This window comes from Oncorhynchus keta, chromosome 33 (assembly GCF_023373465.1).
Source record: "Oncorhynchus keta strain PuntledgeMale-10-30-2019 chromosome 33, Oket_V2, whole genome shotgun sequence".
Lineage (NCBI taxonomy): Eukaryota > Metazoa > Chordata > Actinopteri > Salmoniformes > Salmonidae > Oncorhynchus > Oncorhynchus keta.
Window position 1 is genome coordinate 12,778,871 of NC_068453.1, and position 288,358 is coordinate 13,067,228.

At 45.0% G+C, this 288,358-nt stretch overlaps 2 protein-coding genes and 1 long non-coding RNA gene across 25 annotated transcripts; 1 reads left to right on the plus strand and 2 right to left on the minus strand.

Moving 5' to 3' along the window:
* Positions 1-2,343: 2,343 nt before the first annotated feature.
* On the minus strand, positions 2,344-224,836 carry LOC118366242 (pleckstrin homology domain-containing family A member 5-like). 20 transcript variants are annotated; one of them, XM_052491920.1, is made up of 31 exons: positions 224,644-224,836; positions 224,456-224,532; positions 223,574-223,631; positions 69,645-69,728; positions 60,038-60,169; positions 56,605-56,746; positions 55,291-55,395; positions 51,548-51,620; positions 49,806-49,906; positions 46,874-46,989; positions 44,479-45,576; positions 22,012-22,187; positions 21,358-21,695; positions 21,069-21,152; positions 20,009-20,128; positions 19,327-19,380; positions 17,891-17,971; positions 14,055-14,120; positions 13,720-13,800; positions 11,627-11,776; positions 10,286-10,387; positions 10,028-10,180; positions 9,578-9,766; positions 8,766-8,910; positions 8,382-8,506; positions 7,780-7,980; positions 7,045-7,605; positions 5,899-6,050; positions 5,527-5,696; positions 4,214-4,348; positions 2,344-3,617 (listed from the first exon to the last, which is right to left on the minus strand). In XM_052491920.1, the coding sequence occupies exons 1-30, from the start codon at positions 224,733-224,735 to the stop codon at positions 4,254-4,256; spliced, it is 5,121 nt and encodes a 1,706-aa protein (XP_052347880.1). In that variant the 5' UTR covers positions 224,736-224,836; the 3' UTR covers positions 2,344-3,617; positions 4,214-4,253. The 20 variants fall into 20 exon arrangements, with proteins under 20 accessions (XP_052347880.1, XP_052347878.1, XP_052347884.1 ...); XM_052491918.1 differs by having other exon boundaries at positions 8,382-8,515; XM_052491924.1 differs by lacking the exon at positions 60,038-60,169 and having other exon boundaries at positions 8,382-8,515.
* Positions 27,164-32,243, minus strand: LOC118366243 (toll-like receptor 13). Its single transcript, XM_035748761.2, has one exon. It carries the CDS (start codon positions 31,796-31,798, stop codon positions 28,973-28,975), a length of 2,826 nt encoding a protein of 941 aa, XP_035604654.1. The 5' UTR covers positions 31,799-32,243; the 3' UTR covers positions 27,164-28,972.
* Positions 146,959-148,489, plus strand: LOC127914602 (uncharacterized). 4 transcript variants are annotated; one of them, XR_008088998.1, is made up of 4 exons: positions 146,959-147,046; positions 147,338-147,632; positions 147,691-147,865; positions 148,275-148,489. It is a non-coding gene; the product is annotated as an uncharacterized LOC127914602 (long non-coding RNA). The 4 variants fall into 4 exon arrangements; XR_008088999.1 differs by lacking the exon at positions 146,959-147,046 and having other exon boundaries at positions 147,119-147,632; positions 147,691-147,748; positions 148,159-148,489; XR_008088997.1 differs by lacking the exon at positions 146,959-147,046 and having other exon boundaries at positions 147,119-147,632; positions 147,749-147,865.
* Positions 224,837-288,358: the final 63,522 nt, after the last annotated feature.

The window sequence follows — 288,358 nt, forward strand, 5'->3', positions numbered from 1 at the left end:
AATGCTTTGATCTAAAATTGATCTAAAATTGTTCCTAGAAATAGTACTGTTAGGAGATCTGGAGAGACTGGTCAGTCAATTACTAATATACTAATACTCTTAGTAAAAATATTGATCTTCCACACGTAATTTGTAGATTCTATTAGATTAGATTGAAATTGTACGTTAAACATCATAGCATAGTTGAAAGATATATGTTGAGTAGAACTTTGTAGAGGGTGGCCAGCAGAGATAGATGGGATGGGCTGAGGGAAGCTGAAGGCTGGGACGTGGAATTGGAGACAAGTGGGAGTGGAGTTGCTGTGCGGGAGATAGAATGATGGTCAGACAGTCAAAAATGAAGTCAAAATAAAACAATAAAAAGTACGTTTGAATGACACTGAGGGGCAGTGTTTTTACAGCTAATGCCGGTGTTGTACCGAAAATCTCCCCCCTGCCAGAATCCCCCATTCTAATTTCCTTATTTTTGTGGCTAGTCAAATACTTTCTGTGGCACACATCAGAGTCAAATACTTTCTATAGAACAAACTTCACGTCAGGATAGGAAACCGAAATTATTAATTCATGTATGTGTGTTACATTAAACATAGAGGGAGTGAAACGTTGGCAAGCAATAGACATTTCAGAACAACTACGGCTGAATTATTATCCTTACACTTTCAAAAATACTAGTCGAATAAGACATGGGAGAGATGACGAACTTTGGCAAAGAGATGTATTTATAGACTAATACAAATCAGTAGCGGATTTATGTACGAGCGACATGGGCAACCGCCCACTGCTGCGGGACCCGGGGGCGGGGCGCTGACGGGGGGCGCCATACAAGCAAGAACCGCCACATACACTTGAAACAAATAGCCAAACCGAAAACTGCATACAAAATGCTTTCTGCCACTAAGAACAGTGAAATGTAGGCTAAACTGAGAACGGAGTTCAGAGCAGAAATCTCAACTAGCAAGCAAGTCCCAGCAACGAAGAACGGGGGGGATTCTGGCAGGGGAGAGAGTTTCGGTACAACACGGGTTTGCCTGAGGCTGATGCCGTGCTGGTGTTTGTACACATGCATATACACACACTCTCATTCACATAAACGCATAAAAAAACACACACACACACACATGTAATAGTGCCAGACATGCACACAAACATATATTGCTGTTATATGATTTTAGTTGTCCTTGATGTCCTTTGGAGGAGGGGGGTCTCGAACGGTTGCGGGACAGCTACTAGGGAACTGTGAGGGGGATCTTGGTTTGGCCAGGTGGGAGATCTGTCAACGTGCCCTTGAGCAGGGTGTCGACCCTGGATGCTTCTGTGTGTCGCTCTGAATAGAAGTCTGTTGGATGACTGGTGTGGTGTAGTTGTTGAGCTGCAAGTATATTGTATGTTTCGGGTATTCAATAAACATTTTTTTTAAGTGTTCCAGAAAACAGAACATTGACATCATTTAAAGTGAAATGTAGGGCCAATCACCCATTAACACATTTCAGTCATAAATCTAGACAATTCTTACCACCATACCTGTGCTCCACTGTATTAGCGGGCCTAGCATATGTGTAATTATGTTTTTGTATAAAGCCGAGATTTTCATGCAAATTCATCAAAGCGGATATATTTTATTTTCTTCATCTCCAGGCCTTATTCAGTTGTAAAAGTAAGGTAGGAGATCATGACCACATGTAAAGGAATCTTCCAAGTACAGGTACAAGAGGAGTAGCTAATGGGTATCCTAATAAAATACTAAATATGTAAGGTGGTAGGGATTAGGAACTATAGGGTAGGATGCATGGAAAGGGTAGGAACTAGTGGAAGGAGTGGAATGGAACCAGGCCCACGTAGCCACAGAGTGCTCAAGGCCAGGACCACAAAAGATTCAAAGCCTCATTAACATAGCTACTCATGTGTGTCCAGCATGAAAGGGGGGGAGGGGGAAGGGAAGAAGGTGGTAGGATGGGGAAAGAGGGTGAGAATGGAGGGGACTGACATTACTGTGTCGATGACCTGAGTGATTGGCTGTGTCTTGTGTGACAGTGGCACTGTCCAGAGCAGAGATCATTCATGTACCAAGTGGATATGAGCTATTGGCCTGTAGGCTACACTTCCAGCTGGAGGCCAGAGTCCCAGTCCCTCAACGGACACAGAAAGGAGCTTCCTGATCTTTAAAGTTTGTCAATGTCTCGTCTTCAGCACCATCAGAGCTTCTATCATATCAGTGATCAGGAAATCATATTTGTAACATGATAAAACCAAAACAGCAGGAAGCATTGGGAACGGCATTCCTTCCATCTCCCAATGTTTAAAACAAATGTAAATACGTTCATAACATAAACCCCCACCGCAGCATTTAAGAACATCAACATTTATTCCACATGATATAAAACAGATGAGATATGAACATTTTTCATATTAACTCTAATAATAATAACCTCAGACTTATAATTTCTGCTCTGCTCTTTCTATGGTGTACATCATTTACACAATGAAACTTTACATTTATGTACATTATATTTTAATGTCCTGGAGGAACAAAACGCCTGCTTATTGCTTATACATGTGCTATTCTCTTCTCTCTGTCCAGGACTCCACACAATCAGACAGAATCTAACACACAACCCTAATCTCATAAAACTATTTTATCTCTCTTCTATATTTTACTTTAAATATATCTCAGCCGTAGAAAAAAAAACAGAGAAGCAGATCAATTCTAACCCAGGACATTTACGTGTGGTTGTCAGCGGCGACCAGATTCCGATCCTCCCGACATAAATAAACACAACTTTTATAAAATATTTAAACTCTGTCCAACAGCAGCAATAGGGTGGCACCTTATTGAAGTAGAAACCCATTGAATAGTTCATTCTATATGTTTTATATATGTATATATTAACAACTTCTTTGAACAATGAGGGAATGTGCAGTGTAAAATATGTGGAAAATGAAAAGTTTAGGGCATCGGGTTAAAAACTTAAATGGGAGTAAAACCAGTAAAAAAGACAAGAGCATATGGCGCCCCCGTGTGGTTAAAGTAAAGCACTGCCTTAGTGTGTGTAGATTTGGTGCTTCGCCCTCTCAATAGTGTGTGATTGTGGGAAGACCCTCAAATGCATACTCCTCCCATCCTCAGGTCCTTGTCTCCTTCTCAGAACCCATTAGATGAGAAAGGAGTATGCAATTGAGATCTTCCCAGTGTGAGACTCCTCTAGTGCTCTTATTTACAACTGTACAGTCCTCTCCTTTTCACAGCAGTGCTCAGCGAATAGACACTCAAGACATCCTCACAAAACATGTCCAAAATAACAGACCATCATAATACCTGTAATAATAATAATCATCATCAATTATCACTCTGGTAATACTATCTCGTCCTCTGATGTCTCTGTGTGAATGAAAAAGTTTTGCATCACAGTTATTGTGTAGGCAGGCAGTAAGTAATACGAGCAGGCCTGTGGATCTACTCTTTCTGTCTGTCTGGCTACAGTTGTTTCTATACATACAGAGAGCTACTGGGCATGCTCTGTGCAGGCTGGCTGGTGCCATCATGGCTCTGTAGGATGCCATCTTGGGTCTCCAGGCTGGCATCGCTTATGAGTCACTGCTCACCAAGGACAATGTCTGGGCTGCAGGGATAAGTGCAAAGAGAGGGAAGAGGTGAAGAGACCGATGAGCACACACAAAAATAGCAGAGGTCACAAGCCACAATGTTCAACAACCAAAAAATGTTTAGAAAATGTTTATGCTGACATGACAAGACAGTGCTTTTTGCTTTGGCGACAAATCATGTCTGTGTTTGAATGGCTGGTGTGATGTTGCCTGCTGGTAAGATCTGTGTCGATTGGAGGGTAGATCTCTGAGGGCTGAGCACTGGACCCTGAAGTTGAGGTTAGGGGGTTGATGGGTAGAGTTATTAACTTTACCTACAGTACATATTACCTCAATTACCCCAACGAACAGGAGCCCCCGCACACCGACTCTGTACCTGCACCCCCTGTATAAATCCTCGCTATTGTTATTTTACTGCTGCTATTTAATTATCTGTTACTTTTATTTGTTATTCTTATTTTTTGTTGTTGTCTTTTGCATTTAAAAAAAAAAACTGCATTGTTGGTTAGGGCTTGTAAGTAAGCATTTCACTATAAGGCCTGTTGTATTCGGCGCATAACATTTGATTTGATAAAGGTCAAAGGTTGTAGGTAAGGACAGAGAAGTCTCTTACTGAGTGTAGTTCAGTTCACAGAACCACCTCCTCGACACGTCTACACACACATGAAGTGGGATCCGTCAGTGAGTTGAGGAGGAGATGGAGGAGAGGGAGAGGAGGAGGACTGGGGTGGAAAGGGCAGGCTTTTCACTGCAAACAACACACACACAGTAGCAGTCAAAAGTTTGGACACACCTACTCACTCAAGGGTTTTTCTTCATTTTTACCATTTTCTACATTGTGGAATAATAGAGAAGACATTAAAACTATGAAATAACACATATGGAATCCATCAAGTGCTATGATGAAACTGGCTCTCATGAGGACAGGAAAGGAAGACTCAGAGTTACCTCTAATGCAGAGAATAAGTTCATTAGAGTTAACTGCACCTCAGATTGCAGCCCAAATAAATGAATGTCAGAGTTCAAGTAACAGACACATCTCAACATCAACTGTTCAGTGGAAACTGCGTGAATCAGGCCTTCATGGTCGAATTGCTGCAATGAAACCACTACTAAAGAACATCAATAACAAGAATAACTTGCATGGACCAAGAAACACAGGCAATAGACATTGGACTGGTGGAAATCTGTTCTTTGGTCTGAGTCCAAATTTCAAATTTTTGGTTCCAACCGTCATGTCTTTATGAGACACAGAGTAGGTGAATGGATGATCTCCGCATGTGTGGTTCCCACCGTGAAGCATGGAGGAGGTGTGATGGTGCTTTGCTGGTGACACTGTCTGTGATTTATTTAGAATTCAAGGCACTTAAGCAGAATGTCTACCACAGCATTCTGCAGTGATATGCCATCCCATCTGGTTTGGGCTTAGTGGGACTATCATTTGTTTTTCAACAGGACAGTGACCCAAAACACACCTCCAGGCTGAGTAAGGGCTATTTGACCAAGAAGGAGAGTGATGGAGTGCTGCATCAGATAACCTGGCCTCCACAATCACCCGACCTCAACCCAATTGAGATGGTTTGGGATGAGATGAACCGCAGAGTGAATGAAAAGCAGCCAACAAAGAAAAGCAGCATACGTGGGAACCCCTTCAAGACTGTTGGAAAATCATTCCTTGTGAAGCTGGTTGAGAGAATGCCAAGATTCTGCAAAGATGTGTTATTTAATAGATTTGATGTCTTCACTATTATTCTACAATGTAGAAAAATAGTACAAATAAAGAAAAACCCTTGAATGAGTAGGTGTCCAAATTTGGACTGGTACTGTACGTAAATGCTTTGACATTTATCAGTTATATATCAATCAATCAATCCATCAATCATTCCATCAATCAATCATCATCAACAAAGCACTTTGTTCTCTTACCTGCCATCAGGTTGTTGTTGAGTTTAGCGCCCTCTACTTGTAGTTCATAGGATATGTTAATGTTGTTCCCCTGGGTCTCATGCTCCGGAGCCTCCCCTTGCATCACCTCACTCTGCATCATGTCCTCCTCAAGTTCAGGAGTCAGTGCTTCTGACACAGCAGCTGGCAAACTGGCACAGTCACACCTTCACATACAGGCCTTATTCCAATACTTACAAATGCATCCTTCTTTACTGCCTTTAATGAGGTAGTCACTGATCTAAATACAGTTGGATGAAGGAAGGGATGATTTTAAATTATTCAAACAGGGTCAAAGTTGCTATCGATCCAGAGAGGCTAAGATATGTCCTGGTGAGGCCCAGCTAGTCTCACCTGTTGTGGGGAATGAGGGTGTTGGGAGTGTGGGTGTTTCTCCTCTCTGTCTCCCTCTCCCCCTGCTGTTGATGTTGTCCAGGGATCAGGTACTGTACATACAGGGGCTTCACACCCTGATCCGATATCACCATCACCTGGGTCTCTGACACCTGCAACACACGGACAGTGAGATAGACTGTAGTCTGGGCTGTGTTCAGGAGGTACCAAACAGGAAAATATGTTTTGAAACGGAGCTCTTATTTTTGCCCTACTGAACACGATCTTGGTGGTCTAATGTCAATCCCTAGCGGCTACCTCTTCGATGTTTGGGGATCTGAAGAAACCGGGTAGGTGTAAGGCACCACTCCAGTCCTTGAGTAACTCCAGCAGTAGATTTGGTTTATTCTAACCCCTGACAAGCCCACCTGATTCAAACGGTCAACTCATCATTAAGCCACCCAGCCACTCAGCGATGTTTGCCCGGGGCTACAAGAACAAATCCATACTGTTGAGGATCCACAAGGACTGGAGTTGAGACACATTGGTATAAGACACATGGTGATAACCAATGGACTTAAGCAACTTTCGCCATATATAAAAAAAAACTGGGCTACTAAATTAGAGGACATTAATTAAGCCAACTGCATCATCATCATCATCATCAGATCATGAGATTCCGTGGAGCTCAGGCCAGCTCTGGGAGGTGTCTCTCTCTCTAGCCTAGTGTGAGTCACCACGGCTGGGCTGAGGCCCAGAGATAAACCCCTAAATCCAGCCTGGATCCTCCTCACGCCCACAAAGACTCCCAGATCAGATTAAAGGACATTAACACGGAGACCAGGCTGCCAATACAACACAACCATTTATGCCCTAAAACCCTGAAACACTCTTAGTGCAACATTATTGGATTAGATATAAATTTGTACTTGTACAAGTCTTTCCTCTCTCTCTGAATACTCTCTTTGAAAACGTTCATTTTTCAGTGAAGGAACACAGTGCTCTGTGCATCCTCGGTAAGGATCTTTCTTATTTATACAGAGTTACAGTACACCATGCTGACTCAGTCACCACTCCTACTAGTCATAAACATACGTATCAAATGATATTGTCTGCCATACATATTCTGCTCTCTGGTGGTCTGTGTGAGTGGGGACACTCTCCTACCTCTGTGTCCATGCTGGAGCTCTCCGTCTGGGGCTGTGGCTCCTCCTCACTCAGCCTGGGGACAGGGATGACATCCACCTCCTCAGCTCTGTAGCTGATCTCCTCCACCACAGTGATTTCCATCTCCAGCTCCACCAATGCAGCCATGTCGATATCCAGCGCCTCTTCTGGAGACACTGCAGTCCTCCCTCTGACTAGTTCTTCAGCTGCAGCTCTAACCCTCTCCAATTCTTCTGCAGCTGCTGCTACTGCGGCCCGGTCTCTCTCCAGCTCCAATTCTGCAGCCCTGTCCAACTCCTCTTCTACAGCCAAAGCAGTCCTGGCCATCTCCTGCTCCACCACTGCAGCCACCTCAGTCATGTCTCGCTCCAGCTTTTCTATTGCAGCTCGACCCCTCTCCATTTCTTCTTCAGCAGCTGCTGCAGCTCTGTCTCTCTGCAGCTCCAGTTCTGCACCTCGGTCCCTCTCCAGATGCTCTGTAACTCGGCCTCTGACCTCCTCCAGGTCTTGCAGTGCTGCCTCCAGCTCCTGGGTGTCTGTGGAGAACACCTCCAGCCTGACCTGCAGGAGACACACATGCCACATTAATAACTCAGTTTTACAGTGTGTAAACAATCACATTCAATGCTGTGAAACAAGGTTTATCAACACACACACACACACACACACGCACAGACACATGCGTAGTCCTATCAAGTCCTATCAAACACACACACCAAACCGAGGAGAGGTTACCTGTGTAACGAAGGGGTTCTCCTTGGAGAAGGATGGAGAGCGTGAGGGGGAGATACTACTGCTACTTCTCTTCTTCTCCTTGAGCGAGGCCTGCTGGTGTCTCCTGATCCTCTCCAGCTGCTCCTCTACACTCATCCTGGCTCTGCCGCTCTCCCTCTCCCCCGGTCCGCACGTCTGCTCCACGGCACTGTGAGGACGCTCCTACAGGGGGAGCAGCGGAGCAGGGATCAGTCACGTAGCTTCTGTAGCTCAGTTGGTAGAGCATGGCGCTTGTAACGCCAGGGTAGTGGGTTCGATCCCCGGGACCACCCATACGTAGAATGTATGCACACATGACTGTAAGTCGCTTTGGATAAAAGCGTCTGCTAAATGGCATATATTATTATTATTTCGTTTTATCTGCCCGTCTATTGGTGACATATTGTGTCCTTCTCCAGCTCTTGTAGTGGTAAAAATGTCAGGGAATGAATAGCAACAGTAGCACTTCCGAATCCAAAATCAGTGCTGTCCTGTCTATCAAACAACAGTTTGTAATATGTTAGCGAGGGTCAGTGTATAGTTCTGTTCCCCTGCTATTCCCTAAAGTGCTGAGTCAGACTTACAGTCCTGGGGTCAGGCTTCTTGCCCTTCCTCAGGGTGACGTAGGAGGCGATGGTGCAGGACTCTGGGGGGCTCATGGGGGATTTGGTCCTGGGGGGCACGATACCCACTGGGTAGACTGGTACTCCTAATGGGACTTGGAGGGGTGGGGGACTAAGTCAGTGACAAAGCCATTAGAGGTGTTTAATTTTTATATTCAGTTAATAGAGTACTTATAAACCCTTTATAAGTAATACTTATAATGCTCTTTATAAGTTGACCTATGGAATTTATAATTACTTCTTGAATTCACTGAATTACAATAGTTTTGACCCTAGCACGTATCCAGCCTGAAACTGAGGTGGCAGCGTGACCAAACTGGACAGTGATGACAGACAGTGACTGACCTTTAGTGGCCGCAGGCTCCTTGTCAGTGGTCAGCCCCGCCTGTAGTCTGTCCTTGTCGTTGTCCTCTCCGTTGTTATCGTCCACCTCCTCGGCCACAGTGGTCAGCTCTGGTTCACTCTTATACAGACGGTAGTCTGGGCCTTGCTGTAGAGGGACAGAGAGTCAGCACACTGAGAGGTACACGCATAGGAAACACGGACACCCGCATGTCACAAAGTGGTCACGATGGATTTGACCGATGGATGGTCGAGGGACATTTAAAACGGAGCCGAAAAGAGCAGAAAACGGTTAACTGACACTCCAAACACTAAGAGTAGTCACACCGCAGCACAGCACTCAGACACACTCGGAATGACAACTGGGGTGGAGTCACACACGCTTCCATGGAAAGAAGAATAAGCCAAACTGAAGAGCAAACAGATGATAAACCAAATGAATGAATGTCAAACTCAACACTCCAGGGTAAGAAGCAGGGAAAAACCTGTCTACAAATGGTAAAACAAATGATTCAGAGCAAACGAAAAGAGAGTCACAACGGTGACCCAAGTTGGCGATGAGAGATTAACCATGTGTGGTGAGGGTAAAGGTAGAGGGTCAGGGGTCAATTTGTACTGGTCTTGTACAGAGTAGGATAAAACTGCCCCTCGACACTGACCTAAGATCAGTTTTGTATTACCTCACCCTAAAGGTTAAGATTAGAATTTGGTGAAGTTAAACAGATCCTAGATCTGTGCTTAAGGGCAAGTAGCGATGATGAAGCACAAGGACAGGGGTTGAAGGGTCAGGCGTGACGAATCAGCGTGTCTCTTACACTGCTGTGTGTTCCGTTCCTCTGGCCGTGCTTGCTTGTGTGTGGTGGCGGACGGGCGCCCGAGGGGGAGGGAAGGGGGGGTACAGCGGGAGGGCGCTCTGTTGAGCCGTAGGACTGGGGGAGGGGCGGGCGGGGGGGCTGACGGTCACCCTCCGTGAGAGAACAGAGTGACCGGAACAAGGTCACCGGCTGCCGCATGAGGAGAGGAGAGGATAGATAGAAAGTTGTTGTTGTTGAGACACTCTTGTGACAACAGTAAGCCACACCACACAAGAGTATTAGACAGATCAGCACAGTCTCTGTGGCATTGACTGGAGCCATCTGGCTCACATCCGTTTCACATGTTGGCTACGGACAGCTTTAAATCAGTTCACAAAGACTCCATGCACAGATTATATACAGTACTTATCTGGTGTTTTTCTTTATCCATAGAGTAGAAGTGAGACTCACCTCGTTCTTCTGTAGGTTTGAGATGGGTTTGGAACCAAGGAAACCAGTGTCAGTGGTCCTCTGGGGTTTGTTCTTGGCCAGAGCCTCCATCACATCTTGGATCCTCCACAGCTCCTTCTGGATGTGGACATGCTGCTGGCTGGGAGGTTCCGTCTGCTCACACAGTGACAGAAAATGATTAAAAACCACTCTACATCTTGCAAAGGCATGTTTGCATGTGTGTGAGTGGTTGAGAGAGAGAGAGAGAGAGAGTCTTACCTGTGGGCTGCCCAGGGCCTCTAGCTGTTCCAACAGGTTTGTTTTGGCCAGAGAGACGCCAGATTCCATTTTATCATACTCCCTCCACGACCGCTCCAACTCCTGAGAGACGAGAGGGTGTCACTACTAGACAGCATGTGTGTGTGTGTGTGTGTGTGTGTGTGTGTGTGTGTGTGTGTGTGTGTGTGTGTGTGTGTGTGTGTGTGTGTGTGTGTGTGTGTGTGTGTGTGTTGTTTATGCACTGACACTCACAGCATTGACCCTGGAGAGATCTTGACAGGTGCTGATCAGTGTGTGTTGACATCTGCATGTACAGTGTGTGTGTGTGTGTGTGTGTGTGTGTGTGTGTGTGTGTGTGTGTGTGTGTGTGTGTGTGTGTGTGTGTGTGTGTGTGTGTATACATATTGTGGCGAAATCCTGCACAGAGCCTTCACCGTGCGCTGCCACTTTAAGAGTGCATCAGCAGTAAGGAAGGAGAAAATAAAGACAGCTCGTTCAGCTCTTTGGGGAGGAAGCTCTTGGTTGGCGCGACAGTTTGATTGTGTGTGCTATGCTGCAGAAGTGTGGTTTATTTTCAGCGTGTGTAGTTTATAAAGTATTTAACTTAATCATCGGTGTGACAGTTCTAGGTCGGCGCCGGTTATGGATCGCATGGAATTAGTAGCAACATTGTTACGAGGCATTGACATACAAACCATCAGACGGTCAGACAGTACACCGGCACGCCTGAAGACCACAGCTAAGATCTCTCTTGTTCTCTTTCTCTCTTTAGAGCTGGACTATTATTGCCCTGCCAGACGTATTTGGGTGGACATTTTAGTTAAAAGTGAGGTTGCTTGTAAATTGTGTATTGTTATGTGAACTGTATTGAGGTGTACTAATGACATGTGGCCGAGAAGATTGTGGACATTTTTAAGGCCTTTGTTGTGTCTAAGAACACCCCCCACATTCATACCCTCTGCCCTCCTCCACTGGACGATAATACAGATTACTGCAAATCCTCTGTTGATGACTGGGTTCTTTCTTGTATGAAGTCGCTGTTCAATTGCTCTGCCATTATTATTATTATTATTATTATTATTATAATATGAGCTATTCTGGGTGGGGTTACCCCTGTTATGTGACGTGGGTTTATATGGTGTGTCTTCTCTCTTCTCTCCACTGGCTATCTGGTAAACAGGTTACACTCTAGGCAGTCTCTTCTGCTGATGTGTGTGGGTCTGGTAGTGGTACTCTCTCTATTCTACTATTTTCCTTTCGGCATGGTTAATACCTGCCTGGCGCCCGAAGAAAATCTCTCTTTACCCCTCTCTAATAAATACCGCTACAATATGAACTCACAGTGTTGACCCGTGCCAGTTCTCTACAGGTACTGAGCAGTCCATTCTGCAGTACGTCTCTCTGCTGTATAAGGCTCTGTACGGCTGCTGGGTTGTCAGAGCTCTGCTCAATCTCCTGACTGGCAGACAGCAAAGCCGTCTCCAGGGTGTTCTGCAGAGAGATAGGAAGAGGAAGAAGACGACAACGACACAGATCAGCACAACATCTACGACCAACGTTTGTCTGACGACTACACACAGAAACACAAACAGAACCACAGGCAAAGAACCAACCAAACATTATCATAGCATCGCCAACATCAAAAGTGTGTACCGCCACTCCGAGGACCCTAGGGGGCAGGCTAGAGCTGCTGTCCGCAAGGGAGAGAGAGTCAGTTCCCAGCTGTGAGTCTGCTAGCTCGTCTATACACTGTGGTACAAGCCTGGCAAAAGAGGGTTGGTAGCCTTGGAGAGACCATGAGAAAGTATTCATACCCCTTGACGTATTCCACATTTTATTTTGTTACAGCCTGAATTCAAAATGGATAAAAAAAAAATGAAAAGTCACCCGTTTACACACAGTATCTGATTTACATAAGTATTCACACCCTTGAGTCAATACTTTTTTAGAAGCAACTTTTTCAGCGATTACAGCTGTGAGTCTTTCTGGGTCTCTAAGTTTCTCTTCAAAATTCTTCAAGCTCTGTCAAATTGTTTGTCGATCATTGCTAGACAACCATTTTCAGGTCTTGCCATAGATTTTCAAGCAGATTCAAGTCAAAAGTGTAAATCGGTCACTCAGGGAACCATCACAGTCTTCTTGGTACGCAACTCCAGTGTAGATTTGGTCTTGTGCTTTAGGTTATTGTCCTGCTGAAAGGTGAAATGAACTCAAAGTGTCTGGTGGAAAGCAGATTGAACCACATTTTCCTCTAGGATTTTACCTTTGCTTAGCTCCATTCAGTTTCTTAATTATCCTGGAAAAACTTCCCAGTCCTTAATGATTACAAGCACAAGCATACCCATAACATGATGCAGCCACCACTATGCTTGGAAATATGGAGAGTGGTACTCAATAATGTGTTATATTGGATAACACTTTGTATTCAGGACAAAAAGTGAATTGCCACATTTTTTGCAGTACTACTTGTAGTAAACAGGATGCATGTTTTGGAATATTTTATTATGTACAGGCTTCTGTCTTTTCAGTCTGTCATTTAGGTTAGTATTGTGGACTAACTGCAATGTTGTTGATCCATCCTCAGTTTTCTCCTATCACAGTCATTAAAATCTGTAACTGTTTTAAACTTACCATTGGCATCATGGTGAAATCACTGAGCGGTTTCCTTCCTTTCCAACAACTGAGTTAGGAAGGACGCCTGTATCTTTGTAGTGACTGGGTGTATTGATACACCACCTAAAGCGTAATTAATAACTTTGCCATGCTCAAAGGGATATTCAATGTCTGCTTTTTTATTTTTACCCATCTACCAATAGGTGCCCTTTTTTGCGAGGCATTGGAAAACCTCCCTGGTCTTTGTGGTTGAATCTGTGTTTGGAATTCACTACTCAACTGAGGGACCTTACAGTTAATTGTATGTGTGGTACAGAGATGAGATAGTCATAAAAAAAAATCATTTTAAACACTATTTTTTTGCACACTATTATTGAGATGAGGTAGTCATTGTCATATTATTGTGCACAGAGTGAGTCCTTGCATCTTATTATGTGACTTATTAAGCAGATGTTTACTCCTGAACTTATTTAGGCCATAACAAATGGGCTGAATACTTATTGAGTCAAGACATTTCAGCATTTCATTTTTGATTAATTTGTAAAAATATCTAAAAACGTAATCCTGCTTTAAAATTACGGGGTATTGTGTGTAGACCAGTGACCAAAAAATCTCAAATTAATCAATAGTAAATTCAGGCTGTAACAAAATGTGGAAAATGTCAAGGGATGTGAATACTTTCTTAAGGCCCTGCATCTCCGTCAGTCTCGGCACAATCTCTCTCCTTCTCTCCCTCTGTATTATATAGGTCTACTCCAGCCTCAGACAGCCCAGTGTGTGTGTTTGTGAAGCAAGTTGTCAGTTGAAAGTACAGTAGTTACCTTCTCTCTGTGTAGTTGCTGTAGTTTCTCCTCCTGTGTTCTCACCACTTGGTCCTGCTCACACAGTCTGCTCAGCTTAGTCTGAAACACGCACGCACGCACGCACACGCGCACACGCACACACACACACACACACACACACACACACACACACACACACACACACACACACACACACACACACACACACCAGTGTGGTATTCTAATAATTGAATCTTTCAATCTATGTCTAGGAAGCCAACTGCTGTGTGTCTAGACTAGAGGATAGGTGCAAAGGGAAATTAATACTTTGCCCTCTACCTCGACAAGACAATAATAAAAGGACTTGGTCTTACGTCTATGTCGATGTCCTCTGGTCTCTGGTGGCTGTAGGAGTTGTCTTTGTAGTCCTCAGGGCTGATCTGAAACACCAGACAGCCTTAGAGACACACATGCTGTGTTTACACAGGCAGCCCAATTGTGATCTTCTTTTCACTAAATGGTCTTCTGACCAATCAGATCTGCTCTGAAAAATATCTGATTTGAAAAAGATCTGATGTTATTGGTCAAAAGATCAATTAGTGGAAAAAAGATCACAATCGGGCTGCCCGTGGGAAGACAGCCACAGACAGGGGACGGCAAAACAACCTGTAATACAGACCCATGACATGGGATGTTTCTCAATAGTCTATTTGTCTCGTTGTTAAAACTTCTTTGGGATAGGGGGCAGCATTTTCACTTTTGGATAAATAGCGTGCCCAGAGTGAACTGCCTCCTACTCAGTCCTAGATGCTAATATATGCATATTATTATTAGTATTGGATAGAACACTCTGAAGGTTCTAAAACTGTTTGAATGATGTCTGTGAGTATAACAGAACTCATATGACAGGCAAAAAATCCAAACAGGAAGTGGGAAATCTGAGGTTTGTAGTTTCTGAACTCAACCCTATCGAATACACATTTGGATATGGGTTATTTTGCACTTCCCAAAGCTTCCACTAGATGTCAAACGTCTTTAGAACTTTGTTTCAGGCTGCTCCTGTGAAGGGAGGCCGGATGGGAGCTGTTTGACTAAGGGGTCTGCCTGCAGCCTCGTTCTCAGTCACGCACAGTTCACATGAGAGGTATCTCTCATTCCATTGCTTTTCTACAGACAATGGAATTCTCCGGTTGGAACATTATTGAACATTTATGATAAAAACATCCTAAAGATTGATTCTATACTTAGTTTGACAAGTTTCTTCAAACTGTAATATAACTTTTTGAACATTTCGTCCGACTGGACCTGAACGTGATTTTGGATTTGTTTACCAAACGCCCTAATAAAAGAAGCCATTGGACATAAATAATGGACATTATCGAACAAAACAAGCATTTATTGTGGAACTGTGATTCCTGAGAGTGCATTCTGATGAAGACCATCAAAGGTAAATTAATATTTATAATGCTATTTCTGACTAATGTTGACTGCGCAACATGGCAGATATTTCTTTTGGCTGGTTTGGGCTCTGAGCTCCATTCTCAGATGACGCTTTTCCCGTAAAGTTTTTTTGAAAATCTGACACAGCGGTTGCATTAAGGAGAAGTGTATCTAAAGTTCCATGCATAACACTTGAATTTTCATCAACATTTATAATGAGTATTTCTGTGAATTCATGTGGCTCTCTGCAATATCACTTCATGTTTTGAAACTACTGAACATAACACGCCAATGTAAAATAAGATTTTTGGATATAAATATGAACTTTACCGAACAAAACATACATGTATTGTATAACATAAAGTCCTATGAGTGTCATCTGATGAAGATCATCAAAGGTTAGTGATTAATTTTATCGCTATTTGTGATTTTTGTGACTCCTCTCTTTGGCTGGAAAAATGGCTGGGATTTTCTGTGAGTTGGTGGTGACCTAACATAATCATTTGTGGAGCTTTCGCTGTAAAGCATTTTTGAAATCAGACACAGTGGCTGGATTAACGAGAATTGTATCTTTAAAATGATGCCTAATACTTCTATGTTTGAGAAATTTGATTTATGAGATTTCTGTTGATTTGTATTTGGCGCCCTGCAATTTCATTGGCTGTTGGCGAGCCAGTCCTAGACAGGTTAAAGAACCGGACAGGTAAAAGCACATTTCTAGTAGGTATCCACCATACTGATTACAGCCGTCCCGTGTCTTCCGATCAGTGCAGATGAAGGAGATGACACGAGGAGAGGAGGCCACAAGAGTATTAAGATGCACCCATGGTCTGGTTATTCATTTGTGATGTGGTTTTCATGGTAAATATCTGTGTCCTTACAAGAGTTGTCCACAGGGTCAACAAAGCCCAGAGAGAGAAGAGAGAGGGAGGGAGGGTGAAATGGAGCTCTCCATGCAATTTCATTGACCTTCTCTTCTCATGACTTAACAACATTTTGGATACAACTTCTCAGCCCAAATGTCCATTTCACAATAAGAAGTGTCAGCCCCCTCTGCTGGGAAATCAGACTGTGTTTTCCACTTCAGTAGCATCACTGATAACAGTTCTACTGATGGAGGCTCCAGGGGTGTGAAGAAGCTATGGAGGACAGGAAGCTGGCATCAGGAGGTCACCAGAGACTAGAGGAAGATGTTCTAACACACACACACACGCCCTTACACACACACACCCTTATACACACACACACCCTTATACACACACACACCCTTATACACACACACCCTTAAGAGAGGCTAGAGGGCTGCTGTAGTGGTTGGCTAGGCTGGGTGTATAGTCCTCTGTGCTGGCAGCTCTGCCCTGTGCCACACTAATTACCGTCCCCTCTGTGCACTCTTCATTACTGTCCCCCGGTACACTCTGTCATGGCTGGAGCTTGACTAATGAAAACCTCTAAAAGACCTGGGCTAAATCTGGCCCTTACGGAGGGAGGGAGGGAGGGAGGGAGGGAGGCAGGCAGGCAGGCAGGCAGGCAGGCAGGCAGGCAGGCAGGCAGGCAGGCAGGCAGGCAGGCAGGCAGGCACAGGCACAGGCAGGCACACAGGCACAGGCAGGCAGGCACACACAGGCAGGCACAGGCACAGGCAGGCACACCACGCAGGCAGGCAGGCAGGCAGGCAGGCAGCAGGCAGGCAGGCAGGCAGGCAGGCAGGCAGGCAGGCACGCACGCACGCACACACACACACACACACACACACACACACACACACACACACCACGCACACACAGCTGGGGAAAACCAGCCATCCTCACACTCCTGACTACTTCAGTTAAGGAGCAGGCAGGTGATTTTCAACCCCAGGACAGCTAAAGAGGGGGAGGTTTAAGAGAGCAGGGCTGAAGTCATACCTGTAGAAGCCTGTAATAAAATTATAATTTAGCACAGTGGAAAGGCCAGACTATGGACCCCACACAGTATACCCTCTAGGACAATTTACCCAGCTACAAATAAAATACCCCTGCACTCTTTCATTCACTGTTACACTATTGGGCCACCACCCAAAAAAGGAAGTCATTGTATTTTATTAACTTTTTATTTAACCTTTATTTAACTAGGCAAGTCAGTTAAGAACACATTCTTATTTACAATGACGGCCTACCGGGGAACAGTAGGTTAACTGCCTTGTTCAGGGGCAGAACGACAGATTTTTTTTACAGCTCGGGGATTCAATCCAGCAACCTTTCGGTTACTGGCCCAACGCTCTAACCACTAGGCTACATAAACAACAGGTTATCCATTGAGCTCGTATCAAACCCATGTAGACAAACGGAACATAATATTACAAAGCACAGAGAAGAGAGGTGCTGATTTGACTGTGATCGTACAGCGCCGTGCCAACATAAGATCCATCATCAACAGCATTGGTATTATAGGAAGATGGGGGGGGTATGGCTCTAAGGTAGCAGCCACCGTAATTCCCAGCAGCAACAATACCATCAAGTTACAATGAGGTATGATGGGCATGGCTAATTAACATCCACCATAACCCAACCTCGGACTGATGAATAAAGCACAAATGAATGGAGAGGATGTGCTGTAGTCAAAACAACACATGAAGGTACATGTCAAACAATGTTGGGATCATGACACCAGGAAGAGGGGGAACCGACTGACTGACTGCATCCAATGTGAACAAAAACAGGAGGGATCGATGATGGAGGGAGGAGAGGAGTGCAGGAGAAGAGTCATTGGTTTTCCAATAAGACCTTACTTGCTGGTACAGTTGAGGCCGTGGTGCAGAGTTCTCAATCATAGTGTGAATCGTGAAGATTAACGGCTCATTGTCCTTCGTCTAGTGGAGATCGACGTTAGGCAGGGTGGAAGGGAGCAACAACACACAACAGCATAATATAGGTGTTAGTTAGCGAACACAACGGCAGAGCCTAGAAAGGATCCATCGAAATAAAGAACTCATTGTTGTTATAAGGTACTAGTGATTGAAGGAGACGGGGGGCCTTGAGCCAACAACCCTGGGGTTATAGCTACCACCTGTACCATAAAGGCCCAGAACTCTTGGGAGAAGTCCTAGTATGTTTACAGTACATACAAGGAGGCTACAGTTGGGTCCAAAGACAATATGGCCAGTCCCTCTCAGCAGACGGAGGAGAGACAAAACGGTCCTGATTTTCTTAATATCATCCCGACCAAAAACGACCAACAAAACAGCAAAACAATTGCATGCATCAGAGCCTATGGACCAGGGGGGGGGAGAGCAGGGTCGGCGAGTTAAAGTTCATTCATAACCCGCTGTGAAATTGCCTGCCATTAGAGGTGAAAGCCTTTGAAATGGCAGATCAAATCATTTCACATTTGGTTAGAGGGGTCACAATCAGACTCCGTGAAGTCACTAAGTGAGGCCCCTCGTGTGCACATGGTAGAGTGGTTTCTCCTGCTACACATGACCTTTTCAGAAACAGGAACTCAATTATTTACCCGTTCTAAACCAAAGGGCCCGTTTCCGAAAAATAAACGGCACCTTTAGACGTCTGCCCTGATTATCTATGCCTGAGTGAGCGCTAGTCAGAACGTCAGTCGCTCGTCCTAGCCACTTTACCCGAAACCCCGGAGGTTGTTTCTATAGTCTTAATTACATTATGATAATGACATGACTAACTCATCATCAAAAGTTGAAGTTTGCTCTCGGGCTTTCTCAAGCTTGACTTACATTCATTTTTTTAATAAAGACTGTTCTCAAGGGACTGTACGAACTATACAGCACAAAAGCACACAAGTAATCTTATTAGTTTAGGGCAGCATTACCATGCCAAGAAAGGCATTTTAATTTATTTTTTAAAAGTATTTTTTTACTTTTCTTATACTGAGCTAGACAATATGTCCTCCTGTGGGAATGCAGGTTTGCGCAGCTCCTATTCTGCAGTGAACGATATATGCTTCAGGAGGGCCGGAGAGAAAAGAATGAAGAAGGAGAGAGAACGTATAGAAAAGACAAAAAGGATTTGCATTTGAGTCACTGATAACCCTGGGCAGAGAGAGAGCAGCTGGGTGTATGACCAACCCTGAGGAGTGCCTAACCCTGAGAGACACACAGAGAGAGAGAGACAGAGAGATAGAGAGAGGGAGACACAGAGAGAGAGAGAGACAGAGACAGAGACTGAGAGCAACCAAAGATATAGCAGTACTCCTCACCTGGCTGTCCAGATACACGAGGTTCCTCTGAAGGTGATGAGACAGAACCTCACTCTAACATCAGAAGGCAGTAGAGAAAGAGGGAAGAGAGAAGAGTCAGACAGGAGAGAAAGAGAGAAGGGAGAGGGAGATTGAGTAAGGCAAACAGTAGGAAATAAAAGTAGAACTGGTACAAGCTGATAGTGAAAGATGGAGATGAAAGAGGAAGTCGCTACTGTGGCTTTGGCATTAATCCGAAGCATGAACCACCACAGCCATTTACCGTTGATTACTGAGCTAAACCAAACCATGCAAAACCCATTGCAACTACTTACCAACACTTTCCTCGTAAAGGTATTGGGAAACCACAGCAGACAACAAGAAGGCAATCACATGATACTCATACCATGCTGTCCTCTGCATGTCAACAGATCAAAAGATGAAATCAAGGCCAGATGAACACAGCACACCAAAGGGTTGAAAGGAGTTCAAAACTGAACCAAAACTCAACCATACCACCACTGAACCACACAGGTAGGAGCAAACACATAATATGCATTCACTGGAATGCATGGCCTGCTCATAGAGCCTTGAGCTGCATGGAGATGGCACATCAACACCCAACCACCCACACACACACACACACACCACTCCTGGAGGTGACCAATGACATGCTGTGTATGTGCACCCTCCTGGTGCTAACCTTGGCGTTGGGCCCCTCCATGCTAAGGATCATTAGCTGAGCCACAGTGTGCTCCCGGATGCTGTTGAGCTCAGCCTGCTGCCGACGCAGCTTTATTAACAGCAGGGTCAGCTCCTCTGGCTGCACAACGCAGCATAGACACAGAGGAGATAACGAGACAGTCAATTCATCCAGTGGTCGATCAATTAACAAATACATTAACCAAAGCTCTCTTGATTTTCCATTTGGCGATGGTTTTAAATTGAGGAAAATTAGCGATAGCTTTTGTAATCCCTGCCCTAATCTATGTTTCTAACCAGGACTCTGACAAGTCTTTAGGCACAAAATGCCTTTGGAAACACTGGTTTTGGGTCTTGGCCTGTGCTGGGACTGGGCTATAGGACTTACACCTTTTAGAGAATATGTCTGAAATAAAGTCCCTCGGTCTCCTGACTCCAAACGGAGTAACTTTCCATCAAATGGAGATGAAAAGTGAGAGAATATATTCAGTAACAGTAAAAGCGATCATTTCAAATCACTTATTACAAATATTTCTCATCATCAACTGCATTCTGAAGCCGCCACTCTGTGCGCATTCCACTGGAGTTGCACAAATCAACTGTGGAGAATATCAATCTCTCTGGCTGATTCTAGTCTACTCAATTTGAGAGGACACAGCCAAAGGCAATTTTGTTGGTGCCACTGTCTCTCTCTCTTTCCGTATCATCACCAAGACAATGCCATTATTTTAATCAAATTGTGTCTGCTACAGACAGAAATAACAAATGCTTGCAATAAAAGACAGCAGAGAATGTAACGAGGCACCCACTCTGACAGAAATACAGTACACATACAGGCTATCCATTGTAGCATGACAGAACGACAGTAATACATGATAGCTTGTGTGCTTGATTTTATTCCTGTCACAAAAACAGATTTGTATTTGCGTCCCATTGAAATCATACCAATAGCATAACTATCATTCACAATGCATTGTTGTTGAGAGAAAAGAGGACAGTAGAGAGGAGAACAAGAGAGCAGAGAAGAGGTGAAGGAGGTCAGAGAGAGATACGTGACTCACCGTCTTGCCCTGGAGTGACTGTGGGGTAATGGTCTGCACTGGGATGCCTGCTGGCATGGACCGGCGGTCAGGTGGGTAGTTATACTGAGAGAGAGAGAGACATGATGCTCTGTTACATGTACTGATTTCAACTGTCCGACAACTAAAATGAATGCTCTATTAATAAATAAAATAACTACTGCTCAATGCAGAGCAATTCCAGTCATTTCTGTATGCTTGAAACCCCTGGTGATGATTTTGATGTGTAAGATTGGCTTAGATGATTGTGGTCCATTCCTTGTCCGTTTACCTTGGTGAGGTGAGTCCTGTGCCTGCAGTCTATAGTCATAGTCTGGTCCCCTCTGAAGACGGGTGAGGACACCTCGGACCTGGTTGACCCTGGTGGTTTGTCTCTGCGGTGCTGGCCCGGAGGGGAGAAGGTGTGGTAGAGGGCCAGGGATCCATGGGAGGGGGATGTGGGGATGGAGGGGGCCACCCCCTGGTGCTCAGAGATGTTCCCCATGGTCTTGGGGCTGGGCAGGGTCCCGTAGTGGCCTGGTGGTGGTGGGCCCTGCCTGGAGAAGGCCTGCCTCTGCTGCCACTCATACAGCTGCCACATGGTGTCGTCCCTCATGGAGCGCCTCTTGTCTGCATTTACAGTTTTACATTTCAGTCATTTTGCAGAGGCTCTTATCCACACAGACTTTAACTTGGTTAAAACAAATATATATCAACACAATATATCACAGTCATTACAAGTGAAACCGTACAACCTCAAGATAGCCACAATCTGCAAAATCAGTGCCAGAAAGAAAAGAAGTGCAAGTGCAAGAAAGTATAACAGCAAAGTCTTCAACTACGTCCCAAACGGCACCTTATCCCCTATAGTCCCTGGTCAAAAGTAGTGCACTACATAGAGAATGGGGCACAGCCAAGTACAACAGTAAAGTTTAAGACCCATCACCTGCGTTGGATGTGGGAGCCAGGGCACGGTCGTAGATGGAGCCGGCCACGCTGCAGATGCTCTCGGGTCGGGACAGCATGTTCCTGGGGAGGGTACGGTAGCCCTCGGGGTAGCGGGGAACGATCTGGGCACGGTGGCTGGGCATGTTGCGGGGCAAGGTCTGGTAGGAGGTGATGCTGAAGGACAGGGGGACAATGAGGGGGAAATCAGTCAATGGATCAGCTGATAAAACATGTTTTACAAATACTTTGATCAATCAATCCACTCATTTAGCATTTTATAAACTGGGTGGTTCGAGCCCTGAATGCTGATTCGCTGACAGCCGTAGTATATCAGACCGTATACCACGGGTATGACGCGATGTGTCATGCTTATGAACATCCCTTAGCCATGGTATATTGGCCATACACCACACCACTTCATGTCTTATTGCTTAAATATAGTTATAGAGAAGAACCTGGGCCTAACCCCTAAAGAGCAATAATAGATACTTAGTAGTGTAAGTGCAGCATGCTTACTGCCTCTCTCTGTTAGTCTTAACAGTACTGTAGAGTACCTACTACCTCATGTAAAAGGCACTGTACAGTACCTACTACCTCCTGTAAAAGGCACTGTACAGTACCTACTACCTCCAGTAAAAGGCACTGTACACTACCTACTACCTCCTGTAAAAGGCACTGTACACTACCTACTACCTCCTGTAAAAGGCATTGTACACTACCTACTACCTCCAGTAAAAGGCACTGTACACTACCTACTACCTCCTGTAAAAGGCACTGTACACTACCTACTACCTCCTATAAAAGGCATTGTACACTACCTACTACCTCCTATAAAAGGCACTGTACACTACCTACTACCTCCAGTAAAAGGCACTGTACAGTACCTACTACCTCCTGTAAAAGGCACTGTACAGTACCTACTACCTCCTGTAAAATGCACTGTACACGACCTACTACCTCCTGTAAAAGGCACTATACAGTACCTACTACCTCCTGTAAAAGGCACTGTACAGTACCTACTACCTCCTGTAAAATGCACTGTACACTACCTACTACCTCCTGTAAAAGGCACTGTACAGTACCTACTACCTCCTGTAAAAGGCACTGTACACTACCTACTACCTCCTATAAAAGGCATTGTACACTACCTACTACCTCCTGTAAAAGGCATTGTACACTACCTACTACCTCCTGTAAAAGGCATTGTACACTACCTACTACCTCCTGTAAAAGGCACTGTACAGTACCTACTACCTCCTGTAAAAGGCACTGTACAGTACCTACTACCTCCTGTAAAAGGCACTGTACAGTACCTACTACCTCCTGTAAAAGGCACTGTACAGTACCTACTACCTCCTGTAAAAGGCACTGTACAGTACCTACTACCTCCTGTAAAAGGCACTGTAGAGTACCTACTACCTCCTGTAAAAGGCACTGTAGAGTACCTACTACCTCCTGTAAAAGGCACTGTAGAGTACCTACTACCTCCTGTAAAAGGCACTGTACAGTACCTACTACCTCCTGTAAAAGGCATTGTACACTACCTACTACCTCCTGTAAAAGGCACTGTACACTACCTACTACCTCCTATAAAGGCATTGTACACTACCTACTACCTCCAGTAAAAGGCACTGTACACTACCTACTACCTCCTGTAAAAGGCACTGTACAGTACCTACTACCTCCTGTAAAGGCACTGTACAGTACCTACTACCTCCTGTAAAAGGCACTGCACTACCTACAAAAGGCACCTACCTACCTCCTGTAAAAGGCACTGTACACTACCTACTACCTCCTGTAAAAGGCACTGTACACTACCTACTACCTCCTATAAAAGGCATTGTACACTACCTACTACCTCCTATAAAAGGCACTGTACACTACCTACTACCTCCAGTAAAAGGCACTGTACAGTACCTACTACCTCCTGTAAAAGGCACTGTACAGTACCTACTACCTCCTGTAAAATGCACTGTACACTACCTACTACCTCCTGTAAAAGGCACTGTACAGTACCTACTACCTCCTGTAAAAGGCACTGTACAGTACCTACTACCTCCTGTAAAATGCACTGTACACTACCTACTACCTCCTGTAAAAGGCACTGTACAGTACCTACTACCTCCAGTAAAAGGCATTGTACACTACCTACTACCTCCTGTAAAAGGCACTGTACACTACCTACTACCTCCTGTAAAAGGCACTGTACACTACCTACTACCTCCTATAAAAGGCACTGTACACTACGTACTACCTCCAGTAAAAGGCACTGTACACTACCTACTACCTCCTGTAAAAGGCACTGTACACTACCTACTACCTCCTATAAAAGGCATTGTACACTACCTACTACCTCCTGTAAAAGGCACTGTACAGTACCTACTACCTCCTGTAAAAGGCACTGTACAGTACCTACTACCTCCTGTAAAAGGCACTGTACAGTACCTACTACCTCCTGTAAAATGCACTGTACACTACCTACTACCTCCTGTAAAAGGCACTGTACAGTACCTACTACCTCCTGTAAAAGGCACTGTACACTACCTACTACCTCCTATAAAAGGCATTGTACAGTACCTACTACCTCCTGTAAAAGGCACTGTACAGTACCTACTACCTCCTGTAAAGGCACTGTACAGTACCTACTACCTCCTGTAAACTGGCACTGTAAAGGCAGTACCTACTACCTCCTGTAAAGGCACTGTAGAGTACCTACTACCTCCTGTAAAAGGCACTGTAGAGTACCTACTACCTCCTGTAAAAGGCACTGTAGAGTACCTACTACCTCCTGTAAAAGGCACTGTAGAGTACCTACTACCTCCTGTAAAAGGCACTGTAGAGTACCTACTACCTCCTGTAAAAGGCACTGTAGAGTACCTACTACCTCCTGTAAAAGGCACTGTACAGTACCTACTACCTCCTGTAAAAGGCATTGTACACTACCTACTACCTCCTGTAAAAGGCACTGTACACTACCTACTACCTCCTATAAAGGCATTGTACACTACCTACTACCTCCAGTAAAAGGCACTGTACACTACCTACTACCTCCTGTAAAAGGCACTGTACAGTACCTACTACCTCCTGTAAAAGGCACTGTACAGTACCTACTACCTCCTGTAAAAGGCACTGTACACTACCTACTACCTCCTGTAAAAGGCATTGTACACTACCTACTACCTCCAGTAAAAGGCACTGTACACTACCTACTACCTCCTGTAAAAGGCACTGTACACTACCTACTACCTCCTATAAAAGGCATTGTACACTACCTACTACCTCCAGTAAAAGGCACTGTACACTACCTACTACCTCCAGTAAAAGGCACTGTACAGTACCTACTACCTCCTGTAAAAGGCACTGTACAGTACCTACTACCTCCTGTAAAATGCACTGTACACTACCTACTACCTCCTGTAAAAGGCACTGTACAGTACCTACTACCTCCTGTAAAAGGCACTGTACAGTACCTACTACCTCCTGTAAAATGCACTGTACACTACCTACTACCTCCTGTAAAAGGCACTGTACAGTACCTACTACCTCCAGTAAAAGGCATTGTACACTACCTACTACCTCCTGTAAAAGGCACTGTACACTACCTACTACCTCCTGTAAAAGGCACTGTACACTACCTACTACCTCCTATAAAAGGCACTGTACACTACGTACTACCTCCAGTAAAAGGCACTGTACACTACCTACTACCTCCTGTAAAAGGCACTGTACACTACCTACTACCTCCTATAAAAGGCATTGTACACTACCTACTACCTCCTGTAAAAGGCACTGTACAGTACCTACTACCTCCTGTAAAAGGCACTGTACAGTACCTACTACCTCCTGTAAAAGGCACTGTAGAGTACCTACTACCTCCTGTAAAAGGCACTGTAGAGTACCTACTACCTCCTGTAAAAGGCACTGTAGAGTACCTACTACCTCCTGTAAAAGGCACTGTAGAGTACCTACTACCTCCTGTAAAAGGCACTGTAGAGTACCTACTACCTCCTGTAAAAGGCACTGTACAGTACCTACTACCTCCTGTAAAAGGCATTGTACACTACCTACTACCTCCTGTAAAAGGCACTGTACACTACCTACTACCTCCTATAAAGGCATTGTACACTACCTACTACCTCCAGTACAAGGCACTGTACACTACCTACTACCTCCTGTAAAAGGCACTGTACAGTACCTACTACCTCCTGTAAAAGGCACTGTACAGTACCTACTACCTCCTGTAAAAGGCACTGTACACTACCTACTACCTCCAGTAAAAGGCACTGTACACTACCTACTACCTCCTGTAAAAGGCACTGTACACTACCTACTACCTCCTGTAAAAGGCACTGTACACTACCTACTACCTCCAGTAAAAGGCACTGTACACTACCTACTACCTCCTGTAAAAGGCACTGTACACTACCTACTACCTCCTGTAAAAGGCACTGTACAGTACCTACTACCTCCTGTAAAATGCACTGTACAGTACCTACTACCTCCTGTAAAATGCACTGTACACTACCTACCACCTCCTGTAAAAAATGTACTGTACAGTATCTACTACCTAATGTAAAAGGCACTGTACACTACCTACTGTAAAAGGCACTGGGCTCCAGCTCCCTCTCACAGGAAATGGGCTGTAGGTAATACAAACCAGTCTTAACCATTTAACCGTCTCTTCTTGAAAAAAAACATGTCACTTTAAATTCCAGGTACGAACGACTCAAATAATAACATCTAGCTGTTTTTTTCTTCTTTTTTACAACTAGATGTTATTTTGGGATTAGTGTTGGGATTAGTTACTTGAAAAAGTAATATATTTCCCTCTAGTTACCACCAGAGTGTTGGGATTTGTTACTTGAAAAAGTACATATTAATCATTACATTTAAGTAACACGTTATATTCCTATTTATGTTACTTTGCGTTACCTTCATGAAAAAAATCTGGCTCGCCGACAGACTCCATCCACTCTGGGTCGATATCATACTGTACTCACTGACAGGTATCTGGTCGACTCTATAGGAAGGCACAGTACGACGGATGTAAATTGTGTGGCGGAAAACGTAGCAGGAATCCTGAGATTCGTCTGCCGCGCCCTCCCCTCTGTAAATCTACCCACCCACCTAGGCAGCGCCGACATTAACAGCTTTCCAGTCTTATCTCCCTGGCTTTCCCTGTGACAATGTCATGTGTGTGTCTCCCCCTTCTCTCTATGGAGTCCATAGTCACCTTGATAAAGAGCGGGATCCCCTGGCCCGTCTGCAACTTTCACCCTGGACGACCACTAGGAAGACCTGGGGAGGGCTTAACTTGTGGCTAGAGAGATGCTTCTGTGACCAACTGGGTATGAACCCGAGTCTATAGCTTGTGTTTGCCCACAGAGCTCAAGCCTCAAGGAGCTAACATAAATTATTCAGGTCTTAGCCAAGGTTACTCCCGGGGAAGACTTGACCTCTAGCTTGAGGGATGATGCTTCTCTGTGGCTTATACTGATAAGGCTGTACTCTCCATCAGACACCATAATAATGGAGGCTAGACAGCCATAACAGGCCTATTCTGTGGCCTACCATAGCCAGTGCATTGCTGGTCTAGGCAAGCTGCTGAAAACTGGTCTGATAAGAGGACAGTTCTCTGTGGTCGTTGAAAATATAGATAACTCCTTCTGCTTATGCTAAGGCAGGGGAATTGTTTTTTGAAGGGCCAACGCAGTCAAAAGCGAGTTTTTCCTGTGTTTTATATATATTTACACACAATGAGGTTGGAATAATGCTGTGAATTTGTGAAAGTGATGATAATGCCCTTTTAGTGTAAGACCTGAAATTTCAGCCTGTTTTGGTGGGATGGAATTTTGCATGCCTGGCGACGTCACTAATTCTTGCTTGAGAAATTGCTATTTGCTAAAACACCATTTTTGTTTCTTTTTGACCATTTTAATTGAAAACAATCACGGTAAGGTATTTAAATGTTAACAGTTATCAATAGTCAAATAAATCAATAAAACAAGGTTCCCGCCAACTCACAAATATAGCGCAGAAATAACAATTGTCCAGAAAGGGAGTCACCTCCCCACACCCATGAGTTAAGAATTGTTAAATGACAAATATGGCAGACCAAACAAAACATTTGTTAAACAACTAACAACTAAATGTACGTACAAACCTCTGATCTATGTTGAAATTAAAATAAATTGTTCATGGTCATTCATGCATTGTCATTCAAAGCAGCATACAGCAGATGGCCACATTGGTTTTACCCTGATATACAACACAAATAGTATAAAACCAGTGATAGAGACTTTTTTAGGTCCTCTAAGCAACAAAGACACAAACAAACATGTGTGTTAGTGATAAGGTGTTGAATTTGGAGAGAAAAAATAAAACAGGCTTTTTTAATTTAAGGAATCAGAATTGTCTAAACAAGCCTCAAATACCGGTAGACGTTTTGTACGGAGGATTATTAAATCATTTAAAAAAATGTTTTCTCCCCAATTGGTAGCTACAGTCTTGTCCCAAAGCTGCAACTCCCCTATGAACTCAGGAGAGGCGAAGGTCGAGAGCCACCCGTCCTCTGAAACACGATCTTAACAAGCCACACTGCTTTTTGACCCGGAAGAAGGATACACAGTCTAGCTGGCGAGGAGTCAGCTTGCAGGCGCTCGGCACACCACAAGGAGTCGCTAGAGCGAGATGGGCCAAACCCTCCCCTAACCTGGACGACGCTGGGCCAATTGTGCGCCACCTCATGGGTCTCCCGGTCACGGCAGGCTGTGACACAGCCTGGGATCGAACCGGGTCTGTAGTGACACCTCAAGCACTGCGATGCACGCCTTAGACCGCGGCGCCACTCAGGAGGCTCTTAGTACAGAGGACTTTTAACTGCAAATACAATACCTCAACAAATCTGCTAACATTATTTGTCTCAGCATTAACACAAGATTCTACATAAACCTCTGATCTCAGGCTTCAGTTGGAGGTTTCAGTTTAGCCCACAGTCTGTCCCAGAATGCCTGGTGCTGATGGGGGTCCTGGGGCCAGTCCAGATAGGTCCTGGTCTTCACCAGGCGAGCCAGCCTGTGGTGGGCAGACAGCCTGCGAGGGGGGATCTTCTCCAGGAAGACCAGGAGGAGGATGTCCCTTTGTTCCACCTGCAGTCTGGAGGTGGCCAGCTTCATCTCCAGGGAGCACCAATTACTGTGCAGGTAGTGGCGACTGACCAGGCAGAGTGTGCGACGGCTCCGGTAGAGGCTGTCTGTGATGTTCTCCACAATGTCCTTCCCCAGCTGGAAGTCCCTGCTGTGCAGACAGAGGCGTAGGAAAGGGGGACCCCTCTTCTCCAGGTTGGGTAGTAGCTCCTCCACCACCCAGCGCTCGTCCTTCCCGCTGTAGGAGACAAACGCATCATAGTGGTAGCGCCCCCTGGTGTTTGATCGCATCGCCTCCGACAGCCAGCCAAGGATGATGTAGTAGAGGGGGAGGAGGTAAGGACCGGCCAGATTATGGACCAGCACCACCAGCATGAAGAAGATGACTCCCAGGCCAGTCGCAGCAAAGAGCACAAAGCCCACCTCTGTTGTGCAGTTGGCTTCTGTGTACTTGACAAAGTTAGGCGTGTCTAGTCCATTGTCTGACAAGCATATCAAGTCCTCTAAATTATACATAACTTCATGATTAAGCATGATCACTTCAACCGGCCTGTACCCTTTTGCCCATGCAATGAGCCAAGCATTGTCACAACTGCAAAACATCTGTAATGTATCAAGTATCAAATACTTTAGGCTAGAGAGAGGTTCAGTAAAGCTGTAGATTACATGAAAAACGTTCTCGATACGCAAATATAACGTTTTCAAGGATTTAAAGTCTTTAGTTAAACCCCCCTCCCAAGAGTCAATCCTGCAGTTTGAAAGTTTCAGAACCTCCAGTTTGGTCAGGTTGTGAAAAATGATGTCGGCAGAACGCTGTATTAAAAGATCCACCTGTTCTAGAGTCAGTTTCCTCAGGTGAATCAGCTGATTCATTGATGTTAAATCCACACTTTTAGCTGAGAGCTTTGACCTGTACACAAATGTCTCCACAGACCTGAAGTACTTTCCCATGAATTCAGATCCACAAAGGAATTCTTCAGCATCAGCATGAAGATGGGTTACAGACTGAAAGAAGGGTCTGTCACAGTCTTCAAATGACACCGTCTGGCCTTTGAGTTGGAGACTCATGTTCTGTTTAGATGTGATGTTACTGCCAATAATCAACTGCATTGGCCTCATACCTGAACTAATGTACAGATGAGTCAGGTGACTCAGAACGTCACCGAATACAAGTGTCAGATTCAGCTTTATCACGGCTTCTCTTGGTGGATAGTTCAAGTACCCCAGAAACACTTGTCTTAGACAGGTAAGTTGTGCGAAAGACATTGCTTCAATATTGTAGATCTGTGGATTTTCCCTGAGGTCTAACAATGTCAAACTATGTAAACCGATAAACGTGTTTGCATACAACTGGGTTATACTATTTTGTGTCATGTCTAAGGACTCCAGGTTTGCCAATCCGAAGAAAGCAAAGTCTTCAATGTTTGAAATGAAACTACATGACAAATCTAGAGACCGCAGGTTCTCAAGACAGCTGAACTGTTTTGCAAAAAGAGTTTGTACATTGCTCGACATGAAAGTGAGTTTTGTTAACCATGTGATTGGTTTTTCTCGGAACGAGCAGAGGTCAAAACTGTTTTCTGTCTGGCCAGATACATATAACATTTTAAGGTTTTTGAGGCTGGAAATAAAATTAAATTTCAAATGGGGAGAAGAATGGAAGGGTCCAGGTCCATCAAAACCCATATATTCCAGCCCAATGCACAATTCAACACTGGACATGGAGAGGCTGCTTGTATTGACATTGGCAAAATGTATTTCCTTGATTGAAAGCAAAAACACTACATTACAGATACTTTCAAAATCAATGCTATTCCTACCATAGGAATACAAGAGCTGGATTTGCTTAATGCCAGACAGGGGAAGGCGCAGTAGGACATCCTGGTTTAGGCCCCCAGAAAAACGTGTCAGGTTCTGGAGACAGGCCAGTGCACCTTCCTCTATATGGTTTATTTGACCGAAATCTAAAATGACGCTTGTTAGATTGCTTTCGGTAGCTTTTAAGATGGAGCAGTTTGATTGGTTTAACGATTGTATATTTGGTGCATGTACATTTAACTTTGTAAGTGAAATTATATTAACTATTCTGCATAGTATTTCTGACAAATTCTCTACACAGGGTTCATGAATATAGACACTTTGTAATTGAGGTATGTAATGGAAAACATCTGGTGCCATTGCTGATAGCCTATAACCAAATATGGTCAAATTACGTAGCTTGACTAGATCTCTGAATGTGTTAGGCCCAATATGACAATCGCAGCACCCAGTGACCAATCCATTAATGTACATATGTTGCAGATTTTGAAGGCCCTGGCTATTCCCAGCTGGAAGGATTTGAGGAAAACAGCCTCCAATGTACAGATACTCCAAATACTGAAAACGAGCGAAAAAGCCCAGAGACATGGAACTATTTCCCCCACGTTTCATAGATATGCAGAGGGTATTGATATTAGAGGGAAGTCCAAGCAGATCCTCCTCGACGGCTGTGACATCTCGACAGGCAGCAGTGTACTGTTCTGCCAAAGGACAGTAGTTCCAGGTGGGAAAGTATTCCTCGCTGTTATAAACGTGGCATTTAGGATGCATCCATCCACTAACACTCTGAATCAACAGGAACAGGGAAAACATGGCTCTCATCTCTCCCAACAACAGTCAAATCTACTGAGATGATTGTTCGGATCCGGTTGAAGTCTGTATGAATGTTGGTTTGATACAGTAACACCCGTCGGAGTGCTGCAAACAGTATGGAGCCTTTCTTCTTCTTTATTCCTTTCAGATGCCTTTCTCCTCGGTGACTAACAGCTCCAGTTGAATGGTACTTAAAAGGTTACAAAGTCATTCTCGAATGGTTAGTTTGGTTCCAAAAGTAAATAAAGTATAACATGTCCCACAGTCAACGAAGAAATTAGTGGAGGGCTGCAGTGTGTTCTCTGTCACAGTTAACGTCTGTGAACATCTCAGGAGCAGCAGAACTGTATGTGTACAGTACAGTCATAGTGTCTGTTATAAACAGCTTGTGAAAGTCTCTATTTTTACAGCTCTCTTTCTGTTCCTCAAAAAAAAAGACAGACATTCTTTCTGTTCCTCAAAAAAAGACAGACATTCTTTCTTTTTAAAAAAAGATAATTGACATGAAGGATATGTTTGAACATGATAGATTTCAGAAGATCACTAAGATATCTGTAAGAGTTACAGAGGGTCAAAGATCATACCCCCAAGAGGTTAGCATGTCTTGGGGGTATGATCTTGGACCCTCTGTAACTTTCTCACTCATCATTATTCACATTTCATTCAGGATTATCTGTAATCCTGGTCAAATCCACATGAATGTAGAAGTGTTTAGAAACATATTACATTTTTATTTACAATAAAAGTGACTCCAAAATGACACAATACATTATGGGCACAAAATAATCTGAAACAATCAAAACAAACTGCAAATGCATCCAACAAGTTTGTAGAGTCACAAGCTTGATGTAATCATTTCATGCTAGAAACATGGGACCAAATACCAAAAAAAAAAAATTGACTACTTTATTTCCAAGACTCTTCAGGGTTGTCAATAATTTCGACCCCCTACCTTTGAGAAGAAAAAAAACATTTGACTTGTTAAACAAAATCTATTTCTCTGAAAAATTGTATTAGTAAAAAATAATATAATTACACAGTTTTGTGAGCATACAATATAGCTCAATATTTTATACAGTCATTATTGCTAATCTTAATCCTTTGAACTCTCTTCTTGACAAACATATTGTTGATGAAGTAAGCATTCCTATAACTCAAATAACAACTCCCAATAGTTATTTTTACAACTTCATGTGTATTCTGGAAATTACAGAGCTCTACCAGACGGTTGAGAAGTCAAGAGGTTATTACTAGCAATGCCATAATCGAATGGTAATTTTCATAGCCTTTTTAATCATCTAAACAATATTTCTCAAATTAATTTAGGTTTGCTTGGATGGCTTTTTCTATGTAGGTTAAGCATTGTTAAATGAGGACGGATGTTATGGTAATTCCGTCAGTCCAAACATGAAAATTCAATTACATTGAAATGAATGCGTTTTCAGGTGGTTTATAGTGTACAATGTCCCTCAAAATGGTTCTTAAATTTCAAATGATCCAGGTTCTTCCACCATGTTTTCCACATATTCAGACTACATTTAGAGAAAATTAAGTGCAGTTTTCAATTACTATTATATAGATAATTGTATAGGCAACCTTAAGTCTGAATATTGATTAATTGATCCCATGGGTCATGAAATGTGGTTTAACACCAATTTATGCTGCCTAATATAATGAGTTGACAACAATTTAATTATATTTTTCACCAAGTATTTTTAATTAAAAAAAATATGAATCCATCATACATTTTACTGACATATCAACTGCTTGGTTGAGCACATTTAAGAATTCTTGCTTTATAGCCTTTTACATTTTAACTATTTATTTTCATTTTCCTACTCTTCAATGTCTAACAGGAATGGTGCAACTGAATTCCTGTCTTTTATCCCATATCTTTGGTGACTGATTGAGTTCTCTTACAGCCCTCTCAGTGGGCAAAGTGCCAAAACACTAAACTGCAGCAACCCAAAAGGATACAAATGATGTACATTTTTGCAAGAGGGAGTTGACCAATCAATAGGTATGTGCAGTTTTCCAGAAGGACAACCATCTCTGCAGCACTCCACCAAAATCAGACCTTTATGGTAGAGTGGCCAGATGGAAGCCCCTCAGTAAATTCAATTACCGCCCGCTTGGAGTTTGCCTAAAGGCACCTAAAGGACTCTCGGACCATGAGAAACAAGATTCTCTGGTCTGATGAAACCAAGATTGAACTCTTTGACCTGAATGCCAAGCGTCATGTCTGTAGGAAACTACGGTGAAGCATGATGGTGGCAGCATCACGCTGTGGGGATGTTTTTCAGCAGCAGCGACTGGGAGACTAGTCAGGATCGAGGCAAAGATGAACAGAGCAAAGTACAGAAAGATCCTTGATGAAAACCTGCTCCAGAGCGCTCAAGACCTCAGACTGGGGTGAAGGTTCACCTTCCAACAGGATGACGACCCTAGCACATGGCCAAGACCACAGAGGAGTGGCTTTGACAAGTCACTGATTGTCCTTGAGTGGCCCAGCCAGAGCCTGGACTTGAACCCAATAAAACATCTCCGGAGAGACCTGAATAGCTGTGCAGCAACGCTCCCCATCCAACCTGACATAGCTTGAGAGTATCTGCAGAGAAGAATGGGAGAAACTCCCCAAATACAGGTGTGCCAAGCTTGTAGCTTCAAAACCAAGAAGACCCAAGGCTGTAATCACTGCCAAAGGTTCTTCAACAAAGTGTTGAGTAAATGGTCTGAATACTTATGTAAATGTGATATTTCAGTTTCTTATTTTTAACACATTTGCTTTGTCATTATGGGGTATTGTGTGTATTGTGTGTAGATTGATGAGGGAAACTTTAGAATAAGGCTGTAACGTAACAAAATGTGGAAAAAGTCAAGGGGTCTGAATGCTTTCCGAATGCACTTGTAGATACATGGACTGACACGATGCAGAAATGATGCATTTAGTTTGAACCTTTCATGTTTGATTAGAGAACGAATCCATGTGATTCGATATGGTTTGCTGCACTAACATTTGCTGCATAAATATTTTCCATTCCAAATTAAAACCTGCTGTTGATGGAGCTCATGAGCTGGGCCTCTCTGAGCTGGATCTGGGCCTCTCTGAGCTGGATCTGTAGGAGCTGACGTGTGTGTGTGTGTGTGTGTGTGTGTGTGTGTGTGTGTGTGTGTGTGTGTGTGTGTGTGTGTGTGTGTGTGTGTGTGTGTGTGTGTGTGTGTGTGTGTGTGTGTGTGTGTGTGTGTGTGTGTGTGTGTGTGTGTGTGTGTGTGTGTGTGTGTGTGTGTGTGTGTGCGTGCGCGTGTGTGTGTGTGTTTAATGTCCACAATAGCATCAGTTTCTCTTCTCCTTTCTTTACGGCCATAAAGTGCACCTCGCAAAAGCTGTCCTCGTTATGAAATGATCAACTTTACCCTGTATATCTAAAAATGACAATATACACTGATTGTTTAAAAAACTATTGCCGATAGAGAACCTGAACAATGAAAATACAATCTGTTGTAAGCCCCATTCAGCAGGTACAGCCAGATGAGAGTTGTGTTTCCGGTTTACTTTCACACAATTTCAAACGGCAAAAAAATAACAATAAACTAGCAAATTACATAGGTTGTCACTCAACTAATAAAGCCTAAGATCACACAAGCCATTTTAGCATTTGCAAGCTGAAAGTGGCGCACAGATGTGCAAGGTCAGGAACAGGCTGCCTACCTCTCGTTGGTCAGCGCGTGAAGCTGGGCACCGTGCACAGTTTGACTAGGCTACTGATTTTGCCTGGGGGTTGTTCGGCTTGCAAATGACTTGTAGATCAATGACAGTCAACACAGTTACATGTGGCTCCACACTGTTGTCACCAAATATTAGGTCTTTTCGGAAGGCAGAAATAATGTAATATGAGCATCAATAAATTGTTAACCGGCGATTCTTAGCATTTCAGTAGATTTTTGGACCAAAATGTACATTTAGCAGACACTCTAATCCAAAGTGACTTTACAGGACCTATTAGGGTTAAGTGCTCTGCTCAAGGGCACATCGACTGTTTTTTCAACTAGTCAGCTCAGGGAATCGAACCAGCGATCTTTCGGTTACTGGCCCAATGCACTTAACCGCTAGGCTACCTGCTGCCACTAATTACCTGTGTGTTTATCTAATTAAAGCATTATGCTAATAAGTCCCAGCTTTAGCTTTACCTTTCCTTTATATACCTGGGAGACACAATTAATGGCTGGGTCATTAACATATCACAGACACACTCAGGTCTTTATCAGGAGAGGAGAGCCATGAACTCATTACAGTAAGAGGTGATTGACCACAAGTGTTAATATGAGTCAGTGACACAAAGACACCAACGGCCTTTATGAAGTCTCAAAATCATGTCCAGAAACTAGCCTGTATATGATAAATAAAAGCATATCCCCTTGAGGATGAGACAGAGCATCTGACAGTATTGTAAGCCTACAACAACTGCATGGTAAGAGTCCATTTGGCATTACAACAGTAAGCTAAAAGGGACAGGGGACATTAAAAGAACAGGGGGCTCAATTGAACCAGTCCATTGTTTGTGCTGTTTAGCATCAGTTCCTCTGAGTCCTTCTTCTTTTCAGAGGCTTAATTGCCGTAAACAAATACAGTTTAATGGATGGTAGAGAGGGAAAATGGAAAGTAGGGCGCTGGCCCTAATCTGTATTCTCGCTGGCTCTGAGGCGAGGCTATAACAGAGGCTGCAGGCTGAATGTCTGGGCTCCTAATATGGGCTTAGTACAGTAAATTCACAGCCAGAGAGTAGGGACACAGAGCTCAGTGGTAAAGAAGACATAACCTCAAACACAGCCAATAGCCAATGTCATACAAGCACAGGGGAATTAAGTATGCATTTATAACTTATGTTCAACAAACACTTCTGTAGAGCCCAGTGAGCTATAGCAACAGGGCTCCCGAGTGGCGCAGCGGTCTAAGGCACTGCATCTCAGTGCGAGAGGCGTCACTACAGTCCCTGGTTCGAATCTAGGCTGTATCACATCTGGCCGGGATTGGGAGTCCTATAGGGTGGTGCACAATTGGCATCATTGTAAATAAGAATTTGTTCCTTATCTGACTTGCCTAGTTAAATAAAGGATAAGTAAAAACATAGCCAATACCTTTACTGGACAGCTATCTTTAAATACATAATAATAAAGTCCTGTACTAGGTGCAATGCATATGGATTTAATTGATCTATATTTCACAGTACAACAGTTCTAATATCTCACCTTGCTGCCCACAGTTCAAATAGAAGCTTGGGACCAGAGCGTTTACTTTGCACTGCTATGTACACACTATCTCCGTCAAAGGGAATTGGAAACGTGAGAACACCAGATTGTTGGAATAACACAGAGAGGGAATCAGTATTTACACGTACCAAATGGCACCCTATTCCCTATGTCGAGCACTACTTTTGACCAGATCCCTATTGGTCCATTTGAGACGCCACCTAAACACATGTCATCTGGAAGTTTCCCTCCTATTCCCTGGGCTGTTATATAGGACTGATGATGATGCAGTAGGAGCATTGAGCGGTGCTCTACTGGTAACAGGGGTCCATAACTTATTAATCTAAAGGAATGGGAGGAGGAGAGTAAAGAGACAGGGAGAAAACACTCCCTCGCTCCTGTTCTCAAACAAGCCCAGCAAAATGAGTGCATGATCCCTGACGACATACAGTGGTGACATGAAAAGCTTTTAGCTCTCGCGGCCAAGGATGCTAGAGTACTGTGCAGAGACAGTGAAAGAGAGAGAGAGAGAGAGAGAGACAGTGAAAGAGAAAGAGAGAGAGGGGTATGGTCAAGATAAAGAGGTCTGGGAGATATAGCCACGGGAGAAGAGGAAGTGGTTGTTTTTTTACTTCTCAGTCTCTGTCCTCCCGTTGCTGTTAGAGACAACCTAACCTCTAGATGGCTGGCTGACTCACTGACAGAGTGCACTGCAGACACACAGAGGTGGTTTTTGCTTGTTAGATATTACTGCATACTCTGAACTAGATGCACAAGCATTTCGCTACACTCGCATTAACATCTGCTAATCATGTGTATGTGAACAATAAAATGTGATTTATTTTATTTCTGTTATTTTACCAGGTAAGTTGATTGAGAACACGTTCTCATTTACAGCAACGACCTGGGGAATAGTTACAGGGGAGAGGAGGGGGATGAATGAGCCAATTGTAAACTGGGGATTATTAGGTGACCGTGAAGGTTTGAGGGACAGACTGGGAATGTAGCCAGGACACCGGGGTTAACACCCCTACTCTTACAATAAGTGCCTTGAGATCTTTAATGACCTCAAAGAGTCAGGACACCCGTTTAACGTCCCATCTGAAAGACGGCATCCTACACAGGGCAGTTTCAGGGTACTGGGATATTTTTTTTAGACCAGACGGAAGAGTGCATCCTACTGGCCCTCCAACACCCCTTCCAGCAGCATCTGGTCTCCCATCCAGGGACTGACCAGGAACAACCCTGCTTAGATTCAGAAGCAAGCCAGCAGTGGTATGCAGGGTGGTATGATGCTGGCTATTTGAGGTGGTTTTTGCTTTGACAATGAGTTTGCACTGTCTGAGAGAACAGTAACAGATTTCAGAGAGTCATGGGTACGGTATTCGGCATTTTTGGACACCGATTGTGGACGTTTTGTTTTACCTTGATTTAACTAGGCAAGTAAGTTAAGAACACGGCCTAGAAACGGTGGGTTAACTGCCTTGTTCAGGGGCAGAACGACACATTTTTACCTTGTCAGCTCGGGGATTCGATCTTGCAACCTTCCGGTTACTAGTCCAACGTTCTAACCACCCGCCTTACATTGCACTCCACGAGGAGCCTGCGTGGCAGGCTGACTACCTGTTATGCGGGGGCAGCAAGAAGCCAAGGTAAGTTGCTAGCTAGCATTAAACGTATCTTGTAAAAAAACAATCAATCTTAACATAATCACTAGTTAACTACATGGTTGATGATATTACTAGTTTATGCCATCCGTTAGATAAAATACGGAACGGTTCCGTATTTCACTGAAAGAATAAACATTTTGTTTTCTAAATTATAGTTTCCGGATTCGACCATATTAATGACCAAAGGCTCGTATTTCTGTGTGTTATTATGTTATAATTAAGTCTATGATTTGATAGAGCAGTCTGTCTGAGTGATGGTAGGCAGCAGCAGGCTCGTAAGCATTCATTCAAACAGCACTTTCATGCGTTTGCCAGCAGCTCTTTGCAATGCTTCAAGTATTGGGCTGTTTATGACTTCAAGCCTATCAACTCCCGAGATTAGGCTGGTGTAACCGATGTGAAATGGCGAGCTAGTTAGCGGGGTGTGCGCTAATAGCGTTTCAATCGGTGACGTCACTCGCTCTGAGACCTTGATCCCCTTGCTCTGCAAGGGCCGCGGCTTTTGTGGAGCGATGGGTAACGCTGCTTCGAGTGTGGCTGTTGTCGATGTGTTCCTGGTTCGAGCCCAGGTAGGGGTGAGGAAAGGGACAGAAGCTATACTGTTACACTGGCAATACTAAAGTGCCTATAAGAACATCTAATAGTCAAAGGTATATGACATTTTGTTATTTCACCTTTATTTAACCAGGTAGGCAAGTTGAGAACAAGTTCTCATTCACAACTGCAAGATAAAGCAAAGCAGTTCGACACATACAACGACACAGAGTTACACATGGAGTAAAACAAACATACAGTCAATAATACAGTAGAAAAATAAGTATATATACAATGTGAGCAAATGAGGTGAGATAAGGGAGGTAAAGGCAAAAAAAGGCCATGGTGGCGAAGTAAATACAATATAGCAAGTAAAACACTGGAATGATATATTTGCAGTGGAAGAATGTGCAAAGTAGAGATATAAATAATGGGGTGCAAAGGAGAAAAATAAATAAATAAATACAGTAGGGGGAGAGGTAGTTGTTTGGGCTAAATTATAGATGGGCTATGTACAGGTGCAGTAATCTGTGAGCTGCTCTGACAGCTGGTGCTTAAAGCTAGTGAGGGAGATAAGTGTTTCCAGTTTCAGAGTTTTTTGTAGTTCGTTCCAGTCATTGGCAGCAGAGAACTGGAAGGAGAGGAAGATTTGGTTTTGGGGGTGACCAGAGAGATATACCTGCTGGAGCGCGTGCTACAGGTGGGTGCTGCTATTGTCACCAGCGAGCTGAGATAAGGGGGGTCTTTATCTAGCAGGGTCTGTAGATGACCTGGAGCCAGTGGGTTTGGCGACGAGAGCGTACATGTCGCAGTGGTGGGTAGTATATGGGGCTTTGGTGACAAAACGGATGGCACTGTGATAGACTGCATCCAATTTATTGAGTAGGGTATTGGAGGCTATTTTGTAAATGGCATCACCCAAGTCGAGGTTCGGTTGGTCGAGGTTCGGTTGGTCAGTTTTACAAGGGTATGTTTGGCAGGATGAGTGAAGGATGCTTTGTTGCGAAATAGGAAGCCAATTCTAGATTTAACTTTGGATTGGAGATGTTTGATGTGAGTCTGGAAGGAGAGTTTACAGTCTACCCAGACACCTAGGTATATGTAGTTGTCCACGTATTCTAAGTCAGAACCGTCCAGAGTGGTGATGTTGGACGGGCGGGCAGGTGCGGGCAGCGATCGGTTGAAGAGCATGCATTTAGTTTTACTTGTATTTAAGAGCAATTGGAGGCCACGGAAGGAGAGTTGTATGGCATTGAAGCTTGTCTGGAGGGTTGTTAACACAGTGTCCAAAGAAGGGCCAGAAGTATACAGAATGGTGTCGTCTGCGTAGAGGTGGATCAGAGACTCACCAGCAGCAAGAGCAAAATCATTGATGTATACAGAGAAGAGAGTCAGTCCAAGAATTGAACCCTGTGGCACCCCCATATAGACTGCCAGAGGCCCGGACAACAGGCCCTCCGATTTGACACACTGAGCTCTATCAGAGAAGTAGTTGGTGAACCAGGCGAGGAAATCATTTGATAAACCAAGGCTATCGAGTCTGCCGATGAGGATGTGGTGATTGACAGAGTCGAAAGCCTTGGCCAGGTCAATGAATACGGCTGCACAGTATTTTTTCTTATCGATGGAGGTTAAGATATCGTTTGGGACCTTGAGCGTGGCTGAGGTGCACCCATGACCAGCTCTGAAACCAGACTGCATAGGGGAGAAGGTATGGTGGGATTCGAAATGGTCAGTAATCTGTTTGTTGACTTGGCTTTCGAAGACCTTAGAAAGGCCGGATAGGATAGATATAGGTCTGTAGCAGTTTGGGTCAAGAGTGTCCCCCCCTTTGAAGAAGGGGATGACCGCAGCTGCTTTCCAATCTTTGGGAATCTCAGATGACACAAAAGAGAGGTTGAACAGGCTAGTAATAGGTGTTGCAACAATTTCAGCAGATAATTTTAGAAAGAAAGGGTCCAGATTGTCTAGCCCGGCTGATTTGTAGGGGTCCAGGTTTTGCAGGTCTTTCAGAACATCAGCTGACTGGATTTGGGAGAAGGACAAATGGGGAAGGCTTGGGAGAGTTGCTGTGGGGGGAGCAGTGCTGTTGACCGAGGTAGGGGTAGCCAGGTGTAAAGCATGGCCAGCCATAGAAAAATGCTTATTGAAATTCTCAATTATAGTGGATTTATCGGTGGTGACAGTGTTTCCTATCCTGAGTGCAGTGGGCAGCTGGGAGGAGGTGTTCTTATTCTTCATGGACTTTACAGTGTCCCAGAACTTTTTTGAGTTTGTGTTGCAGGAAGCAAATTTCTGCTTGAAAAACCTAGCCTTGGCTTTTCTAACTGCCTGTGTACATTGGTTTCTAGCTTCCCTGAAAAGTTGCATATCACGGGGGCTGTTCGATGCTAATGCAGAACGCCATAGGATGTTTTTGTGTTGGTTAAGGACAGTCAGGTCTGGATAGAACCAAGGGCTATATCTGTTCCTGGTTCTAAATTTCTTGAATGGGGCATGCTTATTTAAGATGGTGAGAAAGGCATTTAAAAAAAATAACCAGGCATCCTCTACTGACGGGATGAGAGCAATATCCTTCCAGGATACCCCGGCCAGGTCGTTTAGAAAGGCCTGCTCGCTGAAGTGTTTCAGGGAGCGTTTGACAGTGATGAGTGGAGGTCGTTTGACCGCTGACCCATTAAGGTTGCAGGCAATGAGGCAGTGATCACTGAGATCTTGGTAGAAAACAGCAGAGATGTATTTAGAGAGCAAGTTGGTTCGGATGATATCTATGAGGGTGCCCGTGTTTACGGCTTTGGGATGGTACCTGGTAGGTTCATTGATAATTTGTGTGAGATTGAGGGCATCAAGCTTAGATTGTAGGATGGCTGGGGTGTTAAGCATGTTCCAGTTTAGGTCGCCTAGCAGCTCGAGCTCTGAAGATAGATGGGGGAGGCCATCAGTTCACATATGGTGTCCAGAGCACAGCTGGGGGCAGAGGGTGGTCTGTAGCAGGCGCCAATGTAGAGAGGCTTGTTTTTAGAGAGGTGGATTTTTAAGAGTAGAAGTTCAAATTGTTTGGGTACAGACCTGGAGTAGGACAGAACTCTGCAGGCTATCTTTGTAGTAGATTGCAACACCGCCCCCTTTGGCCGTTCTATCTTGTCTGAAAATGTTGTAGTAAGAGATGGAGATTTCAGAATTTTTGGTGGTCTTCCTAAGCCAGGATTCAGGCACGGCTAGAACATCTGGGTTGGCAGAGTGTGCTAAAGCAGCGAATAAAACAAACTTGGGGAGGTGGCTTCTCATGTTAACATACATGAAACCAAGGCTATTATGGTTACAGAAGTAATCAAAAGAGTGCGCCTGGGGAATAGGAGTGGAGCCAGACACTGCAGGGCCTGGATTCACCTCTACATCACCAGAGGAACAGAGGAGGAGTAGGATAAGGGTACGGCTAAAAGCTATGAGAATTGGTCGTCTAGAACGTCCGGAACAGAGAGTAAAAGGAGGTTTCTGTGGGCGATAAAATAGCTTCAAGGTATAATGACAATGGTATGGTAGATATGTGAATACAGTGGAGGTAAACCTAAGTATTGAGTGACGATGAGAGAGCTACTGTCTCTAGAAACATCATTGTAACCAGGTGATGTCATTGCATTTGTGGGTGGTGGAACTGAAAGGTTGGATAAGGTATAATGAGCAGGGCTAGAGGCTCTACAGTGAAATAAGCCAATAAACACTAACCAGAACAGCAGTGGACAAGGGATATTGACATTAAGGAGAGGGATGCTTAGTCGAGTGATCATAAGGGTCCAGTGAGTAGTGAGGTTGGTTGGGGTAACGGCGATTCAGACAGCTAGCCAGGCCATTAGTAGCAAGCTAGCATAGGATGGAGGTCTGTTTTTAGCCACCTCGTGCGTTTCCGTCGGTTGATTAGTGGGGTTCCGTGTGGTAGAGGGGATCAATCCAATTGGAAAAATAGATATAGTTTTGTGACCCAAGAAAGAAATTGTCCGATAGACCTATTCAGATAGCAGCCGATAAGACAGCTAACGATTAGCGGGCCGCAGATGGGCGTTCAGGTAACGTCGCGGCGGAGGGGTCAGTTGGATAACTCCCTCGGGCAGATAACGTAGTCCAGTCGTGAAGGTCCGGTGGGGCTTCGCATCGGCAGTAAAACGGGTCCGGATAGGTGATTTTAGCCCAGGAGTGGCTGATGGAACTCTTCAGCTGGCTAGCTCCGGAATAATTGATGTTTGCTCCGGGATCGACGTAAGCCAATAGTCACATGGATAGCAGCTGGCTAGCTGCGAGATCTAGGTGTAAATGTCCAGAGTTTGCTGTTGAAATCCAGGGATATGGAGAGAAAAATAGGTCCGGTATGTTCTGGTCTGAGTCGCGTTGTACAAAACTGGTGATAGCTTTTCGAGCTGAAGGATAGCTGATGACCACAAACCGTGGTTAGCTGAATACGAACGTTAGCCAGTAAACTGGCTAGCTTCTAGCTTCTGGTTAGTTTCTGGCTAGCTTCTATTGTGTAGTTCAGATTTGAGGTAAATAATACTTTCTTTTTTTTTTATTAGTGAGGAGGGTTGCAGGAGAGTGTTTTGAAGTTTAGTTTTTGGAAAATAATATATATAAAAGATATGCGAAGAAAGATGTAAATATATATATATATACACGGGACACAACAAGATGAGGATAAAGGACGTTTGACCGCTATGCCATCTTGGTATGAGCACTTGGTATGAGCAAATACAAATTGTATAGAGAGAAATAGTCCTACAATTCCTATAATAACCTCAACCTAAAGCTTCTTACCTGGGAATATTGAAGACTCATGTTAAAAGGAACCACCAGCTTTCATATGTTCTCATGTTCTGAGCAAGGAACTTAAACGTTCGCTTTCTTACATGGCACATATTACACTTTTACTTTCTTCTCCAACACTTTGTTTTTGCATTATTTAAACCAAATTGAAAATGTTTCATTATTTATTTGAGGCTAAATTGATTTTATTTATGTATTATATTAAGTTAAAATAAGTGTTCATTCAGTATTGTTGTAAATGTCATGATTACAAATAAATAAATAAAATCATCCGATTAATCGGTATCGGCTTTTTTTTTTTTTTTTGGTCCTCCAATAATTGGTATCGTTATTGAAAAATCATAATCGGTCCACCTCTAGTACGTACAGACCAATAAAGAAACAGACAGAGATACAGACAGACAGAAAGACACACCGCCCCCATACCTCCTAGTATCGTCATCCTCTTGTGTCCTTTGGGTCCTAACCCAGTTCTCCAGCTGCCTCATGGAGTTGGTTCTGGTCAGACTCTTCTCTGGCTCCTGGGCCTGCTGGTTCTGGGTCTGGTTCTGAGGCGGGTCATGGGCCTTCCCTGCTCCTCTGCCCAGGGTACCTACCACCTCCCCTGGGCTTTGGTCCCCAGCCCGCTCCCCAGAGCCGTTGACCTGATGTGGGGCCATGTGCTGGGAGACCTGTATCTGGCGGGAAGCTGTAACTGCTGCTGCGATGGCTGCTGCCTGGGCTGGTTGGAGTTTGATGCTGTTGATTTTAGTCAGAGGTCTCTCAGCACTGCCATCCCTCTGGAATCCATACTTGTTCCCTTCACGGAGGGTTCCATACTTATCCACTTCCCTAAGGGTACCATACTTATCGAGCGTACCATGCTTCTCTCCATCCCGCAGGGTACCACACTTACTCCCTTCTCGTAGGGTTTTATACTTCTGCCTTTCACCAAGGGTCCCATAACGATCTGACCGATCTTTCTCAGTCATAGACGTTTGTCTTTCTACCCCTCTCTGGAGGTTGTATTTCTGTCCATCTTTCTGGAGGGTGTATCTCTCTCCTTCTTTTTGCAGTGCATATCTCTCTCCATCTTTCTGTACCAAGTACTTCTCCCCGTCTTTCTGAGGTGCGTATTTCTCCATCTGAACATCTTTAGGCACAGAATATCGTTCGCCTCCGTCTTTCTGCAAGGAATACCGCTCCCCGTCTTTTTGCAGGGCGTACCGCTCTCCGTCTTTCTGCAACAGGTACCTCTCTCCGTCTCTCTGCAGCGTGTAGCTCACCCCGTCTTTCTGAAGGGAGTATCTCTCTCCGTCTCTCTGCAGCGTGTAGCGATCCCGCTCTCTCTGGAGGGTGTGTTTCTCTGGGTCTTTGTGTTTCCTGTCCCCATCTGTGCGGTCCATGCTGCGGGTAATGGAGGGCTGGCGCGGCTCAAGGTTCCTCTCGTTGTTCTGGATCTCTGGTCGGGTCAGAACCCGGTTGTGGTTCAAGATGTTGTTCACCTCCTGGGGACAGCAGCAGTCCACCTTCAATTTATCCAGTCTGGAAGAGAGAGAGTAGGGGGAGAGAGAGTGATGGACGAGCGAAATGGAGGAAGAGAACAGGGATTGGAAACAATAAGAGAAAGAAAAAAAGACAGATGAATGATAAAAATATGAAGATAAATATATGTCAACAAGTCATTACTAGGCAGGTTCACAGAAAAACATATTTTCACATTCCAACAATGGACTCCTGCTGTGTGGGTGTCAGGCGTTGGGTTCTGCTGCTACGTCTCCCCTCCTCCAACCTGACTGACTATATGCCTGTCTGCCTCGGGGGACCAGAGAGGAGCAGAGGAAGTGAGTGGTTTTTAAAACATCACGGTCTGCCCTCAGCACTCTGAGGGCACAGTGAGACATGGCTACTTTGACTGAGCAGCCATTCACTGCTGCAATCTTTCAGTCTGTTACAGAAAGGCCATTAACAGGTCTGGTACTCCAGAGGGAAATAGCTCAAGGCTAGCCACAGTCCTTTACTGCCTACTGCGCTCAGGAACAAGTCACAGTGGCAGCCACTTGGGACTGCTAATCTAATGCTCCAGTACATAATGTATTTCTACCTGGGATTTTTCTAGTATTTCTCAGTGAGGTAAAGGTACAGTAATGGCAGTGTGTCCAATTTCTAATGCCAGACTTTAAGATGAGAGCAGTGCTGAAATACTTGCAGTGTGCAGACATACAAACAAACCTCCAGACACGGCCTGCATCACTCCACAATGATGAAGCTAGGACTGCTGGTGTGCTGTGCTTCCAGGACAGTGAAGAGTAGGTGTCACTGTCTATCGGAGTCTCTCCGGAGTATAAAGCGCTGTATGCCCATGTCGATAAGCCTTCACGAACAGCTCATGGCTAAAACACTGCAATTACCAACAGCACTTAAAGTATTTTTTGTTGTATCGAGTGTGAAGTGCAGAAGCAAGAAGAACTGACACTTCGATTTTATTGCCTCTGATATGCCACACGAACAGAAGAAATAAAGTTTGACTGGAGGCAGTGAGGATGGATACCATTGCTGTGGTGAATAGCCCTAAAACTATAGCTTCTTGTTCCCAGCTATGCATCTTCAACACAACATCTGGTAATTGTCTTCTAAATCGATGTGATTTCTCGCTTCTGCAAGAAATACTGCAGTCTCTCAGGGCTGTCCATTTGCTTACAAAACAAATGCAATCACTGTTGGTAGATTGCACGGTTCAGGTGGTAGCTTTCATTGCCATAGGTCAGGCAATCAAGGCTGGCTGGCTGGCTGCTATAGGAGTGATTTGGGTTAGTGGGCAGTTCTATCAGGGTTTACCCACCTTCTGATTGGTTCTGTGTGGACTAGGGCTGCGTCCGTCATCACTTTCATCCAGGACTCCATGTCTTTGGCCGTGTCTGTGCAGAAGTAGTATGTCCTCATGTTGGAGTGGGTCGCCTAGCAGGGAGAGAGTGAGGGCGGGAGAGGGAGAGTTTGTAAGACAGAGGAGCGTGAGGAAGGTAAGTGGGTAACCTTGGCAAGACCGCAGGGAGTGTTTACATCACCTTCTTTGGAAGAGGTGTGCACGTGTTCGTCAGACTGTCTGCGCACACACGCCTGTGTGTTTGAGCGTGAATGTATGTGTGCATCCCTACCACTCCAAGGCTGTGTAGCTAACTTTAATTACCTGCTTATGCTTAGGACCATAAATATGAGCAACAGGAAAACACTCCAAGCTGAGTGTTACTCTCGTTTCCTGCTGCAGAGGCAGAGACTGACAAGAAGTCAGCGTCCCAATTGGCACCCTATTCCCTATACAGTGGCTTGCGAAAGTAGTCACCTCCCTTGGCATTTTTCCTATTTTGTTGCCTTACAACCTGGAATTAAAATGTATTTTCTGTTTGTATCATTTGATTTACACAACATGTCTACCACTTTGAAAATGCAGAATATGTTTCATTGTGAAACAAACAAGAAATAAGACAAAAAAAAAACTTGAGCACGCATAACTATTCACATCCCCAAAGCCAATACTTTGTAGAGCCACCTTTTACAGCTGCAAGTCTCTTGGGGTATGTCTCTATAAGCTTGGCCTATCTAGCCACTGGGATTTGTTTTCCATTCTTCAAGGCAAAACTGCTCCAGCTTCTTCAAGTTGGATGGGTTCCGCTGGTGTACAGAGATCTTTAAGTCATACCACAGATTCTCAATTGGATTGAGGTCTGGGCTTTGACTAGGCCATTCCAAGACATTTAAATGTTCCCCCTTAAAACACTCAAGTGTTGCTTTAGTAGTATGCTTAGGGTCACTGTCCTGCTGGATGATGAACCTCCATCCCAGTCTCAAATCTCTGGAAGACTGAAACAGGTTTCCTCTAAAGAATTTCCTGTTTTTAGCGTCACCCATCATTCCTTCAATTATGACCAGTTTCCCAGTCCCTGCCGATGAAAAACATCTCCACAGCATGAACCTGCCACCACCATGCTTCACTGTGGGGATGGTGTTCTCGGGGTGATGCGAGGTGTTGGGTTTGCGCCAGACATAGCGTTTTCCTTGATGGCCCAAAAGCTCAATTTTAGTCTCATCTAACCAGAGTACCTTCTTCCATATGTTTGGGGAGTCTCCCACATGCTTTTTGGCGAACACCAAATGTGTTTGCTTATTTTTTCCAATAAGCAATGGCTTTTTTTCTGGCAACTCTTTCCCGTAAAGCTCAGCTCTATGGAATGTACGTCTTAAAGTGGGTCTATGGACAGATACTCCAATCTCCACTGTGGAGCTTTGCAGCTCTCATTGCCTGGTCCGTGAGTTTTGGTGGGCAGCCCTCTCTTGGCAGGTTTGTTGTGGTGCCATATTCTTTCCATTTTGTAATAATGGATTTAATGGTGCTCCGTTACAGACCTCTACATGCTTTGTAAGTAGGAAAACCTGCAAAATCGGCAGTGTATCAAATACTTGTTCTCCCCACTGTATACTGAGATCATGTGAAACTTAGATTGCACACAGGTGGACATTATTTAACTAATTATGTGACTTCTGAAGGTAATTGGTTGCACCATATCTTATTTAGGGGCTTCATAGCAAAGGAGGTGAATGCACGCACCACTTTTCCATTTTTAATTTGTAGAAATTTATTGAAACAAGTTATTTTGAAAATTTTACTTACTTTACTTCACTAATTTGGACTATTTTGTGTATGTCCAATACATGAAATCCAAATAAAACCCCATTCAAATTACAGGTTGTAATGCAACAAAATAGGAAAAATGCCAAGGGGGATGAATACTTTTGCAGGGCACTGTATAGTCCACTACTTTAGATCAGGGCTAGTGTACTACATAGGGAATAGTGTGCCATTTGGGATGTGCACTAACACACATCAGAGGAGAGTAGGGGATGTAGGGGAGTAGAGAACGGATGGGTTTGTTACTGTGTTATAGACGGTGTCAATGTGTCGGAGTGAACCGGTGTTGACTGTGATGACTTGTGTGAAACAGTATGTGAGGATAACATGCTCAGAAGGTCGATATAGCATTCTATCAGTATATACTTTCCTTCATGTTCTCTCTCTGCCCATCTTGCTCCAATCACCCTCTTGCCCATTGAGACTAGAAAATCTATTGACTTTATCATGGATCTACGCACAAAGAGCTCTCCATATACAAACACGTTTTCAGAGATTCTCTGAAAGGAAAGACCAAAAGCGCAGAGAAGTGTGTGTGTCACAGTGTTTCATAGACTAGAAAGCAGCATCGCGCGGTGAAACATCGAAAGCCATTCACTTTCAATGGAAGGAAAGAGAGAGAAGCAGAGTGGGCGAGGGACCGTTGAGCGATGCGAGCATGGGCGAGGGAGCTGAACAGGGCGGGACTAAAGCTGAACTATTCAAATCCTCCACGATATTGCGACGCGAGTGACCAGTTGATGCTCACCATAGCTTCCTACCCCTACGGGATTGTCTGACAATGGCTGTTGATACATAGCACTACAGAAACTCAGTACAAAAGCAATAACTCTGCTGTGGTATACAGCGGGAAGACGTGCTTCCGCGTCTCCTACCGCTGTCTATACAGATATCCATACATTATACAATCCAGCCCGACGGACAAGGAGTTACGGATGATAGATTTGCCTTCAGTAACAAATAACAAGTACCCCCCCCTAAACATTTTTCCCAAGTTATTTTTCGGGCTCCGCATTGCAACCACCTAGGCCGTCCACTCGCGGAAGCGCAGCGTCCTTTATATGGCTGTGTCTGTGTGTACAGTACTGACCTTGAAGGCGTATTTCCTGCTGACGTGGTCGTCGACAGACAGCATGGAGATGTGGAAGCTGGGCAGCAGGATACTTCCCAGGATGCCCTCCTCCTTCTCATCTGCAGGACAGAGGATGAGAAGAATCATCATATATGGTTTACAATGTCGATGCAGGCTGTGGAATAGTGCATTATGGTCCATCTGGCGGAGAAAAGTCAGGAGAGATCAGAGGAGGGGAACTATCACAGGACAGTGGACACTGGATGTACCGGAAACATAAAAGGTGCCTACGAAGTTCTGATGCATTATCCTCAGTTTGGGTGTGTTAACCGTCTCAGATAGGACCATTTAGTCTAGAGTTTATCAGAGCATGGCGGGATGTTCACTTTCTTTCTTTACTAAGAACCCCCAAATCCCGGGCTTACAGCGTGTTACACAGTAGGGTACCCAAACCAGATGGAGCAACAAACCCGTTTCTCCTCGGGCAGCTTTGCCAAACATCTATAATTTCGCAGTCAAATTGAATCCTAACAGTGCAACTTGGTAAACAAACACACTAACTGGGGTGTGATAGCATAGCATCAAAGAGAGACAAGTAAACAATGATGGAATCAATCCCTCTTGCTGCTCAGAGTGTTTTACGTAAAGCTGGGTTGGATATAATGCCCACACGGTGTTGTAACATACCATCTGTAGAGTGCAGCATGACTGCAGCAAAACCAACAGAGCCCAAACCCAGCTTCAGGGTTTACTTTAAACAGGCAAGTACAGCAGAATTCCCCGCAGCTCTCCATCCCTGCGTCTGCCCCGCTCTCTCTCTACTGCTGCATTATTAACTGAGAGGAGAGGGAGCGAGATCGAGAAGATGAAATGAGAACGCAGCACCTCCTCCTCCTGAAAGCAGCACCTCTACCCATATGTACATACTGTATTAGCTCAATGACCTACCTCGTACCCCTGCACATGGACGGTATCGGTACTCCTTTATAGCCCTGTAATATTTTTATTGTGTTACTATTTTCTTTTTTTTGTTAGCTAATATGTGTCTTCTTTTTTTAACTGCACTGTTGGGAATGGGCTTGTAAGTAAGCATTGCACTGTCAAGTCTACAGCACCTGTTGTATTCGGCAAATGTGAACAATAACGTTTGATTTGATTTAAAAATGGGCGTTTCACTAGATTCTACAAAGACGAAGCAAGGTGACCTTAACCTTTAAGCTATGTGATGATATGAATAGATTTGATTTGATCATTCTGTGGCGACAGAGATCCTGACCAGAGCAGAACCATCAATCAGACATGGCCATTCATATTCCCCCAACAACCTCTTTCCTTCCTGCCTTCAGATAGACACAATTCCTAGTCAAAACCTTACCCCTGAAACCTCATTGACAGGCGGCACTTAAGTTCAAATGAAGTGAGTGAAGACGATAAGAGCGCGTGAGAGAGCTAGATGTTGTTATCAGAAAGCATAGCACGTCAACACTCTTAAGAACTCTTCTCTCGTCTCTTGGTTTGCCAATAAACAGGAAATTCCCCTCTGGGCATGTCATGAAAGAGCTGGCTGATTGCACTCCGGGACCATTTAATTGAACAATTTATGGAAATTAAACTCTCTGAAACCTGGGAGAATTGTGTTACGTCTACGTCTGCAGCAAATACGTTTGCCTTTTACTGCTAGCTATGATGCACCTGGTGGATGTCCTATACTCAAACTTTGACCGTGTGTTGCGTTTTGAGTGTGTGTGTGTGTGTCTCACCTCTGTAGTAAAACAGGCACATGTCAGACAGCACAAACCACCTCTTCTTCCATAGCTTCATCCCTGTGCTGTCCTACAGGGTAACAGAAGATGGGAGAATCCAATCAGATACTGAGACAGAGCAAAACATGTTGTAGAAGCGCTTCCTTGGCCTCTGATAAGCTAGGTGAGCCTTTCGACAATAAATGGCAAATTGCTTCCATCTATTCAAGCATCCGCTATCAGATCTAGTGCATGGAGCGGTTCCTCAATACTGGTCCTGGATACCTATAGGCTGCGCTTGTTTTCCATCTAGACCTACCTTGATTTGCTGAATTAGATGCGTAAGTATAGCTAGGCTAGAACCAAATCCTGCACACCCTGCTGTCCCTCCAGCTCGGAGTGGCTAACTCTGTCACTGAGTTCAGGAAGCAACGTACACACTCCCTCTGATCCCAGACAGTTTCATTAACCACAGCTATCTCCTCCCACTGAAGCTAATTGGCCCTATTTCAATTTATATTTTTAATAACTACCAGACAAGTTTCCCATTTCTGTTTTTATAGCTGTGTGTGTGTGCGCTTTAGTTGCCTTTAGTCTCTAGATAATAAGCTCCAATCTTTTCTCTAAAACAATAACGGCTTCTCTTCTAACGTTGCCTTTCTTTTTTATTCATAGCATAAATAATCTAAAGACTGTTTTGTGTTTTTCTTGTTTTCATTTTCAGCTTCTTTTGATGCATGAGTAGGAGTACAAAGCCTTGCCATCATAAATAAAAGATGTCCCCTTTAAGAGAAGACTTTGGTTGTCAGGTTTGAGAAGGAGAAAAGGCAAGTCTTTCGAGAGGAGAATCAATGCAGCTTTGAAAGGGTAATTCAGCATGGTAGAGAGGGAAGCATATACAGGAGAAAGGTTATTGACAACAGCTCAACTCTGGTTGGAAACTGAGTGATGCTAATGTTGATCGTTGTGAGTGAGTGTGGGTCTGTTTGTGTGCTGTGTGTGCTAGGGGGTCGAGACACATTGACAAATTGACCCACAGCCCGAGCTTGGTGAGGGAGAGGAAATGCTCAAGTTGCATTGTACAGGTTGAAAGATAATGAGCAAAATAGCTGAGCCACCACAAGGTTGGTCGAGCAAGTCTGTAAAGTGACTTGATTAATTGAGACAGAGAGAAAGCTACATCTAATCAAGGATGGTTGTCACTTTGCTTGAGGGACCAGGCCACCGTATCAGTACTAACTAGAACAAAAGACTCAGACTATGTAAATGAGAATGACAAAATGATGCATCAACATTTAGACTGAATACAATTGCCAGATAACAAGAGATTCATATGTTTTGCTGCAGGCCTTATAATAAGATACAGTTGCTATGTGTCTAAAAACTCTGCCACTATACATTGCACAAGCCATCTATATTAGTCTTTGTGGTTAAGCCCTGGTTGTCGTGAGACTGTGCTTGCAGACTAGGTCTGAGTCAGACCGAAACTAGATAAAGAGAAGTAACCACTGTCTGGTTTTGACATGTTGATCTTGTGTGACAGTAGACGATGCTAATGAATTCAGGTTACCTTATAAGGTAACCTCAGCATATTGCTGCATTCATACATTGACATAGGTGATCATACCACCGTGGAGTGATCACATGTATAAAATCAGCTGGGCCCTTAGGTGGGGTGTAGAACTTAGTCTGAAACACAGGTGTTGTGTTTCCGTTGTCAACTTCTGTCTGCAATTGCATTAATAAAGGTTTGATTGATTTACTTAAAGAAGATATTGTCCGATTGCTGATTTCCCCAATAAGCCAATGATTGACAAGGAACAAGGAACCTACCCAGACATCAGTTAAGACCAAATTCTTATTTACAATGCCGGCCTACACCGGCCAAACCCGGACGACGCTGGGCCAATTGTGCGCCCCCCCCCTATGGGACTCCCAATCCTGGCCGGTTGTGATAAGCCTGGATAAACCCCTATGACATTGTCAAGTTCCCTTTGAGTGTCTGTGTGTGTGTGTGTGTGTGTGTGTGTGTGTGTGTGTGTGTGTGTGTGTGTGTGTGTGTGTGTGTGTGTGTGTGTGTGTGTGTGTGTGTGTGTGTGTGTGTGTGTGTGTGTGTGTGTGTGTGTGTGTGTGTGTGTGTGTGTGTGTGTGTGTGTGTGTGTGTATACAGTCCCTTCGGAAAGTATTCGGACCCCTTGACTTTTTCCACTTTGTTACATTACAGCCTTATTCTATAATGGATTAAATAAATAAAAATCCTCATCAATCTACACACAATAACCCACAATGACAAAGCAAAATAAAACAACCGAAATACCTTATTTACATAAGTAGAGACTCTACATTGAGCTCAGGTAGACTCTGTTTCAATTGATCATCTTGAGCTGTTTCTACAACTTGATTGTCCACCTGTGGTAAATTCAATTTATTGGAAATGATTTGGAAAGTCACACACCTGTCTATATAAGGTCCCACAGTTGACAGTGCATGTCTGAGCAAAAACCAAGCTATGAGGTTGAAGGAAATGTCCGTAGAGCTCTGAGACAGGATTGAGGCACAGATCTGGGGAAGGGTACCAAAACATGGAAGCTTGGCCAAACTGATCAATCGGGGGAGAAGGGCCTTGGTTAGGGAGGTGACCAAGAACCTGATGGTCATTCACAGAGCTCCAGAGTTCCTCTGTGGAGATGGGAGAACCTTCCAGAAGGACAAGCATCTCTGCAGCACTCCACCAATCAGGCCTTTACGGTAGAGGGGCTAGACAGAAGCCACTCCTCAGTAAAAAGGTACATGACAGCTCGCGTGGAGTTTGCCATAAGGCACCTAAAGACTCTCAGACCATGAGAAACAAGATTCTCTGGTCTGATGAAATCAAGATTGAACTCTTTGTCCTGAATGCCAAGCTTCACTTATGGAAGAAACCTGGCACTATCCCTACGGTGAAGCATGGTGGTGGCAGCATCATGCTGTGGGGATGTTTTTCCGCGGCAGGGACTGGGAGACTAGTCAGGATCGAGGCAAAGATGAACGGAGCAAAGTACAGAGAGATCCTTGATGAAAACCTGCTCCAGAGCGCTCAGGGCCTCAGACTGGGGCGAAGGTTCACCTTCCAACAGGACAATGACCCTAAGCACACAGCCAAGACACTGCAGGAGTGGCTTTGGGACAAGTCTCTGAATGTTCTATAGTGGCCCAACCAGAGCGCGGATTGAACCCAATCGAACATCTCTGGAGAGACCTGAAAATAGCTGTGCAGCAACGCTCCCCACCCAGAGCATCTGCAGAGAAGACACCCAAGTACAGGTGTGCCAAGCTTGTAGAGTCATACCCAAGATGACTCGATGCTGTAATCGCTGCCAAAGGTGCTTCGACAAAGTACTGAGCGAATGGTCTGAATACTTATGTAAATGTGATATTTTGTCTAAACTTGTTTTTGCTTTTGTCATTATGGGTTATTGTGTGTAATTTGATGAAGAAAAATAACAATTGTATCAGTTTTAGAATTGTATGTGTGTGTGCAGGTGGCTATCCCCTCAAAGCCATGCCACACAGACTCTCTCCTCAACCCACTGAGGAAGCCTGTGTAGGCTGCACACTTCCACCAACACCAACTCATCCTCATGCATACTGCAATCAGCCATTTGATCCGCTCAGGTTCTGCAATTCTCTGGACTATTTTGAGAGTCAATTGCAATAAAGAAGAAATTTAGTCAAGCTCTTCTATTCTGGGAACTACAAAGGATGTACAAACTTTCCAATACCTGTTTGTAAAGCCAGTTGCTCTTGACCGCCGGGGCATTGGGGTTCCTCTTAATAGAGTTGGACCTCTTGCCAAAGTTGTGGACCTTTTTGTAAGACCTTGAAGGCTGAAAATGTAAATAGATAAACTGTCAGTACACGGAATGTAAAATCATTTATATACAGCGCCGTGAAAAAGGTATTTGCCCCCTTTCTGATTTTCTTTATTTTTGTATATTTTTGATACTGAATGGTATCCTTGGGTTTTCAACGATGAACTGCTTGTTTCATGTCCTGCCACAACAATTTAATTGGGATTAGGTCAGGACTTTGACTAGGCCATTCCAAAACGTCTAATTTGTTTGTTTATTGCCATAGACTGTGTAGCTGGGGACAATAAAAGGCCACTCTAAAATGTGCAGTTTTGTCACACAACACAATGCCACAGATGTCTCAAGTTTTAAGGGAGTGTGCAATTGGCATTTTGACAGCTGGAATGTCCACCGGAGCTGTTGCCAGATAATTTAATGTTCATTTCTCTACCATAAACCGACTCCAACGTCGTTTTAGAGAATTTGGCAGTACATCCAACCGGCCTGAACAGCAGACCACGTGTAACCACGCCAGCCCAGGACCTCCACATCAAGCGTCTTCACCTGCGGGACGTCTGAGACCAGCCACCCGGACAGCTGATGAAATTGAAGAGTATTTCTGTCTGTCCATTTGACCGCTAGATTTTATGGGTATTATGACACCTTCACCGTGGTGCTCTATGGTAACTCATCAATAATTACAGCTCATTAATAAATACATGCCACCAAGCAATACCTTTGGTCAGTGTAAGCAGAAGTAAAACATCATTAATTCATGAAAGCATGCTTTTCATTTGATCAAAGCATGCATATTTATACACCAATCTATTAAGCATTTATGAACTGTGAAGCTGTGACAGGGCTGGGCTAATCCAGCATATATTATCTAATGTAGAGTCCCCGTTCTGATACTCTCTGTGGACTAATACGGCTCTCATAACATTGAACTAATGGAGAAAATGGGAGCGAGCACTGACCCCACAAGACACCACTCAAAAACCCAGAACTGGGACCTCTGTCTCCCCTCTCACAGGCCCCTATTAGCCAGGTCCCTCTTGTTACAGTACATTAATCCAACCCGGTCCTTGTACATGAACCAGAATTGCATGACATCCATTACAGTGGCATCCATGTGCTCTTTCGGAACCACCAACTTCTAACCCTCTCAGATCTATACTCGTGCTTAGGGCATGGGTCTAGTGGTCTGTTAGGGGTAGGGTGTCCAGGCCGACGTGGAGCACTCACCCGTGTGGCGGGGCTGCTGCCAGGGTAGGTGCTGTAGTCTGACCCTCCTGTGTAGTTAGACGCCTGGCTCATGGTGCTCATTGGGCGCTCCTTCTTCACTCGGTCGCTCTCCTCTGATGGAGCCTGCTCTGGAGCCTTTGGCCTGGGTGGGGGGGACAGAGAAATGCAGGAGGACATGAGAAATGCGACAAAACTACACAAATGAGGCTGGGACTTTTGTGGGATTAATGGGCGGGTTTAAGAGGCGACGCGGTTGCAGCTGTGTGCACGACACTGATTGCTCTGCGAATAAGCTGCCAAACCCTGCCGTTAGAGAAAGAAGAGAGAGAGAGAGAGAGAGAGAGAGAGAGAGAGAGAGAGAGAGAGAGAGAGAGAGAGAGAGAGAGATAGAGAAAGAAAGAGGAGAGAGAAAGAGGAGAGAGAGAGAGAAAGAGAGAGAGAGAGAGAGAGAGAGAGAGAGAAGGCAACAAGAAGCAGGCCCCATAAATCAAACCAATTACTCACTCCGTCTCACATCTGATATATTCCTCCAAGTCAGGCCACTTTAAAATCGCCTGACAACTTTGCCTGACAAACTAAATGGCCTCAAAGTGCATGTCCCAGTCCAGTGGAAGGCCAAAACCAAATGCAGTAAAGTTCAAGGACCCCCAGGATAAACTACCCAGCACCATAAAAGATTGTAATGCTTATAACAACAGTAACAAGAAATAAGCTAGGCTCGCCTATAACTCTTCCTATTTGCAGAGTTGATACATCTAGAGTTGTATTCAGATTAGTATTGTCTCTGAGCAGTGGCCTGTATTCTGTGATCTCTGAGCCTGTATTCTGTGATCTCTGGAGCGTGGAGAGGGGTCGAGAAAATATCTGTATCGGTCTGTCTGGGAGATAGTAAAGCTGGGTTTAAGGTCCCCACCTCACAGGAACAAACACCTTGAACATGAGGGTACACCGCAGATTTCAGCTCTGGTAACAGATAAGGTATGACAATCCACTCTCCCCTCTCCTCTCCTGCCAGCTATCATTCCCTGAAGCTTGTCAAATATTATCCTACATTTTCGCTTACCCCATTCCTCTCATCTACTGTAATCGCCACCTCTCCTCTCCAACCCGCCATATAAACAGGTCAGCCTGTATGTCCGTCGGAGTCTGTGACATGTTTGGACCATGTGCATGACGCTTGCATGCAGGGATGTTGCAGGACTGGTCAGACAGGACAGGGGGTTATAACAGGATTGTTATGACAGGTATGTGAACGTGACTCAAAACATATGTGAACGTAGGGGCAAGGTTACTTCACAGGCACACATCAGTTCAGCTTGGCGTTCAAAAACACAAAGGCCAGGCCACAAATAGGACAGCAACGGCTGTTGTTTACTTACACACAACGACACATACAGTCTTAACAACACACGGAGTGTGCAAAACATTAGGAACACCTTCCTGCACCCCCTTTTGCCCTCAGTACAGCCTCAATTCGTCGGGGCATGGACTCTACAAGGTGTCGACCGCATCCCACAGGGACGACTCCAATGCTTCGCACAGCTGTGTCAAGTCGGCTGGATGTCCGTTGGTTGGTTTGACCATTCTTGATACACACAGGAAACAGCAGCGCTGCAGTTCTTGACACCCTCAAAAGGGTGCGCCTGGCACCTACTACCATATCCCATTCAAAGGCACTTCAATCTTTTGTCTTGCCCAAGTCTAAAGTGTCTCAAGGCTTAAAAATCCTTCTTTAACCCGTCTCCTCCCCTGCTCAGTCTATGTCACGGAAAGAGCAGGTGTTCCTAATGGTTTGTACACTCAGTATAGATCAACATTAAAAACCTATTTATAGTGAATTGCTAGACCGATATTTATACGTTATTATCTTCAAAGTGGATAATTGTCTTCACAGCCCATTTGACAGGATTAATCTCCATTGCGGCTTTACATTCCTTTATACGACGCATGCCCGGGGGTATTCCCCAAATGCTTGTTAAATGATGTTTCTGTGGGCTGGTGAAACGTGCGTGACCTTCCAAGCCAACACGGATTATCACGAGTTAATTCAAGGATCTGTGAGAGAATGAGGGATATTAACAGATATTAAATGACACTCTTCTCAGCTGAACCTGGAAAGTCTCCAACTTCAACGCTCGTCTCCAGTCAAGGCTTTCCAGCATTATTATTAACGTGTGTTTGCGCATTTCAAGCATTTCCAAGTGCGTCAGAGGCAGGCCCAGTGAATAGGTCTGTGAATTGCGGGGCAATTGACTCCTGTAGGAGTGGATGACATCAGTCCTGAGGACCACATCAAAAGAACTGAAGAGTGACTCATACAAATCATGCTTAGATCACACAGTCTTTCAAAAGGCAATCACTCTCTTTGTCACTTTTCACTCACTCGTTTTCCTTTTCTATAGATCTCTTTGTTCTTCTCTCGCCTTAATGATGCTTCTCTATCTCCCCCAGGTCTTTATCTCTCCCGCCATCTGTATGGCACCACCTTCCCCTCCTTTTCCCTCCCACACCCTCTCTCTCTCTCTGTTACCTCTGCTAGCAGAAATCCCTAGGAGTAAACCGGAGTATGACCTCTCTGAGAAGCGCTGTCGACCCACACAGCCAGGCTCCCAGATCATACAGCCTCTACCTCATGATCAATGGCCCCTGTGTGTGTTAGTGTGTCAGCAGGGAGGATAAGAGAGGAAAATTAAGATAAAGGTTACAAAACATGCCTTAGAAGTGAAGCATTTCTTAAAGCTGCATTGTAGTTTGTTACTGTCCGAAAGACCTGGGTTCAAATAGTATCGGTTTTCTTTCCAATACTTCTTTCTGTCTGGAGAATCAAATGGACAGAGTTTTGCATCTCCATGACAATTCCATTGCGCCAAGCAAGCTCAATCAATGATTAAGTATTTGAATGAAAACAAATACTATTTGAACCCATGTCTGCTGTCTGTCTATGCAGGGTCTGTTTAGCTAAATAACTAGTGACTGTGTGTCAGTATGAACACTGAGGCTATCGTTATCTGAGAGGTAAATGGTAGACCCCGTTGCGAGGAACAATTCTATAAATTGACTCAGGCTCGGAGACAGAATATATTTCACCCGTTGCGATCACACACACCACCCACACCCACACACACACACACGATGAGAGCTAAGCTTAATTTTTTCTATTAAATACACTTAAAGACAAATCGGAAGGCACAAATAAATCTTGCACATCTTAGCATTAGCAATGCATAGCAGGATTTCAGGCAATCCAACACACGGCACACGCAGCATACGGGTTAGTGGTTGGACTGACTTAATGAGACAGCGGTAGAGGCAGGACTTCCAGAGAGATGAATTAGCTGGGGTTCTCCACAGAAAGACAGATGAAGAGGCTTATGCTTAATAGCAAGGAAGAGCAAAGCATCCACCCAGCCAATAGGCATGTATACTATATTACCTGTTTGATACAGGGTCTGTAACCGGGTGTGTAACCGGGTTGACTGTGACAGGATCTGTAACGGGGTGGACCGTAACAGGGTTGACTGTGACAGGATCTGTAACGGGGTGGACAAGCTTTGCAGAAGTCACGCTAGAAAACAAAAAGGGAAGGAAACAAAATTAACTAAATTAAAGAATAATATCAAACAATAGAACCTGAAAATATCAAACATCTGATAAACTAATTATATGTAATCGTGACATTTAACAAATAAACATTCACATCAAACTGAAATGAAACTATAATTGTAGTCTTCAGGGATGTTCTCAGGCTACACTCTCTCTAGTTGCTTTTCCCTGAATATCCATCGTGAAGAGAACATTACAATTGCATTAATATATGCCATTTAGCAGACACTTTTATCCAAAGCTTAGTCATGCGTACGGGTGGTCCCGGTAATCGAACCCACTATCCTGGTGTTGCAAGCTCCGTGCTCTTCCAACTGAGCTACAGAGGACCGTTGCGGTTTATATTACATAAGCCCATTACCTAGCGCTAATTGACTGTTCCCCTCTAGGCTACTGGCAGCTCTGTACTGTAATTAAGGGATGGGTTTGTTGGGAGGACAGTCCCTTCTCCTTTCCTACTTCCTACCAGCAGTCTCTCTCTCCCTGTGCCATATGAAGGCTGCCCCCTGCATAGCCCCTAGCTTTAGGGCTTCTTCCCTTTCTTGCTCACATTTGGATGCCACGCAGTGTTCAAATATATCATCATTATATGGTCATTTTGCAGAGGCTTTTATCCAAAGCCACTTACAGTTAACACATGCTGAACGTGGCTCATGAGGTTATCACATCTAGTATTCAAGAGAATTACCACATCAGAAAGCTGACTCTCACCTAGCATCAAATACAGTGATCCTTTCTTATCTGATCTTGAAACAAGACAGGGTTCATATCAACAGCTCTGATGGCAACACCACCATCTGTTTAATACCAACCCATGCTGCCATCTTCCTTTAACATGCAGCATATGTGCTGTGATATCAATATCAGTTTCCCTACAGAGTGAAACTAGCTGATTGCTGTCCAGCCCCTTCCTCCCCTCAAACCTAACTGCAGTTTAGCTGTAAATTGTGGCAAGGAGTAAACATTCTCTGTGAATTGAATCATATATTTTAGTGGGGGAAGAAGATAGGGGAGAAAGCAGAGAGGATGATTGACAGGTATGGAGCAAGAGAAGAAAGAGGAAGACGAGACCGAAGAAAGAGAGTGAGGAAGTGGAGAGTGAAAAGAGGAATGTAGAAGAATGTACAGTGCCTTCAGAAAGTATTCAAGCCCCTTGACTTATTCTATATTTACATCCTCACTTTTAAAAAAAAATTCTCACCCATCTACACACAATACTCCTTAATGCTAATTTATTGAAAATGAAATACAGAAATAGCTAATTTACACAAGTACCCCCCTAGTCAATACTTTGTAGAAGCACCTTTAGCAGTGATTACAGCTGTGCGTCTTTCTCTGTACGTTATTAAGTCTCTTTCCACTATTGGATTGTGCAACATTTGTCAATTATTCTTTTCAATATTCTTTAAGCTCTGTCAAATTGGTTTATGATCACAGCTAGACAACCACATTTTCAGGTCTTGCCATAGATATTCAAGTAGATTTAAGTCAAAACTGTAACGTGGCCACTCAGGAACATTCATTGTCTTCTTGGTAAGCAACTCCAGTGTAGATTTGGCCTTGTGTTTTAGGTCATTGTCCTGCTGTGTCTGGTGGAAAGCAGACAAAAATAGTTTTTTCTCTAGGATTTTGCCTGTGCTTAGGTCTATTACATGTATTTTTTATTCTGAAAACCCCCCCAGTCATTAACGATAACAAACATACCCATAACATGATGCAGCCATCACTATGCTTGGAAATATGGAGAGTGGTACTCAGTGATGTGTTTTGCCCCAAACACAACACTTTGTATTCAGGTAAAAAAGTGAATTGCTTTGCCACATTTTTGCAGTATTACTTTAGTGTCTTGTTGCCAACAGGAAGCATGTTTTTGAATAGTTTTATTCTGTACAGGCTTCCTTCTTTTCACTCTGTCATTTAGGTTAGTATTGTGGAGTAACTACAATGTTGTTGATCCATCCTCAGTTTTCTCCTATCACAGCCATTAAAATCTGTAACTGTTTTAAACTTACCATTGGCATCATGGTGAAATCACTGAGCGGTTTCCTTCCTTTCCAACAACTGAGTTAGGAAGGACGCCTGTATCTTTGTAGTGACTGGGTGTATTGATACACCATTCAAGTATAATGAATAACTTCACCATTTTCAAAGGGATACTTTTTAAATGTTTACCCATCTACCAATAGGAGCCCTTCTTTGTGAGGCATTGGAAAACCTCCCTGGTCTTCGTGGTTGAATCAGTGTTTGAAATTCACTACTCAACTGAGGGACCTTGCAGATAATTGTATGTGTGGTACAGAGATGAGGTAGTCATTAATAAATCATGATACACAACATTATTGCGGACAGAGTGAGTCCATGCAACTTATGTGACTTGCACATTTTTACCCCTGAACTTATTTAGTCTTCCCATAAACAAGAGGTTGAATACTTATTGACTCAAGACATTTCAGCTTTTCATTTGTAAACATCATTTCATTTTGACATTATGGGTTAGTGTGTGTAGGCCAGAGACAAGACACCTAAAATGTAATCCATTTTAAATTCAGGCTGTGACACAACAAAATGTAGAAAAGTCAAGGGGTGTGAACACTTTCGGAAGACACTGTAAATGTTGCTGTGACGGATGACGAGAGCAAGGCCTCTCCTTTAGGCCCAAGGTCATCGCAGAGGTGGCGGACATTTTGAATCCAATTCTGCGTGCTGAATAAGTTGTGAAGAAAGACATGGCCATTAAAGTTGCAATATGCAGAAATCGTTCCACCCTTTCCTGGTTGCTTAAACTCTAATGGTTCGCCTAATTTCAGTTTATGTGACAAAATAAGCTAGTAAAGTGTAGAGGATCATTGTACCATCTAAACCACTGAAATATATTTTCCATAACCAAAAAATATGATTTCTTCAGTGGTTTGAAGCTGGTTTCCAAACTGAAAGTAAAAAGATGCATAAACAAAACTTTAGAACGGGAAGCATAGAAATAGCTCACATAAAACAGATCTACCACTTCATAAACTTGCTTTCAAGTGGAATGATAGTTCTATAACTCACCTTTCTATGTGCATTTGGTCAGGTCACCCAAAAAGTGACATATTGCCACTTTAAGACTCCATTCATTCAATCAATCAAATGCATTTATGAAGCCCTTTTTACATCAGCCAATGTCACAAAGTGCTGTACAGAAACCCAGCCTAAAACACCAAACAGCAAGCAATGCAGATGTAGAAGCATGGAGCTAAACTCCCTAGAAAGGCAGGAACCTAGGAAGAAACCTAGAGAGAAACCAGCCTGTGCTGGGTGGAGATTATAACAAAACATGGCCAAGATGTTCAAACGTTCATAGATGACCAGCAGGGTCAGATAATAATAATAACAATAATAATCACAGTGGTTGTAGAGGGTACAACAGGTCAGCACCTCAGGAGTAAATGTCAGTTGGCTTTTCATAGCCGAGCATTCAGAGTCAGAGATATTAAAGAGTGGAAGACATCAAAGTTGGGGAAATAAATAGGACACTTGAAAGTATTACAATATAAATGGTGAAAGGGTATAAACTAATGAGCCAAGAAGTTAACTTTTGAATACTTTCTTTTGTCTGGATATTAGGCACAAACACAACACTAAGTGACATTTCTGCATTATAAAGTGGCGCTCAGTGGTTTGTGCCTGGGGTCTAAGGAGATTAAAGCAGAGGTTTATCACACTGTAAATAACTCATTACAGAGTCTGGCTGGACCAGGAGCACTGATCCTATTGAGAAAGAGAGAGAGCGGGAGAGGGGAAGAGAGAGATAGGGAAGAAAGTTTGAGAGAGAGAGGGAGTATGGGGTGTGGGAGGGACAAAGGGAGAGACAAAGCCTGAGGAGGAGATTGAAAGAGGGAGAGAGGCAGGGTGGGGGAATATGGTCGGAAAGGCAGAGTGGGACTGTGGGCGACAAGTGGAAAGAGATGGAGAGAGAGGTTGATAGGGAGAGAAGATGTGTGGGTTGAAGAAGTGTAAACTGGTTATCAATGAGGAGGGCTTCCTTCAGAACACCATTAATCCACATTACACCCTCTATTACGTCTGTAGGGAAGGTGGAGGTGTGTGAGGGAGAGGTGACATTTATCTGAAGTAGATGACTTTTCATCCCCTATTCGCTTCGGAAACTTTCCTTTTCAGAGATTTATAAAGATTCTTATACTAAAGTTCTATAAAAGGTGTTTTGACGTGTCAATCACCTGGGAGAACGGTGATGGTGTCGACCAGGATTCAAGGACAGCAGTTCAGTACAAAGAACGTTAAGCGAACACACTTTCAGAATGCAGTGCTGGCCATAAAGCAGAGGTTGCTCGACCGGCTGCATTAGTCTCTCATATCCACTGTTATTTTACAATAGTTTTTTACTATTTAAATTTATCTTGAGTTGAAATTTGCATAGAAATGTTGTGTGTTAGCTTTTCACACCTTTTTATTTGATTAAATAAGCACCTTGAAATGCATTTGCTGTGAGAAAAGTTCTATATAAATGACGTTTGATTGATTGATAATACAGTCTTCAGACAGACAGAGAGAGAGAGACTGAGTGACAAGGCCGGCCAAATTAACATTGCTTGGTTATCCGCTCACGGATAGGCCGACGCTCGCTGGATAATCAGGATGTGAAGTTGTGTTTTTCCACTGGGAGGTACGAACACATCACTTGCTTTCTGTTGTTTCAAGTATTCTGTTATGTTGTTCTCGCAACGTGCAAGGAGTTGAAAAGAAAGTGGGTCTTAATGATGAAAAACCAACACATTCCGGCAGTCAAGGCTTGGTCAGCCCAAGAACCCTAACGAAGGCGGAGGTGTCGAGTTGCTGTTTGAGATGAAAGAAACATTTCAAGTTGAATTTCCTTTATATGACTGATTGTAAAGAGCATCTTTTCCATTTTCCTTCTCGTGATCGGGAGGTGACCCTCGTTCACACAAACCTTTTTGTCTGTCACCAACACACCTCAATCTGTTGTTTGACTTTCTCGCCTCAGTCCCAATTAACAGTTTACACACTGAGGAGAATATTTGCATATTATCCTCCGACGCCTCAGTGCGGTGCTAATAGAAAGAGCAGACATGGGTTCAGATAGTATTTGAAATCATTTCAAATACCTTAGATGGGCTTGATTGAGCTTTCCTGTCGAAATGGAACCAATGGAATGCTCACAAAAGTAAACGCTAAAACAAAACAAAGTAAACGCTAAAGCAAATGGAATTTTAATCCAAGTCTGAGGAGGAGAGTGTGACAGAGGGGATAATTGGGACGGGGTGCAGAGCAGATTGGAGGGGGGTTATCACTCAACGGCACAGCCAGAAAGTAAGGAACAGACTACAAATCTCCAAAACACCTAATGTTCCATCCAGAAAAATAGGATTCGAACTGAGTCATGACTGCATCTGAGATGGACCATATAATAGCCTAAATTCTTTGTTTTTGAGGTAAAGTCAGAAAATGGCTGCCAAGCTTAAGCAATTTCTCCATCTCTCTCTCCGGCTCTCAGTACGTGTCTCTCAGTACGTGTCTCAGTCACTCTCTCTCGGTCTCTGTCACTCTCTCTCTGTCTCTGTCACTCTCTCTCTGTCTCTGTCACTCTCTCTCTGTCACTCTCTCTCTCTGTCTCTGTCACTCTCTCTCTCTCTGTCACTCTCTCTCTCTGTCACTCTCTCTCTCTGTCTCTGTCACTCTCTGTCTCTGTCACTCTCTGTCTCTGTCACTCTCTGTCTCTGTCACTCTCTGTCTCTGTCTGTCTCAGTCACTCTCTCTCTGTCTGTCTCAGTCACTCTCTCTCTGTCTGTCTCAGTCACTCTCTCTCTGTCTGTCTCAGTCACTCTCTCTCTGTCTGTCTCAGTCACACTCTATCTGTCTCAGTCACACTCTGCCTGTCTCAGTCACTCTCTCTGTCTGTCTCAGTCACTCTCTCTCTCTGTATCAGTCACTCTCTCTATCTCTCCCTCTGACACACTCTCTCAGTCACACACTCTCTCTGTCACTCTCTCAGTCACACACGCTCTCCCTCTCCCTCCCTCTGACACACTCTCTCTCTCTGTCACACACACTCTCTCTCTCTCTCTCCCTCTGACATTCTCTCTCTCCCTCTGACACTCTCTGATACTCTCTCTCTCCCTCTGACACTCTTTCTCTCTCTCCCTCTGACACACTCTCTCTCTCTCCCCCTCTGTCACACGCTCTGTCACACTCTCTCCCTCTGACATGCTCTCTCTCCCCCTCTGTCACACACTCTCTCTTTGTCACATTCTCGATCTCTGTCACTCTCTCAGTCACACACTCTCTCTCTCTCCCTCTAACACTCTCTCTCTCTCTCTCCCTCTGACTCTCTCTGTCACATTCTCTCTCTGTCACTCTCTCAGCCACACACTCTCTCTCTCTCCCTCTGACACACACTCTCTCTCTGTCACTCTCTCAGTCACACACTCTCACTGTCACTCTCTCAGTCACACACACACTCTCTTCCCATCTATCACACTCTCTCTCTTTCCCCCTCTGTCACTCTCAGTGACACACTCTCTCTGTCACATTCTCTCTCTGTCACTCTCTCAGTCACACACTCTCTCTGTCACTCTCTCAGTCACACACTCTCTCTCTTTGTCACTCACTCTCTCTCCCCCTCTGTCACACTCTCTCTCTTTCCCCCTCTGTCACTCTCAGTGACACACTCTCTCTGTCACATTCTCTCTCAGTCACACACTCTCTCTGTCACTCTCTCAGTCACACACTCTCTCTCTTTGTCACTCACTCTCTCTCCCCTGTCACACTCTCTCTCTGTCACACTCTCTCTCTCCCTCTGTCACACTCTCTCTCTCCCCCTCTGTCACACTCTCTCTCTCTCCCCCTCTGTCACACTCTCTCTCTCTCCCCCTCTGTCACACTCTCTCTCTCTCCCCCTCTGTCACACACTCTCTCTCTCCCCCTCTGTCACACTCTCTTTCTCTCCCCCTCTGTCACACTCTTTCTCTCTCCCTCTGACACACTCTTTCTCTCTGTCACATTCTCTCTCTATCACACACACTCTCTGTCATACACTCTCTCTGTCATACACTCTCTCTGTCATACACTCTCTCTGTCACTCTCTCAGTCACACACACTCTCTCTCCACACTCTCTCTCTCTCCCTCTGACACTCTCTCTCTCTGTCACATTCTCTCTCTGTCATTCTCTCAGTCACACACACTCTCTCTCCCCATCTGTCACACACTCTCTCTCTCTCCATCTGTCACTCTCTCCCCATCTATCACACTCTCTCTCTCTCCCTCTGAAACTCTCTCAGTGACACTCTCTCTCTCCCTCCCTCCCTCTGATGCACTCTCTCTCTGTCACTCTCTCAGCCACACACTCTCTCTCTTTGTCACTCAGTCACACACTCTCTCTCCCCATCTATCACACTCTCTCTCTTTCCCCCTCTGTCACTCTCAGTGTCACACTCTCTCTCTCCCTCTGACACTCTCTCTCTCTCTGTCACATTCTCTCTCTGTCACTCTCTCAGTCACACACTCTCTCTGTCACTCTCTCAATCACACACTCTCTCTCGTTGTCACTCACTCTCTCTCCCCCTCTGCCACACTCTCTCTCTCTCCCCCTCTGTCACACTCTCTCTCTCTCCCCCTCTGTCACACTCTCTCTCTACCCTCTGTCACACTCTCTCTCCCCCTCTGTCACACTCTCTCTCCCCCTCTGTCACACTCTCTCTCCCCCTCTGACACACTCTTTCTCTCTGTCACATTCTCTCTCTGTCACACACATTCTCTCTCTGTCACACACACTCTCTGTCATACACTCTCTCTGTCACTCTCAGTCACACTCTCTCTCTCTCTCTCTCCCTCTGTCACTCTCTGTGACACTCTCTCTCTCTCCCTCTGACACACTCTTTCTCTCTGTCACTCTCTGTAACATTCTCTCTCTGTCACTCTCTCAGTCACACACTCTCTCCCTCTGACACACTCTCTCTCTCTGTCACTCTCTGTCACATTCTCTCTCTGTCACTCTCTCAGTCACACACACTCTCTCTCTCTCTCCTTCTGACACACTCTCTCTCTCTCCCTCTGACACTCTCTCTTTCTCTCTTCCCTCTGACACACTCTCTCTCTGTCACTCTGACACACACTCTCTGTCACTCTCTCAGTCACACTCTCTCTCTCTCCTTCTGACACTCTCTCTCTCTCTCTCTCCCTCTGACACACACACTCTCTCTCTGTCACTCTAACACACTCTCTCTCTGTCACACACTCTCTCTATGTCACATTCTCGATCTCTGTCACTCTCTCAGTCACACACTCTCTCTCTCTCTCTCTCTCTCTCTCTCCCTCTGACTCTCTCTCTCTCTCTCTCTCTCTGACACTCTCTCTCTCTCTCTGTCACATTCTCTCTCTGTCACTCTCTCAGTCACACACTCTCTCCCTCTGACACACTCTCTCTCTGTCACACTCTGTCACATTCTCTCTCTGTCACTCTCTCAGCCACACACTCTCTCTCTCTCCCTCTGACACACACTCTCTCTGTCACTCTCTCAGTCACACACACTCTCTCTCCCCATTTATCACACTCTCTCTCTTTCCCCCTCTGTCACTCTCAGTGACACACTCTCTCTGTCACATTCTCTCTCTGTCACTCTCTCAGTCACACACTCTCTCTGTCACTCTCTCAGTCACACACTCTCTCTGTCACACACTCTCTCTCTTTGTCACACTCTCTCTCTCCCCCTCTGTCACACTCTCTCTCCCCCTCTGTCACACTCTCTCTCTCCCCCCTCTGTCACACACTCTCTCTCTCCCCCTCTGTCACACTCTTTCTCTCTCCCTCTGACACACTCTTTCTCTCAGTCACATTCTCTCTCAGTCACACACTCTCTCTCTCTCTCTCTCCTTCTGACACACTCTCTCTCTCTCTCTCTCTCCCCCTCTGACACTCTCTCTTTCTCTCTCCCCTCTGACACACTCTCTCTCTGTCACTCTGACACACACTCTCTCTCTGTCACTCTCTCAGTCACACTCTCTCTCTCTCTCTCCTTCTGACACACTCTCTCCCTCTCTCTCCCTCTGACACACACTCTCTCTCTGAGTGTTCATACTACTGTATGAATAGTTTATGTAAACACCACACAATCATTTAATATGCAATATACTGTGACATGATCTGACAGTAACGTGGGCCCTCAAGCATTACTGGAGGACAAAGTTGTGTGTTTTATAACTTTCATATGAATGTGATTTGTGGAAAACTTCCCTGTATTTCAACTCACACTTTGACATTCATCTTGTGGCATACAGAATGGACACACGATGCAGGGGTGAAACCAACCCGACATTATAGGTTAATGTGTGTGCATGCAAGTTCACTTGTGGGTATGTCATTCCACTGGCATGTATGTTCCAGTCATCCCACTGGTCAGGGTGGGGGAGAGAAGAGACTTACTGTTCGTTGACGACAAAGATGCAGTTGTCTTGTGAAGGAAGACCAGAGACTGGATGCTTACAGGTCACCTTCCGCTCATTGTGACTGGAGAGAGATAGAGAGAGATAGAGAGGTGGGGGAGAGGGATAGGGGGGCAGGGAGAGAAAGGGATAAGGGAGAGAAGAGAGAGAGAGAGAGAGAGAGAGAGAGAGGGCACATTAGACCACCAAAAGCATACATAAAGAAGACTTAATTAATAACAGCATTGTTAACCAGCCAATAGTAACCATATTACTCATTGTTAACCAGCCAATAGTAACCATATTACTCATTGTTAACCAGCCAATAGTAACCATATTACTCATTGTTAACCAGCCAATAGTAACCATATTACTCATTGTTAACCAGCCAATAGTAACCATATTACCCATTGTTAACCAGCCAATAGTAACCATATTACCCATTGTTAACCAGCCAATAGTAACCATATTACTCATTGTTAACCAGCCAATAGTAACCATATTACTCATTGTTAACCAGCCAATAGTAACCATATTACTCATTGTTAACCAGCCAATAGTAACCATATTACTCATTGTTAACCAGCCAATAGTAACCATATTACTCATTGTTAACCAGCCAATAGTAACCATATTACTCATTGTTAACCAGCCAATAGTAACCATATTACCCATTGTTAACCAGCCAATAGTAACCATATTACTCATTGTTAACCAGCCAATAGTAACCATATTACTCATTGTTAACCAGCCAATAGTAACCATATTACTCATTGTTAACCATTCAATAGTAACCATATTACTCATTGTTAACCAGCCAATAGTAACCATATTACTCATTGTTAACCAGCCAATAGTAACCATATTACTCATTGTTAACCAGCCAATAGTAACCATATTACTCATTGTTAACCATTCAATAGTAACCATATTACTCATTGTTAACCAGCCAATAGTAACCATATTACTCATTGTTAACCAGCCAATAGTAACCATATTACTCATTGTTAACCAGCCAATAGTAACCATATTACTCATTGTTAACCAGCCAATAGTAACCATATTACCCATTGTTAACCATATTACTCATTGTTAACCAGCCAATAGTAACCATATTACCCATTGTTAACCATATTACTCATTGTTAACCAGCCAATAGTAACCATATTACTCATTGTTAACCAGCCAATAGTAACCATATTACTCATTGTTAACCATTCAATAGTAACCATATTACTCATTGTTAACCAGCCAATAGTAACCATATTACCCATTGTTAACCATATTACTCATTGTTAACCAGCCAATAGTAACCATATTACTCATTGTTAACCAGCCAATAGTAACCATATTACTCATTGTTAACCAGCCAATAGTAACCATATTACCCATTGTTAACCATATTACCCATTGTTAACCAGCCAATAGTAACCATATTACTCATTGTTAACCAGCCAATAGTAACCATATTACTCATTGTTAACCAGCCAATAGTAACCATATTACCCATTGTTAACCAGCCAATAGTAACCATATTACCAGCCAATAGTAACATTGTTAACCAGCCAATAGTAACCATATTACTCATTGTTAACCAGCCAATAGTAACCATATTACTCATTGTTAACCAGCCAATAGTAACCATATTACTCATTGTTAACCAGCCAATAGTAACCATATTACTCATTGTTAACCAGCCAATAGTAACCATATTACTCATTGTTAACCAGCCAATAGTAACCATATTACTCATTGTTAACCAGCCAATAGTAACCATATTACTCATTGTTAACCAGCCAATAGTAACCATATTACTCATTGTTAACCAGCCAATAGTAACCATATTACCCATTGTTAACCAGCCAATAGTAACCATATTACTCATTGTTAACCAGCCAATAGTAACCATATTACTCATTGTTAACCAGCCAATAGTAACCATATTACTCATTGTTAACCAGCCAATAGTAACCATATTACTCATTGTTAACCAGCCAATAGTAACCAGTTAACCAAATAGTAACCATATTACTCATTGTTAACCAGCCAATAGTAACCATATTACTCATTGTTAACCAGCCAATAGTAACCATATTACTCATTGTTAACCAGCCAATAGTAACCATATTACTCATTGTTAACCAGCCAATAGTAACCATATTACTCATTGTTAACCAGCCAATAGTAACCATATTACTCATTGTTAACCATTCAATAGTAACCATATTACTCATTGTTAACCATTCAATAGTAACCATATTACTCATTGTTAACCAGCCAATAGTAACCATATTACTCATTGTTAACCAGCCAATAGTAACCATATTACTCATTGTTAACCAGCCAATAGTAACCATATTACTCATTGTTAACCAGCCAATAGTAACCATATTACTCATTGTTAACCAGCCAATAGTAACCATATTACTCATTGTTAACCAGCCAATAGTAACCATATTACTCATTGTTAACCAGCCAATAGTAACCATATTACTCATTGTTAACCAGCCAATAGTAACCATATTACTCATTGTTAACCAGCCAATAGTAACCATATTACTCATTGTTAACCAGCCAATAGTAACCATATTACTCATTGTTAACCAGCCAATAGTAACCATATTACCCATTGTTAACCATTGTTAACCAATAGTAACCATATTACCCATTGTTAACCAGCCAATAGTAACCATATTACTCATTGTTAACCAGCCAATAGTAACCATATTACTCATTGTTAACCATTCAATAGTAACCATATTACTCATTGTTAACCAGCCAATAGTAACCATATTACTCATTGTTAACCAGCCAATAGTAACCATATTACTCATTGTTAACCAGCCAATAGTAACCATATTACTCATTGTTAACCAGCCAATAGTAACCATATTACTCATTGTTAACCATTCAATAGTAACCATATTACTCATTGTTAACCAGCCAATAGTAACCATATTACTCATTGTTAACCAGCCAATAGTAACCATATTACTCATTGTTAACCAGCCAATAGTAACCATATTACTCATTGTTAACCAGCCAATAGTAACCATATTACCCATTGTTAACCATATTACTCATTGTTAACCAGCCAATAGTAACCATATTACTCATTGTTAACCAGCCAATAGTAACCATATTACTCATTGTTAACCATTCAATAGTAACCATATTACTCATTGTTAACCAGCCAATAGTAACCATATTACTCATTGTTAACCATTCAATAGTAACCATATTACTCATTGTTAACCAGCCAATAGTAACCATATTACTCATTGTTAACCAGCCAATAGTAACCATATTACCCATTGTTAACCATATTACTCATTGTTAACCAGCCAATAGTAACCATATTTGTTAACCATTGTTAACCATATTACTCATTGTTAACCAGCCAATAGTAACCATATTACTCATTGTTAACCAGCCAATAGTAACCATATTACCCATTGTTAACCAGCCAATAGTAACCATATTACCCATTGTTAACCAGCCAATAGTAACCATATTACCCATTGTTAACCCATATTACTCATTGTTAACCAGCCAATAGTAACCATATTACTCATTGTTAACCAGCCAATAGTAACCATATTACTCATTGTTAACCAGCCAATAGTAACCATATTACCCATTGTTAACCATATTACCCATTGTTAACCAGCCAATAGTAACCATATTACTCATTGTTAACCAGCCAATAGTAACCATATTACTCATTGTTAACCAGCCAATAGTAACCATATTACCCATTGTTAACCAGCCAATAGTAACCATATTACTCATTGTTAACCAGCCAATAGTAACCATATTACTCATTGTTAACCAGCCAATAGTAACCATATTACTCATTGTTAACCAGCCAATAGTAACCATATTACTCATTGTTAACCAGCCAATAGTAACCATATTACTCATTGTTAACCAGCCAATAGTAACCATATTACTCATTGTTAACCAGCCAATAGTAACCATATTACTCATTGTTAACCAGCCAATAGTAACCATATTACCCATTGTTAACCAGCCAATAGTAACCATATTACTCATTGTTAACCAGCCAATAGTAACCATATTACCCATTGTTAACCAGCCAATAGTAACCATATTACTCATTGTTAACCAGCCAATAGTAACCATATTACTCATTGTTAACCAGCCAATAGTAACCATATTACCCATTGTTAACCAGCCAATAGTAACCATATTACTCATTGTTAACCAGCCAATAGTAACCATATTACTCATTGTTAACCAGCCAATAGTAACCATATTACTCATTGTTAACCAGCCAATAGTAACCATATTACTCATTGTTAACCAGCCAATAGTAACCATATTACTCATTGTTAACCAGCCAATAGTAACCATATTACTCATTGTTAACCAGCCAATAGTAACCATAGTAACCATATTACTCATTGTTAACCAGCCAATAGTAACCATATTACTCATTGTTAACCAGCCAATAGTAACCATATTACTCATTGTTAACCAGCCAATAGTAACCATATTACTCATTGTTAACCAGCCAATAGTAACCATATTACTCATTGTTAACCAGCCAATAGTAACCATATTATTTGTTAACCAGCCAATAGTAACCATATTACTCATTGTTAACCAGCCAATAGTAACCATATTACTCATTGTTAACCAGCCAATAGTAACCATATTACTCATTGTTAACCAGCCAATAGTAACCATATTACTCATTGTTAACCAGCCAATAGTAACCATATTACTCATTGTTAACCAGCCAATAGTAACCATATTACTCATTGTTAACCAGCCAATAGTAACCATATTACTCATTGCCAATAGTAACCATATTACTCATTGTTAACCAGCCAATAGTAACCATATTACTCATTGTTAACCAGCCAATAGTAACCATATTACTCATTGTTAACCAGCCAATAGTAACCATATTACTCATTGTTAACCAGCCAATAGTAACCATATTACTCATTGTTAACCAGCCAATAGTAACCATATTACTCATTGTTAACCAGCCAATAGTAACCAATAGTAACCATATTACTCATTGTTAACCAGCCAATAGTAACCATATTACCCATTGTTAACCATATTACTCATTGTTAACCAGCCAATAGTAACCATATTACCCATTGTTAACCATATTACTCATTGTTAACCAGCCAATAGTAACCATATTACTCATTGTTAACCAGTTAACCAAATAGTAACCATATTACCCATTGTTAACCAGCCAATAGTAACCATATTACCCATTGTTAACCAGCCAATAGTAACCATATTACCCATTGTTAACCATATTACTCATTGTTAACCAGCCAATAGTAACCATATTACTCATTGTTAACCAGCCAATAGTAACCATATTACTCATTGTTAACCAGCCAATAGTAACCATATTACCCATTGTTAACCATATTACCCATTGTTAACCAGCCAATAGTAACCATATTACTCATTGTTAACCAGCCAATAGTAACCATATTACTCATTGTTAACCAGCCAATAGTAACCATATTACCCATTGTTAACCAGCCAATAGTAACCATATTACTCATTGTTAACCAGCCAATAGTAACCATATTACCCATTGTTAACCAGCCAATAGTAACCATATTACTCATTGTTAACCAGCCAATAGTAACCATATTACTCATTGTTAACCAGCCAATAGTAACCATATTACTCATTGTTAACCAGCCAATAGTAACCATATTACTCATTGTTAACCAGCCAATAGTAACCATATTACTCATTGTTAACCAGCCAATAGTAACCATATTACCCATTGTTAACCAGCCAATAGTAACCATATTACTCATTGTTAACCAGCCAATAGTAACCATATTACCCATTGTTAACCAGCCAATAGTAACCATATTACTCATTGTTAACCAGCCAATAGTAACCATATTACTCATTGTTAACCAGCCAATAGTAACCATATTACCCATTGTTAACCAGCCAATAGTAACCATATTACTCATTGTTAACCAGCCAATAGTAACCATATTACTCATTGTTAACCAGCCAATAGTAACCATATTACTCATTGTTAACCAGCCAATAGTAACCATATTACTCATTGTTAACCAGTAGTAACCATATTACTCATTGTTAACCAGCCAATAGTAACCATATTACTCATTGTTAACCAGCCAATAGTAACCATATTACTCATTGTTAACCAGCCAATAGTAACCATATTACTCATTGTTAACCAGCCAATAGTAACCATATTACTCATTGTTAACCAGCCAATAGTAACCATATTACTCATTGTTAACCAGCCAATAGTAACCATATTACTCATTGTTAACCAGCCAATAGTAACCATATTACTCATTGTTAACCAGCCAATAGTAACCATATTACTCATTGTTAACCAGCCAATAGTAACCATATTACTCATTGTTAACCATAATAGTAACCATATTACTCATTGTTAACCATTCAATAGTAACCATATTACTCATTGTTAACCAGCCAATAGTAACCATATTACTCATTGTTAACCAGCCAATAGTAACCATATTACTCATTGTTAACCAGCCAATAGTAACCATATTACTCATTGTTAACCATTCAATAGTAACCATATTACTCATTGTTAACCAGCCAATAGTAACCATATTACTCATTGTTAACCAGCCAATAGTAACCATATTACTCATTGTTAACCAGCCAATAGTAACCATATTACTCATTGTTAACCAGCCAATAGTAACCATATTACCCATTGTTAACCATAATAGTAACCATATTACATTGTTAACCAGCCAATAGTAACCATATTACCCATTGTTAACCAGCCAATAGTAACCATATTACTCATTGTTAACCAGCCAATAGTAACCATATTACTCATTGTTAACCAGCCAATAGTAACCATATTACCATTGTTAACCAGCCAATAGTAACCCCATTGTTAACCATATTACTCATTGTTAACCAGCCAATAGTAACCATATTACTCATTGTTAACCAGCCAATAGTAACCATATTACTCATTGTTAACCAGCCAATAGTAACCATATTACCCATTGTTAACCAGCCAATAGTAACCATATTACCCATTGTTAACCATTCAATAGTAACCATATTACTCATTGTTAACCAGCCAATAGTAACCATATTACTCATTGTTAACCAGCCAATAGTAACCATATTACCCATTGTTAACCAGCCAATAGTAACCATATTACTCATTGTTAACCAGCCAATAGTAACCATATTACTCATTGTTAACCAGCCAATAGTAACCATATTACTCATTGTTAACCAGCCAATAGTAACCATATTACTCATTGTTAACCAGCCAATAGTAACCATATTACTCATTGTTAACCAGCCAATAGTAACCATATTACTCATTGTTAACCAGCCAATAGTAACCATATTACTCATTGTTAACCAGCCAATAGTAACCATATTACTCATTGTTAACCAGCCAATAGTAACCATATTACTCATTGTTAACCAGCCAATAGTAACCATATTACTCATTGTTAACCAGCCAATAGTAACCATATTACTCATTGTTAACCAGCCAATAGTAACCATATTACCCATTGTTAACCAGCCAATAGTAACCATATTACTCATTGTTAACCAGCCAATAGTAACCATATTACTCATTGTTAACCAGCCAATAGTAACCATATTACTCATTGTTAACCATTCAATAGTAACCATATTACTCATTGTTAACCATTCAATAGTAACCATATTACTCATTGTTAACCAGCCAATAGTAACCATATTACTCATTGTTAACCAGCCAATAGTAACCATATTACTCATTGTTAACCAGCCAATAGTAACCATATTACTCATTGTTAACCATTCAATAGTAACCATATTACTCATTGTTAACCAGCCAATAGTAACCATATTACTCATTGTTAACCAGCCAATAGTAACCATATTACTCATTGTTAACCAGCCAATAGTAACCATATTACTCATTGTTAACCAGCCAATAGTAACCATATTACCCATTGTTAACCATATTACTCATTGTTAACCAGCCAATAGTAACCATATTACCCATTGTTAACCATATTACTCATTGTTAACCAGCCAATAGTAACCATATTACTCATTGTTAACCAGCCAATAGTAACCATATTACTCATTGTTAACCATTCAATAGTAACCATATTACTCATTGTTAACCAGCCAATAGTAACCATATTACTCATTGTTAACCATTCAATAGTAACCATATTACTCATTGTTAACCAGCCAATAGTAACCATATTACTCATTGTTAACCAGCCAATAGTAACCATATTACTCATTGTTAAACAGCCAATAGTAACCATATTACTCATTGTTAACCAGCCAATAGTAACCATATTACTCATTGTTAACCAGCCAATAGTAACCATATTACTCATTGTTAACCAGCCAATAGTAACCATATTACTCATTGTTAACCAGCCAATAGTAACCATATTACTCATTGTTAACCAGCCAATAGTAACCATATTACTCATTGTTAACCAGCCAATAGTAACCATATTACTCATTGTTAACCAGCCAATAGTAACCATATTACTCATTGTTAACCAGCCAATAGTAACCATATTACCCATTGTTAACCAGCCAATAGTAACCATATTACTCATTGTTAACCAGCCAATAGTAACCATATTACCCATTGTTAACCAGCCAATAGTAACCATATTACTCATTGTTAACCAGCCAATAGTAACCATATTACTCATTGTTAACCAGCCAATAGTAACCATATTACCCATTGTTAACTAGCCAATAGTAACCATATTACCCATGGTTAACCAGCCAATAGTAACCATATTACTCATTGTTAACCAGCCAATAGTAACCATATTACTCATTGTTAACCAGCCAATAGTAACCATATTACTCATTGTTAACCAGCCAATAGTAACCATATTACTCATTGTTAACCAGCCAATAGTAACCATATTACTCATTGTTAACCAGCCAATAGTAACCATATTACTCATTGTTAACCAGCCAATAGTAACCATATTACTCATTGTTAACCAGCCAATAGTAACCATATTACTCATTGTTAACCAGCCAATAGTAACCATATTACTCATTGTTAACCAGCCAATAGTAACCATATTACCCATTGTTAACCAGCCAATAGTAACCATATTACTCATTGTTAACCAGCCAATAGTAACCATATTACTCATTGTTAACCAGCCAATAGTAACCATATTACTCATTGTTAACCAGCCAATAGTAACCATATTACTCATTGTTAACCAGCCAATAGTAACCATATTACCCATTATTAACCAGCCAATAGTAACCATATTACTCATTGTTAACCAGCCAATAGTAACCATATTACTCATTGTTAACCATTCAATAGCAACCATATTACTCATTGTTAACCAGCCAATAGTAACCATATTACTCATTGTTAACCAGCCAATAGTAACCATATTACTCATTGTTAACCAGCCAATAGTAACCATATTACTCATTGTTAACCATTCAATAGTAACCATATTACTCATTGTTAACCAGCCAATAGTAACCATATTACTCATTGTTAACCAGCCAATAGTAACCATATTACTCATTGTTAACCAACCAATAGTAACCATATTACTCATTGTTAACCAGCCAATAGTAACCATATTACTCATTGTTAACCAGCCAATAGTAACCATATTACTCATTGTTAACCAGCCAATAGTAACCATATTACTATTACATTGTTAACCAGCCAATAGTAACCATATTACTCATTGTTAACCAGCCAATAGTAACCATATTACTCATTGTTAACCAGCCAATAGTAACCATATTACTCATTGTTAACCAGCCAATAGTAACCATATTACTCATTGTTAACCAGCCAATAGTAACCATATTACTCATTGTTAACCAGCCAATAGTAACCATATTACTCATTGTTAACCAGCCAATAGTAACCATATTACCCATTGTTAACCAGCCAATAGTAACCATATTACTCATTGTTAACCAGCCAATAGTAACCATATTACTCATTGTTAACCAGCCAATAGTAACCATATTACTCATTGTTAACCAGCCAATAGTAACCATATTACTCATTGTTAACCATTGTTAACCAATAGTAACCATATTACTCATTGTTAACCAGCCAATAGTAACCATATTACTCATTGTTAACCAGCCAATAGTAACCATATTACTCATTGTTAACCAGCCAATAGTAACCATATTACTCATTGTTAACCATTCAATAGTAACCATATTACTCATTGTTAACCAGCCAATAGTAACCATATTACTCATTGTTAACCAGCCAATAGTAACCATATTACTCATTGTTAACCAGCCAATAGTAACCATATTACTCATTGTTAACCAGCCAATAGTAACCATATTACTCATTGTTAACCAGCCAATAGTAACCATATTACTCATTGTTAACCAGCCAATAGTAACCATATTACCCATTGTTAACCATATTACTCATTGTTAACCAGCCAATAGTAACCATATTACTCATTGTTAACCAGCCAATAGTAACCATATTACTCATTGTTAACCAGCCAATAGTAACCATATTACTCATTGTTAACCAGCCAATAGTAACCATATTACTCATTGTTAACCAGCCAATAGTAACCATATTACTCATTGTTAACCAGCCAATAGTAACCATATTACTCATTGTTAACCAGCCAATAGTAACCATATTACTCATTGTTAACCAGCCAATAGTAACCATATTACTCATTGTTAACCAGCCAATAGTAACCATATTACTCATTGTTAACCAGCCAATAGTAACCATATTACTCATTGTTAACCAGCCAATAGTAACCATATTACTCATTGTTAACCAGCCAATAGTAACCATATTACTCATTGTTAACCAGCCAATAGTAACCATATTACTTGTTAACCATTGTTAACCAGCCAATAGTAACCATATTACTCATTGTTAACCAGCCAATAGTAACCATATTACTCATTGTTAACCAGCCAATAGTAACCATATTACTCATTGTTAACCAGCCAATAGTAACCATATTACTCATTGTTAACCAGCCAATAGTAACCATATTACTCATTGTTAACCAGCCAATAGTAACCATATTACTCATTGTTAACCAGCCAATAGTAACCATATTACTCATTGTTAACCAGCCAATAGTAACCATATTACTCATTGTTAACCAGCCAATAGTAACCATATTACTCATTGTTAACCAGCCAATAGTAACCATATTACTCATTGTTAACCAGCCAATAGTAACCATATTACTCATTGTTAACCAGCCAATAGTAACCATATTACTCATTGTTAACCAGCCAATAGTAACCATATTACTCATTGTTAACCAGCCAATAGTAACCATATTACTCATTGTTAACCAGCCAATAGTAACCATATTACTCATTGTTAACCATTCAATAGTAACCATATTACTCATTGTTAACCAGCCAATAGTAACCATATTACTCATTGTTAACCAGCCAATAGTAACCATATTACTCATTGTTAACCAGCCAATAGTAACCATATTACTCATTGTTAACCAGCCAATAGTAACCATATTACTCATTGTTAACCAGCCAATAGTATTACTCATTGTTAACCAGCCAATAGTAACTATTACATTGTTAACCAGCCAATAGTAACCATATTACTCATTGTTAACCAGCCAATAGTAACCATATTACTCATTGTTAACCAGCCAATAGTAACCATATTACTCATTGTTAACCAGCCAATAGTAACCATATTACCATATTACTCATTGTTAACCAGCCAATAGTAACCATATTACTCATTGTTAACCAGCCAATAGTAACCATATTACTCATTGTTAACCAGCCAATAGTAACCATATTACTCATTGTTAACCAGCCAATAGTAACCATATTACTCATTGTTAACCAGCCAATAGTAACCATATTACTCATTGTTAACCAGCCAATAGTAACCATATTACTCATTGTTAACCAGCCAATAGTAACCATATTACTCATTGTTAACCAGCCAATAGTAACCATATTACTCATTGTTAACCAGCCAATAGTAACCATATTACTCATTGTTAACCAGCCAATAGTAACCATATTACTCATTGTTAACCAGCCAATAGTAACCATATTACTCATTGTTAACCAGCCAATAGTAACCATTAATTGTTAACCAGCCAATAGTAACCATATTACTCATTGTTAACCAGCCAATAGTAACCATATTACTCATTGTTAACCAGCCAATAGTAACCATATTACTCATTGTTAACCAGCCAATAGTAACCATATTACTCATTGTTAACCAGCCAATAGTAACCATATTACCCATTGTTAACCAGCCAATAGTAACCATATTACTCATTGTTAACCAGCCAATAGTAACCATATTACCCATTGTTAACCAGCCAATAGTAACCATATTACTCATTGTTAACCAGCCAATAGTAACCATATTACCCATTGTTAACCAGCCAATAGTAACCATATTACTCATTGTTAACCAGCCAATAGTAACCATATTACCCATTGTTAACCAGCCAATAGTAACCATATTACCCATTGTTAACCAGCCAATAGTAACCATATTACCCATTGTTAACCAGCCAATAGTAACCATATTACTCATTGTTAACCAGCCAATAGTAACCATATTACCCATTGTTAACCAGCCAATAGTAACCATATTACTCATTGTTAACCAGCCAATAGTAACCATATTACTCATTGTTAACCAGCCAATAGTAACCATATTACTCATTGTTAACCAGCCAATAGTAACCATATTACTCATTGTTAACCAGCCAATAGTAACCATATTACTCATTGTTAACCAGCCAATAGTAACCATATTACTCATTGTTAACCAGCCAATAGTAACCATATTACTCATTGTTAACCAGCCAATAGTAACCATATTACTCATTGTTAACCAGCCAATAGTAACCATATTACTCATTGTTAACCAGCCAATAGTAACCATATTACTCATTGTTAACCAGCCAATAGTAACCATATTACTCATTGTTAACCAGCCAATAGTAACCATATTACTCATTGTTAACCAGCCAATAGTAACCATATTACTCATTGTTAACCAGCCAATAGTAACCATATTACTCATTGTTAACCAGCCAATAGTAACCATATTACTCATTGTTAACCAGCCAATAGTAACCATATTACTCATTGTTAACCAGCCAATAGTAACCATATTACTCATTGTTAACCAGCCAATAGTAACCATATTACTCATTGTTAACCAATAGTAACCAATAGTAACCATATTACTCATTGTTAACCAGCCAATAGTAACCATATTACTCATTGTTAACCAGCCAATAGTAACCATATTACCCATTGTTAACCTGCCAATAGTAACCATATTACCCATTGTTATCCATATTACCCATTGTTAACCAGCCAATAGTAACCATATTACCCATTGTTAACCAGCCAATAGTAACCATATTACCCATTGTTAACCAGCCAATAGTAACCATATTACCCATTGTTAACCAGCCAATAGTAACCATATTACCCATTGTTAACCAGCCAATAGTAACCATATTACCCATTGTTAACCAGCCAATAGTAACCATATTACCCATTGTTAACCATTCAATAGTAACCATATTACCCATTGTTAACCAGCCAATAGTAACCATATTACCCATTGTTAACCAGCCAATAGTAACCATATTACTCATTGTTAACCAGCCAATAGTAACCATATTACTCATTGTTAACCAGCCAATAGTAACCATATTACCCATTGTTAACCATTCAATAGTAACCATATTACCCATTGTTAACCAGCCAATAGTAACCACATTACACATTGTTAACCAGCCAATAGTAACCATATTACCCATTGTAACCAGCCAATAGTAACCATTTTACCCATTGTTAACCAGCCAATAGTAACCATATTACTCATTGTTAACCAGCCAATAGTAACCATATTACCCATTGTTAACCATATTACCCATTGTTAACCAGCCAATAGTAACCATATTACCCATTGTTAACCAGCCAATAGTAACCATATTACTCATTGTTAACCAGCCAATAGTAACCATTTTACCCATTGTTAACCAGCCAATAGTAACCATATTACCCATTGTTAACCAGCCAATAGTAACCATATTACTAATTGTTAACCAGCCAATAGTAACCATATTACCCATTGTTAACCATATTACCCATTGTTAACCAGCCAATAGTAACCATATTACCCATTGTTAACCAGCCAATAGTAACCATATTACTCATTGTTAACCAGCCAATAGTAACCATATTACCCATTGTTAACCATATTACCCATTGTTAACCAGCCAATAGTAACCATATTACCCATTGTTAACCATATTACTCATTGTTAACCAGCCAATAGTAACCATATTACCCATTGTTAACCATATTACTCATTGTTAAGCATTCAATAGTAACCATATTACCCATTGTTAACCAGCCAATAGTAACCATATTACCCATTGTTAACCAGCCAATAGTAACCATTTTACCCATTGTTAACCAGCCAATAGTAACCATATTACTCATTGTTAACCAGCCAATAGTAACCATATTACCCATTGTTAACCATATTACTCATTGTTAACCAGCCAATAGTAACCATATTACCCATTGTTAACCATATTACTCATTGTTAAGCATTCAATAGTAACCATATTACCCATTGTTAACCAGCCAATAGTAACCATATTACCCATTGTTAACCAGCCAATAGTAACCATATTACCCATTGTTAACCAGCCAATAGTAACCATTTTACCCATTGTTAACCAGCCAATAGTAACCATATTACTCATTGTTAACCAGCCAATAGTAACCATATTACCCATTGTTAACCAGCCAATAGTAACCATATTACCCATTGTTAACCAGCCAATAGTAACCATATTACCCATTGTTAACCAGCCAATAGTAACCATATTACTCATTGTTAACCAGCCAATAGTAACCATATTACTCATTGTTAACCAGCCAATAGTAACCATATTACCCATTGTTAACCAGCCAATAGTAACCATATTACTCATTGTTAACCAGCCAATAGTAACCATATTACCCATTGTTAACCAGCCAATAGTAACCATATTACTCATTGTTAACCAGCCAATAGTAACCATATTACCCATTGTTAACCTGCCAATAGTAACCATATTACCCATTGTTAACCATATTACCCATTGTTAACCAGCCAATAGTAACCATATTACCCATTGTTAACCAGCCAATAGTAACCATATTACCCATTGTTAACCAGACAATAGTAACCATATTACCCATTGTTAACCAGCCAATAGTAACCATATTACTCATTGTTAACCAGCCAATAGTAACCATATTACTCATTGTTAACCAGCCAATAATAACCATATTACCCATTGTTAACCAGCCAATAGTAACCATATTACTCATTGTTCACCAGCCAATAGTAACCATATTACTCATTGTTAACCAGCCAATAGTAACCATATTACCCATTGTTAACCTGCCAATTGAGGAGCAGTAGGAAGATGAGGATTAGTGTCCCTCTCCACACGACACAATGTCCTGTTGAAGAACAATGAACAGCAGACACAATGCCTACACACCTTGAGTGGGGGGTGGTGCTGAACTTCAGCATGGCAGCCCATCTGTTTTCTGACCTGGGTCAAACACCGTTCTACACAGCACCATCTAACATAGTTCTTCCACTGACACTATCCTCTCTTCTCTCGCGTGACGATCAGCTATCCAGCCCAGCCGTGGATCTTCAACACTGCTACAAATGATCTACCCCTCCCTAGAAGCCCCGAACTGCTCCAGTCATATGCCCTAGATCACAAGAGCACAGCTAACAGGCTGTTTCACAGCAAGTTGTGACCTATCTATAAATACAATTACAGCACCTCAGCCAGTCAGACAGAGAACGAGAGACCTCGGCAGCCGGCCCTCTGTAAGACACAAGCAGCTTTTCACGCAGAGTGGAAGGGAGGCAGGGGAATGCTTAGTGCTGATAAAGACAAGAGAGAACAGAGCTCTCTTTTCTGCTCCAAAGATGAAGCCATGCACACACACACACGGAGGGAAGGAGGACAGACTGTACAGACAGAGAATACACTATTCTCATGGATTTAATAGCTCTCTAGGCTCATCTGGACATGGATGGATATCTGAAAGAGAGAGTGTACTGTATATTTATCAACTGATCCTCTCTGGGAGGCAGCAGTGTGGGCTCGGACACACACTGTATGATGCCACAGACCCACACACACACACTGTATGATGCCACAGACCCACACACACACTGTATGATTCCACAGACCCACACACACACTGTATGATTCCACAGACCCACACACACACTGTATGATGCCACAGACCCACACACACTGTATGATGCCACAGACCCACACACACACTGTATGATGCCACAGACCCACACACACACTGTATGATGCCACAGACCCACACACACACTGTATGATGCCACAGACCCACACACACTGTATGATGCCACAGACCCACACACACACTGTATGATGCCACAGACCCACACACACACTGTATGATGCCACAGACCCACACACACACTGTATGATGCCACAGACCCACACACACACTGTATGATGCCACAGACCCACAAACACACTGTATGATGCCACAGACCCACACACACTGTATGATGCCACAGACCCACATACACTGTATGATGCCACAGACCCACACACACACTGTATGATGCCACAGACCCACACACACACTGTATGATGCCACATACCCACACACACACTGTATGATGCCACAGACCCACACACACACTGTATGATGCCACAGACCCACACACACACTGTATGATGCCACAGACCCACAAACACACTGTATGATGCCACAGACCCACAAACACACTGTATGATGCCACAGACCCACAAACACACTGTATGATGCCACAGACCCACACACACACTGTGATGCCACAGACCCACACACACTGTATGATGCCACAGACCCACAGACACTGTATGATGCCACAGACCCACAGACACTGTATGATGCCACAGACCCACACACACTGTATGATGCCACAGACCCACACACACTGTATGATGCCACAGACCCACACACACACTGAATGATGCCACAGACCCACACACACACACTGTATGATTCCACAGACCCACACACACACTGTATGATGCCACAGACCCACAAACACACTGTATGATGCCACAGACCCACACACACACTGTGATGCCACAGACCCACACACACTGTATGATGCCACAGACCCACACACACACTGTATGATGCCACAGACCCACACACACACTGTATGATGCCACAGACCCACACACACACTGTATGATGTCACAGACCCACACACACACTGTATGATGCCACAGATCCACACACACACTGTATGATGCCACAGACCCACACACACACTGTGATGCCACAGACCCACACACACACCGTGATGCCACAGACCCACACACACTGTATGATGCCACAGACCCACATACACTGTATGATGCCACTGACCCACAGACACTGTATGATGCCACAGACCCACACACACTGTATGATGCCACAGACCCACACACACACTGTATGATGCCACAGATCCACACACACACTGTGATGCCACAGACCCACACTGTGATGCCACAGACCCACACACACCATATATGATATCCCTGCAGGTGTACCGAGTGTCTCAGCAGGGCTGTAGTTAGCTAGGCTTGTGGCTGAAACACATGGTTTCATCTGTAACTTGCTGAAACACCACTGCCACACACACACACACACACACACATTATCCACAGACACACACACACACACACACACACACACACACACACACACACACACACACACACACACACACACACACACACACACACACACACACACACACACACACACACATTATCCACAGCTGTAGGGCCTGCTGTAGCTCTTGTACAATACAACACACTTCAGTTAAGTCAACACTGGAGCAAGAGGATCGTCTGGCCTGCAGGAGTCACAGATGGAGATGGAACACTCCTCTCTCTCTGCGGATCTTTGTCCTACTAAGGTCATGCCAGGGGGTCTGCTGGGCTAATCTACCCAGTGAAGCAGCAGTGTTCGTGGGCTTGGTCTGTGGACTGTGTCCCTGCTGGAGATGTCCCAGCCCTGCCATCCAGGACACAGTCACAGCTGAGCCAGAGAGACATGTCGCCTGTACGGTCTATTATTAACTGTGATCCATGTCATGTAGAGTCACAAAGCACAATCACTCAGAGCCACGACATGACAGGATCTGCTCTTATTCATGAGTTCTGGAGATTACCCAAGTGCATGTGTGTAAGTGAGTGTGTGACACAAGAAATCTAGATGGCAATGTGGAAAATGATAAACAAAACTCAATGAAAGGGGGAAGCATCCCATTGCTCTTTGATTCAAAATGAAATTTGTGGGAAGACAATGGTCATTAGTCAGAGATTCGAAACAACCGCATCCTCCATGGCTCTCCAGTATCAGAGCAACATCCATTTCCACTGGTTAAAAGGAAGAGAAATAATGTCTTTCTAGCCTCTGAGGCCAACTTCTATGCACTCACTGTCAGACTCGGTCATGCTAAAAGTAATAACGTATCATGAAATTACAACCTGGGGCTTGTCAATAAAGCAGCAACAGACTTCAGCCTCTGAGGCCAAACCGAAAACATACAGTGGGGCAAAAAAGTATTTAGTCAGCCACCAATTGTGCAAGTTCTCCCACTTAACAAGATGAGAGAGGCCTGTAATTTTCATCATAGGTACACTTCAACTCTGACAGACAAAATGAGAGAAAACAAATCCAGAAAATCACATTGTAGGATTTTTAATTAATTTATTTGCAAATTATGGTGGAAAATAAGTATTTTGTCACCTACAAACAACCAAGATTTCTGGCTCTCACAGACCTGTAAGAGGCTCCTCTGTCCTCCACTCGTTACCTGTATTAATGGCACCTGTTTGAACTTGTTATCAGTATAAAATACACCTGTCCACAACCTCAAACAGTCACACTGCAAACTCCACTATGGCCAAGACCAAAGCTGTCAAAGGACACCAGAAACACAATTGTAGACCTGCACCAGGCTGGGAAGTCTGAATCTGCAATAGGTAAGCAGCTTGGTTTGAAGAAATCCACTGTGGGAGCAATTATTAGGAAATGGAAGACATAAAAGACCACTGATAATCTCCCTCGATCTGGGGCTCCACGCAAGATCTCACCCCGTGGGGTCAAAATGATCACAAGAACGGTGAGCAAAATCCCAAAACCACACGACTGCGTTCACCCACGACTGCGTGGCCACGCACACCTCCAACTCAATCATCAAGTTTGCGGACGACACAACAGTGGTAGGCTTGATTACCAACAACGACGAGACGGCCTACAGGGAGGAGGTGAGGGCCCTCGGAGTGTGGTGTCAGGAAAATAACCTCACACTCAACGTCAACAAAACTAAGGAGATGATTGAGGACTTCAGGAAACAGCAGAGGGAACACCCCCTATCCACATCGATGGGACAGTAGTGGAGAGGGTAGTAAGTTTTAAGTTCCTCAGCATACACATCACAGACACAGTGAATTGGTCAACTCACACAGACAGCATCGTGAAGGCGCAGCAGCCTCAGGAGGCTGACGAAATTCGGCTTGTCACCAAAAGCACTCACAAACTTCTACAGATGCACAATCGAGAGCATCCTGGCGGGCTGTATCACTGCCTGGTACGGCAACTGCTCCGCCCACAACCGTAAGGCTCTCCAGAGGGTAGTGAGGTCTGCACAACGCATCACCGGGGCAAACTACCTGCCCTCCAGGACACCTACACCACCCGATGTTACAGGAAGGCCATAAAGATCATCAAGGACAACAACCACCCGAGCCACTGCCTGTTCACCCCGCTATCATCCAGAAGGCGAGGTCAGTACAGGTGCATCAAAGCTGGGACCGAGAGACTGAAAAACAGCTTCTATCTCAAGGCCATCAGACTGTTAAACAGCCACCACTAACATTGAGTGGCTGCTGCCAACACACTGACTCAACTCCAGCCACTTTAATAATGGGAATTGATGGGAAATGATGTAAAATATATCACTAGCCACTTTAAACAATGCTACCTAATATAATGTTTACATACCCTACATTATTCATCTCATATGTATACGTATATACTGTACTCTATATCATCTACTGCATCCTTATGTAATACATGTATCACTAGCCACTTTAACTATGCCACTTTGTTTAGATACTCATCTCATATGTATATACTGTACTCGATACCATCTACTGTATCTTGCCTATGCTGCTCTGTACCATCACTCATTCATATATCTTTATGTACATATTCTTTATCCCCTTACACTGTGTATAAGACAGTAGTTTTGGAATTGTTAGTTAGATTACTTGTTGGTTATTACTGCATTGTCGGAACTGGAAGCACAAGCATTTCGCTACACTCGCATTAACATCCCTTTTCGGTTATCTGTTGGTTTTGTCTGATTGTTTTCACCTGTGTGTTAGTTAATTAGTATCTGTATATAATGTCGGTTGTCCCGCCCTTGTTTTGTGCGGGATTGTTTGTTTTTGTCATTTTCGTTTCGGCTGTCGGTGGTTTTGTGTTTTATTTCTCCGGTTTGTCTGTTATTTCCTGTTTTGGATATTTTTCACCCTGTTTGTATTTTTGGGTTGTCCGTGTTTTTTGTTGTTCACCGGAGAATAAAACTCTATTCATTATTTGCTCTCTGCGCCTGATTCCACCCACCTTGACTAGTCGTGACAGAATCCCGCACCTCCCATGGAATCAGCAGGAGCAGCAGCGTCTCCTCTCCCATCGATGGAGGAGAGGGTCATACATCATACCAGCGTGATTCACCGGATTGGTTCTGCTATGGACCAAATGATGGAGAGAATGGATCGATGGGAGATGAGTGGCCTCCCACCTCATCTCTAGCAACCCCTTCTCCAGCACCTCCTGTTTCTGCGACCACATCTGACTCTGGGGCTCTTCGGCTGACACTCCCACGGGAGTTTGACGGATCGGCGGCTGGGTGCCGGGGTTTCCTCCTTCAACTGGAATTATACCTGGCTACCGTGCGTCCTGCTCCCTCTGGAGAGGAGAGCGTGCTCGCCCTCGTCTCCTGCTTGACTGGGCGAGCCCTCGAGTGGGTCAACGCTGTGTGGAATGGTCCGGACTCGGCTAAGGATAATTACCCAGAGTTCACCCGCCGATTCCGAGCTGTTTTTGACCATCCACCCGAGGGTCGGGCGGCGGGTGAACGGCTGTTTCACCTGCGTCAGGAGACGAGGAGCGTGCAGGATTTTGCCCTAGAGTTTAGGACGTTGGCAGCAGGAGCAGGATGGAACGACAGGACCTTGATTGATCATTTCAGATGTAGTCTCAGGGAGGACGTCCGCAGGGAGCTGGCATGTCGGGACACCACATATTCACTGGATGGACTTATCGATCTGGCTATCCGTCTCGACAACCTGCTGGCTGCTCGCGGGCGTTCGGATCAAGTCCTGTCGTTTCCAATCCCCAGCCCCCTGATCCTATCCCTATGGAATTAGGAGGTACGGCTTCGAGGGGGACCGGAGGAGGAGTGTCCTCCTGCACCAGTTGTGGTCGACGAGGGCACACGTCCGACCGGTGCTGGAGGAACTCTTCTAGGAGTCGGGAGAACAGGCAGAACACTGCTCGATCACCCCAGGTGAGTAAGCACCAAACTCATTCAGAGCTTCCTGTCGGTCATGTGTTTGTATTGATTTCTTTCCCTGGGTTTTCCCCTCTCTACAGCATAAAGCGCAAGTCGATTCAGGCGCAGCTGGGAATTTTATGGATCGTGGGCTTGCATTAAGGCTAGGGATTCCCCTGGTGTCGTTAGATCAACCTTTCCCCGTGCACTCCTTAGATAGCCGACCATTAGGGTCAGGAGTAATTAGGGAGGCTACGGTGCCACTGGACATGGTAATGCAGGGTGATCATAAGGAGCAGATTAGCCTGTTTCTTATAGATTCACCTGCGTTTCCAGTGGTGTTGGGGGTTCCTGGTTAGCTCAACACAGCCCAGTGATTTTCTGGCGACAGGGGGCTCTTAAGGGGTGGTCAGAGGAGTGTTCAGGTAGGTGTATAGGAATTGCTGTTGATGCGACTACGGTGGAGAGTCCAGACCAAGTTTCCACCGTGCGCATTCACTCTGAATATGCCGATTTGGCTATCGCCTTCAGTAAAGGGAGGGCGTCACGTTTATCCATTGTCCCAGGAAGAGACAGTTCGATGGAAACATATGTTTCCGAATCGCTGGGACAGGGGTACATTCAGCCCTCCATATCACCCGTTTCCTCAAGCTTATTTTTTGTGAAGAAGAAGGATGGAGGTCTGCGTCCGTGTATTGATTATAGAGGTCTAAATTCAATTACAGTGGGGTTTAGTTACCCACTACCTCTCATCGCTACGGCAATGGAATCATTTCACGGGCGCAATTCTTCACAAAACTGGACCTGAGGAGCGCGTATAATCTGGTACGTATCCGGGAGGAGATGAGTGGAAAACCGCATTTATAGTACTACTTCTGGTCATTATGAGTACCGCGTCATGCCATACGGTTTGAAGAATGCTCCAGCCGTTTTCCAATCCTTCGTAGATGAGATTCTCCGAGACCTACTCGGTCAGGGAGTGGTAGTGTACATTGATGACATCTTGATCTATTCTGCCACACGCGCGGAACATGTGTCTCTGGTGCGTAAGGTACTTGGGCGACTACTGGAGCATGACCTGTATTGCAAGGCGGAGAAATGTGATTTTTTTAAACAGTCTGTTTCCTTCCAGGGGTATCGTATTTCCACCTCCGGGGTGGTAATGGAGGATGATCGCGTTACAGCCGTGCGTAATTGGCCGACTCCGACCACGGTGAAAGAAGTGCAGCGGTTTTTAGGGTTTGCCAATTACTACCGGAGTTTTATCCGGGGTTTTGGTCAGGTGGCTGCTCCCATCACCTCACTGCTGAAGGGAGGACCGGTGCGCTTGCGCTGGTCAGCAGAGGCGGGCAGGGCTTTCAGTCGTCTGAAGGAGCTGTTCACCAATGCGCCCATGTTGGCGCATTCGGATCCTCTTTAGCGTTCATAGTGGAGGTGGATGCGTCTGAGGCTGGGGTTGGAGCCGTGCTGTCCCAACGCTCGGGCGTGCCATCCAAACTCCGCCCCTGTGCTTTCTTTTCGAGCAAACTCAGCCCAGCGGAGCGAAACTATGATGTGGGGGACCGGGAGTTGTTAGCTGTAGTCAAGGCTCTGAAGGTGTGGAGACATTGGCTTGAGGGGGCTAAATACCCTTTTCTCATCTGGACTGACCATCGTAATCTCGAGTACATCCGGGAAGCTAAGAGACTAAATCCACGTCAGGCTAGATGGGCCATGTTTTTACTAGGTTTCAGTTTACCCTCACATATCGGCCAGGCTCCCAAAACACCAAAGCTGACGCACTGTCTCGCGTCTATGATACAGAGGAACGGTCAGTAGAGCCAACTCCCATCATTCCACCGTCATGTCTTGTGGCACCGGTGGTATGGGAGGTAGATGCTGAGATAGAGAGGGCCTCACGGTCAGAGCCGGCTCCTCCTAACTGTCCAGTAGGGACCAAGTACGTGCCGAGGGTGGTCCGGGACAAGCTAATTAGGTGGGCTCATACTCTTCCCTCCTCGGGTCATCCTGGTATCAAGAGGACAGTGCAGAGTCTGAGAGGGAAATACTGGTGGCCCACACTGGCTAAAGACGTGAGATTGTATGTCTCCTCCTGCTCAGTGTGTGCTCAGAGCAAGGCTCCTCGGCACCTACCTAGAGGGAAATTACAACCCCTCTCCGTTCCACAACGGCCGTGGACACATTTATCGGTGGATTTTCTTACCGACCTTCCCCCGTCCCAGGGAAGTACTACGATCCTGGTCGTTGTGGATCGGTTTTCTAAGTCCTGTCGTCTTATTCCGTTGCCCGGTCTTCCTACGGCCCTGCAGACTGCTGAGGCTTTGTTTACCCATGTCTTCCGGCACTATGGGGTGCCTGAGGACATCGTCTCTGATCGGGGTCCCCAATTCACATCCAGAGTGTGGAGGGTGTTTATGGAGAGACTGGGGGTCTCGGTTAGCTTAACCTCAGGTTTTCACCCCGAGAGTAATGGGCAGGTGGAGCGCGTTAACCAGGATGTGGGCAGGTTTCTGCGGACCTACTGTCGGGACCGGCCTGGTGAGTGGGCAAGGTATGTTCCATGGGCCGAACTAGCCCAGAACTCCTTACGCCACTCCTCTACTAACTTCTCTCCTTTTGAGTGTGTGTTAGGTTACCAGCCGGTCCTGGCTCCATGGCATCATGGAAAGCCGTTCAGGACTCATTACGGTTAGCGGGAGAACGGCAGAAGAGGAGCGCTGACCAGCACCGCAGTGAGACCCCGTGTTTGCACCGGGGGACAGGGTCTGGCTCTCGACCCAAAACCTGTCCCTCCGCCTGCCCTGTCGGAAGCTGGGGCCGCAGTGTGTGGGGCCGTTCAAAGTCCTGAGGAGAATAAACGAGGTGTATTATAGGTTACAACTTCCTAGGTATTACCGTATTAACCCCTGGTTTCATGTGTCTCTCCTCAGGCCGGTGGTGGCTGGTCCCCTGCAAGAAGGTGAGGTGTCTGAGGTCCCTCCACCCCCTCTGGACATCGATGGGCCCCCGGCGTATACTGTTCGAGGCATTCTGGATTCTAGACGTCGGGTGGGGGCCTACAGTACCTCGTGGACTGGGAGGGGTACGGCCCGGAGGAGAGATGCTGGGTTCCGGTGAGGGACATTTTGGACCCTTCTCTCCTGATAAAATTCCACCGCCTCCACCCGGATCGCCCAGCACCTCGTCCTCCGGGTTGTCCTCGAGGACGGTGGCGGGCGCGCTGCGGGAGCCGCGCGTCAGGAGGGAGGTACTGTCACGGCTTCCGCCAAGGTTGGCTCTCCTGCCCGTTCGGGCTGTGCTCGGCGGTCGTCGTCACCGTCCTATTAGCCACTACCGATCCCTTTTCGGTTATCTGTTGGTTTTGTCTGATTGTTTTCACCTGTGTGGTAGTTAATTAGTATCTGTATATAATGTCGGTTGTCCCGCCCTTGTTTTGTGCGGGATTGTTTGTTTTTGTCATTTTCGTTTCGGCTGTCGGTGGTTTTGTGTTTTATTTCTCCGGTTTGTCTGTTATTTCCTGTTTTGGATATTTTTCACCCTGTTTGTATTTTTGGGTTGTCCGTGTTTTTTGTTGTTCACCGGAGAATAAAACTCTATTCATTATTTGCTCTCTGCGCCTGATTCCACCCACCTTGACTAGTCGTGACAGCTCTAGAGGAGATCTGCATGGAGGAATGGGCCAAAATACCAGCAACAGTGTGTGAAAAAGATTTACAGAAAACATTTGACCTCTGTTGGCAATGACAAAGGGTAGATAACAAAGTATTGAGATAAACTTTTGTTATTGACCAAATACTTATTTTCCACCATAATTTGCAAATAAATTCATAAAAAAATCCTACAATGTGATTTTCTGGATTTTTTTTCTAATTTTGTCTGTCATAGTTGAAGTGTACCTATGATGAAAATGACAGGCCTCTCTCATCTTTTTAAGTGGGAGAACTTGCACAATTGGTGGCTGACTAAATACTTTTTTGTCCCACTGTATATATCGAACAAAAAAATATCACCTCAGATTTCATGCACCATTTTCCCTCCCAGATACACTGATGTTGTTATGTGTGATGTGGGGCAAGCCATGCCATAACTAGCCGTAACTTGAACTACAGCTGGAGCACACCGGACACACATTGCTTTGAGGTGACAGAGGAGGCAGAGGGACATAACCTTGAATTACAGCCATTAAATAGGTCCGCATAGTAGCTTCGTGTCCTCCTCAGTGAGGCATCACGTAACTGATTATCAACAGCGGCTGTATGTTTTACTCATTTTCTGACCATTGCAAGGTGAAACAACAGAAGAGAATGAACAGAAGGGCTTTTCTGTTACGCCCCCAGAAAGAGGATGATCTATGGCAGGGGTGTCAAAGTCAAATGGACGGAGGGCCAAATAAAAAATTTAGCTACAAGCCGAGGGCCGGACTGTTCGAATGTTCATTGAAAAATTTTTAAATGACGCATATAGTCTAGTGAACCTAATTGAACCTACTGAAAACCTAACAAATATATTCCAATATGATCAGATAAATAAAGCAATATTTTCTTATGGCTCTGTCAGTAATCTTTAATTTTCAACAGACACAAAAGACAAATTTCCTTTATATAAAAATCCCCATAACATGAACATTAAATGAAAGAAACCGGTATTCAAGGCACCATCAGTAGCCTATATTTTCTATTTTAGCAAAAGTGGGCTAAATTTACTTAAAAGAAAAAAACAATAATAGCAATTTTCTATCATCCACTCAACTGAAATATTTTTAAAATATAATTGGATTGAAATACAATAAAATAAAGTGCAAAAATCTATTAATCAAAAACAACACTTTGTTTAAGGAGAAGTAACATGCAGTGAAAACAAATATTAAACTTTAACTTTTAAACTTGAACTGAGTAAAAACTCTAAATATGTGATTGCACAGTAATGTTCACTTGTTTGAGGTTGAGGGTGATACTTGGTGGTGTCCCATCTTTTCCACAAGTTCATCAATGTTCGGGGTAAGGCTCTGAGCTGAGGAAATCCTCAGAATTGAGTGGAGGTGTTCAGCAGTAAGTCGACTTCTGTGTGATGTTTTGTTCAAGTTCATCAAAGAAAACAGTTGTTCACACAGGTATGTGCTGCCAAACATAGACAACGTTTGAGCAGCCTGGATGCGCAGCTGGGGCATTGTGTCGGGGGAGGAAACGGGCGAACTCCGCAGCACCCACTGCCGCATATTTTGCCCTCAGTGCATCATTGCATTGGAGGTCAATCAACTCCATTTGGAGGTTTGGTGGTGAGCTTTCCACGTCAACAGCAAATGGGTTACCGAGCAGTTCCAACCTGCTTTTTTGTGCTTCAAAGTCAGCAAATCGGCGTCGAAAGTCAGCGGCAAGCATACCTATTTTATCAGCCAACTGTGCGCTCGGGAACGCACTGGTAGAGAGCTTCTCTTTCATGGTCTGGCAGCTGGGAAAGTGGCTCAAATTTTCTTTCCGCATCTGCGTCTCCCACAGAGTCAGTTTGGTTTTAAATGCCTTCACTGTACTGTACATATCAGAGATGACACGATCCCGACCCTGCAGCTGCAAGTTCATTGCATTCAGATGACTCGTAATGTCACACAGAAAAGCCATTTCACACAGAAACATTTCGTCTCGGAGTTGTGTTGTGTCTTTCCCTTTGCTGTCCAAGAACAGACAAATCTCCTCACGAAGCTCGAAACATCTTTGAAGCACCTTTCCCTGGCTTAGCCATCGCACCTCTGTGTGATAAAGCAAATCACCATGCTCCGTTTCTAACTCCGTCAGAAATGCCTTGAACTGGCGGTGATTCAAACCTTTGGCTCTGATAAAGTTAACTGTGCGCGTGATGATGCTCATTACATGCTCCATTTTCAAGGCTTTACCGCACAACGCTTCCTGGTGTATGATACAATGATAAGCTGTCAGCTCACCTGTCGCGTTTTCCTCTTGCATCTTTTCCCGTATCTTCGCCACCAGTCCGCTCCTGTGTCCACACATCGCAGGTGCTCCGTCGGTTGTCAAACCCACGAGTTTTTCCCAAGGCAGCTCCATCTCATTTACACATCTTGACACCTCTTCATACAAATCATGCCCCGTAGTTGTGCCATGCATAGGACGTAAAGCCAAAAACTCCTCTGTCACGCTTAGGCTGGAGTCCACTCCGCGGATGAAAATTGACAACTGGGCAATGTCAGAAATGTCGGTGCTCTCATCCACAGCCAAGGAATATGCAATGAAATCTTTTCCCTTTTTCACAAGCTGCTCTTTTAGATTGATGGACAACTGGTCTACTCTCTCGGCAATGGTGTTTCTGCTCAGACTCACATTTAAAAAGAGTTGCCTTTTTTCTGGGCAAACTTCGTCACAAACTTTAATCATGCAGTTTTTGATGAAATCCCCTCCGTAAATGGCCGGGCTGATTTAGCGATCTCTTCTGCCAAAATAAAACTGGCCTTGACAGCAGCCTGGCCTTGTGATTTGGCTTTTTTGAACAGAGCCTGTCGAGATTTGAGGCCTCGTTTTAATTCCTCTGCCTTTTGTAGCCTTTGTTCCATGTCCATATTCTTGTTTTTGTCCGCGTGTTTCGTTTCATAATGTCGTCTGTCCAGATTATACTCTTTCAGTACCGCCACACTTTCTCCACACAGAAGACACACAGGTTTTCCAGCTACCTCCGTGAACAAATACTCCGACTCCCACCTTGTTTGAAACCCCGGTTCTCAGTGTCCACCTTCCGTTTTGCCATTTTTGATGGGTATCTGAAAGTTAATTTTACTGTGATGCTGACAACTGCTGTGCCAATAAATATTGAAATGAAGCAGCCTACTGCTCGGTGCGTCACCGTTGCATTGTGGGAAATGTAGTATTGGTGCGTGTAAAAGATCTGCGGGCTGCCGGCTTGCTGCGGTCTGCGGGCCGGTTCTAATAATAAATCAAGATCATCCCAGGGGCCGTAAAAACCTTCTCGCGGGCCGGATGTGGCCCGCGGGGCCTTGACTCTGACATATGTGATCTATGGTCTTTAACATGCAAGCAACGTTGAGTCCAAGGACAGGAGCTGAATTGTAAACAGACGGGAAAATAAATCAGAGAGAGCAGTGTTTTATGCCAAAGCAGTATGCCGCCGCTTTCTTCTGAAATGACATTGTTTCTGCTCTGGTGACTGGTCTGTTGCAACGCTAGGTAGGCAGGTAATGCTCTGGTGACTGGTCTGTTGCAGCGCTAGGTAGGCAGGTAATGCTCTGGTGACTGGTCTGTTGCAACGCTAGGTAGGCAGGTAATGCTCTGGTGACTGGTCTGTTGCAGCGCTAGGTAGGCAGGTAATGCTCTGGTGACTGGTCTGTTGCAACGCTAGGTAGGCAGGTAATGCTCTGGTGACTGGTCTGTTGCAACGCTAGGTAGGCAGGTAATGCTCTGGTGACTGGTCTGTTGCAACGCTAGGTAGGCAGGTAATGCTCTGGTGACTGGTCTGTTGCAACGCTAGGTAGGCAGGTAATGCTCTGGTGACTGGTCTGTTGCAACGCTAGGTAGGCAGGTAATGATCTGGTGACTGGTCTGTTGCAACGCTAGGTAGGCAGGTAATGCTCTGGTGACTGGTCTATTGCAGCGCTAGCTAGGTAGGCAGGTAATGCTCTGGTGACTGGTCTGTTGCAGCGCTAGGTAGGCAGGTAATGCTCTGGTGACTGGTCTGTTGCAGCGCTAGGTAGGCAGGTAATGCTCTGGTGACTGGTCTGTTGCAGCGCTAGGTAGGCAGGTAATGCTCTGGTGACTGGTCTGTTGCAGCGCTAGGTAGGCAGGTAATGCTCTGGTGACTGGTCTGTTGCAGCGCTAGGTAGGCAGGTAATGCTCTGGTGACTGGTCTGTTGCAGCGCTAGGTAGGCAGGTAATGCTCTGGTGACTGGTCTGTTGCAGCGCTAGGTAGGCAGGTAATGCTCTGGTGACTGGTCTGTTGCAGCGCTAGGTAGGCAGGTAATGCTCTGGTGACTGGTCTGTTGCAGCGCTAGGTAGGCAGGTAATGCTCTGGTGACTGGTCTGTTGCAGCGCTAGGTAGGCAGGTAATGCTCTGGTGACTGGTCTGTTGCAGCGCTAGGTAGGCAGGTAATGCTCTGGTGACTGGTCTGTTGCAGCGCTAGGTAGGCAGGTAATGCTCTGGTGACTGGTCTGTTGCAGCGCTAGGTAGGCAGGTAATGCTCTGGTGACTGGTCTGTTGCAGCGCTAGGTAGGCAGGTAATGCTCTGGTGACTGGTCTGTTGCAGCGCTAGGTAGGCAGGTAATGCTCTGGTGACTGGTCTGTTGCAGCGCTAGGTAGGCAGGTAATGCTCTGGTGACTGGTCTGTTGCAGCGCTAGGTAGGCAGGTAATGCTCTGGTGACTGGTCTGTTGCAGCGCTAGGTAGGCAGGTAATGCTCTGGTGACTGGTCTGTTGCAGCGCTAGGTAGGCAGGTAATGCTCTGGTGACTGGTCTGTTGCAGCGCTAGGTAGGCAGGTAATGCTCTGGTGACTGGTCTGTTGCAGCGCTAGGTAGGCAGGTAATGCTCTGGTGACTGGTCTGTTGCAGCGCTAGGTAGGCAGGTAATGCTCTGGTGACTGGTCTGTTGCAGCGCTAGGTAGGCAGGTAATGCTCTGGTGACTGGTCTGTTGCAGCGCTAGGTAGGCAGGTAATGCTCTGGTGACTGGTCTGTTGCAGCGCTAGGTAGGCAGGTAATGCTCTGGTGACTGGTCTGTTGCAGCGCTAGGTAGGCAGGTAATGCTCTGGTGACTGGTCTATTGCAGCGCTAGGTAGGCAGGTAATGCTCTGGTGACTGGTCTGTTGCAACGCTAGGTAGGCAGGTAGGTAGGCAGGTAATGCTCTGGTGACTGGTCTGTTGCAGCGCTAGGTAGGCAGGTAATGCTCTGGTGACTGGTCTGTTGCAGCGCTAGGTAGGCAGGTAATGCTCTGGTGACTGGTCTGTTGCAACGCTAGGTAGGCAGGTAATGCTCTGGTGACTGGTCTGTTGCAGCGCTAGGTAGGCAGGTAATGCTCTGGTGACTGGTCTGTTGCAGCGCTAGGTAGGCAGGTAATGCTCTGGTGACTGGTCTGTTGCAGCGCTAGGTAGGCAGGTAATGCTCTGGTGACTGGTCTGTTGCAGCGCTAGGTAGGCAGGTAATGCTCTGGTGACTGGTCTGTTGCAACGCTAGGTAGGCAGGTAATGCTCTGGTGACTGGTCTGTTGCAGCGCTAGGTAGGCAGGTAATGCTCTGGTGACTGGTCTGTTGCAACGCTAGGTAGGCAGGTAATGCTCTGGTGACTGGTCTGTTGCAGCGCTAGGTAGGCAGGTAATGCTCTGGTGACTGGTCTGTTGCAGCGCTAGGTAGGCAGGTAATGCTCTGGTGACTGGTCTGTTGCAGCGCTAGGTAGGCAGGTAATGCTCTGGTGACTGGTCTGTTGCAGCGCTAGGTAGGCAGGTAATGCTCTGGTGACTGGTCTGTTGCAGCGCTAGGTAGGCAGGTAATGCTCTGGTGACTGTTCTGTTGCAGCACTAGGTAGGCAGGTAATGCTCTGGTGACTGGTCTGTTGCAGCGCTAGGTAGGCAGGTAATGCTCTGGTGACTGGTCTGTTGCAGCGCTAGGTAGGCAGGTAATGCTCTGGTGACTGGTCTGTTGCAGCGCTAGGTAGGCAGGTAATGCTCTGGTGACTGGTCTGTTGCAGCGCTAGGTAGGCAGGTAATGCTCTGGTGACTGGTCTGTTGCAGCGCTAGGTAGGCAGGTAATGCTCTGGTGACTGGTCTGTTGCAGCGCTAGGTAGGCAGGTAATGCTCTGGTGACTGGTCTGTTGCAGCGCTAGGTAGGCAGGTAATGCTCTGGTGACTGGTCTGTTGCAGCGCTAGGTAGGCAGGTAATGCTCTGTTGACTGGTCTGTTGCAACGCTAGGTAGGCAGGTAATGCTCTGTTGACTGGTCTGTTGCAGCGCTAGGTAGGCAGGTAATGCTCTGGTGACTGGTCTGTTGCAGCGCTAGGTAGGCAGGTAATGCTCTGGTGACTGGTCTGTTGCAGCGCTAGGTAGGCAGGTAATGCTCTGGTGACTGGTCTGTTGCAGCGCTAGGTAGGCAGGTAATGCTCTGGTGACTGGTCTGTTGCAGCGCTAGGTAGGCAGGTAATGCTCTGGTGACTGGTCTGTTGCAGCGCTAGGTAGGCAGGTAATGCTCTGGTGACTGGTCTGTTGCAGCGCTAGGTAGGCAGGTAATGCTCTGGTGACTGGTCTGTTGCAGCGCTAGGTAGGCAGGTAATGCTCTGGTGACTGGTCTGTTGCAGCGCTAGGTAGGCAGGTAATGCTCTGGTGACTGGTCTGTTGCAGCGCTAGGTAGGCAGGTAATGCTCTGGTGACTGGTCTGTTGCAGCGCTAGGTAGGCAGGTAATGCTCTGGTGACTGGTCTGTTGCAGCGCTAGGTAGGCAGGTAATGCTCTGGTGACTGGTCTGTTGCAGCGCTAGGTAGGCAGGTAATGCTCTGGTGACTGGTCTGTTGCAGCGCTAGGTAGGCAGCTCTGTGACTGGTCTGTTGCAGCGCTAGGTAGGCAGGTAATGCTCTGGTGACTGGTCTGTTGCAGCGCTAGGTAGGCAGGTAATGCTCTGGTGACTGGTCTGTTGCAGCGCTAGGTAGGCAGGTAATGCTCTGGTGACTGGTCTGTTGCAGCGCTAGGTAGGCAGGTAATGCTCTGGTGACTGGTCTGTTGCAGCGCTAGGTAGGCAGGTAATGCTCTGGTGACTGGTCTGTTGCAGCGCTAGGTAGGCAGGTAATGCTCTGGTGACTGGTCTGTTGCAACGCTAGGTAGGCAGGTAATGCTCTGGTGACTGGTCTGTTGCAGCGCTAGGTAGGCAGGTAATGCTCTGGTGACTGGTCTGTTGCAGCGCTAGGTAGGCAGGTAATGCTCTGGTGACTGGTCTGTTGCAGCGCTAGGTAGGCAGGTAATGCTCTGGTGACTGGTCTGTTGCAGCGCTAGGTAGGCAGGTAATGCTCTGGTGACTGGTCTGTTGCAGCACTAGGTAGGCAGGTAATGCTCTGGTGACTGGTCTGTTGCAGCGCTAGGTAGGCAGGTAATGCTCTGGTGACTGGTCTGTTGCAGCGCTAGGTAGGCAGGTAATGCTCTGGTGACTGGTCTGTTGCAGCGCTAGGTAGGCAGGTAATGCTCTGGTGACTGGTCTGTTGCAACGCTAGGTAGGCAGGTAATGCTCTGGTGACTGGTCTGTTGCAGCGCTAGGTAGGCAGGTAATGCTCTGGTGACTGGTCTGTTGCAGCGCTAGGTAGGCAGGTAATGCTCTGGTGACTGGTCTGTTGCAACGCTAGGTAGGCAGGTAATGCTCTGGTGACTGGTCTGTTGCAGCGCTAGGTAGGCAGGTAATGCTCTGGTGACTGGTCTGTTGCAACGCTAGGTAGGCAGGTAATGCTCTGGTGACTGGTCTGTTGCAGCGCTAGGTAGGCAGGTAATGCTCTGGTGACTGGTCTGTTGCAGCGCTAGGTAGGCAGGTAATGCTCTGGTGACTGGTCTGTTGCAACGCTAGGTAGGCAGGTAATGCTCTGGTGACTGGTCTGTTGCAACGCTAGGTAGGCAGGTAATGCTCTGGTGACTGGTCTGTTGCAACGCTAGGTAGGCAGGTAATGCTCTGGTGACTGGTCTGTTGCAGCGCTAGGTAGGCAGGTAATGCTCTGGTGACTGGTCTGTTGCAGCGCTAGGTAGGCAGGTAATGCTCTGGTGACTGGTCTGTTGCAGCGCTAGGTAGGCAGGTAATGCTCTGGTGACTGGTCTGTTGCAGCGCTAGGTAGGCAGGTAATGCTCTGGTGACTGGTCTGTTGCAGCGCTAGGTAGGCAGGTAATGCTCTGGTGACTGGTCTGTTGCAGCGCTAGGTAGGCAGGTAATGCTCTGGTGACTGGTCTGTTGCAGCGCTAGGTAGGCAGGTAATGCTCTGGTGACTGGTCTGTTGCAGCGCTAGGTAGGCAGGTAATGCTCTGGTGACTGGTCTATTGCAGCGCTAGGTAGGCAGGTAATGCTCTGGTGACTGGTCTGTTGCAACGCTAGGTAGGCAGGTAATGCTCTGGTGACTGGTCTGTTGCAGCGCTAGGTAGGCAGGTAATGCTCTGGTGACTGGTCTGTTGCAACGCTAGGTAGGCAGGTAATGCTCTGGTGACTGGTCTGTTGCAGCGCTAGGTAGGCAGGTAATGCTCTGGTGACTGGTCTGTTGCAGCGCTAGGTAGGCAGGTAATGCTCTGGTGACTGGTCTGTTGCAGCGCTAGGTAGGCAGGTAATGCTCTGTTGACTGGTCTGTTGCAACGCTAGGTAGGCAGGTAATGCTCTGGTGACTGGTCTGTTGCAGCGCTAGGTAGGCAGGTAATGCTCTGGTGACTGTTCTGTTGCAGCGCTAGGTAGGCAGGTAATGCTCTGGTGACTGGTCTGTTGCAGCGCTAGGTAGGCAGGTAATGCTCTGGTGACTGGTCTGTTGCAGCGCTAGGTAGGCAGGTAATGCTCTGGTGACTGGTCTGTTGCAGCGCTAGGTAGGCAGGTAATGCTCTGGTGACTGGTCTGTTGCAGCGCTAGGTAGGCAGGTAATGCTCTGGTGACTGGTCTGTTGCAGCGCTAGGTAGGCAGGTAATGCTCTGGTGACTGGTCTGTTGGTGACTGGTCTGTTGCAACGCTAGGTAGGCAGGTAATGCTCTGGTGACTGGTCTGTTGCAGCGCTAGGTAGGCAGGTAATGCTCTGGTGACTGGTCTGTTGCAGCGCTAGGTAGGCAGGTAATGCTCTGGTGACTGGTCTGTTGCAGCGCTAGGTAGGCAGGTAATGCTCTGGTGACTGGTCTGTTGCAGCGCTAGGTAGGCAGGTGACTGGTCTGTTGCAGCGCTAGGTAGGCAGGTAATGCTCTGGTGACTGGTCTGTTGCAACGCTAGGTAGGCAGGTAATGCTCTGGTGACTGGTCTGTTGCAGCGCTAGGTAGGCAGGTAATGCTCTGGTGACTGGTCTGTTGCAGCGCTAGGTAGGCAGGTAATGCTCTGGTGACTGGTCTGTTGCAGCGCTAGGTAGGCAGGTAATGCTCTGGTGACTGGTCTGTTGCAGCGCTAGGTAGGCAGGTAATGCTCTGGTGACTGGTCTGTTGCAACGCTAGGTAGGCAGGTAATGCTCTGGTGACTGGTCTGTTGCAGCGCTAGGTAGGCAGGTAATGCTTTGGTGACTGGTCTGTTGCAGCGCTAGGTAGGCAGGTAATGCTCTGGTGACTGGTCTGTTGCAGCGCTAGGTAGGCAGGTAATGCTCTGTTGACTGGTCTGTTGCAGCGCTAGGTAGGCAGGTAATGCTCTGGTGACTGGTCTGTTGCAGCACTAGGTAGGCAGGTAATGCTCTGGTGACTGGTCTGTTGCAACGCTAGGTAGGCAGGTAATGCTCTGGTGACTGGTCTGTTGCAACGCTAGGTAGGCAGGTAATGCTCTGGTGACTGGTCTGTTGCAGCGCTAGGTAGGCAGGTAATGCTCTTTGGTGACTGGTCTGTTGCAGCGCTAGGTAGGCAGGTAATGCTCTGGTGACTGGTCTGTTGCAGCGCTAGGTAGGCAGGTAATGCTCTGGTGACTGGTCTGTTGCAGCGCTAGGTAGGCAGGTAATGCTCTGGTGACTGGTCTGTTGCAGCGCTAGGTAGGCAGGTAATGCTCTGGTGACTGGTCTGTTGCAGCGCTAGGTAGGCAGGTAATGCTCTGGTGACTGGTCTGTTGCAACGCTAGGTAGGCAGGTAATGCTCTGGTGACTGGTCTGTTGCAGCGCTAGGTAGGCAGGTAATGCTCTGGTGACTGGTCTGTTGCAGCGCTAGGTAGGCAGGTAATGGAGGACAGCTGGCCTAGCGGTTAAGAGCGTTGGGTCAGTAACCAAAGAGGTTGCTGGTTCGAATCTCTGTGCAGACAGGGTGAAAAATCTGTCTATGTGCCCTTGAGCAAGGTACTTAACTCTAACTGCTCCACGGTCGCCTTCAATAATGGCTGATCCCTGGCCGTGACCCACTCCACTCTCTACACTGAGGGTGTCTCAGTGGGAGTTGGGATATGCAAAAATGAAGTAATTTCACATCTCGCACTCGAACAGTAGTGAAACAGGACAAATATAAGTGCCCCCCCCCCATTTGACCTTCGAGGTAGGTCGGCAATAAGGAACATACGGAGAGGATTATACCACCTGTCAACTGTCTGTCCAACAGGAATGTGAAAAACTACAGGGCATTTCATCTCAAAGATAAACTCCTAGCCCTATCAACACCGGATGCCTTCAAACTCTAAAACAGCCTGTGTTGAGTAGGACACACTGTAGAAGCACGTTTTGGAACAGAAAATCTGTGTTCTTATTGTACAGGTATTCCTTCCCTGTTTCAGAACGTTTCCTTCATAGTAAAATGCTGTATGTTGTTTGCTGTCACGCTGAAGTCAACCCAGGTCTCAGTATGGCCTCTGATTAGTCTTCTCGGTGTTAGGCTAATTGTGCTTGGTAGGAAGGACTGAGAGAAATAATGTGTTTATTGGAAAACGCTGATAAGAAAATCAACAGGTACTTCTTCCACCTCTCCATCCCTCCCTGCCGCCCGCTAACACACAGCATTACAAATCACCCTAATTTCCTGTAAACAATTTTTCAAACGCCGGCCGCCGGCAATGATGGAGGGAAATTGGGAGAGAAAACAGAGAGCGAGAGAGAGATATTCAGACCAGAGATAGAGACCGAGAGAGGGAGAGATACAGACTAAACTGAGAAAGAATACAGGAGAAGTAATCACCCAAAAACAGAAAAGGGGGAGGAGGTGGCGAGTGGAGGATGAGAGGAAGGGAGGATGAGGAGGAGAGGAAGGGAGGATGAGGGGGTGAGTGGAGAATGAGAGGAAGGGAGGATGAGGAGGAGAGGAAGCGAGGATGAGAGTGGAGGAGAGGAAGGGAGGATGAGGGGGAGAGTGGAGGAGAGGAAGGGAGGATGTGAAGAGGGCATGTTGCCAGCGGGAGTCTGCTACTCATGCTGCTCTCTGATAAGTGCCCCAGTGCATTGTGGGTAATAACAAGCCCCAGTGTGAGGACTGTGGTGGTTATTTATTTTTTATTAAATGAGGAGAGAAACTTATCACACAAGTCAGAGTTATACTTAAACGAAATCTTTATTTGCTTATTAATAAGGAGAGCTGGCTACACACACACACACACACACACACACACACACACACACACACACACACACACACACACACACACACACACACACACACACACACACACACACACACGTGAATGTTGTGAGTGCTCTGGTTGACGGTTCACCCTCAGATGATTTGTTGAGAGCCCCGACACAAAGGATACTAAGATCTTTTATAGCAAAAATACACCTCCTTTGTTTACATGACAAACAACAGATGTGTGGAATGGGTCACAAGGTTAGGGTTTGAATGAATGCAATTAATAATTCACAGCAGACAGTATCTGCTGTAAAGACTGTTCTCATTCTGTGGAAACCAGGGTGCCTGGCCCCCAAACAAGGTTCCCCTCATCATTATCCATACCTGAGCCATCTCCACCCTGGTATCTCCCGGCACACAAACACCAACTCGTGCTATGGAATGCTGTCTATCGGCATTATCACCAAAAAGGCATTGTAAATACACTGGGCCCCCCAGAGGCCAAACTCAGAAGACCACACACAGATGGGTGTTCTAAGACCCCTATTCTATAGAACAACCATTTGATGCAATAACAGTATTATAACAATCTTGTAATTTCACTCTAACAGGAGCATACACACCACTGTCATAGGGCCTACATAATCCTGACATAACAAGAGGTCAGGAGCAGGAGGAGCCCCATCAATCTTATGATGACAGCTAATCCATAAGACGTCAGAAACATTAAAACCACATGGAAAATGTCAGACCATGTTTGTTCCCCTGTATGTATGATTCGCTCTGCTCTAAATGCCAAGTGAAATGTTGCCTTGGTCAAATGGCTATAGCGCAGGCCAGGGCCGGGCCCTTCTAAATGTCTTCATCCACAGTGGATGAATGACAAGCCTTCTGATGTGCAAAGTGTGTATACGTCTCGGTCTACGGTTCTGTACAGGCCCGGCATGGTGAGAACAATGTGTCCATATTCAGACCCTTGTCTCAGTATTGTGCTGTTATAAAGGCTGAGGGTCAGTCAACAATTGCTAATCCGCTCCCTGTAGAGCCCCCTGCTATTCACACCGCTCCCTCTGGCACCACTGAGTAACCTTTCAGAAAGGCCAGAGACAGACCTTCCTCATTTCCCTTGCACTCTCTCTATCCCTCTCTCCCCATGCCTCACGCTCTCTCTATTCAACATCCTCCCTCCCTTTCTGCATCCTGCTCTCTCTCTCTCTCAGCATTCAGAGTAGCACTCTGACTCACCCATGACATGTATTGTACACCTTTCCTAGGGAGGAGAAAAGCTCTTTAAAAACGTCAGATACTGCCTCCACTGCACACAACCCAGGCTGCAGCAAACACATGCGTACACTCACACACACACACACACACACGGTAGGGTTTGGCTTTGGTTGGCAGTAATCTAAACAATAACAAAAAGAACTTCAAATTGCCATCAAGCGGATGCCATGTTAATTTTCCTTCCTTTCATCATCGTCAGCAGATCTATGAATAAACAGTCCTCCTACAGAATGCCATCCTCTCTTCTGTTCCTCGTGTTAATGTGATGCCTTCCATGGCAGTATGTACTCTACATGACCAAAAACATGTGGCCACCTGCTCGTTAAACATCTCAATCCAAAATCATGGCCATTAATATGGAGTTGGTCCCCCCCTTTGCTGCTATAAACAGCCTCCACTCTTCTGGGAAGGCTTTCCACTAGATGTTGGAACATTGCTGCGATTAGGCCTGGCTCACAGTTGGAGTTCCAATTAATCTGAATGGTGTTCAGGTCAGGGCTCTGTGCAGGCTAGTCAAGTTCTTTCACACCGATATCGACAAACCATTTCTGTATGAACCTTGATTTTTGCATGGGGGTGTTGTCATGCTGAAACAGGAAAGGGCATTCCCCAAACTGTTGCCACAAAGAGGGAAGCGCAGAGTAATCTAGAATGTCATTGTATGCAGTAGAGTTAAGATTTCCCTTCACTGGAACTAAGGGGACTAGCCGAACCATGAAAAACATCCCCAGACCATTATTCCTCATCCACCAAACTTTACAGTGGGCACTATGCATTCAGGCAGGTAGCATTCTCCTTGCATCCACCAAACCCAGATTCGTCCGTCAGACTGCCATCACTCCAGAGAACGCGTTTCCACTGCTACAGAATCCAATGGTGGTGAGTTTTTCACCACTCCAACCAACACTTGGCATTGCACACGGTGGTCTTAGGCTTGTGTGCGACTGCTCGGCCATGGAAACCCATTTCATTCAGCAGCTCCTGACAAACAGTTCTTGTGCTGACGTTGCTTCCAGAGGCAGTTTGGAACTCGGTAGTGAGTGTTGCAACTGAGGACAGACTCGATAGACTCGGGGGTCCAACAGGGGGGCATCCTATGACGCTGCAACGTTGAAAGTCACAGAGCTCTTCAGTAAGGCCATTCTACTGCCAATGTTTGTCTTTGGAGATTGCATGGCCGCTCAATTTTATATACCGGAAAAAGCCAAATCCACTAATTTGAAGGGGTGTCCACATACTTCTGTATATATGGTGTATCTGTTGAGGCAGCCCACCGTCCTGTGATGAGGTTTGGGGAGTCTCTCCAACACAGAGAAGCCTTCTGTTAGAAGAGCCAGTAACTAAAAACTCCAACAAGCACTTCAATTAAATCACAACTACACATTGAGGTAAAAACTAAATCCTAGTGCCGGTACTCGAGAATGTCACACTCTACCACTATTAACTGAAAAGCCTATCGAGGGACAAAACAGCACCTTGTATCATTTGAAATGAACATGAAGTGCACTAAAACAGTTAGGCTATTACTTACAGTAGCAGGGAGCACCTAGTGTATAACCACATGATCCAGGGTGAGCTAAACTAGGGCAGATAGCGAATATAAAGCTGATTCTCACTAGCTGCCCTCCACGTCACCGACAACTTGCTAAAGCTCATTTTCTGAGAAGGGGGACGAGAACAAATCCCCTTTGTTGCTCAGTCAAAAAGTAATTCCTGCACGTACAATTCATAATCAGGTTAAGAGTGAGAGCTTGGGCTGATAATACAGTACGCATTGTGACAAGTCCAGGGCCAATGTTTACATACAGAACACATACCAGCTGCTTTGATATAGAGTGCATTCCAAATGGCACTTATTCCCTATATAGTGCACTAGTTTTGACCACGGCTCTATGGACCCTTGTCAAAAGTAGTGCACTATGTAGGGAATAGGGTGCCATTGGAGATGTACATACTCTCCTGTAGGGGTATGGTGTTTAAACAAATGTGTGATCATTAACGTTTAGAATGTTCCTACAGAATTGAAATCACAGTGCCGTTATCACAAAACTACCACTAACAGGTCCTGATCATCATCATACTGGCAAAACATATATTTTTTAAACAAATACCTAACACAGCAATGCTGTAAGTTAACTGGACATCTTTCAAATGGTTTGCCACAGACGCGCTCCGCACGTCGTCGTTAACAGTTGGAATAGCAGAGAGTGAGAAAGGCAAGCGACAGCTGCGAAGTCCTGTATGGCAATACTCTGAGAAGTTCAATGAGGTGATTAAATGCAAACTTTTGCGAGGTGGATTTGAGCTACAGTGGCAGTACAGGTGCTGAAAGGGAGGTACCGCGAGACCCGACCTCAACACGTTGCTAGCAGCAGTGCGTTAAGGGACGAAGTGAGAAGATCACAGCACAGATTACAGAAGTGATAGCAGTTGATATGCAGCCACCGTAGAGGATGTAGAGGATGTCGGCTTCAATACCCTAATGACATATCTAGAACCAGACTACTAGATGCCACGTCGAAAAAATGTGACGGCCCTGATGGAGTAAATTGTACACCGATTGCTCTTCAAGTGCAAAACACACACTCTCAAAAAACATACGTTGCCTTAACAACAGGTGGTTGGACATATATGAACACCCTGTTGAACATCACTGAAACGAGCCCTCACATTGATGGGAAGTGGGACATGAAGTCCCATGTACTGACAACTGAGAACATTGAGGAGAGTCACAACAGAGAACCTAGAATGGCATTAACATCGTTGCTGAGTGGGTGGAGGACAACAGTAAGGTGAGCGCTGTCTGGTAGGTAGCCAGGCCTCCAGTAGATTGAACTGCATTAATACCATCGTTGCTGAGTGGGTGGAGGACAGCAGTAAGGTGAGCGCTGTCTGGTAGGTAGCCAGGCCTCCAGTAGATTGAACTGCATTAATACCATCGTTGCTGAGTGGGTGGAGGACAGCAGTAAGGTGAGCGCTGTCTGGTAGGTAGCCAGGACTCCAGTAGATTGAACTGCATTAATACCATCGTTGCTGAGTGGGTGGAGGACAACAGTAAGGTGAGCGCTGTCTGGTAGGTAGCCAGGCCTCCAGTAGATTGAACTGCATTAATACCATCGTTGCTGAGTGGGTGGAGGACAGCAGTAAGGTGAGCGCTGTCTGGTAGGTAGCCAGGACTCCAGTAGATTGAACTGCATTAATACCATCGTTGCTGAGTGGGTGGAGGACAACAGAAAGGTGAGCGCTGTCTGGTAGGTAGCCAGGCCCCCTGTAGATTGAACTGCATTAATACCATCGTTGCTGAGTGGGTGGAGGACAACAGAAAGGTGAGAGCTGTCTGGTAGGTAGCCAGGCCTCCAGTAGATTGAACTGCATTGCCCCCTAGTGGTCATGCCCATTGTAAATTCACCTCATTATGTTTTTTTTCCCCCTTCATTTTTTCCGGTTTAAACGATGAACAAAATGGCAATTTAAACGTGAAGAACATTTCTACACTCTTAACAAAAATTCTGTCCAGCACAATGGCATGCAACATTTGGTTCTGGGTTCACCGATTAGAAATGACATTTCAACAAAGTGGCATTTAAAACGACATACATGGCAATCTCCTTTAGCCTTTTCTAATCTGCAAATAACAGTCTGCTATTCCCCATCCATACGAATAGATGATAATTATGAATACACACACAACACAGACTTGTAGCTACTAGCTACTATAGCTAGGTGCTGCAACAGCATATGGACTCAGATTCACCTCAGAGAGCAGAAAATAACCCACAGTTACATATTAAAACAACGCAGTCAGGAAAACAGCACGAATAAAACCCAAACATGTCAAACTGCTGAGCTATTTCATCCTCTGCTGAGTGTGTTGCCAATAGTAACCACCATGGCAGATGGCTGATGCTATGTAGTTCTATGGCAGGGGGAATGAAATGCCAGGCTGTGGATGGTTCAGAGCAACTTTATTTGATTTCCATGTCGAGATAGAAGGACAGTTCAAAAGAAGACAGAGGAAAATGAGAGATACATCAAATTAAAAACAGATGGAAGAAATGAGGTCTGGATTGGGCCACAGAGGGGGCTTCAGTCAGGTTCACCATGGAAACAATAGAACTACAGTGCCACATGTTGCCCTCTGTCTGTCTGTCTGTCTGTCTGTCTGTCTGTCTGTCTGTCTGTCTGTCTGTCTATCCATCCATCCCATGGTCCTTTCAACCACTTTCTGTGTCTCTAATGGCACCTTGGTCCCTAATATAGTGCCCTGCTTTTGATCAGAACAGAGCTCTATATGCTTGTGGCTCATAGGGCAAACGTCGTGCACCTACAGGGAATAGGGTGCCTGCCAACGGGCTCCTCGTCCTTGTGATGGAGATGCTAGGAGTCTTACAGTGCTCAAATTTCTCTTAATTGGTCGAGTTGATCTATAGGGCATTAATCAGGTGAACACATTCATTACTGACTGACTGACTGACTGAGACAATCTTCATATTACAATCGCTTTGGTCTTCCAACAACATGTGGGAGGAAACAGCAGAATAGCCACAAACTGCGACGCGAATTGACTTTATTTAGCCTATATCCCTGGTAAAGTCCCAGCTTCATCTGCATTGGATGGCTCTTAAATGCACTGCTGCTCACAGAATGTTTGAGATATCAAGTTATGGTACTGTGTGTGTGCATTTCATCAAATGGTCACAGTCCGTCAACCAATAATACTGCTGTCACACCCCGATCTGTTTCCCCTGTCCTCGTTATGGTCTCCACCCCCCCTCCAGGTGTTGCTTGTTTTCCCCAGTGTTTTTTATCCCGGGTTTCCTGTCTCTCTGTGCCAGTGTATTTATCCCTGTGTTTCCTGTCTCTCTGTGCCAGTGTATTTATCCCTGTGTTTCCTGTCTCTCTGTGCCAGTGTATTTATCCCTGTGTTTCCTGTCTCTCTGTGCCAGTGTATTTATCCCTGTGTTTCCCGTCTCTCTGTGCCAGTGTATTTATCCCTGTGTTTCCTGTCTCTCTGTGCCAGTGTATTTATCCCTGTGTTTCCTGTCTCTCTGTGCCAGTGTATTTATCCCTGTGTTTCCTGTCTCTCTGTGCCAGTGTATTTATCCCTGTGTTTCCTGTCTCTCTGTGCCAGTTCGTCTTGCATGTCTTCTAAGTCAACCAGCAGTTTTCCCGTTCCCCTGCTTTTTGCATTCAACTTTTTCTCGTCCTCCCGGTTTTGACCCTTGCCTGTTTCTGGACTTTGTACCTGCCTGCCTGACCATTCTGCCACTCTGTACCTCCTGGACTCTGATCTGGTTTTGACCTTTTTGCCTGTCCACGACCATTCTCTTGCCTACCCCTTTGGATTAGTAAACATTGTAAGTCCCAGAGTCTGCATTTGGGTCTCGCCTTGATACCGCAGGCCTCTGACTCTTGTCCTGTGTCTGGTCCGGACTGCCTTCTCACCTGCAGTGAACCGCACCAATGTAAGAAGGGAATCGGACCGAGACCACCCTTTTTGAGTGAACCACGGTGCGTTGTTCTGCACACTCCCGAGCACACTCCCAACGGTCTAAACTTACCGACCTGAGGGTGAAAGCAAGCTCCAAAACAATTTGGTGGGAAAGTCCCCTAAAAGTCTACCTTCCTTAAAATGAAAATTATACAAGCCCACACACACAGATAACGTCTGGATTCCTTAAAGTAATGACGTATATCCCCAAATGGACACTGGCATAGTGAGACTGATAGCTGCTTAATTCCAAATGGTAGAATCAGAAACTCCCTAATTAATAGAGTGAAGAAACCCTGACAGAGGAGTCTAAGGAGTAGGGAGACTCATCAACATGGACTCAAGAGAGCTGACCAATGAGATGCATGGAGCTGGCCGAGGGACATAACATGGTCCCTGTGGCATCCCTGAACCGCAGCTCGTTAAATACAACTTTAATCGGATTCCCAACGGGACGCAGGGAACAGCCTGACACCCCTAACGACACGCTGTGCACCATGGGAAAGAGAGCGATGAGATGGGTCCAGAATGAGAAGGAATAGCAACAATTTGATGGAGAGAAATAGAGACAAGCTCCCATTCCATTATCCCCAAGGGTCTGGGCAGGTTAAATGAACTATAGATAGAGAGGAGAGGAGAGCAGAGGAGAGGCTGAGTAACAGAGGCTATGGGATGCAGTAAGCAAATAGAGCTGAATGCATGATACTAAATATAACAGTCAAATACAATAACATTTAACCCTGTATTTTAAGATTGCTTAAGCATACTATCCTATTGGCATTGTTACACAAAGCAGCAACGACAAGAGAACAATATATCAAAACAAACGGTAGAGTTCCCTATATGGAAGAATCTGAGCATCAGTCCTATGTTGAGCAGGCATCCAGTGTGTACTTCATAAAATATGCATAATGTATGACAGCGCGTGGGCTACGGTGAAATATAGGCTGTCATACCAACAAGGCATCACATTACCGCACGCATAAATAGCAATGCCAGTATTTCATTATTTCAATAGCCTATAGAATAAACAAATCATATCCAAGCATGACTACAGAACATTACTAAATTATCTCCGGGTAGTGTTTACTTACGAGTGGACGCCTGTAGTGGAGAAGCCAGTAAAACTGGTCAAATAAACGCAGTCTTTCCAGATGCGGACTGGGTGAGAGCAGCGCACTTCAGTGACCGCTCACTGACTGGCGCGCTCCTCCTCGCCCGCTCTGTGAAATGCGCGCCGCCGACCGAGCTGGAACAAAATCTGCCGTGCTGTGCGTTAATGACTTTCAAACCTAACTGAAACGCGATGTAATGCACGGATCAATTGAATCGTTCAAAGCAGATGTGGCATCACGTGTTCGTTGAAAAACACGGAATAGGCTACAGAAATGATGAGCGGTGTGCTTCAGGCTGTGTGTGTGTGACCGCTGGTGGCGTGCAAAATGTAGCAGACACACGCTGGTTAACAGGCTCATCTCAATGTAAACTATAGACCTAATCGTTTAGAGCTATCGGAACATTACATGGTAACAACATTACATCTAGTGCATGGCGTCTCCCGAGTGCAAATAATCAGGTAAGCCTACACGCGTCTGCTCCAAAGCTAGGCCTATATCATTAACGTAATGCTTGATGGTCCTCTAGAGTCCCATCTAACATGTATTCATACCAGGCTGTGATGTGATGTGGTACTAGGAACACACACACTACAGTGTGTAAATAGATAACAAGATCCTGAAGTTCAACCACAAGTCAGGACTCTTTCTAATAGAAAGCAGACAATGGATGTGGAGGGGCTAATCTGCTCCCCCCCAGCTTAGTGCTGTTATTCAGGCCTGGAGGGGAGGAGGGGAAGCTGGGGGCCCAATAGCTCCGGAGAGAGAGGACCTTTTTAGTGTGTATGTGTGTCGGGAAAAGAAACCGGACGCCAGCTTAAACCAGGGTTTCAAAAGGCTGAGAGAAAAGCTCACCACTACATATTTTCGCCACACAGAAAACTGTATTGTACTGCTGTGGCTCCTCAATAGTTTTAAAGAGCAGATATAACAACCAACCTGGCATGGTTAAAAAACCATGCCAGGTTGGTGCTACAAATAGAATTTCTACAACTAGAATATCTACAACTAGATTTCCTACAACTAGAATATCTACAACTAGATTTCCTACAACTAGAATATCTACAACTAGAATTCCTACAACTAGAATATCTACAACTAGAATATCTACAACTAGAATTTCTACAACTAGAATTCCTACAACTAGATTTTCTACAACTAGATTTCCTACAACTAGAATTCCTCCCCTATGTGGAAGCTAGGTGAATTGTAACAGCAAAAGGCTGCATTCAAAACCAATCTCCCCCATCCCATTTTCCCATAACATGGCGGAGACTCGCGCTTGAGGCTTTTGCTTCAGGTTTCGGTCCACCAGCTTCAAAAAGCATAGTTTTCCCAGCGATGATTCCCTAAACTATTCAGTGCATGTTTTGCCTCAAACTGAAATGAAGTGTTCAGTATAGAATTTTAGCAATGACAGCAATTTCTACATTGGCCACTTGACCTAGATAAGAGAGCCACAAAGTCAAAACAGCTTTCACATTTTGATAAGATGCAACTTCGGCGGGAGAAATCAATAGGCAAATATCAGTCAATCACTTAAGTAATACTGTGAAACACTATAATTCCACTATTACTAACAGATATATTATGGGCATTTTCTCAAATGACAAATGCAACATCTCAAAAGAAATCCTGTGTAGCACCTTTAATGCTGACTCATAGAATGCCGTCTCATATAACACCCCAAATCTTATAAAACTCAGGAACAACCTGACCTGAATGCCTGACGTGAACTCCGTCAGATGCAAGGGAAGGAGGGATGTGGGAGGAAGGCGTGATGGCGAGGCAGGGTGAACAATACCCATTGGCAGTGTTGAGGTCAGTAGAATGGAAAAGTCCACTCGATCCACCCTGCTTCAACTGTCCAGGAAACAACAGGGGGCGTTTGAAGTCTAAACCCATATGTGTGTCCCAAATGGCACCCTGCTTCAACTGTCCAGGAAACAACAGGGGGCGTTTGAAGTCTAAACCCATATGTGTGTCCCAAATGGCACCCTGCTTCAACTGTCCAGGAAACAACAGGGGGCGTTTGAAGTCTAAACCCATATGTGTGTCCCAAATGGCACCCTGCTTCAACTGTCCAGGAAACAACAGGGGGCGTTTGAAGTCTAAACCCATATGTGTGTCCCAAATGGCACCCTGCTTCAACTGTCCAGGAAACAACAGGGGGCGTTTGAAGTCTAAACCCATATGTGTCCCAAATGGCACCCTGCTTCAACTGTCCAGGAAACAACAGGGGGCGTTTGAAGTCTAAACCCATATGTGTGTCCCAAATGGCACCCTGCTTCAACTGTCCAGGAAACAACAGAGGGCGTTTGAAGTCTAAACCCATATGTGTGTCCCAAATGGCACCCTGCTTCAACTGTCCAGGAAACAACAGGGGGCGTTTGAAGTCTAAACCCATATGTGTGTCCCAAATGGCACCCTGCTTCAACTGTCCAGGAAACAACAGGGGGCGTTTGAAGTCTAAACCCATATATGTGTCCCAAATGGCACCCTGCTTCAACTGTCCAGGAAACAACAGGGGGCGTTTGAAGTCTAAACCCATATGTGTCCCAAATGGCACCCTATTTCCAATATAGTGCACTACTTTTGACCAGGTCAGAGAGAGAAAGGTTTTGAAAGCTGGCTAGCCTAGGAAAGCTGATATTGTCAAATGGGGCTAGGAAAGAGAGCTGCGGTGTTGGGTTCCATAGTGCGTGTGAGCTCGTATTGGATAGACAAGGAACTATCTTGTCCTAAAACTCTGAATTCAGAATTCTACATTTTTATGATTTTGATTTAAAATACTCCCAGTAACTGTATCTGTCCAAACCCAGAGGCAGCGCCCACCAGACGTATGGTACTTAATTTGAAAAACGTCTCCGCAGTATTTTATCAAGTAAAATGTCTGCTAATTAAAGAGATTGATATGTAATGCCGACAGCTGAAACTCAGCAATCTCCCTCTGTTGATAAGTGAAACAAGCTTCTAAGCAGAATATTTCGCAGCCATCTATCTGTATGTGCAGAGACCAAGTAAGCAGAGACCAACACACTTGCCAAAGTGTACACACCACACACACACACACACACACACCACGATGAGGAGTTAGGAGTGAAGGAGTGACAAGAGCGTATGGGTGTTGGAGATGGTGTGTGTGTATTATCATATCTAGGCTCTCTGGTCTCTGCTGCTGTGTGCCAGTCAGCAAGTGGTAAAGGAGAAAGTTAACAAAGACCTATTCTATCCTCCTGTCTTCTCCCCACTATAACTGTCACAAAGAGATTACGGACGTTTTCCTATAAAACCAAAATAGTTTCATATTTTGGGCCGACTACATTTCCTGTTCCATTTTCTAAGGAGCTGCGATAAAATAAAATAAACTGCAACGCTTTTGAAAAGTTCCATCAACAAAGTTGTACTTTAACTTCTTATCTCATGTGATGAGTTTGAACCTGTGAAACCCAATGCCCTTAACCTTAGTGTGTCCTGTAGGTCAGTGTTTCCCAACCCTGGTCCTCCACTACCCCCAATAGTACACAATTTTATTGTAACCCTGGACAAGAACATCTGTCCAACTAATCATCAAGCCCTGAGTCGAATGAGGTGTTTGTCAAGGGCTCCAACGAAACTGTGTGCTGTTGGGGGTACCGGAGAACCAGGGTTGGGAAACTGCTGTAGGCAACCTGAATCCATTAGTGAGACGCTAGAGCAGAGCAGATTCAGTATTTAACAATGGGGGCAGAAACAGAAACAGAGGGAGGGTAGTCAGTAACCCCTAACAGAGAGAGGGAGATATTAGTCTCAAATGGTACCCTATATAGTTCACTACTTTTGACCTGAGCCCTATGCTGGCCGTGGTCAAAATGAATGTACTATGTAGAGAATAAGGTGCCATTTGGACACATAGGGAGTTACTCTCCTGTCATAGTGATACTTACTAGGGAATTTTAACAGGCTAGTGGAGGAGTGGAGAGGGCAACAACACGAAGGTCAGTCACTGAAACACTCTGCTTGTTAGTTACCCTCTCAGATAGAGGTCTTTAATGAAGCCAATATAAACAGCATGTTCATTAGAGGATTAGCATTAGCAGCAGGGGTAAACACTGATGGCTGAGTTATGGTAGAGAGTTTCAGAAGAGAGGCTGTACGAGGTTGATAACACCCACGCCAGACTACTCTGCTCTTCACACACACGTGGCTTGTCTGTTTGGTCACAGGTTGCCGGGGCAACAGTTGAGACAGGCCACAGTGCAGCAGCGTGACATTTACTGTGTCCTTCAGCAGAGGGAGGGGGGAAGGATAGAAAAGAGAGGAGAGGCAGTAGGGATGGATGAAGTAAGAGGGGAGGGAGTGGGGGAGAAGATGGGGAAGTGATTAAGGAAAGGATGGGGAGCTCATAAGACGATTGAGGGTGGCTTGTGGGTGGGTGGGTGGATGGATGGAGGGAGGGAGGAGAGGAAGGATAGCAGGCAGCCAGGCTTGGCTGTACTGCTCCACTGGAGCCTAGCAGTTGATGAGAGAGAGAATAGATTTAGGTAGTGGGTGTGGCAATGGGTGTGGTTGCTGGATCGTAGAGACACTTAGTGTCCAACATCTTGGCGGTGTAGAGACATTGTTGAATATTTAAGCCAATTTCCTCCAATTCTATACATTTCTCCATGGAGCTGAGAAATTGTTTTAGTTTTAAAAGCAAATTTTCCTACGATTCTACATATTTTGCCATGAAGCGGAGATTATTTTGTACAGTTTTAAATCTGATTACCTGCAATTCTATGCATTTTGCCATGGCTAATGCATCTAAATTCATTGTTTTCAATTCTCTCTGACTGTCTAAGCATTTATTTCTATGATTTTTAGTTCTCAAATATTATATTATATACACATATATATATATATATACACAGGTCCATTATCTTTTCTACATACTTTCTCACTAGTTTTAGTTTACACTGAAAGCGTTTTAAAAAACGGAAATTTACACTGCTATTAAAATCCGCCCAAGGATTTCAATAGCAGGAAAATCCCTGGAAAGAGAGGGGGGTTGGAGGGAAGGAGAGAGAAAGCCATAGGTCCTCAATGGCACCCGTGTCACAGCAGCACAACACAGTTTAGCTGAACCGAGACCCAACACGTCCATAAGAGTTATTGTCAGACACCCTCTCAGCCAGGGCCTGCATGGGGCATTGCATCCCCATTCATAAAGCTGCACTGGGAGGAAAGACTAAGACACACAGTAAATGACACTATATGTTTCAGACACCCAATCAGCCAGGGCCTGCATGGGGCATTGCATCCCCATTCATAAAGCTGCACTGGGAGGAAAGACTAAGACACACAGTAAATGACACTATATGTTTCAGACACCCAATCAGCCAGGGCCTGCATGGGGCATTGCATCCCCATTCATAAAGCTGCACTGGGAGGAAAGACTAAGACACACAGTAAATGACACTATATGTTTCAGACACCCAATCAGCCAGGGCCTGCATGGGGCATTGCATCCCCATTCATAAAGCTGCACTGGGAGGAAAGACTAAGACACACAGTAAATGACACTATATGTTTCAGACACCCAATCAGCCAGGGCCTGCATGGGGCATTGCATCCCCATTCATAAAGCTGCACTGGGAGGAAAGACTAAGACACGCAGTAAATGACACCATATGTTTCAGACTTTTACCCCCAACCCAATCAGTGTGACCAGTGGCACATTAAAAAATACATTGAGTCGACTCCAGACTCGTCCATTTGTGCTGGAACACACCCAAAGGAACACTGTGGGTCGAAACAGCCATTTAATTTCAGAATATCATTACTGAAATTCTGCCAGAGCTAAGCAAACACTTCCCGAATAAAGCCAGACTTTTCTTCTCACTGTCTCCAACGGTGTGTTTTAGTGTGAATAATTCATTGAGGATTTCACTTACAATGAAAATCATTAACAGGGAGCCTCACAGGACTAAACAAAGTAACACATTAATATTTGATACAGACCTCAAAATAACAGCAGAGGGAGCATAATGTTTGCACGAGGAAGGGAGGGGAGTGGGATATGATACACTGTAAAGGGGTCTGATCATGTCAATACCATGGGTCTGCACTTCCTTCCTGTCTCTCTGTGATGTCACTTCCCGTTTCCTGTCCGAGTGTGCATCGAGGTGTAGGTAGAGAGGGACAGTTGAGTGGGCTGGCATGAGGCAGGAGGACCGCGTGCTAGCTAGAGTACAGCATGAATCATGCATGACTAGGGTTGTTCCATCCCCATTCTGTAGGCTGGGGTCACAGTTGGTCACACGTCTACCGTTCTATCAGTCACACTTGAGCCCATTGATGGGATGTACACGGTGACTGCCGAAATAAAAGGGAACACTTGAGTAAATGAGGAACAGAATGCATATTGAAAGCAGGTGCTTCCTGTTTATTAGGCAATTATCATCCCATCATGCTTAGGGCCATGTATAAAATGCCCAGTTGCCTATTATTTTTGGCTAATGTGGCTAGAAGAAGCTCTCTGTGACTTTGAAAGAGGGGTCTCAAAGGAGCATAGGGTATTTAAAGTGTTGGGGGTTGGAGGAGGGGGGTCTCAGTCACCAGATATCTACCTGTTTTCCACCACCATGAACAAAAACCACCAAATTATGGATTTTTTAAAATGGAAAATGGCGTTGCATCCCTCCAATAGAGTTCCAGATACTTCTAGAATCTATGCCAAGGTGCACTGAAGCTGTTCTGGCAGCTCGTGGTGGCCCAATGCCCAAGATCACACTATGTTGGTGTTTCCTTTATTTTGGCAGTTACCTGTATATGGATGTTGTTAGTGGTCCTTCTGTGGCTCAGTTGGTAGAGCATGGCGCTTGTAACGCCAGGGTAGTGGGTTCGATTCCCGGGACCACCCATACGTAGAATGTATGCACACATGACTAAGTCGCTTTGGATAAAAGCGTCAGCTAAATGGCATATATTATTATTATTATTATTATAGTGTGCTGAATATGGCTGGGAATAGCTAGCACTACATGTTGGTTTGCTACAGATGCACCTGTCATACTGTATAAGGCCATGAGAAGATGGGATTGTTTGAATGCAGTATTTCTGTAGTGAAACTGGGGCACGGAAAGTTGTGTGTATGTATGCACTACTAACAACTATATCCAGACACGCACACACACTGACAGACACATTTCCCTCAGATTACACAGACACACACAAAGAATTTGAAAAAAAAATCACATTTTGATAAACTCCCAAAGCTACTGGGTGAAATACCACACTAGCAATATTTGTGACCTGGTGCCACAAGGGCAACCAGTGAAGAACAAACACCAATGTAAATACAACTTATATTTCTGTTTATTTTCCATTTTGTACTTTAACTATTTGCACATTATTACAACACTGTATATAGACATGAGATTTTAATGTTTTTATTCTTTTGGAACTATTGTCAGTGTAATGTTCACTGTTCATTTTGTATTGTTTATTTCACGTTTGTTCATTATCTAGTTCACTGGCTTTGAAAATGTAAACATACGTTTCCCATGCCAATAAAGCCCTCAAATTGAAAGAGGGAGAGAGAGAAACCGCAACAGGGGCAAGAGAGGGAATGAAATATGAAAACCAGTGGGCAAATAAATAGCCTTTCTCTCTCTCTCTCTCTCTCCATCTCTCCTACGCAGTGTGTTGCATGTCTCTCTCGCTACCTGGCAGTGTGAGTCTTGCTGAATGATTCACAAACAGCAGCCAGATCACTCATGCCACTCTCTGTAGCAGAGTAGATATGTCCGGCTGTGGTAGTGTTCATAGTGTCCACAAGCAGTGCCCGGGTGTGTGTTTGTCCTGGACGTGCATGTGTGTGGATGCATGACAGGGAGAGAGGAGAGTGCCGTGTTTGGGTCAGGGTGAGAGAACCACATCCACCGTCATTACAGAGATGTTTCATGCCACTGAGGTTTGATTAGACTGCACACACAGTCTCTCTCCCTCCCAATCACCAATGCCTGGAAGAGCATGCGTGCTCCGCTGGGCTGGCTTTCCCCACAAGTGTAACCTCATCAGGCGCACACGTGTGCATGCAAGCGAGTATGTGTGTGTGTGTGTGTGTCCCCGTGTGTATAGCTTCTGTAAAACTCCAGCCTCGCAGTGTCCACCGAGTCGTCTCTCAGACGAGGCAGAAGAGAGAAAGTTGCTGCAATTTTCTGTTCAAAGTATGGCACTCTAGCAGCAAGGCATTCATCTTCAGGCGACACATCTCTGTCCACTGATGCTGTATACACTTAGCATATCTTAGGTGACATATTACTGAAGGCTAAGTAAGTGGTGAAATAAGTGGTAAAACCCAGCATTTTGGAATTACAGTCTGCAATTGGCACATCAATGTTTCCCCCCCAAAAAAATCTGCCAGGCCACATTGTATTGATCGATGGACACAAAAATAATAATAATGTACAACATGAATAAACCTCAATATATAAAGCACAATACAACAACTGAATGTGTAACATAATATGTTGTAAAAATGTAGAAAGTTGTAACAAATTGTCATGGTGATGGCTCATGGATGACTACCAAATCTGCCTCAAGTGCTTCCTGAAATGGAAGGCAATCTCATGTCAGTGAGAAAACGTTGTGACAACCATTGTTTGGAGAGAGACTTTTCGAGATAAAAGCCCCGTAGAGATGACTCGGATTCACAGCCAGTCATATAATGACCACTCACTCTAACTACGTTTCGAGTGTTTCTCTACGTTTTCCACATGACTGCTCTGCTGCTAAACTGGTGCCGTGTGTGTGTACACATGTGCCTGTCTGTCTATGGCACCTCTTAAGTGAGACGATGGAACTATACCCGTTTCCAACCATAGAACGTATCACTGAGAGTCGAAGCAGACAGGCACATCCTTACGATTGGATCTGAGAGCATTACGAGTCTAGACTCATCTCGGCGAATGTGCTATAATAACGCTGCCTGGGAGGACTCAACACCCTCACATTATAATGTCAGAGAGAAAGGGTAGGGAACAGGTTCATCGACGCAGAGAGGGGATGAAGCTTCATTAGGAGTTTAAGAAACGGGTCGTCTGACCTTAATCATAAACTGTGCGTTTGCGGTGAGTAAGCTGTTGCTCGGGGCAACCAGGCCTTTCAAGCTCAGCGGCTGTGTCTCAGAGAGTTTGGTATACTATGGTGCACTACTTTGAGGAGTAGGGATAAGTGGCCCTAGTCAAAAGTAATGCACTATATATGAGAAATAGCCACTCAAAAGTGGGTAACTATATGGGAATGTGATTTGAGATGTGTTGTTGTTTTATAGGATATGGAAGGTATTCCTAAACTGGTGTACGCTTTAAAAAAAATATATATATATTTTCCAAGGGGCTTGTAAATTTGGGCGAGTTTTTTTTATCTCCTGAGTAGCCTCGTTTCACTGCCAAAAATCTAATTAAACCATCTAGTGTTCAGCGAAATAGCAACACAATGTCAAATACAGGTGGCCTAGTCAAATAATTAACATCACATTAACCGTTACTCAGCATCCACCCGTGTGGCTCGCACTGCAGCAATTTCTGCAGCATCCACCGGGAGGCTCCGCATCCACCGTGTGGGTACACTGCAGCATCCACCGCTCTTGGGTACACTGCAGCATCCCCCGGGAGGCTCTTGGGTACACTGCAGCATCCACGGGGAGGCTCTTGGTTACACTGCAGCATCCACGGGGAGGCTCTTGGTTACACTGCAGCATCCACCGGGAGGCTCGTGGGTACACTGCAGCATCCACCGGGAGGCTCTTGGGTACACTGCAGCATCCACCGGGAGGCTCTTGGGTACACTGCAGCATCCACCGGGAGGCTCGTGGGTACACTGCAGCATCCACCGGGAGGCTCTTGGGTACACTGCAGCATCCACCGGAGGCTCTTGGGTACACTGCAGCATCCACCGGGAGGCTCTTGGGTACACTGCAGCATCCACCGGGAGGCTCTTGGGTACACTGCAGCATCCACCGGGAGGCTCGTGGGTACACTGCAGCATCCACCGGGAGGCTCGTGGGTACACTGCAGCATCCACCGGGAGGCTCTTGGGTACACTGCAGCATCCACCGGGAGGCTCTTGGGTACACTGCAGCCCACCGGGAGGGGAGCATCCACCGGGAGGCTCGTGGGTACACTGCAGCATCCACCGGGACTGCAGCATCCACCGGGAGGCTCGCATGGGTACACTGCAGCATCCACCGGGTACACTGCAGCATCCACCGGGAGGCTCGGGTGGCATCCACCGGGAGGCTACACTGCAGCATCCACCGGGAGGCATCCCCCGGGAGGCTCTTGGGTACACTGCAGCATCCACCGGGAGGCTCTTGGGTACACTGCAGCATCCACCGGGAGGCTCTTGGGTACACTGCAGCATCCAGGCTCTTGGAGGCATCCACCGGGAGGCTTGGGTACACTGCAGCATCCACAGGCTCGGCAGCATCCACCGGGAGGCTCTGGGTACACTGCAGCATCCACCGGGAGGCTCTTGGCATCCACCGGGAGGCTACACTGCAGCATCCACGGGAGGCTCTTGGGTACACTGCAGCATCCACTCGAGCAGCATCCACCGGGAGGCTCTGGGTACACTGCAGCATCCACAGGGAGGCTCTTGGGTACACTGCAGCATCCACCGGAGGCTCTTGGGTACACTGCAGCATCCACGGAGGCTCTTGGCACTGCAGCATCCACCGGGAGGCTCTTGGGTACACTGCAGCATCCACCGGGAGAGGCTCTCCACCGAGAGGCTGGGGTACACTGCAGCATCCACCGAGGGGCTCTTGGGTACACTGCAGCATCCACCGAGGGGCTCTTGGGTACACTGCAGCATCCACCGAGGGGCTCTTGGGTACACTGCAGCATCCACAGAGAGGCTTTTGCTGCCAAGAGAATGCCTGACCGCTTGAAAGATGTTTTGGACACTACAGTGAAAATGGTTAACTTTGTTAAAGCAAGGCCCCTGAACTGCTGTGTTAAAAGCTTTTACAACATACAGAAGTGCACTGGTTAACAAGGGGCAAAGTATTGAAACGTTTTTTGGAATTGAGAGACTAGCTTAAAACTTTTCTTTACTGACCATAATTTTCACTTGTCTGACCACTTGCATATGATGATGAGTTTCTCACACGACTGGCCTATCTGGGTGATGTTTTTTCTCACCTGAATGATATGAATCTAGGATTACAGGGACTCTCCTCAACTATATTCAATGTGCGGGACAACATTGAGGCTATGATTAAGAAGTTGGAGCTCTTCTCTGTCTGCATTAACAAGGACAACACACAGGTCTTTCATCATTGTATGATTTTTTGTGAGCAAATGAACTCAAGCTTACGGACCATGTCAAATGTGATATAGCGAAGCACCTGTCTGAGCTGGGTGAGCAATTACGCAGGTACTTTCCCGAAACGGATGACACAAACAACTGGATTCGTTTTCCCTTTCATGCCCTGCCTCCAGTCCACTTACCGACATCTGAACAAGAGAGCCTCATCGAAATTGCAACAAGCGGTTCTGTGAAAATGTAATTTAATCAGAAGCCACTGCCAGATTTCTGGATTGGGCTGCTCTGAGTAGCCTGCCTTGGAAAATCACACTTAAGACACTGATGCACTTTGCAACCACGTACCTATGTGAGAGTGGATTCTCAGCCCTCACTAGCACGAAAACTAAACACAGGCACAGACTGTGTATTAAATGATTTAAGACGGAGACTCTCTCCAATACAACCCAACTTTATGTTATGTGCATTATGTGCATCCTTTCAAGCACACCGTTCTCATTAATCTGTGCTGAGTTATTCACAATGTTCGACGAACAAATACGTTATATGTAAGATGGTTAAATAATGAGCAAATGGTTGATTATTATTATATTTTTATTTGTGCCCTGGTCCAATAAGAGCTCTTTGTCTCTTCCCACTCACTCATTCTTATGTTTAATAAATGTATCGTATAGTGTGTGTCTGTGTGTGTGTGTGTGTGTGTGTGTGTGTGTGTGTGTGTGTGTGTGTGTGTGTGTGTGTGTGTGTGTGTGTGTGTGTGTGTGTGTGTGTGTGTGTGTGTGTGTGTGTGTGGCAGACTTACAATGATGGCATAAAACAACAGTTGAGTGCGCGCTGACCCTGGTGCTTAGAGGGGGTACAGCTGACCCTGGTGCTGGAGGGGGTACGGCAGCTGGAGGTTGAATGTTTGAAGGGGTACGGGACTATAAAAGTAGGGATAGGCCATTCTCCTGGATGGACTGTCCTACTGCAGTACTGTGCTGTTTCAGTCTAAACTAAAGCGCGGTCTGAAATGTAACTAATTCAATCACAAGGGGTTGTAAACATCTACTATGACATGCAACAACACAAAGCTCTCTGCATTGGCGCGGTTTCCCTTCTTCTTCATGCCGTACCTCTGTACTGCACCAACTGGAATCTGCCAGCAAGCCTGGTTTTGGTTCTACAGCCAGGAAGAGTGTCATGCTGTGCTGAACTGATCCCCTCTAGAAGTCCACATGAGAAGAAATGCTGGTGAGAGGGGAGGGGCTAAGGGGAGGAGCCAAGGAGAGGGGGAATAGTGGTGCGTGTAATGAAGTTAGAGTTTATGGGATTAGATGCATGTTGTGATTCAGCTGCACGACACCAAAATCACAATTAGTCAGTGGCTGAGTGTGTGAGAGAGAGAGAGAGAGAAAAAAAATGGTGCTTCGTTACCAAATCCAATAAGATGAAGGTGACAGACAAGCTGACTGAGTCGAGATTCTACCCAGCTGATTCTAGCTACCTAACTTCTAGGTTCTCTCCTACAGACATACTAGTTCTACTGATTGACAGGCTCTGTCACAATGCACAGGGGGAAGTTCAACACTCTCAGTCAAGAGAATCAGCAGTGGTTAAAGCTCTCCTGGCTGACAAAGCTTTCAGAAGACCTTATGCCCCTCACACACACACACACACGACGGTAATTTTTTTGCATGCTCTAACTGCCTCTCTGTCAGTCAGAATCAGACACAGTGGTTAGATTACAAAACTACATCCTCACGTGTGTGTGTGTGTGTGTGTGTGTGTGTGCGTGTGTGTGTGTGTATCTAGACTGTATGCACGGCTGAAAACCACGAGAAGAACCACTCAGAGCTGTCATCCTGCAAAGCTAAATAATCCACTCTCTTTTGCCACTCTACTGCTGCCTGAATAGGTTTGAGACTGGAGGAGTACGGACATGAAAAAGGACACTTGGATCATTCCTATCTTGTCTGTTAAAGACACACCAGTTGTGTAAATGTTCCCCGTCTGTTCTGTTGAACTGTTTAAAAGCACACAGGCACCCAGGCTGAAGGCGAAGACACAGTGTAGCCTCCCTATATTTGAGGGCATACGACCTCAGCCAAGAGGTCTGGCCCTTTATGGCAAACACAAGAAAGACATTGCTGCTTGCTGGTTCAAGCCTGGCTGTTCCCCTTCAAATCGCTACAAAGGTACGGCTATTGCCTTCCCTCGTCGTCGTGAGTAATGTCGACTGGATGAGAGACAGAAGTGCATTTTCAGTGTCTGCATCTCTGCATTACGTTCACGCTCTGTTCAGGCAATTACAGCGGAATGCCAGGCTCTCCCTCCAATCCGCACAATATGTAATAGCTGTCCTGCCGTCTCAGTCAAAAAGCAATAAACCCCACTGTTGGGATTATCAATCATCACCAAGTGACAGCAGGTTCTGGTTCCTATTGTTTTATATCTGGTGAGATCAGCCCATGTAATATCCTTTCTCCTCACACCTGAATCACACACACAGATCAACTGTCACATTAATAATATCTGTATGATGTTTAGTGGGGGGGGGTGAGGTGACTAACACTTCCAAGTGCAATGGGAAAATAGCATTACCATGGCAATACACCGTCTAGCATTGTAATGGATGGATTATAATGACAATGCATAATGGATGAATGGTTATTTTCCAGGTGTTCAAAGTGCGTTATATTGTTTGGGCTACAATGTTAATCAGAACTGAGACAATGTTTTTTTTTTTTAAATGAAACCTTCCACTAGTTTCTCATTATGTAAATATTCCAGCCAATTATCAGCCACAATCAGACCTGCCTGGAGTCCATGACTACGGACCAAACACGTGTTTTGTGTGTGTGTGTGTGTGTGTGTGTGTGTGTGTGTGTGTGTGTGTGTCTCTCTCTCGTGTGTGTGTGTGCAAGTACGTGCATGCAGGTGTGTGTGTACAGTCGTGGCTAAAAGTTTTGAGAATGACACAAATATTAATTTCCACAAAGTTTGCTGCTTCAGTGTCTTTAGATATTTGCGTCAGATGTTACTATGGAATACTGAAGTATAATTACAAGCATTTCATAAGTGTCAAAGGCTTTTGACAATTACATGAATTTGATGCAAAGTGTCAATATTTGCAGTGTTGACCCTTCTTTTTCAAGACCTCTGCAATCCACCCTGGCATGCTGTCAATTAACTTCTGGGTCACATCCTGACTGATGGCAGCCCATTCTTGCATAATCAATGCTTGGAGTTTGTCAGAATTTGTGGGGTTTTGTTTGTCCACCTGCCTCTTGAGGATTGACCACAAGTTCTCAATGGGATTAAGGTCTGGTGAGTTTCCTGTCCATGGACCCAAAATATTGATGTTTTGTTCCCTGAGCCACTTAGTTATCACTTTTGCCTTATGGCAAGGTGCTCCATCATGCTGGAAAAGGCATTGTTTGTCACCAAACTGTTCGTGGATGGTTGGGAGAAGTTGCTCTCGGAGGATGTGTTGGTACCATTCTTTATTCATGGCTGTGTTCTTAGACAAAATTGTGAGTGAGCCCACTCCCTTGGCTGAGAAATAACCCCACACATGAATGGTCTCAGGATGCTTTACTGTTGGCATGACACAGGACTGATGGTAGCGCTCACCTGGTCTTCTCCGGACAAGCTTTTTTCTGGATGCCCCAAACAATCGGAAAGGGGATTCATCAGAGAAAATGACTTTACCCCAGTCCTCAGCAGTTTAATCCCTGTACCTTTTGCAGAATATCAGTCTGTCCCTGATGTTTTTCCTGGAGACAAGTGGCTTCTTTGCTGCCCTTCTTGACACCAGGCCATCCTCCAAAAGTCTTTGCATCACTGTGCGTGCAGATGGACTCACACCAGACTGCTGCCATTCCTGAGCGAGCTCTGTACTAGTGGTGCCCCGATCCTGCAGCTGAATCAACTTTAGGAGACGGTCCTGGCGCTTGCTGGACTTTCTTGATGCCCTGAAGCCTTCTTCACAACAATTGAACCGCTCTCCTTGAAGTTGTTGATGATCCGGTAAATGGTTGATTTAGGTGCAATCTTACTGGCAGCAATATCCTTGCCTGTGAAGCCTTTTTTTGTGCAAAGCAATGATGACGGCACGTGTTTCCTTGCAGGTAACCATGATTGACAGGAAGAGAAATGATTCCAAGCACCACCCTCCGTTTGAATCTTCCAGTCTGTTATTCGAACTCAATCAGCATGACAGAGTGATCTCCAGCCTTGTCCTCGTCAACACTCACACCTGTGTTAACAAGAGAATCACTGACATGTCAGCTGGTCCTTTTGTGGCAGGGCTGAAATGTAGTGGAAATTGTTTTTTGGGATTCAGTTAATTTGCATGGCAAAGAGGGACTTTGCAAATAATTGCAATTCATCTGATCACTCTTCATAACATTCTGGAGTATATGCAAATTGCCATCATACAAACTGAGGCAGCAGACTTTGTGAAAATTAATATTTGTGTCATTCTCAAAACTTTTGGCCACGACAGTAGAACTGCATACTGTGTGTCTGATGTGGAAGAAAAGATAACTGTGAGCCAGCCAACCAACTTTCCTTCTCTTAATAAAACCGATATCTTTTTTTCTTCCTGCCTAGACCCAGTGGGCATATCAGGCATTGTAGTGAACGACCCGGAACCTTTTATTCTGGCTAAAACAAATCCCAGGCAAATAACGTTTCAAAGAGGAACTGCTATGCCTCCGAATCATTATGCAGGAGTTAGCGACCATGCTGTGTTCACCTTGACAGCCCACTCGGGGTGTGTGTGTGTGTGTGTATTGGCTAGCCTAGTCATCTTCCTCCCATAACGTCACAGCTGGGCTCTCAGTGTGTGTGTGTGTGTGTGTGTGTGTGTGTGTGTGTGTGTGTGTGTGTGTGTGTGTGTGTGTGTTACATTCGTGAGCCTGTGTGTGCGTTTAGTTAGCCGTCTCCTTCCTCTGCAGCTAAGAGCAGCTCTCATATCATCAGAGACACAGGTCCCTCGCTTCTGAAATGTACTGCACAGCATAACTGTGGGCAAACATGAGAGGGGAAACTAAAGACACAGGAGAGGAGGAAACCATGAGGGGAAACTAAAGAAACAGGAGAGGAGGAAACTAAAGAAACAGGAGAGGAGGAAACCACGAGAGGGGAAACTAAAGAAACAGGAGAGGAGGAAACTAAAGAAACAGGAGAGGAGGAAACCACGAGAGGGGAAACTAAAGAAACAGGAGAGGAGGAAACTAAAGAAACAGGAGAGGAGGAAACCACGAGAGGGGAAACTAAAGAAACAGGAGAGGAGGAAACCACGAGAGGGGAAACTAAAGAAACAGGAGAGCAGGAAACTAAAGAAACAGGAGAGGAGGAAACTAAAGAAACAGGAGAGGAGGAAACCATGAGAGGGGAAACTAAAGAAACAGGAGAGCAGGAAACCACGAGAGGGGAAACTAAAGAAACAGGAGAGGAGGAAACTAAAGAAACAGGAGAGGAGGAAACCACGAGAGGGGAAACTAAAGATACAGGAGAGGAGGAAACCATGAGAGGGGAAACTAAAGATACAGGAGAGCAGGAAACCACGAGAGGGGAAACTAAAGAAACAGGAGAGGAGGAAACTAAAGAAACAGGAGAGGAGGAAACTAAAGAAACAGGAGAGGAGGAAACCACGAGAGGGGAAACTAAAGAAACAGGAGAGGAGGAAACCACGAGAGGGGAAACTAAAGAAACAGGAGAGGAGGAAACTAAAGAAACAGGAGAGGAGGAAACTAAAGAAACAGGAGAGGAGGAAACTAAAGAAACAGGAGAGGAGGAAACTAAAGAAACAGGAGAGGAGGAAACCACGAGAGGGGAAACTAAAGATACAGGAGAGGAGGAAACCACGAGAGGGGAAACTAAAGATACAGGAGAGGAGGAAACCACGAGAGGGGAAACTAAAGAAACAGGAGAGGAGGAAACCACGAGAGGGGAAACTAAAGATACAGGAGAGGAGGAAACCACGAGAGGGGAAACTAAAGAAACAGGAGAGGAGGAAACCACGAGAGGGGAAACTAAAGAAACAGGAGAGGAGGAAACCACGAGAGGGGAAACTAAAGAAACAGGAGAGGAGGAAACCATGAGAGGAGGAAACTAAAGAAACAGGAGAGGAGGAAACCATGAGAGGAGGAAACTAAAGAAACAGGAGAGGAGGAAACCATGAGAGGGGAAACTAAAGAAACAGGAGAGGAAGAAACTAAAGAAACAGGAGAGGAGGAAACCACGAGAGGGGAAACTAAAGATACAGGAGAGGAGGAAACCACGAGAGGGGAAACTAAAGATACAGGAGAGCAGGAAACCACGAGAGGGGAAACTAAAGAAACAGGAGAGGAGGAAACCACGAGAGGGGAAACTAAAGAAACAGGAGAGGAAGAAACCACGAGAGGGGAAACTAAAGAAACAGGAGAGGAGGAAACCACGAGAGGGGAAACTAAAGAAACAGGAGAGGAGGAAACCACGAGAGGGGAAACTAAAGAAACAGGAGAGGAGGAAACTAAAGAAACAGGAGAGGAGGAAACCACGAGAGGGGAAACTAAAGAAACAGGAGAGGAGGAAACCATGAGAGGAGGAAACTAAAGAAACAGGAGAGGAGGAAACCATGAGAGGAGGAAACTAAAGAAACAGGAGAGGAGGAAACCATGAGAGGAGGAAACTAAAGAAACAGGAGAGGAGGAAACCATGAGAGGGGAAACTAAAGAAACAGGAGAGGAGGAAACTAAAGATACAGGAGAGGAGGAAACCACGAGAGGGGAAACTAAAGATACAGGAGAGCAGGAAACCACGAGAGGGGAAACTAAAGATACAGGAGAGGAGGAAACTAAAGATACAGGAGAGGAGGAAACCACGAGAGGCGAAACTAAAGATACAGGAGAGGAGGAAACCATGAGAGGGGAAACTAAAGATACAGGAGAGGAGGAAACCACGAGAGTGGAAACTAAAGATACAGGAGAGCAGGAAACCACGAGAGGGGAAACTAAAGAAACAGGAGAGGAAGAAACCACGAGAGGGGAAACTAAAGAAACAGGAGAGGAGGAAACCACGAGAGGGGAAACTAAAGAAACAGGAGAGGAGGAAACCACGAGAGGGGAAACTAAAGATACAGGAGAGGAGGAAACCAAGAGAGGGGAAACTAAAGAAACAGGAGAAGAGGAAACTAAAGAAACAGGGGAGGAGGAAACTAAAGAAACAGGAGAGTAGGAAACCAGGAGAGGAGGAAACTAAAGAAACAGGAAAGTAGGAAACCACGAGAGCGGAAACTAAAGAAACAGGAGAGGAGGAAACTAAAGAAACAGGAGAGGAGGAAACCACGAGAGGGGAAACTAAAGAAACAGGAGAGGAGGAAACCACGAGAGGGGAAACTAAAGAAACAGGAGAGGAGGAAACCACGAGAGGGGAAACTAAAGAAACAGGAGAGGAGGAAACCACGAGAGGGGAAACTAAAGAAACAGGAGAGGAGGAAACTAAAGAAACAGGAGAGGAGGAAACCACGAGAGGGGAAACTAAAGAAACAGGAGAGGAGGAAACTAAAGAAACAGGAGAGGAGGAAACCATGAGAGGAGGAAACTAAAGAAACAGGAGAGGAGGAAACCATGAGAGGGGAAACTAAAGAAACAGGAGAGGAGGAAACTAAAGAAACAGGAGAGGAGGAAACCACGAGAGGGGAAACTAAAGAAACAGGAGAGGAAGAAACTAAAGAAACAGGAGAGGAGGAAACCATGAGAGGGGAAACTAAAGAAACAGGAGAGGAGGAAACTAAAGAAACAGGAGAGGAGGAAACCACGAGAGGGGAAACTAAAGATACAGGAGAGGAGGAAACCACGAGAGGGGAAACTAAAGAAACAGGAGAGGAGGAAACCACGAGAGGGGAAACTAAAGAAACAGGAGAGGAGGAAACTAAAGAAACAGGAGAGGAGGAAACCATGAGAGGAGGAAACTAAAGAAACAGGAGAGGAGGAAACCATGAGAGGGGAAACTAAAGAAACAGGAGAGGAGGAAACTAAAGAAACAGGAGAGGAGGAAACCACGAGAGGGGAAACTAAAGAAACAGGAGAGGAGGAAACTAAAGAAACAGGAGAGGAGGAAACCACGAGAGGGGAAAATAAAGAAACAGGAGAGGAGGAAACCATGAGAGGAGGAAACTAAAGAAACAGGAGAGGAGGAAACCATGAGAGGGGAAACTAAAGAAACAGGAGAGGAAGAAACTAAAGAAACAGGAGAGGAGGAAACTAAAGAAACAGGAGAGGAGGAAACCACGAGAGGGGAAACTAAAGAAACAGGAGAGGAGGAAACTAAAGATACAGGAGAGGAGGAAACCACGAGAGGGGAAACTAAAGATACAGGAGAGCAGGAAACCACGAGAGGGGAAACTAAAGATACAGGAGAGGAGGAAACTAAAGATACAGGAGAGGAGGAAACCACGAGAGGGGAAACTAAAGATACAGGAGAGGAGGAAACCATGAGAGGGGAAACTAAAGATACAGGAGAGGAGGAAACCACGAGAGTGGAAACTAAAGATACAGGAGAGCAGGAAACCACGAGAGGGGAAACTAAAGAAACAGGAGAGGAAGAAACCACGAGAGGGGAAACTAAAGAAACAGGAGAGGAGGAAACCACGAGAGGGGAAACTAAAGAAACAGGAGAGGAGGAAACCACGAGAGGGGAAACTAAAGATACAGGAGAGGAGGAAACCACGAGAGGGGAAACTAAAGAAACAGGAGAGGAGGAAACTAAAGAAACAGGAGAGGAGGAAACTAAAGAAACAGGAGAGGAGGAAACCATGAGAGGAGGAAACTAAAGAAACAGGAGAGGAGGAAACCATGAGAGGGGAAACTAAAGAAACAGGAGAGGAGGAAACTAAAGAAACAGGAGAGGAGGAAACCACGAGAGGGGAAACTAAAGAAACAGGAGAGGAGGAAACCACGAGAGGGGAAACTAAAGAAACAGGAGAGGAGGAAACCACGAGAGGGGAAACTAAAGAAACAGGAGAGGAGGAAACCACGAGAGGGGAAACTAAAGAAACAGGAGAGGAGGAAACTAAAGAAACAGGAGAGGAGGAAACCACGAGAGGGGAAACTAAAGAAACAGGAGAGGAGGAAACTAAAGAAACAGGAGAGGAGGAAACCATGAGAGGAGGAAACTAAAGAAACAGGAGAGGAGGAAACCATGAGAGGGGAAACTAAAGAAACAGGAGAGGAAGAAACTAAAGAAACAGGAGAGGAGGAAACCACGAGAGGGGAAACTAAAGAAACAGGAGAGGAAGAAACTAAAGAAACAGGAGAGGAGGAAACCATGAGAGGGGAAACTAAAGAAACAGGAGAGGAAGAAACTAAAGAAACAGGAGAGGAGGAAACCACGAGAGGGGAAACTAAAGATACAGGAGAGGAGGAAACCACGAGAGGGGAAACTAAAGATACAGGAGAGCAGGAAACCACGAGAGGGGAAACTAAAGAAACAGGAGAGGAGGAAACCACGAGAGGGGAAACTAAAGAAACAGGAGAGGAGGAAACTAAAGAAACAGGAGAGGAGGAAACCATGAGAGGAGGAAACTAAAGAAACAGGAGAGGAGGAAACCATGAGAGGGGAAACTAAAGAAACAGGAGAGGAGGAAACTAAAGAAACAGGAGAGGAGGAAACCACGAGAGGGGAAACTAAAGAAACAGGAGAGGAGGAAACTAAAGAAACAGGAGAGGAGGAAACCATGAGAGGGGAAACTAAAGAAACAGGAGAGGAGGAAACTAAAGAAACAGGAGAGGAGGAAACCATGAGAGGAGGAAACTAAAGAAACAGGAGAGGAGGAAACCATGAGAGGGGAAACTAAAGAAACAGGAGAGGAGGAAACCATGAGAGGGGAAACTAAAGAAACAGGATCTGTAATGGGTAGAGATTTGAAAGAGTAAAGGAGAGGAGGAAAACGAGCTTTGGTTGCCCTACAGCTTTGGTTGCCCTACAGCTTTGGTTGCCCCACCCGGAGGAACTGTGGTGAACACAGCTTATAACAGATCATATTCACACAGCCGGGGTCAGGCTGGGTGAAAGGGGATATTGTATTACGGTGAAGAAGTGAGGGATTTGGAAGATCATTGCTGATGGACCTTTGGGAAACAGAGTATATCTACAGGATAGCAACGTAGACCGCTAAATCTCCGTTTTCAGAACATTTCAGCAAGGCGCTAAGTCCCTGTAGGTTAGCGTGGGGAAGGAGCTACCTGGACGCACACGCCAACGTTCTACCAGAAGACACGATTTCTTCTGCAAAAAAATGCATCACTTTATAGTTTTGGCCTTTGGAGAAAGAATATTTCTTAAAACATCACACCTCAACAACACCCTTCAACTGAAGGTAGAAGCTGAGCCAAGAACAGAAGTGAGACCTTGAGAGTGTCACTCAAACACACAGAGAACAGAAGCTTTCCATCTCCCCTCGAGAGGTAAAAATAAGCGCTATTAAATGACTGCATTTCCGTAAGGCAATGCATCTGCATCTCTTTAGTGCCAGCAAAGAACTCCACCGCAGAGAAGAGAATCGACCGTAACATTTACATTTCATTCCTTCCACCTCTCCCATTGGCATCCACTTACCCAGACACAAATGTGATTTCACTCAGGTGCCACGACGACATCTTTGTTGTGGCAGCAGTGGGATTGACAGCGGTCCGGTCGGCTCCGGTCTGTCTGTTTCCCTGATAAATGTCATCATTAGGCTGCCTAGGCAACGGGTGGGGATTACAGAGGCATCTTAACCGCCATCTGAAATATCTGCCCTTATCTCACTGTAGGAAGGCAGAGGGTTTTAACGATAACGGAAGAGGACACGGACTGCCTCGTCTTACCTAGTTTTAGATAATATCACCAAATGATCCTCTAAATGAACCCTTAAAATCAGAGACTCAGTGTGGACTAACAATACGGTAGCCTGCAGGCGATTGCTTTCACCCTTAGCCTGATCACACAGTACGGGAGGGGGTGCTGTTTAATGGTGTGGGAGTATGTTCCTGGGGGAACCAAAATGGCGTACGAGACCATTATATGATGTAAGGAACTAGAGCCAGAATGGAGGGAGGTTTGGGGCTGAGTTTCACAGCACAGAGATGGTTACACAATCACACCTTAACAGCACTCAGCTCAACAGCTCCCCCTCTCGCTCCGTCTCTCCTGGGATTGTACGTATTTGTCCGTGTGTGTTTCACCCATTGCAATAACTGTCAGACACCGTGTGTATGTTACGGACAGACTGTGTGTGAATGTGTGTGTGTGTCTGTTCGTGCGCTCCCGTGTTCTCCCGGGCTCCAGAAAGCGTCTGTCAGCGAGTAGCCCGTAGGCAGCAGTCATAGGTAGACAGGCTGTAAGAGGTCTCTACAGACTCATCACAGATGCAGGCAGTATTGGGAGAGCCTGGCTGTGTTATCTGAAACCCCACTCCACACATGCGGTAATTAGGCAAAAGTGTAGAACAGCTGTCACGGGTCTAAAATTGCTGATGGGAAAAAATGACACACTCTGCCCATAATGTCCTTGGTGCACCAGTGGCCTGGCATTCCCTGACACATTATTACTAATAGGTGTATATACTTGATAACAATATCAAAATAGTTCTCCAAAAACTACACTTCTGTAACGTCTTCATCTTAATGCTTCTACATAATTACTGCATAATTACTGTGTAAGGTGTTAACGCACGTTTTCCATGCAGTGTGTTTTTCAGTGCTGTTCATTTTTTTTGGGGGGGGGACACCCCTTCAAATGAGTGGATTCTGCTATTTCAGCCACACCCCTTGCTGACAGGTGTATACAATTGAGCACACCGCCATGCAATCTCCATAGACAAACATTGGCAGTAGAATGGCCCGTACTGAAGAGCCCAGTGACTTTCAACGTGGCACCGTCATAGGATGCCACAATTTCCCCCAAAAAATTGCCCTGCTAGAGCTACCCCAGTCAACTGTGAGTGCTGTTATTGTGAAGTGTAAATGTCTAGGAGCAACAACGGCTCAGCTGCAAAGTGGTAGGCCACACAAGCTCACAGAACAGGACCACCAAGTGCTGAGGCGCGTTAATCCTCGGTTGCAATACTCACTACAGAGTTCCAAACGTCAGCACAAGAACTGTTAGTCGAGAGCTTCATGAAATGGGTTTCCATGGCCGAGCAGCCGCACACAAGCCTAAGATCACCATGCGCAATGCCAAGCGTCGGTCAGAGTGTTGTAAAGCTTGCCGCCATTGGACTCTGGAGCAGTGGAAACGGGTTCTCTTGAGTGATAAATCACGCTTCACCATCTAGAAGTACGACAAACAAATCTGGGTTTGGCTGGTACCAGGAGAACGCTACCTGCCCCAATGCATAGTGCCAACTGTAAAGTTTGGTGGATGAGGATTAATAGTCTGGGGCTGTTTATCATGTTTAGTTCCTGTCAAGGGAAATCTTAACACTAAAGCATACAATGACATTCTAGACGATTCTGTGCTTCCAACTTTGTGGCAACAGTTTGTGGCAGGCCCTTTCCTGTTTCAGCACGACAATGCCCCCCTGCACAAAGCAAGGTCCATACAGCAATGGTTTGTCGAGATCGGCGTGGAAGAACTTGACTGGCCTGCACGGAGCCCTGAACTCAAGCCCGTCGAACACCTTTGGAATGAATTTGAATGTTGACTGCGATCCAGGCCTAATCGCCCAACATCATTGTCTTACCTCACTAATACTCTTGTGTCTGAACGAGAGCAAGTCCTCACACCAAAGGGGGGACAAACTCCATATTAATGCCCATCATTTTAGAATGAGATGTTCGACAAGCAGGTGTCTAAATACTTTTGGCCACGTAGTGTACCAGCTGAACACCTTCCTAATATTGAGTCAGAACAGCATATATTCATTGGGGCATGGACTCTACAAAGTGTTGAATGCATTCCACAGGGATGCTGGCCCATGTTGACTCCAATCCTTCCCACAGTTGTGCCAAGTTGGCTGGATGTCCTTGGGGTGGTGGACCATTCTTGATACACACGGGCCACTGTTGAGCGTGTAAAACCCAGCAGCGTTGCAGTTCTTGACACACTCAATCAGGTGCGCCTGCCACCTACTACCATAACCCATTCAAAGGCACTTAAATATGTCGCCTTGCTCATTCCTCCTCTGAATGGCAGACATACACAATACATGTCTCAATTGTCTCAAGGCTCAAAAATCCTTCTTCAACCCGTCTCCTCCCCTTCAGCTACACTGATGGAAGTGGATTTAACAAGTGACATCAATAAGGGATCATAGATTTCACCTGGATTCACCTGGTCAGGTCATGGAAAGAGTTCTTAATGTTTTGTACACTGAGTGTACTGTATGTTCCTACTGTACATAATGCAAAATGGCAATAAATACTATACACTGGGATGTACTGAACCCGGCACAAAAACAGCCAGCAGACATAACATCAAGACATTCATACTCAAACAAAACTCCAGAGCTCACAGTATTTCTGGTGTGAATACTGCTGATAAGGAGGACCTGTCAGTGAGGGAGGAGAGAAAAAACAAGGGAGGCACTGATCCTGCTGCTGAATGTTCTCTCTCGGTCTCTGATAATACAATAACAGATGCTTTCATCCAAAGCGACATACGTTTGTACGTACCGGTGGCCCCAGCGGGAATTGAACCCACAACCCTTGGCATTGCAAGCACCATGTTCTACTGACTGAGCAACACAGCAGAAGCTTTATGTCTTTATTTCTGCGTGATGACTGCTCTGAAGGACTGTCACATGTAGCTTCGGGCCAGCTCTGACTGCATGTGTGGATGTGGGTTTGTAGACCCGCGAGACACTGCGGCCCCTCACAAGTTTTTTTTGTGGCCCCCATCAGTAGTTGCCGATCCCTGGGTCTCTAGGGGAACCACTGGTATTGATGTGCAGAGGGTGCATGTGGACAGCTGGAGCTACTAGGGCAATGAGGGGACAGGACCAGGCTGTACTGCTCTAGTTTTGCCATGATCTGAACCCTGACACAGGCCCTTGGCCCAGACGGCTGGAGAGTCATCTGTTCTGACCACTGGAGCCAGAACACTGATCATCAGAGCCAGAGGACACTTGGTTCTACAGATGCTAATTGGGTCACATTCTGATAGACCACAACACCGAGCACAGAAAAACCAAGGCAGGCTATTCTCCTTGTTGGCACTTATCTTATTCATTTGTGAAAACAACAACAGAGCCCACTGGAGGAAGTTTGCAGATGACCTAGGCCCCAAAGAAATAAAAGGGTTTAAGTAAGTAGTATTCAAATATCTATAGGCATATTTCAGCGAGCAGAGTCTGTCAGCCAGCTGACGTTTGTGTGTGTGTGTGTGTGTGTGTGTGGTGTGGGGTGTGGTGTGTGTGTGTGTGTGTGTGTGTGTGTGTGTGTGTGTGTTGTTGATGAAGCTCTCAGCTGTCTGTCAGTCACAAGCTGTGTTGAATGACCAGTCAAGATGTGAGCTACAGGGGACAGACAGATGGGGACCAACATCTCTATAACCCATGGCAATGATCTGAAATCAACAAACACCTGTGGGATTCATTCATATCAATCTATATCCAGCTATAAGGTACGAGTACAGTACAGACATATGTTCAGAAATATGGAGTCTAAAATCTGCTATTGGAGAACCCAGGGTGAAAGACTCAGAGAGAAAGTCGGCAAGAGACCCTCCTTCAATGGGTTGTGAGGAGGAGGTGATGTGAGAGGAGTACGCAACGGAGTTTCTCCCAGGGAGGGATGGAAGAGGGAGATGATCCAACTGCCGTGAGCAGCAGTACTTCAGGGTCTATGTTGTCATGGTTACCATTCTGCACGCACACACGTCAAACACTACACTGAGCTGCGAGTGTGTGTGTGTGTGACTGAAATCGTGTTTGAGTTGGTAGAGGGAGAGACTACATGCCAGCAATAATCCATCCCATACTCTGACACCCTGAAATGTCAGCCCCCTTCCCCTAACACTCATCCATAAAGAGAGGAAAACACTGATGTAGCCTTTACCTAAAGGACGGAGCACCAGGAGGACGAACAGGACCAGCAGACAAAAACTGCTACACAAATTACTATGAGATTGATAACACAGACAGAGAGAGAGAGACAGAGAGAGAGGGACAGAGAGAGAGACAGAGAGACAAAGAGAGATGATTGGCCATCTCTAAACAGCCATATGGGCCCATGAATAAACCAGTCAACATGCTGAAGGCAGAGTGGAACATCACTTTAGTTACACACGCCGATTCCTATACACCAGCTGCTCTCGCCACAGAATGCATCGAACCACATCTCTGACAGCATTCACAGATTGTGTATATACACAATACATGTTCAAATTCAAAGACTAGAAAAAACTATTACAAACATTATTAAACCAAGACAAACAATGTCTGGAGGGAAAAAACACTGTTATTCAAACCAAATGGCTTACCTGTTGAGGAGTAATGATTGGAGGCACAGCAGGACATGGGAAAAGAGAGAAGGGGTGAATACGTTAATGAGGGTTCTCTGCAGTCTACATATCCACATAATGAGAATACAGAATAACAATAAGAATAATAACAACAATGTCATGCCGTTGGCCTGGGGAGTAGGTTTATGACAGTCATAAATACCTCTTCTCCACTTTTTCCTCTCTCTACCCTACTGAGGTTACATTTGCAAATCCCTTGGTTAACATAGAGATTCTGGGAACATCAGTAGGTGGGGGGAAATGAACTATATTCTGGTAATCCGAACAATTTAACATATGCGGTGGTACTTAATGAATATGATGTCAGTTCGGTTGTCATCTGAGACATTCCCATCAATGATAAGATGACAAAATCTACAGTGGAAAGTCTACACATCAGAGTTATCGGATTCACATGGAATTGTTGTTCAATTTAAATGTTTGAATATGAAATTATTTGTGATGGGATGAAATGTGATTTTAGCTTCTAAAATGTGAGATGTGGATTTTCACAAGTTAGGGCTGCTCAATCAGTGGCCCGCCCTGTGAAGGGACATGGGCTATAAAACCTTTCAAACACGCCTTCTTCTCCCTTCCTATATAAGCCCTTGACGACAATAGAACTTTCTGTTCCGATGATGTGAGGACGACGGTCCGATGTCAGAATGGTTCAGATAACAACATCAGCGTGAGCTTTGGTTGCGAATGTTATGAACTTTGAACTCTTATTCACGACAGAAGTGATACCTCCTAGCTGTTGAATTAGCAACAGCAGATGCAAACGAGGGTTAGGAAGGAACAGACAGAGTATCCTGTCTATCAACCAACGACGTTACTACAACGTATCCAATTGACAACCAGAGACATTCTTCAAAGGACTCGGTTGGGCAACACGCCCTTCCATCTACCACCAGCTCAGAGTAAATATTTATTGCATTTTCCTTTTCCAAATGGGTGGTAATTTAGAATGCATAAGATACTGTATTTACGACAGCACAGCTTCTTCCATTTGTTCCTCAGTCTTCCCGCTCTTTCACTCAAACCCAGGTCCTTCTGTAGCTCAGTTGGTAGAGCATGGCGCTTGTAACGCCAGGGTAGTGGGTTCGATTCCCGGGACCACCCATACGTAGAATGTATGCACACATGACTGTAAGTCGCTTTGGATAAAAGCGTCTGCTAAATGGCATATATTATTATTATTATTATTATTATTATTTTGTGTAACCAGCTGTCATATCTGTTCTGCCCGCTAGGGATTTTTTCCTTTATGATGTAATTTGTAATCAAGTTATGATTTCATTATGTATTTGTATAATTCTGTGTGATTAGTTAGGTATTTAGTAAAATGATTAAACCCAATTTTGTATTTCTGATTCAAATTATTAGCCAGGGTGTCACGCCTTGGTCTTAGTATTTTGTGTTTTCTTTAATTATTTGTTCAGGCCAGGGTGTGACATGGGTTTATTGTGTTGTCGTATTGGGGTTTTTGTAGGCATTGGGATTGTGGTTGATTAGGGGTGTGTCTAGCATAGGCTTGGCTGCCTGAGGCGGTTCTCAATCAGAGTCAGGTGATTCGTTGTCTCTGATTGGGAACCATATTTAGGTAGCCTGGGTTTCACTGTGTATTTTGTGGGTGATTGTTCCTATCTCTGTGTAGTTGTTCACCAGACTGGCTGTATAGGTTTTCACGTTCCGTTTGTTGTTTTGTATTTGTTAAGTTATTTCATGTATTCGCTATTCGTCATTAAAGAACATGAGTAACCACCACGCTGCATTTTGGTCCGACTCTCCTTCAACAAACGAACGCCGTTACACAGGGTTCGTGCAGATAAACAAAAATTTACAACTTTCAGATGAGACTGAATTAAGACGAGGATTAATATTGGCTGCTATTGATGTAAAATAATACTATGTCTTTAAGAGTTTATTCGGAAGTTAACAGCTCTATAAATATTATTTTGTGGTGCCCCGACTCTCTAGTTAATTACATTTACATGATTAGCTCAATCAGGTGATATTAATTATGGAGAGATTATTTTATAGAATAGCATGTCATATCACTTAATCCGACATAGCCAAAGACACGACAACAATAATAATAATAATACACACTGATATTAGAAATACAGTACAGGTCAAAAGTTGACACCACCTCATTCCAGGTTTTTTCTTTATTTTCACTATTTTCTACATTGTAGAATAATGAAGACATCAAAACGATGAAATAACACATCTGGAATCATGTAGTAACTAAAAAAAAGTGTTAAACAAATCAAAATATATTTTATATTTGAGATTCTTCAATGTAGCCACCCTTTGCCTTGACAGCTTTGCATACACTCGGCATTCTCTCAACCAGGTTCATGAGGTAAGTCACCTGGAATGCATTTCAATTAACAGGTGTGCCTTGTTAAAAGTTAATTTGTGGAATTTATTTCCTTCTTGAGCCAATCAGTTGTGTTGTGACAAGGTAGGGGTGGTATACAGAAGATATCCCTATTTGGCAAAATACCAAGTCCATATTATGGCAAGAAGAGCTCAAATAAGCAAAGAGAAACAACAGTTTATCATTACTTTAAGACATGAAGGTCAGTCAATCCGGAACATTTCAAGAACTTTAAAAGTTTCTGCAAAACCCATCAAGCGCTATGATGAAACTGGCCCGATGAGTTACCTCTGCTGCAGAGAATACGTTTATTAGAGTTATCAGCCTCAGAAATTGCAGGCCAAATAAATGCTTCACAGAGTTCAAGCAAGAAAACTCAACATTAACTGCTGAGAGGAGACTGAGAGAATCAGTCCATGGTTGACTCGCTGCAGATAAACCACTACTAAAGGACACCAATAATAAGAAGAGACTTGCTTGGTCCAAGAAACACGAGCACTGGACATCCACTAGACCAGTGGAAATCTGTCCTTTGATCCGACGAGTCCAAATTTGAGATTTTTGGTTCCAACCACGTGTCTTTGTGAGACGCAGAGTAGGCAAATGGATCATCTCTGCATGTGTGGTTCCCACCGTGAAGCATGGAGGAGGTGGCTGCTTTGAAGAATCTCAAATATATTTTGATTTGTTTAACAACTTTTTTTTGGTTACTACATGATTCCATATGTGTTATTACATAGTTTTGATGTCTTCACTATTGTTCAACAATGTAGAAAATAGTAACAATAAAGAAAAACCCTGGAATGAGTAGGTGTGTCCAAACCTTTGACTGGTACTGTAGATTGTAGAGAACTGAACTACATATTAATACATAACATTGCATGATAAATGATCATGCAATGTTATACAGTATGTAAAGTGTGTGGTGTAAACTACATTTGGAAGACCACTTTGCGTGAGAATTAAAGACTTGTCTTATCAGTCAGAACTAATGCCTAGGCGTTTAGTTCAATGGGCCAACACGGTCTTTAAGCCAAGCAGAGGACCTGGGTTTGATTCCCGTTCAGTTCCAGCTTCATTGTATATTGAGGGTCCATTCGTCAGGCTCGAGGTCTCCACTTCAACAGAGGGCAAATACAACTCAAAGCTAACTCAACACTGCCCCCTAGTGGGTGTATTATACAAGCACATCTTCTGAAATACACATGATGACATCTGCTCACACACCTGCTCTATGATCACAAGCGCCACTTGTGTTTTGATTAATTGTTGTCAGAGAAATACACTTTAAGAAATCCTATCACAGCAATACTCCAATGAAGTGTTGTACTCAGCCGATCATCAGTACTGTCCTCACAGAAAAGAAACTCTCAGTACAAAAAGTTGTAAAACCTTTGTCCATTTCAAGGTAAAACGGAAATGTGGCTTTGGCTTTCAATACAGATTCAACCCCAAAAATGATATACATGACAAGCACACCAAGAACCCAGAAAACTAAGGACAAGTGTTTGTAAAAATAAAGAAAAACGTCAAATGCTTTCGCAAAAACGGTAGAAAAACAAGATAAAACGACGATAAAACGCTGAGCGAACTCCAACACTGGGCGCTGAGCGAACTCCTGGTGAGACACTGGGCGCTGAGCGAACTCCAACACTGGGCGCTGAGCGAACTCCAACACTGGGCGCTGAGCGAACTCCAGCACTGGGCGCTGAGCGAACTCCAACACTGGGCGCTGAGACCAGTCAACTTCCTACAGGGATCACTGGGCGCTGAGACGAACTCCAACACTGGGCGCTGAGCGAACTCCAGTCACTGATATGGGGACACAGTGTTCTAAAGAAAAGCCGGTGTTTGAGGGACTCTAGTCATCGAAATGTTAATGTGATGGGATGCTGCCAGGACACCCTGATGAGACCAGTCATGTCTTCATACAGGGATCTATCTGACACACCCTGGTGAGACCAGTCATGTCTTCCTACAGGGATCTATCTGACACACCCTGTCTTCCTACAGGGAGACCACCCTGTGAGACCAGTCATGTCTTCCTACAGGGATCTGACACACCCTGATGAGACCAGTCATGTCTTCCTACAGGGATCTATCTGACACACCCTGATGAGACCAGTCATGTCTTCCTACAGGGACACACCCTGATGAGACCAGTCATGTCTTCCTACAGGGATCTGACACACCCTGATGAGACCAGTCATGTCTTCCTACAGGGATCTATCTGACACACCCTGATGAGACCAGTCATGTCTTCCTACAGGGATCTATCTATCTGACACCCCTGATGAGACCAGTCATGTCTTCCTACAGGGATCTATCTGACACACCCTGATGAGACCAGTCATGTCTTCCTACAGGGATCTATCTGACACACCCTGGTGAGACCAGTCATGTCTTCCTACAGGGATCTATCTGACACACCCTGATGAGACCAGTCATGTCTTCCTACAGGGATCTATCTGACACACCCTGATGAGACCAGTCATGTCTTCCTACAGGGATGATGAGACCAGTCATGTCTTCCTACAGGGATCATCTGACCCTGGTGAGACCAGTCATGTCTTCCTACAGGGATCTATCTGACACACCCTGGTGAGACCAGTCATGTCTTCCTACAGGGATCTATCTGACACACCCTGATGAGACCAGTCATGTCTTCCTACAGGGATCTATCTATCTGACACACACCCTGGTGAGACCAGTCATGTCTTCCTACAGGGATCTATCTGACACACCCTGATGAGACCAGTCATGTCTTCCTACAGGGATCTATCTGACACACCCTGGTGAGACCAGTCATGTCTTCCTACAGGGATCTATCTGACACACCCTGATGAGACCAGTCATGTCTTCCTACAGGGATCTATCTGACACACCCTGGTGAGACCAGTCATGTCTTCCTACAGGGATCTATCTGACACACCCTGGTGAGACCAGTCATGTCTTCCTACAGGGATCTATCTGACACACCCTGGTGAGACCAGTCATGTCTTCCTGGTGAGACCAGTCATGTCTTCCTACAGGGATCTATTATTCTCCCACTGAGATCAGTCTGGGTTCACCACACACACACACACACACACACACACACACACACACACACACACACACACACACACACACACACACACACACACACACACACACACACACACACAGATCTGCATAAACAGTCACACACATTCACAGTGTATCACACAAATGCACTAAATTGTATGAACAGCCACCCTAGTGACAGTCAGGAGGGAGATTGAACAGTGACAGATGTGGTTGAGAACCAAACCATTTGTTCTGACCTTATGGCCTGACAGGTTGGTGCCCTCTAGTGGTCAGATTACCTGTGTTATAATCTGAGGTTATGGCCTGACAGGTTGGTGCCCTCTAGTGGTCAGATTACCATGTTATAATCTGAGGTTATGGCCTGACAGGTTGGTGCCCTCTAGTGGTCAGATTACCCGTGTTATAATCTGAGGTTATGGCCTGACAGGTTGGTGCCCTCTAATGGTCAGATTACCGTGTAATAATCTGAGGTTATGGCCTGACAGGTTGGTGCCCTCTAGTGGTCAGATTACCCATGTTATAATCTGAGGTTATGGCCTGACAGGTTGGTGCCCTCTAGTGGTCAGATTACCATGTTATAATCTGAGGTTATGGCCTGACAGGTTGGTGCCCTCTAGTGGTCAGATTACCATGTAATAATCTGAGGTTATGGCCTGACAGGTTGATGCCCTCTAGTGGTCAGATTACCATGTTATAATCTGAGGTTATGGCCTGACAGGTTGGTGCCCTCTAGTGGTCAGATTACCCGTGTTATAATCTGAGGTTATGGCCTGACAGGTTGGTGCCCTCTAGTGGTCAGATTACCCGTGTTATAATCTGAGGTTATGGCCTGACAGGTTGGTGCCCTCTAGTGGTCAGATTACCCGTGTTATAATCTGAGGTTATGGCCTGACAGGTTGGTGCCCTCTAGTGGTCAGATTACCCGTGTTATAATCTGAGGTTATGGCCTGACAGGTTGGTGCCCTCTAGTGGTCAGATTACCCGTGTTATAATCTGAGGTTATGGCCTGACAGGTTGGTGCCCTCTAATGGTCAGATTACCGTGTAATAATCTGAGGTTATGGCCTGACAGGTTGGTGCCCTCTAGTGGTCAGATTACCATGTTATAATCTGAGGTTATGGCCTGACAGGTTGGTGCCCTCTAGTGGTCAGATTACCATGTTATAATCTGAGGTTATGGCCTGACAGGTTGGTGCCCTCTAGTGGTCAGATTACCCGTGTTATAATCTGAGGTTATGGCCTGACAGGTTGGTGCCCTGTAGTGGTCAGATTACCCGTGTTATAATCTGAGGTTATGGCCTGACAGGTTGGTGCCCTCTAGTGGTCAGATTACCCGTGTTATAATCTGAGGTTATGGCCTGACAGGTTGGTGCCCTCTAGTGGTCAGATTACCGTGTAATAATCTGAGGTTATGGCCTGACAGGTTGGTGCCCTCTAGTGGTCAGATTACCCATGTTATAATCTGAGGTTATGGCCTGACAGGTTGGTGCCCTCTAGTGGTCAGATTACCATGTAATAATCTGAGGTTATGGCCTGACAGGTTGGTGCCCTCTAGTGGTCAGATTACCATGTAATAATCTGAGGTTATGGCCTGACAGGTTGATGCCCTCTAGTGGTCAGATTACCATGTTATAATCTGAGGTTATGGCCTGACAGGTTGGTGCCCTCTAGTGGTCAGATTACCCGTGTTATAATCTGAGGTTATGGCCTGACAGGTTGGTGCCCTCTAGTGGTCAGATTACCCGTGTTATAATCTGAGGTTATGGCCTGACAGGTTGGTGCCCTCTAGTGGTCAGATTACCCGTGTTATAATCTGAGGTTATGGCCTGACAGGTTGGTGCCCTCTAGTGGTCAGATTACCATGTTATAATCTGAGGTTATGGCCTGACAGGTTGGTGCCCTCTAGTGGTCAGATTACCCGTGTTATAATCTGAGGTTATGGCCTGACAGGTTGGTGCCCTCTAATGGTCAGATTACCGTGTAATAATCTGAGGTTATGGCCTGACAGGTTGGTGCCCTCTAGTGGTCAGATTACCCATGTTATAATCTGAGGTTATGGCCTGACAGGTTGGTGCCCTCTAGTGGTCAGATTACCATGTTATAATCTGAGGTTATGGCCTGACAGATTGGTGCCCTCTAGTGGTCAGATTACCCGTGTTATAATCTGAGGTTATGGCCTGACAGGTTGGTGCCCTCTAGTGGTCAGATTACCCGTGTTATAATCTGAGGTTATGGCCTGACAGGTTGGTTCCCTCTAGTGGTCACATGGAGCTACAAATCAGGCAACCCCCTCTCTGCTCCCCATTTCCTTTCCCTCCTCCCCATCTCTCCCATCCCCTCCCCATCTCTCTCCTCTCCACCCCCTTTTCATCCTCCCCTCCCATCGCTCTCTCCTCTACCATCCTCTCCCCACCCCTCTCCTCTACCATCCTCTCCCCACCCCAACCCTCTCCTCTACCAGCCTCTCCCCACCCCACGCCTCTCCTCTCCCATCCCTCTCCTCTCCACCTCCTTTTCCCCATTTCTCTCATCCCTTCCCCATCTCTCTCCTCTCCACCTCCCTTTCCCCCTCTCCCATCTCTCTACTCTCCTCTGCTCACACCTCATTTTCCTACCCATCGCTCTCCTCCCCTCTCAACGTCCTTTTCCTCCGCTCCCATCTCCTCCCCACCTCCTTTTCCCCATCTCTCTCCTCTCCACCCCCCTTTCCTCCTCTCCCATCTTTCTACTCTCCTCTGCTCCCTACCTCATTTTCCTCCTCCCGATCTCTCCCATCCCCTCCCAACCTCTCCCAATCTCTCCTCCCCTCTCAACCTCCTTTTCCTCCTCTCCATCTCCTCCCCACCTCTCTAATCCCCTTCCCATCTCTCTCCTCTTCTCTCACCACCTCCTTTTCCTCCTCCCCATCTCTCTCCCATCCCAATCTCTCCCATCCCCTCCCCATGTCTCCTCTCCACCTCCTTTTCCAACTCCCCTCCCCATCTCTCCAATCCCTTCCCATCTCTCTCTGCATCTCTCTTCTCTCTCCTCCCCATCTCACTCCACCTCCTTTTCCAACTCCCCATCACTCTCCTCTCCCATCCACTCCCAATCTCTCTCCTCTCCCATCCCATCCCCTCCCAATCTCTCTCCTCTCCACCTCCACATCTCTCTCCTCTCCACATCTCTCTCCTCTCCACCTCCACATCTCTCTCCTCTCCCATCCCTCCCCACCTCTCTCCTCCCCATTTCTCCACCTCCTTTTCCCCTCTCCACCTCTCCCCCCATCTCTCTAATCCCATCTCTCTGCTCTCCCACCCCCTCCTCTCCCATCTCTCTCCTCTCCTCCCCTCTCCCACCCCATTCCCATCTCTCCCCTCTCCCACCCCATCCCCATCTCTCCCTCCCCTCTCCCTCCCATCCCCATCTCTCCCATCCCCATCTATCTCCTCTCCCATCCCCATCTATCTCCTCTCCCATCCCCATCTCTCTCCTCTCCCATCCCCATCTCTCCCCATCTCTCCCTCTCCCATCCCCATCTCTCTCCTCTCCCATCCCCATCTCTCCCATCCCCATCTCTCCCTCCCCATCTCTCCCCTCTCCCATCCCCATCTCTCCCCTCTCCCATCCCCATCTCTCCCCTCTCCTCTTCCATCCCCATCTCTCTCCTCTCCTCTCCCATCCCCATCTCTCCCCTCTCCCATCCCCATCTCTCCCCTCTCCCATCCCCATCTCTCCCCTCTCCCATCTTTCCCCTCCCCTCTCCCATCTCTCCTCTCTCATCCCCATCTCTCTCCTCTCCTCTTCCATCCTCATCTCTCCCCTTCCATCCTCATCTCTCCTCTTCCATTCCCATCTCTCCCCTCTCCTCTTCCATTCCCATCTCTACCCTCTCCTCTTCCATTCCCATCTCTACCCTCTCCCATCCCCATCTATCTCCTCTCCCATCCCCATCCTCTCCCATCCCCTCCTCTCCCATCTCATCTCTCTCATCTCATCTCTCTCCTCTCCCATCTCATCTCTCCAATCCCCTCCCAATCTACTCTCCAATCCCCTCCCCATCTACTCTCTAATCCCCTCCCCATCTACTCTCTAATCCCCTCCCCATCTACTCTCCAATCCCCTCCCATCTCTCTCATCTTCAATCTCTCTCCTCTCCCATCCCCTCCCATCTCTCCAATACCCTCTCATCTCATCAATCCCCTCCCATCTCCCCCATCCCCTCCGATCTCATCTCATTTTCCTCCTCTCCCACCCCTCTCTCCTCTCCCTCTCTCCTTTGCCATCCCCTCCCCCTCTCCCATCCCTCCTTTCCCATTTCTCTACTCTCCCACCTCTCTTCTCTCCCATCTCTCTCCTCTCCCATCCCCATCTCTCACCTCTCCTCTTCCATCCCCATCTCTCTCCTCTCCTCTTCCATCCCCATCTCTCTCCTCTCCTCTCCTCTCCCATCCCCATCTCTCTCCTCTCCTCTCCTCTCCCATCTCTCTCCTCTCCTCTCCCATCCCCATCTCTCTCCTCTTCCATCCCCATCTCTCTCCTCTCCTCTTCCATCCCCATCTCTCTCCTCTCCTCTTCCATCCCCATCTCTCTCCTCTCCTCTTCCATCCCCATCTCTCTCCTCTCCTCTTCCATCCCCATCTCTCTCCTCTCCTCTTCCATCCCCATCTCTCTCCTCTCCTCTTCCATCCCCATCTCTCTCCTCTCCCATCCCCATCTCTCTCCTCTCCTCTTCCATCCCCATCTCTACCCTCTCCCATCCCCATCTCTCCCCTCTCCCATCCCCATCTCTCTCCTCTCCCATCCCCATCTCTCTCCTCTCCCATCCCTTCTCTCTCCTCTCCCATCCCATCTCATCTCTCCAATATCCTCCCATCTCATCTATCCCTCCCCATCTCATTTTCCTCCTCTCCACCCCTCTCCTCTCCCATCCCATCTCTCCAATCCCCTCCCATCTCTCCCATCCTCTCTCTTCAATCCCCTCCGATCTCATCTCATTTTCCTCCTCTCCCATCCCATCTCTCCCATCCCCATCTCTCTTCTCTCCCATCCCCATCTCTCTTATCCCCATCTCTACCCTCTCCCATCCCCATCTCTCCCCCTCATTCCCATCTTTCCCCTCTCCCACCTCATTCCCAACTTTCCCCTCCCTCTCTCATCCCCATCTCTCTCCTCTCCTCTCCCATCCCCATCTCTCCCATCCCCATCTCTACCCTCTCCCATCCCCATCTCTCCCCTCTCCCACCTCATTCCCATCTTTCCCCTCTCCCACCACATTCCCAACTTTCCCCTCCCCAACTTTCCCCTCCCCTCTCTCATCCCCATCTCTCTCCTCCCCTCCCCATCCCCATCTCTCCCCTCTCCCATCCCCATCTCTCCCCTCTCCCACCTCATTCCCATCTTTCCCCTCTCCCACCACATTCCCAACTTTCCCCCCCTCTCTCATCCCCAACTTTCCCCTCCCCTCTCTCATCCCCATCTCTCTCCTCCCCTCTCCCATCCCCTCTCCCATCCCCATCTCTCCCCTCTCCCATCCCCATCTCCCCCTCTCCCATCTCTCCCCTCTCCCATCCCTCCCCTCTTCCATCCCCATCTCTCCCCTCTCCCACCTCATTCCCAACTTTCCCCTCCCCTCTCTCATCCCCGTCTCTCTCCTCTCCCATCCCCATCTCTCTCCTCTCCTCTCCTCTCCCATCCCCATCTCTCCCCTCTCCCATATCTCCCCTCTCCCATCCCCATCTCTCCCCTCCCATCCCTCCCCTCTCCCACCTCATTCCCATCTCTCTCCTCTCCTCTCCCATCCCCATCTCTCCCCTCTCCCATATCTCCCCTCTCTCATCTCCATCTCTCTCCTCTTCCATCCCCATCTCTCTCTCTCCTCTCCTCTCCCATCCCCATCTCTCCCCTCCCCTCCCCATCTCTCCCCTCTCCCATCCCCATCTCTCCCTCTCCCATCCCTCCCCATCTCTCCCCTCTCCCATCCCCATCTCTATCCTCTCCCATCCCCATCTCTACCCTCTCCCATCCCCATCTCTATCCTCTCCCATCCCCATCTCTACCCTCTCCCATCCCCATCTCTATCCTCTCCCATCCCCATCTCTACCCTCTCCCATCCCCATCTCTATCCTCTCCCATCCCCATCTCTACCCTCTCCCATCCCCATCTCTACCCTCTCCCATCCCCATCTCTACCCTCTCCCATCCCCATCTCTACCCTCTCCCATCCCCATTTCTACCCTCTCCCATCCCCATTTCTACCCTCTCCCATCCCCATCTCTCTCCTCTCCCATCCCCATCTCTCTCCTCTCCCATCTCTCTCCTCTCCCATCTCATCTCATCTCTCTAATCCCCCCCATCTACTCTCTAATCCCCTCCCCATCTTCAATCTCTCTCCTCTCCCATCCCCTCCAATCTCATCTCTCCAATCCACTCATCTCTCCAATATCCCCTCCCCATCTCATTTTCCTCCTCTCCATCCCTCTCCTCTCCCATCCCATCTCTCTCCCATCCCCTCTCATCTCTCTAATCGCCCCCATCTCCTTTTCCTCCTCTCCCATCCCATCTCTCTCCCCCCATCTCTCCCATCCCATCTCTCTCCCATCCCCTCTCATCTCTGTAATCGCCCCCATCTCCTTCTCTCCTCTCCCATCCCCTCCTGTTCCCCACCTCCTTTTCCTTCTCTCCTCTCCCATCCCCTCCTGTTCCCCACCTCATTTTCCTTCTCTCCATCCCTCTCCTCTCCCATCCCATCTCTCTGCCATCCCCTCTCATCTCTAATCGCCCCCATCTCCTTTTCCTCCTCTCCCACCCCCCCATCTCTCCCATCCCCCTCTCTCTCTCCTCTCCCATCCCTCTCTCTCTCCTCTCCCATCCCTCTCATCTACCATCCCTCTCCTCCCCTCCCATCCCCTCCCCATCCCTCTCTCTCTCTCCTCTCCCATCCCTCTCCTCCCCCTCCCCTCTCCTCCCCCTCCCATCCCCTCCCCATCTGTCTCTCTCTCCTCTCCCATCCCTCTCCTCCCCCTCCCCTCCTCTACCATCCCTCTCCTCCCCTCCCCTCCTCTCCTCTCCTGTCCCTCTCCTCCCCTCTCCTCTACCATCCTCTCTCCTCCCCGCCCATCCCCTCCCCATCCCTCTCTCTCCTCTCCCATCCCTCTCCTCCCCCTCCCCTCCCCTCTCCCATCCCTCCTCCCCCTCCCATCCTGCTCCTCTCCACCTCATTTGTATCCTCTGCTCTCCACCTCCTTTTCCTTCTCTCCTCTCCCAACCCCTCCAGTTCCCCACCTCCTTTTCCTTCTCTCCTCTCCCATCCCCTCCTGTTCCCCACCTCCTTTTCCTTCTCTCCTCTCCCATCCCCTCCTGTTCCCACCTCCTTTTCCTTCTCTCCTCTCCCATCCCCTCCTGTTCCCCACCTCCTTTTCCTTCTCTCCTTCCCATCCCCTCCTGCTCCCCACCTCCTTTTCCTTCTCTCCTCTCCCATCCCCTCCTGTTCCCCACCTCCTTTTCCTTCTCTCCTCTCCCATCCCCTCCTGTTCCCCACCTCCTTTTCCTTCTCTCCTCTCCCATCCCCTCCTGTTCTCCACCTCCTTTTCCTTCTCTCCTCTCCCAACCCCTCCTGTTCCCCACCTCCTTTTCCTTCTCTCCTCTCCCATCCCCTCCTGTTCCCCACCTCCTTTTTCTTCTCTCCTCTCCCATCCCCTCCTGTTCCCCACCTCCTTTTCCTCCTCCCCATCTCTCCATCCCCTCCTGTTCCCCACCTCCTTTTCCTTCTCTCCTCTCCCATCCCCTCCTGTTCCCCACCTCCTTTTCCTTCTCTCCTCTCCCATCCCCTCCTGCTCCCCACCTCCTTTTCCTTCTCTCCTCTCCCATCCCCTCCTGCTCCCCCCCTCCTTTTCCTTCTCTCCTCTCCCATCCCCTCCTGTTCCCCACCTCCTTTTCCTTCTCTCCTCTCCCATCCCCTCCTGTTCCCCACCTCCTTTTCCTTCTCTCCTCTCCCATCCCCTCCTGTTCCCCACCTCCTTTTCCTTCTCTCCTCTCCCATCCCCTCCTGTTCCCCACCTCCTTTTCCTCCTCCCCATCTCTCCCATCCCATCTCTCTCCCATCCCCTCTCATCTCTCTAATCGCCCCATCTCCTTTTCCTCCCCTCCCATCCCCTCCCCATCCCTCTCTCTCTCCCCTCCCATCCCTCTCCTCCCCTCCCCTCTCCAATCCTCTCCTCCCCCTCCTCTACCATCCTGCTCCTCTCCACCTCATTTGTATCCTCTGCTCCCCACCTCCTTTTCCTTCTCTCCCATCCCTCTCCTCCCCTCCCCTCTCTCCTCTCCCATCCCTCTCCTCCCCCTCCCCTCTCCTCTACCATCCTGCTCCTCTCCACCTCATTTGTATCCTCTGCTCCCCACCTCCTTTTCCTTCTCTCCTCTCCCATCCCCTCCTGCTCCCCACCTCCTTTTCCTTCTCTCCTCTCCCATCCCCTCCTGTTCCCCACCTCCTTTTCCTTCTCTCCTCTCCCATCCCCTCCTGTTCCCCACCTCCTTTTCCTTCTCTCCTCTCCCATCCCCTCCTGTTCCCCACCTCATTTTCCTCCTCTCCTCTCCCATCCCCTCCTGTTCCCCACCTCACTTTCCTCCTCCCCATCTCTCCATCCCCTCCTGTTCCCACTTCCTTTTCCTTCTCTCCTCTCCCATCCCCTCCTGTTCCCCACCTCCTTTTCCTCCTCCCCATCTCTCCATCCCCTCCTGTTCCCCACCTCATTTTCCTTCTCTCCTCTCCCATCCCCTCCTGTTCCCCACCTCCTTTTCCTCCTCCCCATCTCTCCATCCCCTCCTGTTCCCCACCTCATTTTCCTTCTCTCCTCTCCCTTCCCCTCCTGTTCCCCACCTCCTTTTCATTCTCTCCTCTCCCATCCCCTCCTGTTCCCCACCTCATTTTCCTCCTCCCCATCTCTCTCCCATCCCCTCTCATCTCTCTAATCGCCCCATCTCCTTTTCCTCCTCTCCCACCCCCATCTCATCTCTCTAATCGCCCCATCTCCTTTTCCTCCTCTCCCACCCCCATCTCTCCCATCCCCTCCCCATCCCTCTCTCTCCTCTCCCCATCCCTCTCTCTCTCCTCTCCCATCCCTCTCTCTCTCCTCTCCCATCCCTCTCCTCCCCCTCCCTCTCCTCTACCATCCCTCTCTCTCTCCTCTCCCATCCCTCTCCTCCCCATCCCTCTCCTCTCCCATCCCTCTCCTCCCCTCCCCTCTCCTCCCCCTCCCACCCCCCCATCCCTCTCTCTCTCCTCTCCCATCCCTCTCTCTCTCCTCTCCCATCCCTCTCCTCCCCTCCCATCCCCTCCCCATCCCTCTCCTCCCCCTCCCATCCCCATCCCTCTCTCTCTCCTCTCCCATCCCTCTCCTCCCCCTCCTCCACCATCCCTCTCCTCCCCCTCCCATCCCTCTCTCTCTCCCATCCCTCTCCTCCCCCTCCCATCCCCTCCCCATCCCCCTCTCTCTCCTCTCCCATCCCTCTCCTCCCCATCCCTCTCCTCTCCCATCCCTCTCCTCCCCCTCCCCTCTCCTCTACCATCCCTCTCCTCCCCTCCCCCCCCCATCCCTCTCTCTCTCTCTCTCTCCTCTCCCATCCCTCTCCTCCCCCTCCCCTCCCCTCTACCATCCCTCTCCTCCCCCTCCCATCCCCTCCCCATCCCTCTCTCTCTCCTCTCCCATCCCTCTCCTCCCCCTCCTCCACCATCCCTCTCCTCCCCTCCCCATCCCTCTCTCTCTCCCATCCCTCTCCTCCCCCTCCCATCCCCTCCCCATCCCTCTCTCTCTCCTCTCCCATCCCTCTCCTCCCCATCCCTCTCCTCTCCCATCCCTCTCCTCCCCCTCCCCTCTCCTCTACCATCCCTCTCCTCCCCCTCCCATCCCCCCCATCCTCTCTCTCTCTCTCTCTCTCCCATCCCTCTCCTCCCCCTCCCCTCCCCTCTACCATCCCTCTCCTCCCCCTCCCATCCCCTCCCCATCCCTCTCTCTCTTCTCTCCCATCCCTCTCCTCCCCCTCCCATCCCTCTCTCTCTCCCATCCCCTCCCCCTCCCATCCCTCTCCTCCCCCTCCCATCCCCTCCCCTCCCCTCTCTACCGTTCCCACCTCATTTTCCTCCTCCCCATCTCTCCATCCCCTCCTGTTCCCCACCTCATTTTCCTCCTCCCCATCTCTCCATCCCCTCCTGTTCCACACCTCATTTTCCTCCTCCCCATCTCTCCATCCCATCCCCATGTCTCTCCTCCACTGCCCTACCTAATCAACGCTTCATACAGCAGGGCTCTCTGGAAGTGAGGTACTCCTGACTTCTCGACGAGTTCACTCCATAAGGGAATGGTTCTGTAGCGAACTACTCAACCTCTATACAGACACCACAGTAGGGTCTCTGAACATCTGACTCAACAGGAGTCTGCCCCTCTCATCTCCCCCATTCCTGCCTCTTCAAATATGAGATCAGTACATGAACAAAGCGCCTTATAATACACATCAAATGTCAACGTGTTAAGGGGGTGTGGCTTTTGAAGTCTGAGCCGTTTGAATATGAAGATGGCTGGTTTGAAGAAACGTGATTGAATGACCCATACTACACATTACAATGAGGGCCGAACTCACGTGTGTGTAATGTTGAATGCACATTACACACACACACACACACACACGCACACGCACACGCGCACACACCTGACTGGTCAGGAATCTGTTTCATTTTTCAGGTGGTACAGATACAGGTGTCTCAGTGAGCAATCAGTCATTCAGTCTGTGTAATTATAGTTAGGAATGGCTCACAGGTCATAAAGTATTGTTCACTAATAAATGACAGTTTCCACACGGTGGAAATACATCTTGGGTAAAACATTTCAATACTGGAAATAGCCCTTTCCACCAGAATGATATCATTTATTGAAGCTGAAGAAAGGGAGAGTAATGGCAGAAGTTTTCCAAACAGGCGTGCTATGACAGAGAGAGAGAGAGACAGAGGTAGAGAGAAAGAGAGAGAAAGAGAGAGAGACAGAGACAGAGAGAGAGACAGAGACAGAGGTAGAGAGACAGAGAGAGAGGGAGACAGAGACAGAGGTAGAGAGACAGAGAGAGAGAGGGAGACAGAGGTAGAGAGACAGAGAGAGAGAGAGACAGACAGAGACAGAGGTAGAGAGACAGAGAGAGAGAGGGAGACAGAGACAGAGAGAGGTAGAGAGAGAGAGAGAGAGACAGAGACAGAGAGAGGGTAGAGATAGAGAGAGACCGAGAGGGAGAGGCAGAGGTAGAGACAGAGACAGAGACAGAGAGAGACAGAGACAGAGACAGAGAGAGACAGAGACAGAGAGAGACAGAGACAGAGAGAGGTAGAGACAGAGGTAGAGAGAGAGAGAGAGAGAGAGAGAGATAGAGAGAGAGATAGAGAGGTAGAGAGAGAGAGAGAGAGATAGAGAGGTAGAGAGAGAGAGAGAGACAGAGAGAGGTAGAGACAGAGGTAGAGAGAGAGAGAGAGAGAGACAGAGACAGAGAGACAGAGAGACAAAGAGACAAAGAGACAAAGAGACAGAGAGAGACAGAGAGAGAGAGAGACACAGAGAGAGAGAGGTAGAGAGAGACAGAGAGGTAGAGAGAGAGAGGCAGAGAGGGTTTACTGTTAATTTGTATTGTTTATTTCACTTTTGTATATTATCTACCTCACTTGCTTTGGCAATGTTAACATATGTTTCCCATGCCAATAAAGCCCCTTGAATTGAATTGAGAGTGAGAGAGAGAGAGGGAGAGAGAGAGAGAGACAGAGAGAGACCGAGAGAGAGACAGAGAGAGACCGAGAGAGAGAGAAACCTGAGCCTCCTCTAGCATAGCAACTCTGATGTATCCCAACAGACCAGGAACATCATTAGGGACTCATAATTACGAAGAGAAACAGAAGAAGCACCAAACAGCTCCATTAGAACCTGCTCCTCTGGGAGGACTGTGACAGGTTGATCAAAGATCTCTGTGTGTGTGTGTGTGTGTGTGTTCATTATCTGGTGCAGTAAGGCCATGTAGCACAGAGACAAGAAAAGATGGATGGATGAGGAAGAGAAGGGATGATGGCTGAGCAATTTGTGTGTGTGTGTGTGTGTGTGTGTGTGTGTGTGTGTGTGTGTCAATTACTCTGAGGTATCAAGAGTAGGTGGTTCAACAGGCAATACATTGTCATTACATTGTTGAATGTGAAAGTGAGTATGTCGCAGGTCCCACTGTAGACAGCATCAGGCCCAATGATTCCACGTGGCTGATCTCTTATCCCATCAGTGTGTCAAAATGAATACAGAGTTTAATGAGATCCTGTAACGAGACTGTCCAACCCAATCATTACTCAACACATAATGAATGAATCGAGTGAAGCCTGGTGACTTGTGGACACACACACACACATATTCGTGGACACACACAGCACTAAGCTGCATACTGATTCCTTAGTTCAGACGTACAGGGTTGATTATTCTGCAGAGTGAGAAGACAATTTTCTGCCTCGGAGACGAAACAAGATCATTCTTCTGTTCCCGATGCTTTACCTAACCACAGTTCTCCAGAAACACGCTGAGCGCCAACAGCGTTTGTTTACCCCGGTGTTTATTATCTAAAACAGATCCACAACGTCGGTCTGATCTTCCTCGATGAAGACAGACTAACCCTGCAGCAGAGAGACAGATCCAGGGATCCACAACTAGATTCAGCCGCGGGCGGATCATATTAGCAAATCATTTGTACGCTGGAAGAAGCGCAAACAGAGATATTTGACTCAAACATAATCATTTCAAACCTGGCGTACGTCTGCATACCATCGCGTGTCTATTATGCGTGGGAATACTTGGGGACCGATTTCCAAAATTAACAATCACCTGGAGCTGATTGGCTTGTGTTTTTACAATGTTTTAATATCCAAAAATGAAGAAAAAAAAAATTAAACCAGACAACTTGGGGGGCCAAATAAAACCAGTTGGGGAATCCGGATCTAGGCTATTGGTGAATGGATGGATGGTAAAATAGGGCTTGTGCAATGCAATGAATACTTCTCAACTGATAACAGAAATGAAGTATTCCATCCATCTGTGTTTAATACAGAGCAAAGAGAAGTGTAATGCAATAAGCCCTCGGTGATGGAATTCTCCAGCTCGGGGTGTTCCTCTATAGCAACCACACACACGTAGAGTCAGGAAGTGGTAACCATAGAAGCAATCAGCTACTGTACCGCACTCTGTCAGAGGGAACATGGCGACCACAATTAGAAACCAGGGCAAATCTTAATTACCCTTCAACTCCCAGTCGTTAGGGAGAGAGGGGAGAGAGATGGAAGAGGAGAACGGAGGGGGAGAAAGAGAGACAGAACCATGCAGTGCTTAGAGGGGTAGTGAGTTCCACCAGAAACTTTTACTGATTCCTTTTTCCTGGCGTCAGAGGGAGAAATGCACACTTATACAAGGCTGCACAGACTCACTCACACTCACTCACTCACTCACTCACTCACTCACTCACTCACTCACTCACTCACTCACTCACTCACTCACTCACTCACTCACTCACTCACTCACTCTAGGAAATGAGCATCATCAGACTAAAATATCACTGGTAGATGAGGTGATGGAAAATCATGTACATACAGACGGGCCAAAACTATTTGCTAATCCGGCGACTCCTGAGTGTTAACAAACCACATTTGTGTCACCCTGATGTTAAACAATGGCTCAAAGAACTGGACAACTGCCACTTCCTTTAAGAAAAAGCCAAATCAAACCCTGCAATTCTGCCATTTGCTTTTGTTCCAGTACATAGGTACTACAGCTCATTCCCAGTGGCGAATTTCAACTCATAACGCAAAAAACTATAACATGTGAATTCATGCTTTTTTTTGTTGTTGTTCAAAACATGCCACTTCAACTGAGTGGGTCTTTCAGTTGCTTTTTGATTGACAGGCAGTGTGTGACTAAGAGAGAATGAATAATGACACTTCTCAGGTCTCTGTCAGTGAAGAGGCTCAACCTCAAAAGTGAACTAGCTCCAGACAGTAGGATCAAGGCCTTTGCCTTTGAGGAGAGAGTTCAGGGTGGATCAACGCTAAGGTTTACCCCGGCTGAGTCTGTGCCTCAAAATGGCATAAGTCCTGGTCAAAAGTAGTGTCCGAAACACGGAACAGGGTGCCATTTGGGATGCAGCTATGTGTTCTGACAAGAGGGGCTTGTCTGATGAATAATACAGTGGTTCTGAAGGGTTATTAGAATCCCTCGGAAGAACTGGGGGGAAAATCAATCAGATTCTAGAAATCGCTTTCAGCGCGGTGCTTACAGACCAGATTGAAAGAGCGAGGGCGGGATGAAGAGATGGAGGAGAATGGATGAGAGGAGAAAGAGTACTGTTCACTTTGAGAGAACAGTGCCTTGGTAAGAGTAAGGTGTCCACTGTTTGCCCAGTGGCTGGAACCTTTCTAAAGAGATGGGGGAGCGGAGTAAATCGGACAGATTTATTGACGCGACAAAAGAAACAACAGGCTTACGTTTCGGCATGAATCAACCTTCCTCTGAGTGTCGAGTAGGAAAAGAGTGGAGGTGGGTGTGGACCCAATAAAAATGCCTGTCCATAATGCAGGACGGACACTAATTTCACTAACACAGAGAATGTAGACACAATGTGGACAGAGTTCCCCTACGAATGGGACAGAGAATGTGTGTGTGTGTGTGTGTGTGTGTGTGTGTGTGTGTGTGTGTGTGTGTGTGTGTGTGTGTGTGTGTGTGTGTGTGTGTGTGTTGTGTTTGCGTGCGTGCGTGCGTGCGTGCGTGCGTGCGTGCGTGCGTGCGTGCGTGCGCGCGCGTGCGTGCGTGCGTGCGTGTGTTCTGAGAACCTTGTGCCATAACACAGCTAGCTGTCCAGTCCTGAGGAGACTGGAGGATAGTAGAGAAGCTAACATTCACATTTACTACAACCCAGAGTCAGGGAGGGAGGCTAAGGGAGCACTATGCCCTGTAACACCACCCCGAAGGTCTCCTCTCCTCTGCCCGTTAAGGCCGAGGCCAGGGTTTTAGGAGGGATTTACCCTTCCTCAGTGTGCAGAGATATAGGGCTAAAAGCCTTCTGTCGGTAGGATAGGACGAGGTGTGTGTGTGTGGAGATACTTAAAAACCGGAACAGAGGCAGTTTTCAGGTTCGTCTGAAACAATAAAACATCCCATTTCTTTCTCATCCCAGAGAGCGAGGAGAATAAAGCACAACACGTCTGAGTGTGAGTGTGTGAGTGTGTGTGAGTGTGTGTGAGTGTGTGTGAGTGTGTACGCATCTAATATTCTGCCTCAAATCCTATTTATGCTGATTTGAGGAGGCCAAGCTGATCCTAGAACTGTGACTCAGGGTACAGGTGTGAGCCGGCAACAGTTCGATACAGTTTGAGTTCAATCAATTCCCCATTTCCTCGACACTGGGCCCTGGGTTAATGCGTGAGTCGTTTGCTGGAGATGTTACATGGGAATTAGTATCCCCGTTGTCTGACTGAGTGACCGGAGGGCTGCTGCTCCCTCATGAATAAAGGATGGGAACAAATGTTCCATTCTGCAGCATGCCTCTGCCCAGCTGGGTGTCTCTCTCTGTCCACGCCCCAGTGACTGTTCCACCAGCCGGTGATAACCCCCAGGGCAGAGAGGGCAAGAGAGAAGCCCCATTATCCCGGGTCACTGTCCCGTAGCCCAAGGGTGCTCCCACATTTTCAGAACCCCCTGAGCCCGGTATCTATGTCCAGGCTATAGAATAATTTTCACTCCAGTTAGGACAGACCCTCCAGCTAAAGCTGAATTTCCCAGAACACTGGAATGTATAAAGACAACAGCCTTCAGAGAAGAGAGCTGAGAGAGAGAGCTGAGAGAGAGAGCTGAGAGAGAGAGCTGAGAAAGAAAGCTGAGAAAGAGAAAGAGAGAGAAAGAGAGAGAGAAAGAGAGAGAGAAAGAGAGAGAGAAGAGAGAAGAGAGAAAGAGAGAAAAAGAGAGAAAGAGCGAAAGAGCGAAAGAGAGAAAAAGAGAGAAAAAGAGAGAAAAAGAGAGAGAGAGAGAGAAAGAGAGAAAGAGAGAAAGAGAGAAACAGAGAGAAAGAGAGAAAGAGAGAAAGAGAGAAAGAGAGAGAGAGATAGAGAGTTACAACAGTCAACAGGCGGAAGTTTACACCAGAGGAATCTGTCTCCATCCACTGCTCCAACTAATTAGCCTGGAGACTGTTTGGACAGTCTGTCACAGTCTGTCCAGGAGGGAAGGCGGGAGAGAGGATGGAATGGAGCTCATGTTCAAACACCGACAGAGGCAGAGCGGGAGAGAGAGATGGCGTGTGCACTATGCAGCATCTGACAACACCTGTAGGACAGTTAGATCCTGTTGGAAAATGCATCCTCCCTTTCTCCCATCCTTCCTTCCCTCCTTCCTATAATCAACTAGTATATGAGGGAAAAAATGTCCAGCAGAGGGCACTGAGAGAAAATCTCAGGACAAATGATGCACACGGATTTCAGCTGTTGTTCCACTATTCCCATTATGAATTATTTATAAAGCAAAATGCGTTTCAAAAATCTCTTTTGTCATCTCGGCTTAACAGAATTCGGCTGATGAAATTAGGTTGCAATGTGTGCGTTTACTATGACACATGCTAATTAGCGACGCATATGTACAGCCCTTCATCTTTTAAAATCATCTCCAGAAGAGACATCTACTTGATACGGAAACAAATAGATGCATAGATATCACCGTAGCGTGCAGTATAGATTTGGAAGCTTAAAGCTCAGAGATATGAACAAGTTAAATATTCATTGTGCATTGATAAAATACTTTGTTAAAAAAAAAAAAAAAAGATTCTTTTTTTTTTTTAAAGGAGAATAGAATCCATTGAGCTGTGAATTAAACATCCACAGAGACACAGACAGAGAGTGTACTATAAGCTGGGCTTACATCTGGTAGGGGCTGTCAAAGTGACACTTTCCCGCTGTTAGGGTCGACATGCCGCGGAACACAGCCCGCCTATTCCTTCGCTCCAGCCTCAACTCAACCCTCTATGAGCTCAGTCTATACTTAGTCCAGCATGGATCCAGTTTCACCGAGATTCCTACTCCATGGAGACACACATCTAGACCCACATACGGTAAATAAGACATCACTTAAATAGAGTGGAGGGTGGTTGAAGTTTGCAGGAATATGATGTGAAGTCTCTGTTGCAGGACAATGAGACCGAGAGAGTGGAGAGAGAACAGTAATGAGCCAGGCTGAGACAGAGTCACGGGTACACGACAGCAGGCATACACAACAAACACACACGGATACGAACACAGAGTTAGAAAACGAGTTGACATTTTCATTACATATTAGTCATTCAGCAGACGCTTTTATCCAGAGTGACTTAGACGAGCAATTAGGGTTAAGTGCCTTGCGCAGGCAGATTTTCCACCTAGTCGGCTCGGGCATTCGAACCAGCAACCTTTCATATACTAGCCCAACGCTCTTAACCGCTAGGCTACCTGCGGCCCAGTTAAAGAAAGACAACGTGAGAGACAGAGACAGCAGCACAGTGAACACTCCTTTCACAACGATGTCAGTCTAGCCAGTCGAGCCAAAGGTGGAACATTCTAGGAATGGCTGACTGGGAATGTGACAGCAGAATGCCAACCACTCCTACCATCAGTCAGCTCCCCAGCCCCTTACAGGAGACCCCAGTTTGATCCTCTAGTACAGCCCCTCCCTCTGGAACTCTGCCACGCGCTCGTCTAGCAGGGATACAGTGGAGGGATTCCAGGAACATGGGAAACGTTCCGTATTGGGAATGTGGCAGCAGAATGCTGGGCTTTCCCCAAAAGAGAGGCTGACAGCAGCTCCAGCAGTCCTCAGAGTGGAGGAGGGCTCATCCCTCTCAGCTAGCCAATTCTGGACTAATAAATATTCCAGGAAAACACACACAGCCTGAGTCCAGGGGATGTTTTCCTCAGGCTGCATGTGTGTGTGTGACTGGAGATCTGATAGTACACAGCTGTTGTTCGATAGAGAGCAGAGCAGACACACTGACACAGTCAGTTTTGTGACACACACTCATACACACTTCCTCTCAAGCAGTCTGCCACGAGCACACCACACACACTCCCTCTCAAGCAGTCTGCCACGAGCACACCACACACACTCCCTCTCAAGCAGTCTGCCACGAGCACACCACACACACTCCCTCTCAAGCAGTCTGCCACGGGCACACCACACACACACACACTCCCTCTCAAGCAGTCTGCCACGAGCACACCACACACGCTCCCTCTCAAGCAGTCTGCCACGGGCACACCACACACACACACTCCCTCTCAAGCAGTCTGCCACGAGCACACCACACACACTCCCTCTCAAGCAGTCTGCCACGGGCACACCACACACACACACACTCCCTCTCAAGCAGTCTGCCACGAGCACACCACACACACTCCCTCTCAAGCAGTCTGCCACGGGCACACCACACACACACACACACTCCCTCTCAAGCAGTCTGCCACGAGCACACCGCACACACTCCCTCCCAAGCAGTCGGCCACGTCTCACAGTCCCTCCCAAGCAGTCTGCCACGGGCACGTCACGCACATCGAGAGAGAGAGTGAGTCTCAAGGTCTCTCATGACCAAGGCCAGAAGAACACAACACACAGGACGTGCAGAGGATTTCAACAGGGTGAGAGGACGACATGCAGGGCTCCCAACCTCTCCCTTCCAGCTGACAGAAAGGGCTGGAGCGAGGATGACACATAAACCAACCCTACAGACACACGCAGCAGAGAAACTGTGCGTTCATATAACTGTCATGGTATGCACTGAGGAGGAAGGCCCTCCCTCCCTCCCTCACACACACACAGGCACTCGTAGCGTAGGCAGCTGAATGTGGTAATGAATATTAAACACAATGCGCTGCATAATCGGTCTCATCCACATGAATGACAAAATAATCACTGTTAAGGCTGCAACAACAACAGCTGTCACTTTACACAGGCAGCGATGAGGCAGACGGATGAGACTCACAACACAAGCCAAGGACAGGAGGAGAGGTGTATGCTCAGTGCTGTCGTTCCTCAGTCTTTCTGCTCTGAGGCCCAAACCAAGGCAGCTGTGACACGACAGCGTTGGGGAGCAGGGGCCGGCATTTAGATGTAGCCTAGTATTACTGGAAGCCAAACATTTTGTCTGAGGTTCCTTGCCATGCAATGCCATTGACCAAACACGCTCACCATCTTCACTCCCACATTAAAAGGTTTGTTTGTTTGTTTGTTTACACAGCAAAAACACACACACACACACTTCCACGCTCATTATTTTAGCCTGGGTAATTAGCATTAGCTCTGGTGAGAGGTTAATAATCCCTTTAGCCTGTAAAGCAGTGTGTGTGTGTCATAATCGTGTGTGTGTGTGTGTGGTAACCGTGTGTGTGTGTTAACCATGTGAGTGTGTGTGTGGTAACAGTGTGAGTGTGGTAACCGTGTGTGTGTAGTAATTGAGTGTGTGAGGTCAAGTCTGAGCATGCTGGGTCTCTGATGGGGTTAGCTGCTGCATTGCTGATGTGATGCGATTGGCACCAGACACGCTACTGCTAATGTCCTACGGCACTGAGTCATGTACACACACACACACACACACACACACACACACACACACACACACACACACACACACACACACACACACACACACACACACACACCCTTCTGCACTACAGCACTGGGAGGTAAACACACACTGGAGTGCATACGCCTCCACAGATTACACACGATTCAGGAAAAGCGCACAAGTAACATCCTAATAGCTTAGTCTCACAATCCATTGTTGACCCAGATTAAAACTCTGCACCGCAGTCCCGCAGAGCGCTGAGCTTGTGACTGTGTTCATGTCATCCTGCCCAGAATCTTCCCAAAGATAGTAAATCAGATGTGACTGTCACACACAGAGGACCTGTGCTACCAGTCTGGCTGATACCAAACTCAAAGTCCTCCTGACTTCAGAGTCTGGAAAGGCTGTGTTGATGTTGTCGACCCGGTGTGTTGATAATGAAGGGCGCTATTGGTTCTCCTCGGTGTCTTTCTCACTGAACCCCCCCGAGTGCCGCTCCCTTCCATTACCACGGTTGGATTTTCTAATCCAATCAACCCCGCAGCAAAAAAAAAAACAATCATTGCGTCCACTCAATTTCTGAGCTAATACTGCATTAGCAAACGGCCTCCTTTCAAGGCCAGTAAGTCACAGCTCTTCCTCACTGTGTGGTCACGTGGGTCGCGTCAGCCAGGCTACTGTGCTACCAGGGGTGTTGAATCAGGCAAGAGAATGGAGACACACTGAAGGGCCTCTGATGTTGCTGCGCGGGGCCACAAAACCCATGTTAGACAGCAGAGCTTTCCTCAATGGGCCGTAATGACACAGCATGACAGGGAATGGCCTGGTGGATCACTGCCCCTCCACCTACTGAGGGACCTTCAGAGGTTTCAATTAGACAGCAGCTCATTAATGGAACTGAGCCTCAGCCTTCCTTCAGAGTTGAGTTATAAGGACACTGCTAAGACACACACACACTGATCCACGCAGAAGGCTAAATGTTCTGAAGCATTCATCAATTATTGTGGAATGAAAGAGGGTCCTTGTGGACGTAACTGAAATCAAATAATCGGTGATAAAACACACAGATGAGAAAAGTTCAGCGCAGCTTCCATCTGGCTTCAGACATGAGCGCATCTCTGGCATTCATGGACAGAGCAACAATATTCCCTGGGCTGTTACTATGGGAGAGGGCTTGGCCTCACATCCTATCCTTCACGCACACACACACACACACACAGTTCATCTCTCCAGGCCTATGGAAACACAAGAGGAATGGTTCAGTTAACAGCCAATATCCCCGGCATAGTTGATCTGCAGCCCATTACCACTATAGGTGCCACAGTCAGAATTGAAGCGGCTGCTGTATGAAATAACATTCGACACGCACCACAGTATATGAAGGAAGATCAGAAACATGGCTGGTTTTACCCTTTTTCAGCCATCTCCTATGTCATTTGTTTAATCTTAACTCTAATCCAAGCTTTGACGGAAACTTCAGAGAACAGAGATGAAGGCTGGCACTGGCTGAGTTTCATTCCCAAAATGTTGCTCCTTTCCAATCCTTCATTTTAGATACGATTGGAGCACTGGATAGGAGAAAGCCACATGATTTGACCAACCCAGGCATGAGACCCAGGCATGAGACCCAGCCCAGGTCTTTGATGAACGGCCATTAACTGGGTGTGTTAACAGGAAGCCAGTGGTTTACTCAGAGCCTCAGGGGAGCTGGGCGAAGCTGCCTCTTTAGACACTGATCTAAAGAGTGTTTAGAACGGTTCAACCTAATAGTTAAGGTCAAGATTGGGGAGAATAAGCTGATCCTAGATCTGTGCCTAAGATTGGCAGCATCGCGTGTCACACCCGTAGCGTAGCACCCAGCCACAGGAGGCGTGACCAACGGAAAAGACAAGGCCTGAAATCCTAATGAAAACATTACAGGGTCCAACATCTTTAAGGAAAAGAAAAAGAGGGCTGAAATCCTAATGAAAACATTACAGGGTCCAACATCTTTATGAAAAGAAAAAGAGGGCTGAAATCCTAATGAAAACATTACAGGGTCCAACATCTTTATGAAAAGAAAAAAAGAGGGCTGAACGAAAAAGTGTCCTCTAATGCATTATAATGTGTGGAGGCAGAGAAACACTTAGTTATATTAGGGCAGATGGATTCTGTGATGACTGAGGGAGAGAGTGACTCAGTTATTACACACAACAGACAGCAAAATCAACAGGAATGAAATGAGGTCGAGCAGCAGAGTGGTTTCTCAGTCAGGACTCAAGAGTAGGATGAAGTTGCTCCTACAACATAACACTGATCTTAGGTCAGTTATGGATTTACGCTTATCTCATAGATAAGCATAGGATTTGGGAACAATAAATTGAACCTAGATCAGTGCCTAATAGTAATTAAATGTGAGTGGTTTCCCAGGAGTAAAATCAACTTGCCTCTAACCTGGACACTGATCAAAGGCCGCCTATGGGGTTTCCCCTCCCAATGGTTACGGTTAAGAATTGAACCTCAGCATATTCAGAGAGACCTAGCCCTTTAGACAAATAGCAGTATAACAGAATCTAGGGGGAGCGGTGACCCATGAAACAAACCACAGCTCAGATAGAATCAAATACAACCCAGTAACACAACAGAATCTAAAGGCCAATCCTTCAACAGAGGTTGGGAAACAGGCTTTTCTTGTCAGGTGAGATCAATGTGTTCTCTGCATTATTGCGTTTCAGTGTTCCACCCCACACCCGCTCATTCAACACTGTTCTCGAGGCCTTCTACCCCATGGGGAGGACAAGCCTCACTAGCATGTCACTCTGTAGAGTCTCTCCCTCACACACACACACTCATGAGAGCTAAGCTACTCAGCCACAGTTGCATGCTGTGTCACGTTGCTATGGTGAAGTCATCGCACGCACACACACACACGTTTTACCAAACAGTTGATTCCAATTTTTAAATCAGATTTTCCCTAATCAGGCTTGGGAGATATACCACTTATACCATACCCTGGGGAATTTTGAAATACAGACGGTATGATTTTCAATACTGTTTAAAAAAAAAAAAAAATGTTTAAAAAATTAATAAAAAAAATTAAAAAAAATAAAGTGTGTAATAAAACAAAAAAAATGAACATCCTCTCACTGTCAACTGCGTTTATTTTCAGCAAACTTAAGGTGTAAATATTGTTCGTTCCTGGTGTAACTTGGGCAGTTGTTGTTGCCATCCTGTACCTGTCCCGCAGGTGTGATGTTCGGATGTACCGATCCTGTGCAGGTGTTATTACACTTGGTCTGCCACTGCGAGGACAATCAGCTGTCAGTCCTGTCTCCCTGTAGCGCTGACTTAGGCGTCTCACAGTACAGACATTGCAATTTATTGCCCTGGCCACATAGTCAGTCCTCATGCCTCCTTGCAACATGCCTAAGGCACATTCACACAGATGAGCAGGGACCCTGGGCATCTTTCTTTTGGTGTTTTTCAGAGTCAGTAGAAAGGCCTCTTTAGTGTCCGAAGTTTTCATAAGTGTGACCTTAATTGCCTACCGTCTGTCTGTAAGCGGTTAGTGTCTTAACGACCGTTCCACAGGTGCACGTTCATTAATTATTCATGGTGTTTAAACCCTTTACAAAGAAGATTTGTGAAGTTATTTGGATTTTTACAAATTATCTTTGAAAGACAGGGTCCTGAAAAAATAAATTCCCTTGTTTTTGAAAGAATAACATCAAATTGATCAGAAAATACAGTGCAGACATTGTTAACGTTGTAAATGACTATTGTAGCTGGAAACAGCTGATTTTTTATGGAATGTTTACATAGGCGTTCAGAGGCCCAATATCAGCAGCCATCACTCCTGTGTTCCTATGGCATGTTGTGTTAGCTAATCCAAGTTTATAATGTTAAAAAGGCTAACTGATGATTAGAAAACCCTTTTGCAATTATGTTAGCACAGCTGAAAACTGTCGTGCTGATTAAAGAAGCAATAAAACTGGCCTTCTTTAGACTATTTGAGTATTTGGAGCATCAGCCTTTGTGGGTTCGATTACAGGCTCAAAATGTCCAGAAACAAATAACTTTCTTCTGAAACTCGTCAGTCTATTCTTGTTCCCGAGAAATGAAGGCTATTCCATGCGAGAAATTGCAAAAAAACTGAAGATCTTGTACAACGCTGTGTACTACTCCCTTCACAGAACAGCGCAAACTGACTAACCAGAATAGAAAGAGTGGGAGGCCCCGGTGCACAACTGAGCTAGAGGACACATACATTAGAGTGTCTAGTTTGAGAAACAGATGCCTCACAAGTCCTCAACTGGCAGCTTCATTAAATAGTACCCGCAAAACACCAGTCTCAATGTCAACAGTGAAGAGGCAACTCCGGGATCCTGGCCTTCTAGGCAGAGTTCCTCTGTCCAGTGTCTGTGTTCTTTTGCCCATCTTAATCTTTTCTTTTTATTGGCCAGTCTGAGATATGGCTTTTTTTTTGCAACTCTGCCTGGAAGGCCAGCATCCCGGATTTGCTTCTTCACTTCACACAAGAAATCTAAGCTATAGCAAATGATATCCAGCTCAGTGCTCCAGCTATGCATTTGGTTTGCAAACTTGCTAGCTAAGTGGCTAGATATCAAGATCAAAGGTTCATCACACAGGTAGTTACAGCAGACATTCAATCCCCTCTTGGATCAAGATCCCTGTTGCCTAAATTGTTTTGTGCATCCCCAAAAAATAGCGCCCCTTGTGTGCACATTTGCGAATACCGTATATGCCGCTATGGTATAAAACAGTATGATGGTATGAAAATCTGGACACCGCCCTACCCTACCCCTAATCCAAATCCCAAAGCCCTACCCCTAAACCCAAAGCCCTAAACCTACACTCTAAACGCCAAATCTACCCCTAACCCTAATTGTAACTGTAACCTTAAACCTTACCCCTAAGCACAAAATAGCATTTTTTCCCTGTGGGGCAAGTGTCCACGAATTTCCATGTTTTACTATCCTTGTGAGAACCCCCAAGCATGGGGCGGCAGGTAGCCTAGTGGTTGGAGCGTTGGAAGAGTAACCGAAAGGTTGCAAGATCGAATTCCAAGGTACAAACAAATCTGTCGTTCTGCCCCTGAACAAGGCAGTTCATCTTGTTCCTAGGACTAGTTAAATATACACTGCTCAAAAAAATAAAGGGAACACTTAAACAACACAATGTAACTCCAAGTCAATCACACTTCTGTGAAATCAAACTGTCCACTTAGGAAGCAACACTGATTGACGATAAATGTCACATGCTGTTGTGCAAATGGAATAAACAACAGGTGGAAATTATAGGCAATTAGTAAGACACCCCCAATAAAGGAGTGGTTCTGCAGGTGGTGACCACAGACCACTTCTCAGTTCCTATGCTTCCTGGCTGATGTTTTGGTCACTTTTGAATGCTGGCGGTGCTTTCATTCTAGTGGTAGCATGAGACGGAGTCTACAACCCACACAAGTGGCTCAGGTGGTGCAGCTCATCCAGGATGGAACATCAATGCAATCTGTGGCAAGAAGGTTTGCTGTGTCTGTCAGCGTAGTGTCCAGAGCATGGAGGCGCTACCAGGAGACAGGCCAGTACATCAGGAGACGTGGAGGAGTGCTTACAGCCCAACACCGTGCAGGACGTTTGGCATTTGCCAGAGAACACCAAGATTGGCAAATTCGCCACTGGCGCCCTGTGCTCTTCACAAATGAAAGCAGGTTCACACTGAGCACATGTGACAGACGCCATGGAGAACGTTCTGATGCCTGCAACATCCCCCAGCATGACCGGTTTGGCGGTGGGTCAGTCATGGTGTGGGGTGGCATTTCTTTGGGGGGCTCCATGTGCTCACCAGAGGTAGCCTGACTGCCATTAGGTACCGAGAAGAGATCCTCAGACCCCTTGTGAGACCATATGCTGGTGCGGTTGGCCCTGGGTTCCTCCTAATGCAAGACTATGCTAGACCTCATGTGGCTGGAGTGTGTCAGCAGTTCCTGCAAGAGGAAGGCATTGATGCTATGGACTGGCCCGCCCGTTCCCCATACCTGAATCCAATTGAGCACATTTGGGACATCATGTCTCGCTCCATCCACTAACGCCACGTTGCACCACAGACTGTCCAGGAATTAGCAGATGCTTTGGTCCAGGTCTGGGAGGAGATCCCTCAGGTGTCCATCCGCCACCTCATCAGGAGCATGCCCAGGCGTTGTAGGGAGGTCATACAGGCACGTGGATGCCACACACACTACTGAGCCTCATTTTGACTTGTTTTAATGACATTACATCAAAGTTGGATCAGCCTGTAGTGTGGTTTTTCCACTTCAATTTTGAGTGTGACTCCAAATCCAGACCTTCATGGGTTGATAAATTTGATTTCCATTGATAATTTTTGTGTGATTTTGTTGTCAGCACATTCAACTATGTAAAGAAAAAAGTATTTAATAAGAATATTTCATTCATTCAGATCTAGGATGTGTTATTTTAATGTTCCCTTTATTTTTCTTGAGCAGTGTATATATATATATAGTTTAAAGCACGACACAGCTACTTCTCAGGTGGAGCAGCAACACGCTCATTACCATCGCAGGCTGGTGTCACACATTATTATCATTATTACACACACGGTCACACATTCCTAGCTCCTGCGGCCCCTGGACAAAGCCATTAGTATACAGCCAACCCAGCTGCTACAGAGGCTATGTATTTGTGTGAGTGCACACGCTTGTCCATGGGGCTGGGGGGACATTCGCCAAGGAGGACAAGCTTGGATTGACGCACCAGAAAATCACAGAGAACACCTGCAACACTGGGACCCTTGCAATTACTCCTCTTAAAAGAAAACTCCCCTCACACACACATGGGCAGGTGGTTGTAACCCGAGAGATGAGAACAGAAGAGAAGAGCGAACAAAAGGAGGAGGAAATACAAAGGAAATAGCATAATAGAGAAGAGAGCACTCTATCCCTTTGGCCTATAGTCACATGGCCATTGTATTAAAGTGATGTGAAGCAGGGCCAGTCTCATCTATCCAGGCCAGTTCATTGAGTGGACTTCTCTCCGGCTTCCTGGGTTAAGTCATTAAGACCAGCCAGTTGAATGAATGAGTGTTATCTGTGAGTGACTCACTCTTTACAACCAGGCCAGGAAGTGAGGCACGGAGAAATGACAGCAGAGGACATGTTGTGTTGATTGGAGACCCAGATTCTCAGTGTAGCTGGGCGAGTGGGCTCTGTATGCAGGCTGTAGTGTGGACTAGATTCTCTGTCTGCAAAGATGGGGAGTGTGCATTGGGTTCTATATAGATGGCAAAGGGGAGTCGACAGAAATAGTGCACTATATGGTGGATATGGGTGTGTGTGTGAAGGCTTGTGGCTCTCTGGGAGGAAGAGAAAAGTGTCTCAGGGTTTGTAATGACAGTGTTGCTCAACCTCCATGGAACTGCAAGACACTGTCACTCAGCTCTACACACACACACACACACACGGAAGAACCCACACACACTCACAACCACACACCAAGAAAGAACTTCCAGAAAACATGGCAGGGAGTAAAGCCCACACAACAACAGGAAGAGAGAAAAAGGATGAGTGCATACTAAAAACACACTTCCAACTGAACAGCAAAGTTCACAGGAGAGAGGTTCAGACAAGAAATATCTGATCTCAACAGTCTATTCTATTCAAAGGAAATAACTCATACAGTTATAGTCGGAAGTTAACATACACCTTAGTCAAATACATTTAAACTCAGTTTTTCACAATTCCTGACATTTAATCCTAGTAAAAATTCCCTGTTTAGGTCAGTTAGGATCACCACTTTATTAAAAGAATGTGAACTGTCAGAATAATAGTAGAGAATGATTTATTTTATTTATTTCGTCACATTCCCAGTGGGTCAGAAGTTTACATACACTCAATTAGTATTTGGTAGCATTGCCTTTAAATTGTTTAACCTGGGTCAAACGCTTCAGGTAGCCTTCCACAAGCTTCCCACAATAAGTTGGGTGAATTTTGGCCCATTCCTCCTGACAGAGCTGTTGTAACTGTGTCAAGTTTGGAGGCCTCCTTGCTCCCACACGCGTTTTCAGTTCAGCCAACAAATGTTCTATAGGATTGAGGTCAGGGCTTTGTGATGGCCATTCCAATACCTTGACTTTTTTGTTCTTAAGCCATTTTGCCACAACTTTGGAAGTATGCTTGGGGTCATTGTCCATTTGGAAGACCCATTTTGCGACCAAACTTTAACTTCCTGACTGATGTCTTGAGATGCTGTTTCAATATATCCACATTTTCCTTGCTCTTGATGGCATCTATTTTGTCATTATGGCCAAACAGTTTCACCAGACCAGAGGACATTTCTGCAAAAAGTACAATCAATGTCCCCATGTGCAGTTGCAAACCGTAGACTGGCTTTTTTTATGGCGGTTTTGGAGCAGTGGCTTCTTCCTTGCTGAGAGGCCTTTCAGGTTATGTCCATATAGGAATCATTTTACTGTGGATATAGATACTTTTGTACCTGTTTCCTCCAGCATCTTCCAAAGGTCCTTTGCTGTTGTTCTGGGATTGATTTGCACCATTCGCACCAAAGTACATTCATCTCTAGGAGACAGAACGCGTCTCCTTCCTGAGAAGTATGACATCTGCCTGGTCCCATGTTTATACTTGTGTACTAGTGTTTGTACAGATGAATGCGTTACCTGCAGGCATTTTGGAAATTGCTCCCAAGGATGAACCAGACTTGTGGAGGTATCCAATTTGTTTTCCTGAGGTCTTGGCTGATTTGATTTTCCCATGATGTCAAGCAAAGAGGCAGTGAGTTTGAAGGTAGGCCTTGAAATACATCCACAAGTACACCTCCAATTGACTCAAATTATGTCAATTAGCCTATCCAGAAGCTTTTAAAGCCATGACATCATTTTCTGGAATTTTCCAAGCTGTTTAAAGGCACAGTCAACTTAGTGTATGTAAACTTCTGACCCACTGGAAGTGTGATACAGTGAATTCTAAGTGAAATAATCTGTCTGTAAACAATTGTTGGAAAAATTACTTGTCATGCACAAAGTATATGTCTTAACAGACTTGCCAAAACTATAGCTTGTTAACAAGAATTTTGTGGAGTGGTTGAAAAACTAGTTTTAATGACTCCAACCTAAGTGTATGTAAACTTCCGACTTCAACTGTACATCTCTCGGAGACGACATTAAAATGCTGGCTGATATTTGATGTAATAAATAAATGTCCTGGAAGTTTTTTGGGGTGAGTCTGTGCTATTACTCATGTCACTTGTTTCTCTTTATCTTACTTAACACACAGACACAGAGACAGACACACTCTTCTGGTAGAGGAAGGGGCTGTGTGTGCAATCAAAGAGAGTTTGAGACTCAAACAGCTCTTTCCGGTCATTACCCCCCCCAGACTGTGTGCAAAGCGTCTTCAGACAGCTATGAATGTATTGTAATGTTTTTCAATTGCATAACTTCCTTAATTTTGCCTTGGCAGCAGCTAATCGGGATCCATAATAAACACAAATACAGTAAGGAAGGTGTGTGGTGAAAGGCCACAGTGACTTCTACTCAAAACAACAGGTCCTGGTCTGGTCCTACCTCCTAGACTCTAGCCCTGGTCTAACCTCTAGACATGGTCTGGAGCAAGCTGGCCCAAGAAGACACACTGGGACTGACACACAGGGACAGCGTTTGAACTAAACAGACACACACACTTCAAGGCAAGGTCTAGCTCAAAGGTGGAGGAATATAAAAATAACCCCTAAAATATCCCCCAACACCCGAATTACACACACACTGATGCAGGCGTGCACGTACACCAGCAAGTGTGAACACACCATATAAAAACGCCAAACACTCCCTGTTCCCACAGAGTATCCTTGCTACGTCATGCTACTTACTGTACATTCCTACTGTAGTACTACTCAGCAGGAGACTCTCTCGGTCTCCTGGGAAACAGATCAGAGACAACACAGAGAGGAGGGATGGGAACCCGAACACTGTTGTTGCAGGGAGAGAGTCAGGGAGAGAGTCAGGGAGAGAGAGACACACAGCGAGAGAGAAAGAGCGAGAGAGAGAGAGCGCAACGGAGAGAGAGAGAGAGAAAGGGAGGGAAAGAGAAAAAGAAAGAGGGGGCGTTTTGATATGTGAGGGTCAGTGAGCGCAGTGCTGCATCACTTTTAGTAGGGGCAGAATGTTTCTGTTCAATACACATGATCACAGCCAGCTCCACACTCCCAGCACCAACTCCAGTCCCAACAACATCCAGTGTGCTCAGGAGTTGTTAACAGAAATACTTCTCCCTCTGTCTGTCTGTCAATCTGGAGGCAGAGTAAGCAACATCAGTATCTGCAGAGGTGGACTGGGGGTTGTACTGGGGGTAACACACACACACCACTGCTAAACAGCAAATAAGGCAGCAGCACACAGCAGGCACTTAAGCCTCGTACTATTTTCAACGTAAAAGTACTGTGTAGTGTGTGCATGTGTTTTAAGTAGGGTTGCACATTTTGGGAAATATTCAGGAGGTGGAAACTTTCCGTGGGAATTTACAGAAATATATGCAAATTAATATTAATACCATTTAAATGTTGATGTTTTTTGCTTTGGATATATTTACCATATCATATGGAGACAGAAACATAAACATTTTACCTCATCATAAGTAGATATAATTGCAAATGGTTAAATCCTTCCAATAGAAATAAAAAACAAAAAACAATTTAGTTACGAATTGAACTTTAATTAAAGGAGTTGACTCTTCACATGGGATGATTTCACTGAACAACAAAAGAAAGGGAATATTGAATGATCCCCAATGATCCATCACATCTAGAAATAGTCTAGAAACTAAAGCTTTGGTTGTCTTCCTCTCTGGCTTCCATGTCTTCTCTCTGGACCTTCACAATGTCCACCTCTTGAACATCAGACTCACTGTCACTTTCCAACCTTATTGAGGATGGCTCGTTGTCAGGCTCAAAAAGCCTCAAATTTGCCTGGATGGCCAGCAATTTTTCAACCCTTGTATCGGTCAGCCTGTTGCATGCTTTGGTGTGGGAGTTCCCAAACAAGGACCAGTTGCGCTCTGAGGCGGCTGATGTTGGTGGGATTTGGAGGATGATGATGGCAACAGGGGAAAGATCCTCAGATCCACAAAGTCCCTTCCACCAGGTGGCTGATGAGATATGTTGGCATGACTGCCATATTGCATCTCCATCCCAAAGCCCTTGCTTGGAAGTGTACTTCACCAGACTGCCAAGAACCCTGCCCTCATCAAGGCCAAGGTGGCGAGACACGGTAGTGATGACACCATAGGCCTTGTTGATCTCTGCACCAGACAGGATGCGCTTGCCAGCATACTTGGTTGTCCAACATGTACGCTGCGGCGTGTATGGGCTTCAGGCAGAAGGGGTGTATGCTGGGAGAAGAACATTCAGAAATCTCTTCCAATACACATTGCCTGTGAGCATCAGAGGTCAACCCATTGCATACACAGCTCGAGCAAGACATTCGTCTTCATTTCTCTGACTACATTCCTCCATTGAGTCAAAACAAACTTCTGATTCCAGGAGGACCATGAGCTGTTGCTATCAATAAGGTGTCTGATTCATCATTTTTACCTCAAATAGAAGTTGGGGGACTTTTGTTAGAGGTTGGTTGTTGTGAGCGCTGAGGGAACTTTAAGCACTTGGCCAGATGATTCTGCATCTTTGCTGCATTCTTCACATATGATTTGGCACAGTATTTGCAAATATACACAACTTTTCCTTCTACATTAGCTGCAGTGAAATGTCTCCACACATCAGATAGTGCCAGTGGCATTTTCCTGTAAAGATTAGAAGAAAAAAATAGTAAAAAAACTAAACAAATACAATTCCATGTACAGATAAATAGTTAAGCAGTTAGATTAAACAACTCCTTTGTAAGATAAATGTTCTAAAATGAAACATGTATGAAAACAGGTGAATTAACACTCCTCAGTTAGCAGGCTCAAGCAAGCTAAATCCCACATGGTTGCAAAGACTAACTAGCATAAATAGTTAACATGTTATTTAAACACACTTTGCTGTAGGCTAGTATTTACTAGTTAACAAAAAAATCATGTATGTCATATAAAATGGACTGTTCTCTCTACTACCGCATGGCAAGCGGTACCGGAGTGCCAAGTCTAGGACAAAAAGGCTTCTCAACAGTTTTTACACCCAGGCCATAAGACTCCTGAACAGGTAACCAAATGGTTACCCGGACTATTTGCATTGTGTGCCCCCTCCCGATACCAATTATTGGAGGACCAAAAAAAGCCGATACCGATTAATCGGACGATTTATTTGATGTTATTTGTAATAATGACAATAACAACAATACTGAATGAACACTTATTTTAACTTAATATAATACATCAATAAAATAAATTTAGCCTCAAATAAATAATGAAACAAGTTCAATTTGGTTTAAATAATGCAAAAACAAAGTGTTGGAGAAGTAAAAGAGTAATATGTGCCATGTAAAAAAAGCTAAGGTTTAAGTTCCTTGCTCAGAACATGAGAACATATGAAAGCTGGTTGTTCCTTTTAACATGAGTCTTCAATATTCCCAGGTAAGAAGTTTGAGGTTGTAGTTATTATAGGAATTATAGGACTATTTCTCTCTATACCATTTGTATTTCATATACCTTTGACTATTGGATGTTAATATAGGCACTTTAGTATTGCCAGTGTAACAGTATAGCTTCCGTCCCTCTCCTCGGCCCTACCTGGGCTCGACCAGGAACACATCGACAACAGCCACCCTCGAAGTATCGTTACCCATTGCTCCACAGTCTCAAAGCGAGTGACATCACTGATTGAAGCGCTATTAGCGCGCACCCTGCTAACTAGCTAGCCATTTCACATCTGTTACACCAGCCTCATCTCGGGAGTTGATAGGCTTGAAGTCATAAACAGCTCAATGCTTGAAGCATTGCAAAGAGCTGCTGGCACGAAAGTGCTTTGAATGAATGCGTACGAGCCTGCTGCTGCCTACCATCGCCCAGTCAGACTGCTCTATCAAGTATCAAATCATAGACTTAATTATAACATAATAACACAGAAATACAAGCCTTCGGTCATTAATATGGTTGAATCCAGAAACGATCATTTCGAAAACGTTTATTCTTTCAGTGAAATATGCAACCGTTCCGTATTTTATCTAACGGATGGCATCCCGAAGTCTCAATATTTCTGTTACATTGCACAACCTTCAATGTTATGTCATAATTATGTACAATTCTGGCAAATTAGGAATAAATGGACTTCACACAGTTCGCAACGAGCCAGGCGGCCCAAACTGCTGCATATACCCTGACTGCTTGCACGGAATGCAAGAGAAGTGACACAATTTACCTAATTATAAGAAATTCATGTTAGCAGGCAATATTAACTAAATATGCAGGTTTCAAAATATATACTTGTGTATTGATTTTAATGAAAGGCATTGATATTTATGGTTAGGTTTGGTGCAACGACAGTGCTAAATCATCACCCGTTTGGCGAAGTAGGCTGTGATTCGATGAGAAATTAACAGGCACCACATCGATTATATGCAACGCAGGACACGCTAGATAAACTAGTAATATCATCAACCATGTGTATATAACTAGTGATTATGTGAAGATTGATTGTTTTTTTAGAAGTTTAATGCTAGCTAGCAACTTACCTTGGCTTCTTGCTGCCCTCGTGTAACAGGTAGTCAGCCTGCCATGCAGGCTCCTCGTGGAGTGCAATGTAAGGCAGGTGGTTAGAGCGTTGGACTAGTAACTGGAAGGTTGCAAAAACGAATCCCCGAGCTGACAAGGTAAAAATATTTTTTTCTGCCCCTGAACAAGGCAGTTAACCCACCGTTCGTTCCCAGGCCGTCATTGAAAATAAGAATGTGTTCTTAACTGACTTGCCTTGTTAAATAAAGCAGTTTTTTTTTTAAATGTATCAAAAAACATTTTATTTTATTTTTTTAAATGTATGCATTTTTACTACAAATTGTTTATTTTTTTTATATGTAAAAAAAAAATGTCACATCGGCCAAATCTGTGTCCAAAATACCCTAATCGGCCATTTCCGATTAATCGGTCGACCTCTAGTACATACTACCTCAATTGGCCCGACCAACCAGTGCTCCCGCACACTGGCTAACCGGGCTATCTGCATTGTGTCCCGCCAACCCCTCTCTGTTCATCATATATGCATAGTCACTTTATCCATACCCACATGTACATACTACCTCAATAAGCCTAACTAACCGGTGTCTGTATACAGCCTTACTACTCTTATTTTCAAATGTATTTTTACTGTTGTTTTTTAGTATAGTAGTGTGTGCTCAATAGCATCTCATTAGTGTGCAAGATCTTGAGAATCAGCTGCACATGTGATGGAAGAGTGCGCTGCACATGTGATGGAAGAGTGCGCTGCACATGTGATGGAAGAGTGCGCTGCACATGTGATGGAAGAGTGCGCTGCACATTTGATGGAAGAGTGCGCTGCACATTTGATGGAAGAGTGCGCTGCACATTTGATGGAAGAGTGCGCTGCACATTTGATGGAAGAGTGCGCTGCACATGTGATGGAAGAGTGCGCTGCACATTTGATGGAAGAGTGTGCTGCACATGTGATGGAAGAGTGCACTGCACATGTGATGGAAGAGTGCACTGCACATGTGATGGAATAGTGCGCTGCACATGTGATGGAAGAGTGCGCTGCACATGTGATGGAAGAGTGTGCTGCACATGTGATGGAAGAGTGTGCTGCACATGTGATGGAAGAGTGCGCTGCACATGTGATGGTAGAATGCACTGTGCATGCAGAGGGTTGCAATTCCATTGAATTGGGGATAGTTTAACCAAAATATGCCACAAGACCTAGAATTGCATTGTGTATCCCACAAAAAAAGGTTCACTGTTATAAGCTAACTTTTTTTGATGAATTTAAGCTAAATTCCCCAAATTTTGGAAAATTGACAGGAAAGTTTCCAACCCTTTGCAACCCGTGTTAAGACTTCTCCCCACCCCAGATAGGATTAACTCTGCAGCTGACCATCTGAACCTAGATGTTCTGCACGGCTCACTGCAAAATGAGCTTTTAAGCTTCGATGCTGCTCCACATCCCAAATCTTCCATCCAGCCCCACTGTTGGTTAACAGCGACTGGACACAGCCTCATATAAATGACCCCTTTGAACTCCTTATAGCTCAGCACATCTCATCTGTACACACCCCATTACAGACACACAATACGGACGGTCTCTGCAGTGAAATGGAACTGGTACTGTAGCTATGTGGCTTGTCTATCTAGGGAAGACGCTGATTCATTTGAGGCTAATTTGAAGTCTTAGGCAGATTAATCGAGGTGAATTAGGAACTTCAAGCTGCAGATAGTTATTGAAGGGGAACAACAACAAAAAACCTAGAAAAGCATATTGGCCCCTTGGCTGTGAGGAGCTGTGTTGAGCACCATTGGGTAATTAACTGCAGTCTATGTTCAGTGGACTGTGTGAGAAGAGAGCGCAGTTTGAGGCTCTCTGTCCGGATGGAGATGTTTCTTCTGAGTGTCACAGCCAACATCACAGCTTAATGATTTACAACAGGTTGAGCTGCAGCTGTAATGAGGAAATGCCTCTTACATCTCATTCTCTCTGCTTGACTAGTATGGCTCTCACTTTCCATTCTCTCTGTTTGACTAGTATGGCTCTCACTTTCCATTCTCTCTGTTTGACTAGTATGGCTCTCACTTTCCATTCTCTGTGCTTGACTAGTATGGCTCTCACTTTCCATTCTCTGTGCTTGACTAGTATGGCTCTCACTTTCCATTCTCTGTGCTTGACTAGTATGGCTCTCACTTTCCATTCTCTCTGTTTGACTAGTATGGCTCTCACTTTCCATTCTCTCTGTTTGACTAGTATGGCTCTCACTTTCCATTCTCTGTGCTTGACTAGTATGGCTCTCACTTTCCATTCTCTGTGCTTGACTAGTATGGCTCTCACTTTCCATTCTCTGTGCTTGACTAGTATGGCTCTCACTTTCCATTCTCTGTGCTTGACTAGTATGGCTCTCACTTTCCATTCTCTGTGCTTGACTAGTATGGCTCTCACTTTCCATTCTCTCTGTTTGACTAGTATGGCTCTCACTTTCCATTCTCTGTGCTTGACTAGTATGGCTCTCACTTTCCATTCTCTCTGCTTGACTAGTATGGCTCTCACTTTCCATTCTCTGTGCTTGACTAGTATGGCTCTCACTTTCCATTCTCTGTGCTTGACTAGTATGGCTCTCACTTTCCATTCTCTGTGCTTTAGACTAGTGCTTGATGGCTCTCATTCTTTCTAGTATGGCTCTCACATTCTCTGTGCTTGACTAGTATGGCTCTCACTTTCCATTCTCTGTGCTTGACTAGTATGGCTCTCACTTTCCATTCTCTCTGCTTGACTAGTATGGCTCTCACTTTCCATTCTCTGTGCTTGACTAGTATGGCTCTCACTTTCCATTCTCTGTGCTTGACTAGTATGGCTCTCACTTTCCATTCTCTCTGCTTGACTAGTATGGCTCTCACTTTCCATTCTCTGTGCTTGACTAGTATGGCTCTCACTTTCCATTCTCTCTGCTTGACTAGTATGGCTCTCACTTTCCATTCTCTCTGCTTGACTAGTATGGCTCTCACTTTCCATTCTCTGTGCTTGACTAGTATGGCTCTCACTTTCCATTCTCTCTGCTTGACTAGTATGGCTCTCACTTTCCATTCTCTGTGCTTGACTAGTATGGCTCTCACTTTCCATTCTCTCTGTTTGACTAGTATGGCTCTCACTTTCCATTCTCTGTGCTTGACTAGTATGGCTCTCACTTTCCATTCTCTGTGCTTGACTAGTATGGCTCTCACTTTCCATTCTCTCTGCTTGACTAGTATGGCTCTCACTTTCCATTCTCTGTGCTTGACTAGTATGGCTCTCACTTTCCATTCTCTGTGCTTGACTAGTATGGCTCTCACTTTCCATTCTCTGTGCTTGACTAGTATGGCTCTCACTTTCCATTCTCTGTGCTTGACTAGTATGGCTCTCACTTTCCATTCTCTCTGTTTGACTAGTATGGCTCTCACTTTCCATTCTCTCTGCTTGACTAGTATGGCTCTCACTTTCCATTCTCTCTGCTTGACTAGTATGGCTCTCACTTTCCATTCTCTCTGTTTGACTAGTATGGCTCTCACTTTCCATTCTCTGTGCTTGACTAGTATGGCTCTCACTTTCCATTCTCTGTGCTTGACTAGTATGGCTCTCACTTTCCATTCTCTCTGCTTGACTAGTATGGCTCTCACTTTCCATTCTCTCTGTTTGACTAGTATGGCTCTCACTTTCCATTCTCTGTGCTTGACTAGTATGGCTCTCACTTTCCATTCTCTGTGCTTGACTAGTATGGCTCTCACTTTCCATTCTCTCTGTTTGACTAGTATGGCTCTCACTTTCCATTCTCTGTGCTTGACTAGTATGGCTCTCACTTTCCATTCTCTGTGCTTGACTAGTATGGCTCTCACTTTTCATTCTCTCTGTTTGACTAGTATGGCTCTCACTTTCCATTCTCTGTGCTTGACTAGTATGGCTCTCACTTTCCATTCTCTGTGCTTGACTAGTATGGCTCTCACTTTCCATTCTCTCTGTTTGACTAGTATGGCTCTCACTTTCCATTCTCTGTGCTTGACTAGTATGGCTCTCACTTTCCATTCTCTGTGCTTGACTAGTATGGCTCTCACTTTCCATTCTCTGTGCTTGACTAGTATGGCTCTCACTTTCCATTCTCTGTGCTTGACTAGTATGGCTCTCACTTTCCATTCTCTGTGCTTGACTAGTATGGCTCTCACTTTCCATTCTCTGTGCTTGACTAGTATGGCTCTCACTTTCCATTCTCTCTGTTTGACTAGTATGGCTCTCACTTTCCATTCTCTGTGCTTGACAAGTATGGCTCTCACTTTCCATTCTCTGTGCTTGACTAGTATGGCTCTCACTTTCCATTCTCTCTGTTTGACTAGTATGGCTCTCACTTTCCATTCTCTCTGCTTGACTAGTATGGCTCTCACTTTCCATTCTCTGTGCTTGACTAGTATGGCTCTCACTTTCCATTCTCTGTGCTTGACTAGTATGGCTCTCACTTTCCATTCTCTGTGCTTGACTAGTATGGCTCTCACTTTCCATTCTCTGTGCTTGACTAGTATGGCTCTCACTTTCCATTCTCTCTGTTTGACTAGTATGGCTCTCACTTTCCATTCTCTGTGCTTGACTAGTATGGCTCTCACTTTCCATTCTCTGTGCTTGACTAGTATGGCTCTCACTTTCCATTCTCTGTGCTTGACTAGTATGGCTCTCACTTTCCATTCTCTCTGTTTGACTAGTATGGCTCTCACTTTCCATTCTCTCTGCTTGACTAGTATGGCTCTCACTTTCCATTCTCTGTGCTTGACTAGTATGGCTCTCACTTTCCATTCTCTGTGCTTGACTAGTATGGCTCTCACTTTCCATTCTCTCTGTTTGACTAGTATGGCTCTCACTTTCCATTCTCTGTGCTTGACTAGTATGGCTCTCACTTTCCATTCTCTGTGCTTGACTAGTATGGCTCTCACTTTCCATTCTCTCTGTTTGACTAGTATGGCTCTCACTTTCCATTCTCTGTGCTTGACTAGTATGGCTCTCACTTTCCATTCTCTGTGCTTGACTAGTATGGCTCTCACTTTCCATTCTCTGTGCTTGACTAGTATGGCTCTCACTTTCCATTCTCTGTGCTTGACTAGTATGGCTCTCACTTTCCATTCTCTGTGCTTGACTAGTATGGCTGTTTGACTAGTATGGCTCTCACTTTCCATTCTCTGTGCTTGACTAGTATGGCTCTCACTTTCCATTCTCTGTGACTTGACTAGTATGGCTCTCACTTTCCATTCTCTGTTTGACTAGTATGGCTCTCACTTTCCATTCTCTGTGCTTGACTAGTATGGCTCTCACTTTCCATTCTCTGTGCTTGACTAGTATGGCTCTCACTTTCCATTCTCTCTGTTTGACTAGTATGGCTCTCACTTTCCATTCTCTCTGTTTGACTAGTATGGCTCTCACTTTCCATTCTCTGTGCTTGACTAGTATGGCTCTCACTTTCCATTCTCTGTGCTTGACTAGTATGGCTCTCACTTTCCATTCTCTGTGCTTGACTAGTATGGCTCTCACTTTCCATTCTCTCTGCTTGACTAGTATGGCTCTCACTTTCCATTCTCTGTGCTTGACTAGTATGGCTCTCACTTTCCATTCTCTCTGCTTGACTAGTATGGCTCTCACTTTCCATTCTCTGTGCTTGACTAGTATGGCTCTCACTTTCCATTCTCTGTTCTTGATTAGTATGGCTCTCACTTTCCATTCTCTGTGCTTGATTAGTATGCTCTCACTTTCCATTCTCTGTGCTTGATTAGTATGGCTCTCACTTTCCATTCTCAGTGCTTGACTAGTATGGCTCTCACTTTCCATTCTCTGTTCTTGATTAGTATGGCTCTCACTTTCCATTCTCTGTGCTTGATTAGTATGGCTCTCACTTTCCATTCTCTGTGCTTGATTAGTATGGCTCTCACTTTCCATTCTCTGTGCTTGATTAGTATGGCTCTCACTTTCCATTCTCTGTGCGTGATTAGTATGGCTCTCTCTTTTCATTCTCTGTGCTTGATTATTATGGCTGTTAATGCAGCATCAGCTGCAGAGACTGATACTATCACTGAGGTGAGCTGCCAGAGACAGAATTGGAGGTCCTATTTCTCCTCTCAGGGTTAAACCTTTAAAATTCCATCCATTTTCCTGCTGCCATTGCAACTCTATTCCAGTAAGGTCCCTGATTCAGTCACCTCACCAAGACAGAGCGATAAAAAAGACAGCAGGAATTCAATAACGGTTCCTCTCCAGGCACAGAAACACATAGTTCTGTGATGACAAGAAACAGAACCATGTCAACATCTCACATCTGTGGCCTAAAAGTCAGACTGCTGAGGGGGAGTGCACTCCCAGTGAGACACTGAGCTGACACACACACACGCAAACGGACGGACCCACACACAAGCAATCGTACGGAGAAGACTAAAACATTAATAAGAGTCTCTTTGTGATGAGAGGAATGCCGGATAAAGGGAGAGAGGGAGGGAGCGAGGGCAGAGAGGCATAATGAAGGCGAGGACGTTGCTTGGGGGTGTGTGTATGTGACGGTAAATGTTTTATGGAGTAGCCCAAGTAGCTAACAGACAGCGAGGCCGTGTATCTGTGTGAAACAGAGTGTGACAAACCAAAGACCAGAATCCAGCTCAGCCTTCATGGATGCAGCTAGATAGGGCTGCACTGATCTTCAGGTCTACGCCTGCGTTCCAAATGGCATCATGTTGCCCTATGGGCCAGAGAATGATGGTGCAATTTGGAACGCAAGGAATATGTCTCAGGTGGTGCTATAGTAATCTGTCTGGAGGCAGAGATCTAGATCCTCTGATATATAATTCAACAGCCCAGCCATACACATCATACAAAACACAGTTCACACACTGCTGCAAACATACACAATCACCGCAGAGGCTATTTCATGACCGGTCGCCAACACCTCACATCTGTGAATCTTTTGTTTTCACATTGAAAACACACACATGCGTATACATACACACACACACACCATGGTCAGTGCTAGTCGGGATTTCTTGGGACGTTCCAACCTTAAACATTTCTGATATGTAAACTCAAAATGGGGTCGGGACGTCCCAACAATCCTGGAGCGCACAGACCCCCACCCAACCACCCAACAAATGTTATTTGTCACATGCTTCGTAAACAACAGGTGTAGACTAACAATGAAATGTTTACTTACACACACATCTGATGAAGACAAGTGATATCGCATGACCTCAAGTCCAACATCTCTCCCTCGCTATGTCAAGACGTTGAGACAAGTCCACAGGCACAATTCTACAGGCACTGCCTTAATCACAGCAGCGCCTGTAGAATCTACCATCAATCAATGGCTCTGCTTATCTTCTTAAACTAGATTACTGGAAGGCTTTCTGCAGAGACCCAAACCTTTTGAGTTCGACAACGATCAAGGAGAGCAGAGCAGCCAGTCTAAGGGGCTGTAATTACACACCCTTAGACCAGGGTAGGGGGGGGTGAAGACAGACTGAACAACTTAACCTGGTGTCCCAAAATGGCACCCTATTCCCTATGTAGTGCACTACTTCTGACCTGGGCCTATAGGGAATAGGGTGTATTTGGGACACACCCAGACTGAACAATATAGCTACACTGCACTAACACATGACCTAGTTAATAGTAGCTGTTAGACCACTTAAGGTTCTCTGTTAACAAGCAGAAACGGTTCAAACAGGGATTGTGTTGCTGAGCTAGGAGGAACATACCGTCTTAGTTTGGATTGGAAGGGGCGAACGTGGCCTTAACCCAAAAACACTCATGAGCAATTCCTCTTTCTCCCTCTTCCTCTTCTCGGTCGCGCTGTGTGTCTTGCACGCTCTCCCCTCCCTCTTTTCCGAACTCTCCTCTCTAGCTTTCACTCTCTAGTAAACAGGTCCAATCCCAACCTAGAGGAGGATGGTTGTGTCTCCATGTAAGGGCTATAGGGAGCAGATCGGTGGTAACAGAGATGTGGGGAGCAAGACACACAGAGAGCTGGCACTACACTGCAGACCTCAGAGCTCTGGTGGGAAACCTAACAGGACAGTGGAAACTAAGTGGGGGAGAGACGTGTGAAACCGGTTGCTTCGTTGAAGCTCAACGATCTCCAGCAAGTTCCTTGAAGCAAAAGGTGCAAACCTTTCAAATGCTTTTAATACTTCTCTCGCTGAAGTCATCTTTTTCTGCACCTCTCATTCCCAGTATCTCACCCAGTACTTAGAAACAGGAAAGGAATAGAGAGCGAGGTCATGATATTGAGAGTGGATTACTGTCCTAAATCTGTCTCGTCTTCCAGTCAGCCAGTCAGCCAGCCAGCCAGCCGTTCAGGTGTCATCTACTCCGCTGTAAAGTGAATTTGTCAGGTGTCATAACAACGTAACCATAACAGATCCTCTCTAACACACACACACCGCAGTGCCATTATCCAGGTCAGATAGCAGAGCATAGTGTGTGCAGTGGAACAGAGAGAGAGGCTCTTCTATCCTGAAGAAGTGGAATCCAACCACAGGACTAACTGGTCTTTCTGTCTGCATGTCTTTTAAGGTTGTCATTTAAAACCTTTTCATACCAGGTAGTGGGATACGTTCTCATCTACAGCAAAAACCTGGAGAAGAGTTCCAAGAGTCAAACTGGAAGCTGGGGATGATTAGGTGGCAGTGACCATGGTTGCATCAGGGGTCGGCCTGGAATTTAGTGAGGACGACACTGGGCTCACACTCCAACTTTAACCACCCATATACTCTCCCTACAATATAAGCTGCCTGGGGGAACACGTGTTAACTCCTATAGAGTGATGCATCTTCCACACTGCTAACACGCGGCTCACGTGTTGTTGCTTCAATGTACTAAGCTCCCCTGAGGGATCCAGTCTGTCAGGTGACTCTCTCTCCTCGCCACTGTACTATAGCTACGGCTAAATTTAGTTCTGCTCAATTCTCTGCTGCTAGGTGTAGTAATTAGAACCATCATTTCTCTCCTCTGAGGTGGTTTCTGTTGCATTCGGACTAATTTGGGTTCTCTCTCCCAGCTGGTGGAGACAGTGTCAGGATTCTACAGAGGTGGGGTGGAACAGATGAGGTTGATGGTGAAGTTGGAAATGTTTTGTTTTTGGATTTTTGTTTTGTTTTTTTGTGGCATATCCCAACTTCCCCCGAGACGCCCTCGGAGGGTGGGGTCACGGAAACGGATCAGCCATGATTGACGGCGAACCGTAGAGTCATTAGAGTTAACTGCCAGATGGACAGATTGTGTCAGACCTTGTTGGCTTGGGGAAATCAAACTAGCAACCTTTCGGTTACTGGCCCAACACTCTAACCACTAGGTGGTATGTACACAACGCAAGCCACACAGAAACACAGTCAGTCCAAGTGCATCACACACACACACGTCAGGGAAGGCGTACACACGCTCGGCCACGCTGCGAGGGTACCAGAAGACCTTGTTGAGCAGAAGGAATCACAGAGGTGGGTTCTAGTCCCCAAAACAACTGTATAGAGCTGTCACAGCCCACCATCACCAGAGGGTGTGGGCAGAACTGAGTAATATGACTGATGTTTTGGTTTAAGCCACACACACGTTTTTCTCCACTGCCAATAGAGATATTCTCCGAGGAGCTAAGCTCAGTGACTACAGTTAGTCCTGCGGTAGTGGGCACATCAGAAGCTGCAGAAGGGGAACAGAAGGAGATAGGAGCCACGTCACTTCAGAGCGCCACTAAGTAGCCCCAGCACTGGGTTGCTCTTACGAGTCATGTTGCATCCATACTAAAGCCTCTTTAAACTAACAGAGGCAGCTATAGAGCAGCATCTGTCTGTGAGTGGTACAATACAATAGGGCTCCTCATTATAGATGTAGGTTGCATTTAGGCAGCACCTCTTCTCAGGTGGTTTGAGGAGTTACCGCTGTCCTCTCTAGAATGGGATTAGAGGAAACCCTGGCACCAGTTTGACCCTCTTGTTCTAAAAAACTGGCAGTACAGCACAGAACTCTGCCCTCCTCTGTCCGCCTCTTTCCCTCACTTTCTCTGCCTCTCCTTTAAGCCTTCTTCACTCCTCCTCTCTTCCTCTCCTCTGTTACCTCACACTGAATGGATTTGCCCTGTCTTACATAACATCATTAGCAGTAGAGGGGCTATTCTCTTCAACGGAGGGCTGTGTTCTCCAGACGTGGTGTGTATTCCACCAAAGACGCTCAGGAGGCCCCCTCTTAAGCATGGATAAAACCAACCCAGCATCTCCCACACAGAGACACACACTCAACTGGCCGTAGTGTAGATCTTTGGCGATAGGAGGGAGGGAGAGGGAGAGAGAGGCAGAGAGGGAAAGCGAGAAAGGCCCAGCTCTGACACTAAGCTGACAGAGAGAACAAACACATCTCATTAGAGAGGCACACAGCATCTGCCAAACTCTTCCCCCTTAGCTTAGAACGTATCCTCTCGCCTTCTCTCATATCCTCTCCAGTCTTCCTCTCCTCTCAAATCAAAGCCACTAAATCCAGCTTCTCTTTTTTCATTTCATGACCTGCATTAGAAAACCAATCTAATATCCCCTCTTGCCCTCAGTGTTCCGCCAAGAAGCAGAAGTTGTCCAAACTTTTTCACAGCTTTTAGCCGAGTCATCCTCCATCCCACACTTACATCAGTCCTCCTGGTGATGAAGGCGTTTTTCTGATTCCATTCCAGCCGCAGCCATGAACGAGATCCTGTAAAGCCCTTAAGAGTTCACCCCGCCAGCCTGCCAGGCTGCTGGGCCAATTATTTATCAGTGAGTAAGAAATCTTACTCCATCTGGTCTGGTCTGGTCTGGCAGGACGTGTGAGGGAGATGTGGTAGAGGAGATGAAGGGAGTTAGTACATCTGCTTGATCCTAGGTAACACCACGCTGTTAGCTGCTGAAAATACACACAGACATGCACACACACAGACATGCACACACACAGACATGCACACACACAGACATGCACACACACACACACACACACACACACACACACACAGGCTTGCGAAATTATTCACCCCCACTGGCATTTTTCCTATTTTGTTGCCTTACAACCTGGAATTAAAATATTTTTTTTTGTTTTGTATCATTTGATTTACACAACATGCCTACCACTTTGAAGATGCAAAATCGTTTTTATTGTGAAACAAACAAGAAATAAGACAAAAAAAACTGAAAACTTGAGTGTGCATAACAATTCACCCCTCCCCCTCAAAAGTCAATACTTTGTAGAGCCACTTTTTGCAGCAATTACAGCTGCAAGTCTCTTGGGGTGTATCTATAAACTGGCCACATCTAGCCACTGGGTTTTTTGCCCATTCAAGGCAAAACTGCTCCAGCTCCTTCAAGTTGTATGGATTCCGCTGGTGTACAGCAATATTTAAGTCATACCACAGATTCTCAATTGAATTGAGGTTTAGGTTTTGACGAGGCCATTCCAAGACATGTAAATGTTTTCCCTTAACCCACTCGAGTGTTGCTTTAGCAGTATGCTTAGGGTCATTCTCCTTCTAGAAGGTGAACCTCCGTCCCAGTCTCAAATCTCTGGAAGACTGAAATAGGTTTCCCTCAATAATTTCCCTGTATTTAGCACCATCCATCATTCCTTCAATTCTGACCAGTTTACCAGTCCCGGACAATGAAAAACATCACTGCAGCATGATGCTGCTACCACCATGCTTCACTGTGGGGATGGTATTCTCGGGGTGATGAGAGGTGTTGGATGTGCACCATAGCATTTTACTTGATGGCCAAAAAGCTACATTTTAGTCCCATCTGACCAGAGTACCTTCTTCCATATTTTTAGGGAGTCTTCCACATGCCTTTGGCGAACACCAAACGTGTTTGCTTATTTTTTTCTTGAAACAATGGCTTTTTCTGGCCACTCTTCCATAAAGCCCAGCTTTGAGCAGTGTACTGCTAAAAGCAGTCCTATGGACAGATACTCCAATCTCCGCTGTGGAGCTTTGCAGCTCCTTCAGGGTTATCTTTGGTCTCTTTGTTGCCTCTCTGATTAATGCCCTCCTTGCCTTGTCCGTGAGTTTTGGTGGACAGCCCTCTCTTGGCAGGTTTGTTGTGGTGCCATTTTCTTTCCATTTTAATAATGGGTTTAATGGTGCTCCGTGGGATGTTCAAAGTTTCAGGTATTGTTTTATAACCCAACGTTGATCTGTACTTATCCACAACTTTCTCCCTGACCTGTTTGGAGAGCTCCTTGGTCTTCATGGTGCTGCTTGCTTGGTGGTGCCCCTTCCTTAGCAGTGTCGCAGACTCTGGGGACTTTCAGAACAGGTGCGGATGAATCATTTTGAAAGGCACTGTAGGTGATATGCACGTGATCCCACATCTTGTCAATCGCCCTACTGAAACACTCTACACCGTGCCCCCACCGCTCTGAGACCAATGCCACAACCAGACTGATGGTTCACAGCTGTATATTGTGATGAAGATGAAGGCCAAACAGAAACATCTGTAGTTAGATTGCTGGTCCACGGGCATCGAGCACAGAGCAGAGTAGGTGAATGAGGAGACTCCCTGGGACTGTACTGCTAATGAGACTGTTCATAGTGTGTGAAGAATACTTTTTTTAAGGGTTTGTGTGTGGGCCTTCTTCCCTTAGATCATGGGCCTGCTCTTTAATAATACAAAAGCAATCTTTAACAGAGGATAGAACCCCAAGTAAGAAGCACACACACAAGTATCACATCAAAGCCGGGCAGGTTATTCTCTAGGACTAGAGGGAAGGTGGGGCAGAGGGGTAGCCCTGATGGGAACGTCTATAATTGGTTCTGTAGAAACTCAAACCGATGTGAAACATTCAGAGGATTTGTGGTTGTATGTCAGCACACTACAGTCACAAGGTAGGACATGCGTTCAGAACAATGTGCTATTTTCAGGGTTTACCCTGACAGGTCTTTTGTCAGTGTAAATACAAAAAGTGCAAAGGACCTTGCAAGCACACACACACACACACACAATATCCGGGATCATGCTACAGATTACAAGTAAAGCAACGGCACTAACATCATTGTGTGGAAGGATTCAGTCAGAAAGAGAGCCAAGGCTCTGTACATTGACTCTCTAATCCAATATTGTCCCTGATCCACACGCTGGTAACTAAGCCTAAGTAGAAGATGCACTCACTTAACACGTGTCCCTACTCCTACACACCCACGTGTGTTTACTGTCATTCTATACATAGAGCACAGAACAGACAGTACTGTTTGTTCATGGCTTCAGAGAATGAGTCTCAAATTACACTTTATTCAACATAGAACAGGGGTGGACAAACTTTTTGGCTCAAGAGCCATTTCAAAACACAGCATTTTTTGGGAACAATAATAATAATTTCTTTCCATTTTTCTTTACACAAACGTCCTGCGCCTCGCGGGCAGGATTTGGCCACCCCTGCCATTAACCATGACACTAAGTACCACACAAGAAACGGGTTACCATTCCCTTCTAGGTGTAATTTGTAAGTCGCTCTGGATAAGAGCGTCTGCTAAATGACTTAAATGTAATTCAAGGTATATATATATATATTTTTTTTTTTATTATTATTATTATTTTTTTAAATGTTAACTAGGCAAGTCAGTAATGAACAAATTCCTATTTACAATGACAGCCTACGCCGGCCAAACCCGGACGGCGCTGGGCCAATTGTGCGCCGTCCTACGGGACTCCCAGTCACGGACGGTTGTGATACAGCCTGGATTGGAGTGCACTACATTCGGTTCATCAACCGGGTCGTGTCAGATCAGTGATTAGGCTAGCTCAAGGAAGGAAGGAAGGAAGGAAAGGAGGATCCATTCTAAATGTATATGGGACAGGCTCAGAATGATACAGGTCAATGTGTGCGTCTGAGTTGTGATCATCATGCAGAGTCCCTCCACTCTCGGTGTCTCCCATTCGGAGCGACCTAATCTGGTTTAATGAGTCTGGTAGTGGAACGCTAGTGAAATATTTAAGGCTGCTGGATTTCCATGTGACACACATAGGCTGTATTTCTACAGTATCTACAATTCTTTGATGTTGATTTCAACTGGGGCCAAGGTCATCCAGGAGTGCCTACAGGCGAAGTGAATCACCAGGGCAGGTTATTCTAGCTGTGCGTGTGCACGTGTGTACCCCATACCCGGATGACACTGACATTATCGGATTCCCACTGAATCAGAAAGTGTGGGAAGCTAAATCTATTCTGACCGAGGAGAAAGAATAAATACATACAGCCTGCTCCCTCAGAGCAGAGGAGGTACAAGCCAGAAGCCGTACATAATCAGTGGTAGTACATTTCAAATCGATTAAAATATCATGTTTGTGAGATAAATGTTCTATCCACTGGCCAAAGCCAGTTTTCCTTCCTTTTATGAGCTGGGAGCTAGAGGAATATTTCTAATGTAGTTCTCTGTCCCATTCACCTCTCCTTCTCTCCTCTTCTCCTTTCCTCTGAGCTGTTTGAGAGTGAGAGCCGTCCTCTATAACTGTCACCTTGAAGCTTCACTGGTCCATCCCAGATGTACGAGGACCTGCATACACAATCAGGTTCAATTTGTTTTTCCATTTCAACCTGATTGATAGTAATTCATTTAGCCAATGTGGTCTAATTAAATAAACCATAATCTTTTTATAGTGAAAGAGGAGGCCGATAGAGAAACAGAGAGAAGGAAAAAAAGACCGAAAGAGAGAGCGAGATCAACAACAAGGCTGTCAGCTGTAAATCCACAGCCTTATTACATAGGCATCTCCACCAGGTGCCATTGAAGCCCTGATTAGAACCATATTACTTCCTAGGGATAACACTCCTTCACTTATCCGTTGGCTTGGCCCTGAGGCAGCATAGAACAAGAATTCTCAAAGCTATATTTCAGTTCTCAAACAAAAGATCGTTCACATTCAAAGCCATAAACATATTTCCTGAAAATGTACCACAAAAGAACTATGAAATGGCAAGGGTCTGTATTTTGTACTGACTATCGATAAACAAACTCCTTTTTAATGCAGAGCCAGAAAAATGTCAAATGATTCTGGTAAGCTAGAGACCAGCTTCAGCTTCTTCACCTCAACAATCCTGTAACATGTGCACTGGGAGTCAGGAAGCAAGTTAAGGGAGTGCATAATTGAATAAACAAATGAACAAAACATGAACAATGCAGAAACAATGACGCCTGGGGAAAGAACCAACGGGAGTGACATATATAGGACAGGTAATCAAAGAGGTGATGGAGTCCAGGTGAGTCTGATGATGTGCAGGTGCACTTAACAATGGTGACAGGTGTGTGCCATAACGAGCAGCCTGGTGACCTAGAGACTGGAGAGGGAGCACACGTGACACATCCCATTCATTTCTCTCATTCAGTTCATTTTTCTGTATTCAATCCATCTGATTGCATGAGAGGATTTGGGAGGATTTTTTCACCCAAAAAATAACAGATTTAGAACATTACCATATTGAAAAATCACTCATAGCAACAGTCCAAACCAGTTGCCAACACAGATTGGAATTTTAGAATCATAAGCCTTGCAGGCAGCATATGCAGACCCCCCAGATCATTTCAAAGCTAGGCAGTGTAGTCCATTACCTATTTAATAAATCCCTCTCAGCCTCTGCTTGTGCCCTAGCGCAGGGTTCAGCCCTGGTGTCAGGCTGCTGGTGGGTAGTGAACGGGCCAAGACTGGGGCTGATACACTGAGTTGGATTAGTACATTAACTGGGAGGACTATAGCCAGAACTATAAACCTTCCATCTGAAATGTATAGGCCCTGTTCTCGGAGGCCTGTTTGGGGCACAGAATAAACAGCAAAGCCAAGCCCTCCAACTTTGAGGCATCAGCCCAGCTATTACAGAGGCTGCAGAGGAAGAGGGGAGGTGTTTAAAAGGAGCGCAAGTAGCAACATTTCATGTAGATCAACCCAATGGTTCATGAGAAAACATTGGTGCGGTACTTTGACCATATGGCAATAAAAACGGTATTTAGCTTGGACCCTGATCATTGCTGCTTGAAATTTAAATAAAGTCCCAAAGAGATTTTTTTTTACAAGGGAGCTGTATGTGACCAAGAGACATACAATGGATGATACAGGACACTGCAAGTATAAAACAAAGCATGCTGGTATATACCCACACCTCCGTTTTCTTCCTACATATCAACATTTTACAGTCACAAAGGAGACGAGGATGATGTTGAAGCTGAGAGTTTGCTTACAAACCACACACACAGTACCAGTCAAATGTTTGGACAATCCTACTCATTCAAGGGGTTTTATTTTTACAATTTTCCACATTGTAGAGTAATAGGGACGACATCAAAACTATGGAATAAACATATGGAATCAGGTGGTAACCCCCCAAAAAAAAGGGTTAAACAAATCTAAATATATTTGAGATTTTAGACCCTTTGCCTTGACAGCTTTGCTCACTCTTGGCATACATCCTTTTGGTAATGTGTTGTATCCTTTTGGTAATGTGGTGTATCCTTTTGGTAATGTGGTGTATCCTTTTGGTAATGTGGTGTATCCTTTTGGTAATGTGTTGTATCCTTTTGGTAATGTGGTGTATCCTTTTGGTAATGTGGTGTATCCTTTTGGTAATGTGTTGTATCCTTTTGGTAATGTGTTGTATCCTTTTGTTAATGTGTTGTATCCTTTTGGTAATGTGGTGTATCCTTTTGGTAATGTGTTGTATCCTTTTGGTAATGTGGTGTATCCTTTTGGTAATGTGGTGTATCCTTTTGGTAATGTGGTGTATCCTTTTGGTAATGTGTTGTATCCTTTTGTTAATGTGTTGTATCCTTTTGTTAATGTGTTGTATCCTTTTGGTAATGTGTTGTATCCTTTTGGTAATGTGGTGTATCCTTTTGGTAATGTGGTGTATCCTTTTGGTAATGTGGTGTATCCTTTTGGTAATGTGGTGTATCCTTTTGGTAATGTGGTGTATCTCCACCCCAGTATAGAACAGATGGCAGCATGAACACTCACCACTGAGGTTATGCACTGTACACGGAGCCAGGATGGAATTTTAGGGAATTATTGGAAGTAGAACAATTTGGGAGCGCGAGAGTGGAGACCCAGAGATCCACGGGGAAACTCTTAACACGGTTGTATCAGGCCAAGAGGACTTTGTTAGTATCAGCTGTTATTTGGCACTGGGCCTCCTAAACTAACCCCTCTCTGACCAGCAGGACATGATGTACTGGAATCACACACAGTCGCACAAAAACACAGAGAGACAAACACACACACGAGAGACAAGGTCAGGAAACACAAGGGATGGAATAGAAAGGCAAACACTGCGGATGGAACTGGAGGAGAATGCAGCTGCAAGCTTATGTTTTGCTTCTAGATGATACGACTGATCCACAAACAATGGCATTGAGAGTCACAGAGAGGAGAGACATGCCGTTCCCATCACCGAGATTATGTCTTTTGTTTGGCCTAACACACACCTCTGTGTTTTGTGTATGCCCAGCCTGGACAACCCCTGAGCATACGCCTGATGACTTCTTCCCTCACCTCATGACAGGAGAGAGGACCACACACACACACACACACACACACACACACACACACACACACACACTGCTGTGTGTTACAATACAAGGACAGTGGGACTCTCCTACTCCTCTCACATAGGATTCATCATATGTTGCCTGACAAAAACACTTGTGCAATGTTCATATGATCCCCTTTCAAATAGCCAAATTTTCACATCTTTCTTGTCATCTTTTGCCTTTTATATAGCCATTGTTTTACCCGGCAAGGACCAAGAAACATTCAACTTTGACCCAGTTGTTTGCGACCGTTGTCATGGTAACCCAGCGGGACAGTAGCATGTGCGAAATTCCTCTTTAAATGCAGACCTGCTTTCATTCTTCACATTTGCAACAGTAAGTTAGCTCACCATGCTTGTAAATAATGACCTTGTAATGTGTTCATTTTTCCTGTTGCGGCGAATAAAAAGGTTGGCTAGAGTTAAACGTAGTCAGATATGTTATGCTAATTATATGATCTGGATAGCCAGCCGCGATTGCAATGAACCAAAACATTGTCAAGAAGGTGGCTTTTAGTTGCCTGGCTTGTCAGATTGACCTATCCTAAATCCATTTTTAGTGAGCATATAACATTGCTATCTGAATGATGTTATTTGTGTGTTTATACTTCTTGATGACAAGGACAAGTTTGATGTCGGATAACAACAATAGAATGTTCATGATTTAAAGCGTGGCAAAGCATACGCCGTCACAAAGAAACATTTATTTTCAAAGGAATAGAATATTTTGCGTTTATGTTACTGGTCTGTGCAGCCTACAGGCTATGCCATGTAAATGAGAATCAGTTCTTATTTTGTTCATTAAAACAGACACAGCTGGATAAACTTCTCTCCTTTCAAACTCCCCACCAGTTACTTTGGCTGAAGACAGATAAACTCCAAACCGCTAGGAGGCTGAGTTAGAAACGATTGCTATTAACCCATTATGTATCAGCTAAATATAAGGGCCTTTAAATATTTCCCTGTCAAAATCAAGAAAAGAATGATGAAATGGCAGTGTGCGTTCCCCCATGTGACGAGCACAGCTGAAGGACGACACTACGTACAAAAAAATAACGCATTGTGATTGACAAGTTGATGTCGGACAACAAAACAATGTTCATGATTTAATACGTAACAAAGACGGTAAAATAAAAGGCACCGTTTATTCTGAGGGGTTGGCAGGACTTTTAAAAATGCACACATTACCACAATAATGACTAGGTCGGTTGGCGGAAATACACGCAAAGGCTTTGTTGTCATCACTACCTTTCAGGTAAAGAAAAGACAGCAAGAAGTTGGCTGCGTGGTAAAGTTGGCGGCAAATCTTGGTTAGAAAGGGGTGTTAAAGGGGGCTGAGAAGACAGACGGTAAACAGTGTGCTCTGCCTCTCCCTTCCTCTCTCTCCAGTCAGCCCCAGATTTTAAACAGCTACTCTTAAACCTGGAGAGAAAAATCTAATTTCACTCCCAAGGACAGAATCAATATATTGTATTGGCAGACATTACGGGGCATGGCATAGGATCTCCACTCTTATTCACATAAGTAATTCCACCATATGGACAGTGATTGTGTTGACGGTGATGGAGGAACACACACGTCCATTGTTGAGGCTCTCATGAAGTGATTTTATCCATCACAGCTGATGACTATGACATTACAGACTGCTGAGCAGCCAATTACACTGACATTACAGACCGCTGAGCAGCCAATTACACTATGATATTACAGACCGCTGAGCAGCCAATTACACTGACATTACAGACCGCTGAGCAGCCAATTACACTATGATATTACAGACCGCTGAGCAGCCAATTACACTATGATATTACAGACCGCTGAGCAGCCAATTACACTATGATATTACAGACCGCTGAGCAGCCAATTACACTATGATATTACAGACCGCTGAGCAGCCAATTACACTATGATATTACAGACCGCTGAGCAGCCAATTACACTATGATATTACAGACTGCTGAGCAGCCAATTACACTATGATATTACAGACCGCTGAGCAGCCAATTACACTATGATATTACAGACCGCTGAGCAGCCAATTACACTATGATATTACAGACCGCTGAGCAGCCAATTACACTATGATACCGCTGAGCAGCCAATTACACTATGACATTACAGACCGCTGAGCAGTCAATTACACTATGACATTACAGACCGCTGAGCAGCCAATTACACTATGACATTACAGACCGCTGAGCAGCCAATTACACTATGACATTGCAGACCGCTGAGCAGCCAATTACACTATGACATTACAGACCGCTGAGCAGCCGATTACACTATGACATTGCAGACCGCTGAACAGCCAATTACACTATGATATTACAGACCGCTGAGCAGCCAATTACACTGACATTACAGACCGCTGAGCAGCCAATTACACTATGATATTACAGTAAGGTAGGTAGTATGGTTTTTTCCTGACCAGAATCACTAAGAACCAACAGAAGAAATAGACATGTTTCCCGCCCAAAAATAAAGTAATTCAAAGTTGGGAGTGATTGAGGGAGAAACTCATAGTAAAGGGTGGAGGATATTGGGCTGTGAATCATCACGTACAGTAATCCAAAGCAGATGCTTCTCTTCGTAATACCTCAAATATGAGTGAGGCTTAGCTGTAGTGTGTGTGTGTGTGTGTGTGTGTGTGTGTGTGTGTGTGTGTGTGTGTGTGTGTGTGTGTGTGTGTGTGTGTGTGTGTGTGTGTGTGTGTGTGTGTGTGTGTGTGTGTGTGTGTGTGTGTGTATTTTGCCGTTGAGCTCCAGCACCCTGTTGAAACAGTGGTGTTAATTACAGTTGATCCCTGGGTCTCATAGGAAGAGGGAGGGGTGATAGAGCATCCAATTTCAGATGAGAAAATCCCAAGCCACTGCAACGCTGAACACCATGGCTTGCCTAGCATTCTGGCTCCTTCTAGGAGACATTCATTTCCACTTTCCACAGACAAATCTGATGCTTGGATAATGCAGTCACACACATAGACTAGAGGTCGACCGATTAATCGGGGCCAATCCAGTTATGACAATCGGAAATTGGTATTTTTGGACACCGATTTTGCAGATTCTTTACACCTTTATTTAATCTTTATTTAACTAGGCAAGTCAGACAAGAACACATTCTTATTTTCAATGATGGCTTAGGAACGGTGGGTTAACTGCCTCGTTCAGGGGCAAAACGACAGATTTCCACCTTGTCAGCTCGGGGGATCCAATCTTGCAGCCTTACAGTTGACTAGTCCAACGCATTAACGACCTGCCTCTTGTTGCACTCCACAAGGACATATCTTATAAAAAACGAATCAATCAATCAATCACTAGTTAACAACATATGGTTGATGATATTACTAGATATTATCTAGCGTGTCCTGCGTTGCGTATAATCTGACTAAGCATACAAGCATCTCAGTATCTGACTGAGCGGTGGGAGGCAGAAGCAGGCGCGTAAACATTCATTCAAACAGCACTTTCGTGCGTTTTGCCAGCAGCACTTCGTTGTGCGTCAAGCATTGCGCTGTTTATGATTTCAAGTATATCAACTCCCGAGATGAGGCTGGTGTAACCGAAGTGAAATGGCTGGCTAGTTAGTGCGCGCTAATAGCATTTCAAACGTCATTCGCTCGCTCTGAGACTTGGAGTGGTTGTTTCCCATGCTCTGCATGGGTAACACTGCTTCGAGGGTGGCTGTTGTTGTTGTGTTCCTGGTTCGAGCGAGGAGAGGGACAGAAGCTATACTGTTACACTGGCAATACGAAAGTGCCTATAAGAACATCCAATTGCCAAAGGTATATGAAACACAAATGATATAGAGAGAAATAGTCCAATAATTCCTATAATAACTACAACCTAAAACTTCTTACCTGGGAATATTGAAGACTCATGTTAAAAGGAACCACCAGCTTTCATATGTTCTCATGTTCTGAGCAAGGAACTTAAACATTAGCTTTCTTACATGGCAAATATTTCACTTTTACATTCTTCTCCAACACTTTGTTTTTGCATTATTTAAACCAAATTGAACATGTTTCATTATTTATTTGAGGCTAAATTGATTTTATTGATGTATTATATTAAGTTAAATAAGTGTTCATTCAGTATTGTTGTAATTGTCATTATTACAAATAAATGTAAAAAAATCGGCATCAGCTTTTTTTGGTCCTCCAATAATCGGTATCGGCGTTGATAAATCATAATCGGTCGACCTCTAACACAGACGCAATGACAGACACACCACACTCTCCGTATTAAAGCCAACTCCCACGCAGTATCAGTAGACAGTTAGAGCCAATCCAGTTTGAAGGTACACAGTTGATTATAGCGTGACCTGGACTGCAGTAAACAGTCTCCGTGTGAAGCACAACAGTCTTGTCTGCTGTGGATCTGTGTCCAGTGCTGTCTGTTTTCACAATGATTCTTTAAACTGACCTATCAGTTTGTCCGTTCCTGTGACGCAGCTCCAGACAAGCATGACAGACTGGACAAATGGATGTCATATCATGCTTTAAAAGCTTGGTTGGCGACATGAAGAAAAACTGACAGATATGAATTAGTGACCACAAAAATAGAGAGAGAGGGGAGGGGGGGGGGCTTAACAGCTGAAGTTACCATGACAGTGTTCTCACATGGATAGGAAGTAGATTAGTCTGTTTCCTGCGGCCTGTGGTGACTTCCTGTGGATCAGAGGGAGGGCCTCTTATCTAGGGAGGGGCAGTAAATCACTGGCTAACCACAGACCACAAAACCACATGTCAGCGACAACAAATCAGCTGGCCCTGAATGTGTTGGCATTCAGTGAAGGGTCGGGGAGGTACTCAGATCCAGACTTATTGCAGAGAAGAAACTCATGTCCGTGGGGCATAGCGTTTGGCCAGAGCAAGGAGTCTGGGTAGACAGGCAAGTATGTCAGACCACAACACAAAACAGAGGGGCTAACTGACCACAGGCCATGTAATATCAGCCGCAACACAGAGAGACCTGACTGCCCAATAAGGAGATCTAGGCGTACTCATACTAACAACTAGACCATCAGAGCTTTACCAAAACAGGCTCTCTCTCAAATTTGGACCTCGAAGCCAGTTCCACTGCATTTTCCACCTCATTCTTCAACTCTTATCAAGGACTGATTTAGACCTGGGACAACAGGTGGGTGCGATTCATTATCAGGTAGAAAACAAAACCAGTAGTAGTCCGGACCTCGCAGTGTAGGATTTGAATACCCCTTCAACCAACTGGCTCTTCAGCCACAGTGAATCTGCTGAGTGGGTCAACATCTGTCTCCTGGTACCAGTCTAACCCAAAGAGGCTGTCAGAGTTGATCTAATGAAAAGAACCAAAGGACATAATGTCCATGAAAACGAGAGTGAATGTAACTCCTCCATTTATATATGTTCTCCATTTGCCTGTCCCTCCCATGAGACATTATCCTTCCACTTCTGCTGTTTATCGTCTCAAAGGTTGACCATTTTCTATTTTACATTTTTGAAATGTATTTAACATTTCAAATCAGTTATGAATACATTCTTATTTACAATGAAGGCCTACCAAAAGGCCTCCTGCGGGGATGGGAGTTGGGATTAAAAATAAAAATATAGGACAAAACACATATCACAACAAGAGAGACACCACTACATAAAGAGACAACATAGCAAGGCAGCAACACAGCATGACAACAACATGGTAGCAGCACAACATGGTAGCAGCACAAAACATGGTACAAACATTATTGGGCACAGTCAACAGCACAAAGGGCAAGAAGGTAGAGACAACAATACATCACGCGAAGCAGCTACAACTGTCAGTAAGTGTGTCTGTGGTTGAGTCTTTGAAAGAAGAGGTGTTTTTGCAGCTCGTTCCAGTCTCTAGCTGCAGTGAACTGAAAAGAGGAGCGACCCAGGGATGTGTGAGCTTAGGGGACCTTAAACAAGATGTGACTGGCAGAATGGGTGTTGTATGTGGAGGATGAGGGCTGCAGTAGATATCTCAGATAGGGGGGAGTGAGTCCTAAGAGGATTTTATAAATAAGCGTCAACCAGTGGGTCTTGCGACGGGTATACAGAGATGACCAGCTTACAGAGGAGTATAGAGTGCAGTGATGTGTAATAAGGAGCATTGGTGGCAAATCTGATGGCGGAATGGTAAAGAATATCTAGCAGCTCGAGAGCACCCTTACCTGACCATCTATAAATTATGTCTCCGTAATCTAGCATGGGTAGGATGGTCATCTGAATCAGGGTTAGTTAGGACGCTGGGGTGAAAGAGGAGCGATTACGATAGAGGAAACCAAGTCTAGATTTAACCTTTGCCTGCAGCTTTGATATGTGCTGAGAAAAGGACAGTGTACCATCAAGCCATACTCCCAAGTACGAGGTGACTACCTCAAGCTCTAAACCTTCCGAGGTACTAATCACACCGGTAGGGAGGGGCCATTCTTCTTATCAAACCACATGACCTTTGTTTTGGATGTTTTCAGAACAAGGTTAAGGGCAGAGGAAGCTTGTTGGACACTAAGAACATTTTGTTGTAGAGTGTTTAACCTGTTTAGTGTAGGGGGCAGTATTTTGATGTTTGGATGAAAAACGCACCCAAATGAAACCTATTTCTCAGGCCCAGAATCTAGAATATGCATATAATACTGTCAGATTAGGATAGAAAAACACTCTAAAGTGTTTCCAAAACGGTCAATATATTGTCTGTGAATATAACAGAACTGATATTGCAGGTGAAAACCTGAGCAAAATCCAACACGGAAGTGCCTAAGAAACAAATCTCTCTGTTCCATTGCATGCCTTCCCTCCATTTAAAGGGATATCAACCAGATTCCTTTCTCTATGGCTTCCACATGATGTGAACAGTCTTTAGACATAGTTTCAGGCTTTTATTCTGAAAAATTTGCGAGAACGATCACATCGCGTCAGTGGATGGCTGGGTGCTAGCAGAGTTTTGCATGCATAGCTTGGAGCAGACATTTTCTCTCTCTCCTATTGAAAAAGCTACGGTCCGGTTGAAATATTATCGATTATTTATTGTAAAAACAACCTGAGGATTGATTATAAAAAACGTTTGACATGTTTCTACGAACTTTACGGATACTATTTGGAATTTTCGTCTGCCCCGTCATGACCACTCGAGCCTGTGAATTTCTGAACAAAACGCGCCAACCAAATAGAGGTATTTTGGATATAAAAAATAATCTTTATGGAACAAAAGGAAAATTTATTGTGGAACTGGGAGTTTCGTGAGTGGAAACATCCGAAGATCCTCAAAGGTAAGCGATTAATTGTATTGCTTTTCTGACTTTCGTGACCAATCTACTTTGCTGCTAGCTGTTTGTAATGTTTTGTCTGCTGAGAGAGATGTCCTAACATAAACGCTTGGATAGCTTTTGCTGTAAAGCTTTTTGAAAATATGACACACCAGGTGGATTAACAAAAGCTGTGTTTTGCTATATTGCACTTGTGATTTCATGAAAATTAAATATTTTTAGTAATTTAATTTGAATTTGGCGCTCTGCAATTCAGCGGATGTTGACGAAAATGATCCCGCTAACAGGATGGGTGCGCCAAGAAGTTAACATAAAATCCAGGGAGAGGCCAGCTGTATGAGACTATCATCTGCATATAAATGGATGAGAGAGCTTCCTACTGCCTGAGCTATGTTGTTGATGTATATTGAGAAGAGTGGGGCCTAGGATCGAGCCTTGGGGTACTTCCTTGGCGACAGGCAGTGGCTGAGACAGCAGATGTTCTGACTTTATACAATGCACTCTTTGAGAGAGGTAGTTAGCAAACCAGGCCAAAGACCCCTCAGAGACACCAATACTCCTTAGCCGGCTCACAAGAATGGAATGGTCTACCATACCAAAAGCTTTGGACATGTCAATAAAAATAGCAACACAACATTGATTAGAATCAAGAGCAATGGTGACATCATTTAGGACCTTGAAGGTTGTAGTGACACATCCAGAACCTGAACAGAAACCAGACTGCATACCAGAGAGAATACTATCAAGAAAGCCAGTCCGAAAAACGTGTCAATAATCAACTAACACTTTTGATAAACAGGGCAAAATAGAAATTGGCCTATAACAGTTAGAATCAGCTTGATCTCACACTTGAAATAAAGGATGCAACATGGTTGCCTTCCAAGCAATGGGAACCTACCCAGAGAGGAGAGACAGGTTAATAACGTTCAAAGATAGGCTTGGTGATGACAGGGGGAGCAGCCTTAAAGAAGAAAGGGTCAAAACCATCTGACCCAAATGTTTTTTGGGGGTGAAGTTTAAGGAGCTCCTTTAGCACCTCGGACTCAGTGACCTCCAGAGGGGAGAAACTTTGTAGCGCGGCAGGGGGAAAAAAGAGTTAGGAGCATCGGGGCTAGTCACATTAGAAGGGGTGGGAGATGAGGAAACGTTGGACGGGCAAGGAGGCATGGCTGAGTCAAATTGGAATCCTGACTTAATGAAGTGGTGATTAAAGAGCTCAACCATGTGCACCTTGTAAGTAACAACCACATCATCAACATTAAGGGACATGGGCAGCAGTGAGGGTTTATTCTCCAGATATTTAACCGTTTTTCAGAACTTCTTGGTGTTAGACCAACAGTGAGAGAACTGTTCCTTAGAGTAACGAACTCAGATAGCCTGAGTGCACTTATTTGTGACTCACCACATGGATTCGTTCTCATGTAGCAAAATTTGAAATGGCTTTTTTCTTACATTGGATAAAAGTAGAGACTCAGAGTTACAAAATGGTATAACATACACTGCATTTGAGGAACAGTGGGAAAGTAATTCTGCTTTGAAAGATGATCAACTTGTAAACTCACCTTTTGAGAAAATGGCCTTTGAATGTTTTGATATCGAGTGAAGAGCTCTTCTTTGTCTCCACCCATTGAGCATCATTCACACCCTCTTAACCTCTTGAAACTAGGGGGCACCATTTTTATTTTTGGAAAAATAACGTTCCCAAAGTAAACCGCCTATTTCTCAGGACCAGATGCTAGAATATGCATATAATTGACAGCTTAGGATATAAAACACTCTAAAGTTTCCAAAACTGTCAAAATATTGTCTGTGAGTATAACAGAACTGATATTTTAGGCGAAACCCTGAGGTAAATCCAATCAGGAAGTGCCTCTTATTTTGAAACCGTTGTCTTCCTATGCACCCCTATTGGCAATTGAAAGGGATATCAACCAGATTCCTTTTTCTACGTATTCCCTAAGGTGTCTACAGCATTTTGACATAGTTTCACGCCTTTATGTTGAAGAATGAGCGTAAACGACTACATTGCGTACATGGCCAGCTGAGGGCTCTCAGAGTGATTCTTGCGCAAAAGACAGAGATAGTCATTTTTCCTCTCGCTCCTACTGAAAAGCCAATTGTCACGGTTGATATATTATCGAATAGATATTTGAAAAACACCTTGAGGTTTGATTATAAAAAACGTTTGCCATGTTTAGTTCGATATTATGGTTAATAATTTTGATTTTTTTTTTGTCGTGACCGCTATTTCCGGTGGATTTCTCAACATAACGTGACCAACAGAGGTATTTTGGGTATAAAAATAAATCTTTATGGAACAAAAGGAACAATAAAAATAAAAATAGTGCCCCCTATTTCAAGAGGTTAACCTGTTAGTCCACTAGGGGCATTATTTCATTTTTGGATAAAAAGACGTGCCCGTTTTAAGCGCAATATTTTGTCACGAAAAGATGCTCGACTATGCTTGGAATTGATAGTTTTGGAAAGAAGACACTGACGTTTCCAGAACTGCAAAGATTTTCACTGTGAGTGCCGTTGAACAAAAGCTTCAGGCAAAACCAAGATGTTTGAGCGCCCAGGAAATGAACAGGATTTCTGAAGCTACGTTTTCCATGATCGCCTTATATGGCTGTGAATGCGACAGGAATGAACGGACACTTTCTATCGTTTCCCCAAGGTGTCTGCAGCATTGTGACGTATTTGTAGGCATATCATTGGAAGATTGACCATAAGAGACTACAATTGCCAAGTGTCCCGCACGGTGTCTGCGTTGAAATTGGTGCGCAAAAGTCAGCTACCAGTATTTTTCCATCCGAATCAGAGAAGAATGCAGGCTTCCAGGGACGGCATTTCAATGAAGAGATATATGACAAAACACCTTGAGGATTGATTCAAACAACGTTTTCCATGTTTCAGTCGATATTATGGAGTTAGTTCGGAAAAAAGTTTGACGTGTAGGTGACTGAATTTTCGGTTAGTTTCGGTAGCCAAATGCATAGTAACAAAACGGAACGTTGTGTCCTACACAAGAATCTTTCAGGAAAAACTGGACATCTGCTATGTAACTGAGAGTCTCCTCATTGAAACATCTGAAGTTCTTCAAAGGTAAATTATTTTATTTGATCCCTTTGCTGGTTTTTGTGAATATTTGCCTGAAAGAGAGTCAGTCAGATCACGGTCGAACCAGGGGCTGAACCTGTTTTTAATTCTCATTTTCTTTATGGAGGCGTGTTTGTTAACAATACCACTGAAAATATAGAAAAAGAAGCTCCAAGCATCTTCGACAGAGGGGATCAAGCTGATTCTATACCAATTTACAGAGGCCAGGTCATGATTGAAGTCTTACTCATTAAAAGAGTTTCACCAAGCGTCTATGACAAATCAGGACAGGCCGTTTCACTGAGCAGTCATTACAAACACAGGCTATAAAACAGTGATCACAAAGGTCATTACAGAAATAACACCAGACGGGATTATTTGTGAGGATAGCATCAAGGAGAGTAGCCTTTGCTGGCTGTTTGGAGTCATACCTTGTAGGATTGGTAAAGAATCTGAGAAAGATTTAGGGAGTCCCATTGCTTTAGGACTTGGTCAGGTGGTTTAATCATGTCCCAGTTTAGGTCACTTAGCAGTACAAGTTCAGACTTAGGGCATTTAGAGTACAGGCCGGTGCCGATGGTGGACGATAACACCTAGCAACAGTCAACAAAGAGCTATTTGAAAGTGTAATGCTTAAAACCAGACAACCGAGCACTGAAGGTGTTCCTTGGTAAAGATTGCCACTCCACCACCTTTGGAAGATCCGTCTTGCCGAAAAATGTTATAACCAGAAAGGTTAACATCAGTGTTCAACCATGTCTCAGTAATGACCAACACATCTGGATTTGAGCTGTGAACCCACACTTTCAATTGATACATTTGAGGTAATAAGCTTCTAGTGTTAACGTGCAGAAAACCCAGGCTTTTACGAGCAGACACCAGTGAAGCAGATATCCGAGCACAAGTTAGAATTGGGTCTAGCAACAGTAGATGAGCCAGGGAGTACATGCACATTTCCAGATATCATCAGCAGTAAAACAACCAGGGCACGGCAGAGGACAGGAAGAGCTCTGAAGTGTTGATTTATGACATTTGAATGTACATTAGATGGCAACAAAATCACATTGTACAGCAATTACATCAAGTAACATGAATACAAAGCCGGCGAGAGGTGGTTAGAATGGGAGGCCAAGAGTCTGTGTAACCAATATAGAGTCAGAGTCCCATGGGTGGGAACAACAGCCCATGGTTGGGTAAACCGTGGCATCTCTATTACCTATATTATGACGCATTACACTATTATTATAATGATAATAACAGGCCATCATATAATGGCACCATTATTATGATCTAATACCCTATTATTGGACTGATCCCTTAGCCTTATGTCTTTGTGTGAGAGTGTGAGCATGTGTGTGTTTGTCCTGAGTGGGAGAAAAGCTGCCCTACAGCCACATAGGTTCTCATGAGACGCTACACAAGGTCAGTCCTCCACCATTCCTCCAGACTCCTCCTTTGAAGCCTCTTCCTAATCTAATAGAGCCACAACTGGGAATTTAGATTCATTCTGCTTTTCAGTTACCACTTACACCAGAGAATATCTGTATTGACAAGGATTAGAGTTGGGTGATAAATTGGGCTAATGATCCGATCCCCATGTTGCTTTTGGTGCAGTGAGGTCATTATCAAATGTTTCTGAGCAGTGTTCAATCCTCCCAATGCTGCAGACTGATCGTAGAGGTAAAACAACAGTCTGCTCCTCTTTGCAGTAACACCACCAGACAAAGCAATGCAGAGCTCTTCTCGCTGTGTACCATAGAAATACATCGGATGAAACAACTAGACCTACAGTGCCTTGCGAAAGTATTCGGCCCCCTTGAACTTTGCGACCTTTTGCCACATTTCAGGCTTCAAACAAAGATATAAAACTGTATTTTTTTGTGAAGAATCAACAACAAGTGGGACACAATCATGAAGTGGAACAACATTAAAACTTTTTTAACAAATCAAAAACTGAAAAATTGGGCGTGCAAAATTATTCAGCCCCTTTACTTTCAGTGCAGCAAACTCTCTCCAGAAGTTCAGTGAGGATCTCTGAATGATCCAATGTTGACCTAAATGACTAATGATGATAAATACAATCCACCTGTGTGTAAACAAGTCTCCGTATAAATGCACCTGCACTGTGATAGTCTCAGAGGTCCGTTAAAAGCGCAGAGAGCATCATGAAGAACAAGGAACACACCAGGCAGGTCCGAGATACTGTTGTGAAGAAGTTTAAAGCCGGATTTGGATACAAAAAGATTTCCCAAGCTTTAAACATCCCAAGGAGCACTGTGCAAGCGATAATATTGAAATGGAGGGAGTATCAGACCACTGCAAATCTACCAAGACCTGGCCGTCCCTCTAAACTTTCAGCTCATACAAGGAGAAGACTGATCAGAGATGCAGCCAAGAGGCCCATGATCACTCTGGATGAACTGCAGAGATCTACAGCTGAGGTGGGAGACTCTGTCCATAGGACAACAATCAGTCGTATATTGCACAAATCTGGCCTTTATGGAAGAGTGGCAAGAAGAAAGCCATTTCTTAAATATATCCATAAAAAGTGTCGTTTAAAGTTTGCCACAAGCCACCTGGGAGACAAACCAAACATGTGGAAGAAGGTGCTCTGGTCAGATGAAACCAAAATTGAACTTTTTGGCAACAATGCAAAACGTTATGTTTGGCGTAAAAGCAACACAGCTCATCACCCTGAACACACATCCCCACTGTCAAACATGGTGGTGGCAGCATCATGGTTTGGGCCTGCTTTTCTTCAGCAGGGACAGGGAAGATGGTTAAAATTGATGGGAAGATGGATGGAGCCAAATACAGGACCATTCTGGAAGAAAACCTGATGGAGTCTGCAAAAGACCTGAGACTGGGATGGAGATTTGTCTTCCAACAAGACAATGATCCAAAACATAAAGCAAAATCAACAATGGAATGGTTCAAAAATAAACATATCCAGGTGTTAGAATGGCCAAGTCAAAGTCCAGACCTGAATCCAATCGAGAATCTGTGGAAAGAACTGAAAACTGCTGTTCACAAATGCTCTCCATCCAACCTCACTGAGCTCGAGCTGTTTTGCAAGGAGGAATGGGAAAAAATTCAGTCTCTCGATGTGAAAAACTGATAGAGACATACCCCAAGCGACCCCAAGCGACTTACAGCTGTAATCACAGCAAAAGGTGGCGCTACAAAGTATTAACTTAAGGGGGCTGAATAATTTTGCACGCCCAATTTTTCAGTTTTTGATTTGTTAAAGTTTGAAATATCCAATAAATGTCGTTCCACTTCATGATTGTGTCACACTTGTTGTTGATTCTTCACAAAAAAATACAGTTTTATATCTTTATGTTTGAAGCCTGAAATGTGGCAAAAGGTCGCAAAGTTCAAGGGGGCCGAATACTTTCGCAAGGCACTGTACATCAAAAAAACAGTCAAATAGTAAAGACTTCATCCTGAGATAAGAAGATTAAACAAAAACCCTCCAATAGCAGTGTTCACCTTCAGTTCACATCCTCATCTGTAGTCACGGGACCTTTAAAAACAGATCATGCCTCAGACTCACGCTCCTCTACTGAAACGCATGATTAAGACAGCAGCCTCGTGTGATCATGGCGGATCAGCGCTCGCAGCTCAACGAACAGGTCGGTAAGGTCTGGTTCTCCACAACAACTAAGGACTCAAACATTATCTTGTATTTGTTCAGTAGCAGATGACCTTCTGTTTGTGCAGATGAGAGATCACGGTACCCAAGTGTTTTCTTATCATCGCTCCTAAGAAATGAGTGTCTGTTGTCACAGAGAGATTAGAGAGGGAGAATGATTGAGTGGATCAAAGTGTATTAGAGGATATAATTCCCTAATTCAAAGAACGTAAAGCTATATTCTATAAAACAGTTTATTAGAATCAGGCAAAACATTTCAATTTCCAATAAGTCGCCGGAAAGAGCCGAGACTCGCATACTTTCCACATCACTGATACAAAACAAATGTTGCGATTTTAATAACACTATTAGCATTAGCATAGGACATATTCAATCAATCCTTATCCCAGTCTGCTGTTCCCACATGCTTCAAGAGGGCCAGCATTGTTCCTGTTCCCAAGAAAGCTAAGGTAACTACACTAAACGACTACCGCCCCGTAGCACTCAATTCAGACATCATGAAGTGCTTTGAGAGACTAGTCAAGGACCATATCACCTCCACCCTACCTGACACCCTAGACCCACTCCAATTTGCTTACCGCACCAATAGGTCCACAGACGAAGCAATCGCAACCACACTGCACACTGCCCTAACCCATCTGGACAAGAGGAATACCTATGTGAGAATGCTGTTCAACTACAACTCAGCATTTAACAACATAGTACCCTCCAAACTCGTCATCAACCTCGAGACCCTGGGTCTCGACCCCGGCCGGCCCCAGGTGGTAAGGTTAGGTAACAACATCTCCACCCCGCTGATCCTCAACACTGGGGCCCCACAAGGGTGCGTTCTGAGCCCTCTCCTGTACTCCCTGTTCACCCACGACTGCATGGCATGCACGCCTCCAACTCAATCATCAAGTTTGTGGACGACACTACAGTGGTAGGCTTGATTACCAACAACGACGAAACGGCCTACAAGGAGGTGGTGAAGGCCCTCGGAGTGTGGTGTCAGGAAAATAACATCACACTCAATGTCAATAAAACAAAGGAAATGATTGTGGACTTCAGGAAACAGCAGAGGGAACACCCCCCTATCCACATCGACGGGACATTAGTGGAGAGGGTAGTAAGTTTTATGTTCCTCGGCGTAGACATCACGGACAAACTGAATTGGTCCACCCACACAGACAGCGTTGTGAAGAAGGCACAGCAGCGCCTCTTCAGCCTCCTGAGGTTGTCGGCTTGTCATTCGGCTTGTCACCAAAAGCACTCACAAACTTCTACAGATGCACAATCGAGAGCATCCTGTCGGCTGTATCACCACCTGGTACGGCAACTGCTCCGCCCACAACCGCAAGGCTCTCCAGAGGGTAGTGAGGTCTGCACAACGCATCACCGGGGGCAAACTACCTGCCCTCCAGGACACCTACACCACCCGATGTCACAGGAAGGCCATAAAGATCATCAAGGACAACAACCACCCGAGCCACTGCCTGTTCACCCCGCTATCATCCAGAAGGCGAGGTCAGTACAGGTGCATCAAAGCAAGGACCGAGAGACTGAAAAACAGCTTCTATCCCAAGGCCATCAGACTGTTAAACAGCCACCACTAACATTGAGTGGCTGCTGCCAACATACTGAATCAACTCCAGCCACTTTAATAATGGAAATTGATGGGAAAAAATGTATCACTAGCCACTTTAAACAATGCCACTTAATATGTTTACATACTCTACATTACTCATCTCATATGTATATGTATATAATGTACTCTATATCATCTACTGCATCTTGTCATCTTTATGTAATACATGTATCACTTGCCACTTTAAACTATTCCACTTTATGTTTATATACCCTACATTACTCATCTCATATGTATATACTGTACTCTATACCATCTACTGCATATTGCCTATGCCGTTCTGTACCATCACTCATTCATATACCTTTATGTACATATTCTTTATCCCTTTACACTTGTGTGTATAAGGTAGTAGTTGTGGAATTGTTAGGTTAGATTACACGTTGGTTATTACTGCATTGTCAGAACAAGAAGCACAAGCATTTCGCTACACTCGCATTAACATCTACTAACCATGTGTATATGACAAATCAAATTTGATTTGATAAGAGTATTTGTTTCCACATGGTCAGACAAGTTGTCCTGATCCTAGCCTGGCTCTACAATAGGTTATCCTAAACGGGAGTCCCTGGGGCCAATCCTCCTCTGAGTACAGAATGTAAACATGTATCTGGCACTGGCTCACATCCCTCCATGTCTGGTCACTAGTAAGTAAACAAGACTTTGGCTGCATTTACACAAGCAGCCCAATTCTGATCTTTTTTTCACTAATTGGTATTTTGACCAATCAGATCGGCTCTGGAAAAAATCTGATGTGAATAGATCTGATGTGATTGGTCAAAATACCAATTAGTGGAAAGAAAAGCTGAATTGGGCTGCCTGTGTCAATACAGCCTTCGTGTCCTGACGGACAGCAGTACTCAGGACATTACATGTGCAGTGGGGACAGTGCAGAGGGGACACGTCAATGAAATTGGACATGATCACTGGAAGGTAGCGAGGTGAACAGACTAAATTATTGAGCAAAGTATGCAAACAAACCAACGCACACAGGTATTTATTTTATTTCACCTTTATTTGACCAGTTAGGCTAGTTGAGAACAAGTTCTCATTTACAACTGCGACCTGGCCAAGATAAAGCAAAGCAGTGCGACACAAACAACAGAGTTACACATGGAATAAACAAACGTACAGTCAATAACACAATAGAAAATTCTATATACAGTGTGAGCAAATAAGGTAAGATTTGGGAGGTAAGGCAATAAATAGGCCATGGGGGTGAAGTAATTACAATTTACACTGGAATGATAGATGTGCAGAAGATGAATGTGCAAGTAGAGATACTGGGGTGCAAAAGAGAAAAAAATAATTACTACAATATGGGGATGAGGTAGTGGTATGGGCTATTTACAGATGGGCTATTTACAGATGGGCTATGTACAGGTTCAATGATCTGATCTGTAAGCTGCTCTGACAGCTGATGCGTAAAGTTAGTGAGGGAGATATGAGTCTCCAGCTTCAGTGATTTTTGCAATTTGTTCCTGTCACTGGCAGCAGAGAACTGGAAGGAAAGGCAGCCAAAGGGGGAATTGGCTTTGGGGCTGACCAGTGAAATATACCTGCTGGAGCGCGTGCTATGGGTGGGTGCTGCTATGGTGACCAGTGAGCTGAGATAAGGTGGGGCTTTACCTAGCAAAGACTTATATATGACCTGAAGCCAGTGGGTTTGGTGACGAATATGAAGTGAGGACCAGCCAACGACAGCATACAGGTCACAGTGGTGGGTAGTATATGGGGCGTTGGTGACAAAACGGATGGCACTGTGATAGACTGCATCCAATTTGCTGAGTAGAGTGTTGGAGGCTATTTTGTAAATGACATCGCCGAAGTCAAGGATCGGTAGGATAGTCAGTTGAACGAGGGTATGTTTGGCAGCATGAGTGAAGGATGCTTTGTTCTGAAATACAAAGCAAATTCTAGATTTTATTTGGGATTGGAGATGCTTAATGTGAGTCTGGAAGGAGAGTTTACGGTCTAACCAAACACCTAGGTATTTGTAGTTGTCCACATAGTCAGAACCGTCCAGAATAGTGATGCTAGACAGGCAGGTAGGTGCGGGCAGCGATCGGTTGAAGAGCATGCATTTCGTTTTAGTTTAGCAGTTGGAGGCCACGGAAGGAGTGTTGTATGGTGTTGAAGCTCGTTTGGAGATTTGTTAACAGTGTCCAAAGGACCAGAAGTACATAGAATGGTGTCGTCTGAGTAGAGGTGGATCAGAGAATCACCAGCAGCAAGAGCAACATCATTGATGTACACAGAGAAAAGAGTCGGCCCGAGAATTGAACCCTGTCATAGAAACTGACAGAGGTCCACACAACAGGCCCTCCAATTTGAAATATTGGGATTCGAAATGGTGGGTGATCTGTTAACTTGGCTTTCGAAGACCTTAGAAAGGCAGGGTAGGATAGATATTTGTAACAGTTTGGGTCTAGAGTGTCTCCCCCTTTAAAGAGGGGGATGACCGCGGCAGCTTTCCAATCTTTGTGGATCTCAGACGATACGAAAGAGAAGTTGAACAGGCTAGTAATAGGGGTTGTAACAATTGCAGCGGATAATTTTAAAAAGAGAGGGTCCAGATTGTCTAGCCCGGCTGATTTGTAGGGGTCCAGGTTTTGCAGCTCTTTCAGAACATCAGCTATCTGGATTTGGGTGAAGGAGAAATGGGGGAGGCTTGGGAAAGTTGCTGTAGTGGTGCAGAGCTGTTGACCGGGGTAGGGGAAGCCAGGTGGAAAGCATGGCCAGCCGTAGAAAAATGCTTATTGAAATTCTCAATTATCGTGGATTTATCGGTGGTGACAGTGCTTCCTAGCCTCAGCACAGTGGGCAGCTGGGAGGAGGTGCTCTTATTCTCCATGGACTTTACAGTGTCCCAGAACTTTTTGGAGTTTGTGCTACAGGATGCACATTTCAGTTTGAAAAAGCTAGCCTTAGCTTTCCTAACTGCCTGTGTATATTGGTTCCTAACTTCGCTGAAAAGTTGCATAGCGCGAGCGCTATTCGATGTTAATGCAGTAGGCATGCACACACGCACACACACACCTTTAAGCATGCTATTGACAGACACAGCAGGGAAGGCCATTCTATGGAGCATTGCAGAGGAAAGAACAGAGCAGTGAGGAAAGGCTTTCACTTAAAGTTACTGCATGTGGAGACAGTGAGGGTCTCTTGCTCTCACTCTCTTCCTACTCTCTTGCGCAATCTCTCTCTCTCTCTCTCTCTCTAACCAGCTGTATGCATAAGTGCAGTGGCAGACCTGGGGAGCCCCTCACATTTTCAACAGCCTTGGTACATGCACACTTAACACACACACACACTACTGATTACCATAGTCTGATTAATCACGTCTGGGCCAATAGGAACTGCGACTAATCCTCTCTCCCTCTATTGGGCCATCCAAAACAAGGCATATCCTCATCCATTAATCTAGCAATTGCTGTAGAATGAACTAGCAGTACATTCACCATCCTGAGTTGCACCCAGATAACTGAACCCGAATCCAACACCAGTCATACGAGCGTTGAGCTGAGTGACTGGACTAAATGTTGGCCATTACCTTCTCGTCTTTAACCAAACATTCAGTCCAGGTGCCCCTTTTTTTAATTGTTTATCAATTCTCAATAAGCCTTTCAGGGGCTCTGACAGTCCTTTTTGGTCGTTCTGCTGAAGTGCTTTCTGAAACAGTTGGACAGCGTTCATTGTCAGTCAGGGTGTTCTGACTGAATTGTCCATTTCTAAAGGCATTTGACACTTCAGCAGTATCCTCCTGATGATCCTCAGTCCCTTGAGTGAATGGCTAAAGCCTTAGATCCACTCTTTTTCGACCCAGTTGTGATCCATGCGCCGTTTGGATCTCATAGGATCGCGGTGCAACTTCTCTCTGAACACACCCTTGCTGCATCCAGGTTCCTGTAGTGATGTCTCGGAGTCGTACACGATCTCCAGGTTTCAGTTCATGTAAGTGTCTTGCACTTTTGTCGTGTCGCTGTTTTTGTTTGTCTTTCCTTTGCAAGTTTGACTTTGTGAGCACCTCTGGGTGTTAACAAGTCCTCACGGATGGGTAGGTTGGTTCTGATGCAACGTCCCATCAACATTTGTGCAGGTGAAAGTCCGTTCTGCAGCGGTGCACTGCGGTAGATCAGAATTTTTAGGAAATCCTCCTTTCCACCGTGTGCCTTTTTCATCAGACCTTTGACAATTCTGTAGTAGGGTCTGTTGGATACTAGATGAGGCATTAGCGGCTCTGCTTGTTGCTTTGGCCTGTAGGTCAAACACAGTTTACATGAAGCAGTGGTCTGGCTGATTTCCTGGTTCATTCTTGGCCAGTACATTACTTCTCGTTCTCGTCGTTTGCATTTTTCCTTACCCAAGTGGCCCTCATGTATTTTTTGTAGCATTTATTTGCGTATTGTCATGGGAATGACAATCTTGTAGCCTTTGAACACTATGTCATCCACAACGGTGAGCTCTGCTCTGCACATCCAGTAATCCTGTATTCTCCTTGGACAGTTGTTTTTCTGTGCAGGCCATCCTATTAGTGTTGTTTCTTTCAACTCTGTCATTGATTGGTCAGCTGCGGTCTCTTTTTTGATCTGCTCCATTCTCTCAGAAGAAACAGGAAGTGATGCTACGATCATGTCGACGTAGGCCTGAAACTCAGTGTTTTTCTGTGTGTCGAAGCTCTCCTTCTTGTCGACTGCTCGAGAAAGAGTGTCGGCGGCGAACATGAACTTTCCCGGGGTATAGATCATCTTCACATCATACTTTTGCAGTCTGATCAACATTCTCTGGATTCTCATTGGACAATCATTCAGTGGCTTAGACATGATTGACACCAATGGTTTGTCGTCGGTTTTTACTTCGAAGTCTCGTCCGTAGACGTATTGGTGAAACCTTATTTGTGCAAACTTTGTCTCTGCGCCTATCAAGGTTCTGGACGCATAAGCGACGGGGTTGCCATGTGTCGTCATTCTGTTGCAGAAGAACTGCTCCCAGGCCAAACTGTGACGCGTCTGCAGAAATCCTTGTGCTTTTCTCTGGATCATATAACCTGAGCACTGGCTCTTCTGTGATTGTCTTCTTCAGGTTTTTGAAGCAGTTTTCCTGTTCATGGGACCATTCCCATTCATTTTCGGTGCTGACAGTTGTGCTGACTGATTGTGCTGACTGTGCTGACAGTTGAGGTATGAACTTTGCAAGGTAGGCGATCATCATGCCCATGAAGCGTCTCGTCCTTGTTCTTCGGGGACTCCATGTCGTTGATGGCTGATGTTTTCCTCGGGTCTGGTTTGACTCCGTCCTCTGAAAGTACATCTCCCACGAAGGTAAGTGTCTTCACACCAAACTCACATTTGTCTTTGTTTAGTTTTAGGTTGACTTTCCGTGTCAGGTCCAGCACTTGTCTCACTCTCGCATTGTGTTCTTCTTTTGTGGACCCCCAGACGATGATGTCATCCATCATAGTCTCCACCCCTGGAATGCGCTCAAAGATCATGTGGATTGTCTTGTGGTAGACCTCTGGCGCTGAGAGAATCCCATATGAAATCTGTACCTGCCCTCAGGTGTGTTGAATGTGCATAGCCTTGAGCTTGTATCATCTAGCTTCATTTGCCAGAATCCTGATGAGGCATCAAACTTACTGAACAACTTTGCTTCAGCAAACTGCGACATTATCTCTTCTCTGGTTGGCAACTTGAAATGCTCTCTCTTGATTGCTTTGTTGAGATCTCACGGGTCTAGACATATCCTGAGATCGCCTTTCTTTTTCACCACACTAACCAGTGAGCTTACCCAGTCTGTAGGTTCTCCCATTTTTGGATTGAACACAAGCAGGCTTTGCACTGAGCCCTGGCTTTGGAGGGGGAGGTTAGTGGTAAATCAGGTCAATGATATCTCAGATACTGACAGATCACTCACTCATAGATATGGCCAGTCGTAATAACTCAAGAGTTCAAGTTGAAGATGTATACTCCACCATAGTACCACCACAGACTAAGGTATGCAGTGCAGCAGTGCCCCTGAATAGGACTCAGTAATAACTGTTGCAGCACAGCCAAACACAATGGACACATATCAAAAGGCAGCCTAATCCCTATACGGTGTCCTAATTTGGAACAGGGCCCATAGTGCTCGTCAAAAGTAGTACACTATATAGGGAATAGGGTGCCATTTGGGATGTACCGTACAGTGTGCTTCTACATCGCTTGCTGTTTGGAGGTTTTGGCTGGGGGGTTTTGGCTGCCGATGTAAAAATGGCTTTATAAAATAAGATTGATTGACTAACAGCCTTTTCACAGCTTACTGTAAGCAGAAAATTAAACTCACTTGTGTTCACTGCAGGTGGCGTCGTTCATTAGTGGCTTATGGTGTGGAACCAGAGGCGTGTTGTGTTTAGGGAGGAAGAGGAAGAGCAATAGGACAGAGTTGCTGAAATGCAGTGTTGATGGTGTCTCCAGTGAATCAACAGCTTTGACAAGGGGCTGTCATCACCTGCGAGTGTCGCAACAATCAGCAGTAGAAATGTTAGACCATTCTTACTCTAGTCTCCCACTGATGAGACCGAGCTAGAGCAAGAGCGAGTGAGAGCGAACGAGACAGGAAGCCTTTCATCAGTGTAGCAACTCCACCCAGCCAGCGACCCACTTATAGATCTGTCCCTACTTCAACCACAGCTCACATGATCCCAGAGGTGGAAATGAGTGTGGACACAAAACGTACACACACTGCTGACAGATGTCCAGGAAAAGTTGATCGGCTGTTGTATCCCGGTGGAAACACCTGCATCTCCTCCTGACAGCTAGAAGCCTATTCCCAGCTCTTATCCAATTCAAAAAGCTCTCTCACACTAACCTCTCTCTATCCATCTATGTCCCCCTCTGCCCATATCTCTTTTTTAGATTCGCTTTCTTTTGTTTTCTCAATCTCTCGTTCTACATCTCCCGCTCCACTCACCTCTATCAGATTGCTCTATTTAGCCTGACAAAACAGAAACCTTTCTCGCCATCAGTCCTTCGCAAAATCATTCTCAAATTGAAACTCCAATCCTTAGGGTGCATCTAGATTCACAACACATCTCGTTTCATTAACACAGCCTGTGGAGAATTCCACTATGGAGAGTGCTGCAGCAAAGCTGAGACCGCTAGCTATGTCACGTCTCCTTAATGTTGCTTCGTGGCCTCGTCTGTAGGCTCCACACACACACACCCCTAAGCACCAAAACTTGATCGGAGTTAAAGAGGCAGGCCTAGAGCCTCCACCTCCAATGGGAGGGCAGTATTCACCAGTGGGTATGGAGAAGAAGGGGAGCAGGCCATGTTTCTCTGACTGTTTATTTTGCAGGATTCCCCAAGCACTCCCCCAGCTGCCAAACTAAGCCAGAGGAAAGGACTGCAGCACACACATACACAGCCTTGTCTGTCTACCAAGGCTGTCTCACTAGGTCTCTTTGCCTACCCACCCCCCAACTACACTCCAAGTGTCAGCTACAGGTCATATCCTCCACATATCCTCCAACCATTTCCCTATTCTCGTTCATTCCGCCTTCCTCCTCCTCTCACTTCAAGAAACCAGCGTGGGAAGCAGGGGAGGGAGAGTGAAATGAATCCACACTGCATGTCTTAAACATGGCTCCTTATCCAGCTTTCTCTGCCACTCCTGGGCTGCATCCCAAATGTTCCCTATAGAGTGTACTACTTTTGACCAGGGCCCATAGGGAATAGGGTGCCATTTGGATGGCATACCTGTGTGAGCTACATAAATCGTCCAGTGTGTGTGTAATATTACACATCCAAAACACCTTTATGGAAGCTATTGCAGCTTGCTGAAACATTCTCTATATTGTGGTTAGTGGTATATCAAATCACTTGGAAGCTGCATTTGCTGTGTGTAGGTTCTTCATTTGTTCTAAGTGTATACATCTGCTCTCCCAGCAGGTCCCTCCCTCCTCAGGTCCCAAATGGCACCCTTTTCCCTCTATAGTGCACTACTTTTGACCAGAGCAAATAGATAGGGGCCATTTGGGACGCAGCCATACTGTGTGCGCCAGTGCAGAAATGATCTGAAGGCTAAAGGGAGAGAGGGATAAGTGAATTAAAGATGCTGGGTGAAAACAACCTGGTCGTTGATGAATGGGATCTGTAAAGTGTGTGTGTCCGTCCTTTAGAGTCAGCCCCTCTGCGACTCCACACAGCCCAGGAATAATAAATGAGCTGTACCATTCCTCATGTCTGGCAGCCTTCCACCTGCTGCTGAGGTAATACTGTAGACGCCAGCGTGACACACAGAGGTGAGACACATCAGGGAGGTCATTAAAGGCCTCAACCACAACAGCAATATTCCAGTGGGCAATATTAGCTAGTTGAAGCCACGTCATGCCGACGTCTTATTTGTTACGTCATGGCCAGCCAGGGTGGATACTGAAAGTCATGGCCAGCCAGGGTGGATACTGAAAGTCATGGCCAGCCAGGGTGGATACTGAAAGTCATGGCCAGCCAGGGTGGATACTGAAAGTCATGGCCAGCCAGGGTGGATACTGAAAGTCATGGCCAGCCAGGGTGGATACTGAAAGTCATGGCCAGCCAGGGTGGATACTGAAAGTCATGGCCAGCCAGGGTGGATACTGAAAGTCATGGCCAGCCAGGGTGGATACTGAAAGTCATGGCCAGCCAGGGTGGATACTGAAAGTCATGGCCAGCCAGGGTGGATACTGAAAGTCATGGCCAGCCAGGGTGGATACTGAAAGTCATGGCCAGCCAGGGTGGATACTGAAAGTCATGGCCAGCCAGGGTGGATACTGAAAGTCATGGCCAGCCATGGCCAGCCAGGGTGGATACTGAAAGTCATGGCCAGCCAGGGTGGATACTGAAAGTCATGGCCAGCCAGGGTGGATACTGAAAGTCATGGCCAGCCAGGGTGGATACTGAAAGTCATGGCCAGCCAGGGTGGATACTGAAAGAAATGGGACGGTTTTTGACACAAGTCATTTTAATGACCAGAAAAAAGAAATAAAATCTCAGTGGGAGGTAGAGGACTGAATGACTATGTTTTCGCCTGATGGGAGGCGTGGGGGAGACACTTCCATAGTCCTCAGTAGGTTTAGCTCGGTCATGCGTTCAGAGTCTGAGTCAAAGGGCTTAGAGTGTATACAGGGTTACGGTACACTAGGGTAGCTGTTCAGGCTGGCCAGCCACTGTGAACTAGTGTACTTCAGGGAGTGTGCCCTAGGTAGGGCACTGACTCTAGGGAGCGTTAACTGAAACAGAGGAGGAAACGTCAAACAAGCCTCTTCGGATTGGTTCCGTCTCCAGGTACACTAGGACAAAGGGGAACAGAGAGAAGAATCCCCCTGTGAATTAACGGGTGTCACGAGGACACAGGCTGGATTGTGACACACACACACACCCTCCTGCAGCAGCCCACTGTCTGGATCCCTATGGGACCCTCTCAACACCAGAGAGAAAAGAGGGACATGAATCCTAAATCAAAGGGCATCAAGTTCCTTCCGGGATGAAGGAGGGCATAGGGGACGTGGAGGGCATAAGGTCTGCATAACGGCCCAATACATGGGCTGACCAGCAAGGAAATTGAGAAGAATTTCAGAAATCACAGGCAATGCAAATTGCAAAATAGCACACCATGCACTGCCAATGCAACGCTGTCCAAAACATAAACTGGACAAAATTCTTCTCAGTCCAAAATGCTGCTCTTTGCGTCTCAGAAAGATATCCCATCTAGAAATGTGACAGTGATTCAGCCAATTCCATTCCTTCAGCCTACGGTCCAACTTGAGTCCATGCCATCAGCAGTGTGCCACAATAATACTTGTGGAAGAGGGAGAGGAAACAGTGGCACTATAAACACACACTAATTCACAGCACAGCGGTACAGTATGTATGCCTTGAGATACAAAACACACTCCAGTTAGTGGACCCATCTAAAGCACATGCTATTAGCTCAGTTGCTACTCTCCAAATGGCCATAGCAGAGAATCGGAAGAGAGAGTGGTGAAGGAAAGACAACTGAATAGCAATGCCAGGCTTAAAACTGTACATACACGTGTTTCTTCAAACACTGACTTATCAACCCAAATGTGACTGTGCAACAAACCCTAAGCCGATTTTTAGGGGTGTAATAATGTAGTGTCTCTGTTGCAAGTACACGCCAGTCTGGCAGCGTCCTGTCTGAGGGAAGGAGGCCTCAACAAGTAAAGCCTGTTCAGCTGAGAGCTGTGAGTCACACTGGCTTGTCAAACTCCACCACAGACAGGAGGAAAAACGAGAACCTGGAACTGTGTGTGTGTGTGTTCATAAGAAGGGGATGTGGAGGAGATCTTGACTGAACACTCCAGAGTGGCAGTGGGAGAGAATCTGAAAATGTCAACTGCCGTCAAAAACAAAGCAGACTGCCAGCGACAGGAGGGGGACAAATTTAAAGTGTTTCCATAAAGCGCGGTGGCTTTGACAAATCCAACTTACTTGATGAAGCAGCGGGCTCCTTCGAACGTATATCCCTCCTCCCATCCCGTTGGTAAATCTATGCGGGAAAGAGAAGGGGCATGGGGGGTAATGAATAGGCTACGAGAGAAATACATCGCAACACACACAAGCGGCTGATACAAGCAGAGATCTGCGCGTGACCGAAAATACCGTTCCCCTTACGCAATATATACAGCCTACCGATATGCTATCCATAAATGACATAGCCTAGTAAGGATGATCGAATAGCCTCGTCGTCATTTCTATTCGTATCCGTTATTCAACATATTGTATTGATAGGCGTGAGATTGTAAAAACCAGCTTCCTGGGCATTGACAGTGTGAGGATCTATGCATTCCGCGCACGATGTCTTCTCTCTAATGCAATGGATATGGAATGGTAACAATAACATCCTTATCCGAAGTCATGTTCACAGCAATACAAAACATTTGTTGCATTCAACATTTGTAGCGAGTTACGCATCAATGTTTCATGTTATCATTTTATCAACAGCTGTTGTTACAATGGTTACAAAATAACTGCCCAGTGCCCACGCTACGGGCTTAAGCCTTACAGTTTAGTCTACAACCATGGCAAGTTGCAAACAATAATGTAAAAAAATTAACTAAAGAAACTAACTTCTTTGTTTATGAATGTGAATGCCTACGTGACCGAACTTTCAACAACTCTGTCGCAATGCCTAGGTGACATTAATTGGCGGCTCAACTTGATGGTCTGAGCGCAGAGGAGAGAAGGGCAGGCGGCTGTTGCTTGCGACAGGGAGTCTTCGCTCAACGTTTCTCGGTGGTTTATGAAACCATTTAAAACCGAGACTCTTGCCGTATGTAACGATTGGAAGAGTTCGATGCGAACCGTTTTTACCTGGGGTTGTTCTGTGCCCCGTTATGACGGCCTCTCCGGTGACGGGATGAAGCCAGGTCGTACTCTTGGCTTCTTCACTGTTGGGTAAGAAACGGGGAGAAGGTGAACACGCAAATAACACAGACATAAACAAACGCGTCGAAACAAAGCCAATTCACTTCCATGCGCCGTATCCTGAGAATATTTACTTGATGAAGAATATCCTTCCGTCCCGAGCAACCCCATAACTCCAAGAAGAAGGAAGGCAGGAGAGCCAGTCTGGGTTTAGATCCGCCGCCATGTCTAGCAGAGGACGGAGACTGGAGTGCGCGTATCCGTGCCGTGGGCGCGTACTCGGAAACCCTAAGCAACTGGGCGCGGGGAACCTCTGTGGGGCGGGAGCGTGCTTGCATGGTAGAGGTCTCCTGTTTTCACCTTGTTTTCAAAACTTTTATTGAAACAAATTATGTTTTGAACGTGCATACCAAGGAGCATAAACACTAGCGTAAAATAGCCTAGAGCAAGCCTATGATTCCAAATAATATCCAACCTCAGTTATTTATATTCTAAAGATGTGAAATTCAATTTCTCATGTCACAATTAATTAGATATGGCATTGAGTAATATATAAATTCATAAATAATGTCCTTGTAGCCTGGGGCTACTGTATTCACCAATAGAATACTCATCCTGCGAGTGTGTGTTAAACCTTACATGAATGGTCCGTCTGTACTGTTCCGTATTATCACACATGCCCTCCCAGGTCAACCTTGTACCTCACTGCATGGTTCAGCTGTCTATAAATCCTTCTCCCTCCCCCTCCTTAGCCCTCCCCTCACCCCCTCTCTATAGTTCAGACAGAGCAGAGGGTCCCGAGTAGATTGGATGCATGTGTGTGTGAATGGGTGCATGTATGCGAGTGTAGAAGTGCAAGTGTGTGTATGCATGAGTGGTTGCGTGTACATTATGCGTGTGTGTGTCATACACGAAAAGATGGTGAAAACACAATGCAGAGGTGATGCCAGGATGCCAACACCACACATAGGAGATTAAACTGTCAAAAAATAACTGCATAAATGAAAACATGAAAATGAGAATGTCCATTGTCCAAGCCAATGCCAATCAAAAGGATACCAACTAGATACTGATCTTGGGTCAGTTTGCTGTTCCACCTCCGTAATGGTTAAGGCTAGGATTTGGGGAGGGTAAGCTGATCCTGGATATGTTGTCTGAGAAGGGGAACGTCTACCCACCCCTCAGGCCCCCTGGCCTTGTGAACTCACCACTAAATTCATCCAATTAGTAATCCTTATGTCCAAGGGGGTTTAGCAGATTAGTGTAGATTTGTGTGTCAGAGGAGACTGTTATAAGACCTTCTAGGTTGGAGGCAAAACATATCTGTTGAGTAACTTGTGCAACAGCATACAGTTTAATAACTACTGTGACTTACTTATTAAAAACAAACTGTTTAGCACATCAAATGAAAACAATATTTGCTCTAAGTACAGTGATTTGCACAATAAGAAATGCGAATCATTCAATGAATACATGGACTAATAATGTAAAAGGTCAATCATGTAAATAAATACATTAACTAGCTAGTAACTTCAGCTATATGTAAATCATGTATCTCCCAGTGTGTTTAACTTTCCAGTGTAGATATGGCAGTGGGACAGGAGGATGGAATGCAATGCTGCTGGTGATTACCTTCTCCTCTCCCCTGGGTATCACAAGTGGGGAGATGTTAGACTACACCAGACGCCAGAGCCAAGCGGGGCTGGGGCTATATGGGGATCTGCTGCAGGGAGTGAGGGAGGGAGCCACAAAACAAACATGATGAAAACGTTTCAAACGCTGCTCTGGTTTCTGTCAACGGTCATTAGTACGGAAATGTAGCACAGGCGGTGGGTATGTGTGTGTAGGGGAAGGGTTTTGTTTGAGTGTGTGTGTGTGTGTGACACGTACTTATGTGCGAGGGTGCCTGTGGCCTTGGATGTGGTCACTGTTTACAATATTCTGTTTGACTGTGACTCAGACATTTTTGCTGTGGAGCTTTAGACCAGAGGCTTGGAGGCTTCGTCAAATGCCCATCAGATAACCCTGACGGCAAAAGTGTCCAAATTCTGGCTGGCCTACGACTTACTAAAACAGCATACTGAGCACTACTCGTGCTACGTACTATTTAGAATGTACTGTTTGGTAAAAGGTATGTTGTAAGCATACTGAGAAGGTGTCATCAAATGCACAATAGCGCTTGTTCCCCACCCTTTGTACGTTTTTGTAGAGCACATCCCCTATTCTGATTATCAGCCATTGTCGAACACAGGTAGGAGTGAAAAGCAGATTCTCTTCCTCAATAGTTTGCAACAAATTCTACTAGATGAAAAGCCAAAATGAGTATGACATCCTGGAATTAATTTCACATACTATAAAATTGTATATTTTTTCGGTTCCCGAAAAAGCCTACTATTTAGAATTCAAGTATGGTTATTCAGACATGGCCTCCGTTTAAAATCACTCTGAGAACAGATAGGGCCTTTCTCCAGGACCCATTCTGACTAACTATTCAGGGACTGTGTCCCAAATGACAATGGTCCCTATATAGTGTACTACTTTTGCCTAGATCCCTATGGGCCCTGGTCTAAAGAAGTGTAATATAAAGGGAATTGGGTGCGATTTAAGATGCAGCAAAGGTTTCCGTCAAACTTCCCACAGACCCTGGAGGGTCTGTCTCTCCCCTCAATCATTAAAGGGACTGTGAGGGGCTGGAAACTAGGATCATAATGATTATTAATGAGACTGCGGCTTAGCTACAACCCCTACCGCCTTTTTGAAGTCACCAGCGCAGAGCAGAGCAGCTCCTCTGATGTCATCATTAGAGGGTCCAACCCAGCCAATGGCCTCTTCTGAAACAGAGATTGCTTCCTGCTTAGGGACCAATCTGTACCCCACTGTTATTATGGGAGGGCCTCAACCCTCTTTATCAAAACAAACAACTCCATTCCTATTCCATCCACTCATCCATCATGCCCCTTATATTTTCCCTGCCACCTTCCTCTTCATTCTCCCAATTTCCCCCTTCATCTCCCCCCAATCTCCCCAACCCTCTCCCAATTCTCACCCCCTATTCTCCCACCACCCCCCAATCCTCCACATAATTTTCCTCCCCCCATACTCTCCTCTTTCACCATGTCCTCCTTCCTAACTAGTCTCTGACCTCCATGTCACGTCTGTCCCCACTCTCTGGATCAGCAACTGTAGCATATCATATTCCTCTGCGGAGCTTTCTGTCAGACCCACTCAGCCTCGGTCTATGGGCTCTGTGTCGCTATAAACTTTCAATTTAGGAGACGAGGACTATTTCAGCAAAAACAAAACACCTACACTACAGGCTAGCGCTACAGTGTTGTACATTGCAGTGGGAATTCCACAGCTAGGGTAAAAGCTTTACCTTTCAGAAGGAATAAAACAAGCTCGAAAACATATCAGGCTTCACTGGTTAAAGTGCTTTCCACATGATCACGGCTTTAGAAGATGGGTTTGTGGCTGGAGCTGGCTGGCTTGCTACTTACCCAGTTCGGGGTCCCTTGAATGATCATGCAGTGTTTGTCTCACTAAGACCAAACCTATTGATCAGAAACTGAACACAAAGACCAGTTAACCAACACCACACTGGTTCTGCTGCCTATTTGATTTCCTTAATGTGTTGTGAGGGGGGCGTCTATTGTCTGTGCGGGAGATATTCAACCACCCTAGGAAGACAAAGGAAGTTATATAGAACATGCTTCTTTATTATTATAGATGGGTGTCTATTGTGGAAATGACCCAGTGTTGGACAAGCTGGTTTGAACATAATGGAACAGATTGCTGCTTTACATTGTACTCTATGTAAGGTTGACTCCATCCGCCATGTGTACTGTACTGCAACACACACCACAACATCCCCAGTGCAGGCAGGTCTACGTGACATCTGATGCCAGGGAGAGAGTTAGACGGACGGGTCAGACGAGGGCATGCTACATTCTGGAGGCCGGAGGGCAAGGAGAATGCCAACGTCTGCTAAATACCAAGTTTGTTATCATCGAGCTTGTCTGCATTGAAATCAGGGAGAGAGCGAGAGTGAGACCGAGAGAGAGAGGGAAAAGAGTCAGACAGAGAGAGAGAGGGTGAGGGAGACAGAGAGAGAAAAGAGTCAGACAGAGAGAGAGAGGGTGAGGGAGACAGAGAGAAAAGAGTCAGACAGAGAGAGAGAGGGTGAGGGAGACAGAGAGAGAAAAGAGTCAGACAGAGAGAGAGAGGGTGAGGGAGACAGAAAGAGAAAGGAGCCAGGTTCAAGGTTGATACGTTCGAGACACAGAAATGCAGAACATGCAGAGATGCTGCTGTGGTCTGGACTAATAATAACATGGTCAACTTTCTGCTGCAGAGTCAGACAGAGAGTCAGGGGAAACACACTGTAAATGGACGAGTCAGACAGAGAGTCAGGGGAAACACACTGTAAATGGACGAGTCAGACAGAGAGTCAGGGGAAACACACTGTAAATGGAAGAGTCAGACAGAGAGTCAGGGGAAACACACTGTAAATGGAAGAGTCAGACAGAGAGTCAGGGGAAACACACTGTAAATGGGCGAGTCAGACAGAGAGTCAGGGGAAACACACTGTAAATGGAAGAGTCAGACAGAGAGTCAGGGGAAACACACTGTAAATGGGCGAGTCAGACAGAGAGTCAGGGGAAACACACTGTAAATGGACGAGTCAGACAGAGAGTCAGGGGAAACACACTGTAAATGGAAGAGTCAGACAGAGAGTCAGGGGAAACACACTGTAAATGGAAGAGTCAGACAGAGAGTCAGGGGAAACACACTGTAAATGGGCGAGTCAGACAGAGAGTCAGGGGAAACACACTGTAAATGGACGAGTCAGACAGAGAGTCAGGGGAAACACACTGTAAATGGAAGAGTCAGACAGAGAGTCAGGGGAAACACACTGTAAATGGAAGAGTCAGACAGAGAGTCAGGGGAAACACACTGTAAATGGGTGAGTCAGACAGAGAGTCAGGGGAAACACACTGTAAATGGACGAGTCAGACAGAGAGTCAGGGGAAACACACTGTAAATGGGCGAGTCAGACAGAGAGTCAGGGGAAACACACTGTAAATGGGCGAGTCAGACAGAGAGTCAGGGGAAACACACTGTAAATGGGCGAGTCAGACAGAGTCAGGGGAAACACACTGTAAATGGGCGAGTCAGACAGAGAGTCAGGGGAAACACACTGTAAATGGGCGAGTCAGACAGAGAGTCAGGGGAAACACACTGTAAATGGGCGAGTCAGACAGAGAGTCAGGGGAAACACACTGTAAATGGACGAGTCAGACAGAGAGTCAGGGGAAACACACTGTAAATGGGCGAGTCAGACAGAGAGTCAGGGGAAACACACTGTAATTGGACGAGTCAGACAGAGAGTCAGGGGAAACACACTGTAAATGGACGAGTCAGACAGAGAGTCAGGGGAAACACACTGTAAATGGACGAGTCAGACAGAGAGTCAGGGGAAACACACTGTAAATGGACGAGTCAGACAGAGAGTCAGGGGAAACACTGTAAATGGGTGAGTCAGACAGAGAGTCAGGGGAAACACTGTAAATGGGCGAGTCAGACAGAGAGTCAGGGGAAACACTGTCAATGGGCGAGTCAGACAGATAGTCAGGGGAAACACACTGTAAATGGACGAGTCAGACAGAGAGTCAGGGGAAACACTGTAAATGGGCGAGTCAGACAGAGAGTCAGGGGAAACACACTGTAAATGGACGAGTCAGACAGAGAGTCAGGGGAAACACTGTAAATGGGTGAGTCAGACAGAGAGTCAGGGGAAACACACTGTAAATGCGTGAGTCAAACAGAGAGTCAGGGGAAACACACTGTAAATGGGTGAGTCAGACAGAGAGTCAGGGGAAACACACTGTAAATGGGTGAGTCAGACAGAGAGTCAGGGAAACACACTGTAAATGGGTGAGTCAGACAGAGAGTCAGGGAAACACACTGTAAATGGACGAGTCAGACGGAGAGTCAGGGAAACACACTGTAAATGGAAGAGTCAGACAGAGAGTCAGGGGAAACACACTGTAAATGGAAGAGTCAGACAGAGAGTCAGGGAAACACACTGTAAATGGGCGAGTCAGACAGAGAGTCAGGGAAACACACTGTAAATGGAAGAGTCAGACAGAGAGTCAGGGAAACACACTGTAAATGGGCGAGTCAGACAGAGAGTCAGGGAAACACACTGTAAATGGGCGAGTCAGACAGAGAGTCAGGGAAACACACTGTAAATGGACGAGTCAGACAGAGAGTCAGGGGAAACACTGTAAATGGGTGAGTCAGACAGAGAGTCAGGGAAACACTGTAAATGGGCGAGTCAGACAGAGAGTCAGGGAAACACTGTCAATGGGCGAGTCAGACAGATAGTCAGGGAAACACACTGTAAATGGACGAGTCAGACAGAGAGTCAGGGAAACACTGTAAATGGGCGAGTCAGACAGAGAGTCAGGGGAAACACACTGTAAATGGACGAGTCAGACAGAGAGTCAGGGGAAACACTGTAAATGGGTGAGTCAGACAGAGAGTCAGGGGAAACACACTGTAAATGCGTGAGTCAAACAGAGAGTCAGGGGAAACACACTGTAAATGGGTGAGTCAGACAGAGAGTCAGGGGAAACACACTGTAAATGGACGAGTCAGACAGAGAGTCAGGGGAAACACACTGTAAATGGGTGAGTCAGACAGAGAGTCAGGGACAACACACTGTAAATGGACGAGTCAGACGGAGAGTCAGGGGAAACACACTGTAAATGGACGAGTCAGACAGAGAGTCAGGGGAAACACACTGTAAATGGAAGAGTCAGACAGAGAGTCAGGGGAAACACACTGTAAATGGGCGAGTCAGACAGAGAGTCAGGGGAAACACACTGTAAATGGGCGAGTCAGACAGAGAGTCAGGGGAAACACACTGTAAATGGACGAGTCAGACAGAGAGTCAGGGGAAACACTGTAAATGGGTGAGTCAGACAGAGAGTCAGGGGAAACACTGTAAATGGGCGAGTCAGACAGAGAGTCAGGGGAAACACTGTCAATGGGCGAGTCAGACAGATAGTCAGGGGAAACACACTGTAAATGGACGAGTCAGACAGAGAGTCAGGGGAAACACTGTAAATGGGCGAGTCAGACAGAGAGTCAGGGGAAACACACTGTAAATGGACGAGTCAGACAGAGAGTCAGGGGAAACACTGTAAATGGGTGAGTCAGACAGAGAGTCAGGGGAAACACACTGTAAATGCGTGAGTCAAACAGAGAGTCAGGGGAAACACACTGTAAATGGGTGAGTCAGACAGAGAGTCAGGGGAAACACACTGTAAATGGGTGAGTCAGACAGAGAGTCAGGGGAAACACACTGTAAATGGGTGAGTCAGACAGAGAGTCAGGGGAAACACACTGTAAATGGACGAGTCAGACGGAGAGTCAGGGGAAACACACTGTAAATGGGTGAGTCAGACAGAGAGTCAGGGGAAACACACTGTAAATGGACGAGTCAGACGGAGAGTCAGGGGAAACACACTGTAAATGGACGAGTCAGACAGAGAGTCAGGGGAAACACACTGTAAATGGGCGAGTCAGACAGAGAGTCAGGGGAAACACTGTAAATGGGCGAGTCAGACAGAGAGTCAGGGGAAATACACTGTAAATGGACGAGTCAGACAGAGAGTCAGGGGAAACACACTGTAAATGGACGAGTCAGACAGAGAGTCAGGGGAAATACACTGTCAATGGGCGAGTCAGACAGATAGTCAGGGGAAACACACTGTAAATGGACGAGTCAGACAGAGAGTCAGGGAAACACTGTAAATGGGCGAGTCAGACAGAGAGTCAGGGAAACACACTGTAAATGGACGAGTCAGACAGAGAGTCAGGGAAACACTGTAAATGGGTGAGTCAGACAGAGAGTCAGGGGAAACACACTGTAAATGCGTGAGTCAAACAGAGAGTCAGGGGAAACACACTGTAAATGGGTGAGTCAGACAGAGAGTCAGGGGAAACACACTGTAAATGGACGAGTCAGACAGAGAGTCAGGGGAAACACACTGTAAATGGGTGAGTCAGACAGAGAGTCAGGGACAACACACTGTAAATGGACGAGTCAGACGGAGAGTCAGGGGAAACACACTGTAAATGGAAGAGTCAGACAGAGAGTCAGGGGAAACACACTGTAAATGGGCGAGTCAGACAGAGAGTCAGGGGAAACACACTGTAAATGGGCGAGTCAGACAGAGAGTCAGGGAAACACACTGTAAATGGGCGAGTCAGACAGAGAGTCAGGGGAAACACACTGTAAATGGACGAGTCAGACAGAGAGTCAGGGAAACACTGTAAATGGGTGAGTCAGACAGAGAGTCAGGGAAACACTGTAAATGGGCGAGTCAGACAGAGAGTCAGGGAAACACACTGTAAATGGACGAGTCAGACAGAGAGTCAGGGGAAACACTGTAAATGGGCGAGTCAGACAGAGAGTCAGGGAAACACACTGTAAATGGACGAGTCAGACAGAGAGTCAGGGAAACACTGTAAATGGGTGAGTCAGACAGAGAGTCAGGGGAAACACACTGTAAATGCGTGAGTCAAACAGAGAGTCAGGGAAACACACTGTAAATGGGTGAGTCAGACAGAGAGTCAGGGAAACACACTGTAAATGGGTGAGTCAGACAGAGAGTCAGGGAAACACACTGTAAATGGGTGAGTCAGACAGAGAGTCAGGGAAACACACTGTAAATGGACGAGTCAGACGGAGAGTCAGGGAAACACACTGTAAATGGGTGAGTCAGACAGAGAGTCAGGGGAAACACACTGTAAATGGACGAGTCAGACGGAGAGTCAGGGGAAACACACTGTAAATGGACGAGTCAGACAGAGAGTCAGGGGAAACACACTGTAAATGGGCGAGTCAGACAGAGAGTCAGGGGAAACACTGTAAATGGGCGAGTCAGACAGAGAGTCAGGGAAATACACTGTAAATGGGCGAGTCAGACAGAGAGTCAGGGGAAACACACTGTAAATGGGCGAGTCAGACAGAGAGTCAGGGGAAACACACTGTAAATGGACGAGTCAGACAGAGAGTCAGGGGAAATACACTGTAAATGGGCGAGTCAAACAGAGAGTCAGGGGAAACACTGTAAATGGGCGAGTCAGACAGAGAGTCAGGGAAACACACTGTAAATGGACGAGTCAGACAGAGAGTCAGGGAAACACACTGTAAATGGACGAGTCAGACAGAGAGTCAGGGGAAACACACTGTAAATGGACGAGTCAGACAGAGACGTCAGGGGAAAAACACTGTAAATGGGCGAGTCAGACAGAGAGTCAGGGGAAAAACACTGTAAATGGGCGAGTCAGACAGAGAGTCAGGGGAAACACACTGTAAATGGGCGAGTCAGACAGAGAGTCAGGGGAAACACACTGTAAATGGACGAGTCAGACAGAGAGTCAGGGGAAACACACTGTAAATGGACGAGTCAGACAGAGAGTCAGGGGAAACACACTGTAAATGGACAAGTCAGACAGAGACTCAGGGGAAACACTGTAAATGGGCGAGTCAGACAGAGAGTCAGGGGAAACACACTGTAAATGGACGAGTCAGACAGAGAGTCAGGGGAAACACTGTAAATGGACGAGTCAGACAGAGAGTCAGGGAAACACACTGTAAATGGGCGAGTCAGACAGAGAGTCAGGGGAACACTGTAAATGGGTGAGTCAGACAGAGAGTCAGGGAAACACACTGTAAATGGACGAGTCAGACAGAAAGTCAGGGAAACACACTGTAAATGGGTGAGTCAGACAGAGAGTCAGGGAAACACACTGTAAATGGGTGAGTCAGACAGAGAGTCAGGGAAACACACTGTAAATGGACTAGTCAGACAGAGAGTCAGGGAAACACTGTAAATGGACGAGTCAGACAGAGAGTCAGGGAAACACACTGTAAATGGGTGAGTCAGACAGAGAGTCAGGGGAAACACACTGTAAATGGACGAGTCAGACAGAGAGTCAGGGGAACACACTGTAAATGGACGAGTCAGACAGAGAGTCAGGGAAACACACTGTAAATGGGCGAGTCAGACAGAGAGTCAGGGGAAACACACTGTAAATGGAAGAGTCAGACAGAGAGTCAGGGGAAACACACTGTAAATGGGCGAGTCAGACAGAGAGTCAGGGGAAACACACTGTAAATGGGCGAGTCAGACAGAGAGTCAGGGAGAAACACACTGTAAATGGGCGAGTCAGACAGAGAGTCAGGGGAAACACACTGTAAATGGGCGAGTCAGACAGAGAGTCAGGGGAAACACACTGTAAATGGGCGAGTCAGACAGAGAGTCAGGGGAAACACACTGTAAATGGACGAGTCAGACAGAGAGTCAGGGGAAACACACTGTAAATGGGCGAGTCAGACAGAGAGTCAGGGGAAACACACTGTAAATGGACGAGTCAGACAGAGAGTCAGGGGAAACACACTGTAAATGGACGAGTCAGACAGAGAGTCAGGGGAAACACACTGTAAATGGACGAGTCAGACAGAGAGTCAGGGGAAACACACTGTAAATGGACGAGTCAGACAGAGAGTCAGGGGAAACACTGTAAATGGGTTAGTCAGACAGAGAGTCAGGGGAAACACTGTAAATGGGCGAGTCAGACAGAGAGTCGGGGGAAACACTGTCAATGGGCGAGTCAGACAGATAGTCAGGGAAACACACTGTAAATGGACGAGTCAGACAGAGAGTCAGGGAAACACTGTAAATGGGCGAGTCAGACAGAGAGTCAGGGGAAACACACTGTAAATGGACGAGTCAGACAGAGAGTCAGGGGAAACACTGTAAATGGGTGAGTCAGACAGAGAGTCAGGGGAAACACACTGTAAATGCGTGAGTCAAACAGAGAGTCAGGGGAAACACACTGTAAATGGGTGAGTCAGACAGAGAGTCAGGGGAAACACACTGTAAATGGGTGAGTCAGACAGAGAGTCAGGGGAAACACACTGTAAATGGGTGAGTCAGACAGAGAGTCAGGGGAAACACACTGTAAATGGACGAGTCAGACGGAGAGTCAGGGGAAACACACTGTAAATGGGTGAGTCAGACAGAGAGTCAGGGGAAACACACTGTAAATGGACGAGTCAGACGGAGAGTCAGGGGAAACACACTGTAAATGGACGAGTCAGACAGAGAGTCAGGGGAAACACTCTGTAAATGGGCGAGTCAGACAGAGAGTCAGGGAAACACTGTAAATGGGCGAGTCAGACAGAGAGTCAGGGGAAATACACTGTAAATGGACGAGTCAGACAGAGAGTCAGGGGAAACACACTGTAAATGGACGAGTCAGACAGAGAGTCAGGGAAACACACTGTAAATGGACGAGTCAGACAGAGAGTCAGGGAAATACACTGTAAATGGGCGAGTCAAACAGAGAGTCAGGGGAAACACTGTAAATGGGCGAGTCAGACAGAGAGTCAGGGGAAACACACTGTAAATGGACGAGTCAGACAGAGAGTCAGGGGAAACACACTGTAAATGGACGAGTCAGACAGAGAGTCAGGGGAAACACACTGTAAATGGACGAGTCAGACAGAGGTGTCAGGGGAAAAACACTGTAAATGGGCGAGTCAGACAGAGAGTCAGGGGAAAAACACTGTAAATGGGCGAGTCAGACAGAGAGTCAGGGGAAACACACTGTAAATGGGCGAGTCAGACAGAGAGTCAGGGGAAACACACTGTAAATGGACGAGTCAGACAGAGAGTCAGGGGAAACACACTGTAAATGGACGAGTCAGACAGAGAGTCAGGGAAACACACTGTAAATGGACAAGTCAGACAGAGACTCAGGGGAAACACTGTAAATGGGCGAGTCAGACAGAGAGTCAGGGGAAACACACTGTAAATGGACGAGTCAGACAGAGAGTCAGGGGAAACACTGTAAATGGACGAGTCAGACAGAGAGTCAGGGGAAACACACTGTAAATGGGCGAGTCAGACAGAGAGTCAGGGGAAACACTGTAAATGGGTGAGTCAGACAGAGAGTCAGGGAAACACACTGTAAATGGACGAGTCAGACAGAAAGTCAGGGGAAACACACTGTAAATGGGTGAGTCAGACAGAGAGTCAGGGGAAACACTGTAAATGGGCGAGTCAGACAGAGAGTCAGGGGAAACACACTGTAAATGGACGAGTCAGACAGAGAGTCAGGGGAAACACACTGTAAATGGACGAGTCAGACAGAGAGTCAGGGGAAACACACTGTAAATGGACGAGTCAGACAGAGAGTCAGGGGAAACACACTGTAAATGGACGAGTCAGACAGAGAGTCAGGGGAAACACACTGTAAATGGGTGAGTCAGACAGAGAGTCAGGGGAAACACACTGTAAATGGACGAGTCAGACGGAGAGTCAGGGAAACACACTGTAAATGGACGAGTCAGACAGAGAGTCAGGGAAACACACTGTAAATGGGCGAGTCAGACAGAGAGTCAGGGGAACACTGTAAATGGGCGAGTCAGACAGAGAGTCAGGGGAAACACACTGTAAATGGACGAGTCAGACAGAGAGTCAGGGAAACACTGTCAATGGGCGAGTCAGACAGATAGTCAGGGGAAACACACTGTAAATGGACGAGTCAGACAGAGAGTCAGGGAAACACTGTAAATGGGCGAGTCAGACAGAGAGTCAGGGGAAACACACTGTAAATGGACGAGTCAGACAGAGAGTCAGGGGAAACACTGTAAATGGGTGAGTCAGACAGAGAGTCAGGGGAAACACACTGTAAATGCGTGAGTCAAACAGAGAGTCAGGGGAAACACACTGTAAATGGGTGAGTCAGACAGAGAGTCAGGGGAAACACACTGTAAATGGGTGAGTCAGACAGAGAGTCAGGGGAAACACACTGTAAATGGGTGAGTCAGACAGAGAGTCAGGGGAAACACACTGTAAATGGACGAGTCAGACGGAGAGTCAGGGGAAACACACTGTAAATGGGTGAGTCAGACAGAGAGTCAGGGGAAACACACTGTAAATGGACGAGTCAGACGGAGAGTCAGGGGAAACACACTGTAAATGGACGAGTCAGACAGAGAGTCAGGGGAAACACACTGTAAATGGGCGAGTCAGACAGAGAGTCAGGGGAAACACTGTAAATGGGCGAGTCAGACAGAGAGTCAGGGGAAATACACTGTAAATGGACGAGTCAGACAGAGAGTCAGGGGAAACACACTGTAAATGGACGAGTCAGACAGAGAGTCAGGGGAAACACACTGTAAATGGACGAGTCAGACAGAGAGTCAGGGGAAATACACTGTAAATGGGCGAGTCAAACAGAGAGTCAGGGGAAACACTGTAAATGGGCGAGTCAGACAGAGAGTCAGGGGAAACACACTGTAAATGGACGAGTCAGACAGAGAGTCAGGGGAAACACACTGTAAATGGACGAGTCAGACAGAGAGTCAGGGGAAACACACTGTAAATGGACGAGTCAGACAGAGGTGTCAGGGGAAAAACACTGTAAATGGGCGAGTCAGACAGAGAGTCAGGGGAAAAACACTGTAAATGGGCGAGTCAGACAGAGAGTCAGGGGAAACACACTGTAAATGGGCGAGTCAGACAGAGAGTCAGGGGAAACACACTGTAAATGGACGAGTCAGACAGAGAGTCAGGGGAAACACACTGTAAATGGACGAGTCAGACAGAGAGTCAGGGGAAACACACTGTAAATGGACAAGTCAGACAGAGACTCAGGGGAAACACTGTAAATGGGCGAGTCAGACAGAGAGTCAGGGGAAACACACTGTAAATGGACGAGTCAGACAGAGAGTCAGGGGAAACACTGTAAATGGACGAGTCAGACAGAGAGTCAGGGGAAACACACTGTAAATGGGCGAGTCAGACAGAGAGTCAGGGGAAACACTGTAAATGGGTGAGTCAGACAGAGAGTCAGGGGAAACACACTGTAAATGGACGAGTCAGACAGAAAGTCAGGGGAAACACACTGTAAATGGGTGAGTCAGACAGAGAGTCAGGGGAAACACACTGTAAATGGGCGAGTCAGACAGAGAGTCAGGGGAAACACACTGTAAATGGACGAGTCAGACAGAGAGTCAGGGGAAACACTGTAAATGGACGAGTCAGACAGAGAGTCAGGGGAAACACACTGTAAATGGGTGAGTCAGACAGAGAGTCAGGGGAAACACACTGTAAATGGACGAGTCAAACAGAGAGTCAGGGGAAACACACTGTAAATGGGTGAGTCAGACAGAGAGTCAGGGGAAACACACTGTAAATGGACGAGTCAGACGGAGAGTCAGGGGAAACACACTGTAAATGGACGAGTCAGACAGAGAGTCAGGGGAAACACACTGTAAATGGGCGAGTCAGACAGAGAGTCAGGGAAACACTGTAAATGGGCGAGTCAGACAGAGAGTCAGGGGAAATACACTGTAAATGGACGAGTCAGACAGAGAGTCAGGGAAACACACTGTAAATGGACGAGTCAGACAGAGAGTCAGGGAAACACACTGTAAATGGACGAGTCAGACAGAGAGTCAGGGAAATACACTGTAAATGGGCGAGTCAAACAGAGAGTCAGGGAAACACTGTAAATGGGCGAGTCAGACAGAGAGTCAGGGAAACACACTGTAAATGGACGAGTCAGACAGAGAGTCAGGGAAACACACTGTAAATGGACGAGTCAGACAGAGAGTCAGGGAAACACACTGTAAATGGACGAGTCAGACAGAGGTGTCAGGGGAAAAACACTGTAAATGGGCGAGTCAGACAGAGAGTCAGGGGAAAAACACTGTAAATGGGCGAGTCAGACAGAGAGTCAGGGGAAACACACTGTAAATGGGCGAGTCAGACAGAGAGTCAGGGGAAACACACTGTAAATGGACGAGTCAGACAGAGAGTCAGGGGAAACACACTGTAAATGGACGAGTCAGACAGAGAGTCAGGGGAAACACACTGTAAATGGACAAGTCAGACAGAGACTCAGGGAAACACTGTAAATGGGCGAGTCAGACAGAGAGTCAGGGGAAACACACTGTAAATGGACGAGTCAGACAGAGAGTCAGGGAAACACTGTAAATGGACGAGTCAGACAGAGAGTCAGGGAAACACACTGTAAATGGGCGAATCAGACAGAGAGTCAGGGGAAACACTGTAAATGGGTGAGTCAGACAGAGAGTCAGGGAAACACACTGTAAATGGACGAGTCAGACAGAAAGTCAGGGAAACACACTGTAAATGGGTGAGTCAGACAGAGAGTCAGGGGAAACACACTGTAAATGGGCGAGTCAGACAGAGAGTCAGGGGAAACACACTGTAAATGGACGAGTCAGACAGAGAGTCAGGGGAAACACTGTAAATGGACGAGTCAGACAGAGAGTCAGGGGAAACACACTGTAAATGGGTGAGTCAGACAGAGAGTCAGGGGAAACACACTGTAAATGGACGAGTCAAACAGAGAGTCAGGGGAAACACACTGTAAATGGACGAGTCAGACAGAGAGTCAGGGGAAACACACTGTAAATGGGCGAGTCAGACAGAGAGTCAGGGGAAACACACTGTAAATGGAAGAGTCAGACAGAGAGTCAGGGGAAACACACTGTAATTGGGCGAGTCAGACAGAGAGTCAGGGGAAACACACTGTAAATGGGCGAGTCAGACAGAGAGTCAGGGGAAACACACTGTAAATGGGCGAGTCAGACAGAGAGTCAGGGGAAACACACTGTAAATGGGTGAGTCAGACAGAGAGTCAGGGGAAACACTGTAAATGGGCGAGTCAGACAGAGAGTCAGGGGAAACACACTGTAAATGGACGAGTCAGACAGAGAGTCAGGGGAAACACACTGTAAATGGACGAGTCAGACAGAGAGTCAGGGGAAACACACTGTAAATGGACGAGTCAGACAGAGAGTCAGGGGAAACACACTGTAAATGGGCGAGTCAGACAGAGAGTCAGGGGAAACACTGTAAATGAGTCTCAGATGGCATCTGGGGTGTCAATTGAGAGATGACATTAAGCCTCTGTTGTTGGACTGGAGAGGTGTGAGGTCATAAAAGTGGATTGCCTCATCGTACTGCTCTCTAGTTTTGATGGAAGGCAGGGTGTGTACCTTGTAACGTCAATACTAACTGACAGGCTGACAATGTGGATGGTGTCATGGCTTAAGACCAAATTTGCCCACTAAGCTAAAGCCTAGACATCTGTTTCAGTCAGTTTTATTCATCACACAAGCTTGGTGCATCAAACCAACTCAGTCTTGGTCCGATCTAAATGCTTTGTACAATCAAGGCACTTCAGGTACAGTAAGAGTGAACCCACTGGGCACAGGCATCAATTTAATGTCTATTCCACGTTGGTTTCAACGTAAATGACGTGACAGCAATGTTGATTCAACCAGTGTGTGCACAGTGGGAAGCCTTTTACCACAGCTCTTTGTTTAAAGATTAGAACAACAAACCTTCGTCTGAAATGCAGCCTCTGCCAACTAACACAACATTTGCATTTAGAAACATTTACCCTGTTGATACCTACAACCTTCAAGGCGATGTTACTCTGCCAAGGGAAATAAACAGAAATGGCGTGGTCATAAATGTTTCATAGTGAAGGTCTATTTACTATTTAAATGTGTTTACTCTCTCCGTTGGTGTATGTTTGTTTATGTGGGTTGAGTAGGATGCACCGGCCAGGTTCACAGCAGCAGCTCCTTCATCACACAGCAATTAAAACTCTCTGGAGTAACTTTTAGAGAGAGAGAGAGAGAGAGAGAGAGAGAGAGAGAGAGAGAGAGAGAGAGAGAGAGAGAGAGAGAGAGAGAGAGAGTGTGTGTGTGTGTGTGTGTGTGTGTGTGTGTGTGTGTGTGTGTGTGTGTGTGTGTGTGTGTGTGTGTGTGTGTGTGTGTGTGTGTGTGTGTGTGTGTGTGTGTGTGTGTGTGTGTGTCTTCGGTGTTTGCTAACCCTGGCACCTGCTTTCTTATACTGAGGCAGTCTTGAAGGACTACCCAAGTACTGAGGCGAAGCTGAGATCATGCAAACTGATTAAACTAAGATTCTTTACAACAAATAACTAGTAGAGATGACCCTACATTTTTTCTGCAGTGGTTTTAAAGTGCTATTTTTGCCCTATTCGGTAATACAGTACTGTAATACATAGCTTGCCCTTAAATTGATGGTGATGTCATATGCTGCGTTGCAGGACACAGGGAATTGGCCTGTTGCTAATAGGCTTCAAAAATACTCTGTCGCCTCCAGCCAAGTGATTACACATGGCTGTGTGTGTGTGCGCTCGTGCGTGTGTGTGTGTGAGCATGTGTATATATTTAGCATATGTGTGTGTGAGAGAGAGCGAGAAAGAGACAATTATTCGGACACTCTTTAACCAACTACATTAACAACAATCCTGTCTGACCTTTAATACAGAACAGACACACAAACACATCGCTGCATTCCAAACAGTTTGATAATGACTTAATTGTCAGAGTCTACTCGAGGAGAGAGTTTGTCGGGCACTCTGGATACTTTCTTTTAGGCCTATTTACCCTCTGGGCACACACGGGCTGACTCAACGTTGTTTCCACGTCATTTCAATGAAGTTACGTTGAACCAATGTGGAATAGATGTTGAACTTGACGTCTGTGCCCAGTGTACATTTTTTACAATTTGGAGTGTGTTTATTTACAGAATATGTAAAACATTCTCGTTTATTTATGTCCCTAATAGGTATACCCGTTTAAAGCACAAAATATATACTGTAGGCTATGTATTTAGGATATTAAAACCTATTTTCCAGAGTGATGAAAAGTAATTATGTTCTGTGTCAGTCTGGCCTAGGAAGCTGGTGAAGCTTTTCCTATCTGGCTTCATTCCAAATGGCACCCTATTCCCTATATAGTGCACTTCTTTTGGCCAGAGCCTTGTGAGTATTGCACTATATACTGTAGGGATTAGAGTTCCGTTTGGGACAAAGCCTCTATCTCCCTGAGTAGCCTGGTGTATTTCCGTACCCTCCCTCACCATTTCACGCTTTTGTTGCCATAAACCCCAGAGCATGGCCAGTGATCAAGGTCAATATGTGATGGTTGGATCAGAGTCGGAGAACTGGAGGCTCCCTTTCCTCGTTTAATAAGACCAGAATACCAACGTTCCCTGTCCTCGTTTAATAAGACCAGAATACCAACGTTCCCTGTCCTGGTTTAATAAGACCAGAATACCAACGTTCCCTGTCCTCGTTTAATAAGACCAGAATACCAACGTTCCCTGTCCTCGTTTAATAAGACCAGAATACCAACGTTCCCTGTCCTCGTTTAATAAGACCAGAATACCAACGTTCCCTGTCCTCATTTAATAAGACCAGAACACCACCGTTCACTGTCTGCGTTTAAGAAGACCAGGAATACCAACGTTCCCTGTCCTCATTTAATAAGACCAGAACACCACCGTTCACTGTCTGCGTTTAAGAAGACCAGGAATACCAACGTTCCCTGTCCTCGTTTAATAAGACCAGAATACCAACGTTCCCTGTCCTCATTTAATAAGACCAGAATACCAACGTTCCCTGTCCTGGTTTAATAAGACCAGAATACCAACGTTCCCTGTCCTCGTTTAATACGACCAGAATACCAACGTTCCCTGTCCTCGTTTAATAAGACCAGAATACCAACGTTCCCTTTCCTCGTTTAATAAGACCAGAATACCAACGTTCCCTGTCCTCGTTTAATAAGACCAGAATACCAACGTTCCCTGTCCTCATTTAATAAGACCAGAATACCAACGTTCCCTGTCCTCGTTTAATAAGACCAGAATACCAACGTTCCCTGTCCTGGTTTAATAAGACCAGAATACCAACGTTCCCTGTCCTCGTTTAATACGACCAGAATACCAACGTTCCCTGTCCTCGTTTAATGAGACCAGAATACCAACGTTCCCTGTCCTCGTTTAATACGACCAGAATACCAACGTTCCCTTTCCTCGTTTAATAAGACCAGAATACCAACGTTCCCTGTCCTCGTTTAATAAGACCAGAATACCAACGTTCCCTGTCCTCGTTTAATAAGACCAGAATACCAACGTTCCCTGTCCTCATTTAATAAGACCAGAACACCACCGTTCACTGTCTGCGTTTAAGAAGACCAGGAATACCAACGTTCCCTGTCCTCATTTAATAAGACCAGAACACCACCGTTCACTGTCTGCGTTTAAGAAGACCAGGAATACCAACGTTCCCTGTCCTCATTTAATAAGACCAGAACACCACCGTTCACTGTCTGCGTTTAAGAAGACCAGGAATACCAACGTTCTCTGTCCTCATTTAATAAGACCAGAACACCACCGTTCACTGTCTGCGTTTAAGAAGACCAGGAATACCAACGTTCCCTGTCCTCATTTAATAAGACCAGAACACCACCGTTCACTGTCTGCGTTTAAGAAGACCAGGAATACCAACGTTCCCTGTCCTCATTTAATAAGACCAGAACACCACCGTTCACTGTCTGCGTTTAAGAAGACCAGGAATACCAACGTTCCCTGTCCTCATTTAATAAGACCAGAACACCACCGTTCACTGTCTGCGTTTAAGAAGACCAGGAATACCAACGTTCCCTGTCCTCATTTAATAAGACCAGAACACCACCGTTCACTGTCTGCGTTTAAGAAGACCAGGAATACCAACGTTCCCTGTCCTCATTTAATAAGACCAGAACACCACCGTTCACTGTCTGCGTTTAAGAAGACCAGAATACCAACGTTCCCTGTCCTCATTTAATAAGACCAGAACACCACCGTTCACTGTCTGCGTTTAAGAAGACCAGGAATACCAACGTTCCCTGTCCTCATTTAATAAGACCAGAACACCACCGTTCACTGTCTGCGTTTAAGAAGACCAGAATACCAACGTTCTCTGTCCTCATTTAATAAGACCAGAACACCACCGTTCACTGTCTGCGTTTAAGAAGACCAGGAATACCAATTCTCCCTGTCCTCTTCATTGCTCCCTCTTGGTCAGGTTGTTGTTGTTCTCATTTACTTTCCTGGCTAAATAAAGTCAATTACTTCTCTAACGGTCACACAGGAAGCTGAGTGGAAGCCTCTTAGGATTTGAACTCCTCTTACTCACTGCCTTTTGCCTGTCAGTGTTTCTGCCTTTAAACTGCCTCTCATGGGGGAACTGTGAGGAATACAAACTCTAATGTTTTACTCAGGAAGTTGAGCAGAAGACTCAGTGCTTTCAGATGGGTTTTTTCTGCCCCATCCCCACCTCTACAGAGGGCAACTTGATCATGTATTTATATCAAAACATGATGTTTCTGCACTTCCTCTTCTCTGTTTGCCTTTAGCTTCTCAAATTAACTTTCTGAATAACATGTTCTTCTCTTTTCTTCAAAAATGGAGTCAAAGTCAAATTCCATGATTTTCCATGTTGCTGCATCAAGTGTATTAGACCTCAAAGATGAGAAATGGACCCAATGTAAATGTAGCAGAGCCCAAAGAGATAGTTCTTAGAGTGATGGCTTTGTTTTTAGACGGTGGAAACTCTACAATTATGCAGTAGATCATTTAAGGAAAGTGGAAGAAACACATCTCACCAATTCATAAACCATCTTGTAACTTGAAAATAAATATCACATTCTGTACTATACATTACTCAGTTGGCTTTGTTCATGTAGTTTTCCTCGTCTTGCCTCTGCCAACTGCTGAGCTTTGCAACCATGTTGATGAAACAATAGAGATGCATTGTCCTCCTCAACTTGTTCTTTCTCAGACGCCTCAATATTGACAAAATTAAAAGGTTGAGCTCTCTGGAAGGGCTCCCTGACTGCGTCCCAAATAGCACTGTAACCCTATCCCCTATATAGTGCACTACTTTTGACCAGAGACATATCAAAAGTAGTGCAATACATAGGGAATAGGGTGCCATTTAGGAGGTCATCTCTATTGCCTCACTACAGAGGCCAGCAGCATTGCTGTGGTCTGAAGCTCAGTTGCCTGGACTCACAGAACCCCTGCTCTCCCTCTCTCTGCTTCGCTAGGGAGTACAGTGTGTCTGTGCTTGGCCCCGTTTCCCCATTTCTCTGCCCCTACTGTGGATACTCTCTCTCTCTCGCTCTCTCTCTCTCTCTCTCTCTCTCTCTCTCTCTCTCTCTCTCTCTCTCTCTCTCTCTCTCTCTCTCCCTCTCCCTCTCCCTCTCTCCCTCTCTGTCTCCCACTCTCTCTCTCTCTCTCTCTCTCTCTCTCTCTCTCTCTCTCTCTCTCTCTCTCTCTCTCTCTCTCTCTCTCTCTCTCTCTCTCTCTCTCTCTCTCTCTCTCTCTCTCTCTCTCTCTCTCTCTCTCTCTCTCTCTCTCTCTCTCTCTCTCTCTCACTCACTCTCACTCTCACTCTCGCTCACTCGCTCTCTAGTGTGCATAGGAGCAGGGCCTATTCAGGGTCTCTAATAATGAATCGATATCTTTCTCTCTCTCCCTTTACTCTCTCTGTTTTCTTAAACTCTCTCTGTGCCATTTCTCACAGCCAAATAGGAAGGACCCAAATAAAGCTGCTCTTCCTCATGTCTTGGGATCTGAAGATCTCATAATGTTTGAGCCGGCAGCAACAGGCGAGGGTGAGGATGACTCCCAAGTGGCACTCTATTCCCTATATAGTGCACTACGTTTGACCAGAGCCCTATGCCCCCTGGTAAAAAAAAAAGTATTGCACTATAAAGAGAATAGGCTGCCAATTGGGATGCTGCCTGAGAGAGGGAAAGGTTAAAATCAGCCCCTTCCTCATGGTGAGTGATGACTCTCAAGAGAGACACATTGATTTAAGCAGCTGGGGTGATGGAGAGGAGGCACTCTTAGGGTTTGAAGGGCATCAGCTTCACCTTCCTCTGTGTTGCTTAGGGACCTCTAAACACACACACACAGGCACTAAGAAGTCAGATAGACAGGCAGGCAGGCACGCACACACCACAGACACAGACACAGACATGCACGCAGCAATACCGACACATATTCACAGACACACACATGAACTCAACAACTGCACCAGTCCATCTTACTCAAAAACAAAAGTGAAGGGGAAAACCACCATATTCACTTTATTGAAAGACAAAAAAGTTGCTGTCTACATTGGTCACTGATACATCGTGGTCTCCAGGGCCAATAGCAGCAGTCACACAAAGAGAGACAACCAGCGAGCCCAGCCGAGCTGAACCACAGCAGATGATGAGGGAGAGAGAAAGAGACTCCTGGACGTGCTCCTGCTGGCTTCAGACTCTTCTCGGGAAGGTCCCGGCCGCCCAGCCCATCCACTGTCACACTGAAAAGGAGCGCTTTGATACAGTTACTCAACCCACTCTCTGATCTAGAAACACATGAGGAGAGAAGAAGAGAAGCGTATTGTTCACCTTCAGTTTAGGTTGAATGGCATGAGAGAATCGCATCACACGGTACACATAGTTCATCATTCAGGGGCTGAATCATCTCATCAGTTCAGCTCGATGATGTCTTTCCCTCCCCTTGACAGTAAACAATACAATGACTCAAGATGTCGACAGGAAATTCCGCGCTACTATTGTACAACTGACCATAAGGTTTCCCTCGGTGTTTACAAAGGGGAGTGTCGCCTTCTTCTCAGAAATGTTGCAGGGGTCTTTCTTATTGAACCAGTGTTTGCTTACTGACCATGCAGGAAGTAGAACCACTATTTAGAGCTACTAAACCAATGTCTGTTTGTTCATGATGCTTGTACAATATGATAGGGATTGGTCATTCACTACTGAAGCAACGTACCGTACATAGCAAACAAGACCCCTTGCAGACACACAGATCAGATAAACAAAACTACGGTTCTTTTCTTAGATAGGCATTCACAATATCATGTCAATATGTTGATGGTGTAGTTGGTTTCCTAGTGTATTTTAGTTTAGGTTTCTTAGAGTAGAAATGCTGATCTAGGATCAGGTCCCCCTGTCTTATTTATTGTGATCAAATTATATCAAATTTATTTATATAGCCCTTCTTACATATGCTGATGTATCAAAGTGCTGTACAGAAACGCAGCCTAAAACCCCAAACAGCAAGCAATGCAGGTGTAGAAGCACGGTGGCTAGGAAAAACTCCCTAGAAAGCCCAGAACCTAGGAAGAAACCTAGAAAGGAACCAGGCTATGAGGGGTGGCCAGTCCTCTTTTGGCTGTGCCGGGTGGAGATTATAACAGAACATGGCCAAGATGTTCAAATGTTCATAAATGACCAGCATGGTCAAATAATAGTAACCACAGTGAACAGGTCAGGGTTCCATAGCCGCAGGAAGAACAGTTGAAACTGGAGCAGCAGCACGCCCAGGTGGACTGGGGACAACCAGGAGTCATCATGCCAGGTAGTCCTGTGGCATGGTCCTAGGGCTAAGGTCCTCCGAGAGAGAGAGAAATAATTAGAGAGAGCATACTTAAATTCACACAGGACACTGGATAAGATAGGAGAAATACTCCAGATATAACAGATATAACTTTGCCAAAGTACAGCCCCCACACTACTAGAGGGATATTTTCAACCACCAACTTACCATCCTGAGACAAGGCCGAGTATAGCTCACAAAGATCTCCGCCACGGCACAACCCAAGGGGGGGCGCCAACCCAGACAGGAAGACCACGTCAGTGACTCAACCCACTCAAGTGACGCACCCCTCCTAGGGACAGCATGGAAGAGCACCAGTAAGCCAGTGACTCAGCCCCTGTAATAGGGTTAGAGGCAGAGAATCCCAGTGGAGAGAGGGAAACCGGCCAGGCAGAGACAGCAAGGGCGGTTCGTTGCTCCAGTGCCTTTCCGTTCACCTTCACACTCCTGGGTCAGACTACATTCAGTCATAGGACCCACTGAAGAGATGAGTCTTCAATAAAGACTTAAAGGTTGAGACCGAGTCTGCGTCTCTCACATGGGTAGGTAGGCAGACCATTCCATAAAAATGGAGCTCTTTAGGAGAAAGCCCTGCCTCCAACTGTTTGCTTAGAAATTCTAAGGACAATTGGAGGCCTGCATCTTGTGACCGTAGTGTACGTGTAGGTATGTACGGCAGGACCAAATCGGAAAGATAGGTAGGAGCAAGTCCATGTAATGCTTTGTAGGTTAGCAGTAAAACCTTGAAATCAGCCCTTGCTTTAACAGGAAGCCAGTGTAGGGAGGCTTGCACTGGAGTAATATGATAACATTTTGGGGTTTTAGTCAGGATTCTAGCAGGTGTATTTTGCACTAATGCTTTATCCAGGTAGCCAGAAAGTAGAGCATTACAGTAGTCTAACCTAGAAGTAACAAAAGCATGGATTAATTTTTCTGCATCATTTTTGGACAGTTTTCGCAATGTTATGTAAATGGAAAAAGCTGTCCTTGAAACAGTCTTGATATGTTCGTCAAAAGAGAGATCAGGGTCCAGAGTAACGCCGAGGTCCTTTACAGTTTTATTTGAGACGACTGTACAACCATCAAGATGAATTGTCAGGTTCAACAGAAGATCTCTTTGTTTCTTGGAACCTAGAACCAGCATCTCTGTTTTGTCCGAGTTTAAAAGTAGAAAGTTTGAAGCCATCTACTTCCTCATGTCTAAAACACAGGCTTCGAGCGAGGTCAATTTTGGGGCTTCAACATGTTTCATTGAAATATACAGCTGTGTGTCATCCGCATAGCAGTGAAAGTTAACATAATGTTTTCGAATGACATCCTCAAGAGGTAAAATATATAGTGAACAATAGTGGTCCTAAACGGAACCTTGAGGAACACTGAAATTTACAGTTGATTTGTCAGAGGACAAACCATTCACAGAGACAAACTGATATCTTTCCGACAGATAAGATGTAAACCAGGCCAGAACTTGTCCGTGTAGACCAATCTGGATTTCCAATCTCTCCAAAAGAATGTGGTGATCGATGGTATCAAAAAGCAGCACTAAGGTCTAGGAGCACGAGGACAGATGCAGAGCCTCCGTCTGAAGCCATTAAAAGGTCATTTATCACCTTCACAAGTGCAGTCTCAGTGATGATGGTGTCTAAAACCAGACTGAAGCATGTTGTATACATTGTTTGTCTTCAGGAAGGCAGTGAGTTGCTGTGCAACAGCTTTTTCAAAAATCTTTGAGAGGAATGGGAGATTCGATATCAGCCAATAGTTTTTTATATTTTCTGGGTCAAGGTTTGGCTTTTTCAAGAGAGGCTTTATTACTGCCACTTTCAGTGAGTTTGGTACACATCCGATGGATAGAGAGTCGTTTATTATGGTCAACATAGGAGGACCGAGCACAGGAAGCAGCTCTCTCAGTAGTTTAGTTGGAATAGTGTCCAGTATGCAGCTTGAAGGTTTGCAGCTTGAAGGTGATCATTTGGAATGACGCCAGAGAGGAAAAGATTCACTGGCTTCCTAAGCCAGACTGAAACTGATCCGTAATCAGCACAACTACTCTGAGACACTTGATACATACGGCCCCAGAAGTAACTGCCATGGATAGGACATATGGAGTCTGTCAGTCAGTCAACTGCATATGAAGCCTGTCGATGTGGATAAGAATTCCGAAGCTTTAGAAACCATCTCTGGGTTCTGTCATTACATCACTTGCACATGACGTCCAGGGAGAATAGTATTTATAATGTGACTGATTGCAGAGTGTGGCACAGTTAACTATTTCCTGTTATGAACCCACGCATTCACACATACACGGTGGGAATCATTTCTCATGGGGGCGCTCTTAGGTAAACATTGCACAATGGGCCGTTTCACAATCTCGCCATGATTCCAAAAGAGCAGTTTTGGTTTATTTTATTCATTTATTTTACCATGGCTCAGGCCAGACTTGAGGCATCAAAAAATGGATCCAAATTATCAAACAGCTGTTGGAGCTCTTTGTTCTGGCTCCAGCTCAGAGGATCCTCCAGCGCAGACTCCCTCCCTCTCCCTACCACTATCTCTCTCTCTCTCTCTTTCTCTCTCTCTCTCTCTTTCTCGCCAACTCCTTCCATCTCTCTCTCTCTCTCTCTCTCTCTCTCTCTCTCTCTCTCTCTCTCTCTCTCTCTCTCTCCTTCCCTCTCTCTCTCTCTCTCTCTCTCTCTCTCTCTCTCTCTCTCTCTCTCTCTCTCTCTCTCTCTCTCTCTCTCTCTCTCTCTTTATCTCTCTCTTTATCTCTCTCGCTCTCTCTGAGAAGAAAACCCACAGAGAGAGTTGGCTGCTGCTGCTTCTGTGGGGAGTTATTAAAGGACAAATACACAACTTTTCAACCTAACTTTCACCATCTCCATCACAGTACATATACAGTTGAAGTCGGAAGTTTACATACACTTAGGTTGGAGTCATTAAAACAAGTTTTTCAACCACTCCACAAATATCTTGTTAACAAACTATAGTTTTGGCAAGTCGGTTAAGGCATCTACTGTGTGCATGACAAAAGTAATTTTTTCAACAATTGTTTACAGACAGATTATTTCACTTAAAATTCACTGTATCACAATTACAGTGGGTCAGAGGTTTACATACACTAAGTTGGCTGTGCCTTTAAAAAGCTTGGAAAATTCCAGAAAATGATGTCATGGCTTTAGAAGCATCTGATAGGCTAATTGATATCAATTGAGTCAATTGAAGGTGTACCTGTGGATGTATTTCAAGGCCTACCTTCAAACTCACTGGCCCTTTGCTTGACATCATGGGAAAATCTAAAGAAATCAGCCAATACCTCAGATAAACAATTGTAGACCTCCACAAGTCTGGTTCATCCAGGGGTGGCCTCATTGTGTTGTGGGGGTGCTTTGCTGCAGGAGGTACTGGTGCACTTCACAAAATAGATGGCGTCATGAGGAGGAAAATTATGTGTATATTTTGAAGCAACATCTCAAGACATCAGTCAGTTAGTAAAAGCCTGGTCGCAAATGGGTCTTCCAAATGGACAATGACCCCAAGCATACTTCCAAAGTTGTGGAAAATGGCTTAGGGACAACAAAGTCAAGGTATTGGGGTGGCCATCACAAAGCCCTGACCTCCATCCTATAGAAAATTTGTTGGCAGAACTGAAAAAGCTTGTGTGAGCAAGGAGGCCTTTAAATCTGACTCTGTTACACCAGCTCTGTCAGGAGGAATGAGCCAAAATTCACCCAACTTATTGTGGGAAGCTTGTGGAAGGCTACCCAAAACGTTTGACCCAAGTGAAACAGTTTAAAGGCAATGCTACCAAATACTAATTCAGTGTATGTAAACTTCTGACCCACTGGGAATGTGATGAAAGAAAGAAAAGCTGAAATAAATAATTCTCTCTACTATTATTATAATTCTATTAAATAATTAAATAATTCTCTCTACTATTACTATCTACCACTACCTTGTATCCTTTTCCCTCTCGCTCTCATCCAACACTTCCCACACTGCCCCTACTCGGATGGTATCGCGCCGTCCCAACCTTCGCTCTCTCTCCCCCGCTACTCTCTCCTCTTCCATCCTATCATCTCTTCCCTCTGCTCAAACCTTCTCCAACCTATCTCCTGATTCTGCCTCCTCAACCCTCCTCTCCTCCCTTTCTGCATCCTTTGACTCTCTATGTCCCCTATCCTCCAGGCCGGCTCAGTCCTCCCCTCCCGCTCCGTGGCTCGACGACTCATTGCGAGCTCACAGAACAGGGCTCCGGGCAGTAGAGCGGAAATGGAGGAAAACTCGCCTCCCTGCGTACCTGGCATCCTTTCACTCCCTCCTCTCTACATTTTCCTCCTCTGTCTCTGCTGCTAAAGCCACTTTCTACCACTCTAAATTCCAAGCATCTGCCTCTAACCCTAGGAAGCTCTTTGCCACCTTCTCCTCCCTCCTGAATCCTCCTCCCCTCCCCCCCTCCTCCCTCTCTGCAGATGACTTCGTCAACCATTTTGAAAAGAAGGTCGACGACATCCGATCCTCGTTTGCTAAGTCAAACGACACCGCTGGTTCTGCTCACACTGCCCTACCCTGTGCTCTGACCTCTTTCTCCCCTCTCTCTCCAGATGAAATCTCGCGTCTTGTAACGGCCGGCCGCCCAACAACCTGCCCGCTTGACCCTATCCCTTCCTCTCTTCTCCAGACCATTTCCGGAGACCTTCTCCCTTACCTCACCTCGCTCATCAACTCATCCCTGACCGCTGGCTACGTCCCTTCCGTCTTCAAGAGAGTGAGAGTTGCACCCCTTCTGAAAAAACCTACACTCGATCCCTCCGATGTCATCAACTACAGACCAGTATCCCTTCTTTCTTTTCTCTCCAAAACTCTTGAACGTGCCGTCCTTGGCCAGCTCTCCCGCTATCTCTCTCAGAATGACCTTCTTGATCCAAATCAGTCAGGTTTCAAGACTAGTCATTCAACTGAGACTGCTCTTCTCTGTATCACGGAGGCGCTCCGCACTGCTAAAGCTAACTCTCTCTCCTCTGCTCTCATCCTTCTAGACCTATCGGCTGCCTTCGATACTGTGAACCATCAGATCCTCCTCTCCACCCTCTCCGAGTTGGGCATCTCCGGCGCGGCCCACGCTTGGATTGCGTCCTACCTGACAGGTCGCTCCTACCAGGTGGCGTGGCGAGAATCTGTCTCCTCATGCGCTCTCACCACTGGTGTCCCCCAGGGCTCTGTTCTAGGCCCTCTCCTATTCTCGCTATACACCAAGTCACTTGGCTCTGTCATAACCTCACATGGTCTCTCCTATCATTGCTATGCAGACGACACACAATTAATCTTCTCCTTTCCCCCTTCTGATGACCAGGTGGCGAATCGCATCTCTGCATGTCTGGCAGACATATCAGTGTGGATGACGGATCACCACCTCAAGCTGAACCTCGGCAAGACGGAGCTGCTCTTCCTCCCGGGGAAGGACTGCCCGTTCCATGATCTCGCCATCACGGTTGACAACTCCATTGTGTCCTCCTCCCAGAGCGCTAAGAACCTTGGCGTGATCCTGGACAACACCCTGTCGTTCTCAACTAACATCAAGGCGGTAGCCCGTTCCTGTAGGTTCATGCTCTACAACATCCGCACAGTACGACCCTGCCTCACACAGGAAGCGGCGCAGGTCCTAATCCAGGCACTTGTCATCTCCCGTCTGGATTACTGCAACTCGCTGTTGGCTGGGCTCCCTGCCTGTGCCATTAAACCCCTACAACTCATCCAGAACGCCGCAGCCCGTCTGGTGTTCAACCTTCCCAAGTTCTCTCACGTCACCCCGCTCCTCCGCTCTCTCCACTGGCTTCCAGTTGAAGCTCGCATCCACTACAAGACCATGGTGCTTGCCTACGGAGCTGTGAGGGGAACGGCACCTCAGTACCTCCAGGCTCTGATCAGGCCCTACACCCAAACAAGGGCACTGCGTTCATCCACCTCTGGCCTGCTCGCCTCCCTACCACTGAGGAAGTACAGTTCCCGCTCAGCCCAGTCAAAACTGTTCGCTGCTCTGGCCCCCAACGGTGGAACAAACTCCCCACGACGCCAGGACAGCGGAGTCAATCACCACCTTCCGGAGACACCTGAAACCCCACCTCTTTAAGGAATACCTAGGATAGGATAAAGTAATCCTTCCCCCCCCCCCTTAAAAGATTTAGATGCACTATTGTAAAGTGGCTGTTCCACTGGATGTCATAAGGTGAATGCACCAATTTGTAAGTCGCTCTGGATAAGAGCGTCTGCTAAATGACTTAAATGTAAATGTTAAATGTAATTATTCTGACATTTCACAATATTAAAATAAGGTGGTGATCCTAATTGACCTTATACATATAAATGTATTTGGCTAAGGTGTATGTAAACTTCCAACTTCAACTGTATATACATATGTAAAAACAGTGCGTTTTTACGTTTTGTAGAAAGAAATATAAAGTTAAAAAGCTCTACACGATGACATCATCAAAAACATTTTACAACAGTGAACATCACCATTTAAATCCCTTTGAATCCTACCCTGTGATGTCAGAAAGAAGCATATATTTTTCCTAGGGCCTTTCTTATCTTTTTAACTATAGATCATAGAAACGCGTTGTTTTCACACATGTTATCGCTGGTTTGGTGCTGGAGATAATGAATATGAGGTTGAAAAGTGGCAGAATTGCCCTTTAACGCATCAGCCCCTAATAAAAAGAATGCTCAGAGAGATAGAAAAGCCTTGATCTTTCCCAGCTCTTCTATGAACCCCTTTGTCGTATCTGTGTAAGATCCACATGTTAAGTCACACGTATGCTGTAGTGGCCCTTTCCTCCCTAGATCCCAAACATTGTGTTGTGTTGTTTCTGCTTGCTGTATAATGTGCAGGCTATATTCAGCTTTGTTGGTGTGTGTGTGTGAACGTGCGAGGCACCTAGAAAATGAGTCACTGTGTGTCTCTTTGGAAAAATAGGGTCACAGTGAAAGTACACTACTACTTGAAAGTACACTACTACTTGAAAGTACACTACTACTGGACTAGGCCTAAGTCTTGAAGTCACAATGCGACTAGCCCCGACACTCTTCTCACCTCATCGCCTCCTCATCTTCATTAGCCTCATAATGAGCATTGAGAGAGCGATCAAGAGAGAAAGAAAGAAAGAAAGGGAGAGTTGTGGAGAGAGGGACTCCTAGATGAGTTTTAAGTAGTTGTCTGTTCCCCTGGCAGCTTCGTAATATATTTTTTTATGAGGGTATTAGGCTTTGCCGATTCATTATACCTTATTTCATATGATGTTTGCTTTGTTCTGGAAACTTCTCTCCTCTCTGGTGGGACTGGATTTTTAAGATAATGAATCCAAAACAAGCAACTTTGAAATGGAGCAGCCAGCTCGAAGCCGGGAGCTGCTTCTACACCTGCATTACTTGCTGTTTGGGGTTTTAGGCTGGGTTTCTGTACAGCACTTTGAGATATCAGCTGATGTACGAAGGGCTATATAAATACATTTGATTTGATTTAGTGCTGAAGCGGACCTCTCCCTCACACCGCTTTGTCTTGCTGTGTGGAGATGAATACACTATTCTGCATTATTCAGCATGGTTCTCTCTCTCTCTCTCTCTCTCTCTCTCTCTCTCTCTCTCTCTCTCTCTCTCTCTCTCTCTCTCTCTCTCCTTCTCTCTCTTTGCCCCTCTTTATCTGCCTCATTCTATTTTGATCTCTCCTCCTTTCACTCCCTCTCTCTCTCTTTTTCTCTCTCTCTCTCCCCCCTGTCTCGCTCCACCCCCTCACTATCTCTCTTTTTCTCCCTCTCTCTATTCATTCAGCAGTGTAAGGCCTGCGATGGCTATAACAGATCCACTTTATTCCAGAAGGTCATGAGGTGTGTGTGCCTGCGCTCGCTTCTGTGTCAAGTGATACAGTTATATTTTTTTCTGAACACACACACAGGCACAGACCTTAGCTGCAACCCTTTGATGCTCGCTAAGCGCTGTAGCTACCGGGGATCATGTAAATCTGGGTGGTATTTTACTGATATGGTATTGGATGAAGAGCCCAGGCCTGTTGTCTGTGTTCATGCATTGATTGCTCAATCGTGTGTGTGTGTGTGTGTGTGTGTGTGTGTGTGTGTGTGTGTGTGTGTGTGTGTGTGTGTGTGTGTGTGTGTGTGTGTGTGTGTGTGTGTGTGTGTGTGTGTGTGTGTGTGTGTGTGTGTGTGTGTGTGTGTGTGTGTGTGCGGCATAATGCGTCCAGAGCAAGTAGAACACATCAAGCACTAAGCAGTAGGCTAAGCACGTCAGTGTGCCGTATTACACAGGAGTAGTTCAAACCTGAGCTATTTGTGTGTGTGCTTGAGCCAGTGGACTACTGTCTAGTCTAGGTACTCTCATGACAGTGTCCATGTTTTGGAGAATGTGCAAATGGTCGGTGGAGAAGCCGGCTACGACCAAATTCGTTTTGTTTCATGTTTGTGACCTCATGAAAGACAATACAGCCACATTACCATAACTCTGCTTATAAAGGTGCTTCCATTGTGAGGTTTGCGTCTAATTAGTGTATAAAATGAAGGAGTAAAGATGAAACTATTTGTGAAATGATGTAATGGTGTTAATGTGAGAGAATTGTATTCCCTTTAAAGTTGAACTAAGTCATTGGCCTGCCCCCATGAACACAGACATGATCTGGCACATGGGACAGTCCTTTTCTACTGTTACGAATAAAACCCCCACCTGAAGAAATCCTCATCAGGATTTACATTTACATTACATTCTAACCACGAAAGACTTCAGGGAAGCAGAGAGAGAGAGAGACGTGCGGATTTCCAACCGAAAGACGGACGCTTCCAACGGAGATCACGACAACACACTCAGTGTAAATATACATTGATTGCAATTATTCTAGAATGAGTGAGCGTTCATGTGCAAAGGATTAGCATTTCAATGAATATAATTATCAACTGTGTAGTGTCTCTTTTTTTATCTTTCCTGCCCTTCTCAGTCCACACTCACTTCCCTTTGTCCACCAAGCCGTCATATTGGCTTAGCCCACTAGGGAACCTTCCCTATCATTTCCTTGTAACCATATCTACTGTTTGTTTGTTCATACATTTCTGTGATTATTTAATTAGTAAATAAATGATTAAGACAATTGGCGTATGGATGATTCATAGTAAAGGCTGAGTTCGTGCAGATAACCAACCATTTACGACGTTTGGAATGAGACTAACTTGAGGTAAATAATCATTCATTCATTAGAAGACTAATTGGTCAGATATTAAAATATCTGAAGAGTTATATTAGGAAAATTATAACTTTGTAATCTGAAGATTTTCCTTGGTGTCCCAAATTCCTAGTTAATTACATTTACATGACTAGTTTAATCACGTAATAATAATTACAGAGAATTGATTTGATGAAATAACAGTCTTCAATTGAATGATGCCAAAGAGACGACAGTACTTTAATTGGGGTTCAATCAGACTTCAGCTATCTAAATTGCGTCTGTACTGTGAGACACTTAGTGCTATGAGGACACATCAGTATTGGATGGGCTGTGGGGTGAAGTTCAAGTCCTTCTCAACGTCCGGTTCATAATGGAAAGGAATTACTTTCTAGTGTTTTGATGAATGTTTTGGGGCCTTGGAGCCATTTTGTTGAACTTTTGTTTTACCAGGTTAATTGAATGGGAGAGAAATACTGGCTGGGGAAAAGGGATTTTAATGCAGGGATCAATATCAACACCTGTGGTTGTGTAATTAGATGGTGGGCAGAGAAGTGTGTGTGTGTGTGTGTGAGTGTGTGTGTGTGTTTGTGTGTTCCTACATGTGTACATTATGTGGTGAGGATCCAGTAGGATGTTCAGACCGTCGTCATGTCACAAGATAACAAAATAAAATATTGAACTGGATCATACTCCCTTTAGCACGGGGCCCATTAAAATCACATGAATCTCTTTCTCTCTCTCTTCAGAATTAGTGGTTAGAGCATTGGGCCAGTAACTGAAAGGTCGCTGGTTCGAATATCCGAGCCGACAAGGTGAAAATCTGTCGAATTGCCCTTAAGCAAGGCACTTAACCCTAATTTTCTCCAGGGGCGTCTTACTACTATGGCTGACCCTGGAACTGACCGTCTGCATTGTGAGGCTGTGTTGTGGATAGAACCAGTTATGATCTACAACTGTAAAAGAGATCAGACGAGACCCAGCCTGACAGTCTAGTGAGTGAGGTAATCTCAGCAGTAACCCTCCAGGAGACGAGAGGCGTAACTAGATACCACCGAGGGAAACATAATGCTCCTTTTCACCATCCGCTTTTTCATCCAATCAAAACATAATTACGCTTCTTCCCCAAAAAACATCCCGATGGGCCTTTTTAACTTAGTGATTCTCTTTCTGGCTGAGAGTTTGATTCTGTGGAACACGCAGACATGATTGCACTCCCTCTCAGAGTATGGGGCAATTTATTAGAGTCTAGCTGCACCTGTTAGATTTGTGACAGGCAGGCTCGCCTTCTCCCTTATCGTCTGCCTGTCAGTACAGAGACTGTAATCAGTGAGTTTCAATAGAGCTCGTAGAAGTCCGGACTACGCTCTCACTCACATACACACACATACCAGGTCGCAGGTCGCAGTGGTAAATGAGAACTTGTTCTCAACTGGCCTACCTGGTTAAATAAAGATGAAAAAACATAAACAACACACACACACACACACACACACACACACACACACACACACACACACACACACACACACACACACACACACACACACACACACACACACACACACACACACACACACACACACACACACACACACACACACACACACACACACACACACACACACACACACACACACACACACACAGTCTGCTTCTGAGGCCAAACCTCAATAATGTAAAATGTATAGAGAGCCTAATAAAGTGTAGTGCCAGATCATCTGCTGTGCAGCTAGAATACAATATTAAGCTGCAGCAGCACATCACAACACATAGTCTCTGAGCTTTGGTCCACTGTCTCCAGGGTAATAATGGGTTGTAGTTCATTATCTTGTAGAATGTGAATCTGCATACAGAGCACGGCTTGGTTTAGCCTGAAAACAAGTGGTGCTGTGAGTTGTACAAGTTTCTCTCTAATTGAAAGGGATTCTGTACAGAAAGGAGTGCAGGGGGAACAAAACGTACTGCTGATCTACAGGATAAGATATATCTGTGGATCTACAGGATAAGATATGTCTGTGGATCTACAGGATATGATATATCTGTGGATCTAGAGAGTGCAGATATACTATCTCCAGCACAGATTAGTATTATTTATTTTAAAAAGTCCTCATTTGGACTAATCTTCCAAGAGTCCTTAAACATTAAAATACAATTTATAATACGAACACATTTTCACAAATAACACACTGTTACAAACAGACGTAATACACTAACATATTGACCCCGATAAATACTCAGTCTAAAAATATATATAGATTCTTCATCTACCATAGTCCAACACAACTTTTCTATGTATTATATTTAATTGTTTTTACAGTATTGTTTAAATTTATATATTGAAAGGTTTCTAGTTTGCTCAGTTAAATTATTCAATTTCTTTATTGCTCTAAATCGAAATGTTTTTTAGCCTATTTCTCTGTTCTGCCTGGATAACACATAGATCTATTCCTAGTATTTACTGAATGTGTGTCTCTTACCAACTGAATACCGTTGTGAATAGAACTTGGCCGTTTTAAAGGGTGTATATTATGAAATAAAATAAGCAAGCTTTTTTCAATTGTTTTTGTTGATTGACGACCAACCAAGAGCATTGCACATGACTACAACAGAAGAACCATATCTCCACCTTAAAACAATTCTTGCTGCTTTGTTCTGTGCATTCTGCAGCCTCCTAATTTCACTTGCTGATGTATTTCTCCAGACAACAGAACAGTAGTTCACCTGACTCTCAATTAATGCTTGTGTTGTTTGCTTAAGAATCTTTCCTGGTAAATATTTAGCTATCCTTCTGATTGTGCATGCTGTTTTAATTTTTCTTTCTTTCCATAGATGACTTATTTGAGACGACCATGATAAGCAGTTGTCTAGCTACACTCCTAGTAGTTTGGTTTCTGCCACTTCCTCAATTTGTACTCCTCCCATACTTAATTGTATCCCATGCTGTGTTGGCCTTTTCCTGGTGGAACATACCTACATAACTTATGTTTCCTTGGTGTTAAGATAAAGGCTTAGACAAGTGCCTATGAATCAGAGTTGCAGCACAGCCAGAGCCTGGTAATAGAGTCTGCTATTGGTCGAGAGCTACACTACCACTATGATACATCACATCACTGTCAATTTTGTTGTATTATTATTATATGCTATATTCTGTTAACCTTTACAGCTTTGGTGAAGCACAAGAAAGAGATTTTGCGACGGAACGCGGTTTGTCACCGGGGACTCCGGACCGTAGATCGTCGTCGGAGGCTCCGGACTGGGAACCCTAGCAGGAGGCTCTGGACCGTCGCTGAAGGCTCTGGACCGCAGACCGTCGCTGAAGGCTCTGGACCGCAGACCGTCGCTGGATGCTCTGGACCGCAGACCGTCGCTGAAGGCTCTGGACCGCAGACCGTCGCTGAAGGCTCTGGACCGCAGACCGTCACTGGATGCTCTGGACCGCAGACCGTCGCTGGAAGCTCTGGACCGCAGACCGTCGCTGGATGCTCTGGACCGCAGACCGTCGCTGAAGGCTCTGGACCGCAGACCGTCGCTGAAGGCTCTGGACCGCAGACCGTCGCTGGAAGCTCTGGACCGCAGACCGTCGCTGGATGCTCTGGACAGCAGACCGTCGCTGGAAGCTCTGGACCGCAGACCGTCGCTGGAAGCTCTGGACCGCATACTGTTGCAGGAGGCTCTGGACCGCAGACCGTCGCTGGAAGGTCTGGACCGCATACTGTTGCAGGAGGCTCTGGACCGCAGACCGTCGCTGGATGCTCTGGACCGCATACTGTTGCAGGAGGCTCTGGACCGCAGACCATCGCTGGAGGCTCTGGCCTGCCGATCATCGCTGGAGGTTCCGGACCGCCGAAAGCGCTGGACTGGGACCTGTCGCCCGAAGCTCTGGACTGGGACCTGTCGCCGGAAGCTCTGTACTGGGAACTGTCGCCGGAAGCTCTGGACTGGGAACTGTCGCCGAAAGCTCTGGACTGGGACCTGTCGCCGGAAGCTCTGTACTGGGAACTGTCGCTGGAAGCTCTGGACTGGGAACTGTCGGCGAAAGCTCTGGACTGTGGAGGCGAAAGATTAATATTTGTGTCATTCTCAAAACTTTTGTCCACGACTGTAGCGTCAGTGCAGACCTGCGTGGTGGAATCTCTCGCTCTCTCTGCCACACACACACACACACACACACACACACACACACACACACACACACACACACACACACACACACACACACACACACACACACACACACACACACACACACACACACACACACACACACACACACACACACACACACACACACACACACACACACACACACACACACACACACACACACACACACACACGCTTCACATTGTCATTCTCCTGGGATCCTTGCTCCCTGGTGCTTTCTCTTTCTATCTTTCCCTGTCTTTATCCTTCTCTCTGTCTGAGTAAATGATGGAGATCTGCTGGTCCATGTTTTACGTCGATGAGAAGAGAGAGAGAGACAGACAGGGAAAGAGAGGGAGCTGTCACTCACTCAGACACAACAGGTCATTCCATTATGCAGCACCCAGAGGCATTCTCCACACACACACGTCCCACATCAAGGACACAGTCTAACAGGAAGTCACACACAATCAAACTCATCTAATTAATCAGATCCCATCTCATCAGCTACAGACATGTTATCATCAAGCATGTGCATATATATATATAACTTATGTCTGATAATCTACATTATTATGAATCAATCGCCCTGATCCCATTACCAGAGATTAAATGTAATGAGAGAGAGGCTGCATTTGCTTAGTCTTCCACCAGAGAGTTGTGGTTGGCATTTGCTGTTATTTATTTCAGCACACACATATACATGCGTGCCACACAAGCAAGCACGTGTGCATGGCGTAGTCCTTCACATTTCCCCTCTAAAATCCTATTTGTGTGTCAGCCAGGGCACAGAACAGCTTCAATACCTCTCTCTCTTTCCCTATCTCTCAGTCTTGTTTGGTAGGGGGTATTTCCCACTTTTGTGACACGACTGTGATTAGTCTTGTTAACGGTAGAGAAACCGCTAGAGGTGTGTTTTTACCTTTTAAATAAGAAGGTACACTCGAGCCATGAACGTCATTAGATCTCGTCCGTGAAAAGGTGAGGTATCAAACATAATAAGTAAATGAGCTGCTTTGAAGATGTTGAATACATTCATTTGGTGCACGGGGAGAGAGAGCCCTCTTCGGTTGTCGCGTCTGTAGAGACGCAGCTGAATGAACGGAATGCTGAAGAAACATTCAAAGAAGAGCTATTATGAGGATATAGGATGCTTTTCTGTTTATACAGCTGATATCTCAAAGTGCTGTACAGAAAACCAGCCTAAAACCCCAAACAGCAAGCAACGCAGATGTAGAAGCGCGGTGGCTAGGAAAAACTCCCTAAAAAGGCCAGAACCTAGAAAGAAACCTAAGAGGAACCAGACTATGAGGGGTGGCCAGTCCTCTTCTGGCAGTGCCGGGTGGAGATTATAACAGAGCATGGCCAAGATGTTCAAATGTTCATAGATGACCAGGAGGGTCATATAATAGTAATCACAGTGGTTGTCGAGGGTGCAGCAAGTCAGCACTTCAGGACGTACTGTATATAATGAATAGCCTAGTTGAAGTTGGAGACAGTTTAACTGTATGCCCATAGGGAAATCTCTACTGCATGTGTTTTAATGTTGACCAATTACAGGACAGAATCAGGATTCAGAAAACATGACCAACTCTTCCTCACCTCTGATTCTGAGGTGATGACATAACTCATCTATCTCTATCTCTCTCTCTTAGTTGTCTCTCTACTCTCGCTCTCTCCCTCTCACTCTCTCCCCCCTTCTTTTGGTCTAAATCAACCTGCCTTTTGTACTATGAGAGTAATACTAACTATTACTCTCCTTGCTCATCTTTAGGCATGCTGCAAGGAGGCATGAGGACTGCAGATGTGGCCAGGGAAATAAATTGCAATGTCCGTACTGTGAGACGCCTAAGACAGGGAGACAGGACGAACAGCTGATCATCCTCGCAGTGGTAGACCACGTGTAACAACACATGCACAGGATCGGTACATCCGAACATCACACCTGCGGGACCAGGTACAGGATGGCAACAACAACTGTCCGAGTTACACCAGGAACGCATAATCCCTCCATCAGTGCTCAGACTGTTCGCAATAGGCTGAGAGAGGCTGGACTGAGGGCTTGTAGGCCTGTTGTAAGGCAGGTCCTCACCAGACATCACCAGCAACAACATCGGCTATGGGCACAAACCCACCGTAACTGGACCAGACAGGACTGGCAAAAAGTGCTCTTCACTGACGAGTCACATTTTTTTCTCACCAGTAGTGATGGTCAGATTCGTGTGTATTGTCGAAGGAATGAGCGTTACACCGATGCCTGTACTCTGGAGTGGGATCGATTTGAAGGTGGAGGGTCCGTCATGGTCTGGGGCGGTGTGTCACAGCATCATCGGACTGAGCTTGTTGTCATTGCAGGCAATCTCAACGCTGTGCGTTACAGGGAAGACATCCTCCTCCCTCATGTGATACCCTTTCTGCAGGCTCATCCTGACATGACCCACCAGCATGACAATGCCACCAGCCATACTGCTCATTTTGTGAGTGATTTCCTGCAAGACAGGAATGTCAGTGTTCTGCCATGGTCAGGACTTGCAGGTGCTGGGAACTTGCAGGTGCCTTGGTGGAATAATGGTGTAACATGTCACAGGAAGAACTGGCAAATCTGATGCAGTCCATGAGAATTAGATGCACTGCAGTACTTAACTTCTTCGAGATAGGGGGCGCTCTTTTAATTTTTGGATAAAAAACGTTCCCGTTTTAAATAAGATATTTTGTCACGAAAAGATGCTCGACTATGCATGTAATTGACAGCTTTGGAAAGAAAAAACTCTGACGTTTCCAACACTGCAAAGTGTTATCTATTATCTATTATCTATGAGTGCCCCAGAACTAATGCTACAGGCGAAACCAAATTTCATACAGGAAATGTCATACAGGAAATGGTCCAGATTTTGAATGCCCTGTGTTCCAATGTCTCCTTATATGGCTGTGAATGCGCCAGGAATGAGCCTGCACTTTCTGTCATTTCCCCAAGGTGTCTGCAGCATTGTGACGTATTTGTAGGCATATCATTGGAAGATTGACCATAAGAGACTACATTTACCAGGTGTCCGCCCGGTGTCCTCTGTCGAAATTATTGCATAATCTCCAGGTCCATGCGCGTTCCATTTTCTTCAGAGGAGAAACCAAACTGCCACGAATGATTTATCATCGATAGATATTTGAAAAACACCTTGAGGATTGATTCTAAACAACGTTTGCCATGTTTCTGTCGATATTATGGAGTTAATTTGAAAAAAAGTTCACGTTGTAATGACTTAATTTTCGTTTTTTTTCTTACCCAAACGTGATGAACAAAACGGAGCGATTTGTCCTACACAAATAATATTTTTGGAAAAACTGAACATTTGCTATCGAACTGAGAGTCTCCTCATTGAAAACATCTGAAGTTCTTCAAAGGTAAATACTTTTATTTCAATGCTTTTCTTGTTTTTGTGAAAATGTTGCATGCTGAATGATAGGCTTAATGCTATGCTAGGCTATCAATACTCTTACACAAATGCTTGTTTAGCTATGGTTCAAAAGCATATTTTGAAAATCTGAGATGACAGTGTTGTTAACAAAAGGCTAAGCTTGAGAGCAAATATATTTATTTCATTTCATTTGCGATTTTCATGAATAGTTAACGTTGCGTTATGGTAATGAGCTTGGGGCTATAAATAGGATCCCGGATACGGGATTGCTCATCACAACGGGTTAATGCAGCTGGTGGCCACACCGGATACTGATTGTTACTTTTGATTTTGATCCCCCCCTTTGTTCAGGAACACATTATTCCATTTCTGTAAGTCACATGTCTGTGGAACTTGTTCAGTTTTATGTCTCAGTTGTTGAATCTTGTTATGTTCATACAAATATTTACACATTAACTTTGCTGAGTGCAGCTTGTTTCTTTTTTTGCTGAGTTTAGTTAGCAATCGCGCTAGTTAGCAACTTCATTCAAACTGCACTTAGAGATATAAAATAATATCCACAAGTTCATCTGATTCTGAGGAAGTAGATAAGGGCCAAAAGGGCCAAAATCCTTCTTTGCCATGTCAAAGCTGCCCATAAAAACATGGCTCAATCAAAAGGTACAATTAATGATCATCAGTCAGAGATAATGTTCATCCCGGCTATCAGTGTGGAGGTTGTCATTCCCTTTACCGTCACAGCTGAAGAGTAGAGCTGCCAGGTGCCAAGTCAGTATAGCAGACTGTCCTTACTGACTCAGTATAGCAAGATGGTGTGAGACTTTAGCGAATCACATATCCAGTCTGCCACACTCCCATGGGGGGAACACAGTGTTCCTCTTCTCTCCACATGGCGTCCAGTAGGACCCTGGATGGTCATCACTAATCTGGCTAGAGAGTATAATCTGTACGTTGGCACTATCTGGCCCTGCTAGAGAGCACATAATGTACATTGGCACTATATGCCCATTGTAGAATGGACAGAAGTAGAACTGTTTAACCAAACTAAACTTAGCCTTCGAAACGTAGCCACCTCAACCAGGATCCTAAGCCTTGCATTGATTATGGATAAATAGCTCAGAATGTGAATGCTAAAGTTCTGATGATATTCCCGGAGTGTCCATTCTGGCATGCCTATTTAATGTCGAACCATAGGACCCCCTCTGAGCGTCACACTTCCTACTCAGCGTGAAGCTCCAGGGCTGTGCTGTCCCAGGGCCGGGTCTGTCAGCACTCTGCCCGAACCAGGGAGCTCTAGTTGTGCTTTGAGCTCAGTGGGAGAGGGCCTGCATGAACAGGAAGTCCGCAGCTGGCAGGCTTCATCTCTATCCATCTGAGACTGCAAACTGGGGTGTCCTAAATTGCACCCTATTCCTTATATAATGTACTACTTTTGACCAGAGCCCTAGTGCACTATAAAGGGAATAGGGTGTGATTTGGGACGTAGGCTGTCAGGGCTATGAACCAGTAGAGCAAACGAAACAGCTACGATAACTCAACACCCACTAACTGAACACAGTGGAGGCAATCGAGACAATCGAGGTACTCGACCAGCAGTAGAATCAGCAGTAGAGCCAGAAAAGGAAAAGAACGCGTGAGGCCGGGGCCCTCTCGCCCATACAGAGTAGAGGCCCCTTGCCATCTTTGGATGGCTCTGCACCGCATGCTATGACAACGATCAATGCCCATTTCCCATAGAGCAGGAGGGTGAGAACTAGCTACAGAGGGATTCTGTGCCCTATCAAAAAAGAAAATAAATATTTTTCAGGAAGGTTGAAAGTTTTTTTGGTGGGGTTTTGGTTGCATGACCTTTATTCCTTTATTGATGTATTTATCTGCTTTCAGCCAGCCAGAAGATGGCTCCTCCTGGTGAGCTGAAGTCCTGCGGAGGCTGAGGCTGTTTGGATGCTCTTTCAGGTGAATAATACCGTCCCTGAGCCCATGCAGCCAATTCTCTCTAGCTCTCTCTTCCTTGTTCTCTCTCCATCCTGCCCCTACCCTTCCTGCTCTCCCGCTCTCTGCCCCCTACCCACTCTGTACAATTGGATCTGGGAAAACAAACAGAAACAAACAAAGAAAAGCAAGTAAACAAGTAGCTTCCCGCCAGGCGTGACGGCTGGCAGCCTTGGCACTGAGGTAGCAGACTCACTATCGTCAGCCTTTTCAGAACCCTCTCACAACCCTCCCTCTGTCTCTATTTCAAATCAAATGTATTTATATAGCTCTTTGTACAACAGCTGATATCTCAAAGTGCTGTACAGAAACCCAGCCTAAAACCCCAAACAAGCAATGCAGGTGTTGAAGCACGTTGGCTCTGAAAAACTCCCTAGAAAGGCCAAAACCTAGGAAGAAACCTAGAGAGGAACCAGGCTATGAGGTGTGGCCAGTCCTCTTCTGGCTGTGCCGGGTGGAGATTGTAACAGAACATGGCCAAGATGTTCAAATGTTCATAAATGACCAGAATGGTCAAATAATAGGACTGGGACAGGTAGCACGTCCGGTGAACAGGTCAGGATTCCATAGCCGCAGGCAGAACAGTTGAAACTGGAGCAGCAGCACGGCCAGGTGGACTGGTGACAGCAAGGAGTCATCATGCCAGGTAGTCCTGAGGCATGGTCCTAGGGCTCAGGTCCCCTGAGAGAGAGAATTAGAGAGTGCATACTTAAATTCACACAGGACACTGGATAAGACAGGAGAAGTACTCCAGATATAACAAACTGACCCTAGCCCCGCGACACATAAACTACTGCAGCATAAATACTGGAGGCTGAGACAGGAGGGGTCTGTCTGTGGCCCCATCCTATTTTTCTGTCTCACTTGGGTCTCTCTATCAGTGTCTCTCTCTCTCTGTCTCTCTCTCTCTCTCTCTCTCGCTCTCTCTGCATGCTGGGAGTGTTTGGTGCATGCTGGGAATTGTATGAGCGACCCACATGGGGATGCCGATCCTGTCTCTTCGGCACGGCTTTAGGTCTGTCACTGTGGAGGAGTTTATGATCACCGTAGGAGAGAAGGTACAGTAGGTTATGAAAATGTTGCTTTTGCATCACAAATTAATAAAGAGGTGGTGTTTCTTAAAGAAGAGCGTCTTGTTGATCAGATGGTTGAGCATGGCGTACTTCTTAAAGGTACGTATTTCAAGATACGCCGCTCTTTCTCAGTCAACAAGGGCAAAGATTTCTAATGTTTATTCCACTGTTTATTGGAGCGTGAGTTACTGGAGTGTGATTATTGGAGAGTGAGTTATTTGAGTTATTTGAGTGTGAGTGTGAGTTATTGAGTGTGTGTTTATTTGAGTGTGAGTTATTGGAGTGTGAGTTATTGGAGCGTATTATTGGAGCGGAGCGTGATTTATTGGAGTGTGAGTTATTGGAGTTATTGGAGCGTGAGTTATTTGATTGCGTGAGTTATTGGAGTTACTGGAGCGTGAGTTACTGGAGCGTGAGTTACTGGAGCGTGAGTTATTGGAGCGTGAGTTATTTGAGCGTGAGTTATTGGAGCGTGAGTTACTGGAGCGTGAGTTATTGGAGCGTGAGTTATTGGAGCGTGAGTTATTTGAGCGTGAGTTACTGGAGCGTGAGTTATTGTTGAGTTACTGGAGCGTGAGTTATTGGAGCGTGAGTTATTTGAGCGTGAGTTACTGGAGCGTGAGTTACTGGAGCGTGAGTTATTTGAGCGTGAGTTACTGGAGCGTGAGTTATTGGAGCGTGAGTTATTGGAGCGTGAGTTATTTGAGTGTGAGTTACTGGAGCGTGAGTTACTGGAGCGTGAGTTATTTGAGCGTGAGTTACTGGAGTGTTACTGAGTTACTGCGTGATTATTGGAGTTATTGGAGCGTGAGTTATTGAGCGTGAGTTATTGCAGCGTGAGTTACTGGAGCATGAGTTATTGGAGAGTTATTGGAGCGTGAGTTACTGGAGTGGAGTTACTGAAGCGTGAGTTATTGGAGCGTGAGTTATATTGGAGCGTGAGTTATTGGAGCGTGAGTTATTGGTTTATTGGAGCGTTAGTTACTGCGTGAGTTACTGGAGCATGAGTTATTGGAGTGTGAGTTATTGGAGCGTTAGTTACTGGAGTGAGAGTTACTGAGTTTATTTGAGCTGAGTTATTTGAGCGTGAGTTATTGGAGCGTGAGTTATTGTATTTATTGGAGCGTGAGTTATTTGAGCGTGAGTTACTGGAGCGTGAGTTACTGGAGCGTGAGTTATTTGAGCGTATTACTGGAGCGTGAGTTATTGGAGCGTGAGTTATTGGAGCGTGAGTTATTTGAGTGTGAGTTGGAGCGTGAGTTACTGGAGCGTGAGTTATTTGGTGAGTTACTGGAGCATGAGTTAATGGAGCGTGAGGTTATTGCAGCGTGAGTTACTGGAGCGTGAGTTATTGGAGAGTTATGAGGTGAGTTATTGGAGCGTGAGTTATTGGAGCGTGGAGGAGTTATTGGAGTGGTTATTGGAGCGTGTTACTGGTATTGGCGTGAGTTATTGGAGCGTGAGGTATTGGAGCGTGAGGTATTGGAGCGTGAGTTATTGGAGCGTGAGGTATTGGAGCGTGAGGTATTGGAGCGTGAGGTATTGGAGCGTGAGGTATTGGAGCGTGAGGTATTGGAGCGTGAGGTATTGGAGCGTGAGGTATTGGAGCGTGAGGTATTGGAGCGTGAGGTAATGGAGCGTGAGGTATTGGAGCGTGAGGTATTGGAGCGTGAGGTATTGGAGCGTGAGGTATTGGAGCGTGAGGTATTGGAGTGTGAGGTATTGGAGTGTGAGATATTGCTGTTTGGGAAGTTTGCAAGTTCTATTAAGATTGTCCCGTTGGGTAACAAACAGAGGTGTGGACTCGAGTCACATGGCTTGGACTCAAGTCAGACTCAAGTCACAAATATGATGACTTGAACTCGACTTTGACTTTAACGCCAATGAGTCGGGACTTGACTTGGACTTGAGCCTTATGACTCGACCTGACTTGATACCCTCCCCAAGCCCAAATATAAAAAATGATTCTATTAAAAAAAGTGTGCAGCGCATCAACTTTACATTTAACGGATTAAAGTTTGAATCGGACAGCAGCCAATCAAATTGTGCCAGCTGAGAAAAAGTTGTGCGAGCCAGTGCAGAGGAACATTGGCGGGTGAATTCAGATGGAGCCCTTGGAAAGATGATACCCCAAATTATTATTTTCGGATATAAAGACGACGCCGTATCAGCAAAAAACAGATTGCAACTTGCAAAACATCCGGGAAGAAAATTACAGACGCAGGCGCAACAATTTCCAACTTTGTTCGACATTTGAAGCTGCACAAAGAACGGTAAGTCGTGGCTAATATAGACGACAGCTATATATTTGATTACTTTACTAGTGTATCATGTAGACTAACCTAACGTTAAATCAATGAGCCTCCACACAGTCAGTCAGTGCAGGAACGTGATCCTTCCACCCAAGATTGACTTACAACTGGCTAGGCAGTTTGTTGCCAAAATCCTGCCTGATGTTACTGCTGTTGGGACGATTGTGTGCAAGCCTACATCGCCCGATTGCGCCCCATAGCGATCCTTGATAGTCGATCCCTATTGAGGCGGGGGGTCTTTCTCATGGCTACCCATGTATTTCCATGGAAATATAATGTTTATTTGGAAAGTAATAAATACCTAGATATTTTTAAATGCATTCATGATTTGCGTAAATGTAATATACTAACTATTACTCTTGTCAAAAATATGAAATGGTATTACATTTGGTGAAGAGCATATTATGTTTAGGACTCAAAACTCACAGTTTAGGACTTAGGATACTTGACGGTCTTGACTTGCTAAGTGCTAAGACTTGAGACTTACAAAACAATGACTTGGTCCCACCTCTGGAACAAACAACCAGCTCTGAAACAGGTTATGCAGTTTCAAACACCCGGCTCTGAAACAGGTTATGCAGTTTCAAACACCCGGCTCTGAAACAGGTTATGCCGTTTCAAACACCCGGCTCTGAAACAGGTTATGTTGTTTCAAACACCCGGCTCTGAAACAGGTTATGCCGTTTCAAACACCCGGCTCTGAAACAGGTTATGTTGTTTCAAACACCCGGCTCTGAAACAGGTTATGCCGTTTCAAACACCCGGCTCTGAAACAGGTTATGCCGTTTCAAACACCCGGCTCTGAAACAGGTTATGTTGTTTCAAACACCCGGCTCTGAAACAGGTTATGCCGTTTCAAACACCCGGCTCTGAAACAGGTTATGCCGTTTCAAACACCCGGCTCTGAAACAGGTTATGCCGTTTCAAACACCCGGCTCTGAAACAGGTTATGCCGTTTCAAACACCCGGCTCTGAAACAGGTTATGCCGTTTCAAACACCCGGCTCTGAAACATGTTATGTTGTTTCAAACGCCCGGCTCTGAAACAGGTTATGCCGTTTCAAACACCCGGCTCTGAAACAGGTTATGCCGTTTCAAACACCCGGCTCTGAAACAGGTTATGCCGTTTCAAACACCCGGCTCTGAAACAGGTTATGCCGTTTCAAACACCCGGCTCTGAAACAGGTTATGCCGTTTCAAACACCCGGCTCTGAAACAGGTTATGTTGTTTCAAACACCCGGCTCTGAAACAGGTTATGCCGTTTCAAACACCCGGCTCTGAAACAGGTTATGCCGTTTCAAACACCCGGCTCTGAAACAGGTTATGCCGTTTCAAACACCCGGCTCTGAAACAGGTTATGCCATTTCAAACACCCGGCTCTGAAACAGGTTATGCCGTTTCAAACACCTGGCTCTGAAACAGGTTATGTTGTTTCAAACACCCGGTTCTGAAACAGGTTATGCCGTTTCAAACACCCGGCTCTGAAACAGGTTATGCAGTTTCAAACACCCGGCTGAATGTTCCACATAACCTGTTTCAGAGCCGGGTGTTTGACATTTTTTGTCTCTGTTCTTAAAGATTGGGGTTATGAGTCCTTGATTCCAGATGTCAGGGAAATAACCTACACTCAGGATCAAATTAAACAATTTTAATATAGTCAATTGAAATTTTGCACTAGTGAGTTTCAGCATCTCATTTAGGATGCCGTCAGGTCCGCATGCCTTTTTAAATTTGAAGGCCTGAAGTTTGTTATAGAGCTCCTGGTCAGTAATTGGGGAGTCCAATGGATTTTGATTGTGCTTTATAGCTTTTTCTAATCCATTCAACTTCTCATGAATTTGGCGTTGTTCTGTGTTTGTGTCAATTTAAACGATGGTGTAGAGCGTTTTAAAATGGGTTGTCCATATGTCACCATTTTGTATCGCTAATTCCTCTTGTTTAGATTTATTTTATTTTTTTCCAATTTTGCCAGAAGTTGTGTGTGTTTATGGACTCCTCAATTAGTGTCAGCTGCTTGCTGTTGTACTGTGATTTTTTGGGTTCTGAGTGTACGTTTATAGAGTTTTAAAGTCTCACAGTAATGAAGGTGTAATTCACCATTATTTGGGTCTCTGTGCTTTTGGTTGGATCGTGTTCTAAGTTTTTTCCTTATCATTTTACAATCTGCATCAAACCAGTTGTCATCTGTGATCTTTTTTGTTTAGTTTTTTGTCCATTTCCATTGTGCTTTTTTTGCCGTTTGCCTGAATATATAGTTGATGTTTTTTACTGCTAGATTGATGCCTTCTTTACAGTGAGTGAATGTGGTATCCAGAAAGTTATCGAAGGGTGTTTGGATATTTTGGTTACAGGTTGCTTTCTGGTATTCTTCTGTGCTGTTTTGGGCCCATCTTTGAGTTTAGGCCCTGAATGTTCCACATGCTAACTGATAGCTTGATGAGTTTAGGCCCTGAATGTTCCACATGCTAACTGATAGCTTGATGAGTTTAGGCCCTGAATGTTCCACATGCTAACTGATAGCTTGATGAGTTTAGGCCCTGAATGTTCCACATGCTAACTGATAGCTTGATGAGTTTAGGCCCTGAATGTTCCACATGCTAACTGATAGGTTGATGAGTTTAGGCCCTGAATGTTCCACATGCTGACTGATAGCTTGATGAGTTTAGGCCCTGAATGTTCCACATGCTGACTGATAGCTTGATGAGTTTAGGCCCTGAATGTTCCACATGCTAACTGATAGCTTGATGAGTTTAGGTCCTGAATGTTCCACATGCTGACTGATAGCTTGATGAGTTTAGGCCCTGAATGTTCCACATGCTAACTGATAGCTTGATGAGTTTAGGTCCTGCCTGAATGTTCCACATGCTGACTGATAGCTTGATGAGTTTAGGCCCTGAATGTTCCACATGCTAACTGATAGCTTGATGAGTTTAGGTCCTGAATGTTCCACATGCTAACTGATAGCTTGATGAGTTTAGGCCCTGAATGTTCCACATGCTAACTGATAGCTTGATGAGTTTAGGCCCTGAATGTTCCACATGCTAACTGATAGCTTGATGAGTTTAGGCCCTGAATGTTCCACATGCTAACTGATAGCTTGATGAGTTTAGGCCCTGAATGTTCCACATGCTAACTGATAGCTTGATGAGTTTAGGCCCTGAATGTTCCACATGCTAACTGATAGGTTGATGAGTTTAGGCCCTGAATGTTCCACATGCTGACTGATAGCTTGATGAGTTTAGGCCCTGAATGTTCCACATGCTGACTGATAGGTTGATGAGTTTAGGCCCTGAATGTTCCACATGCTAACTGATAGGTTGATGAGTTTAGGCCCTGAATGTTCCACATGCTAACTGATAGCTTTATGAGTTTAGGCCCTGAATGTTCCACATGCTAACTGATAGCTTGATGAGTTTAGGCCCTGAATGTTCCACATGCTAACTGATAGCTTGATGAGTTTAGGCTCTGAATGTTCCACATGCTAACTGATAGCTTGATGAGTTTAGGCCCTGAATGTTCCACATGCTAACTGATAGCTTTATGAGTTTAGGCCCTGAATGTTCCACATGCTAACTGATAGCTTGATGAGTTTAGGTCCTGAATGTTCCACATGCTGACTGATAGCTTGATGAGTTTAGGCCCTGAATGTTCCACATGCTAACTGATAGCTTGATGAGTTTAGGCCCTGAATGTTCCACATGCTAACTGATAGCTTGATGAGTTTAGGCCCTGAATGTTCCACATGCTAACTGATAGCTTGATGAGTTTAGGCCCTGAATGTTCCACATGCTAACTGATAGCTTGATGAGTTTAGGCCCTGAATGTTCCACATGCTAACTGATAGCTTGATGAGTTTAGGCCCTGAATGTTCCACATGCTAACTGATAGCTTGATGAGTTTAGGCCCTGAATGTTCCACATGCTAACTGATAGGTTGATGAGTTTAGGCCCTGAATGTTCCACATGCTGACTGATAGCTTGATGAGTTTAGGCCCTGAATGTTCCACATGCTGACTGATAGGTTGATGAGTTTAGGCCCTGAATGTTCCACATGCTAACTGATAGGTTGATGAGTTTAGGCCCTGAATGTTCCACATGCTAACTGATAGCTTTATGAGTTTAGGCCCTGAATGTTCCACATGCTAACTGATAGCTTGATGAGTTTAGGCCCTGAATGTTCCACATGCTAACTGATAGCTTGATGAGTTTAGGCTCTGAATGTTCCACATGCTAACTGATAGCTTGATGAGTTTAGGCCCTGAATGTTCCACATGCTAACTGATAGCTTTATGAGTTTAGGCCCTGAATGTTCCACATGCTAACTGATAGCTTGATGAGTTTAGGCCCTGAATGTTCCACATGCTGACTGATAGCTTGATGAGTTTAGGCCCTGAATGTTCCACATGCTAACTGATAGCTTGATGAGTTTAGGCCCTGAATGTTCCACATGCTAACTGATAGCTTGATGAGTTTAGGCCCTGAATGTTCCACATGCTAACTGATAGCTTGATGAGTTTAGGTCCTGAATGTTCCACATGCTGACTGATAGCTTGATGAGTTTAGGCCCTAAATGTTCCACATGCTGACTGATAGCTTGATGAGTTTAGGCCCTGAATGTTCCACATGCTAACTGATAGCTTGATGAGTTTAGGTCCTGCCTGAATGTTCCACATGCTGACTGATAGCTTGATGAGTTTAGGCCCTGAATGTTCCACATGCTAACTGATAGCTTGATGAGTTTAGGCCCTGAATGTTCCACAACTGATAGCTAACTGAATGTTCCAGCTTGATGAGAGTTTAGGCCCTGAATGTTCCACATGCTAACTGATAGGTTGATGAGTTTAGGCCCTGAATGTTCCACATGCTGACTGATAGCTTGATGAGTTTAGGCCCTGAATGTTCCACATGCTGACTGATAGGTTGATGAGTTTAGGCCCTGAATGTTCCACATGCTAACTGATAGGTTGATGAGTTTAGGCCCTGAATGTTCCACATGCTAACTGATAGCTTTATGAGTTTAGGCCCTGAATGTTCCACATGCTAACTGATAGCTTGATGAGTTTAGGCCCTGAATGTTCCACATGCTAACTGATAGCTTGATGAGTTTAGGCTCTGAATGTTCCACATGCTAACTGATAGCTTGATGAGTTTAGGCCCTGAATGTTCCACATGCTAACTGATAGCTTTATGAGTTTAGGCCCTGAATGTTCCACATGCTAACTGATAGCTTGATGAGTTTAGGTCCTGAATGTTCCACATGCTGACTGATAGCTTGATGAGTTTAGGCCCTGAATGTTCCACATGCTAACTGATAGCTTGATGAGTTTAGGCCCTGAATGTTCCACATGCTAACTGATAGCTTGATGAGTTTAGGCCCTGAATGTTCCACATGCTAACTGATAGCTTGATGAGTTTAGGCCCTAAATGTTCCACATGCTGACTGATAGCTTGATGAGTTTAGGCCCTGAATGTTCCACATGCTAACTGATAGCTTGATGAGTTTAGGTCCTGCCTGAATGTTCCACATGCTGACTGATAGCTTGATGAGTTTAGGCCCTGAATGTTCCACATGCTAACTGATAGCTTGATGAGTTTAGGCCCTGAATGTTCCACATGCTAACTGATAGCTTGATGAGTTTAGGCCCTGAATGTTCCACATGCTAACTGATAGCTTTATGAGTTTAGGCCCTGAATGTTCCACATGCTGACTGATAGGTTGATGAGTTTAGGCCCTGAATGTTCCACATGCTAACTGATAGCTTTATGAGTTTAGGCCCTGAATGTTCCACATGCTGACTGATAGCTTGATGAGTTTAGGCCCTGAATGTTCCACATGCTGACTGATAGGTTGATGAGTTTAGGCCCTGAATGTTCCACATGCTGACTGATAGCTTGATGAGTTTAGGCCCTGAATGTTCCACATGCTGACTGATAGCTTGATGAGTTTAGGCCCTGAATGTTCCACATGCTAACTGATAGCTTGATGAGTTTAGGCCCTGAATGTTCCACATGCTAACTGATAGCTTGATGAGTTTAGGCCCTGAATGTTCCACATGCTAACTGATAGCTTGATGAGTTTAGGCCCTGAATGTTCCACATGCTAACTGATAGCTTGATGAGTTTAGGCCCTGAATGTTCCACATGCTAACTGATAGCTTGATGAGTTTAGGCCCTGAATGTTCCACATGCTAACTGATAGCTTTATGAGTTTAGGCCCTGAATGTTCCACATGCTAACTGATAGGTTGATGAGTTTAGGCCCTGAATGTTCCACATGCTGACTGATAGCTTGATGAGTTTAGGCCCTGAATGTTCCACATGCTGACTGATAGGTTGATGAGTTTAGGTCCTGAATGTTCCACATGCTAACTGATAGCTTTATGAGTTTAGGCCCTGAATGTTCCACATGCTGACTGATAGCTTGATGAGTTTAGGCCCTGAATGTTCCACATGCTGACTGATAGGTTGATGAGTTTAGGCCCTGAATGTTCCACATGCTGACTGATAGCTTGATGAGTTTAGGCCCTGAATGTTCCACATGCTGACTGATAGGTTGATGAGTTTAGGCCCTGAATGTTCCACATGCTGACTGATAGCTTGATGAGTTTAGGCCCTGAATGTTCCACATGCTGACTGATAGCTTGATGAGTTTAGGCCCTGAATGTTCCACATGCTGACTGATAGGTTGATGAGTTTAGGCCCTGAATGTTCCACATGCTAACTGATAGGTTGATGAGTTTAGGCCCTGAATGTTCCACATGCTGACTGATAGCTTGATGAGTTTAGGCCCTGAATGTTCCACATGCTGACTGATAGGGATTTCATGTTCAAAAATAAATAATAGCAGTCAGAAATACAGTATCTACTAACTAATAAGTTGTTAAGTGTGAGATAAACATTCCTATTAATTGAACAAGTAAACATTTAGTACAATAAGTGTTTGTGTGCGTGTGTGTGTGTTTACTGCAGATGTATTGGAGGAGCTGTTTAATCTCATTCAACCCTATAGGGTTCTCCTGTCCTCTGACGACCTCTGCGTAGCTGCGCTGGTCCTGCTGTTGGGCCCTGTGGAGTGGAGGATGGCCAATTCTGGGCTGTGGGGCTTCCTCTCTGGTCTGGTAGAGGTGGTGGTCTGGTGCGGGGTAGTAGGCTGGGCCCGGTCCGGTCTGGCTAAGCTGATGGAAGTGGTGATGCTCTGTTGGTGGGTGGGGCCTGTGGGGTGCGCTGGGTCTGGTGGGGGGTTGAGGGGGCTTGGGGCTCTTTGGTGGTGCAGTGGTCAGGTAGGGGTGTCTGGGTGGTCCTCTGTCCAGTGTGGCATGGGGTGTTTGTGTACCAAGTGCCACGTCCTTTAGAGACTTGACAAACATCCCTACTGTCTGCTTCCTCAGGTGGGAGTGGTCGTGCAGATGCTCTGGGTTGATTGCTGAGTGGTGAGCAAAGTGCACGTTCGGGATTAGGCCACACCCTCTGGTGATGTCAGTGTTGACTTTCTGAATGGTACGGGGATGGAAGTCTTGGCGGAGCAGCAGAGTGGAGATGGTGATGTGGGAGTTGGGGAACCGCTCAGAGGCCCTCTCTGCTACTCTGTTGACCAGGCTGCCTACTCTCTCCAGTTCCTCTCGTAAGGTTGTTGGTGCCAGGGTGTGAATAATAATGTGGCATGGTGTGCCAAAGTTAGGTTGGAACAGGATGTGGAGTGCATCCTGTCTTTTTGGGCACCATATTTTGCACACCTTGTGGTGGGGAAGAGTTTATCTTCTTGGATGAATTTCCCATTTGAGTCATTGAGGATGGCCACCTCAGTGGGTTTTACCAGATTAGTGCGTTTACGGTCTGGGGCTGGAGTACACATGGAGGGGTGTGTGGGGGTGTGTCAGGGGGGGGCAGAGAGCTTCTCTCTGTAGTAGGTGTCCCCGTGTGCGCCTCCTTGTTGACTGGGAGTGTGGGTAAAGGGTTGTCGGTATGGGGAGGATTGTGGTTAAAGGTGGGTCAGTGGGGTTGTTAGAGGTGGTGAGGGGCTGCAGCTTCTCTCTAGGAGTCTCTATAGTCTGCTCTCTGTGCTGCACCACCCTCTTGATGACAGACAACTCCTTTGCCATTTCCTCCTTTACCTGCACCAGCTCTCTCCTCATGGTGGCCTTTACCTCCTCAAGCACTGTGGGAAGGTTCTCTCTCAGCACCTGGACAGAGTTCTTCAGCTGGGTCCTGCACTGGTTGTTCTGGTCCTGTAGAAGCTCTGTGTCTGGGATGGAGGTGGTGTAGCTGGGGACTCTGCTCCTTCAGCTCAGTAACCCATACCTCTAACAGAGCCAGCCTGTCTCTCAGCAGGCTGATGGTAGTGTAGCTGGCGGGCTGTAACAGTCCTGTTTTGTGAGCAGTCGGCAAACAAAGTTTCTGGGTTCTCGATCAGAATTCTATGTTTAAAATGGATTCTTCTCTTCTCAGATTTGATTTCTGCTGGGTATTCAAAAAGGGGGGTCTCTCAGTATCTGCTGCTGCTGGTGCCGCTGGTGCTGCCTCAATGGCCATGTGGCTATGGTTACCACCAGTAAACAGTTGGAGCTAGACGGTAAGCTAGCTGACAGATTTGAATTTGGTTAGCTACCACAATGAAGATTGGTCTTTTAACTCACTCTCTGTCAATCTTTTCCTCCTGTGTTGATCTGCAGTTGTACAATTTGATTACCTACGTATACATTTTTTGCTAATTCAATCTGGCTCTTAACAACCAAAAAGTCTGGAGCCGTTCTTCTGCATGACTTCTCTCTCAGAATTATTATTATTATTATTATTGTTTCTCTGTCTCTCTGTCTCTGTCTCTGTCTCTGTCTCTGTCTCTGTCTCTCTCTCTCTCTCTCTCTGTCTCTCCCTGTCTGTCTCTCCCTGTCTGTCTCTCTCTGTCTCTCTTTGTCTCTGTCATTTGTCATTTATCTTGTTTATCTGTTCTCTTCTCTATCTCTATCCCTCTCCTCCTCTCTCTCCACCGTCGAGCAGAGTAACACATCACCAGCAGGTTGTAGGTTTAGTAGGCTAACGCTAATTATCCTCATAGGGTTAGAGGAGTGAGGGGGAAGGGGGCGAGAGGATTAAATAGAGGTCTAATTTGATGACCCTCTCTCATTCTGTTCAGGCCAGGGAGGGACTTGGCTTGTACATACATCCACACACACACAGACGCACTCATGCACGCACACACATGGTAAGTCAAATCTAATGAATATCCACACATCTGAATGTTATTTCATAGCCGTGCCGCACAGTAACACGTTAATATATTTTCATATGGTCAACAGCTGTCGAAGCATCACAATGTGTGCTTCTCGTGCCATTGGTCTGCCAAACTATGTAGCAGTCATATAACTCTTCCTTCAATGCTCTGTAACAGTATCCTGGTGCTAGGATACAGTAGAGCAGTGGTCCTGGAGACCTACAAGATGTGTAGGTTTTGTTCCAACCCTGCACTAACACCTAATTCAATTAATCAAGGAAATCATTGGTGATTATCTCTGAATGACCAGCGTTGGCGGTTTTCCTATTTTGTGGCATTACAACCTGTAATTTAAATAGATTTTTATTTGGATTTCATGTAATGGACATATACAAAATAGTCAAAATTGGTGAAGTGAAATGGAAAGAATAACTTGTTTCAAACAATTCTAAAAAATAAAATAAAAAAGAAAAGTGGTGCATACAGATCATGTGACCGATCATGTGACCCTTAGATTGCACACAGGTGGACTTTATTTAACTAATTATGTGACTTCTGAAGGTAATTGGTTGCACCAGATCAGCACCCACCAAATCTCACGGACCAGGCAAGGAGGGCATTAATCAGAGAGGCAACAAAGAGACCAAAGATAACCCTGAATGAGATGCAAAGCTCCACAGTGGAGATTGGAGTATTTATCCATATGACCACTTTAAGCCGTATACTCCACAGAGCTGGGCTTTTCGGAAGAGGGGCCAGAAAAAAGCCATTGCTTTTTGAATAAAATAAGCCAACACTTTTGGTGTTCGTCTAAAGGCATGTGCGTGACTCCTCAAACATATGGAAGAAGGTACTCTGGTCAGAACTTCAAGAGATTTCGGTCTTCCAGAGATTTGAGACTGGGGCAGAGGTTCACCATCCAGCAGGACAATGACCTTATGCATACTGCTAAAGCAACACTCAAGCGGTTTATGGGGAAACATTTAAATGTTTTGGAATGGCCTAGTCAAAGTCCAGACCTCAATCCAATTGAGAATCTGTGGTATGACTTAAAGATTGCTGTACACCAGCAGAACCCATCCAACTTGAAGGATCTGGAGCAGTTTTGCCTTGAAGAATGGGAAACAATTCCAGTTGTTAGATGTGCTAAGTTTAAAGAAAAATATACCAAGAGACTTGCAGCTGTAATTGCTGCAAAAGGTGGCAAAGTATTGACTTTATACAAAGTATTGACTTTGGGGGGATTAGTTATGCACGCTCAAGTTTTCTGTTTTTATGTCTTGTTTCATGTTTGTTTGACAATAAAAAATATTTTGTATCTTCAAGTGGTAGGCGTGTTGTGTAAATCGAATGATACAAAACCCCCCAAATCCATTTTAATTCCAGGTTGTAAAGCAACAAAATAGGAAAAATGCCAAGGGCGGGGGTGAATACTTTCGCAAGCCACTGTAACACTTGTCCTGCTCTACTGGCATATCAATGGTTAAGTATTTCAATTTATTTGTGTTCCTATGGGACTCTGCATAAAATAAAGACAATTCAACACTCTGCCTTTCTACCCCAAAGCTCCAGATTGGAAAAGGCCCAGAAAAAGTGGTTTGTTTATAATGCAATAAAAGCAGAAGCATAAAAAAGACAGAAGGGATGAGTTTATGCAGCAATCTTTATTTAATGGATGAGAACACTCTTCACTAGGCCCTACAGGCACATGACAAGTGGATTGGCAGGAACAGTTTAAACTTTGTGTACATGAGAGAATCAATCCTCATGACCAAGCTGTATGTTCATTATAATTCCACCGAGAGCAGCACGTGGACAGTGTTAAAGCAGTCTGAGATTAATTGGTTTTGACGGATGTGCGACAGTTTACTACAGAATGATACAGTACTTACTGTATTTTACTGTAGAATACTATACTACACACTATAGTATCCCTCTCATGTGTAGTACTGAAATGTTGTAGTATACTGTAGAATACTATAGTCCTGTAAATACTACAGTATACTACAGACCACAAAAACACAACAGTAAATACTACAGTAATGTCCGCAAAAACACTACATTCCGCACTGTAGTATACTACAGTGTTTCATTTGCATATACCCTGCCCATTCTCCTCCCCCATATCCCAATTTGTGCCACCCATAAGTGAGAAAACTGCCAATGTAGGCCATATTTTGTGTTCCCTACAGGTTATAGAAAATAGCATAAACTATGAACTACCTACAGGTTATGGAAACTTTGCCCTTTGAGTATTTCTCCAGTAGGTTTCCTCAAGGAGAAAGCTCCCACTGCTACAGTGCATACGGAAAGTTTTCAGACCCCTTGACTTTTTCCACGTCTTGTTACGTTACAGCCTTATTCAAAAATGGATTCAATAAAATAAAATCCTCATCAATCTACACACAATACCCCATAACGACAAAGCGAAAACAGAAATACCTTATTTACATAAGGATTCAGACCCTTTGCTATGAGACTCGAAATTGAGCTCAGGTGCAACCTGTTTCCATTGATCATCCTTGAGATGTTTCTACAACTTGATTGGAGTCCACCTGTGGTAAATTCAATTGATTGGACATTATTTGGATGGTACACACCTGTCTTGATCAGGTCCCAGAGTTGACAGTGCATGTTAAAGCAGAAACCAAGCCATGAGATCGAAGGAATTGTCTGTAGAGCACCGAAACAGGATTGTGTCGAGGCACAGGTCAGGGGTAGGGTACCCAAAAAAGTCTGCAGTGTTGAAGGTCCCCAAGAGCGCAGTGGCCATCATTCTTAAATGGAATACATTGGAAACAAACTAAACCATCTTGGGAGATGGGCCTTGGTCAGGGAGGTGACCAAGAACCCGATGACAGAGCTCCAGAGTTCCTCTGTGGAGATGGGAGAACCTTCCAGAAGGACAACCATCTTTGCAGCACTCCACCAATCAGGCCTTTATGGTAGAGTGGCCAGACAGAAGCCTCTCCTCAGTAAAAGGCCTGACAGCCCATTTGGAGTTTGCCAAAAGGCACCTAAAGACTCTCAAATCCTGAGAAACAAGATTCTCTGGTCTGATGAAACCAAGATTGAACTCTTTGGTCTGAATGCCAAGCATCACGTCTGGAGGAAACCTGGCACCATCCCTACGGTGAAGCATGGAGGTGACAGAATCATGCTGTGGGGATGTTTTTCAGCGGCAGGAACTGGGAGACTAGTGAGGATTGAGGGAAAGATGAACGGAGCAAAGTACAGAGAGATCCTTGATGAAAACCTGCTCCAGAGTGCTCAGGACCACAGACAGGGGCGAAGGTTCACCATCCAACAGGACAGCGACCCTAAGCACTGTTGTGACGTTGTATTAGTTAATGTGACGAATGTTGTTCATCGAATGACTAAAGTTTCTAATTGCGTGATTAACTGAATCAAGCAATTATTAACTCATTTACCTGGGGCACCATGGGAAAATTAGTTTTGATTGAGTTTCTATTTCCCAAATTAACTCAAAGAATATCAGAATATCGATTTTACAACAGCCGCTAATTAACCAGTTGCCTCTACCAATCGTACCACACCAATCTTAGTTGAATATTTATTTACTAAAAAGCTAAAATGATGATAAAAGATACACATAGACAAAACACATTATAGGCTATTGATTAGAACTTAGTATAATGGGCCAACACACTATGGTGCGTGTTACCCACAATGGGGATTTTAGAGAGAAAAAAGAAAGTACACAAGTGAAATATACATTTGGGTGAATTTGTCAGCTATGCTATTCTAACCATAGCCTTGCCCCAAACTGCCGCTCTTATGGATCAGAATATAATGATGTAATTACGGGGGGATGATCTCAGAGGACTCTCTGCGTGGACCGTCCAGGCTGCTCGATGACGCACTACTCCGGCGCACATCTCTGATCGTCCTCCCGATTTTAGTGTCCTTTTGGCTTAGGAGTCTGTTCCCTCACCCTTTGCTCTGGAAGGGGTCTTCTGAAGACAGACAGCTCTGTAGCTCAGAGCTCACAGCATAGGAATGAAACCCTTTAGATACCATGATTCGATGGGAGATGGAGGCTAGGTGGTTCGACTTGAATTCACCCGCTTAGACACAGCTACTCATCCGTAGCTTGGGTAGAAAAGGATTTCTTTGTCTTCAAACTTGCGTTGCGTTCTAGGTTCGTTGACCTTTTAGACCTTGCTGCAGCTTGGGTCACATAGTCCTCCTGTAAATTCTATACTCACAGGTTTTATACCCTTGGTTCAGAAGTGGGCGTAACCGCCTTTAGGGCAATTCTCTGGGCGTACCAAGTTAATGAGGCAAGGTCTAGATTTGATTCAAATCCAATTTTAGACAACTAACTTAACATTTAATCTTCCCCAAAACATTCTCTTTGGATACTTTCCATACAATGTACAATGTATAAACAACAAACATATGGGTCAGAATATAATGATGTAATTACTCTTCACATGACAATGTTTTCGTAATAACGTCATCTATTAACCTTTAATAACAAAACAAAAAATGACAAACATTTTCATATTCCATCTATTGTCATGACCACCATTGTGGCTGACGGAAACCATTGTTCCAAAGTCCCTTTATTTCATGTTTAATGTTCTAAGGCTGGTTCTCCATAGCAACAGGACAAAGGAATTTGTCTGTGGCATGAGATTTACCAGGGGCGTGAGGGGTCATAAACTCCCCACATATTCAGACCCCTAGATCTCTCCTCCTCTGTTGGGGTTGAGAGATAATATGTAGGGTTGTGGTCTCCTGTAACCTGACCTGATCAGGACAGTCATGACAGCACACACCCAAGGCAATGCAGGAGTGTCTTTGGGAAAAGTCTCTGAATGTCCTTGAGTGGTTCAGCCAGAGCCTGGACCCTTTACCCGATCGAACATCTCTGGAGAGATCTGAAAATAGCTGTGTAGCGACACTCCCCATCCAACCTGACAGAGCTTGAGAGGATCTGCAGAGAAGAATGTGAGAAACTCCCCAAATACAGGTGTGCCAATCTTGTAGCGTCATACCCAAGAAGACTCAAGGCTGTAATCTTTACCAAAGGTGCTTCAACAAAGTACTGAGCAAAGGGGATGAATACTTATGTAAATGTGAAATTTGAGTTTTTTAAATATTTTATACATTTGATACAATTTCTAAAAAAGGTTTTTTTCTTTGTCATTTTGGGGTATTGTGTGTGGGTAAAAACAATGTAATCAATATTAGAATATGTCTGTAAATGTAACAAAATGTGGAAAAAGTCAAGGGGTCTGAATACTTTCCGAATGCACTATATGTCAAAGATAATACAACAAAAACACTATAGTAAATACTACAGTAATGTCTGAAAAAAATACAGTAAATACTACAGTATACTACAGTCTGCAAAAACACTACAGTAATTACTATAGGAATTACTATAGTGGATATACTACTGTCATGTCTTTACTATGGATTAAATGATATATGACATGCTATTTTATCAAATCAATTCTTTGTAATTAATATTACCTGATTAAACTAATCATGTAGATGTAATTAACTAGGAAGTTGGATAAACAGCTGCCTCTGATTGGAAACTATATCAGGCCACCATAGACTTACAAATCACCTAGACCTACAAAAACCCTTGACATACAAAAAACCCTAGACAATACAAAAACTACCCGTACCCACCCTAGTTACACCTTAACCTAACAAAAATATAAAGAACACAGAGATATCTAAGGTCAGGGCGTGACAAGCGGGAAGACTGACGAACAAAAGGATTGGGTCTCTATCGGACCTTATGAAGCTGTGCTCTCGTAAATATAGAATCTTATGCATTCTAAAAACCACCCATTCGGAAAAGGTAAATGCAAGAAATATATTTACTCTGAGCTGCGCTTCGATAGATTGGTCGAAGTTGGAAGGCTGGGTTGCCCAGCAGAAATCTCCCTTGTCCTTTGAAGAATATTTCTGGATACATTGTAGTCTGTCGTCGAATGGTAGAATGAATACATTGTAGTACTCTGTCGTTCTGAAGAGATTGTCCGTCCTTTCCTAGGCCACTCGCGTTTACAGCTGCTGCTGATAACTCGACGTCTGGAATGTATCACTTATTTAGTGAATAAGAGTTCAAAGTTCATGCTGGTGTTGTTCTGGCTGGTGTAGTCGAAATTCATCCTTCCAGCTTGGCGATCGTCACCTCCACGTTGAAATGAGCCCTTTTAAACGTATGGACATCAGTCCTCACGTTATCGGGAATACAATGTTAATTTTGTTAGGTTGTAGTCGTTTAACCATTAGCATACACAGCTCATGCTGGGGTTGGCTTAGTCTGCCATGAATTGGGTCACGGGGGCTCTTATAGAAATGTAGAAAAGGGTGTTCATCATTTCCAACCAATGCCTATTCACTTGGGCGTGGCCACTGAGTGAGTATATTTAATCATGAAAATAATTCTCTCATTTAAAAAACTAAAATTACATTTAATCTTTTCATAAATAGTTTTATATTTAAACATTAAAGTTGCACAACAATTCTGTGTGAATCCGATAACTAGAATGTATAGACGTTCCAAGATAGTTTTTATTTTAATAATACATTTGAAAAAAATCACCCCCTTTTCGTGGTATCCAATTGTTAGTATACAATCCTGTCTCATTGCTACAACTCCCGTACGGCTCGGGAGAGACGAAGGTCGAAAGTCATGCGTCCTCCAAAACACAACCCAACCAAGCCACACTGCTTCTTAACACAGCGCACATCCAACCCGGAAGCCAGCCGCACCAATGTGTCAGAGGAAACACCGTGCACCTGGCGACCTGGTTAGCGTGCACTGCGCCCGGCCCGCCACAGGAGTCGCTAGTGCGCGGTGAGACAAGGATATCCCTACCGGCCAAACCCTTCCTAACCCGGATGACGCTAGGTCAAATGTGCGTCGCCCCATGGACAGAGCCTGGGCTTGAACCCAGAGTCTCTGGTGGCACAGCTATCACTGTGATGCAGTGCCCTAGACCACTGTCGTCCTATCATCAGTAATAATGTCTCAGATGACAACTGATCTGACATCATATTCTTTAAGTACCAACGGACACTTTCAACTGGTTGGATTACAGAAATATTGTTAACAAAGGGCTTTCAAAGAGTCCATTCTGTAGAGTGGAGAGAGAAAAGGGGGAAAAAGGTATTTATGGAGGGTCATCAACCTCAACACGACAGTCATCTCCACAACAATACAGTAAACACTACAGTAAAGTCTGTAAGTGTATAATATAGTGTTTATACAATCATATACTATATATTTTTTTTCATGTTGGCTGATATGACGAGGGAATCTGCCAGGTTCGTTTTACATAAATTTGTATTATTTTTTTAGCCTTGGTTAAAAAACATGGTTCGGCTGTTTAAAAAAAAATGAACAATCATTTTGCAAATGCCTGGAGGGGATATTAGAGTTGTTAAAGCTTGCTATGCCCCACAACAAAATTCACTGTGCTGTTAGGTAGAAAAAAACGTGAGTCGAGATGGTTGACGTCAAGAAGACAGAAGCCTTTACATTCCGTATTGACGTGTGACATGAGACGTTGTTGGGAATCATGTCACTTACTTGCACAATGTTATTTTTACACCCCACCATGACAGGAGTATGGTTTGGTTCGGTTTTTCTATAGCAGTGCTCCCCTTTGCGATTTGAAACTGTTTTTGCTCTAGATTAGGTGATTATCTTGGCACTCACACAAGGACTGTGTCCCAAATGGCACCCTCTTCTCTGTATAGTGCGCTACATTTGACCACTGTGCTATGGGCCTCGGTCAAAAGTAGCCGGAGCTGTATGAAGAGGAGAGCCAGCACTTGCAAAGTGAGAGCTCTTTCCTTCTCAAGGAGGTTGAGTGAATGCATTTATAGACAGAGGTAGCACAGTATGAAACAACTCATCCTTCAGTCCTATCTGAGGGAAACACTGTAGGTTGAACACCGCTCACTGCTGAGATGAATGGCTTTAGTGATGATGTGAAATACCTCACTGAGTACACCAGTCAGCATAGGTTTCATCCCATAATTGGGGTGATGGAAATAATAGATATATTACATTGCCACAGGGCTCTCTACCATGTCATGTCATATCTTAACACATATTTGTGTTATTTTCAAGCTCTGAATACATTTTGAAAGAAGTGTGCATAGCAACATGACGTGCTGGAGACAGGTTAGAATGTCCCCTTATTGATCTCCACAGGTTTCTCCAACATCATATAAACAAATGATGAATATTCACTTTCAAGATGTATGTGGTTCTTCCTGTGGGGTATAGGCTTAAATGTTCCCTGCATTCTCCGCTCAACACAAGACCTTTCCGTGTCTTCTCACCCTCCTCCTCGCCTCTGTCTCTCCTCCCACTCCCACCTCTCCCTCACCCTCTGATGCCATTACTACGGTGTCTGCCCCCACATCTACACCCCTAAAGACTCTCATTCTCTCATTCTTTCCTACCACTCACTCACTCACTCACTCACTCACTCACTCACTCACTCACTCACTCACTCACTCACTCAGTCTGTCTGTCTGTCTGTCTGTCTGTCTGTCTGTCTGTCTGTCTGTCTGTCTGTCTGTCTGTCTGTCTGTCTGTCTGTCTGTCTGTCTGTCTGTCTGTCTGTCTGTCTGTCTGTCTGTCTGTCTGTGAGGTCTTTAAAACCTTGAATAAGGGTTTCAAATTTGGGGAAATTACACTCTCTAATTGTTTTATATTTTTCACATTTTGTCAGGAAATGCTGCTTGCAAATCCCTTTGCAAGCAGCAAACAGTGAGTGGACAGTTTCTCTCTATCCTGCGTCAAAGCAGACCATCATTTTGATGGAGGTTGATCCACAGAAGAATGAATGTGTATAATATCAGACATGCATCACAGACTGAGCTTATTTCATTCCAGGTCTGTGCATAGTTCATATAAGGCATCCATAGGCCAGGTTAATAAGATCACAAGTGAGGAACATTGTCACTTAGTATAAAGCATGGCCATGTTTGAGTATGTGTGCAAGCGTCACAGCTGCACTTGCCTCATACACAGCTCTATAGGAAGTCTAAATATTACATATATTCATCCCATTCAACATCCTGCTTGACTATTCATCACTCTGGCTTC

Excerpts from the sequence above, each read along its gene's own strand:
- LOC118366243 (XM_035748761.2), bottom strand. The coding sequence starts at position 31,798 with ATGAGAGCCATGTTTTCCCTGTTCCTGTTGATTCAGAGTGTTAGTGGA.
- LOC118366242 (XM_052491918.1), bottom strand. The coding sequence starts at position 224,735 with ATGGCGGCGGATCTAAACCCAGACTGGCTCTCCTGCCTTCCTTCTTCT. Across the intron at positions 60,170-69,644 it reads ATCTTTGTCGTCAACGAACA|CGTGACTTCTGCAAAGCTTG; the intron begins GTAAGTCTCTTC and ends TTTGTTTTCTAG. Across the intron at positions 46,990-49,805 it reads GCAGGAAATACGCCTTCAAG|GCGACCCACTCCAACATGAG; the intron begins GTCAGTACTGTA and ends TCTCCCTGCTAG.